The sequence below is a fragment of the Balaenoptera musculus genome, chromosome 10 (assembly GCF_009873245.2).
Source record: "Balaenoptera musculus isolate JJ_BM4_2016_0621 chromosome 10, mBalMus1.pri.v3, whole genome shotgun sequence".
Lineage (NCBI taxonomy): Eukaryota > Metazoa > Chordata > Mammalia > Artiodactyla > Balaenopteridae > Balaenoptera > Balaenoptera musculus.
In genome coordinates, this window is record NC_045794.1 from 20,858,180 (window position 1) to 21,146,537 (window position 288,358).

The 288,358-nt window shown below is 37.0% G+C and overlaps 5 protein-coding genes across 15 annotated transcripts; 3 read left to right on the top strand and 2 right to left on the bottom strand.

The window, feature by feature from the left end:
• Positions 1-10,315: 10,315 nt before the first annotated feature.
• LOC118902047 (inositol 1,4,5-triphosphate receptor associated 2) lies at positions 10,316-52,227 on the top strand. Its single transcript, XM_036865926.1, has 17 exons — positions 10,316-10,889; positions 11,808-11,921; positions 17,779-17,959; positions 21,513-21,592; positions 21,683-21,761; positions 23,032-23,190; positions 26,344-26,461; positions 28,463-28,513; positions 31,482-31,559; positions 33,798-33,854; positions 35,145-35,204; positions 35,306-35,370; positions 36,573-36,672; positions 38,392-38,526; positions 39,281-39,382; positions 40,431-40,594; positions 52,050-52,227. Exons 1-17 carry the CDS (start codon positions 10,316-10,318, stop codon positions 52,225-52,227), a joined length of 2,295 nt encoding a protein of 764 aa, XP_036721821.1.
• A 354-nt stretch (positions 52,228-52,581) lies between these two features.
• Positions 52,582-100,693, top strand: IRAG2 (inositol 1,4,5-triphosphate receptor associated 2). 2 transcript variants are annotated; one of them, XM_036866103.1, is made up of 19 exons: positions 52,582-52,752; positions 64,264-64,411; positions 65,180-65,261; positions 74,681-74,727; positions 74,832-74,896; positions 75,053-75,160; positions 77,342-77,412; positions 80,272-80,329; positions 82,412-82,466; positions 82,552-82,579; positions 82,845-82,985; positions 87,930-88,064; positions 94,050-94,197; positions 95,112-95,155; positions 96,883-96,945; positions 97,063-97,112; positions 97,409-97,510; positions 99,440-99,547; positions 100,432-100,693. In XM_036866103.1, the coding sequence occupies exons 3-19, from the start codon at positions 65,238-65,240 to the stop codon at positions 100,673-100,675; spliced, it is 1,491 nt and encodes a 496-aa protein (XP_036721998.1). In that variant the 5' UTR covers positions 52,582-52,752; positions 64,264-64,411; positions 65,180-65,237; the 3' UTR covers positions 100,676-100,693. The 2 variants fall into 2 exon arrangements, with proteins under 2 accessions (XP_036721998.1, XP_036721997.1); XM_036866102.1 differs by lacking the exons at positions 52,582-52,752; positions 96,883-96,945 and having other exon boundaries at positions 64,339-64,411.
• Positions 100,694-100,706: 13 nt separating this feature from the next.
• CFAP94 (cilia and flagella associated protein 94) lies at positions 100,707-174,878 on the bottom strand. Of its 3 annotated transcripts, XM_036866099.1 has the most exons (16): positions 174,710-174,878; positions 171,757-171,774; positions 158,341-158,425; positions 155,906-155,997; positions 153,599-153,700; positions 152,615-152,752; positions 147,886-148,032; positions 144,302-144,405; positions 142,314-142,623; positions 114,477-114,552; positions 111,729-111,889; positions 108,991-109,147; positions 105,976-106,190; positions 104,363-104,530; positions 102,273-102,386; positions 100,707-101,445 (listed from the first exon to the last, which is right to left on the bottom strand). In XM_036866099.1, exons 1-16 carry the CDS (start codon positions 174,710-174,712, stop codon positions 101,167-101,169), a joined length of 2,169 nt encoding a protein of 722 aa, XP_036721994.1. In that variant the 5' UTR covers positions 174,713-174,878; the 3' UTR covers positions 100,707-101,166. The 3 variants fall into 3 exon arrangements, with proteins under 3 accessions (XP_036721994.1, XP_036721996.1, XP_036721995.1); XM_036866100.1 differs by lacking the exon at positions 171,757-171,774 and having other exon boundaries at positions 100,908-101,445; XM_036866101.1 differs by lacking the exons at positions 153,599-153,700; positions 155,906-155,997; positions 158,341-158,425; positions 171,757-171,774; positions 174,710-174,878 and adding exons at positions 123,821-123,865; positions 149,421-149,472 and having other exon boundaries at positions 152,615-152,685.
• A 109-nt stretch (positions 174,879-174,987) lies between these two features.
• ETFRF1 (electron transfer flavoprotein regulatory factor 1) lies at positions 174,988-182,090 on the top strand. 5 transcript variants are annotated; one of them, XR_005021518.1, is made up of 5 exons: positions 174,989-175,104; positions 175,191-175,344; positions 178,306-178,454; positions 178,546-178,631; positions 181,021-181,061. XR_005021518.1 is itself a non-coding variant. In XM_036866104.1 (3 exons), the coding sequence occupies exons 2-3, from the start codon at positions 181,064-181,066 to the stop codon at positions 181,406-181,408; spliced, it is 267 nt and encodes an 88-aa protein (XP_036721999.1). In that variant the 5' UTR covers positions 175,031-175,088; positions 181,021-181,063; the 3' UTR covers positions 181,409-182,090. The 5 variants fall into 5 exon arrangements, 2 of the variants coding, with proteins under 2 accessions (XP_036721999.1, XP_036722000.1); XR_005021516.1 differs by lacking the exons at positions 178,306-178,454; positions 178,546-178,631 and adding an exon at positions 181,187-182,090 and having other exon boundaries at positions 174,988-175,104; positions 181,021-181,108; XR_005021517.1 differs by lacking the exon at positions 181,021-181,061 and having other exon boundaries at positions 174,996-175,104; positions 178,306-178,624.
• A 420-nt stretch (positions 182,091-182,510) lies between these two features.
• Positions 182,511-222,436, bottom strand: KRAS (KRAS proto-oncogene, GTPase). 4 transcript variants are annotated; one of them, XM_036865394.1, is made up of 6 exons: positions 222,277-222,436; positions 218,318-218,439; positions 199,843-200,021; positions 198,719-198,878; positions 191,499-191,622; positions 186,908-186,994 (listed from the first exon to the last, which is right to left on the bottom strand). In XM_036865394.1, exons 2-5 carry the CDS (start codon positions 218,426-218,428, stop codon positions 191,503-191,505), a joined length of 570 nt encoding a protein of 189 aa, XP_036721289.1. In that variant the 5' UTR covers positions 218,429-218,439; positions 222,277-222,436; the 3' UTR covers positions 186,908-186,994; positions 191,499-191,502. The 4 variants fall into 4 exon arrangements, with proteins under 4 accessions (XP_036721288.1, XP_036721289.1, XP_036721287.1 ...); XM_036865392.1 differs by having other exon boundaries at positions 222,290-222,374; XM_036865391.1 differs by lacking the exon at positions 186,908-186,994 and adding an exon at positions 187,001-191,087 and having other exon boundaries at positions 222,277-222,399.
• Positions 222,437-288,358: the final 65,922 nt, after the last annotated feature.

Genomic DNA, 288,358 nt, shown 5'->3' on the forward strand with positions numbered 1-288,358 from the left:
AAACCATATTCATAAGGAGAGAAATGCAAACTGAAATGAGGAGATGCCATGTTTCACTTATCAGGTTGGCAAAGATCAACACATTGTTTTGATGAGGGTGTGGGGAACCAAGCAGGCTCGCAGATTGTTGGTGAGATGATAAACTGATACAATTGCTATGGAAACCAGTGCAGCAACAGCTATCCAAATTTTCGAAAGAAAGTTTGTGGAGTGTTTTTTGTTTTTTTGTTTGTTTGTTTGTTTTGTTTTTTAAGTCAAATCTCTTTCTTTGAATTAGCTGCATGTACTTAACCAGAAGGAAAGACTATCAGAGTTTAAAAATAAAAACGAAATATTTTAAGGGAGGTATTATGCCCTTTGTGTAATGTGGATGACAGCCATATTGGGCTATGGAAATTAACATGACAACAAAAAGAATCTCTGAGTATATCAGTCAGGGTCCCTTAGGAAACAGATGGCACAGTTTTTTAAAGGAGAGGCTGAAAAGAATTTTGATCACGATGGTGTGGGCAAGGTTAGGGGAAATAATAAGGAGTGGGGAGCCCCACGTGGTGCTGGGTCGTGGCTCTAGGGAGCCATCAGTATCCCAGCAAGGGCCAAGGGAGGGGAGGTGTTCAGAACCAAGTGAGGGCTGTCACTTTAGGAGAGGGCTGCCTGACAGGAGCCATGGAAAAGCATGGACCACTGTCAGACAGACCTGGCAGGGTGGGATCCAGGAGAAAAATATCCCAGGCTTTTTCTGCTCATGCCCATCTGTTTTCTGCTGGTGTCTTGTACTGGCCAAGTTCAACGGGAAATCAGAGGGCAGGGGAGCCAAACTGATGCTGTCCATAGAGGCCCGTCTGCTGGGACACTGAACGAGGATGAGTAGGTCTTGCTTTACTTCAGGAGCGTAAATCTGGGAGGGCAACAGATGATTGCCATTCAGCTAATACACACCTTGTAATATCTTCAGGGCCTCACTTTATTTTAACCTCCCTCCAAAAGTATATTGCCGATTTTCTTCCAAAGTATTCTCTTCTGGGTTCCTCCTTTTCAGAATGGAACCCATAAATCCCTAAAATTCCCAGTCCCTTTCTTTCTGGGATAGTATTTTTATGAAGATTGGCTTCCTGAAGACACTGCCTTTGCTTATTAAGGTTTAATTAACAGAAAGCAATTTAAAGACAATGATACCTAGAATCTAAGGGCGCTACTATAAGAAATGGTCATTAAAAAAAAAAGGAAATAGTGCATTTTACATAGAGCAGGTTTTGAAAAATAAAATGTATGTTATGTTTGGCCATGCCTCTCATGAAGGAGGATTCCACTATCTGGTTTTCTTTCTTTCCTTCTTTCTCTTCTTCCAATAGTACTCCTCTTCCCCTCCAATCCACTTTTGGTTAGATAAAATGAGTCCCTTAGATCAACCAGAGATTAATTCCAGAGATCCAGCTACTGGCTAATGTCTAACAACATTAAAGATTGCATTAGAGGGACTTCCCTGGAGGTCCAGTGGTTAAGACTCCATGCTTTCACTGCAGGGGGCGTGGGTTTAATCCCTGGTCAGGGAACTAAGATCCCATATGCTGAGCAGCACGGCCAAAAAAAAGAAATTGTTAAAAAAATTTTTAAAAAGACTACATTAGAGAGAAGGGGATATATGTTATTTAAATAGATTTTTTTAACCTATTTACACAACAATATTTAATTTCCTTGAAATATAATTTTGAAGAGTTGGGGATGGCATTTCTTAGAAGTTCTCTAATTATAGCAAGACAGAGAGTTGATTTCAGGTCTGGCAATATCAGGGGCCCTGTCTGGTCAACCTACCTTAAAGGGAAATGACTTGGCAAGGAAACATGTTATCAATCCTACCTGCAGTATATCCAAAAGCCAAAGCCCCATCTTGGCTCTTTTGGGGTAAAGTCTGCATTTTATCCCTTTGTACTCCCTCCCCTGTTAACAAAGCATGTTTCTGGGGCTGGAGAAGCTGTTTGGTTACATGCAAATACTATGTCACTTTACATAAGGGACTTGACCATCCACAGATTTGGGTATCCAAGGGAGTCCTGGAACCAATCCCCCATGGATACCCAGAGGCGACTGTATTCTGTTAGAATCAGCCCAAGGCAAACAATAATAAGTGATGAAATAAATAAGTGATAAATAATAAGTGATGAAATAACATGTTTATTCAATTCATTGCAGAGCCATTGGAATTTATTCAGATTATTCCTGAATAAATTCAGGTTCCTCGTTTCACTGCTCTGAGAAACATCAGGTATGAAACACTCATTTGGAGGAGGAAGAAAGAGTAGAGTTTGCCAGACAGGTGATACAGTCTAGTGGATTCAGAATTTGAATATTATTTCTGGCTCTGCCACTGGCTTCCTTTATGACTAGGAGGAAAATCTCTCTGGGTGTTGCTAGTTTCGGTATCTGTGGATTGATAAGAAGATCACAAGCATGGATGTTATAAGAGAGTTCATTTCATGGGAAATTAAACAGGGCAAGTCTGATGAGAGGAATGGGTTAATTAGTTATTTCTGGCACTATTTTGTGCTTTAAGAGGACATTTAATATCCGAATAAATACACTGAGTTTCAGAAAGTGTATCATACATATGTTATCTCGTTTAATCCTTGCAGTAAACTCAGGAGGTCATTCATAATATTGATGCAAATTTGCAGACAAAGAAACTGAGGCACAGAGAATTAAATATCAATACTTTGTCACAATGTATGGACACCAAGGGGGGAAAGTGGAGGGGGCATGGTGGGATGAATTGGGAGATTGGGATTGACATATATACACTAATATGTATAAAACAGATAACTAATAAGAACCTGCTGTATAAAAAATAAATAAAATAAAATTCAAAAATTCAGAAAAAATATAGAATTTTTTCTTTATAATGTACTATCAGAGACCACTTTGGGTATTAAATGTTTTCCCTAGGAGAAAAAAAAAAAATACTTTGTCACAAAACTAGTGGGCAGAGGGCTAGGATTTGGCTCAGGTTATTTTAATCCAGAGCCCCAGTTCTGAAGTACTACACTTCCTCTCCCTCTTGCCTGGTGACAGAAATGATGACGACCCACAGGCATAGGAACATATATAAAAATCTTGATATTCCAAAAATGGATTTTCAGAGCATCCTATGCAGAGTGGGGGAAGAGAGAAAAGAGGGGAGAAGTAGGAAATCACCGATGCTAAGGTCTGTGAAGCGTGTGATTAGGGACTGCAGAGGTCGGGCTGGAGAAGCACCACAGGTAGTAAGTAAACCTACCAGTTTGAGAACAAAATGTTCCAGTTATGATGCTTCGGGTTGTACATTTGGAACCCTGATTCTGGTTTGCTTTTCTGTTTCTTTGTTTTGTGGTGGGTTTGTTTTGTGCTGTTTTTAAGATGCTTGTCACAGCTGAATATCACTTCCTTGGATGGGAAATGGCGTTACGTGAGGTTTCATTTATTTCTGAATCTGCCTGTGTCCTCCCTACTTAAACTTACATTTTTTCCCCTCCCACCTATTTCACTGTTCCATCAGGCTGTTTACCCAGTGCTGCCAAAACGACAAGCTTAATCTCGCCACTGGGCTTTACTCAGTCTCTCCCCACCTCACAGGTGTGTCCAAGCCCCTGTTATGCAAAATACTGCATTACTTAAAGCCCAGCTTATGTCCCACCTACAATACTTTATAATGGCTTCTCAACCCACAATGAACTCACCCTATCCTGACGTCCCCTGGAGCTTAATGTACCACTCATCTACTTCTGTGCTCATTTACTGCACTTTGCATAATTTATATGCTGTGTCTCCCAAACCAGATAGGGTCCCATAAAAGACGCAATGATTAATAGCATTAATCTTTGAGAAACCATACGGCATTTGGCCCAATAGAAACATATGCAATTTAACTTAAAAAGTGACCTTTCACCCTGATTAGAGAGTATATTCTAGATGATCTTCATTTTGTGATAACGTTGTGATTAGGGGGTGGCGAGCACACCAATATGGCGCCGATCCTCTGCAAGAGGTAGTCTTCATCCTCCCCGTGCCTCCCTTCACGCCCCTACTCCCGTGAGCCTCGCTGAACCCGAGAGACAGGTGTAGCTGGTGAGTGGCTTCCCTCTTCTCCAGCCTTTGTGCCTCCCCTCGCTCCATACCACCCGGCAGACGTTGGCTCCACCCACATCATCTGATCCTGCAGGCCTCTCTCTCCATCCCCAGTTCTCAGAGGATGGTTCTTGGATGCTGGTGAAGTGAAAATAAGGTGGTGAGTTTTCCCAGAGCAAATAATTAAACTTTGGCTGATGGTGGCTCTTAGTCATTGAAAGTCAAGAAAATCCTCCCCTAGACAGGGAAAAGCAACCCCATTGTAGCTGCTTTGTTGTCTCCAGTTCAATGTGTTTGTTGTGAATGAGACAGACCTCCAAAATTGATACACGGAGGTTCAACAGAGCTCACTGAAAATTTGAAACAACTGTAGGAAAAAAAACCAAAACACTGAAAACATTGGGAGAAAAAAATGAGTAGCTGAAAGCGATAAAGCTAGTTTCCCCCAACACGTTTTTTTGGAAACAAATCCCAGAATTGTTTTCAGAGGGTAAAGCACTGAGTTGTTGTCTCCAGCCTTGGTCATTTGGAATATGCGTTAGTAGAAAGTGGTCATGCGGTTTTGTAGACTGTCAGAATGTGGGAGCACCCAAGTTCTTGGAGTTAGAGATATATCATAGGCTTTTTCCCTGGTCTCTGAGAAGAAAACCAGACTTCTTATAATAAGAACTGAAACAGAAGAACACAGTTTTCAGAAGCATAATCTGTGACTGTGCTATTTCAGGAATGTTTCCAATATGAGATGTTTATAAGCTTGGTATGACCCAGCCAAGGAGCTTAATATAACAAGGTTAAGTGAGTGGTGGGAAGAGATGGTTCCAGTCTCACCAGCTTGCAATTATTAGTAATGAAAAAGGTTTGTAGATGGCAGACTCACTGAGCATTTACTAAAGCTGGGACTTGTGGTTTGCAAATCATTTTGATTAACAGCTGCTACCATCTATCTAGAGAGGGAGGGAAAAAGTGTTATTATTTTATCACATTATATACTAGTCACAAAGAGACTAAAAACAGTGTGATTTGGCAAATATAAAGTTTACTGGTTAAGTAGAAATCCATGCTCTGCTCTCCCACTGGGCTCGCTAAAGATGAGTTTCCTGGGAACATCTCAATGAACAGATGTTTCTTCTTTTGTGTCAATAAAGAGTTTACCGGCATCTAACTATGGAGAACAGTATGGAGGTTCCTTAAAAAACTAAAAATAGAACTACCATATGACCCAGCAATCCCACTACTGGGCATATACCCTGATCAAAAAGAGTCATGTACCACAATATTCATTTGTAGCTCTATTTACAATAGCCAGGACATGGAAGCAACCTAAATGTCCATTGACAGATGAATGGATAAAGAAGATGTGGCACATATATACAATGGAATATTACTCAGCCATAAAAAGAAACAAAATTGAGTTATGTGTAGTGAGGTGGATGGACCTAGAGACTGTCATACAGAGTGAAGTTAAGTCAGATAGAGAAAAACAAATACCATATGCTAACACATATATATGGAATCTAAAAAAAAAAAATGGTTATGAAGAACCTAGGGGCAGGACAGGAATAAAGACGCAGACGTAGAGAATGGACTTGAGGACACGGGGAGGGAGAAGGGTAAGCTGGGATGAAGTGAGAGAGTGACATGGCCATATACACACCACCAAATGTAAAATAGATATCTAGTGGGAAGCAGCTGCATAGCACAGGGAGATCAGCTCAGTGCTTTGTGACCACCTAGAGGGGTGGGATAGGGAGGGTGGGAGGGAGACACAAGAGGGAGGAGATATGGGGATATGTGTATACATATAGCTGATTCACTTTGTTATACAGCAGAAACTAACACAACATTGTAAAGCAATTATACTCCAGTAAAGATGTTAAAAAAAAAAAAAAAAGTTTACCAGCATCTAATTGTTAGTGAAGGACTCTTGGCAAAAGGAACCCCTTGTTTATCTATCTACATATACATATGTATTTACATTTTTTTACATACATTAATTAAGGGCTTTGCCTTAATTAAACCACCAAGTGGAATTCACTTAGGTGAGTCATGAAAGATTTGCCTGGATTTCAGAATTAATTAACAAATGATTGTTAAAATAAGCCTACTTGATCTTAAGTTTGGAAGTTCAGCATTCAAGCAATAACTATTAGTAAAGGGAGAAGAACTTTAAATGGTTGTTAAAGAAAAGATAATTACATGTCAACATAATCTTTTTTGAGTCAGAGTTTGATTCAGAAATCTTTCTAAAAATCTTCTTCAAGGATGTTATTTTTGTATCTCTGTATAAATCTTGTGTCTTTCTTTGCAAAGAAATCCAACTGTTTTCTTAGTGACTGAAGAACATAGATATTGAAAACACAAATTATGCTCTAATATTTTTCATAAATTCCTAAGGCATATGAGATAGTGTCTATGTTATATATACATGGTGAATTTATTCTAATCTATTGAAGACTTCTTTAGGAACTCAGAACAAATGTAGAAAAATTTCTGTAAGTCTCAAAGAGTGGAAATGTCTTAGAGATTAATGTTGAACTCTGTAGTTACATCACTGGTGAAAATAAACTTACTTCAGATAAGAAATAAATCACACCTGTTTTATAGATGTTGCCATGCATCAGAGGCTTTTAATTACTGCTTTATAGTTCTGGATCAGGGAGATGGTTGAAACGTGTTGATTCAAGAGCTTTTACTACATACAACAAGGAAATTCAGGCAATAATAATAACGGGACTCATTCTAGAGATGAGAACAATGGGATATAGGTAAAACAAGAGGAAAAATAAAGAAATAAAATTAGTGAAATAACTTGTTTGGATAATCTCTAATATTATTTTATATTACATTTATCTAATGTGAATCCAAATAGACATTCCTACAGCAGATTTATGATTCCACTTCTTAATTTTCTGTTTATAACCTTGGATTTAGCAAACAATCTGTATAACATTATGCACAGTGCATGACACATAATAGATGCCCCCAATTTTTCCCTGTCCTTACTCCCAAACTAGGATAACCCCTATTTTATGATCTCATAGCCCCTAGCACTTTTCTTTCCTAGTGTAATTATTTATTATCTCTAGGCTTTAGGGTTGCTAGATTTAGCTAGTTAGAAATGCAAGATGCCCAGAGAAATTTGAGTTGTAGATAAACAACAAATAATTTTTCAGTATAAATTTTTCCTGTGCAACTTTTTGATGCCTGCGACATACTTATACTAAAAAAATTAGCCATTGTTTATCTGAAATTCAAACTTTATTCAGCATCCTGGATTTAATCTGGCAATTTTAGTATCTTACTTGTTTTTATCTGTATCTCTCACAGACCAAAAATTTTAGGAGAGCAGATATTCTGTTTTGCTTGTCATTGTGCCACCCATATCTGCACTGGGTTTAGCACATCTTAGGTACTTAATAGATATTGATTGAATGTCTAAAGGGATGAATGGTATGGAGTACAACTGAGGTTCAGAGAATTTAAAAACAAAAGAAGCCATTGGGATTTCTACAAGTGTACCATCTTTACATAGTAAATATTCAATCACCTCAAACAGATACATAAGGAGGAAATTCCTTGTAAAAGAGAGACTCCAAGCAACCGATTCTACTAGTACAATTAACCTTCAGTTTTTAATTTTCAGTTAGTACTCTTTCAATGACAGTTATTGCACAAAGCAAGTTAGGCTTGTATTTTTAAGTGTTTTGGCAGATTGCAGTAAATCTTTTCTACCAGGATCTAAAACTAAAAAAAAATGTTTGGATAGGATGGACAGGAGATGTTTCCAGGCCATATATGGAGAAGGTAGCACAAATTTTGAAATCTTTATCATCACATCTTACTTATTGAACTCCCACAAATGTTCTGCTCTATATTAGAAAAAGCAAAACAAGTTAATCTTGTGGAGCTTTGTTAGCTCATGAAGAGCCAGTGTCTTAAGTGTGCTGTTTGTAAGGTTTAGTTTATAAACCGTGGAGCAGGGCTCACTTAGGTGAGTCATGGACGTTTAGAAAACAGATGGTAGGAGGAGAAAAATGCCTCGGAAAAGCAGATTGAAATGTAGTGTCTTACATGCTCGGAACATTCATCTGGATCAGTCACAAATGCCCACAGAGCGAGGCTTTTCAATGGGGCTCAAATAGCATCCCACATGGAGGTTCACAGATGTTCTTAGGCAGACAGATCTAGGAGCCTGAGGTTCAAGTTCTAGGGCTTCTATTAGCCCCAAGCTCAACCTGTCCCTCAATTCACTGGCTCTAGAAGGGAAAAGCAGTCACATCACATTGAGAACACTGACAGATACTTACCCAGTCTTTAAGAGGGTCTTTACTTGACACAGGGAATTCAGATGGCTCCTGCCGTGTCCCCACCCCAGCCAGCCGTAGATTTGGAATGCATTGTGTTCTCAGGCGAATTCTCTTCTGTCATTACCACTACTTCACTGCCAACCTCCCACCTGAGCAATGAGGAGCTCCCATTTGGATAGGGGAAAAGAAAGAGTAGTAGCTACAAGTCGTTGAGAGCCAACACTCACTGCAGCTGGGGGACAAGTCCACAAGCCTTGTAATTATTTGTATTATACACAACTGTGGATTATCAGTGATGCCAACAATAATGTATTGAGTATCTAAAAGAGAATCACATCATGGCTTTTAAATACAAGAAATTAAAAGTGTTTTTGAGGAGACAATGTACATACACATTTGAAACAGTCCAAGAATAGAAGACAAAATCTGATTAAGTGACAGAATATACAGTACAGTTATACATCCTAGGAGAGAACAGAAAGCTTGAGTTCAGTGAGTATACACTGATTCCAGAATTTTAATAGGGCAATGTGTTTCAGGCTTGGCATTGAAAGATAAGCCTTGAATAGACAGAGAGGAGGGTATTGTCAAGTGACAACATAAAGGTTCGAAGATGATCATTACCTTAAATAGCGAAGGATTCTGTTGATGGAAACTTCATTAGCTGTAGCTGGTGGCAACATCTTGAGGTAAAATGAGCCAGATTGAGAAGATTTTGAGTATCTTCTTCTTCCCAGTCTTTCTAAATGCCCCTTTGTTCATTTACTTTTAGGGGACTTTTTAAAAAGAGCCCTGAACAGAAATTTTTGTTAAGGTTCTAAAAATCATAACTTTCAAACCCTTTGTAATTATTCAACTATTTGTTTATAACTATTCAAGTTATTGTAACTCTTTGCATAGATTAATTTAAATTTTACCAGTTAAGGCAAAATTTTGGATTTCTTTCCAAGTTCTTTAATTACTATCTTATAAGAAGTGAGATCATGCTTTTTTTTTTTTAAAGGTCATATATGCTGCCATTAAATAAAACGATGCTGCAGTTAGACAATCTTTGGCACAAATCTTAGAGATGTGACCAATAGAAAATTACTTGACCTTTTTGAGACTCAGTTTTATTATCTGTGAAAAGGGGATATTTCTACATATCTGACAGGGTTTGTGTGAAGTTTAGACATAATACATGTAAAATGCTTAATAAAGGGGATATTTATTACGTTCTCAATAGATGAGAATAGGTACTCAAATGGGAGCTTTCATATCGTGACCATCATCATATTTGACGTATACATGAAAAGCAATGTGGTTAGCAGTCCTCTGGAGCAGGACTGACTGGGTTCAAATCTGGACTCTGGCACTTATCTAAGGTGACTTTGGGTATGTCCCTATTCTCTCTGTGCCTAATAGTAATGCTTGCCTCATAGAATTGTTCTGAGGATGAATGAGTTGATACATATAAAGAACTTAGTACCACGCCTGGCTCGTGGGAAATACTTTATATATGTTAGCTGTTATTATTTTCTAGAAATTTGAGGGCCAAAGTTAGACATGCAGAAATTTGTTTAATGCATTTGTTTAAACAACAAGGACTTACTGTATAGCACAGGGAACTATATTCAATATCTTGTAATAACCTATAATGGGAGAGAATCTGAAAAAGAATATATATGTATAACTGAATCACTTTGCTGTACACCTGAAACTAACACACCGCTGTAAATCAACTATACTTAAATATAAAAAAGCAATTGTTTAAAGATAGTTGTTTAAAGACATCTTGGTCCCTCCGAAGTTGGTTTGGGAATAAATAGTTATTGTTACATTATTGTTAGGACAATGCTAACTTTGAAAAACATGTCTACTTTTGCCGGTACTTTAGCCACTTCCTCTGTCTCATTGGAGGAAAGTCAACAATGGCCTTTACCAAGAAAGCAACTGAGAAGCGGCATAACCCGGTGCAAAGCATCTGTAGAAAAATCCAAGCCATCCAAAAGAGAGAAGAGAGTACACGTCCCATCCAACAGATTATCAAATACCAATCTAGCAGGTTTGACAGTCCACAGACTAACCCCAAGAAAGACTTTGAAGAGGTACTGAAGAAAATGACGACTGCTCCCATTCCTCTGCCCGACCCTCGCTCCTCAAGTCCTGAGAAAGTTGGTGCCTTTACTTCACGTCCTCAACGAGTGTCTCCAAGAACCCCACCCATCTCTCATCTCAGCTCTCCCGAGAATGCAACATACTCTCTTATCCTCACAAGTTCGGAAAACATCTCCAGGCCTAGATCACAGAGCTCCCAGAATTACACATCTTTGATACCGCAGATCAGAAAAAGGGAACTCTTCTCTAACAAGGATTTGAAAGACTGTTGTAGTGAAAATGATTTTAGTGCCTTAACACTTGACTTTGATTCCACCTCTAATCAGAACTCTGAATTTTTTACTCGTCAGGATTCAGTGGTGAAAAAATTATCTCTGAATGAAGAGGGTAAATATTCATCTTTTAATATTTGTTCTTCCGATAAAGCCTTGAGCATATCACTATGAGAATACCTGAACTAAAATGAAATACCAGTGTACATTATCAAAACTTGGAGGGAAGTATCCATCTTTCCCTTAAAATTGTTTTTTCCTCTCTTAAAAAACTCTTATATGTGAAATATAAGTATTTTCTATGCTTTCAATTATAAACCTGATAGAAATTCTAGATTGTATTTACAATCATAATCATTGGCATTTCTCTGCTGACCTGAAAACAAACTTTCTCCTGGGCAAATTAGAATGTTGTGATGGGAATACATAGATACAGGGGAGCTAAAATTCATATAGTTCCAACATGCCTTGCTGAAAACTACCATTTTAGCATTTTGTGTGTGTGTGAGAGTAAAACATGTAAGAAAATGTAGAGCCAATAAAGTAGACCAGGGGAGAATGTAAATTTTGGAGGCCAATTTCAATGAAATTTTGGAATTCTATTTAGGGGATTGCCTACAGAGTCCCATATATGATAGGCCCTGAAAAACAAAACAATGTAAAATGGCACATTTTCTGTAGAGCTAGTCTTTACGTTCCCTCTATTTTTCCTTAAAATATTTCTATTTGTGCTACACTATTTGCTTTTTCACAGAGTGCTTCTAACATTACAGGGCAGTAAAGCTCATTTCCCTCTTCTTCATCTCTCCTTTTATTCTACCTTTATAAAACTTATAAGGAAAGGAAAATGACTAATCAGAGACCCTTCAAGACCACTTTCCCTGCTTGATCTATTCAAGTTAAGTAACCAGTATTGTGGACTGCTCTTTATTTAAATATGTTTTCTTTGTTAAAATTAAAACAAACAAAAATTAGCAATTAAGCATATTAGCACAGAAAAGCATCTGGATATGCAAACTTTTTCTTCTACTAGGGTGGAAACAAGGAACTGATGATGGCAAGGAAGATGTAACCTATAGCAATAACGGGACCTGTGAAGAGGAGTTGCTTACAAGTATTTTTAATGCATGTGACACCAAATGCAGAGGTCAGTCGAAAATTATTCTGCTCAGATGTTCGGTGGTACTCATCAAGTCATTGTACTTTCTATTGTGAGAGAAAGGGAAATGGTTTATGTGTGCTGCTCTGTGTATCTGTGTCTACACACGTGGTGGGTGCAACCTAATTTGGGAGGAAGGGTGGCTATCTAGATGTTGGTTAATTTCTTTGTCCCTGTTTTGCATATTTTTACCAGTGTCTTGAATGATTTTATTGAGCTTATCAACTGATTTACCAGCTGCAATCATTGACTGGAACTACTTACCTCTCATAGTTGTTGCCTCACAAGAAGTATATACTTCATACGTATAAAACTGCTACACAAATTTAGCTCAAATTTTTGAGTTAATTTTAGATTTTCACTTCTGTTTTTCTTAGAGATGTGTTCTTTTTAAAATTTCCGCAAGTAATTTCTAACATGGAAATGGCTCGTGACCAATGTAATAAAATTAATAATATATAGAAAAGAAGAGAAAAAAACTCATCAGTAATCCTGTTTCCCTGAGTAAGCATTGTTAATGATTTGTTATATGACCTTCCACAAATTCCTTGGTCAATATGGCGTTGTTTTATTTGGATTAAAACTTTTTTATTATAGAACATTAATTACAAACGTATACAGGAGTAAAGAGGTATAACCCTTATATATGTGCCATAAATAATGATGTCTCTTTGCTAGCCCCACCCACTTTCCTCTCCTCCACTCTGGATTAGTTTGAGACAAATCCAAGATATCATATTATTTCACCTGTAAATATTTCAGTACGTTCAAAAGATAAAGACTGATTTCAGACACAACTATGCAATGTCATTTTCATGACTAAAAAGGTGACATAATTTCTTAATATCAAATATCTTATCAGCATTTGTTTTCTCATTTGTGTGAGAAATTTATTTTTTCTTAAACAGTTTATTTGTTCAAATCAATATCCAAGAAAAGTTTGTTCATTGTTATTGGTCGTCTAGCTTATCTCTATGTTCCCTTCCTATTCTCTCTTTTTTGTATTTTAAGTTATTTGTTAATGAAACTGGTTCTTTTATCTCATAGTTTCCCCCAGTCTGAATTCTGGTGATTGTGTGGTCATAGAAACACAACCTGTTTCTTTGTCCCCTACATTTAGAGGTTTGATCAGATAAAAGTTTTGTATCTTTTTTGGGCAAGATTCCACATAGACGGTGTATATGTTTTTATCAGAAGACAAAACTATTTGAGGATGAAGGCCTAGATTTATTCTTTCATTAGGTGTTGCTAAAGGTGATAGTCTATTATTCCTTCCTATTTTATCAGCTGGAATATCTATAAAAAGAAACTCTACCCTGCCTAGCAACTATTTGGCTCTGGCTGAGTCTTGTTTCCCAAAGGAAAGGCAGGATAAAAGCTTGATTGTGCTTCTGATTGAGAGTAAATTGCAGATATTGTGCCTTTTTACCCCTAAGTACATCAGTGTGTATTTCCTACAAAGAAGGACATTTGCATGAACACAGAATGATTGTCAAAATTAGGATATTTAACCTTGATACAATATTATTATCTAATTTAAAGGTCAATATTCAAATTTTGTCAATTTTCCCAATAATATTCTTTATAGATTTTTTGTTTCCATGTCTAGGATCGAATTCAGTTGTCACATCTCTTTAGTCTCCTTAAATCTGGAGGAGTTCCTCCATTCCTTGTCTTTTATGACCTTGAAATTTTTGAAGAGTATATGCCAGTTACTTTGTAGAACATCTGATATTTCCTCTTGATTATTCAGGTTATAGATTTTTGCAGGCACACTACGGAAGTGATGTTATGTTCTTCTCCGTACAATATATCAGGATTTTTAACTTTGATCACTTGATTAGTGTGGTGTCTGCCAAATATCCCTATTGTAAAGTTACTATTTTTCCTTTATAATGTCTATAAAAAATCAATCAGTCGATCTAAGAAAGAAATGGAAAATTTTATTCGAGGCAAATTGAGGATTATAACTCAGGAACAGCCTTTCAGAAAGCTCTGAGAACTGTTCTGTCTGTTAAAGGTCAAAGCATATTTTGAGACAGAGGGCTGTACATTAAACGACATATTATTGACAGTCTACACAATGCAGATCTAAGCATACAAAGCGAGTAGTGGCTCATGGGTCATCGTGGCTCCTTACAAGATTAGGAAGGAAGGTTATGTCCTGAGCATTTGTCTTGCTGATGCTAGGAGAATGTTGCTCTTTATGGTTGAGCAGGTATTTCTGCTGACGGGGATGTTTGGGATGCGTAATGTAGATACACAATGCACAGTAGAGGGGAGAGAGGGGGCCAAAGAGCAGAGAAACTATTTTATGGTTAAATTTTCCTTGACTTGCCTTGGAATATGAATTTTTATTTCATCAGTAATTAATAAATAATTTATGGGAAGATACTTTGAATCTACGTAAACATCCTGTTCCTCATCAAACTTTCACTCACTAGTTTTAGCATCTGTGATATTATGATTTATTATAAGTAGTATATATTTGGTCTTTGTCCCATTTTTGGCACAGAGCTCCTAAAACCACTAGAATTTCGTAAGTGATGAGAGCAATAAAGGTGCCTTTTTTACGTTAATCAAATGACTTTTGGACCCCACCTTAGGATGAGGGCTAGTTGCCAGTGGAGCCAATCATGTGATTAGGTGGTTGGAACTTTCAGTCCCACTCCCCAGACCTCCAGGGAGGGGAGAGGGAATGAAGATTGAGTTTCATCACCAATGGCCAATGATCTAATCAATCATGCCTATGTAACGAAGCCACCATAAAAACCCAAAAGGAGAGGTTTCGAAAGCTTCCACGTGGAGATTTGGAAAGTGTGGCATGCTGGGCAGAGCACAGAAGCTCCATGCCCTTTCCCCATACCTTGCCCTATACATCTCTTCCATCTGGCTGTTCCTGAGTTATATCCTTGTATAATAAACTGGTGATATAGTAAGTAAAAAATTTCTTTGAGTTCTGTGAGTTGCTCTAGCAAATTAATGGAACACAAAGAGGAGTCATGGGACCCTCCAATCTATAGTTGGTCCATCAGAAGCACAGGTGACAACCTGGCCTTGCATTGGTGTCTACAGGGGGTGGGGTCAGTTTTGTAAGACTGAGCCATTAACCTGTGGCTCTGACACTATCACCACATAGATAATATCAGAATTGGGTTGAACTGTAGAACACCCAGTGTCTTGAGAATTGCTTGGATGTGTGTATGTTGTAGGGTGGGGTAGGGGGTAGGGGGAAGAACCCTATACATTGGAATTGGTGATCAGAAACATAGCATCTACTGATATTTCTTGCCTAAATCAATTCTTACCATGGTGGTTGCCAAATAGAAAATTTTCAGTTTCCAATATTGTTTCTATATTTTTTACTTGTCATTCTATCACCAGGGTTTTACCATTTCTCTAATTAAATGAATTAATATCACTATGAATTTCTGGACTCTTCTTAATTCAGTATATATAATCTGTTACTATCATTATTTATTTTGATGCTCAAAGTGTCCCAGAGTTGGCCAGCAAGATATTCTTTAAGCTGGCTCCTGTGTCTGTTTGCGTTGTCCCCATCTTTCTTTGAGCATCTCATTACTTCCTGGAGCAACCAGGTGTCCCAGGTACTAACACTTTTGAGACATCCCCATCCTTTTTAGTAGCTTCCTTGTTTTCCCTAGTATTATAAAAGTCTTTAGGCTTATCTCATACATTTCCTGCCCCAACCTTGGAATTAGTTATTTCTTCAAGGGTCCATGGTTCCTTTTAATGGGAAATAATATATAGAGACCACAATCTGGGCACAGGGGATGGTGGTTGTTTCTAGGCATTTTCAGTGGGCAGACCTAAGAAGTACTTAAAAATTTTGAAGATAAATTGAATTATGAGTTCATAGTCTTCCTTCTAAAGCAAATTCAGGACTACAGGGTTTTTACTCATCTCATATTCTGTATGCCCTTTTCCAACCACAGAAAATCTTGGTTCTCAGTGACACCAGTATAAATGTTCCTTTGCTTTATTCTACAGTACATACACAATGGTTTCAGATGAGCAGTACCCAAACTACTTATGTTGTTTCCTGTTGCTGAATTACCACAAACTTGGTGGCTTGAAACAACACACATTTACTACCTCACAATTCCTGTGAATCGGGAATTCACACATGGTTTACATGGGTCCTCTGTTAAGGAACTCACTCACAAGGCTGCAGTCAAGATATTGGCCAGGGCAGCTGTCTCATCTGTGGCTCGACTGGGGAATGAGCTGCTTTAGGTGGCAGAATTTAGTTTCTTGCAGTTGTAGTACTGAGGGCTTCAGAGTCTTGCTGCTGTCAGCTGGACAGTTTCTTACTAGTTGGACCTCTAAACATAGGTAGTCCATAATATGGCAGTTTGCCTCTTCAAAGCCAGCAAGGGAATGACTCCAGCAAGATAGGCACTGTGATCTTATGTAACTTAATCATGCAATTATATACACGTAATCCTGTCTCCTTTGCCATATTCTACTGGTTAGAAGCAAGTCCCAGGTCATGCCCACACTCAAGGGAGGAGACTACACAGGGGTGCAAACATTAGGAGGCAGGGATCATAAAGGGGCACCCTGGAGTCTGTCCACCTCACCACCACAATGGTTTAAGGCTTGTTTTTGGTCATTCTTTTCTCCTTAAGCTATATACAACAAGTTCCCTAAGTATGTATGGGAATGTTCCCAGACTCGCTTTATAATCTGCTTTTTCTCACTGAAAAATTTCGAGTACTTGTCTGGGTCAACAAATTTGCTTTATATACTGTACTTTTGGGGGATGTAACATAATATATTTAAACAATATGTCTCAATTGGATATTTTTTTTCTCTATTATAAACAGCACCATAATGATCCATAATGAACATTCTCATAGCAAAACATTTGCCTATACTCTTAATTATATTGGTAGGATGAATGGGACTTATTTATTCCCCCAAAGCCTCTCTGTTTGGACAGAAGTTAAGGAACTATTTCCCTGAAGAAAATAAGGAAGCTCCACTGAAGGGAGATGGGAGATGTATTAGAAATAGAACCAATGGGTGTGTGTGTGTGTGTGTGTGTGTGTGTGTGCATGTGTAATGTACATAAAGAGATTTATTGTAAAGAATTGACTCACGTGATTATGGAAGCAGACAAGTTCTAAGATCTGCAGGGTGAGTGAGCAAGCTGGAGACCTGGAGAGCTGATGATGGTTTAGTCCCAGTCAGCGTCCAAAGACCTGAGAAGCAGGAGAGAACCTGTCCAGAGGTCGACAGGCTGAAAACTGAGAAGGAGCTGATGTTTTTGTTTGAGTCCAAAGTCAGGAAAAAAGACAAGTCCCAGTTCAAAGGCTGTCATGCAGGAAGAACTCTCTCTCACTTGGGGAAGGGTCTGCCTTTTTGTTCTATCCAGGCCCACACACATTAGGGAGGGCAGTCTGTGTTACTTAGTCTACCAGTTTAAATGTTGATCTCATTCAAAAACACCCTGACAGAAGCAACCGAATCACTTCCCACAAGTGATTATTGAATGCATATGTCGTTCTTATTTAGATCTCACAACACCTCTGTGTAGTAGGCATCGTCTCACAGACAAGGACACTGAGGCTCAGAGAGGTTGAGTGATTTTCCCAGAGCCACCCAGCTGATACAGTCCAGAGCCAAGATTTGACCCTAGTCTGTTAGACTCCAACCCAAGGCCAGTGCTCTTTTTACTCTGTGATACCAACTCAGCAGTACTGCGAGGGTTATAAGGCACGTTTAGGTTCCCAAGGGACCTAAAAGAGTTAAGTGCCTCACTTTTAAAAAATAATCTTTCCTCACCTTTTAAAACTAACTTGGCTTTCTTCTTCCTAAGGCTCAGTCAGAGTTACCAAAGTAATAGATTACCTGAGACAAACAACTAGTCAAGGTTCTGAAGATGGTAGCCTTGAGGAGCTGTGGAACATGCTCGATCCTGAGAAGAGAGACATGCATGTGAATCTGGAAACCTTCCAGGCCATCATGAGAGAATGGATAGCTCACTGCAGAAACAAATGGTAATCATCGTCCCAGCAGGACGTGTTTTCACGTTCTGTTTTAACAATTGCTTACAATGAATGCTAATCACTGTTTTCTGCACTGATGGAAATACTGTAATCTGGTGCTTCTCACACTTGAGCATGCACTGGACTCACCTAAATGATATTATACCTGATTGTTGGGTATCTCCACCATGATTGAGTAGGTCTGGGGTTAAGCCTGATAGTCTGCATTTCTAGCATGTTTCCAGGTGACACTGATACTGATGGGGGGAGTTGGTTGGGGGGGTGATGGGCACACTTTGAGAACCTATTATGTTAATTATGATAACATTCATTTATTGTGATTAGGGGCAGCACATATTATTACATTCTTCTGGCATAGGAGTCAAGCAAATTATTGGTACTGACCACCAAGTCACCAAATGCATTTAAATTCAGCGTGAACTCCCTTTTAAGGTCAGTGGGGAGATGTAGTCAGTGAGTGTAATTTAGAAGCCTAGAATATAGGGAGGCTAAAAGGAAAAGGAAAGGATGGTGAAGCTGAAAAAAGGAGAAGGAGAATGGTACCCATGAGATCAGGTGCCCTGGGCGGATACTGGAGAAGCATCATCTTATTTCACAGGAAGCCTAATCCTTTGGCTTTTTTTTTTTTTTTTTTTTTTTTTAAATGAAATGAGGTTAAGGATTTTTTTTTTTTTTAAGACAATCAGATGTTATTTATTTATTTATTTATGGCTGTGTTGGGTCTTCGTTTCTGTGCGAGGGCTTTCTCTAGTTGTGGCAAGTGGGGGCCACTCTTCATCGCGGTGCGCGGGCCTCTCACTATCGCGGCCTCTCCCGCTGCGGAGCACAGGCTCCAGACGCGCAGGCTCAGTAGTTGTGGCTCACGGGCCCAGTTGCTCCGCGGCATGTGGGATCCTCCCAGACCAGGGCTCGAACCCGTGTCCCCTGCATTGGCAGGCGGATTCTCAACCACTGCGCCACGAGGAAAGCCCAATCCTTTGGCTTTTACTCAGCCACCAATCTCCAGCTACCAGCTGATATGTACTAGGGGTTTTCTTAAAGAATGCTTTAAAGCCCAAACGGTGGCAAAACTTGCTAGATTTCATGCGGGGTTAGGATGTATATGTTTCAGGAAGGGGGACCCGTTCCGAGGCCTGAGAGTGGACTCTTGTGTAACACTCAGAAATGAATTGTCCAAGGAGACACATGTGCTGACAAAGCAAGAGACTTAATTGGGAAGCGGTGCCCAGGTGGAGAGCAGCAGGGTAAGGGAACCCAGGAGTACTGCTCTGCCACGTGGCTCGCAGTCTCGGGTTTTGTGGTAATGGGGTTAGTTTCCGGGTTGTCTCTGACCCATCATTCTGACTCAGGGTCCTCCCTGGTGGCGTGCGCATCCCTCTGCCGAGATGGATTCCAGCGTGCGGGTTTCTGGGAGGTTGGCAGGACATATAGTCTCTCCTTCCTCTTTTTGGCTCCTCCCAAATTCTCCTGGTTAGTTTTCTGAGGTAGCACTGTGTTTGTTTTTTTTTTGGCTGTGTTGGGTTTTTCGTTGCTGCACACGGGCTTTCTCTAGTTGCGGCGAGCAGGGGCTACTCTTCGTTGCAGTGCGCGGGCTTCTCATTGTAGTGGCTTCTCTTGTTGCGGAGCACAGGCTCTAGGCGTGCAGGCTTCAGTAGTTGTGGCTCATGGGCTCTAGAGCGCAGGCTCAGTAATTGTAGCTCACGGGCCCAGCTGCTCCGCGGCATGTGGGATCTTCCCGGACCAGGGCTCGAACCCGTGTCCCCTGCATTGGCAGGGGGATTCTTAACCACTGCCCCACCAGGGAAGCCCAGTACTGTGTTCTTTATCGGGACCTCCTGTTGTGAGACAATTCATGCAAGTGGTTATCATCATGCCTGGCCAAGGCAGGCGGTTTTGGTCAATGGTTTCCTAATATATAATGACTTAAAAAATGTGACTGAGATGTTGTTTGCTATACATGAGTTAATTGTGAAGGCAAGATAAATATATATAAAAATATCTAATCTTACTAGTAATCAAAGAAATGCAAATAAAGAGAACATATCATTTTTGCCTATCAGGTTAACAAAGATTTAGAAGACTGACTCTATCCCATGTTATCAGGGCAGGGGGAGAAATAGGCCCCCTCATACTTTGTTGGTAATAGTGTAAGTTGGCACAGTTTTTCACGGGCAATTTAGGAATGTGTATCAAACCCTTAAAAATATGTAATGTGGTCAAATAATATAACTTCAGGAAAAATAACCAATCATATACTCTCTCTATATATGCAGAATGTTGTTTATGATAGTGATAAATAGAAGCAATGTAAATATTTAAAAGCAGATATTTGGACAAATGACTTACAATACTTCCATACCAATTAGAATCCTAATTAGTCACTCAAAATTATAATTAGATAAATATTTGACAAGAGAAATATTCATATGTATTTATTTCAAACAATCGGCCATAGATCTGTATATGTAGTATGATCCCTTATTTGTCAAGAAATAAAAATATGCGCAGAAAAGCTGGGAGGAATATACTCCGAAATGATTATTTCTGTACGATGATCTTAAGTTTGTGTCCTCTTTTCTTATGAATTTTCTATTCTTACTAAAATATTTAGGTTTGTGTAATAAAAATATCAATAATTCATTTATAAAGTGGAGTGAGGGCTAAAGAGAAAACTTATTTTTATAACAAATATAAAGGAAAAGAAAAAACATGGGAGATATAAATATGAAATATAAGAACAGGAACTCAGAAATGGTGATGGATGTAGATCTAGGAATAGTAAGAGTGATGTCTGAGTTATTCTGCTCAGTCATCTTCTGACAGACATCTCACATTGAAATGCAACGGGATGTAAGTACAAATTTAGTAGCTGCTCCAGAGAGATAATCTAAGGGTTTGGCATTTAGAAAGATTAAGTGACAAAGCTAAAATCATAGTATGAAGACTCTTGGAAAAGAAATGGTTGAAATTTTAATATGTTTATTTTGGGGTTTAGAGCTAGCATTGGTGTCCTGGATAGAGGCCTGTGAAGAGGGTTCCCCAAATTTCAAGTGTGAAATGTTCCAAAGTACAGTTAGTCTAGGTTCAACTTGGTTTTTCATGAGAAAGAGAAAAGAACACCATCAGTGTATCCCAAAGTACTAGTTGTTCGTGTCTTTTCTTTCCCAATTCTTTAAGGCCCAAGGTCTTGCTACCTCTACAAGTGTCCACTTATCCCTTTAAACTACATCAACTTCCTGACGCACTGAGACCTCCCATCCCCTAAGCACAGCTGCTGTACATCGACACCTACCTATTTCTGTGCGCACATTTTCTTTTCATGTTAGATTAAAAGTTTATGGAAGGTGGAGGTACGCCTTATGTTTCTTTTCTATGACCGTATTTAAGCACAGTGTTGGGTTCCAAGTAGTTGCTGAATGAATAGACGGTTTTAAAATTCAGAAAGAAAGACCTGAATAAGAAAGTACAGAGCACATCTGAAAAATTAGCTAAGCTTTGGTTTGGCAAAGAATCCTAGCTCATTGGTTTTGTTTTTTGGTTACAGGGAAGGAGTGAATAATGGATCAAGCAACAGAATGGGTAATTCTGCTTTGGAACAGGACAGCATAAAATCAGGTGGAGCAAGTATGAATGTGTTTCTTTGGGATTGTTCTGCCACTTTCTTGTGGTTTGGAGAAATGGATTTTTCATAAACCTCTCTTACATGTGTTTCAGTTAAGATGACCACAGATATAACAGATTCTGTATCACGGAGCTTTGAGGCTTTGGGTGGAGACATGTTTAAAGGAGTCTTGTAAGCATTCTTACTTACAATGCTTTCTTAAGTGCCTCAAGTTTTCTTATTTATTTTCTTATTTATTTCATAGATTTATGTATTTTATTTACAATAAAGTCACTTAGCTCTTCTTGTGTGTGTGTGGTAGGGCTCACATAATTTATTTTTAACTTTTACCTATTCTATCCCAATTGCATTAGAAGTAGTTTCACTAGGAACACAAATTATGGAAGATTAGTATGACATAAATTAACATTTTCTCACTCATGAAACGCTTCTCCTTCTTTGACTTCATGTGTTTTCCATGGAAAACAAATTCCATTTGAAGTAGAATTATGACATTGACCTTAAGCTCTTCGGGGGATTACTTTTAAAGCACTTCTTTAATAGATACTTTTAGATATGAATGAGAAAAGCTGTTTTCTGCTAAATGTGAGTTTTAGATATTAAGGGGAGGTGACTCTGTCCTTCCTTATTATTATTATTATTTTTTTTGCCCCACCACATGGCATGTGGCATGTGGGATCTTAGTTCCCAGACCAGGGATCGAACCCACGCCCGCTGCATTGGATGCACAGAGTCTTAACCACTGGACCTGTCCTTGCTTATTTTATCTTTGCCACTTCAGGTTTATCCGTGCAAAAATGGTGGAGTAGGACCCATGTAGCCAACCTGTGCTAAACTCTAAGAAAATATGGCAAAGAGGAAGAGAAGGCCTGGGACTCCATGAAACACACAGTCCTGACTCTCACAGCGTTTATGATCAAATGTCAGGGGCAAGAGTGACACCCACAAACATTAACAAGCTGTAGAAAATTATAGGAAAGATGAGTACTAAATTGTGAGCTTCAGGCTACAATTATAAGACTCTAGGAATTGTTTCCTAGTTAAAGGCCTATTCAAACCTGCCAAGATTCCTGACTGAAAGAGTACAGTGTCAGTTTATTTCAGGACTTTCCATAACCCAGGCAGAAATAGGAACTCTTCAGTGTAGACAGAGGCAGATGTTGGGAGCAAAGTGGAAAGGAAGAAATAAAAGCTGTAGAAGTCGACTTCACAAGTGGCAGATGCTAAATATCTGGGAATTTTGGAAAAATCTTTGATGCTATTGTAATAAGTACTTGAATAAATACTGTGTAAATAAACTACACTTATGAGGATGAATGAAGATAAAGTAGAAAATCTCACAGGAATATTTAAGCCTGTTTGGGCTTAACCATTCGCCTTACTTTGATAGGAAGGGATTAGAGATGTTGAAGATTATTCTCATTCATTCTTTCACCTGCAGAGAGGTGCCTGATTTGATTACCTGTGTAGCAGACCTGCATTTCAACAAGCAGAAATTGGAGGAGGAAAATAATAAGCTTAAATTGGCATTAGAAAGCTTGGAAGACGCAAACAGCCAGTTATCAGAGGACTGTACTGAATTGCGCCTTCAGATAAAAAGGTGAGCCGTGATGGGGTCACTGTGTGCTGGGAGCTTTCAGTTCTTTTTCCTTTTTTAAAAAAATAAATCTGTTTCTTATTGAGATATAATTCACATAGCAGAAAATTCACCCTTTTAAGGTATACAATTAATTCAGTGGTTTTTAGTATATTCACAAGGTTGTACAGCCATCACCATGATTTAATCCCAGAATATTTTCATCACTCCAAAAAGAAATCCCATACTGATTAGCAGTCACTCTCCATTTCCCCCTCCTCTCAGCCTCTGGCAACCACTAATCTACTTTCTATCTCTCTGGATTTGCCTGTTCTGGGCATTTTCATATACATGGAATCATACAGAATGTGACCTTTGTGTCTCACTTCTTTCACTTAGCATCACATTTCCAAAGCTCATCCATGTTGTAGCATATATCACTGCTTCATTCCTTTTTTATGGCTGCATAATATTCCATTGTATGGCTATACCTCAGTTAGGACACTTGGTTTATTTCCACTTTTTGACTCTTATGAATAGTACTGCTATGAACATTTGTGTACAAGTTTTTATGTGGACATACGTTTTCAGTTCTCTTGGGTGTATACCTAGGAGTGGAATTGCTGGGTAGTAACCTATACTTAGCATTGTGAGGAACTGCCAAACTGTTTTCCAAAGCAGCTGCACTATTTTACTTTCCCACCAGTAAGGTTTGTTAGTTCTTTTCTAGTGATAATGTTCTCTATGTCATTCAATCTCTGTGTAAGACCAGTATGCCTAAGGGTCAAGCGTGAATCCATCCCAACAGTCTGTGGTTCGGTAGAACTCTTACACTATGCAAAGTCCCATGCTAAGTATTATGAGAGATACATTGATGAGTCATGTTTAAAATGTACCCTCAGAGTACCTGTAGCCTAGAAGGATGATAAGAAATTTCATGACCTTAGCTTAAGATAGAAAGGGATAATGGACCTTGGAGACATACCAGATAAAGTGTCAGACACTGGTAAAATAGGTTGCTGGGAGATGTTTGAGCATCAGGAAACAAGCAACATGGCTCTCACAAAGTATGCGTGTACAGATGTTGTAGGTCTAAAATTCTGAACAGAGAAGTTCTAAGTTAACTTGAAAAGACAGTAAAGCATTCTGACCATGAACTCTTACCCTCATAATTTTTGACCAGCCTCCAAACCAATCTATAAAATTAAAAAAAATATATGCTAACCTCAAGCTCTCTCCATTCCATAATTGGCTTATTTATTATTTATTTGAAATATAATAATTCAAAGTTTCTTTTAAAAAGCAAGCAAAGTATGCTTTGGGTGAATGTGCCAGACAGGGCTTTCGGTTGCAAGTACTAGAAGCTGACCCTGGTTACTAGAAGCTGACTCTGGTTAAGTTAAGCAGTGAAGACATGTCTTAGAAGGGAATTGGGTAACTTGCAGGATGGACAGAAAGGCTAGAGAATCTGGGTGGACAGCGGGAATGCCAGTGTCTACAGAATTAAGCCTCCTCTTTTCTACCCCACCCACGATTCCCCCCCCCCAACAATCCTTCAGGATGAGCTTGTTTCCTGTCGGCACTCACAGCCTGTTTTTGATATTGTGCTGTTGTCCCATCATGGTATAATTTGCCTTCTGTGTTAATGTGTCCTCGTTAATGGGAGGAACCGTGTCTTATTTATCCTGGTTGCCCCAGCGCTTAGTAGAATGTCTGCTGTAGAAGAGCAATCCCTTCCTTCCAGTTGCCTGCAAACCAGAAATCTCTGTCTCCTTTTACTTCCTCAGACTTCACTTCTACATCAAAGAGCAAGTCCTGTTAATTTACCCACTTTATCTCTCGCAGATAGACTTACTTCCTTCCATTCCTATAGCTGCCGCTTAGTTCAAGTCAACATCTCCTTTCACCTGGGTCACTGCAGCAGCCTCCTGGTTCGGTTCCCTGCCTTTTCCAAAGCTTGTGCCACCCCAGCAGGCAGGTTCCTCCTAACTGCCAGTCTGACCACATCATGCCCCTGCTGTAACCACTTCAATGCATTCCTTTTGCACTCAGGGTAAAATCCAAAGTCCTTCATCTGGTTTGCAAACCCCTTCATGACGGGGCCTCTGATGCCTTGTCTCTACCTCCCATTTCCCCCTCTGTGCTCCAGCAATATCGGACTGCTTGCAGCCCCTCAATGAGCTTCTGTTCTCCACCCCTCTGTCCCCCTCCCCTTCCTCCTTCTCATTATCTAAGCTATCTTCCTTTTACAGTGTCTACAGAACTTGGGTTCACTCCAGCCTTGGTTCTTATTATACTGTAATAGCAATTATGATTGTCTGTTTACCTTACTAGACTATAAATTCCAGGAGGGCAGAGTTCTTATGATTGGGTTCATCTTTATCTTATTCAATGCCTATTAGAATGAACGGCATGGAGTCGGAGCTCAATAAATATTGGTTGAACGATCAATGTAATTTCTTAGTAAGGAAAAAATTATACCTTCTTCAAGACCCTGCTCAGAAAACAGTTTATAATCTTTTGGGAGTACAAATAGGTAATTCCATGATATAGATTACCATAATACATTTAATAGGTTTCCCTTTGTTGGACATTTAGTTTCTTTCCAATGCTTTGTTATTGTAAAAAAATGTTGCAGTAAACCTTTTAAATCAAATATATAGAGACTATCTGTAACTACTTGTTTGTTTAGTTGTCATCTCCTTCACTAGTATGTAACCTGTCTAAGGTTATACCATGTCTCTTTTGTCCAACATCATGGGTCCTCTTGCAAGGTACAGCACATGATCATGATATTGTTCAATAACTGTTTGTGGGATTGCATTAACTAATATTACATCTTATTAGTAGAAGGAAAGAACCGTGTGATTCAGCCAGTGATAGATTTCAAAGGGAGCCTCCAAATCTCTATCTTCAGCCATATGTTTGTTTCCTTCTATCCTTTTTCCCCCACCATGCTCCACCCAAATCCCTTCCTTTTCCAAGGGAAAGAAGATCCCTTGGAAAGATCTTGATCTTGAGTATGTTTCTTTTTTTTTTTTTTTTACTGTTGTTGGCATCTGGTTTGAGTTTTCAGTGGTTTTCAACTTGGGTTTAAAAATAGTCTGTGGCTTTACTTAGTATCTTTGACAGTTATATTTGAGGTTTTGCTCATTGCCTTCTCTCCCCACCCCACAGTGCCCACCAGGCTATTATGAGAACAAATCTGTTAAAAGAAGAACTGGAGGAACTGAAAATTAGTATGAACACTTCAGAAGAGCAGAAGACCATGATTGTAGCCCAGAACAAACAATTAGTAAGTCACCCAAGTACTTTGAAATGGACCTATATTAATAGTTTATATAACTAAAATCCAAGAGGGTTTATTTGGAAACAAAAATCAGAAATCAGTAGACTGATGAATGAATTGGTAACACCTTAGAAAAGTAAAGGCAGGTGGGATAAAAAACTGTGTGTTCCTTTTCAACCAGGATTAAAATTCTTTACAAATTAGTCATATTTGCAACGATTTGTGAAGCTCTAGAATGCCTTTTGAAGTTAATAGGTGAATTCATAAATATCTGACACTAAAAACCACTTACATTTTCCAAAAAATTTTCTCTGTCAAACTTTCACCTTTTTCTCAGGTTTTTAAAAAAAAAAAATCCATTTTCTCAGCACGTACAGATTATTAGTTAGTTCCATTAATCAGTCCTTATGCTAAAGAAGCACAGGCTTGTAATTTTTAGAGCAAAACATTATTTAGACTAAGCTTTAATTCAACTACCAGAGAAGTAATTATTTTTATTGGGAATGTTAAACTATTATCTAGAGCTTTAGTAATAATCTTCAAAATCCTTCCAGCAGTATTTGAGCATTGCTAACCATGGTGGGGGGGGTCAGCTGAAAGTCATTCAGACTAATTTATTTTTAGGTCTAAGTCATCAGAAGACTTGGATTCCAGGCCTGTGCCTTTCACTTGTGACTTCCTACAACCAACACAAGTTAGCTTAGCTTTTGCCTCAACAGTAAAATTTGGGGACTGGACTCATTGAGTGTCAGGTGACTGCAAGTCTCTGTGAACGCATTACAGCAAAGACTCATTCTGAGACCATTGAGGAGCTTCTATGTGGAAGCCGTGTAGCGCAATGATCAGGAGCCCACCCTTGAGTGTCAGACAATGGGCATCCAAGTCCCGACTCGGAAGGCTATCTAACTTTAGGCAAACCACGTAACGTCTTTAAGCCCCAGTGTCCCCCTGTGCAAAGTGGACATGGCAATACTACCTACTTTAAGTCTGGGAGGATTGAATGAGTTAATACATGTAAAGCAGTCAATGTCCTCTTTCCTCCTGGGGCTAGATGTTAGCTGCTACTAAAGTGCAGAGTCCTAGATATACAGTCCTAATCCTTTGCACTTTTACAATTCAATGTTTTACAAGTTCAAAAGAATTTTTAATGTTTCCTCTCATTGGTCCTCACAGAATCTCTGTAGAAACAGAAGTTGCTATTCTTCATTTTAAAAATTTAATAGAGTTATAGCTAAAGTTTAGAAATGTTTTGATTATTCAAAGTCCATTGTCTAATAAATGGTAGAGTGAGAACTGAACTCAGGTCTTCTGATTCCAACTATGTGGTGTGTATGTTCCTTCGTTCTTGTACCGGTGACATCCTAGCCTGAGATGGCCTCCCTTTTATTTTTATGTTATAAAGGTAGTACCTGTTCACTCTGTAAAAATAAGAAAATATATATTAACAAAGAAAAAAATAAAATCCCACAAAATCTTTACCCCACCCTATCCACAAGATTTACTGTTAACATTTTGGTGTATATCCTGTCCTGGAATATGTTTTCTTCTGATGGTTCTGAATTTAGGGCTCCTAATTATAAAATGATTTTTGATGTTCCTATGTTCTGGTAATGTTGAATCTGAGAATATCCGCAGCTTCAAATAGAAAGCTAGTACTCTTTGATTTCAAGGTGCTGTTTAAATAGATGAGTTCACACTATCTGTCATAAGCAGATGGCAGTAAAGTAGCAGGGAAAAAACCACGCTGTTTTCTTTTGTTTTTCGTCTTTCCTTTCCTGTCATAGTTAGACTGAGTCAGGAAGAGTGACTTCTCACTGATCCCAAGAAACCGAAGCCAAAGGCTTAACCCCGTATTGAGAATATTTTAGACTAGGATTATTTGTGATATGTCAATGCCATATTTAAGGTTGATAAAAAGAAAAAATGTTGATAGCCCTGGAAGTTAATATTTGGTATTTTCATAAACTTCTCAAATACTTTAAAATTATTTTTCTCTTAATAAATCAGGAGGCAGAAAACCGGGCTCTGATTCTTAAGATTCGGATTCTCCAAGAAGAGGTATGTTGAAATTGTTAAAAGGGCACAGATAAGCATATGGAAATCATACAATCATGGGTCCTGACCCTGGGTTAAATATAAATCATGTGAATTTCAGGCTCCTGTGGACCAAATACCAGGTTGCTTTGTCAAACGACAAGTGAGGAAGAGTAGACAGGGTTTTCCTGTCTGGACAGAAGTATGTTATACCTCTGTAATCATCCATGGAAGAAATGGGATTTAAGAAATTCAGACTTAAGATGAAATGAAATTAACCCATCTAAAAAAATATACAAATCAAGAGGGAAAGTATAGATATTATCTAATAATTATCTATTATTATTCCACGAAACTAGATGGAAAAGGTCTTTGAGTCTAAGACCCAGATCTTAAATTCACTGACAGTCTAACCTTGGAAAAGCCATTTATCTTTTGAGGGATTAGTAATACCCATTCCCTACAGTTATTTTAAAGATTAAGATAATGCATGTGAAACCATTTGGTTAACCATAATATACCTCATATATATTAGGAAATCCTAGTAAAATCACTAAAAAAAAAGAAAAAAGAAAAACTCTATGCAATATATATTTTTAAGCAACAGAATTAAAACATTGAAAGAACAGGTAGCAAAACTACCAGAAAGTTACTATTTTGGAGGAAAATTCTCTATAGGTACCTTTTGAAAGTTAATCATTATGTACGGTTTTTTGTTTGGGTTTTATATAAGTTTATTAGATGTATTTATTAAGTTGTGGTGAACAGTCTGATGAGTTATCCAATTTTGGCCCAAGTGGACATTAAAAAAATTCATAGTAGATAGGAAAGGAACAACTAAAGATTGGAAAGAAACCCTGTGTTAGATTCAGACATGTTACAGCTACAAGGCCAGGTTTCCATGAAACTAATGCTTTACAGTTAAGCTCCCAATGTAAGAGACTTTTGTCCTCATATTTAAGATGATTGACTAGCATCAAAGAATTGTACTATACCAATTTAGAATTGAAATAAAAGGAAGGAGACTTAGAACCCTTCATCATGAGATAGCATTACAATTTGATTTACGTTAGAAAAGGCTTACAGATGGCACTAAGATTCCTTTAGGAAGTAAAAATCTGATGCAATGTGAAGAGTAATGGCATAATGGTTCGGGTAATTATTCACTTACATTTATTCATTTGTTTATTATACACACATTCATTGGGAGATAGACTCTATTCTAGGTGTTAAGGATACAGACTTAAACAAAATAGCCCATGTGAAACTAGCATGTTAGATGGTGATTAGTGCCACAGAGAAAAGAAGAGCAGAAAACAGAGTTGTGGGAAGTGCAATTTAAACTAGGGTGGTTAGGAAAAGTAGAACTGGGAAGTGAATCATTTGGTTAAAAACTAGAGGTTAAAAACTAGGAGGTTCATCTGGAAGTACGTTCCAGGCAGAGAAAACAGCACATCCAAAGTCCTCAGGCTGTAGCCTGCCTGCTATTTTTGAGGGGCAGCAAGGTCAGCGTGGCTGGAGCAGAGGCAACAAGTACCATGAGGGGCTACAAAGAGCTGTAGGGACCCGGACGCCCAGGGTCTCATACAGGCATCGTCTGAACTCTGTTTACGCTCAGTGAGATGGGAGACGCTGGACAGTTTTGAGCAGAGGAGTAACATCATCTAATTTCCGTTTTACCAAGATATCTCTGGCTGCTGAGTGTAGAATCAACGGTGGGGCAAGGGAAGAAGTGAGGAGACCAGTTAGGAGGCCCTTGTAATAATCCTGGCAAAAGCCGATGAAGGCTTAGACTGAAGCAGGGACAAAAGAAGTGGAGAAAGTGTTCAGGTCAGCAAATGCTTCATACTGTATCCAAAGGTATTTATTATATATCCAAGTAATATGGAAAATTCGCTTCTAATAGCAGAAACTCAGTGAAGTACAGAGCAAAGTCATCGGCGGAGAGTGAGGATGTCGGAGGAGGTGTTGGAAGTTCAAGGAGAGAGAAAGAATGAAATAGGCCAGGAGTTCGCAAACTTTCCGTCAAGGACCTGATAGTAAATATTTTTTTTTTTTTTTTTTTTTTTTTTTGATAGTAAATATTTTTAAGCTTGCCTGGCTAGGAGGCCTCTGTCACAACCACTCACTTCTCCCATTGTAGTGTGAAAGCAGCCATGGACAATGTGAAAACAGTGAACTCAACTGTGTGGTAGTAAAACTTTATTTACAAAACCAAGTGGTCAGCCAGAGTTGGCCTGTGGGGATGGAGTGGGGCAGTTCGTATAGTTTACAAATCCTTGCTTTAGATAAATGGCCATGTGAATGGACTAGGATGATGTGATACGATCACCAGTAAACATTGAGGTTAAAGGTTATGATTTTAACGTGTGACCTGTTGGTTTATTTGTATTTTTCTTTAACAATGTTTATGTGAAAGGGAGCTGGCATGGAGTAGGAGGCAAGCTGAAATTAAGAAAATACTAAGAAGTAGGGGGAAGCCAAGGGAATTGGAGGGATGTGGAAGAGAGAGATTGTAATGATTGACCATGGAAGAATTTAAGCTGAGTCAAGAGGGAACAGAGCTCATGGGAAGGTGGAAGGATAATGAGAACGTAGTAGGATCAATGGATTGTAGGCTCCAGTGGGGATTGAAGTTTTGTTGATGCACAAAGAAGTAACCTGGAAGGACAAGAAATGGTGGTTGAAGAGTGAGATGCTTGCAATTAAGATAATGGAGGGATCCCAGTTGCTGGTAATGACAAGTTTGAAGGTGTGACTAGGGAGTGAGTGCTCGAGGTGAAATGGAAAATAAGAAGGGATTGCTGGGAGTATTCCTGGATGATCACGTTAAAAGGATTGTGTTATTTTTGGACAAAGTCTAAAGTTTTGTCCCTTAGTTTAAAATGGATTACAATGTCAATGATGTAAATACTACTTCCTAAAAAACATTTTGTGATTTCCTTCTATTTTTTTGGTCTGAATCTAAGAATACTATCTTATTTTACATTAGAATGCTAAGAACATTATGGATGTATATAAATTGGAAAAGAAGATTGAGGAATTGTCTAAAACTGAGAAACAGCATCAAGTAAGCACTTCTCAAATGCTGGTAAAATATTTTCTTACATCAAACTAATATTACTTTTTTTTTTTTTAATATTACTTTTTGAAGGTGTATGTGACTCATTGACACAATAACCTTTCATTATAAATTTTGAAATTTGTACTGCTCTAGATGTCTGAGTTATATAAAAGGCAGTTTCTGTTTTTTCAATGTAGCAGCTTTACTGATATATAATACACATGCCATTAAATTCACCCACTTAAAGTATATGAGTCAGTGGTTTTTAGTATATTCAGAGTTATGCAACCATCACCAAAACCAATTTTAAAATACTTTTACCATCCAAAAAGAAATCCCTTTAGCAGTCACTCCCCATTCCTCCCCAACCCCAGACAACCACTAATCTGCTTTCTATCTCCATGGATTTACCGATTCTGGACATTTCATATAAATGGAGTTGTATACATTATATGGTCTTTTGTGATTGGCTTCTTTCACTGAACATAATGTTTTCAAAGTTCATTCATGTAGGAGCATATATCATTACTTCATTTCCTTTTATGGCTGAACAATATTCCATTGTATGGGTATAGCACATTTTGTTTATCCATTCATCAGTTGCTGGACATTTGGGCTGTTCCTACTTTTTCACTATTATGAGTAATGCTGCTATGAATATTTATGTACAAGTTTTTGTGTGGACATATATTTTAATTTCTCTTGAGTATATACCTAGGAGTGGAATTACTGTATCATATAATAACTCTATGTTTAACATTTTGAGGAACTGCCAGACTTTTCCCAAAATGACTGTGCCATTTTACATTTCCACCAGCTGTGTATGAGGGTTCAAATTTCTCCACATCCTTGCCACCCCTTGTTATTATTTATATTTTTTATTATAGTGACAATTTCTAATTTAACGGTATCTGATTTTGCAAATCCCTAAGTTAGGAAAGATTTCAGCTACTGTACCTTCTTAATGCAGAAAATGAGGAGAGATGGGGGAAAAAATCTATCTTGATTTTTAAATTCAATTCTATTGCCTTAAGGAATGATATCTTACAAAAATGATTTTTATCTATATTACATCTAGAAAGTCTATATTTTGTGTATTTTTGTTTTATCTGTAATACATTATTATCAGGAAACAGAAGACAACTGTTATTAAATTCAAGAATTTGTGTCATGCTTATTCTCATCTCTAATGGTTTATTTGAACAATATTTTTTGTTGTAGTATGTGTTTGAAATGATGATGTACTTAAATTTCATATCTATATGTGGAATTCTCAATTTTCTTAGCAGACACCCCAATTCCATGTGGGTATGTACATATACATATATTATAACAGTTATAATTTAGACATTAAAATTGGTTTTATTCTAGGAATGACTGTTTTGGAAAACACAACTGTCATAAACTAGTGGAAAGAACCAGAAGACACGGATTCAAATCCTGTCTTCTCGACTTAAAAGCTTTGTAACCACAAGCAAGTAGTTAACCTCTCTAAATCTCAATTTTCTCATCTATTAAATGGATACGATAGTTTCTACCTCATCCACAAGCTTGTTGGAAACTCAAATGAGATGATTATGTGAAGATACCTTTAGAACTATAAAGGGATATCAAATATATATGATTATGATGATGATGATTCTACTTCTGACTATGCTGATTACTTTTCCAGGTTTTCCATTCAATCAATATACATTTTTATCAATTATATCCTATTTAGAAGCCTACACCAACAAGCTTGCTTTTGGTTTGAATAAACTGATATATCCTTAATATTCACTTTGCTAAAAGAAATCTTGAACATTTTTAAACTGTTTTTAAAAGAGGAAGAGCCTTCTATATGTCCATATGGAGTCTGTGTTCGTGTCCTATCTAGATTTTAAATTTCATCAAAAAATGCAGACTCTCTGTGTCCTCTTATTATATGAAGTGTGAAATAGTGGGAAGAGCCCTTGGCTGGAGTTGGTGACTCAGATTCTAGTCTCCATTCTGTCACTTACTGGGTGTGACTCTGGGCAAGTCTCTGGATAGTGCTGAGCTTCGATTTCCTTCCTGGTAGAGCAAGGGCAAAGACCTTGACCTCAAGGGTTGCTGTGAGGCTAATGTGAATGTTCTTTATAAAGTGAAAAACACATGCACATTAAAGGTGCCAAAGAAACATGTCTCCCTATTGGATGATTTTGTGGCACTGTCCTTTACCAAAGCAATGTCCCAATGGCCTTTCCTAAATGTGTTTCTTTTCAGATGCAGTTACACACATATGAGAACGCTTTGCTTAATAAAGATGCAAGTTTGCAGAAGGTTGGTCCTGTCTCTTCACATGAGGGCCTGTGGGATTCACTAGCTCTCTCCAAGTCATAAAGGAAGGAGATGGTCATTTGTGTAACTTCACCCCTGTTAAAATATCTGATTCTAATATTCTGTCACAAGACAGTTCTTTATTTGTAAGAACAAAAATGTTCTTCTGAGTGAAGAATACTGACTTCTCCATCTGGGATGTTTTACCGTATCCTCTGTAAATTCTTTCATGTAAGTTTGTTCCTTTATTCAACAAATAGTAGTGTGCCAATTTGCCAGTCACTGGCTAGATAGTGGTGATGCAATTTTAATTCATAACAACACAAATGAGTGTGCAGTCAGTCATTTTAAGGGAAAAAAAAGAATATATCCTCAGTTATTTTCTACCTAGTTTGATTGATTGATTTGATAGATAGATATTATTCTATTTATCTTTGTATCCTTTGATTATAGCCTATCTGGTAACAAAGTTTGCCAGCTACCAAGATGCTGGTTATGGTGGCTTTAAGAGACACAGGAAAGCTACACACTAAGTTAATAGACTTCCACATTCCAAGACAGGAAAGTTAAGAAAGAGCAGTATTTCACTTCTTTTCCTTTCTCTGCAATTTATGAGGTTTCAAAGGAGTCATTCACGGCTTGTGGGCATTGACCAGGATACTGAATATTGTACCAACTGTATCTCCTCATCGTGGGTGTTCTCGCTCCCCATGTAGTGCCATGGGGTAGTGGTGGTTGCTCACTTCCTCTGTAACTCTGGTCTTTCCACCATTTTGCACTCTTGCCCAGCACTCATAATGCACTTCTCATGCTCCAGGCACCATGCTAGTCATGGGATAGAACTATAGGTCAGACACTGACTGTACCCTCTGGTCTTGTAGCACGAAACTATGGTTTTAACTGATATGGTTTGAACTGGATAAAATTGGATGCCTTAATAATTCATTAGTCATTCTGCAGGTAAAAAACTGCTCTTTTTCTTAAATGTACCATAGTAATATAATTCTGACTTGGACTTAGGAATTACCTTGCAGGGTATGATTCCATTGGACCAGGCAAAGACAGAACATAATTAACACCAGTCAGATACAGCTGCCTTGCTGTCGCATTCTTTTCTGCTTAGTTTTAATCACAAACACAGACTAATTCAGTTTTCCAATAACGAGATTAGTAGAAGGTCTCATCATCATTGAGCATTTACAGTTCTTCCGTGGCTCAGATTGATAGTCTAGTAAATACAATTTAGTGGACTCATACATTTATTTGCTATTAATTCTCTCTCCTACTTTTCAGAAGGATTTGAGTATAGAAGAACTTAAGTCAACCATCATAGAATACGAAAGCATTATAGAGGTATACCATAATCTCACAGCTTGCAAGGTGGGGTTATTAAATGTAAATGTGAATGTCCCACTAGAGTAACACGTGCAGCCTAATGTTGTATGTGATTCCAGAACTTACGAGGGGAGAAAAACAAACTGGCTCATGAATTACAGCACTTGCAACAGGAACTCATCGTGTAAGTACAGAGCAACCCTTCACCAGCCTTCTGTCATGTGCCCCCGCCCTACATTCTTCACCTACCGAGCTATGTGCAGTTCTTTGAATGTGCCACGTTCTTTTCTTCTGTACCTTGTGATATTTTCTCTGCTTTTCTCCTAAGAGGACGAATTCCTTCACAAGTTTTCCATCACCCTGCCTTACCCTTCCTTGCTTTTCTCATACCTTGAGATTAAGAAATCCTTCTGGGTTCGTGCATGGCACGTTGTTCTTACCTCTTTCCTAACACCCACTACCTTATATTATAATCGTTTGTTTCTGATTACGTGTCACATGCTAGTCCAGGAGTCCATAGGTAACAAAAATGAGTACAGTCAGTGGGGTAAGTGCACATACTTACATTAGGGAAGTGACAATGAGGAAAGTGCATTATCCAGGTAAAGATGGGGGGTTACTCTGCTTAGCGCCAGATAATTGTTACATCAAGAATATATGGACCCAGTGTGGCCACATGTTCCCATTTTTTAAAGAAAAGCCAGAACTCTAGATTTTTAGTGAAAACTTTAACAATTTTAACTATTGGCTCCAATTCTTAAAAAAAAGAAAATATAGCTTACCTGTTTGCAACCACCTGGAGTCACTAGTGTGTGCAGCTCCTGGAGGGCAGGGACTACCTCTTTTTTTTTTTTTTTTTAATTTATTTATTTATTTATTTATTTATTTATTTATGGCTGTGTTGGGTCTTCGTTGCTGCATGCAGGCTTTCTCTAGCTGCGGCGAGCGGGGGCTACTCTTTGTTGTGGTGCGCGGGCTTTTCACTGCGGTGGCTTCTCTTGTTGCGGAGCACGGGCTCCAGGTGCGCAGGCTTCAGTAGTTGTGACACGTGGGCTCAGTAGTTGTGGCTTGCGGGCTCTAGAACACAGGCTCAGTAGTTGTGGCGCACGGACTTAGTTGCTCTGCACATGTGAGATCTTCCCAGACCAGGGCTCAAACCCGTGTCTCCTGCATTGGCAGGCAGATTCTTATCCACTGCACCACCAGGGAAGTCCCAGGGACTACCTCTTATTCCCCTCTGTATTCTTAGGTACCTTATACAATCCTTGGCACACATGGGTGCTTACTGATTGTTTGGTGATAAATAAACCTTATTCTGGTGACTTAAAACATAATATTGGAGGCATACCTAACCAGACGACTCCTGTTTTTTTTTTCCCCCCCAAGGAATGGAATCCAGTTGAATGTCAGTGGAGAGCATAAGAGTTTCAACTCTGAAGGAGAAAAATCTCTACATTGTGAACTCATTCTTGCTCAGTCTGCAGAGGTAGGTAATTATCATCAAGTGGAAGGCTTTAAAAAATAATCACCACATGGGATAGCTTGCTATTAAGTGAAGTTCTGTAGCTTGCTGGAAAGCACTCATGATATTTTGAGGGAATCTGTTGATAGTTTATAGAACCTAAGTCTAAAGTCTCTTAGCCTGGAAGAACAGATCTTTTTCAAGTTATGGCTGAAAACTATAGTGAGACTCCAGCATGGGGTTGTGGAAATGTGTGTTCAGTGAATCTGGACTTTAGAAATCTTTATATTCTTTATATTTTTCAGGACAAACTACCTGCAGTGATCCCCAGCCTGGGGTCTGAAAGATAGCGGTAGAGATCCATGAACTATTTTTAGTATTTCTCCAAACCCCCAAAGTAAATGTATCTACCAAAAATAAAGATGCTCAGAAACAAGATGAAATTTCTTTGCTTTAGGATGTAATTGTACCAACCCAAATTAATGACACTGATAATTATGTTCTCAACATAAATTAGCATTTTTATATGTTTTGGGTTAATTTTAAAATGGCAAAATGAATTATTGCTTTAAAATCTCCAGTTTGTTTGTAGACCCATTTCTTTACAATAGGGGAGGAAACAGTCGAAAGCTTTCTTGTGGATGAAATGTTGGGACCCACCTCCCTACTATATTTTTACTCCTTTGTACTTTCCAGTTTTGTGCTTGTTATGTTAGGAAATGTTTTATTAGCAAATTGCTTTTTTTCGCTACTTTGATGGTCTTTCCATGTTGGGTAGATGATGGATATGCCCAGAATGTCCTCCTGTTGACAGCTGTGATATGACCTTGAAAGGAGAGAATGTCCTTGGGGCAAATGCTGTTTGAATTTCTCCTGCCAAGGTTGCAGGGCAGCATATGCTGCCTTCACCTAAGGCCGTCTCAGACAGCCTTGAACATTCTGCTGAGGGCTGTGATTTCCTGACATTCTGTTTCAAATACTCGTCATTTTTACTGTGTTTTTGATACCAAGCCAAACTGCCAGGCTGAATGAAGTGGTGGCAAATCTGCCATGGCAATGTGTTTTTATCCCCAGTCCTCCGAGATAATAATGATGCCAAGATGCCAGCCTATAAAGCTTTATAGTTCTGAACAGGGGTTAAACAGCTGGCAATGTTTTGGCTCTGAAGTTTATCCCACTAATGGATTAGGAAGTCTTTGCCTTCTAACTGGAATCTGGAATAAGAGCCCTATGACCTTCTTCCAACAGATAGCAAGAAGAAAGTTAAATTTGTTGTCATATATCTAAAATATGACAGGACATAGAGGCTTTGAGAGACATATAAGAAATTTGCTTTGTGAAATATCATCTGAGAGTATCTTCTATGAGTGGAGGACAGACAAAAGAAACCAGTCTGTTTTCAATGGGATTTATTGAATGCCCCCCAGCAGTTTTTTTTTCTGTGAATTTCTTTCCCTTCCCCTCTTTTCATAAAATTAGAGCCATAAAATATCACCTACATGTAAATGTTATCTATTGGATACATGAATTTTCCTTAAGAATGAGTAAATGTTAAGTTAAAGCCATCTAAGAGAGAAAATGAAAACAATTTTGGGGGGATATTAGGAGGATTTCATAAGACTATTTCGAACTATTTGATGGGGATAATTACATTGACCCATGGGCAACATTTTCATAAAATAAAAATATTGAATGTTCTTTATTAAGATGACAGAGTTGTGGACATTTTGGTAATTGTTTCAGAACAATGAAACCAAGTGGCAGTGCAATTTAATCAGCTTGTCATCTCTGGACACAATGATGGACCAAGAAATGCTGCTGTTACTGAGAGAAATTGAACAAAAGGGAGTGGAGTTCACAGCTATGCTTCAGAAGCTGGTATTGTATAACATCTGCATATCGTGCTGTTTCACTGGCCAGGAACGTCTGCAGATAATTGACCTACAGTCTGTTTGCTGAGCACAAGCATATCTGTGTGTTGGGACCCAAATTTATCCTACTACGAAATGAGAAGATTTTTCTCAAACCTTCCTGATGTGGATCTTCTAGTTCTGGGTCAATCAGGACTAACAAGTTGACCATTAGATATGGATTGCTTAAGCTTATTTTTCCTACAGGTTAATCTTTAGTATCAAAGGGCTGAAGACGCAGTATCTGTTGAACAGTTTCCTTCTAGCTAATGGCTAGTACCTCTTTCTCCATTCTGATTTTTGACTGGAAACTCTAGATGGTCAGAAAAAACAGAGAACAACATTTTCATGTTGGTATTTCCAGTCCCTTTCACAGTACCTAGCATATTGTAGGTAGTATTTAGTTTGATGAATGAAAAAAATCCATGAAAATGCTTGTTTCCTTCTATTTGAGAGGGGAATGAAAATGGGTAGGTTTTATTCTGGAAAACAGTTCTATCTGATATATTCAGCATGTATAGGGCACCTGACGACAGTTAGTGTCTACACATGGCAACATCCTGGGATAAAGGAAAGTCACTGGGTGGCCTTAGATGACAAGAAACTCTCTCTGGTGGCTTCCTAAATTACCTGTATAAAACCTGGTCTAAATGACTTCTTCTTATATAATTGCATATGGCTTTCACTGAATTCCTTGTTGAAGATGTGGAACTCTTTTTCAGCATGAAGATGTTTCTGAAGTTGAAACACTCATTGATAGTTCTCTACAGTGGGTAACTAATCCAGAAATTACTGTGAAAGAAAAGTGGGAGAACAAGCTTACTGTAAGTGTTCTATATTTTGTGATTTTTCTGGTTTTTCTTCTACTTTCTTAACCCAGGTAGTGCTTATTATACACAGTATCATTTCTAAGACTTTACTGTAGTGTTCTGCCATCTCATTCTGGCGATGTGTGTGGAGTGTGTGTCTGGGGATGTGCATGAGTGTGCATATATGGGTGAGAGTAAGAGTGTGATGGTTACGATAAGTGTGTGTGAGTGTGAGGGTGGCAAACGAAAGAGGGAGTGAGTGTGAGGATATGAGATATGCCTTGGAGAGACAAAGAGTAAATCAGATGATTTAATTAAAAGTGTATTTTATTTGAATCCTTGTGAGAACTGGCTGGTCTAAGCTTGAATTTTTCCTATCAAAATTCTCTAACTTTGATAGAATGATTATTGTGCAAAAGAATCTTATTCCTGAGACTCTGACAGTTTTATTATACCAGAAATTAGCAGAATATCAAAAATAGAAACTTCTTAGGTATCTAGTCCCAGTTTTGTTAGAGAGGAAGCATATAAAAAGAAATCTCTTTAATTTATCCATCACTTATTATCTCTGCTTCTTGACTGCCAGACGATTTCCTAACATCTCTCAGCCCCCTGAGTTAAGCTAAAGCATGAAGTAAACTCTGAAAACTCTGGAATATTAATTTCAGCCCTTGCCAAACTTACCTTTTTAAAAAGGTTTTTAATATGTGTTTGAATATGGTAATCAACAAATACTGATTTTATTGCATTTCCTAGTCCCATTATATTCTAAAGCAATTGTGATTATTGATGAAATGGTCACGTATCTTAAGAAAAAGAAAGCAAAGCTCAATTTTAGGCACACTATGGGTACCTAATATGTACTTGTTAAATTGAGATAATCAACCCACAGGATAATCAATCTGTAGGCAACTGCGAATTGGTATCTGTTCAATTAGAATTTTAGAGTCCAGTAACAATGAACGCTATTGAGGTGGGAATGGCCACAGCATGTTATATTGCCTGTTATTTCTTTATATTTAACATTGGAACAGTGGAGTTTGTTTTGTGACTCTTCTTATAGGAATTCAAATATATCAAGGAAGAGAAGCTAAATCTTTGTATATTAATGCTGAACAACTTGAGAAACCACAAAGAATCCCTTGATAAAGAGTTTGCCAAAGTGATAGAGATTTTGAAGAGATTCAGGCTGGAATATTTTTATTTCAGAAAAGAATTTCTTCCCAGGTGATGATCCCTTATATATAAGAAACCCATGCTTTATATACATAACATGTTTGTAATTGTGCCATGGCATTCAGTTTACCTTTTTCAAGTTGTATACCTTGATTTCAGATGACACTTTTTCAGGGAAGACATTTTGTCTGACAATTTTGAATTGTGAAAGAGTATGAAATTGGCTTATATATTCAAAATAGCAAGTAGTAAACTTGAAATCTATGGAAATCCATATATTGAGTTATTTTTCCCTAGAGAAGGAGTTTGGAATCAGAATATAGAATTCTTTTAACCAGAAGGGGCCTTAGAGATTATTTAGTAAAACCTCATAATTTTATAGAGGACTGGAGCAAAAGGATGTAAAGTGAATTGATCAAGACCTGAGAGTTATTAATGGAAAATCTATGAGTAGCTCTGTTAATGGAAGGACTTGATGCTGGGACTGTTGACTCCTATCCCATTGGGCTTTATGTTCCATCTCAGGGTACAATGCATTACATTGGGCCCTAGTCAATTAAATTTCAAGTAAAAGAAGTCATAGGGAATAGAAGACTCTAAATGTAAAGTGACTTAAAATCTTATCCTTCCTCTCACCTTAATTCTTTTTTTTTTAAGTACCTGTGTTTTATGTATGTGTGTATGTGTGTATGTATGTATGTATGTATGTATTTATGGCTGCACTGCACGGCTTGTGGGATCTTAGTTCCCCGACCAGGGATTGAACCCTCGCCCTCAGTGAAAGCACAGAGTCCTAACCACTGGACTACCAGGGAATTCCCCTTAATTATTATGTTTTCTGGGGAAAACTCTTGAGATTTGTACACTATGTAAACCACATACTAAACAAGGACAGTGGTTAGATCTTTTGTTAACCACTATTTATATAGCTGCTAATGCCTTACTTAGCATTCCCTTAAGAAATGCTTTTTGACTGAATGAATGAATGAATATGGGTGTATTTTGAATTTGAATAAAGTAAAAGAAAAAAATGTACTTAGAGACCAAGATTGCTGAAAGAAAATAGCAAGAAGAAACTATTTTATTCCCCCCAAATAAGGAAACTAGGTATCAGAGAGAGTTTAATACCAGAAGGAACTCTCAAGAAGATGATCTTCTGCTTTCCCTAAGAAACCGGGAGCTCAGACTTCCCCATAGTGGTAAAGGCATGGGTTAAGTAGATATGCAGCTTCCTTACACAGATACCATCTCCACAAAAGGGAGCATTGAAATTCTTCTGTTTAGCAACAAAGAACTATTTGGAGAGAGGCCTGCACTAGAGTCATCTAGGAGTAAGTGAATCTTCTGTATTATCCTATTAGACACACGAACGGCCCAGTTAAATAATAGTAGGTACAATTTGTTGAGAGCTCATTGTGTTGCATGTAGTGCTAAGAATTTGACACACATTTATCTCCAGAGAGGTCACCCTGGTGGGGTTAAGTGACAGCTGGGATCAGGCCTAGATATGGTCTACTTCAAAACCTATATTCTTTCAACTCTTAATCCCTCCCTTCTACTTGTTAAAATCTAATGTAATATTTATAGGGCAAAATAATACTCATCAATGTAAGGATGGATTAGCCCCTGCCTTCTAAACATAATTTAAAAGACACAAAGCCATATAGAGGCTACACACAAAATGATTTGGCTATAGGTATTAACTATGAATAAGAACATGAGTGAAGTATTTTGTGGCGGTGAGAGGGAATTCTATATTTAGATGAAGTAGGAAATATTTATTAAAAGTAAACTTTCAGGAGTTAGCTGTTTGCTGAGGAGAAAGCTTCCATTTTGGTGCAAGAGAAACAGACTCCAGTGCTGAGGAATGGAAAGAATTGAGTGAGGCAACGAGAGGCAGTGAAAGAAAAAAAAAAAAAAAAAAAGGCTTTTGGAGGGCTTGGTGAGAAAAACATGTCATCATTTGTACATGCTTTTGTACATCCAAGTGCCACCTCTTTGCCAGACAATTTTTCCCCCTAAATGCTAGGGAATTATAGAAAATAGGACAGAAATCTCTACCTCCACGAAACTAACATCTATTAAGGGACACAGATAATGAACGAACATATAATTATATAATATAATCCCAGGGAGTAGTAAGTGATATGAAGAAAATTAAAGCAGGATAAGAAGACCAGGAATGACCAGGACCCAATTTTAGAAAGAATGGTCAGGAAGGGCCTGTCCGAGGAATGATGAATTGACTAGATAAATGAAGTGAGAGAGTGAGCTATGCGATGATCTGGGGAGTGTTCTAGGCAGAGGAAATAGCTAGTGCACAGGCCCTGGGGTTGTAATGAGCTTGGTATGTTTGAGGAGCAGCGGGAGGCCGGCGTGACAGGGGTGGAATGAGTGCTGGGCAGTGGTAGGAGATGAGGTCAGAAGGATAGGCAGGGGTCAGGTCCACAGCCTTGAAGTTCATGTTTAGGAATTGGGGTTTTATTCTGAGTAGATGGGAAGCGATTGGAGGATTACAAGCAGGGAAGTAATATAACTTGTGTTTTGAAAAATCATTCTGGCTGCCATATAGAGAATTGTCTATCGAGGGCAAGAGTGAAAGCAGTGAGACCAGTGAGAAGAGGTTTTTTTCAATAACAGACCACCAATTAGAGATCCTGAAATCAATTTACTGGATGATGACCCACTTAAAAAAATAAATATAAAAATATCAGAATACATTGTATATCGTAAGAGTAAGTAATATATCATACAATTTTTGTTTCAGCTAGGTATGTGTGTGTGTGTGCTTAGTTAAAATATAAACTATTTACTGAGTCATGGTCAAGAAAGCCCCTGAGATAGGTGCTATTGTAATAGTCCAGGTGAGGAGTATAATGTGAGCCAGGGTGATAGTTATGAAGGTGATATGAAATGGTTGGATTCAAACTATATTTTGAGGATAGATCAGATCTGACTTACTAGTGAATTAGATGTGGGAATGAAAGAAAGAGAATCATCCTTGACTTAGGTGGTTTTGGTCTGAAAACTAGGTAAATGGGGTGCTAGATGGCAAAGTCTGGGGGAGACTTAGACTTGGCAGGAGTGAAAAAAATCAAGATTTAGCATTAGGACATGTTAGCAAGGAGAGTTGTTGAATTTAAACACACACTCACACCCAAAGCTAAAGCTACTATGCCTCTCAACGTGATAATGAAAATCTCTATAGAAGAAAAATCTTTGAAGTTTCAACATTTGTTGAATATCTTTAATAAATGGTACTATCTAATTTTTTCAAGCTTTTTCTAAGGCTGCTGTGCTTCATAAAGTAAATAAATGTTATTGTCTTATAGGTACAAATACATATAAGTGATTAAAAGCTTTAGTATTATTAAATATGGGTTTCTGTTGGTCCTTACAGTCCTTTTGCTTTCCCTTGAAAGATAATGGACACTCCTGGTAGCTTAGACTATTCCTGGAAAAGATAAAAGTAGATAAAATTGATGTCTTAAAAAATAGAGGAGGCGATGTCGGCAAGAAGGTGGAATAGGAAGCACTGGACCCTCCTTCTCCCAATGGATACACTGACTCAACAGTAATGCATGAGCAAATTCCTTTTGTGAGAAACCCAGAAACTAATACTTAAGAGGCTCCTTCACCTTGGGTAACCATAATGGGTAACCAGCCACATCAATGATGGTAGGAAAATTCTAGATACCCTTGCACCATAATTCCTGCTCCTGGCACAGTGTTATATGATCAGAAGGAACCCCACAGCTCCTAGCTTTTTCCTGAATAGGGAAAGAGTTGGACTATTGTGCCCAACATTCCAACTTTGCTGAGGACTGCCCAAAATACCAGCTTCTGTCTCACCTGTCTCAGAATGAAGACAGAACTGGGTGTACTATAGACATCTGGGGGACACTGAGAACAAAGACAGTGGTTTGAATTAGCACACAAGCACTCATCATAGTCCCTCCCCCTAGCTCAGCACAGAGTAAGCAGATAAAAAATTCCAGATCACAGCTTCTCCCTAGGGAAGGAAAGAGTTGGATCACACATCCAACATTCCAGCTATTCTGGGGGATTCCTAAGAGACTGGCTTCTGTCACACCCATCTTAGAGTGATGATGGGACCCTTATACCCTGGATGCCTAGGTTCCAGTAAGAACAAAAATAGTGGGTTGAACCAACATAGAGATTTGAGAGGCTCCTAGAATCTCTGCTCAAAGTGACTGGTAAGGCCAGTCTGCTAATACTGGGAGAGGTGGATCTTTTTTCTTATGTGAAGATACCAATACAAAGAGTCAAGAAAAATGAAGACACAGGAAAATATGTCTCAAACAAAGGAACAAAATAAATCTCCAAAAACCGTACCTAATAAGACAGAGATAAATGATTTACCCCACAGAGAATTCAAAATAGCTGTCATAAAGTTGTTCAATGAGATCGGGAGAACAATGCGTGAACAAAGTGAGACTGTCAACAAAGACAAAAAGTACCAAACAGAAATCTTGGAGCAGAAGAATCCTGAAAATTTTGCCAGAAGAGTTCAATAGCAGATGCAGAAGAAAAGGTCAGTGAACTTGCAGAGAGGTCATTAAACATTATCCAGTCAGAGGAGTAAAAAAAAAAAAAAAGAGAGAGAGAGAATGATAAAGAGTGAAGAAAACTTAAGGGACTTAAAGGATATTATTAAGTAGACCAATATATGTATTATGGGAGTCCCAGAAGGAGAAGAGAGAAAGAAAGGGACAGAAAGGTTATTCAAAGAAATAATGGCTGAAAACTTCCAAAATCTGGGGAAGGACACCCAGGCCCAGGAGGCCTAACAGATCTCAAATAAGATGAATCCAAAGAAATCCACACTGAGACACATTATAATCAAATTGTCAAAAGTCAAAGAGAGAATTTTGAGAGCAGCAAGAGAAGAGTTTTGTCAGGTACAGGGGAGCTCTCATGACTATCAGTGGATTTCTCAGCAGAAACCTTGCAGGCCAGAAGGGAGTGGGATGATATATTTGAAGTACTGAAAGTAAAGAACTACCAACCAAGAGCACCATACCCAGCAAAACTGTCCCTCAAAAATGAAGGTGATATAAAGACTTTGCCATACAAACAAAAGCTGAGGGAGTTCATTACCACTAGGCCTGCCTTAAAAGAAATGCTAAAAGGAGTTCTTCAAGTTGAAACAAAAGGACCTTAAACGGCAATGAGAGCATATTAAAGTATAAAATTCACTGGTAAAGGTAGATATATAGGCAAACACAGTAAATCACTTTTAATTCTAGGATAAAAGTTTTAAAAAAGTATTATAAACAAAATATAAAAATTTGTTAATGGTATACTATATAAAAAGATATAAATTGTGACATCAAACAAAATGGGGGGGGCAGGGAGGTAAAAGTGTAGGTTTTTTGTATGTGATTGAAGTTAAGTTGTTATCAGCTTAAAATAGATTACTATAACTGTAAGATGTTTTATGTATGCCTCATGGTAACCATAAAGAAAATACCTATAAAAGATACACAAAAGAAAAAGAAAGGAATCAAAACATATCAATATTAAAAAAATCAATGAAACACAAAGGAAGACAGGAAAAGAGGAACAAAGGAACTACAAGACAGAAAACAATTAACCAAATGGCAATGGTAAGTCCCTCCCTATCAATAATTACTTTAAATGTAGATAGATCAAACTCCCAAATCAAAAGACATAGAGTGGATTGAATGGATTAAAAAAAAAGACCCAACTATATTCTGTCTATGAGACTCATTTTTTGAAAAAATTTTTATTTTATATTGGAGTATGGTTGATTTAAAATGTTGTGTTAGTTTCATGTGTATAGCAAAGTGATTCAGTTAAACATATACATATATCCATTCTTTTTCAGATTCTTTTCTCATTTAGGTTATTACAGAATATTGAGTAGAGTTCCCTGTGCTATACAGTAGGTCTTTGTTGATTATCTATTTTATATATAGTAGTGTATATATGTTAATTCCAAACTCCTAATTTATGCCTTCCCCCCACCTTTCCCCTTGGGTAACCATAAGTTTGTTTTCGAAGTCTGTGAGTCTGTTGCTGTTTTGTAAATAAGTTCGTTTGTGACGTTTTTTTAGATTCCACATATAAGTGATATCATATGATATTTGTCTTTCTCTGTCTGACTTACTTCACTTAGTATGATAATCTCTAGGTCCATCCATGTTGCTGCAAATGGCATTATTTCATTCATTTTAATGGCTGAGTAATATTCCATTGTATATGTGTACCACATCTTCTTTATCCATTCATCCGTTGATGGACATTTAGGTTGCTTCCATGTCTTGGCTATTGTAAATAGTGTTGCAATGAACATTGGGGAGCCTGTATCTTTTCGAATTATGGTTTTCTCCAGATACATGCCCAGGAGTGGGATTGTTGGATCAAATGGTAGCTCTATTTTAGTTTTTTAAGGCATCTCCCTACTGTTCTAAGAGACTCAGTTTAGATTTAAGAACACATATTGGCTGAAAGTGAAGGGGTGGGAAAAGGTATTATGTGCAAATGCTAATCAAAAGAGAACAGGGATGACTATACTTCTGTCCAAAAAAATAGACTGTAAGTCAAAATCTGTCACAAGAGACAAAGAATATTATAAAATGATGAGTCAATTCACCAGGAAGATACAATTATAAATATAATTGCACCCAATATCAGAGCACCTAAATATATAAAGCAAACATTAGCAGAATTAAAGGGAGAAATAGATAGCAATATAATGTCATTGTAGGAGACTTCAATACCCCACTTTCAATAAAGGAAAGAACATTGAGACAGAAGATCAATAAGGAAACAGCACACTTGAACAACACTGTAGATACAGTGGACCTAACAGACATATATAAAGCATTCCACCAAATAGCTACAGAATATATTGATACATTCTCAGGTGCACCTGGAACATTCTCCAGGATAGATCACATATTGGGTCACAAAACAAGTCTTAACAAATTTAAGAAGACTAAAATCATACTCACTATTTTTTTCCAACCACAATAGAATAGAACTAGAAATCAGTAGCAGAAGGAAAACTGGAAAATTCACAAATATATGTAGAAATTAAACAACATACTGCTGAACAACCACAAAAAAGAAATTAAAAGGGAGATTAGAGACTATCTTGAGACAAAAAATGGGGACAACATATCAAAACTTAAGGCTTGCAGCAAAAGCAGTACTAAGAGGGGTGTTAGTAGTGATAAATACCTACATTAAAAAAAGAAAGATCTTGGGAGTTCCCTGGTGACCTAGTGGTTAGGATTCTGGGCTTTCACTGCCATGGCCCAGGTTCAATCTCTGGTTGGGGAACTGAGGTTTTGCAAGCTGCACAGCACAGCCAAAAAAAAAAAAAAGAAGAAGAAGAAGAAGAAAGATCTCAAAAAACCTAACTTTACACCTCAAGGAACTATAAAAAAAAGAAAAAACTAAGTCCAAAGTAAGCACAAGGAAGGAAGTAATAAAGATTAGAGCAGAAATAAACAGATAATATAAAAACATTTTTTTAAAAATCAATGAAACTTGATTTGTTTGTTTTTGAAAAGATAAACATAATTGAAAATCTTTTGCTAGGCTAAGGAAAAGAGAAAACTCAAATGAGAAATGAAAGAAGAGACATTAAAATTGATGCCACCAGGGGGAAAATGAGACATAAGAGACTGCTGTGAACAATTATACAGCAATAAATTGGAAAACCTTGAAGAAATGGATAAATTCCTAGAAGCATACAACCTATCAAGACTGAACCAGGAAGAAACATAAAATGCGAACAGACTAGTAAGTAGTAAAGAGATTGAAGCAGTATTCAAAAAACTCCCAACCAATAAAAAGCCAGGACCAGATGACTTTACTGGTGAATCACCAAACATTAAAAGAAAATTAATGTCAGTCCTTCTGAAACAGTTTCAAAAAATTGAAGATGAGGGATCACTTCCTGGTTCATTTTATGAGGGCAGCATTGTTCTGACACCAAAACCAAAGACATTACAAGAAAACTATTCATCCTTGATGAATATAGATACAAAATCCTCAACAAAATACTAGTAAACCATTTTAAACAGCCCATTAAAAAGTTGATACTCCATGACCAAGTGAGATTTATCCCTGGGATGCAAGATGGTTCAACATATGCAAATCAATTAATATGATACACCACATTAACAAAATGATGGATAAATAGCACATTATCATCTAAATTGATGCAGAAAAGCTTTTGATAAGATTCAACACCTTTCATGATAAAAATATTCAAAAAACTAGAAATAGAAGGAAACTACCTCAACATAATAAAGGTCGTATGTGAAAAGCCCACAGCTAACATCATACTCAATGGTGAAAGACTGAAAGCTTTTGCTCTAAGATCAGAAACAGCTCAAGCATGTTCGCTCTCACCACTTCTATGCAACATAATACTGAAAGTACTAGACTGAGCAATTAGGCAAGAAAAAGAAATAAAAGCCATCCACATTGGAAAGGAAGTAGTAAAATCATCTCTGTTTGGAGATTACATGATCTGTATATAGAAAGACTCCACAAAAAGCAGTTAGAACTCATAAACAAATTCAGCGGAGTGGCAACATACAAAATCAACATACAAAAATCAGTTGCATTTCTATACACTAATAATAAACTCTCTGAAAAGGAAACTGAGAAAACAATCCTATTTAAAATAGTATCCAAAGAATAAAATAAGAATAAATTTTAAGGAGATAATGACTTGCATACTTAAAACTATAAAACAACACTGAAATAAATTAAAGAAGATGCAAATTAATGGAAAGACATCTTGTGTTTATGGATTGGAAGACTTAATGTTGTTAAGATATCCGTACAACCCGAAACAATCTACAGATTCAATGCAATCTCTACCAAAATTCAAATGACATTTTTTTACAGTAATAGAAAAGAACAATCCTAATATTCATGTGGAACTACAAAGGACCAAAACAATCTTGAGAAAGAAGAACAAAGCTGGAGGTATCACACCTTTTGATTTCAAAATATATTACAAAGCTACAGACCAATGGAATAGAATAGTGTCCAGAAATAAACCCTCACATGTATGGTCAACTGATCTTCAAGTAGGGTGCCAAGAATACACAATGGGGAGTGGATAGTCTTTTCAACAAGTGATACTGGGAAAACTGGATATCCACATGCAAAAGAATAAAGATGAACCCTATCATACACCATATACAAAAATCAACTCAAAATGGATTGAAGACTAAAACATAAGGCTTAAAACTGTAAAACTCCTAGAAGAAAACTTAGGGGAAAAGCTTCATGACATTGGTCTTGGCAATACTTTCTTGGATATGAAACCAAAGGCACAAGCAACAGAAGAAAAAGTATGCATGTAGGTCTACATCAGACTAAAAAGCACACAGCAAAAGATTTAACAGAGTGAAAAGGTAACCTATTGAATGGGGGAAAATATTTGCAAACCATATATCTGAAAAGAGGTTAATATTCAAAATATAGAAGGAGCTTCTACAACTCGATAAAAAATACCCAATTTACAAATGGGCAAAAGAATTGAATAGACATTTTTCCGAAGAAGATATAAAATTGGCCAACAAGTACATGAAAAGATGTTCCACATCACTAGTCGTCAGGGAAATGCAAATAAAACCCACAATGAGTCATTCACAATGATGAATGAATCACACCTGTTAGGAAGGCTATTATAAAAAAAAAAAACCCCAAAAGATACCAAGTGTTGGCAAGGGTGTAGAGAAATTGAAACCCTGTTGGTAGGAATGTAAAATGGTGCAACTGCTGGTAGGAATGTAAAATGGTGCAACTGCTATGGAAAACAGTTTGGAGGTTCTCAAAAAATTAAAAATAGAACTACCATATGATCCAACAATCCCACTTCTGGGTATATATCCAAAAGAATTCAAAGTAAAATCTCGAAAAGATATTTGCACACTCATGTTCATTGCAGCATTAGTCATAATAGCCAAGATGTGAAAACAATCTAAATGTTCATTAAGGATGAATAAATAAAGAAAATATGGTATATACATACAATGAAATATTATTCAGCTTTTTTTTAATAAAAAGTTTTTGAAAGCTTTTCGAAAAAGAAGGAAATTTTGCCACATGTGACAACGTGGATGAATCTTGAGGATATTATGATAAGTGAAATAAATCAGTCAGAGAAGGACAAATACTGCATGATTCCGATTGCATGAGGTATTTAAAATAGTCAAACTTACAGAAGCAGGGAGTAGCATGGTGGTTTCCAGGGGCTTGGGAAGGGGAAATGGATGGTTGTAATTCAACAGGTATAAAGTTTCAGTTACACAAGATGAATAAGTTCTAGAGATCTGCTGTACAACATTGCGCCTGTAGTTAACAGTACTGTATTGTGCACTTTAAAGTGTTAAGAGGGTAGATCTCATGTTAAATGTTCTTAACCACAATTTAAAAAAAAAAAGAAAAAACTGACTACATGCTGTTGAACAATGCTCAGTAGAATGTGTGTTTAGGTTGTTAGGTTGTTTTTATTTTTGGTTAGGGTTTTGTCTGTTGGCTTACCATAGTGGTAAAGCATTCTCTGAAACCATCCTTGTCTCTCATATGGTCCTTCAATCAGGGCTGGATTTATGTCAATGTACAATGGGATTCTGACTATGTATTAACATTTGAGAGGCATGCACAAGGCCTAAACCTGACAATGTCTTCCTCACTGCTTTGAAACTCCCAAAGGTTCTCGTTCATTTGAGCTAAGGTCCTTATTCAGGTCAGGTTGTTTCCAGATAGTCATTGATATATTGATACATAGCATGGTTTAAATAATCTCATCAGCTAACAGATGCATTTTTATATATTTGGGGGACTAGGGTTGGATCCAAAAGAGAAGTAACATAACAACACTAAGAGATTTGGGGTGAGGAAGAAAGGGAGGGGAAAGGCTTTAGAAAAGAGAGGACTGCAGTGGAAATACTAGCAGCTAACTTTTGCCTGTTCTTGGGAGCAGCCCTTCCTATGCTCATGGCACGTAATTTTACCATGACTGACAATTCTTAAGGAGAAAGGCTAAGGTCATGAAACAAAGTTCTTTTTTTTTTTTTTCTCTCTTTTTTCTTTACCCTTCTTCGTTTTTTCTTTTTTTTTTTTTTTTTTTTTTGAAAAAGCTAGTTGTGATATGTAAATATGGCACCTGTCACAGTGACCTTATTGTAGTGCCAATGTAGCTAAGTACTATGAATGTAGCTTGTGGGGAACTGAATATTCCAGTGTAGAATAGGAAACTAAATGTTCTTATCTGTAAAGTGAGGTTATCAGACTAAGTGATCAATACGATTGCTTTAATTAAAATTCTATATTTGTGAAGCATTTACCTATATGTAAATACTTTCACTTTTTCCTCTCATTTCTGAGGAAGTATATTAAGTTTGAATTTGTCATAAGTTCCCAGGGGTTGACTCTTAGTTGAAATGTCACTGACAGCTTGTGGTTTGGACTTTTTTTTAACTAGGCAGAAACAACTAGAAGCCATCACACAACTGCAAGAAGATGCTGTCAACCAGGAAGCCATCCTCAGGAAGAAGGTCCAAGAAGCCAGCCAATGGTTGGAGGGAGCAGAGGAGCAGGTAGGGTGGCCTTTGACTACACTATATGCACAGGAAGTCTCTCAGATGTCCTTAAAACCCTGAAGTAAAAATGGAGGAGGAACCAAAAAAACAAAGAGGAACTGCGAAGTTCAGTCCCTCTCGACTAGCAGTGAGCGGAGGAAGTAAAGGGGGAGTTGTAAGAGGCGGTGTCAACAGCCTGCTGATGAAAGAGGCAACTTTGCAGAAAGAGGCGACTTGACATACCAAGACTTTTGCCGCTGTAGAAATAGCTCAGGCATACGAAGCCCATGCAAACACAGAATTGCAGAAGTTCAGTGGAGGCTTATCACTTCCCTGAGAAGAAAAGCACATTTTCAGTTTCGTGTGCATAATAAGAGTGAGTGCTCAATTGCTTTCTTTCCCTGCCACTCTGCTAAAATCCAGCATTAACTGTCGGTATCCAGGTGGAGGATGGAGATCAAGCAGCCCACTCTGCCAGGGAAGAAGCTAAGCCTTTGCTGCGTAAATTAGAGGAAGCAATTTCGGATCAACGAAATCTCCAGACTATAAATACTGAGTTAGTGAACACTTGCCAGACACTTGAGCAGAAGACAAGAAAACTGAAAAGTGAGTAGCAAGTATTTGTTATGTCTGAATTCAGTCCACTCTGAGGTGGGGCAGGAGGACTACAGCCATTTTTCTAGATTCCAGCTGCTATCTTATTACTGAATTCATGGTGCTGAAATGGCTCCAGAAGCAGTGTTATGGGCTTCCAGAGAGATCTGCCTAGTGGCTAGGTGGATGGATTTAACCATTAACTTTCCCTTTTGGTTGTCTATTACAAGCTGGATTTTTCCATAACTGTTATTTCTTTAAAACTTAAACAAAACCTCTCAATATCTGTAAAAGTAAACATGGAAAAAAATCTTGTATGCATGAGAGAGTTGAACTTGCAAATTGTTTACATATTCTACTCTGACTTTATTAGCTGGTTTGTACCCATCATATGGTAGAAGAGGCCCTGCCTCTCTATTTTCTTTTAAGCAGTAATTTTAGAGTTGAGCAAAATACTTAGGAATTCAATGTGTATCAAAATATTATATATGTGTGAAAATTCTTTTAAAATTTTGTGTTCTTTACATATATATTTTACTTTAAAAACTAGAACATTTGCCATTTTACCTAAAAGTAGATAAGCGTTTACTGAGGACTGAGGTGAGAAGACAATTGTCAAATTACAGATGTCAGATTATTTTTAAGCTTATTTTATTCTAGAAACATGGTTCAGTAAAAATAAAGCTTACGTATATGACCATTTATCAGACAACTGCTTTTGTTCAGCCAGCTTCTTGTTCCAGCAGTATAAAGGTTCTTTTTATAGAAAGTTATTGGTTTGGGTAATAACTAAATATAAGCTTAAGGTAAGCTAGTGATGGAAATTTTCAGACTTGTGTTTGTTTTGGATTTATTGTACCCTTTCTACTGTTATCTGAGAAAGCTGTTTAAGAGTTTAAAGGAATTGGCTAGTTCTAAAATAGCAGTGGTTATTCAACACTTTATTATTATTATTATTATTTCTAAGCCTTGTAGAACTTGATCATATTCAATAACAGTAAGTGTCATTTTACCCTGCTTCACTCTGTCAGACAATGTAAAGCATGCTTTAAATTACATAATCTTTATGATATTTTTTTGTATTGCTCAGAGGGCATTGGAGAAGGTCCCCTTGTGATTAGAGTTGTTAATTTTGAGCCATGAACATGCCTTCATTAAGGCATTCCAAATTTGGTTTATGGTGTGTTTGCTTTAGACACTGTGCTTAGAGGTCTAATCTTTTGATCCAGTTATTTTTATCCTTTGCTTAAATCAATATTATACCCCATAGTTTTATAAAACAAAGAATTTATCCCCTCCTCCAACCTACTATGGTTTGTAGTAACTTCTTGGAAAAGTCAGCTTTTGTAACTTATTCCAAAATATACATTCTCAATATTATGAACTTGCTATTGTCTTCCCAGTCTATCCTCAGGGGATAATTGGTCCAAATATCATTTAAAATAGAATGTGAAAGCTTCCCTAGGTTGAATGCACGTATTTTTTTCTGGCTGGATAAAGTAGGGTGGATGCTTCCTTTCTGTTTTGAATTGCACACAATCTGCCAGGCTTTATTAGCTCCTTTACTTGTGAGTACCTTTTGCTGCCCAAAGAAGGCATACCTATCAAAATTTGGCTCTTAAGACCCTTTGCTTACGAAGATCTTTCTAATAATGCCCTTAAAAATCAACCTTTATGGGACTTCCCTGGTGGTCCAGTGGGTAAGACTCCGTGCTCCCGGCGCAGGGGGCCCGGGTTCGATCCCTGGTCCAGGGAACATGCCGCTGCAACTAAAAGATCCTGCAGGCTGTAACTAAGACCCAGCGCAGCCAAAATAAATAAATTAATTAAAAAAACAAAAAAACACAAAAAAAAACCCAACAATCTTTATAAGAAGAGGGAAATTTGGGTAGCACATATTTTCAAAAAGTCTATAGAGCAGATTTTCCAGATAGACTGTGAACAAACGTCAACAAGGTAGGACAGTTATAACACAAACACATCCTCACACATTCCACCATGACCACTACCATCACATACTGTTTGAATTCTGAGTCAGACATTTGAATTCTGAGTCAGACAACAAAACTATTTAAATCCATTTAGTTCTCGTGAAACTTTCCGGTTAGCTTCATAAATTCATTAAGTGTTATGGCAATTGCTTTCTGCTGCATCTAAGACAGGTTCATTAGCAAACTGTGTGAGGATGCAGTTGTTGTGTCCAAATGTTTAGGTCAATGACAATGTTCACAAACTGGAAGTAGGAAGTTGCTTATGACATTTGATGAGATACCTGAATTTAATGTTGAATAAATAATATTGTTCAAGTTTTCGACTGCCATCAGGACTGGACTGATTTATGAGGTAATTAGTGTGCATGCTTGCCCCCCTGAAATGCGCCATTAGAACTACTAAATTTCTTGAATGATAACATATATTTTCTTTCTTCTGCTTCTTCATGTGTATCTAAGTATCTTAACAAAGGCAATAGTGCATATGTAAATGAATGTTTGCTTTAAAAAGGAATAAAGCTTCTTAGATCTAGGGTATGCATGCAACATATTAGGGTGAATCCTATGTGCAGGAAACATAGACTAAATGATCTAATCCAAGCTATCACCCCTTTAGTATTCATCCTTTTTTGCCCTTATCTACATAAAATCTTCATTGACTTGCTCATTCAACAGACAATGAGTGAAACCGTAAGTATTTCCTTTAGAAACCATAAATATTTCTTTGGGGAGAGAGCCTGAGAAGCTCCTGTATATTATAATTCCTTATTTGAACATAGTATCTGATATGAACTTTATAGTTTAGAGAAGGCTTTCACCTAGATGAACTCACTGGAAACTCTCTTCTAGCTTGCTATTCTTAGCGTGGAGGGCATGATGTATGGGGCACATAACAGCCTACAGCTTTGAGGATGAATACAAGATGAGAGCCACATGTCCTGAGCAGTCAGTCCACAAGAGGGAAATGAGACAGGAAGGGGGGTTCAGCTGATGGAGACACTTAAACATAGGTGTTGGGGTGAGCACCAAGGAGAGAACCAAAGTCAAGTACAGCTTGCTGGACACCTCTGATGGGATGAGGGCCTACATTTTCCCAAATGAAAGATGCAGGTATGGATGAAATAATCTAGGAGAAAGTATTGCACAAAGATAAAGAGCACGGGATTTGAGGTTAAACAAACCTAGATTCTAAGTCTACAAAAGACTTTGATAAAGTTGGGCAAATCTCTTTCCCTCTCTGAGCCTCAGTATCTTCTTCCAGAAAACGCCAGAGTTGTTAATTTACAAATAACGTAACAAATGCAAACAGTAGCTAATGCTTGGCCATACTAGGTACAGTCTGTTCTGCTAGAGTATGTTTCTATCACGTAAACTATCTCTTTCATGATTGCCAAATGGGTGAAGACGTGTAAGGATAATATGGGCATTTCATTCACAGTTTTCCTGGGAATAGGACCTGGATTGGTAGGAATAGAAGTATAACCTTCCGCAGGAGAGGAGAAAAGCCCTCAACTTGGCTGCTGATAGGCAGCAGGAAGCTTTCAGCTGTATTTTAAGAAAATTAAAAGCAAGGTCTGCACCTGGGCCTCCCTCCCAGCGACGTGCCATCCCAGCCCCGCAGAGCTCCATTTTGCGGCAGGTTGTATTCCCGCCTGCGTTGCTGTAGCAGCCCCACTGCCTCAGAGTTCCGCTTCCCTCTGCATTTTCTCAGCACCCCACCAGCACTGTGCCATTTAAAGTGTCACCAGCATTTCCACTCCATTGTTTTTGTGCATTTCTAGGATCCTGGGAGTCAGCCTTTAGCCATTTTAAGTTGCATGTCTCAGTGATCCATGTTATCTTCCGAAGTACTACTAATAATTGTGCTTGTTAGTGCTCTGGTTACAATGTTGCATATACATTTTTAGTGGTCTCTTCCTAACCCTATTTATTTTATAAGCCCCATTATTTTCGTTCTTGTTGTAGTTTTTTAATTCTTTGTTATTGATGAGTAATTAACATATCATAAAACATTCAGATCTTAAGTGTACTGTCCAACCAGTTTGACAAATGCACATCGAAACACAGGACTTCTATAACCCCAGAAAGTTCCCTGGTGCTACATCCCAGTTACTCCCCACTTCTACCTTCACCACCACAAGGAGCAACCACTGATCTGATTTCTATCACTGGTGGGTTAGTTTAGGCTGTTCTAGAATTGAGTTATACAGTATATACTTTTGTGTATGTCTGTGTGTGTTTCCTTCAGCGTAGTATTTATCTATGTTGTGTTTATCAATGGGATGCCCTTTTCATGGCTGAGTCACATTTCTTTGTAAGAACATTCCACAATTTGATTATCTTTTCACCTATTATTGGACATCTAAATTATTGGGTTGGCCAAGATAATTTTCCATAATCTTATGGAAAAACCCGAACGAACTTTTTTGGCCAACCTAATATTTACAGTTTTGGGTTTAGGGAGAAAGCTGCTATGAACATCTGTGTATAGGTCTGTGTGTGGACCTGTGTTTTTGTTTAACCTAGGATAAATATCTAGGAGCAGAGATATTAGATCATAGTAGAGCTGTAATTCTAACTTTTTAAGAAACTGCAAGCAGTTTTCCATAGAGTTTGTAGCATTTCACACTCCTAGCAGCAATGTGTGGTAGTTTCAGGTATCCACAACCCCAGCATTTGGTGATGTCAGTCTTTTTCATTTTCTCTACACGACTGAGTACTCACTGTGATTTTAATTTGTTGGGCTGATTGGCCATTGTATATCTTCTTTGTGAAGTATCTAAGTCTTTTGCCCTTTTTCAAATTAGGTCACTTGTCCTTTTGTTACTGAGTTGTAGGATTTCTTTTCTTTATATATTTTGGGTACAAGAACTTTGACAGACGTGTGCTGTGAATTATTTCCTTCTAGTCTATGGATTTCAATGAACTTTAATATTTGTAATGCACAATTCTATAGAACATTGAGCAACACATTATATTACAGTGTTATGAAGTCCATAATCCATAAACGTCAACCCTATTGATACCTAACATTATTACAGCTCAATATCATGGTTTTGATTTTCAGCAGCCAATTAATCGCAGGGCCTTTGCCTGAAAGCTTTAGTGCATAGTCATTTAGAAAGTTGTTTTATCTCAGCTTCCTTCAAAGAAAATGTATCCAAGACAACTGGTCTCATCCTACATCACAGATGGCAACAGCAGGGGAAACAGTGGCCATTGTTTTACTTGCTTCCATGTGAAACCTAAATACCCTAGAGACATGGCAGGTCCAACTCCAAACACGTAAAGAAGAATGCAAAGGTGCATGCAAATTAATGTCATAAGCCAGCTTGTTTTGCCTTATGAAACATGAAAATAGTTGCTACCCATCGCACAAAACATCTGTTGAAATGAGGTTTACAACTTGGAACTTGTTTTGAGATGGACTATTTCTAAAAATCAAGATTGCCTGGTGGGAAAGCAGATGGGCAATTTAGACAGTCTTATACTAACTCATTATTTCTTCTGAACACGAGCTTAATTTGGAAATTCAAAGACAGTGTTTTGAGATACGCAACTTCAGAAGCATAATGTTGGCCACTTCTGAAAACTTTGATTGCTGTTGCTCAGATATAGGTCAGGAGGAGGACAGAGCCTTATTTCTTAATACAGTTAACACAGAGAATTTTAAAAAACTGAATCTTTACTAGAGTTCTATGTATTAAGAGTTTAATTTTTTTTAATTACTTAAATATGTTAGAAATAGTTTAAAAATACATTTTCCTCCCTGTGGGCCTCATAAACACTGTCAAGCTTTGTTGGGAAATGTTATTTTTACCAAAAAATATTCTTACTAAATAAATTTTACATGGGTAATTTTCCACATAATTGAAGCTTTTCAAGCTTTTTTCCCCTGAAAAATATTTATAATTAGATTCTGTAATTTCCACATGTATTAGCATTATTTTCATGGCTCAGAATTTCTTCAGGCTACTGAGATATAAAACTGTTGGTCTTTAAAATAAGAAGCACCAGATTTCTATGTGTTTTGGACACCAGAGTATCTGCTGTTGATTTTCCTGGCTGTTAGCGGTTTTTTTTTTTTAAAGTGGCAGCTATTAATACACCTCCATCTAACAGAGCTTCGTACCCTCATTTAATTTTTGTTTTTAATCATCTGTGGGCTGAGAAAACAGTCAAGCTTGTGAGAATTCTGTATAAATTCAGAGCCCACTGTCTGAGTGAAGTGTGAGAATCTGCCACATGAATAAAGGGCATGGATATCAACATCTATTTTGGTTGTTCCAAAGATTTCGGCCTATTTTCTGGTTCTTGGCTATCTTTCAAAGGGTATAGATTGTCCAATAAGTAATATGTTGCTATTTAACTTAAGAAGTTAAATAGGTATTTTTCTCACTTTCATTATTCCAGAGAGGACAATTTGGAAGTTACTGGGAAGCAGATTTCAGTTAAGTAGAGAGACAAATATTTTTAATTTCGCCAAAGAGTATAGTGAATGGTGCACTGTCCTGTGAGTCTGATCTCAGCTCCACGAATAACCATTTATCCACTTAAATCTCTCATGATCCCAGACCTCCTTGTAGGAATCTGGGATTCTATGGCTCCATTTCCAAGGCTTCCATTGCTTGTAGCTCAAGCAGAGGCTTATTGAAGAGACGATTTCCCCATGGGTAGGAGGTTGGCCCTAGTGACCTCTGAGGTCACAAACCCAATCCTTTTTTAGCATGAATAATTCTGTGACTCACTTCTAGAAGATAATTCACTTGCATCTATCAAGGTTAATTTTAAACACTCAAGGGCAATAGTGGTTTAGTTGCTCCTACCTGTTTTGTTTCTGCTTTCCCATTTTCACGAGTCATGAGTTGAGAACGTCATTCTCAGAAGCCGTTGTTTTCTCTTTCCTTTCCTCAGGCCTCAAATTGAAAGCTGTTAAAAGTTTATGAAATGGGACTTCCCTGGCGGTCCAGTAGTTAAGACTTCACCTTCCAATGCAGGGGGTTCGGGTTCGATCCCTGGTCGGGGAGCTAAGATCCTACATGCCTCGGGGCCAAAAAACCAAAACATAAAACAGAAGCATTATTGTAACAAATTCAATAAAGACTTTAAAAATGGTCCACATCAAAAAATCTTAAAAAAAAAAAGTTTACAAAATGAACTAAGGGAAAAGGGGGTTGCGGATTGTCATATTAAGCTGGTTATAAATTCTCTTTATAGCAACAATTGAGTCACTAAGAAAGAAGTTAATTAAAGGACAACTCCATGGCTTGCTGTTTCAGGTAAAAAGCAAACAAAAAGACCCAAACCTCTGTGATATGTGTTTACTGTGGGGAAGTTGTCCAGTTGGTGTAAGATTTTGAAGCTAAGTTATAATATATAATAATTTTAGTCATAAAATTAAATAATCAAGTTAGAAAAGATGCTCTGGTAGACTTTGTTCTCTTATGCACTGAAAGCATTTAGCAAAACAGGAGGGGAGAATGCACATGAGTGAGTGGCTCCTAATAACATCTTTCAGAGAGGAAGCATTTCAGAACTGTATCTATTAGCAAAGGGCCAGTTTGCTAGTCGTTTCTGAGACTCTTGAGTGGGCTTTGATGGCTGCTGTCTCTTTTCTCTCTTATTTGAATTAAACTTTCAACTCCTTTCTGTCTGGATATCTCAAGATATCCATGGTACAGTTAAATGTATTTCTTTCCCTTATGACACTTGGTGAATTTCTCCTTTCTGTTCATAAGTGAAGAACATAAGGAACAGCAAGGTTGGCACTGGAGGGAAGGGGCTGGAGGAGGAAAGAGAGAAGGGTGATATTTGCATGTATCTGTTTCTAGGGCATCATGCAGGCACATCTGTTTAAGCAGAAAAAAAAAAAAATTCATGTAGGAGATTAAGCTAGGCAGAGTGCCTAAAAAGCCCCTTACAATAAGTTGAACTGGAAAAAATCTCCATAATCATCTCAAGAACACCAATTTTCTATTATAATGTAACTGATAGACATGTATCTACCTCTTGGACAAAAGTCACAATTTTATTGCTGTAAAATTTTCACAGACAGCATTTTCACTCTCTGAGTTATGTCTCCAACAATCTTTGGTCTCTGCTTGACGGTTTCAATGACAAAGCCATTCAGTTTCCTGTTCCTGATGTTTGGATTTCATTCCTAGAACAAGTAATGGGAAAAATGCAGTGAGAAGGTTTACCATTACAAATTGTTCCCTTAATGTAAAATACAAGATAAAGAACTAGTCAATTTTCTCCTTCTCAGGTAGCATCACATCTTAAATCCAATGTATTTTATATCTGTCACTCTGCCATCATTCTGTCTTTGAATGCACTCCACCATTTTTCTCATGACAGAGCTGTTTAGATGAGGAATCTCCTCACTACGATCCCTTGTCCTGCACAGATAGAATTCATCAACCTCTCCAGGAACAATTGGTGAGTTTAAGCTTTTTGAAACTATTTAAGTGCCAATTGTGAATCTACTACTATGCCAAAATAAAAAGTTAAGTTCAATGTGTATTAGTAAGTTAGAATTCTAAGCTATACTGATTTTCTTGAGAGGGTATCAGACAAAGCAAGATACCTATTTTTTTCTTTATCATGTGCACACACACAAGTTTGATAGGCCCTAGGAAATGGTACTATTTAAAACTTTTTGATTACGGTATCATGAAGAAGAATTATATAACTAAACTTGCCCCTCACTCATATTTCTTTCCTCAAAGCCTTTGTTTATATGAAAGTGTTGATTATTGGGAATTGATGTTATCCTTCTGTTAAATTATTGAAGAGTGATTTTTAATAAGAGTTACATTTTTACTTATAAGGTATGTACCTTTTGATCCAAAGCATGAAAACTTTGTTACTTGATGTCATTTATTTTCTTCTCAAACTCTCTTGCGGGAGAATAGTGATTTTCTTTCTACTTTTGGAGATGAAGAGAGATTATGAAATATGTTACAGCCCTTTGGAAAGTTAATAGTACTTGATTTTCTGTTCAGAAGCAGTGTTGCCATAAACGATATAGTGGTCAAGAAGCAAGAATACATCAGCTACCCCTGACCTTCAAACATACATGCTGGTACACACCTCTGCTGGGTAAGCATGGATAGACCCTTTCCTATACCCTGTTAGACACAGCTGAGGGTGGGGTTCTTCTTGAGAGGGAAAATAATTAATCACAATTATATAGCAAATGTTGTTGAAAACTTAGATGTTTATCCCTGAATTCAGTCAGTCAACTTATATTTGACCACCTACTCTGTGCAAGGCACTATTTTATGTATACTAGAGAGTAAGTCCTAGAGAGTAAGTCCTAAAGCTCACAGATTATTAAGGATGTAAGACCTGGGTTCAGAGAAGGCTCTGTAGAAGAAATGAGTGTTGAACCAGGCATGGAAAGATGGGCTGCATTTGGAAAAGCAAAAAGCATGGAAAAAGTATTCCAACTGGGGAGAATGACATGAGGGGGAAAAAAAATGCAAAAGTTTTAAGTGTTTGGAGAAGAGTCCATGCTGGATAAGTCACTGTGGATATAAGAGGGCTTGGGTCAGGATGGAGTAGAATTTAAGTTTGGAGCATGTTGTAGGTCACATCATGGACTAATACTTAATGCCAGTCTAAGGAGAATGAACTTTATCTTAGGAAATGCTGAAAGTGGTGGCATCTCTCATCACAACCTGGATGTGCTTGAAAGCAAAAGTTAATGGTTGGTTTTGAAATGACAAAAGAAATGGGATGATTATCAAAATAAATTTAAGAAGGAATAAAAAGCAAGTAGAATGATTTGTGGATCATTTCAACTAGAACAGAGAAAACTGCTACTGCTACTAACAAGTGGCCAGTTTGTGTCAGACAGTAGAGGAGTGCTTTATAGTGACGATTTTACCCACACTAACTCAGTGATAGTAACAATACTATGGCAGCACTGAAAGAGTGCCCGCTATGTGCCAGGCACAGTTCTCTGCTTTCAGAACTGTATGTTCACGTACCTGTTAATTCATTTAATCCTCACCATATCCCTGTGAGGTAGATGCTAATGTAATTCCCATTTTAAAGATAAGGAGACAGGAACACTGAGTAATTTGCCTAAGGTCATGTGGCACTTTAAAAATTTTTTATTTATTTATTTATTTATTTTTGGCTGCATTGGGTCTTAGTTGTGGCATGCAGGATCTTTCGTTGCAGCGCGCGGGCACTTCATTTTGGCACGTGGGCTTCCCTTTAGTTATGGTGCGTGGGCTCAGTAGTTGCGGCACGCGGGCTTAGTTGCCCCAAGGCACGTGGGATCTTAGTTCCCCAAGTAGGGATGGAACCCAAGTCCCCTGACTTGGAAGGTGGATTCTTAACCACTGGACCACCAGGGAAGTCCCCATGTGGCACTTTATATGTAAGTAAACTGAAGCTCAGAGTTGGTTTAGTTATTTATCCGAGATCACACACCTGGTATGTGTCAGGGTCAGGATTTGAACTAAAAATTGTGATTAATTCCAAAGCCTATGTTTTTTCTATTAAATTCTGCTGCTTCCTATACTCAGAAAAACATAACAAGACAGTTTCCTCAAAAAAAAAATTGTCACCCTATTTCCTGCACTCTTCAGTGGTTTACAATTACAATGTCGAACTGTTTTTCTCTTTAGGAGTTGGTAAACTGTTTCTGTAAAGGGCCGGATAGTAAATATTTGAGGTTTTGCAGGCTGTACGGTTTCTGCAGCAACTACTCAGCTTTGCTGTTTTAGCCACAAGCAACCTTGGATGATACTGAATGAATGGGTGTGTCTGTGTTCCAATAAAACTTTATTTACAAAAACAGGAGGCTGGCTGGATTTTGCCCCCTGGCAGCAGATTGTTGTTGACCCCTCTAGTTGCTTACTAGGCAAGGGTTTCTGTTTCCCCTCCTTCACCCCTACGCCCTTCTTAAAAAAAGAAATGACATTTCTACCCCTCATAACTAGGCATCAAAATTTAGGGGGTGGGGAGTTGTAATGTTAAAATGTTAATTGAATAGATAAAGAAGATGTGGTACATATATACAATGGAATATTACTCAGCCATAAAAAGGAACAAAATTGGGTCATTTGTAGAGACATGGATGGATCTAGAGACTGTCATACATAGTGAAGTAAGTCAGAAAGAGAAAAACAAATATCGTATGTTAACGCATATATGTGGAACCTAGAAAAATGGTACAAATAAACTGGTTTGCAGGGCAGAAATTGAGACACCGATGTAGAGAACAAACGTATGGAACAGCAAGGGGGGAAAGTGGCGGGGGGTGGTGGTGGTGTGATGAATTGGGCGATTGGGATTGACATGTATACACTGATGTGTATAAAATGGATGACTAATAAGAACCTGCTGTATAAAAAAAAAAATAAAATAAAATTCAAAAAAAAATGTAAATTGAATTGAATTGAACTGACTTTTGTTTTTTCAGAAATGGTCTAATCTCCCAAGAGGAAAAGAAATAGTATATATATATAATTTGAACCATTAATTTCTATATTTATTCTTTTCTGTTCTACTGCAGATGCCTTGTATCTGGATAGTCTTACAGCAATTCCAAGACTAGAATTGACACCCTTCTCATGTGTAGCCAACCGAATCCATGCTTCATGTGAACGGCCCACATATGGAGAAATAGAGGATAGTGCTTTGGATGTGACCGGAAGGCACAAGTAAGTTAAAAGGGCAAAATACACTTGGCCTACTTTTCGTGGGTGGCCTATTCCTATTGCCTAAACATTTAATCAGTAAAAGTTTCATATCTTGACATCATGACATCTTTATTGTGGAATTTTTATTGTGTAACTTCTCTAACTTTCTGAAAATCGACAATTTTAAAACAAAGATACCTTTATAGTTTTCTCTATAGCTCTTTTGAATTTCATGATATCCATTCTAAAGTGTAAAAGGCAAATTAGGCTACTTAACATGTTTCCCAGTTTTTAGGAATATACTATGTACTGCTAAGTTAACTCATTCAGCTAGGTTTTGATCATCTTTCTATTCCTTCACACTCCAGGTGAACAAGTCTTTGGGACTCTATCCCTGTGCTCGCACATACCCTTTCCCAAAGCTCATCTGAGCTCACTCAACTTGCTAAGTACACAGACATTTCTTCCTTAGGAAAAGTTCAGAAATGTCAGTAGAGTTTGTGAGCACTGTTCACCCCAATGAAATTTCCTTTCTGTATCGAGGGTCAGGAAACAAGACTTTGAATTGCAAATAACTTCATTTTCATTTGGGACTAGATTCTCTATGGTTATAACCTCTCTCTCTGATGGAGCTTGGAGCTCTCTTTCATCATGTCTCAGTTAAGACATGAACTTAATTAGAAATTCAGTAAAATTGGGGCAGGGAAGGGGAACTATGTGATAGGTTGGTATCTGCTGAAATTTGCAGTTTTTCCACCTGTATTAAGGAACTTTACTGTCTATTATTAGGTGTCCAGGCCCTACAGGTGGTCCCCACCCAGGAACAGATCTTTCAGGTTGCATCAGGATGAATAATGACCTAAGTATGGAAGTGAGTATTGGACTATATTTCAACTTCATTTTTAGCTCTACCATATCCTGACCCTCTTCTATGGTGTTTTTATGTTTTGTTTTGTTTTGTTTTGAAGTATTATAGAGACTCTTATGGCAAGTACAAGTCTTATACCACAGAATTCAGATGCATGAGAAATGTCAACGTTTGATGGCATCTGGGGGGATTTCTACCCCTTCTATAGTATAAACTCAAGGATATATAACCAAACGGAGATTTTGATAAAGTGTTCTGAACTTTTTGTTTGAAAGACAGGCTGGTTTGGGACTTAAATTCACTATTGGCTATCAAGAGTCTCAGGTCTCATTGACTCTCTAAGAATCGAAGTCAAGGCTAGATAATCTTTGAGGTGCTGGTACTTTGCTGTACAAAGTAGGGCAATGCCCAAGGAGAACCCATTGCTGCAGTTAGGTGCTAATAGTACTTCTCTACCCAAGAAGAGAATACTAAGTAGCTGAGGGCACTTAGGCAAACACCCCAGGTCGTGGAGATGTGCCTGGAGCACTTTCCTTGGTCAGCAGTCTGAGCCTGAGGGAATATGATCTTCTCAATCAAATGGAGCAGACCATTCTGTTCCAGAATCTGGAAATCCATCACTCTTCCTTTTTTAAAAAAAGGTTTATTGTGATATAATTCTCCTACCAAACAATTCATCAGTTTAAATTGTTCAATTAAATATTTTAAAAAATATTCAGAGTTGTGCAGCCATCACCACAATCAACTTTAGGACATTTTGATCCCCTTAGAAAGAAACCTCATGCCTATTAGCAGTCTATCCCTATCCGCCACCCCACCCCACCCTAGGCAGCCACTAATCTGCTTTCTGCCTCTATAGACTGGCCTATTCTGGATGTCTCATATAAATGGAATAATACAATACGGACCTCTTGTGACTGGCTTCTTTTCTTAGTATAATGTTTTCAAGGTTCATCCGTGTTGTAGCATGTTATCAGTGCTTCATTCGTCTTTATGACTGGATAATATTCCAGTGTATGAATATACCACCTTTTGTTTATCCATTCACCACTGATAAGCGCTTGGGTTGTTTCTACTTTTTGGCTACCGTGAATAATGCCAGTAAGAACATTAGTGTAAAACATTTTGTGTAAACATATGTTTTCAGTTCTTGGGGTATATATTTAGGAGTAGAATTATTGCATCATCTGGTCACTCTATGTTTAACACTTTGAGGAACAGCAAAACAGATTTTCAAAGCAGCTACACCATTTTACATTCCCACCAGTGATGTATGAGGATTTAATTTTCTCCACATCCTTGTCAACACTTGTCTATCTTTTTTTTAAATTAAATTAAATTTGATTTTTAAATTTCTATTTTATATTGGAGCATAATTGATTAGCAATGTTGTGTTAGTTTCAGGTGTACAGCAAAGTGATTCAGTTATATATATACATGTATCTTATTTTTTGTCTATCTTTTTGATTATAGGCATCTTAGTGGATGTAAAGTGGTATCTTGTTCTGGTTTTGATATGCATTTCCTTAATGACAAATGATGTTGAGCATTTTTCATGTACTCGTTGGCCATATGTATATCTTCTTTAGAGATATGTCTACCCAGATCTTTTGTCCATTTTAAAAAATGAGTTTTTTAAAAAAAATTGATTTACATGAGTTGTTCTTATTCTTTTAAGTGTATGTATCTCACTTTTTCCATTCCTTAGTACCCCATCCTATTGAAGAGCTAAGAAAAGGAAAGAAAAAGGAAATGAATCCATTTTGCTATTCCTTAGCCGTTCTTGTAAAGTTTTAGTAAAGGAAGTTGAACTTGGAAGCTTACAGGATGTTTGGTTGTTAGTAATTTCCCTTTTATCTGGTACTGATTTCACCAAGAAAGGGGAAGGAACCAACATCAGTTGTGTACCAGGTACTTTGTAGGAAAACATTTCCACATGTCATGTTATTAATTGTCTCTACAACTTTGAATGGTAAGTATTCTCTGCTTCTACAGATGAGGCAACTGAAGTTCAGAGAGGTTAAGTAACTTAACCAGGATCACTCAACTAGTAAGTAGCAAACCTGGGATTCAAATTCAAGTTTCTATAGCTTCAAAGATTAATCCCTTCTTACGACTCCTCTGAGAACACTGAATTTAGATGTTTCAATCCTAGTAACTACTCATAGTTACCTTGAAAGTAGTTTTTTGGCTAAGAAATAAATGTGCTTCCTTTTGTATCTAAAAGGACCTCCTAATCCACTCTCGTTAGGATATGTGACCGAATTATTTTGTCTCGACACCCATGAAGAAATAGGAGCGAACAGAGATCACAAGACAAACTCCTGTTAAATGCTCCTGCGGAAATGTATAGATTCCCTGCAGGTTTTCCCGCTGCCTCCGTGCCATCTCTTCCGTAGGCCCCAGGAACTCATCTGTCAGCTGCACTCTATGGCTCTTCCCACCAATTTCCACCATTTCCCTTTTCCTTTGCTCCACTGCGGAATCCGGGCAGCCTGTTTACTCCCTCATGCCTGTCCCTTGAGTAAATCCCCACCTTCTACCCCTTCATGCCCCCCACCCATCTCTTAAACAAATAGAACTCTCTCCTTAGATGATGCTTATCTATGCATTCTCATTCATAAGAATTAGGATGAAACATGAAATTACAATGACAAAGCATATAATCCGTGTTTGTCCCAGCGACCCATAAATAGTTGTGTTTTCCCAACTCTTTGGCTTCAAACTCTTGGAATTTCGTCACTCTTGAGGGCCTTCAAAACAAACAACTTGCCCTGGTATTCAAGGTCTTCTCTAATCTGGTTGCAACCTAATTTTCCAACCTTTCCCCATCCATGCCTTATAGTTGTCCCTAAGTGTCAGCCAAACCAGGTGGTCTGTATTGTTGGAATATGTGACACAAAGCTGTTTATGCTGTTTTCTCTGCCCAGAACAATTCCACTTCTCCACTTGTCAAATTCTATTCGACTATCAAGGCCCATTCCAAAAACCATGTGTTCCATAAAACCTTTTGTGGTAGCGAGAAATGTTTACCGTCAAGCATCTCTAGTCCTTCTTGAGATGGAAATCATAATGGATTAGAAGTTGAGAGGTGAGGGTTTTCCCTGGTTCGACCTCTCTGCTACTATGGAAAAGTCTTGTCATTCAGGCCTCATTTTCCTCATTTCTCAACCGTAGCACTCGGGAAAAAATAAGTTCACTCTTTTCTTTTAGACCCCAGTAACTCTGTGCTCCTCTCGTCTATATTTTGGTTACATTGTAGTTCTTTGTTTTCTTAACATGTTCCTGTATCAGATTATAAATTTGGTGTAGAGTGCCTTTGGCCATTAACCAATGTGCATCTAGCATCCTGAATAGATTTGGTATACAGTAGCTGCTCTATTAATATTTGTTGAATGCCTATTTACTTATTTATTTTTGTACTCCCTACAGGGTCTATTTAAAACATTGAGAGTGAGTACCCAGTGCACTTGTTGAATTGACAGTCTTGCCCTATTGCTTTCTGACTGGTGTTCCTGAGAACCTGAGATTTATTTTTTTTATTACTCTCCCATATTCACAGAGGAAGCTATATTCTAGCATCTTTTTCAGAAAGCACAATAGGAGATAAGAGTGAACATCAGTATTCATAAGAGGGTCTTTGGGTGACCAGAGGACTCTAACAAGACTAATACCTCAATAAAAACGTGTCTTAGTAAAATAATTTGGGGTCCAGTTTGTGACATTCCTGGGGAGAACAGAGCTACTTTACTGACCCAGTGAAATCTATTTATTTGGGATATTTTAGTGTAAAGAGGAAAAAAGGAAATAAATTATTTCCAGTCCTCGTCTTTTAGAGACTCAGACTAAAATATTTATGAAAGAAATGTCTGTGGTATCTGGGATATGCTTCAAAACAATGCTAAGGTAGGTTTAGTGGGTGATGGTATAGATGAAAGGAGATGGGCCATAGGTTGATAATTGTTGAATCTGCAGAATGGGTACGCAAAAGGTAATTATTCTATCCTGTCTACTTTTGTATTTATTTGAAATATTTCCCAGTAATGATCTAGAATTTTTAGCCACATAGCATAGGCTTTGGAATTAAGCAGTTGTGGGTTTAAGCTGGCTCTGTTACTTACTAGCTGTGTGAACTCGGACAAGTGGCCTAACCTCTTTCAGTTTGTGTGTGTTCCCTGGTGAAACAGAGATATTACTTTGCAGAGTTCTTTTCAGGATTCAAATACACACATACACATATACATATATTATGCATATATATATGCCTATATATATCTGCAACAGCTAAATTCTGGCCTAACCAGTCCATGGAAACAAACCAAGTAGGTCATATTTAGAAGAGAGACAAATCTCAGTGCTCTGTTTCCCCACTTGCTGATGAATAGGAAGGCCTTTTTCATTCATGGGGTCCCTTCTCAGCATTTCCAAGAATCTCTATACTGGTGCCTACCAGGATATCCCAATGTCCTTCTGATCTCACCAAATTGTGGGTCCCAGGGAAGGACACTTAACCTCCTGAGAGATTGTTGGAGAAGGTAGTTGGTTTCACCACTCACATCTCTGCAGTCCTTTCTGTTGTCCACACCGCCCACGGTCCCTGCCTGCTGCACGGTCGACCTCCTTGGAACGCTGTGTCTGGACCTTTGGTGATCTCCTCTTCCTGGTCGGTAGGGAGATGACTCTCACTTCTTGTTTCAGCACCTTCAGAGCTGGGTCCTACTGTGGTGTTGGGTGGACTCCTTGTGATGCAGTTAAAATTATCCTCTACTTTTCAAGGCAAATATATAATCCAGCAGGGCTGGCTAGTAGCACAGTCTCCCACTGAATCAGGGCTTGCTGCCCCCTTCAATAGCTAGACCCAGCTGTTCATTTGGCCCAACTTTCTCAGTTCTTCCTCACTCTTGGCAATTTCTCTCTGGGGCTCAGTTGTCTCTCCTTATAATCTTTCTTTCCTTATTCACTGCTCCCACCATTGAGTCTGAAGAGCAACCAAAGGATTTCTGGGACTTTGCAAAACTGGACTTGTGATTAGGTACCTGTGTTTGTCCCCAAACACTCCAAGAATTAAGAAGCTTCATGAAAATTACATGACAGTGAAACTGATTCTCCCCTCTACCTACTCCAAGCTCAGATTTGACCCCAACAAGACACTTTATAACATATATAAAGTACCTGGTTCATAGTAAACACTCAGAAAATAGCAACTGTAACTATCACCCAGAATCAGAATTATCAGCAGTGTGAAGTTCAGAGAATACAGGTCAGAGGATAGGAAGATGAATTTCTGTTTTCTCTTTGGCTGTTTAAAAAAATCACATACACTAAATATTAAGTGCTTTGCCATCCCTTTGAGGTCTCCTTCATGTCATTACATGTTTTTGCCTAAGATATACTATCACTAGGAGAAGGTGATTTATGAGGCAAAGGACAGAATCAATTTTAAAGTATCTCAGATTTTCTGGCCATTGTCTGTCCTGTTCTCTCAAGCTGTGCGTGGGTGCAGCTTTAATAAACTTGGAGAATAAATAACATTGCCAGTTGCAAAACTGGGACATGTAGAAGTTGGCTGATAACTGTATTACAAATGAACCTCAAAGTGGTGGGTGTGTCCTGTAGATCTGAATGTGTGGTGTCCTTTTAGTCAGAAATTGCAAAAAAACCCAAAAAAACAAAAAAAACTTGTGAAGGAATTTCATTTTATTTAGGTTATAACAGTTGTAATCTTTTGATGTTTAATTTTACATTCTTTTCTTTTTAGAATATTGAAACCAACTTCAAGTCAAGGGCATTTTTTTTTTTTTTTAAAGTTAGAATAAAATAAGTCTATATAGACTCCTTTTGTTCGGTTTTTCTTCTTTTCTCAGAAGATCATATTAGTTTATTTGAGTAACGTCAATTGTCTAAAATGGATCTAAAAGTAAAAATTACATCGGTAACATGAATGTTTATTAGTGGAAGGGTTTCTGATCATAAAAATCTATGGATGAAATAGCACTTCATCTAGAAGAGTAACCCTGGGAGATTATCTAGGCCTGTTAACTGCCCTTACTAATATCTTAGAAGTTATTTCTTATTGTTCTTCATATTTTCTATCTAAATACTAAAATAATACTGCTCTGTGTGTGTGTGTGTGTGTGTGTGTGTGTGTGTGTGTGTGAGAGAGAGAGAGAGAATATGTGTGTGTGCGTCCTGCATTTGCTGATCTAGCCTGTGGGAAAATGTCTCGCTTTGTTCCACGAGTACCTTAGCTACCCGACCCTACGTTAGACTTTTACTCTCAAAAGCAAATGGGCTGGACCACGGATTTTCATGTAAATGTTATGCAGGTTGATATTTGAATGGCTCGAACAGGAAGAACATGCTTCCTGCTCTATGCTGTCAGCATGTGTTAGACTCATTGACTTGAGCCAATCTTCTACATGTAGGTAAGTCTCTCTTCTGAACTTTCTTTTTCTTGCTTTTAGTCAGTTTCTTGATTTTCCTTGGTTTTAAAATATATCCATTAAATTATCTTTTTTATCATCTGCCCAGATCCTACAGTTGTTGTGTGTGTTAGGTTCTCCTGTGAGTTTAAATAGGGGTGCCTTTTGAAACTGGAAGAAAAGAGCACAATTGTAGAAAGTTTTTGCTGAGTTATTTTTCACCCCCCCTTCACAGGTACAGACACCCTGAGGGGCTGTATCTCCAACTTTCATTAACTGTAACCCTAAATTTGGAAGAAAAAAAATCTCCTTCTTTTGTCTGCTTCTTCTTGTAAGGAGGAAGAAAATGTTAGACCAAATGTATGAAAATCTAGGATTGAGATATGTTGTATATTACATTGTTTTCTGATTAGTGAGATTTATAAAGATTAATGAATTGGGAATAATATCCAGTAATATCCAATATCCTTGCAACAGAACAATGTAGTAATGTACAGCTACTAAATATATGCCATTTCTCGAAAATCACAGAATTGTTACTTAGTTAATCAATAAATATTTTATGTTTACCAAAAGGTTTCACGTATAAAAAATAGGACAAAAGAAGGGCTTTACACAGACCATTATGGCAAATGAGACTCATTTCTAGTATAATGAAAACAAACTGTATTTTTGCTATATTTATTATTTTGACTTTAAATAATAAACTTTTTTTAAAAAACAAAGTTTACAGAAATAATGTGTTCCCTTTCCCCTAATGCTGGAAATCAGTTTAATTGAATAGAAAATAACTGCATTCTCTTTCATATCTCTTAAATTCAAATACAGGTATTCATGACTCTGGTATAAGAAGAAATATTTTTCTGACAAAATTAGCTTTTTAGTTAGTGCAATATAAATATTATATATAATATATGTTATTAATTATAGCACAGTAATAAGTGTTTTTTCAAGCCACACATAATAACAGATTTGTATGTTATGGAGGGTTAAATGGGCCTGATTTTTTTATTATTAAGGAATCAATCCTTGTTGATTTTTATGGAGGATACTTAATGAGACTGAAGAATGTTTAATTTTTTCCTATTTTTATAGCTTCATTTCTTACATATATATGGGCAGATAGTTAAATATGCATATACTAATTACTAGTGCAATCTATTTAAATATCTTAAGGATAGAGCCAATATCATTTAACTACCAGTGAAGTATAAGGTATAATTTCTCTTCAAAATTTAATGCAAATATTACCCCACTCTGTTCTGTGCATGTTACTTTCCTCTGTGGAATGCTGCTTATAATTTATGAAGTATTTGTTTTGCATATTTGTCTTTCTGACTGGCCTATGAGCTCCTCTGGGACAAGGAATGTATTTTTGGTCTCTCCAACCTTTCTGTTTTGTGCCAGAAACAGCCTTTCACTGTGTCTGGCACAAACTGGGCCTTTGATGAAAGTTGTTGACTTAAATTAAACTGATGTCACAAGAGGCTTCAGTTACATATAGTCTGACACAAAGACATTTAAAGCAGGGACAAAAATGAAATAAAAGAGAAGATTGCCCAACATTTATATGTAGGAGGATTAGGTGTAAATTCTTGCTGTGCAAGTTTGTGGGGTTTTCTAAACATTTGAGGGGAACATTTTAAAAGTTTATATTCAAATCATCTACCAGTCTAAGACAATCATTGTGAAGTCTTTGCCTCTCCAATAGCCTTAGGGTATTTCAGAGACAGTTCTGTTTACAATGAAGAGGACACTGTATTTAGTCTGATTGTTTAGACTGTTTAGAGGCTGACACCACCATTCTGAATACTCCTGAGAAATTACTTTATTCATTGGTTTTACTTTCCTTACCTGAAATAAGTAAATCTTTTTTTTTTTTTTTTCCGTAAAACCCACCGCATAAGGTTGTTGGGAGAATTAAATGGGATGATACATAAAAGGGCTTTTGTAAATTTTAATGTGCTGAACAGATGTAAGCTATTGTTTTTTGTATTGGAAAACTATACATTCAGCAAACTCTTGCTAAACCTTTATCTTTCTGGGACTATAGTCAGTATTATCTTGGAGAGATTCTAAATACGGTGTATGATATACGGCATCCCTCCATTGAAAACTGTTGTTGGTTGTTCCAGTTAACAAGAAGCTGTGTGTTTGATTATGGAATATTTAAATGTCTTCAGTTTTGCATTGTCTGTGCATATTTTGGATATGTCCAAGTGATTTCAGTTTTAATTTATTAAATTTTGATTTCTTTTCCTAAATAAACTGAATGATAATGAAAATATACTTATTATTGAATAGAAAAACTTTTTATTAAAGAGGAACCTGTGTTCCCACTGTATTTTTTGAAAGAGAATAAGTGAACCTAATCTCCTGAAGTTCCCCCCAAATTAGGAACTCTTGATAAAGGTTAAGAAGTTCAAATGAGACTTTCAAATTCTTGCCCTGGAAGGCTGGGACCACAGTTTTGCTAAGTTCTTTTTGAGCCCCAAGTAAGAGGTGTTGCGGTAGATGTAATCCATCAGATCTTTGAGAATTGGATTAACTTTAAAATGTATTATGTGTCTAGCTAGAAAATTGAGAACCATTTTTAAATCAACAGGCCAAAAGTTTTAAGTTGAGTAATATTTCCATAAATAGAAATGTTGTTTTATGTCCACCTAGAATGTTCTGTTTAAAGAAAACTTAAGTTCATGATATAAACTCTATCTGCCCTTTGAGTTTAGAATTTGTTTTGCCCAAGAATTTAAATTTTCTTTAAATATTGGACTTGTAAGTATACTTAAAATTGGATTTCTTTTTTGCAAGTACAGCTTTGAGAAAGTATGTATATCAGTCTGCCCTGTACCATCCCATTCCCATATCCTCTCCAAAAGAGCAAAGCAAATATGGGTTCATTTAAAACTGTATGAAAATGTTTGCTTAACACAACTTCTCTGGAATGGAAAATGTCAAATTGTTAAACTTGTTTCTCTCTCTTTTTTTTTTTATCTTAAGGACAATGGTGTTGAACACTTATATTCTGAGAGTCTGCCACAGTCCAGGTTTGCTTGTTTGTTTCTGTGTATGACTTGTGATGCATATTCAGTTAATTTCTAAGAGAATTCTTTGGACCAGACACTCTAAAATACTTCTACTTTTTTGACAGGGAATATTCCACCCTACCATCTCCTGGACACACTTCATCCACAGAGAGTACTGTAACTTCAAGTGGTGAGTAGATTAGAAAAGATATAAAAATAGATTGTTAGTATTATAACTATAAGCTTGGATGTTCTGTGACCTGCTAAGGTGTGTGCAAATGAAAAGGACATAAGCAAATAATCCTTTTGCATAGTATTCATGCTGTTAGTTTCTTCCTGTTGATAGATTCTGGATCAGAAATTTTGCATATGGCTTCTGGTGTCATTGATTGTAAACCACTCTGTGAGAAAGAGGAAGATAAAAGATCAGCTTCTGCTGTGAAGAAGATCAAAGGTAAGCTGTTGAAGGGTTCAAGAATAGTTTCCATTCTAAAACAGTAAGCAAACTTGGAAGCTAGTGGAGTAACTATCCTCAGTGGCTCAATAATACTATTTTATAAAAGAATTTTGAAGACAGTCTGCAGAAAAGAAGTCCAGAGGTGACCATGGCCTTCATATATGACAACGTTACCAACTTTTTTCCAATTCTGTATTTAAAATAAAAATTAAAGTATATTTTAATGGGATTTAAATATTTCCTTATGGCCAAAATCGATTGGACACATCTGAGTCTCAACTGTGACGCAGATGTGGAATCACCTACTTAGGAAATTCTCAGAATCCTAATTAGACTCTACTGGGTTAAAAGGATGGACCGATTAGTGATGGTTCACTCAGGAGGCAGAAATTAACTAGATAACATGTTAGATCCTTTTCTGCCATTTGAGTCTGAAAATAAAGTGCTTATTCTCAACCGTTCCCAGTGAGACATCACTACAGTTGACACTCATGGGAAACATAGGCTCCCATTCCAACCAAAAACACCGATCAAGGAAAATTCATCTAACGTTTAAATTGGACAATTAAATTTGAGATACAGGTGCTAAGTTAAAGGAGCTGTAAAATTGTAGAAATGGAATCCATTCCTTCAGTTGACTGAAGAATATCTTTATATTCTACCTCACACCAAATAAGAAAAATTTTAATTAAAACTGCACCAGGATACTATTTTTTACCTGTCATGTAGACAAAGATAAAAAATTTGATTGCACACTGTTGGTAAGGTTGTTGGGGGAAAAAGAATTCTCATACACTGCTGCAGGGAATGTAAATTATTGTAATTAGTATGGAGAGGAATTTGACAATATCTACCCAAAATTTAAATGTACATATGCCATGATAAAACAATTTGGTTTCTGGGACTTTATCCTGTAGATCTAAGTACATAAATACTATATGACATATATAGAAGTTTATTTACTGCAGCATTGTTTGTAATAACAAAATATTGGAAACAAGTTAACTATCAGTAGAAGACTAATTAATGTATTTTGGCATATCCATGTAATGGAATACTAGTATACATCTGTAAAACATATATAAGGAAACTTTTTTCTTGAAAGGATATCAAAGAACTATTTTGGAGGGGGGGGGGGAATGCCAAAGTACAAAACATTATGTATTGCATGTAAAAATTTGTGGAAAAAAAATAGAAAAAAGTTTTTGTGTATATATAAAATATCTCTGCAAGGCTAGACAAAAATTTGTAACATTGTCTTTGAGGAGGTAAAGTAGGTTTCTGGCAGGCGTGATGGGAGGGAAAATTTTCACTGGAAAACAATTTTACACTTTTTCATTTATGGGCCATATGAATCTACTATCTGTTTTAATTTTTTTTTAAAGAACTAAAATAAAAATTCCATAGGGAAAAAATTTTATATCCCTGAAGAAAGGGGTTACCATTTTGCTCTTATTTCCATGTAAATTGAAAAAATCTAATACATCCTTTAACTATTTGGTTTCTGTTTTCTTAAAAAGAAAGAAACAAAATCTGACTATAGCCGCTGACCTTTGTGCCTGCACTGAACTAAAGTCAGGACAATGGATCATGTGAAGAGGAAAATCATCATCAAGTACATTACAATACAAATAAACAAAGGGAAATTACAAAAAGGAATGGCATAAATTAAAAGTGCATCTTTTCTTCTTAGTTTGATTACATTTTATTTAGAAAGATACTGTGTTTTGGAAGGATATACTTTGTTATCAGCCTTGCATATGTAATTGTTAAAAACTTGTTTGTCAATCTACAAAAAAAAAGCTACTAAGTTACTAATTGTTCATCCTTCTTTCATTCAGTTTCTGTAATTATACTAGTAATGTGTTTGATTTAAAAAAGCAGCAGTAGCTGCTTTTTATTTTTAAAACCCTACTGTTTGAAGGCCATTTATACAGGTATTCATTTCTGTTAAGAAATCTTATATGGCTAGCTTCCTTGGGAACTTTAGCTGGCCTAGTCCTGATTCTGAATGAATGGACACATTTAAAGTTTTTTAGTACAAAATTTGTCTCACGTGTTAAGCACTTTGCCACTTACTACTCTGCCCGCATTGCCACCCTCACTATTCCTTCCTCTTTTACTCGTTACTACTCCCCCTCCCCCCAACATTGTTGATGTGTTTCCTCCTTCTTATAGGTGGAAGTCCAGCTCCTGAAAATATTGCACTCCAAGGCTCTGTGAGTGAAGAAAAAATTATGTCAAATCAGGTAAGGAAATATATGCATGTTAACAGTAAAAGTAATGATATGTTGCAATGATATTTAGAACTGTCCCTTTAAGTTTGCAAAGTACTCTTAAAAGCACTATTGCATTTTATCCTTTCAAAATATTATGAGGTTAATAGCATTTAGTTATACTAATATTGTATAGATGAAGAAGTTGAGGCCAAACCATCCAGGGTCACTCAGTAGACTCAGGTAGGACCTCCTGACTCCACACTGATTTTTCTTTCATTCATTCATGCATTCATTCACTCATTTATTCATCAAAGTTCTGCTGGAAACAAGCTAAATATCTATCTGTAGAGTACTCTTAAATAAATGAAGGCATTAATAAATAAGGCTAAACAAAACAGTGATATCTATCTTAAAGATGTGTTGTAATTGATGGAAGAAACATACAATTACTCAGTAATTAGACTGGTCAGCGATATGAAAGAGAAATGGTTAGGGTGAGAGGACAGAAGAGGTGTCATGGAGGAGGCACCTAGTGAGTGGTATCGAATGTTAGACAGGCACATGGCAAACTGCTATAAAACATTATAAGGATGAATATTTAAATGTTTATAGAAAAATAATTAAATTCCTTTCCTTAAAGAGAAGGCATATCACCACTGGTATGAATTTATAATTATTTGAAGAGTAACTTACAGACTATAGGCAATTCTACGTTCCTTCAAGGGTCTTATTTATACATCAGTCCCTCTCTGTATTCTATGTGTGGAGGTGTGTGTATGTGTGTCTGTGTGTGTGTATTATTATTGTTTTCCCCTCAGTGTATAAACATTCTTTTAGTTAGGCCTATTTGATTACAAGAAACAGAGACTCATGCAACTAACTCAGGTTAAGAGAAGGTTGTGGCATGTGTACATTGGAGGTAATAAGGTAGATAAAAATTTTATACTATTCTTGTCTGAAGGGAGTGGAGTAGTTGGATATGTGATTTGGGATAATTCTTTTAGTGTAAAGTATATATAAAGTGTAGTGTTGGCTAGCCCACATGCCGAAAGTGGTTGCCCCTTATAAAAAATGGACAGAGGAAAATTCAAGTCCTCTAGTCTTTCCTAGCTCACCTCAAAAAAAAAAATAAAAAATAAAAAATCTTTTAAAAATAATGGATTAGAAAAGTTAGTAATGGAGGTGGAAAATTGGTTAGAATGCTATAGTAATAATTCAGGCAAGAAATGAAGATAGTTTGAATTTAGTGATGATGGAAAAAATGAGACTAACTTGAGAGATACTTGAGGTATAGCATTCACAGTACATGATAACTGATAATCGGGGGTCTGGGAAAAGGTCAATACCCAGGTTTATGGCCTAACCTACAGAATGAATAGAATAACATGAGAGTAGGAGGGAGTAAGAAGAATTTGTGGGGTAAATTTAATTTAATTTAACTTGAGATAAGTCAAGTTTCAGGTTGATATGAGACATCATTAATACCGTGTAAGGAGATTTTATAGATAACTATATACCCATATTCATAAACTCACCCGTGGGACTTTCAGGAGCAGACACATATTTGTGAGTTATCAGCAAAGAACCAAGCAGGTGGATGAGATTCCCCAAGGAAGGAGGGCAGGCAGAGAGAGAGCACAGAGGATAATGGACTCTTGATGATTCCATTGCCTAATAAGAGAAGGCAATGGTGGAGGAGACCAAGAAGGAGCTTTGGAGTGATGGGGGGACATCAGGAGAGGGGAGCCAAGGGATGAAAAAACTTCAAGAAGGAGGGGATTATAGATCGATTTGGATGCTACAGTGAGGTCACGTAAGATAAAGACTGAAAATTATCCATTGGATTTGGCAGTAGGGAGTTCACTGATAACTGGGGAGAGCAGTTTCCTTGGCGCGTTGGGTGCAGGGACAGAGTAGTTCACTGATCACAAATGGGAGATGAGGAACTAGAAACAGCAACTGTGGACAACTCTTCCCAGAAGAAGTGTAGCCAGGAAGCGCAGGAGAGGAAGAAAATGCCATAGCCGGAAGATGTCACAGGGTTGAAGGGGGATTAAAAAAACTTGAGTATGTACATATTGATAAGGATGATCCAGTGTTTTACCTGTATTATTTCATTTGTTACATTTTATCAAAATCTTAGTTTTCAGTTGTCCAAAAATTACATGACATGGTATCAAGGGCCCTACCAAGGAAATTTGTCTTGGCCTTATTTTTTATGGAAAATTTCTGAGAATGTTGAATAATAATTATCCTAAAATAATTATATACCTATAGCTTCTCCTTTAGATTTCCCCAGGCAGTATAGTGCAACTCTCCTATTATGGTGATTCTTGTATAGATACATTTGTAGGACAGTTGGTCAGTGACCTTAAAATATATTCAGATGGAGTAAAAGCCAAACATAACACAAACTTAGCAGCTATTTTGCCATAATTTCCCCAACAATCCATCTGGAAAGCTGCGTGTGATCGTTCTAGATCACCGCCCCCTCTTCATCCATTCAGTCCTATCTCTCCCTCAAGCTCCAGCTTGTTCCTTGTCTGCAGAGACTTTCCATGCTTCTCAAGCCATGGTGTTGCTCTCTTCCTTTTGCAAAGCACATGTTTATCTGTCTCTCATTTACTTGGCAATTAATCCTAGTTTGCTTTGAAGTAACTTGTATCATGATTGCAGCTTTTCATGTACTTCTGTTCTTTATGCCTCAGCTAGATTAGAAACCCCCTTGGAGTCAGTCCTCTTTTCTTCTGAATGCCTAGCACAGTTCTTTGCATACTATAGAGTGTTTTTTTGAACAGGGTAGGCAGGAGAGGACAGGAAGTCGAGAAATGATTGGTTATGAAGGATTTCCACTCTATGTTCAGCAATAAAATCTCTTTATGATTTTAGGAAGCCAAAGGGGAACCAGAAACAATAAATGAGCACAGAAAAGAATGTGTGGCAGGAGGTAAGGAATGTTCTCTTCCAACCCCCATGTGAACTTTTATTCCCTGCTGGTATGTTTTATCGATGAAATCTTTCTGCGTAAAGATATGGCATCTACAACTCTGCATCTCTAGATAAAATCAGCCAAATAGAACTGATTTTGATTCAATTTGTAGCGTTTTCAAAAGGCCATATTTATGCTACATTGCCTGTTAAGCTCAGAGGTCTTGTAATAACTAGTGCCCTATTGTGAACTAAGAACCACGCCAATGTTGTAGCAAATTCTAAGCTCTACTCTGAGATTTTTTTATTGTTCCGTCTAAAAGCAAATAAGCCAGTATTTGAAGAATGAGTGCTAATATGCTTCTCTCCCCATCTCCCTTCTGTTAGGATAGAATAGTGAATAGAGTTCTGGCTTTGGAGTCACTCACTGTATGCTTGGTCACTCTCTTACTTGCTGTGACTTTGGCAAGCTATTTAACCTTGAGTCTTAATTTCTTCATCTGCAAAGTGGAAATGATGAGTAAAAAAAAAAAAAAAAAGTACCCTTTATGAAATATAGACTGTACTAAGTACTAGGCTAAATTCTCTATATGCATAGTTTTATTTAGTTCTCCCCAATACCTGTGTGAGCTAGGTAAGCTGCAATTCAGTTTCCTAGCCTATAAACTGTAGATAAGAACGGTACCCACTACAGAAGGTTGGCTGTGAGGATTGAAGAAATTACGTAAAAAGCATTTAGAAAAGAGCCTGATAAAAGTTCTCATAAAAGTTAGCTACTATAGGAAAATCATCCTTATTTTGTAGATGGTTTGATGAAGTTGTGACTTGTTCCAGGTCACTTAGTTTTAAGGATCAAAGTGTCGACTGAAAAAAAATGCACCACCTAAAAGTTGAGAATTATGTTTTATCCGCAGATTTACTGAGGACTTAAGCCTGGGATGTAGCCTCTCAGATAGCTCTGAGGGACTGTTCCAAAGAGGTAAGGGAAGAGGCAGGACATACAGGAGATTTTGCAAAACAAAACAAAATAAAAAACCACCAGGTAGTCCAACATCAAAAGATAACTGCTAATTATAAAAAAACCCAGACATCTCAAGTTAATGAATTTAGCCCTTGTCTATGTATGGGAAGATGCAAGAGTCTGGGCTTATTGAAATCATTCCTTTGATATATAGGGACAGTATCCTGCTTTTCTCCATTTTAAATCCCCTCAGGGTGCACCGCAGCTACGGTGGCTGATGGCTTGATGGTCACAACATTATTTGTTTACTGAATGGCAGGCCACATTCTTTGTCCACAACAGCTAGGATTTAAACCAGATCTTTTCAAATCAGATCTCTATACTTAACGCTCTTAATAACTATTATTGTCTTCTTTGTGAAGTAGTCATGAAGAGTATCATTAATATGTATAAAGAGCTTTGTTCTGGGACTGGCATATAGTAAACCTGTGGTAAATGATTGATATCATGTTTATTGTTGCTGTTATTATTAGCAGTATGATTATTATTATTATTATTATACTATTGTTACTACTCCTAGTACTACTACTACTACTACTACCCCAATACCTGTGTGAGCTAGGTAAGCTGCGATTCAGTTTCCTAGCCTATAAACTGTAGATAAGAACGGTACCCACCACAGAAGGCTGGCTGTGAAGATTGAAGAAGTTATGTAAAAAGCACTTAGAAAAGTGCCTGATAAAAGATCTCATAAAAGTTGCTGGTTTTAAATCCTTGGTCCGCAGGAAAACCAGGGTACCAGCTGAAGCTATGCATTTGACCATGGAATCAAATCAAATAAACATTCAAACGCAGAAAGAACAAATTGGGCTGTCCCTTGACTCTGAGACATCTTCAGGTTTTCAAAGACTATTCACGTGCTGAAGTGTGAGCCAATAATTTCAACATGATTGTGATCCCCAAAGTGTAGCATAACATTATCTTATATTTAAGCAAATGCATTATTAGCTGGTGATCTTCTCAGACATATTTCAATGAACGCCTTTGTTTAGTGGAGGGAGGCCATAACCACATTGGATTGAATGTGCCTGTAGCTGTTAAGCCTGTTTAACCAAATACTATCTTATTGTCTTTTAATAGGCGCTGCTGTTTCCTCTCTTCCTGTGAAGTCAGTTAACTTTAGACAAAGTGACAAGTAAGCTCCTCCTCATACAGCATGCTCACATTTTTTGCTTTTCTGTTGAACTATGTTTGAATAAGTTCTTTCTCTTATCTTACAGCACTTCTGCTAATGAGAAGGAGGTGGAGGTAAGTTTCAAGCAGATGTTTTTTCCTTTAGTAAAAAAATACGTGTTTCAGACTCACTCGCCTGCAGTCCCTGCGAGCTTTTGCACGCGCTTATCGTACGTTTGGTGTCTGTCTGGCTTGGCCATGAAAGCGCAGGGAAAGCCTATGCGTGCCAGCATTATTTCACTGGGAGGAGAAAGAAATGCCTCAGTGTAATTTGGTATTAAACTGGAAATTTGACTACATCCAATGTTCTCTCCTCACCCTCACATTATTTTGACAACAGGCCGAATTTCTCAGGTTATCTTTGGGATTTAAATGTGACTGGTTCACCTTGGAGAAAAGAGTGAAGCTTGAAGAAAGATCCCGTGACTTGGCAGAAGAAAATTTGAAGAAAGAAATCACTAACTGTTTAAAACTGTTAGAGGTGAGACTCATAACATTTGGGGACTACACGTTAGGTTGTATTATTAATAAAGTTTTCAAAATTACGTTAGAGTTTACTTGTATGACTAAAACCAGCACTAGGTACCAAGCCCTGCCTGACTCAAATGTGAATAAATAGGAGGTAAGAATTCAGGATCAGGCTAAGATAAAAGGTTCACCAATAGAAGGGTATAAGCAATAAAACAAATAAATGTCGTTTAAAGTAGTTATGTGAATCTTCTGCCATCTCTCTGTATCTTCAAATAGATTTCAGGCAGAAGAGTAATTACGCAGAAAACTGAGCAATAGGAGATAATATCAATGTTAAGCTTCAAAGAAGAGAATCAAAAGACGATTTCCATTTAATTAACTGAAAAAAGAGAATGGTGACATTTCAGTCTTGTCAGATAATGGGCAAACCTTCTGTAAGGTACACAGAAGTGTAGCAACTACTATTATTCTTCTGCTTTGTGAAGTCACCATAAATATATGGATGGGTTGGAAAATTAAGGGGGTTCATTTTGGAAAAAGAAAATAAAAATATAGAAACCATATTCTGTTTTTTACTGTGGTTAAAAAAACACATAATGTAAAATTTACCATATTAACCATTTTAAGTGTACATCAGTAGTGTTGAGTATATTCACGTTGTTGTGAGATAGATCTTCAGAACTTTTTCATCTTGCTTACTGAAACTCTATAGCCATTAAACTATTCCCCTTTTGCCCTTCTCTCAGCCCCTGGTAATCACCATTCTACTTTCTGTTTCTATGAATTTGACTACTTTAGATAGCTCATGTAAGTGGAATCATATAGTATTTGTCTTTTTGTAACTGGCTTATTTTACTTAGCATAATGTCTTCAAATTCATCCATGTTGTAGCATGTGGCAGGCTTTCCTTCCTTTAAGGCTGAATGAAATATTCCATTGTATGTATATACCACATTTTGTTTATCCATTCATTTATTGATGGACATTTGAGTTACTTCCACCTCTTGGCTATTGTGAACATTGAACATTGTTGCTATGAACATGGGTGTGCAAATATCTCTTCAAGACCCTGCTTTCAATTCTTTTAGAAATATGCCCAGATGTTGGATTGCCAGATCATATGGAGTTCTATTTTAAGTTTCTGAGGAACCACCATACTGTTTTGCACAGTGGTGTTACCATTTTACAATCCTACTAACAGTGCACCAAGGTTCCAATTTCTCTACATCCTGGCCAACATGTTATTTTCTGTTTTCTTTTTCTTTTTTTTTAATTAATTAATTTATTTTTGGCTGCATTGGGTATTTGTTGCTGTGTGCAGGCTTTCTCTAGTTGCAGTGAGCGGGGCTACTCTTTGTTGTGGTGCACCAGCTTCTCATTGTGGTGGCTTTTCTTTGTTGTGGAGCATGGGCTCTAGGCGCACGGGCTTCAGTAGTTGCAGCACATGGGCTCAGTAGTTGTGGCTCGTGGGCTCTAGAGCACAGGCTCAGTCATTGTGGCGCACAGGCTTAGTTGCTCCGCGGCATGTGGGATCTTCCCGGACCAGAGCTCGAACCCGTGTCCCCTGCATTGGCAGGTGGATTCTTAACCACTGCACCACCAGGGAAGTCCCTATTTTCTGTTTTCTGATAGTAGCCATTTAATAGGTGCAATGCGGTATCTCATTGTGGTTTTGATTTGCATTTCTCTGATGATTAGTATTGTTGAGCATCTTTTCATATGCTTATTGGCCATTTGTATATCATCTTTGGAAAATGTCTAAGTCCTTTGCCAATTTTAAAATAGGATTTATGATTTGCAAATATTTTCTCCCATTACATAGGTTGCCTTTTCATTCTGTTTATTATGTCCTTTGATGCACAAAAGTCTGTCAGTTTGATGTAGTGCTATTTGTCTATTTTTGCTTTTGTAACCTATGCTTTTGGTGTCATATTCAAGAAATCATTGCCAAATACGATGTCATGAAGATTTCCCCCTATGTTTCCTTCTAGAGTTATATAGTTTGGGGTCCTACATTTAGGTCTTTAATCCATTTTGAGTTGATTTTTGTATATGGTGTAAAATAAGAGCCCAACTTTACTCTTTTGCAGTTTTCCAACATCATTTGTTAAAGAGACTATCCTTTCCCCATTTTGTAGTCTTGGCACCCTTGTCAAAGATCATTTGACCATATATGTATAGGTTTATTTCTGGGCATGCTATGCTGTTCCACTGGTCTGTCTTTATGCCAGAACCATACTGTTTTGGTTACTGTATCTTTGTAATGTGTTTTGAAACCAAGACATGGGATACCTTTATCTTTGTACTTCTTTTTCAAAATTGTTTGGCTCTTCGGGGTCCTTTGAGATTCCATATGAATTTTTCAATTTCTGCAAAAAATGCCTTTGGGATTTTGATAGAGATTACATTGAATCTGTAGATTGATTTGAATAGTATGGACATCTTAACAAAATTAAGTCTTCCAGTCCATGAACACAGGATGCCGTCCCCTTTGTGTCTTCTTTCATTTTTTCAGCAATGTTTTGTAGTTTTCAGTGTACAAGTCTTCATCTCCTTGGTTAGGTTTATTCTCAACTGTTTTATTTTTTTGGATGCTATTGTAAGTGGAATTATTTTCTTAATTTCCTTCTTAGATGGTTCACTGGTAGTGCATAGAAATGCAATTGATTTTTGTCTGTTGATTTTGTATCCTACAACTTTGCTGAATTTTTTTATTAGTTCTAACAGTCTTTTTGTGGAATCTTTAGGGGTTTCTTTATGTAAGATCATGTCATCTGTGAATAAAGATCATTTTACTTCATTCTTTCCAATATGGATTTTTTGAATATACTTTTTTACTTGCCTAACTGCTCTGGATAGAACTTCCAGTACTAAGTTGCATAGAAGTGGTGAGAGTAGGCATCCTTGCCTTGTTTCTGATCTTAGAGGAAAAACTTTCAGTCTTTCACCATTGAGTATGATTTTAGCTGTGGGTGTTCATATATGGCCTTTATTATGTTGAGGTAGTTTCCTTGTATTTCTTTTTTTTTTTTTTTTAATTTTTATTTATTTATTTATGGCTGTGTTGGGTCTTCGTTTCTGTGCGAGGGCTTTCTCTAGTTGTGGCAAGCGGGGGCCACTCTTCATCGCGGTGCGCGGGCCTCTCGCTATCGCGGCCTCTCTTGCTGCAGAGCACAGGCTCCAGACGCGCAGGCTCAGTAATTGTGGCTCATGGGCCCAGTTGCTCCGCGGTATGTGGGATCTTCCCAGACCAGGGCTCGAACCTGTGTCGCCTGCATTGGCAGGCAGATTCTCAACCACTGCGCCACCAGGGAAGCCCAGTTTCCTTGTATTTCTGTTTTTTTGAATATTTTTATCATGAAAGGTGTTGAATCTTGCCAAATGCTTTTCTTATCAATTTAGATGATCACGGGATATTTATCCTTCATTCTGTTAATGTGGTGTATTGCACTGATTGATTTTCATATGTTGAGCCATCCTTACATTCCAGGAATAAATCTCACTTGGTCATGGTGTATAATCCTTTTAATGTGCTATTGAATTCAATTTGCTAGTATTTTGTTGAGGATTTTTACATCACTATTCATAATGGATATTGGTCTGTAGTTTTCCTGTAATGTTGTTGTCTGGCTTTGGTATCAGGGTAATTCTGGCCTCAGAGAATGAACTTGGAAGTGTTCCCTCCTCTTCAATTTTTTGCAAGAGTTTCAGGAGGATTGGTATTAACTCTTCTTTAGCTGTTTGATAGAATTCTCCAGTGAAACCATCTGGAACTGGACTTTTCCTCTTTGGGAGATTTTTTTTTTTTTTATAACTGCTTAAATCTCCTTACTAATTATAGGTCTACTCAAAATTTCTATTTCTTCATGATTAAGTTTTGGTAAGCCATATTCTGTTTGACTAACAACTAATATATGCTCTTCTCTTTCTAACTAATGGTGGTTATTTAAACTGCAGTAAGAAACTGTATGTTTGACAATGGTCATTCCAGTTGTTAGCAACTTTCCAGTTGCAACTCATACATATCTGCCTGTTTCCGAAGTGGCTGCTATTCATTGAGCATCTATTGTGTGACAAGCAATTGGCATCTATTACCTCTCATGTCACAATATTCCTGGAAAGAAGATGTAGTTGTCTCCATCTGACAGATGAGGAAAAAGCAAATCAGAAAGCTTGATATTATAACATTTGTAGAATTAAGATGCAATTTATAGTCAATGATGCCTTATGGTTTTATTGGCAGCACTTTTCTTTTCTGATGCTATACAAAATTTATGGTATTTTAGACATGGGCAAGTATTAGAAATTTGCTTATGATCACACAACTAATGAGCAATGGCTTGTTGGCTTCCAAATATGCTGTTCTCTTAATTCTTTCTCCACTCCAGTGAAACAGATGGCCTTCCATCTGGAAAGCCGTCATCTTCGTTCAAGGGCACAGGTTTGAGATAAATATTCATAAGGCAATGAAGGCGTACCGGCCTAACCAGCCCAATCTCACCTTGTCGTCAATGGAAGAGCAAATACAGTAATCAGGGTCATATCTAATTCGAGTATATTTTTACCACTTTTCTTAAAAGTTCAAACTATGATCTTCATATAGTGCATTCAGTTCATTTATAGGCATAATTTCTTTACCATTGACAATTAATTACATCCCATCCTATTAATTGTAGAAGAAAGATATAAACACACATGAAGGAGTAGCAAATTTGGGAAGTAAAGAAGGAAGGGATCAAAAATAGTATAAAAGGCCTTGTGAATACCTGCATAGGTCTACCTCATAACCAACGAAGGTATTAATATTTCAGTATCATTCATTATTGGTCTTTGCTGCTGCTTTTCACCTTCCACAATGATAATAGATTCATGTGCATTTACAATATAGTCAGTGTTAGAATCACTTGCTGAATACTTGGGTTGGATACTTTTTAATACTTTACTTTCTGTGCAGTCTTTAACACCTCTTTGTGAAGATGACAGCCAAGCCCAGGAAATCATTAAGAAGCTGGAGAAGAGTATAACGTTCCTCAGTCAGTGCACAGCACGAGTGGCCAGTAGGGCTGAGATGTTAGGAGCCATTAATCAGGTAATTTGTCTCCCTTTCTCCAGTTACAATGAAATTACTAAAAGTGGATTACATTTCTAGGAAAAAACTATATTTGATCATTTCAGAATGTTCTTGATATTTTCCTATTTTAAACAATGCTACAATAAATATCCTTGTTTACGCATCTTTGCACACTCATTCATAGAGAAGTAGATTTTCAAAATTTTCTTTGTGGGAAAATCTGGGGAGACTTTAAATTTTTGAATCTCTACCTAAACAAACTTGTTAAGATATATTTTCCTAAGAAGGAGACATTTCACTGTGATAATAGTTTTAGTCTGAACATTTGTTATACACTTCTAATATTCTAGTTTCTTTTTAACCCCTCGCCAGGTAGTAATATTCTTTGTTTTATTTTTATTAAAGTTACGTATGTGCATAGCTTTTTTTAAAAAAGTCAAGTAGTTCTCAAAGCCTTCTTATCCCATTTCGCATGTTCCAGAGCAACAACTTTCAACTCTTTTGGTTTGTTTTTTATTAATATTCATATCTCCAAATAATATGCTTATACTGTCACTAAGTGATTTATTTTCAGTTTTAGATATTTATTGGTTTCCTACTAAAAAGATGAATATTTATTTATCAATCTTTCCCCCTCACACCTTTTCACTGTCTTTCACCTTATTGTTGATCTCTCTTCTTTCCTAACAAAGCTTAAATTCCATGGTCAAACACAACATTTGCTCCCTTGCACGAACCCTCAACACTTTTCCTTCTCTTGTTTTCTTTTAATCATTAGGAAAATCTACAACCTTGTTTTAAGTCCATTTCTCCACCTGATTATACCTGCATAGCTGGAAAACCTCACACCTCTATGCTGACTGAGTTCCTTTGAAATTCATCGCAAACCTCAAGTGGTCCTTGGGGCTTCCCATCTTTCACACTTTCTCCTTTCTCCTCAAATCACCATCATGTCCTCCCCTCTCTCTCTGTCAAATAATGACTTTGCTTCTTAACTCAGTAAGAAAGTTGAGGCAGTCAGAAGGGACCTGCCAAAAGCTCTGAACCTACAAGCACCTAAACCCTTGACATTGCCTTCCTTCCTGGTACGAAAGATGAGTTGTCTCTCATCCTATCCATGGCTAGCCGTCCCACCTGTATATAAGATCTCATCCCTTCTAAATTACTCAGAATCTTGGGCCCCGGTTCTCCCTGCGTTCTTCCATCTCCAGTTTTTCCCCACGCTACTGAATCATTCCCATCAACACACAAATACGTTGTTTTTAAGACAGGAAAAATAACACAAAACAAACACAAACAAAAAACATCTTTCACTCTTTCTCCTTTGGCTACCACCCTGTTTCTCTGTTCGCATTTTTAGCAAATCTCCTCAACAGAATTGTGCTCACTGTTTCCAATTTCTCTCCTCCCAGTCTCTCTGAAACATATTCTAGTCAGCCTTAACCTACTCATTTTCCTTAACCTGTCTGCTACATTCAACACAGCTGAGCTCTTCCTCCTCCTGGAAACACTCTCCTCACTTGGTTTCCAGGTACCACAGTCTCCTGGTCCTTCTCTCTACATCATGGGCCAATCCCTTCCAGACTCCTTTATGGGTCCCATCCTTTCTCCCAGCCCTCTTAATCTTGATGGGCCCCAGAGATTCACCTGTGCACGTCTGATTTCCATCATCACTCAATTCCCATACTATCCCATGTAGTCAACTGATGACTCCCCAATTCACACACTTATCCCAAACCTCTGCCATGAGTTTCAGACTAGAATCTGCTACTGTTGATGTAGCTTGGAAGTTTGATAAACAACTTAAGCTTAACACATCCAAAAATAAACTGTTGACGGTCCCTCCAAAAACTGTTCCGCACATAGTCTCCTTACCTCAGTAAAGGGCAACTCTGTCCTTCCAGTTGCTGGGGCTGGAAAACCTTGGGGGTAATTCTCAACACGTTTCTCTCACACGCCACATCTAATCCTATGGACAATCCTATTCACTTTACCATCAGAACATGTCTGGAATTCAACCACTCATTTCCTTCTCCACAGCTACCACCTTAATCTACGCCACCATTCTATTTTTCCCCAGATTACTACAATATCTTCCTACATGGTCTTCTTGTCTCCATCTAAGTCCAATCCCCACACCACCCCCATAGTCGCTTCTCAATAAAACAGTCAGAATAATCCTTTTAAAACTTAAGCCAGATCATGCTACTTTTTTTTTTCATGTTACTTATTGGTTCAAAGCCCTCCAGTGGCTCCTCATTTTTTTCAGAATAAAACCCAAAGTCCTTATGATGGATTAGAAAGATCTACATGATTCCCCTGCCTTCTTACCCCTTGGACTTTATTTTCTGTGACTGTATTCCTGGGTTATTGCACGCCAGCCACATGGGACTCGTTTCTGTTCATCATGCTGCCAACTCAGGCCCCCAGTCCTAGCTGTTCCCTATGCCCAGAATATTTTTCCTCCAGGTGTCCACATGTCTTAGCCCTCACCTTCTCCAAGTCTTGTTCAAATGTCACCTTCATAGAATAACCCAGCTGACCACCTGAGCTCCCTTGTAAAATTTCAACCCCTTCCACCCCAGAGCTTCTCATCCTCCCTTTCCCTGTCTTTTTTCATAATGCTGATCACATTTTAGCATATTATTATGTTTTACTGACGTCTTATTTGTTGTCTATCTCCTCCCACTAGAATATAAGCTCCATGAAGGCAGGAATATGTGTCAGTATGGCTCACTGCTTGTCTCCCCAATGCCTAAAATGTGCATAGCAAGTACTCAAAAAGTTTTTGTTAAATGAGGGAGTATATGACAACAAAAGCAAAAGCAATAGCAAAAGAATAGATAAATTGGACTTCCTCAAAATTAAAAACTTTTGTGTATCAAAGGACATTATCAAGAAAGTGAAAAGATAATCTACAGAATGGAAGAAAATATTTGAAGATCATGTATCTGATAACGGTCTAGTATTCAGAATATATAAAGAATGCTTGCAGCTTGACAGAAAGAGAAACAACTCAATTAAAAAATTCAAATAAGACTTGAATAGGCATTTCCCTAAAGAAGATATACAAATGGCCAATAAGCACATGAAAAGATGCTTAATTATTAGGGAAATGAAAATCAAAACCATAATGATATACCTCTTCACACCCACTAGGATAGCTATAATAATAGAAAAAGAAAGGAAGGAAGAAGGAAAATAACTAGTGTTGACAAGGATGTGGGGAAATTGCAATATTATTATCATATTATTAATATATTATTTAGCCATTAAAAGGAATGAAGTGTTGATACATGCTACAATGTAGATGAATCTGGAAAAATTTATGCAAACTATAGGTGCTAGACACAAAGGTCACATATTATATAATTCTATTTATATATACTATCTAGAATGGGTAAATCTTTAGAGAAAGGTAGAAGATTGGTGTTTGCTAGGTTTTGGTGGGGAGGGGTGAGTGGGGAGTAATTGCTTAGTGGGTATGGGGTTTTGCTTTGGGGTGATAAAAATGTTTTGGAACTAGATAGAAGTGGTGATTGCACAACACTGTGAATGTACTAAATGCCACTGAATTGTTCACTTTAAAATAGTAAATTTTATATTGTGAATTACACATCAATATAAAAAAAAGAAAAAAGAAAATGAATGTATTTTGTCAGGTTCAAATTCAAACAAAACTGTAAATAGATGTTTTTGAGACAATTGGGGAAATTTGAATATGGATTAGATGATACGATGTTTCTGTTAATGTTGTTAGAAGTGACCATGGCATTGTGGTTATTTAAGACAGTACACTCCTATTTTGTTTTTTTTTTAGATACTTACTGAAATGTTTATGAGTAAAACAACATGATGTCCATCACCTGTACTTAAAAAGAAATAGCATTCAAAATTTGAGATGAAACTCATATAGCAAAATGTTGGTGGTTCTTGAAACTGGTTAATAGATATGTGTGGGCTTATTGTGTACTTTTTGTGTCTGTTGAAATTATCATAATAAAAATTTTTTAATTAAAAAAAGTGGATGAATAATATTAGATCTATATTATCTGTAAACATTATTACGCCCGTGTAAATTCTATTCATAGCAGAGAATAGCAGTCTTTTCCTTCTTTGCACAATGTTCATGTTCTTCGTGGAGTTAATCATTTTCCTTTGCCATGATTGTTATGCTTAGTTTTCTATTTACTTATCTCTAATTTATTCTCAGCCTCTCCCAGGGAGTCTAGATCTCACAATACATTCAAACTCATCAGGTTTTCTGGCAATTTCTTCATTGAGATGTTGCTTCCAGAGATTTTTGACCTGTCAGTCTCAACTGACTGTTCTTCAGGCTCACCACAGAAGTCTTAGGAATTCTTAAATGAAGCTTTCTTTCACTTCTTTCTTGAGTTGAATCCCATTTCCTGAATCCCATACCTCCTTCTTTGCTGGTTTACTTTTTTATTTTGGTGGAACATCTCACGTGTTTTTCTGAGGGAAAGAATGCCTGGGAGGTAAACTTTTAAAAATGTTATATAACTGAAAATGGCTTTATTCTTTATGACTTTATGGTAGCTGGGTGAAGGATTCTAGGTTAGAAATCATTTCCTTCATAATTTTTCATCTTCTTCTTAGCTTCTGGAGTTGCTATCAAACTTTGATGCCATTCTGACTCTTGAACTTTTGTTTATAACCCCTTTTTACTTTCCAGAACCTTTTAGGATATCCTCTTACCCCTACTGTCCTTCCTTGGCATGGGTTTATTTTCAACCACTGTTTTAGGCCCTAAGCTGGAAAGTTATTTCTTGAGTTCAGACATTTTCTTGAACTGTTTCCTTTTCTACATTTGATGGAATTTTTCTACATTTTCTATACTTCTTGTATTCCTTTCTCCTGAACTGGTCCTTGCTTGTCTGTTTTCTACATTTTTGTCTTTTTGCTCTAGTTTCAGAGAAATTTCCTCAACCTTATCTTGAAACTCTTCTCTTAAGTTACATATTTTTTATCATATTTTTAATTTCCAGACTTTTAAAATTCTCAGAATGTTGCTTTTTAATATCTTGTTCTTATTTCATAGATGCAATACTTATTCTTACTTTTCTGAAGATATTGATAGTTTCATTGAAATTTTAGTTTTTTTCTTTTTGTTTTGATTTTCTTTTCTCAGGCTAGAGGCTTTCCTCTGACTAGTGATGATCCCCTATACAGCTGACTGGGAGCTCTGTATATGTTGGGTGGGGAAGTTTCTTGTTGGCTCTGAGCTTCACACAAGCTAGGTTGTGTCACTGGGATACTCTTAACGTTGGTAGTTTTAAGACTGTCATCTTGCAATGTTAGATTCCTCAGAGAAAAGTCTTCCAACTGCCAGTCTTGAGAGTATAAGCTTGGCTACAAGTGTTTGATAGTTGGAAGAATAAGGCTCCATATCTCTAGATTCAATATATATATAGACTTTTTTGCTTAAATCTATTCTTTTCTGTATGATCCACTCACCATCAACTATTTGTTACTGCTCAATCCACAGACACTCTGGTTAACTCTCTCTAGATAGCCAGCTTTTGTAGTCTTTCACCAAAGTGGTAGAGGGGCTCAGCTGACCTGAGTAAGGGAGGGGATCTGTGGATCTAATAACTTTTTACACAGATTTTCAACCATTTCTTCTGTTCTGTCTTCAAGCTTAATTCCAAAGGCACCACTAATTCCTGAGAATTTGCAGCTTTCTGTGGTATAACCCAGGTGGCTTCTAGGCTTTTCTTACTGCCTTTTTTAGGGTTCAGCTTTTCAGGTCTTAGTCATTTACCACCGGTCCTTCTATTTGGCAGGTGTTCAAAAATTTGTTATATCCTCTTCCGTTCTATTTACCCTTGTCTACTCATGCCTTAAAAAAAACCCTTGTCATTTTTGTAGCATTTAAGGATGGAGTGAAGATAAGTGCGTGTGTCTAATTCACTGTCTTTTAACTGGGTATCAAGAATAGTATTTTCAATGTAAATTTGTTCTTTTTTTTTTTCCTGCTAGGAAACCCGAGTTAGTAAAGCCGTCGAAGTGATGATTCAGCATGTAGAAAATCTGAAGAGAATGTATGCCAAAGAGCACGCTGAATTAGAAGAACTAAAACAGGTTCTTTTGCAAAATGAAAGGACTTTTAACCCTCTTGAAGATGAAGGTAATAAAAGTTTAAGATAATTGTATCAGTTATGTTTTTCTAACTTTCTTCTTTTTCATTCTCTCTTACTAATTCTTATTATATAATGTCTTTAGTATAAGACCCTTATGTTAAGATTATATTAGAAGGATATGATATATAGGAGAATATAAGAAATAACTCATTCCTGTTATTTATATAGCCCAGAGTAAGATGTCAGTTAGAAAACAAATTAGGAGACAAGATGGATTTTATGGTAGACACCAAGATTTCATTAAAATGATGACATGACAGAATATAATTAATCCAACTCATTGAGTTGACCCCAGTGTTGTCCTACTTAAGATATGTTAGAATTGGCTTTTTCTCCACACATAAAGCAAGGCACAATAGCATAAATGAACCACTCTTATCAACAATGGTTTTGTATCCCTCGAACAAGGAAGGACCGTGACAGAGTAAGCTGATCAATGGATTGGAAAATAGGGAGACATCTGAGACCATGGAGAATATCTTAACAGAAGGCTTATATAAATCTTATAGTTTTATTTTAAATAGACAGTATGAATGTTTATAGGCAGAATTTTCATTTTAATGATCTGTTCCCTCTTCTTGAAAAGTAATAACATTTGATGATCTTCTGATCTGTAATTTTGGACTCATTGATTCAGCAGACATTCACTTAGTGCCCCCTCTGCGCTAGGCAGGCATTGCGGACATTGGCAGTGACATAGAGGACTGTATTACATTGGTTCAGATTACTAATGTTATGAATCACCAAATAAATGATAACCAGATATTTATATTGCTCAGTAGTCTCTAGGGTCTTAAATAAATATTTTCTAACCATTGCTTTTCTTTGTAAAGAATTAAGACCCTTGCGTTAAATTGCACATGTAATTCCAAAAATACACAAATGTGTTTTTCCCTTTCAGGTGACTGCCAAATTAAAAAACGTTCAGCTTCTCTAAACTCTAAGGTAACAAATGTCTATCAAATGTTATAGCTGAGATGGTTTTAAAATATTACTTGAAGCAACATGGCTTTAAATGTAAATCATAAAACAACAGTGATTTTAATTCATATATATGTGTTATGTATATATACATGTTTATGTTTATATATGTACACTTTTATACTTCTTGCAATATTTGTATATCAATTAAGTTTGCCTGGCAGCGAGAGGAAAGCCAGTGTAATGATAGTTTCTCTCTCATGTGAAACCAAAGTTGGGAATAAGCAGTCCAATAACGGCAGAGCAGCTTCACAAAATCCCAGTCCCCGTCTCTCCTGCCGAGTCATCAACCTCAGTGCTTTGCTTCCATCTCATAGTCTAAGATAGCTTTGTCATTTCTGGGTATCAAGTCCTGGTCATTATGTTGAGTCATGCTCCAAGAAAAAGGAAGAAGCGAGAACAGGTGTTCTCTCTACCTCTGAAGACACTTCCTAGAAGTCCCAGATAACATTTCCCTTTTCATTCTTTGTTGGAAATAAGATGAAAACAGCTTTTATTCTGGAGGCTGTATGCCTAACTAAAAATTAGTGGAGTTTGTTACTAAGTAGAAGGGGAAAATGGGATATTGAAAGTCAACCAGCAGTTTTTGTCAGTTTGAAAATCAAGATTTCACTGAATTTTTGAGCAAGGGACTTTAAAATCATTCCATCCAAATCTTTTTCACAGATGAGGAAGTTAACTTTCACAGAAGTTAAGTGATTAGTTATGATCCTGTAGTGATAGAATCATGATTAGAACCCAGGTTTTTGGACCACAATTTGATATTTTTGATGTTCAACTAACCTATAAAATTAAATTAGGAATGGTGGCTTAAGAAAAGAATTCACATAAAACTTCTTCAGTTTATTTCCTGAAGTTCTACTTATTTAAATGTGAAGAGCCACAAAATATAACATTCTCCTGTACAAATCTCAAGGCTGAGGTGTAAACACATCCATTCATTATAATGTCATACTCATCCTTAAATGTGTTAAATGGAAAAAATGAAACCATGAAAAAAAATCCCTAAAATAGGTGCATATTTATCTCCTCTTGAGTTGGGGAAAACCTTTCCAAGCATAAAAGAAATGGTAGCAAAAGAGGGGAGGAGATGAGGGACTTCCCTGGCGGTCCAGTATTTAAGATTCCACACTTCCATTGCAGGCGGCACGGGTTTGATCCCTGGTCAGAGAACAAAGATCCTGCATGCCACAAGATGTGGCCAAAAAAAAAAAAAAAAAAAAAAAAAAAAAAAAAAAAAAAAAAAAAAAAAAAAAAAAAAAAGAGAGAGAGAGGAAGAGATGAAAAGATTTGGCTACATTAACAATAAAAAAATTCTGCCAAGAAATATCATTAACAAAATTAATATAGGTAAAAATCATAAACAGGTGGTTCTCACAGCAGATACATACAGGGTTATTTGGCACAGAAAAAAAAACAGTGTTCAGTGTTACTGGAAACCTGAACAGAAAGCCTTATATTCCTTACTTGATTGACAAAAATTATCCATTGTTGGAGAAGGTAGAATATAAATTGGCAGAATATTTCTGGAAGGCAATTTGGCCATAACAAAATCCTTGAAAATAAGTCTCCTGTTTAACTCATCAGTGGTCAAGTACATGGATGTGTACATTCAAGAATACCCATCAGTGTTTCATACAAGGATAAAACATTGAGAATTTTCTAAGTGTACATTTTCCCCCTTTGGGTAGCCATCTTCTCTTCGAAGAGTGACCATTGCCTCTTTGCCCAGAAATATTGGAAATGCAGGAATGGTAAGCAAATCCCTAAGTGTTCTTAGTCAAAAGCAAATTTATTTTCATATGACAGAAATATAAATTTATTTCACTAAATACATATTTTATTATTTCCTTAACATCTTAACTTTAAAGGTGGCTGGGATGGAAAATAATGACCGATTCAGTAGGAGGTCAAGCAGTTGGTAAGTGTAATTTTATGGTGGCTCTTTGGGAACCTTACTGTTTTATAACTGGGCTAAAGTAAATATTTGAAATAAGTGATATAGTAACGTTTGATTTGTATGGAGTATATGCAGAATAATTATAAAAATTGGCATATGTTCATGAAATTATTTCTTATGAAATAAGCATTACATGACTATGCCAAGGAAAAAATAAGAATGTATCATCTTTGTATTGATTTAGGTAGTGGGAAATAAATTGGTAATGGCTACAGAAGTATTTGATTTGACAAGTGGCTATAATCATCTTTATTTAGGCGTATTTTGGGGTCAAAGCAGAGCGAACACCGTCCCTCATTACATCGATTTATTAGCACCTATTCCTGGGCAGATGCTGAAGAAGAAAAATGTGAACTAAAGTAGGTGAAGCTTGATGTGTTCATTAACCTGATGTGCCGGGCATAAATAGTGGGGATCACTTTTATTCTGTGGAGATGAGGTCAATGCTGCATCATCAAAAAATCATTCATTGTTTTAAGACTTTTGTGAACTATAAAGTACTATATAAATGTTACTTGCTAATACATTCACTCTCATAGCACTCAGTACTTCAAGGTTTGAAGTCTTAAGTTAGAAAAGAACCTGTAATTTGCCAGATATGTGAAGAGAATTTTTTTCCTGTATAGGTATCTTGTCCTCAGGGGGAAAGGTCAATAAAGAGCCACAGAAATAAAATTTTCACCTACTTAGATGAATTATTTACAACATATAATGTCATATGTAATATATGCACATTATATATACATGTCTTCCCTTTAAGTAAATGAAGACTAGGGGAAACATAAAACTCTACATTGCTATCTCTATATCTAGCAAGTTAAATAAAATATACTTCTATAATGAAAGGTAGAGGGCAAGAGGGAGGGACAAGAAAAAATGCTGCCTCTAAATCCTTGGGTGACATTGGACAAATTGCTTAACCTTATTTGGTCCCAGTTTCCTCGTCTGTAGAGATCTTAATGAAATGATTTTATGTGGATTTTATAACACGTTCATTGCGTGCCTGTTATATGAGACACACTACGCTCAAGCTTAAGAGATATAAAGATGAAAAAGACATAGTTCCTACCCTAAAAGCCTTTATTTTTTCCTTAAATAATCCTGGGAGTCTAATTGCATGTATTGAACTCTTTTTAGATTTAGAGTTAACATAATGGATATTTTCTGATCTGGGTTAAAAAAAAAAAGCAAGAGTTTCCTTGAAAAGATTATAATCTACTTTTAAATTTTTGTCAGTATGGTATGATTTCTACTGAGAAGTTTTCGCAAACGAAAGACTGAAACCTTGAGAATCCTACAAGAATTCTGGCTTTTGGGCTTTGTGGCCTTTAAAAACCAAACTAAAATCTATCACATGCATTCCCTATAGGTGTTTGACTGAAAAACAAAAACCAAAAACTTTGAGACACAATTCCCTTTGGCAATTGTGAGGGGATTGTAAGTTTGGGATTTCAAAATTCAAATCCAACTAGGCACTCATCAGTGAACATGAAACATGGAACATGAACAATGAAACAAGTTTTGTTCAGGTAAAGGAACCCTCTTTAGATAATATGATTTTATTTAAATACAGTCAACCCATTTGCTACTTCCCAGCTCACTGACCGCTAATAGTTTATTTTAGGTAGTTTTATACCGAACATATCTTCATAAACATGTTAAAAGTATTAAGATTTTTTAGAGAAAGAAGAAATGACACTTTGATGTTATTCCACTTTAGCACTGCTCAAAAAACCTACAGAAAAAAGAGTAAAATCAATTGTTAATACAGAACATTAAAAAAAAAAATGTGGTAAAAGAAAACTTAACGAGAAAAATTTTATGATACGTTGAATGAAAAATACACAGAGGGAGAAATATAGCATCCACATTTGCTTTTTAAAGTGTAGTTACTAATACACACACAGACACACACACGCACATGCAGAGAAGGAAAATCACAGTAACAACACTGGTTAATTATGAGTGGTGAGAATTAACTAACTTACACATGTTCTTTGTAAATCTCCCCTTTTTTATTTGTTCTTTGGCTAGCATCCCAACTTTCTACAACAAACATTTGCTATTTTTCTAAATACAGAAAGTTACTTTAAAAAATTAAATTCCTATAAATGGTTAAAAATATAAAGTTGGTGATTTGACTTTTAGAATTAGCTATTTATCAAATCTTTCTAAAGCAAAACGAATATCTGCGAGCCTCCTTAGTAATACAGGAAAATTTAGCAGTATCTTATAAATAATAGCACATTATCCATAGTTTAATATTTAAAAACAATATTTATTTACAGAACTAAAGATGACTCAGAACCACCTGAAGAAGAAACAGTAGAAAGGACAAGAAAGCCAAGTCTTTCTGAAAAGAAAAATAATCCATCAAAATGGGATGTCTTTTCAATGTAAGTTGTCTACTTGCTAAATGATACCATTTTGGTGGAATGGGGAAAGGTAAGGCAGGGTTAGCAGTATTAATCAAATTACTTTACTAAAAGACCTTTCAAAATGTTAAATTTAAGATGAATAACAAACTCCATATGGTGTATAACAATTATCCCTGAACCTATGAACTACAAGAGGCAGGTGAGTTCACAGTGTTAAGAACTTGGCCTTGGAACCAGATGGCCCAGGCTTGAATTAGCTCTCTGACTAGCTGTGTGACCCGGGCAAGTTCATCCATTTTTGAGCACTGATTTCTTCATCTATAAAATAGAGATGATAATAGTACCTACGTCATTGATTTGCTGTCATGAGTAAATGAATTAGCACGTGTAAAACACATAGTTAACTATTTTCAAAGACTTATATGATGCTGTAATAAGCTTTTTTGGTGGGTGTTTCTAAAAGGAATTTTAGCATTTCAGTACAGCAAAAGTCCAGGGTATGGTGAGAAATAAGTGACATGTTTATAAGTACATATATCCTGCTCTACCCAATAAATAACATTATTTTTTCTACCCCAGGAATATAAATTGCCTTACCTGATTGAAAAAATGAACTTAATACTCAAATGTACTTGTTAGGAGTTAAATAATGCCTAAATCACATAATTTTCAGATTCTTACCTTAGCACATCATTTCTTTAATTCTAAAAATTATAAGGGGTGGGGGGAGCAGATTGTGGCCAAAGCCAAGAGGCTAGATCATACTTATGTAGCTTATTATGAGGAGGTGTTGGTGGAATTATGCAGGGCAGATGCATGACTTGATTATTGTTGACAAAAGGACTGTTTCTAATAACAGATTATTGTGATTACCACATGCTGATTTTGTGTTTTCCTTGTAGTTATAACACAATAGCTTCCTGGGCAACAAATCTCAAGACTTCCATCAGAGAGGCCAATAAGGCACTCTGGCTTTCTGTCGCGTTCATTGTACTATTTGCGGCATTGATGAGCTTCTTCACAGGCCGATTTTTCCAGAAGTCTGTGGATGCTGCTCCCACACAGGATGGGGACTCCTGGACGTCTCTAGAACATATCCTGTGGCCATTTACCAGACTCCAACACAATGGGCCACCGCCAGTGTGACTGCAGCACATCCTAATGTGCTAACGCTAATCTTGATTTTTAAAGTTTCAGTATCTGAACTTTGTAAATTAGTAACTTTTAGCTGGGAAATTATAGCATGGAACCAGAGGTTCTCAGAATGACTGTAAGATATTTTATATTCCCTCTTTTTGTGATTACCTTCCTAACTAAAATACAATGGGGAGGAAGCCCGCCTATATGATTTTTTAATGAGCTTTTTGAGGAGGAGATATTATTGTTTGTTAAAATTTATTGAAATAAAGAACCATTCAAATTTTCATACAGTGAACGTTGGAAGTCTCAGTAGGTCACGTACGCATAAGGAAAAAAACCCTAATTCTTAGAAAATAAAATTTGAGTATAAAATGCTGATTAGATCATTTTAACAGCCTATTTGACATATATTCACTCATTACACTTTATTGTAGAAATACCGGATTTTTCTCCAAGTTGCTTCATTCTTCATACTGAATAAAATTTATCAGTGGGGATTAAGAATAGCTGAGTAATCTAGTTGAGAGTAGCATGTGGCATACAGAGTCAACAAACTGGCAGTTGGAACACCTAACTTTCTTCATTGCTTCTTTAGAAGCAAAATCCTTAACCATGTGATATAAAGTAGAATGAAACTCAGTTTCTTCTTTAAGGGCTTCAGAGAATGCATCACTGTATTCATTGATTTTGAGACTTTGTGCCCTATCACCACTAAACATTAAAAGGGTCCAATTAGGATTTTGAATGGGTTCTTCTTTAGGAAGGTGTTCCCTCACCTAAAGAAAAAGAAAGAAAAATATGTTAATAGTTCCTCTTTTATTGGGTATTTTGACAGTAGAGTATTTTATTTGAAGGGCTCAGTTGAGTTCCCTGTATTGCTAAGATAAAAGGAAACATTCTTAATGTCCCATTTTTTTTAAAGCATGAAACTGTTTATATCTTGGTGTTTATGGAACTTATCAAAATGTATTAATTCCTTAAAAAATATTTATTGAATGGCTTCAAGTGCCAGGTACTGTTCTAGGTGCTGGGGACATAACAACAACAAAGAAAAAATAACTAAACATACTAATAAGTAACTAACAACTGCAACAATAGAAACCTTGTCTTCAAGGAGCTTATATTGTAATAGGAGAAACACACAATAAACAAGATAAATAAACATGGTGGCTCATTTATGCTAAAATATTCATCAGTCATCTTGTAGAATTTGATAAGATACATTCTTTATCAGGCAGTAGGAAATGTGCCAGACGTTAAATTGGAGGCCTAACCCTCTCAGAGGAGAAAGTCTGTGAATCATAGATATATTCACGTGAAAGGCTGACATTTGTTCTTCAGTTGATGATGTAAAGAGAGATAAGGTCTCTAAGCCTGAAATCAAGAGCATTTGATACCATAATGGACAATGAAAGTACAACCTTTACATGGTTTGGTTTTATATTTTTGACAAAATTAAAGAAAATGAAGTTGTAAAACTACATTTTGAATGTTAATCTTTTTCACCTTTTTAAAAGGAGAAACCATGGTCTACATTCATTTAGCTTTTGAATATCTTCTTTTGGAGCACAAAATAGTTTAATGGGGTTTTTGCATACTATACCTGAAATACAACTTTTTTAGAATCACATACTGTATTCCACTTGCTCCAACCAAACGCAAAAGCAGAACTTAGCAGGGCCATTTGTCGATAAGCTTTCACTTCTACCAAAGGAAGCTGTCAATATACAAACAAATAGAGTTGATCGTAGAGCCTCTCTAGTTTCCCTTCCATCCTTGGCCTACTATAGTCTGGTCTGGTCTCAACACAGATCCATTTAAATGTAAGTCAGGTGAAGTTAATCAGACAGAGAAGACAAATATCATATCACTTCTAAGTGGAATCTAAAAAATGGTACAAATGAACTTACTTACAAAACAGAAATAGAGTCACAGATGTAGAAAACAAAATTATTGTTAACAAGGGAGGAAAAGTGGGGGGGGGGGATAAATTGGGAGATTGGGATTGACATACATACTACTATATATAAAATAGATAACTAATAAGGACCTACTGTACAGCACAGGGAACTCTACTCAATACTCTGTAATGGCCTATATGGGAAAAGAATCTAAAAAAGAGTGAATATATGTATATATGTATAACTGACTCACTTTGCTGTAGAGCAGAAACTAACACAACATTGTAAATTGACTATAATCCAATAAAAATTTTAAAAAACTATTAAAAAATAAAATAAAATTCAAATATTAAAAAAATAAAATAAAATGTAAGATTACATGACTTCTTTCTCAAAACGGGGCAATGGCTTCCCTTTTCAGAGTAGAATCCAAAGTCCTAACAACAATGCTCCACAAGGGCCTCTGTGGTCTGACATCCCCCGTACACCCCATTATCTCTCTGACCTTATCCCCTGTTCTTCTCCCTTTGCTCTCTCGGCATCCCGGCCTCCTTGCTGTTCCTCCCATCCTCAAACACATCAGGCCACGCCCTCTGGGCTCTCTCCCCAGGTCTTCTCTCCACCTGGAAGCTGATATCCTTCCAGAGATATCAAGTTGGCTAAATTCCCCACCTTGAAGTGTTGATCAAATCTTGTCTCCTTATTGAACCCCTCTCCCCCTACACCCTATTTGGTATTGTACCTTTCCTTTTTCCATACCACTTAGCACCTTTTGACATATAAGATAATTTTGTTTATTATGTTTGTTGTTTATTTTTGCCTCCCTCTACTAGAATGTAAGCTCCACAAGGGCAGGGACCTGTGTTTTATTCACTGTTTCCTAAGCATCTAAAACAATGTCTAGAATATAGGTGTTCAGAAAAAAAAAAAGTCTTGAGTATAATATTCTGAAAAGATGACTAGTATATGACATTCAGCATTTGTAGAGTAACTGGCAATTTCAGTTACTAAAAAACTAAGGTTGGTTTTTTTTTCCCTACGCATATATGTATACACTCTTATTGACAGGATTATTTTCAAATGTTGTAAGTGTCTACCTATATTGCCATTTTCTGGTATATTATAAACTTGTTCTTGAGTATAGAACTCTTCTGCCCAAAACACCTTTCATGATTAGAAGCCACTTTGTCTTCATTCATGCATCATAAATATTTGCTGAACATCTACTGTATTCTAGGAATAGGCTTGGTGCTAGAAGAATCAAAGTTGATTAAGAAACGGCCACCCCCCACCCCCCTCAAGGAGCTCACAGTTTAACATGGAAGGATCTCATTTAACTAAACTTATGAGTCATATGAAGCTGTACGCAGACAGGGAGGCTCTGTCGAGAAATAGAAGGAAGTGGGTTTGGTGGTCCTTGTATGTCTAATTTTGCCTGACTTATCATATTTGGGAAACTGCTGAGTCATTTACTCTTTTTAGAAATCTTACATGTATCAAGTCTGGAAGGAGAAAGAAAGCATACGAAATGGGAAGTTGCTCAGACTACCTTTGCACTAAACTGACCAGCTGTGGTATGCTCCATGTGTCATTATGAAGATCATACAACAGATTATTAAATTTGAGAGAACCCTGGATTTCTGGTCATGCTATTTATTCCTTCCTTTCTAACTATAATCTTATATAAGTGAATATAGAAAACCATTGGTGTACCTTAAGATTTATATAAAATTTAATACTTGCTAACATTCTAAATGTCCAGCACCTTAAATTTGGAAAGATTCATTCTTACCTTATAGTTTATGACAACATAAAAGTGAGAGTGTCCAGTAGGGAAGATATTCAGTCCAGCTTCTTTCAAAGCAATAATGAAAGAAACAGGAGTCATCCACTTTTCTTCCAAAATAGAGGAATGCTTTTTGTCATTTAGTTTGATTGACGCTAACATGCAGAGGTTTTCCTAGTTTCAAGAAGAAAAAAGAAGCATTTATACAAGTAAGTTAAAGAAACTATTACCTCATTATCATTCTAGGTCCAGCTGTTAGGTTCTTTATACTATTTTTTAAAAATCCTATATTAAAAAGAACGCAGGACTGATATGTTTTAGGCCTGATCCAAAAGCTCCACCACAAAGTCTCCACGTTACCTTAAGGAGTTTATCAACTCTTCTTGGGCTCATCTGAGCAATCCAGGGACTGAACTGCAGGATCTCTCAGGTCTCCTACTTTATAAATTATGATCTAAGAATAATGCATGTGTTCATATTGATATATAATAGCTATTTGACAGCAATCTTGTTGCAACGTTTAAGGATCATAATTTTTTTACACATATATAATAAAATTTTAACATAATAATGCAAAATTATTATCCAGTTTTAAAGTTTGCAAAGTGGCGGGACTTCCCTGGTGGTCCAGTGGTTAAGACTTCATGCTCCCAATGCAGGGGTCCCGGGTTCAATCCCTGGTCAGGGAACTAAGATCCCACATGCCGCAACTACTGAGCCCTTAGGCTCTAGAGCCCACGTGCTGCAACTAGAGAGCCTGTGCGCCACAATTACTGAGACTGTGTGTCGCAATGAAGACCCAGCACAGCCACAGTAAATAAATAAATACATAAATAAATAAATTTATTTTAAAAAATTTAAAAAAAGTCTGCAAAGTGGCAATTTGAAGGTGTACAGAGTTCACATCTCTCATCTGACTTTAAAAGCCAAATCTGATGATGTTCTAGCCTTCCTGCCACAGTCATAAGGAATTTCAGGTTATCTCTTTTTTTTTTTTCCTCTCTCTTTTTTTAAAACAACTTTCATGAGGTATATCTTACATATCATAAAATTCACCCAAGTGCACAGTCCAGTGATTTTTTTTGGTAACTTTACTGAGTGGTGCAACTATCACCATAAATGAGTTTTACAGCATTTTCATCCCTCCAGTAAAATCCCTTATGTCCATTTACAGTTAATCCTCATTCCCACCCTCAGCCTCAGGCAACCACTAAATCTACTTTTTGTGTCTCTAAATTTCAGACTGTGTAATTTCTGAGTGGTGAGCAATGGAGGCACTCAAATGGGATTTCAAATGGCTAGGTGATAAGATCAGGAAGCCTCTTTAGAGTGGATCAAAAACTCTGAAAGCCATACTGCAACCAGGCTTATAGCTTCACCAACTGTTCTAGTCCTAGTAACTTTAGGGTACAAATTTGTACTTTACTTATTACATGTTATTTCCTATCATCTATTCAATTTATATTTCATTTAGAAATTATAGTTCAAGGTATATTGTAAATAGACTTATAAAAGACATATTTCAATATGTAAATCAGCAGTGATTGATTGATTGCTTTGACACACAGTCATCAGAGAGATTTAGCTCTTTGACATGACTTGCTATAACAGCAGTTTACCTTAATTTGTATTTGAATCTCAGTAAATACTGTAGTCACAGTCAGAAGTACTTTATTCACATCAAGTGGTCTTAGCTCCCATGACTGGTATGGCATATTAACATGAGCATCTTGAATCAAGGTAACAGGGCCCAAAGTTTCCAGGCTGAATGTTATAAGTCTGTCTTCCGATTTGTAAGATACATTGCTGATGCCATCAGTTTTCCAGTGTTTACCTTTATAATTAGGAAGAATGTGACATTAGTTCCATTTTTTCCTCTGCAAAAATAAGAACGAAACCACTCCAATAACTGCAATATGTATAAATTGATTTTTCACATTTAGAATAGAATCTCCACAAAAAGCCAGCTTTGCTGGGAGTTTCTTCCTGTCTATACAGGATCAAGTCCAAACTCCTCAGCACAGTTGTGAGACCTTTAGAATGAAGCTCTGATTCTGATTTCCGGCTTCCTCCTTTGCCACTTCTCAGACCTCTTTCCAGCCACACTTCTTCTTCTTCTGCAACAACATCATATACCTCTGAGCCTCTGCACATGTCGTTCTTTCTTCCTAGAGGACTATTCCTTTATCTCTTAGAGAAACTCTCTTCATCTTTCTTTTTAAACAACTTTAAATTCACCTGTCTTGAGTATGCAATTAGTTTTAGTAAATTTATCAAGCTGTGCGACCATCATCACCATCCAGTTTTATTCAGTTTTAGAACATTATTATCCTCCAAATAAGATCTCTTATGTCCGTTTATAGTTAATTCCCATTCCCATCACCAGCCCCAAGCAACTATTAATATACTTCCTGTCTCTAAAGATTTGCCTTTTCTGGACTTTTCATTAAATACAATCATATAATAGGTGGTATTCTGTGTCTCTTACAACTCAATAATAAAACACAACCCAACTTAAAAATGGGCAAAAGATTTGAATAAACATTTCATCAAAGAAGATACACAAAAGTATAGTAAATACATTAAAAAAGATGCTCAACATTACCAGTCATTAGGGAAATACAAATTAAAACCACAAACTACCATTTCACACCCACTAGAGTGGCTATAATCAAAAAAACAGATAATAACAAATGTTGGCAAGGATGTGGAGAAATGGGAAACCTCGTATCTTGCTGGTAAAGCTACTTTGAAAAACAATTTGGCAGTTTCTTAAATAGTTAAGCATCAACTTACCATTCAACCCAGCAATTCCATTCCTAGGAATATACCCAAGAGGAATAAAGACATATGTCCACACAAGACTTACATGTGAATGTTCTCTTAGTCTCTTAAGGACCTGTTCAATATTCCACCCTAGGAGAAGACTTCCGTAACTCTCTAGATGGGACCCAGCCACTGTTCTGCTCCGTAGCACTTTTGTCTATTACATAGCACCTTACTACATTGTATTATGATTTTTTTCCCTCTCTGCCTCTCCTACAACTTTGAAAACTCCTGGAAGAAGGAACTATGTCTCATTTATCTCTATCTTTCTTATTGTTTAGCATATTTATGGAACAAATGAATGAATCATTATCTTTCTAGAACGCCCTCTTCATTCCCACTTGGCTTTCTCCTCTTCTCACATGGAGGGTTTCACTGACTATTTTTCAGTCTTAAATTCAATATAATAAATACAATTATATTGGAAAACTAAGTTCTTTATAATTCCTCTTTTTGTTTTTACATTAACAAAACTAATATGTAAACGTAAAAATTAAGTATTTCCTATAAATAAATTCTTCAACTTTCTAGTATTTCCTGGCAAAAAAGTTTCCCCATGGTTTAAAAATTACTGGAGTTGTAGATTACTGTCGTACAATTACTGTAGTTAGAGTCAATTTTTACATATTGTATTTCCCTGAGTCATGTGGGATAATTTACCTCGTCTAATACTAATTGAGTATGAATAAATTTTAATGTGATAAATATTTAGGAAGATTACCATTAAAGGAAAGGAAAAGTGAAACCTCTAAAAGCAACATGAAAGGAAAAAATTACCTAATGTTCATTTTGATATACTTTATGGTTTAATGTATTGATAAAAATATACTGTTTTTAATATATAAATTATTTCTAGAATAAATAATATCTTGTGGCTATGTCTATACAAGCAAAAATATGGAGTATTGTAGCAGCCATGAAAAAGTTTAAAGTACAAAATATTCTCTAAATTCTCTGCCCCCATTAACTAAATAAAGTAATAGCTCTGTGCTTTAGTGATCTCATCTGTTATAAACTTATCATCTAGTATGTAAACCCTTTCACAAATAAATAGATGGATGTAGAATAATTCACCTACACTAAAAACAAAGCTATTCGGCTTTCATCTAAGAGCCCCAAAATGTGCATACATTAATTCACAAGACCGAGACCTTTCAAAGTTTAGCCAGCCAACCCCAAATAAGGTATCTGTTAATGACTGGTGAATTATTAGCTTGTATTTCTGTTAGTACTTCTGATTTTATTGATATTTATTTAACATTTTGAATAAGCAATAATTTCCCATGATTCAACAGTCAAAAGTTATAAAGAGGCATACAGTGGCTAGTTTTCCTCTTTCTCAGGTTTCCCATTTACCCACTCCACATCCTCAGTACCTGGCTGTAATAAGCTTTGCAACTTATAAATCATTAACATTAAAATACTCAAATTTTAATCACCCCAGTGTGAATTATTTGGCCATTTCAAGAGAGAATAGGCTTTTCATTTGTTTGTTTTTGATTTGCTATACTATCTTGATATTTTTGTTCATTTCCTTCTTTTTTAAAACGTAATTGTATAAACATAAAGAAATTTCTCAGAGAATATGGCAGATATAAACACTTCAGCAGCTAATAGTTATAAAAAACTCCAATCCTTATTCTTTTCCATTAAGAGCAAACAAAACAAAGACCCTAGAATTGGCAGAGAAATATGTAAGATTAGAAACTCACTTTACACGCTGCATTTCCTAATTTGATTTAAGAATTTATATTATTGTATCTCTCTTCATTACATAATTATCAAAGCTGGTTAAGGCATTGCCGTACCTTCAGCATCCCACCTTGCAACCACAGGATTCTCAAAAAAGATTACGTTCTCATGAACCTCAAGCATGACCTCTATGGGTGGGAAAGCGTTTTCTGTTTCAAAGTCTTCTGCAGTTTCTGGAGGATATGTATATTTCTGTAATCCTTCTTTGAGTATCTTTTAAAAATGACCAAAATAATACCAAGTTAGAAGCTGACTGGTAACAGTTAAAGATGTAAATATTGCTGAATAAGCTATACAGTTATTTTAAATAAGCACTGCAGTTTGGTCACAGTTAACTATAGATTGACTAACAAAATGTCACAATAAAATTAAAGATAATGATTTGAGGGAAAAAAAATCACTACATTTGAATGTAATTCAGAACCCTCCTATGGGCCAGGTTCTATGCTGGCTGGGACTTAACTATTCATTTTATCCCTCCAAGTAACTCTACAAGGCATATATTTAACAGAGAAGATAACTGGGACTTACAGAAATCAATTAATGTGCCAAAGATTACAAAATGACTTCAAGAAGGTGCCAGAAGTCAAAAATAGATCTATAGGACTCCAAATCCCATGTTCCAATACCTTGGTTAGGGTGTGTGTGGGAAGACAGAAAGAAGTATAAGCAACCTTTTGAGAAGTGTAGAAACGAATGAATGAAATTAATTAAAAATCATCATATTGCATACCTTAAACCTACACAATGTTATATTTCAATTATTTCTCAAAAAAGCTCTGGCGGAAGAGTGGGGAGAAAGTAAATTAAGCCAAGGGCAGATGTCTGTGGGATAAAGGAGATTTGTCCATTATCAGAATTTAGCAGAGAAGGATCTAGGAAAGGGGGGGGGGAGATTAAAAATGTTACAAAATAGAGGAAAAAATTGGATGGGGAAAATTTCTAGGGCACGTGTGAGATTATTAAAAAGGGACTTGGTAAAAAGGAGGAAGGCCTCTTTGTTGCAGGAGAGAAAAACAGGTGTGAAGGAGGATACTTTGGGCTCAGACTGGGAGCCTGGAGTGGTGGTATCAGGATATCCTGCCAAAATTCAAGAACAACAACTCTTTGGATGAATCCTTGAAATTCCCAGTTCAGGCTGGGACCTTCCTATGGATAAAGAGTTTTGAAGGCCTACCTCCACCAAAGGGTGTCTTTCTTGGACTCCTCCCTGTCCTTCAATTATCCCTGAGGTAGGGAAGGTTGATTCAAGTAGATTCTTCAGAGTGGCTACAGACCAGATAATCTCCCCAGGTTCACCCTAATAACTGCATTCTCATTTGTGGGGAGAAGGGGAAAGGAACAGCAATATCATCCCTAAGAGGGTAAAAATTAGCTTAGGGGGATCATGAAACAATTGTACTCTTTTAGGTATAAAATACAGACATACATATAGCGCATAAGCAGATACACAGTATATCTGTGGTATTAATATTTTGGCAGGGGGGGCAGTTAGGAAAAAAATGTCTACAAAGCACTCCTTAGAGGGGTGATAATGGAAAAAAAATAAAAATTGAGAAATACTGCTCTAATTCAAGAATGCATGAAGATCCTTAATGGATAGGATTGTGGGTGAGAAGTGCCTGACAATCTATGTACATGATGTGTTAGAGCAGAGAGATGGGGATGGGAGGGGTTTGGGAGGGAGGAGGGAGAAAGAAAAGAAGGGCAGGAGAGAAAGGAAGGAAGGAGGAAGGGGCCATGACAACATAACTGGGTGTATCTGGGACGTAGGCCACCAAAAGTTAAACCAAGCCAATGCTAGTGCAAGTGTTACTGCTTATTGAAACAGAAGTGAGAAACTCCTTGAAAAATGATGAACAACTGCTACCATCAGTATCCTTACTACTCATTGTGGGCTATCTGTACATCAGCAGCATTGGCATTGCCTGGATCAGTGCTTCTCAAACTTTAATGTGCGTATGAATCACCTTAGGGTCCTGTTAAAATGCAGATGAAGTAGATCGGAAGTGAAACCCCAAATTATGCATTTCTAACAAGTTCCCAGGTGACGCTAATGCTTCAGGTTCATAGACCACACTTTGTATATCAAAGATCCAGACCAGTGGCTCTCAAAGTTTGGAGTGTGTTTTGCTAAAACACAGACTGCTGAGTCTCACCTCCAGAGTTTTTGATTCAGTAGGACTGAGGTGGGGCCCATGAATTTGCATTTCTAACAAATTCCCAGATGCTGCCAAATGATGCTGATGCTTCTGGTCAAGGGACCACATGCTGGGAACCACTGATTTAGACCAGAGTCCACCAACTATGGTCCACGAGAAATCCAGCCCACCACCAGTCTTTGTAAATAAAGTTTAACTGGGACACAGCGATGCCCGTTCATTTACATATGACTGTTTTACTGTGACAGTGGCAGAGTTGAGGAGTTGCAACAGAGCTGGTATGGCCCACAAAGCTGAAAATATTTACCATCTGGTCCTTTACAGAAAAAGCTTGCCAGCCTCTGAAATAGACTGTCATTATTAAGGCCAAATTGGCACAATATAATCATAGTGCTATAGGTTTACAATTAAGTAAACATGTATGAATTCTAGTTTTAAAATCCATATTATTTCAGATTCCTTTCCTTTAGTATCTGATTCAAATTTATACATTCAAGACAGTTGAAAATTACATTGTTTCCTTTGTGCTTGCTTAATAGGGTTAAATTCATTAGATGTTTAGATCGTTTGAGATGAAGTAAAAGCATGAGAAATTATTTTATTCATAAATTTTGATTCAAGAATTAACCTACTTCCACAATCATCCAGCCCTTCCTTGGTTTACACTGTGGAGGAAGCTCCAAAATATCCAAGTGGTGCACTCCACCCAGAGCTGTGAATTGGCATAAGTCAACCTCATTTTCTTCAGAGAAATATGGCTTTTCAGGGGCATTCTCTAACAGCAACAACTGCGCTGAAATTCATCAGATTAGTTGAGTTTCTAAATAGATCATAACATTTCTGTATTTTCTTAGTGGGAAAACGAAAATATTCTAATACTGGTAAATGAAGTTTTTATTTAGCTGCTAAACATTTTCAAAATGTGGTTAATTCAAAACTATTCACAAAGCTAAGCTTGAAAGTGGGAATAGGCATGCATAATGTTAGGGTGCAGGGGAGGGCCCCATTTATATTTTATATACTAACGTTTTAGGAATTTGTATACGATAAGGATGTGTTACTACTAACATAAAAACTTTAAAAATATGGTTTATTGTATGGGAGGAAAAATAATTTTCCCACTACCCTTCTGAGTTCTTAGCGGAGACTCCTGTAATAAAAGACAGATTAACAAGAGAAAAATGAACAGAAGTTTATTAACTTGTACACCTCATGTATACATGGGAGATACCCTGGGAAAAATTAGTAACTCAAAGAGGTGGTTTAGAACTCTGGCTTATATAGCATCTTCTACAAAGAATAATAAATTTGTGGAGAAATAACAGGACAAAGGAAAGCAGTTTTAGGCTTCCAAGGGCAGAGATAAAGCCTGTTATGTAAATTCCTCTGGCACCCTCTCCAGGCTGATAGGGTCTAAACTTGTCTCTGGGAATTAACCTTTGTCCCTCCTGGTAGAGAGGGGAGGAAAAACACTTTTGAAAGTTTATGCCCTGCTTTTAGGCAAATAGGAGGAGGGTAAGGACCTTTTCTTCAACTTTTTGTTTTCAGCTCAAGATAATTCTTATGCCAAAGTGGCAGATTTTGGGGTGGCATATCCTGCTAACCCTTCATCATAAAAGATCAAAAGTGGTTTAACACAAAATTTAATAACTGACAAATTAATTTTTTAAATTGGACATTATGGAGTTAAAAATCTGAAAGAAGAAAGTAAAATGTTAAAAAAATAAATTTTGGCCCATATATGAAATGAAAGCTAATTTTTTTTTTTCAACAAAAATAGGCCCAGCTTATAGAAAAACAGGGATGGAGGTTTGAAAGTGAAGAAACTGGACTGGATAATCTTTGTGTTCAGACATTTTATGGGGAAATTCTATGATCCCATAAATCTCAGTGCACAATCAGGGGATATCTGATGTCACATACCATCATTCCCACCTTTCACCAAAATTCTTTCAATAGAGTGTAATAGATAAGAAGAGGAAATCAGACCCTTACAGGTTCCACCCTTGACTAGCTGTGTGACCTTATACAAGATATGCTAATTAACATCTCTAGTCTCAGTTCCTTCCTCAACAAATGCATATAATAGTAGTAACTATCTTCTACAATTTGGGGGAGCTGTGATTTAATACAAGAAAGGAGTTTAGAACTGGTGCCAGACCCATAGTAAAAATTCAGGAACTGTTAGTCTTATTATTTATCATTACAATTTTCCTCTCCCATAAAAGGAAGCACACTGAGATGGCACTGAATTTAACCCACAGAGATTAGGCACTGAAAATAAGTGGAAATATCCAGAGAAAATTCCAGTTAAGCAATTGCCTCCTTTTCCTTGTATACATTCAATAAAATGTAGACCTTAAGTAATTTTCAAATGTATCTAATTAATAGTCCATTTACCTGAAAAGAAAGTCAGAAAGAATACTGTGTCCCAATTTAGACTATTTATGATATATATTATTTGGGGATCACCATGTAGAAACCTTGGTATTATTGACAGAGTTTCATGAATTGAATATATAATATTTCTAACAGGAAAATTATCTCCTAAGGATTATAGAAAAATTATAAAGATATAAACCTAGTTGACTGCTGACACAAAAGTGTACTGGAAAAAGTGAAGTAGACAAGAAGGCTGTTATAAAAAAATATGCTAAGAAATATATAAAAAGTATATTCCTTAGAAGTTACTGGGAAAGAAGCATAATGCTAAAGTTAGTGGAAAACAAGTATATAACTCAAACTAAAAGATTTTCAAATTAGATATCACTATCATTTTGACATTTTAAAACTATATCCAGTTGCTATTTGCCAGGATAAGACTGAATACAGAAGTGTTGAAAAATTTCTGATCATGTACGTGTGCTTGAGAATGTTCAATGCAACACTGCTTGTAATAATAAAAAAAAAATTAGAAATAACCTTAATGTCTACTAATAAGGATTTAAATAATGTCCCATTATTGGATGACATTATACAGATACTTTAAAAAGTAAGGTTACCAATGTGCTCTGACTTAGAATCTTGTTGAATATTATTCATTTAAGCAGAATATATATTGTGTTCTATGTATGTATGTACAATGACAAATATTGTTAGGTGAAAAAAAGTAATTTTCAACAAAAACATCTGTATGATACGATCCCATGGTTTTATTTAAAACCAAAAGAGAGAGAAACAGAGACAGAGAGAGAGAGATTGCACAAATTTTAAAAAGTTGTTAACATTGGTTATATCAGAAGAGGGATGAGGAAGAATTTTCACTTTATACTTCTGCAACATCTGAGTTTTTGTTTTTTTTAACAATGTCCCTGCATTTCTTTTGTAAGCAGAAAAATCCCAATAAAATTAAATTCTAAAAATGTAATTTAGAGGAATACCTGCTGAAACTGTTTCACTTAATAATTTCATCTCCAGTTCATATTTTGTGGCTTCAGGTTCTTCCTGGACAGAACTCTACAGAGAACACAAGGACAGATGGGTGTGATCGTCAGTGTCTGCTGCAGCCCAGATTCACTCTCCTCCTGTTCCAGTTCCCACTAGATTTCTGCTACCTTAATTCCAGGGCCTCAGATGGACACTTGCTCTGGCCTAAAACTGGATTCAAAAACAATATTTACAAAATTAATTTAAATGAGAGCACATCTCCACATAACCTCACAAGGGCAGGAGTTAGCCTGCTCAGATTCTTTGCTGAAAACCCCTAAGTGTAAAATAGAGAGACTAGGAAGCAGTGCAAGCTATAAAAATATTTGTATTTGCATTTTGGTTTTAGCCAAGTTTTAGATTTTGCTTGATTTTGGCAATAAACTCTCTGATAGACTAATTCCAAAGCCTGCTTTTGGGTAAGCCTCTGAGGGGAATTAAAGATGCTATGTACCAAGTAATGTAGAAGATATCATTACATCCTGGTGTAGTAAAAAGAATACTACAAAAAGAGGACATGGGGGCTTCCCTGGTGGCGCAGTGGTTGAGAATCTGCCTGTTAATGCAGGGGACACGGGTTCGAGCCCTGGTCTGGGAAGATCCCACATGCCACGGAGCAGCTGGGCCCGTGAGCCACAACTACTGAGCCTGCGCGTCTGGAGCCTGTGCCCCGCAACGGGAGGGGCCGCGATAGTGAAAGGCCCGCGCACTGCGATGAAGAGTGGCCCCCGCTTGCCGCAACTAGTGAAAGCCCTTGCACGAACCGAAGACCCAACACAGCCAAAAATAAATAATAAATAAATAAATAAAGTAGCTATAAAAAAAAAAATTAAAAAAAAAAAAAGAGGACATAGGAATTTATATTTAAATCTGCCACTAACTTACCTTTGTGACCTTGAGCAAGTCATTTAACCATTATGGGCCTCAAATGCCTGATCTAACAACCCATTTGGTATGTAACTGTATGCCAGACATATGATACCTCTTGTAAACAATCCTAAGAGATAGCTATTATTTTCATTTTACAAAAAAGGGAACTGAAGCTTAGGGAGGTAACTGGTCTAAGGGTCAAATAAAATAATAAAAGTAAAGAATTTTGTACGCTGTAAAGTACTAGATACATGCAGTATTATGAAAATTTGGTATGTGTGTGCTAATATTTGCAAACTGGATCACATCCAGCAAACTTCATTTGATCTCAAATACCACCTGTACTTTTCTACAGCAATAAAAGAACCTTATACCACAATTTTAGTCAGAAGCTTAATGCCAGTTCATCCCACCATGCCTCTCACCCTCATCCACCGTACAAAGCCAAGTCCCCCTTAGTAAATTATCTTTTCCCTACTCTCATCACGATATTGCCCTGTATCTTCCTCTTGACCAGTTTTAACACTATGCATTCTCTGCCAACTCTTTCCATCAGGCCTCTGACATTTCTCACTTATTAACTCATTCATTCAAAGAATTTTTATTGAGTGCCTAAATTGTACAGGCATCCCTAGATGCTAGAAGTAAAAGGAAAGAAAAGACAAGGTCCCTGACTTAAGGAGCTGCCAGTCTATTAGGGAAGCAGGTAAACAAATAGGCGTAATACCATTTGTGGGTGCTGTAGTGTAGTAAGGGGTCCACGATAGAATAGAGAGGAAGAACAGTTAATTCTGTGGGAAAAATAGTCTGTGGGTGGTGAAAATAGGAAATGCTACCCAAAGGTGGTAAAGTTTGAACTAAATCTTGAAAGATAATTAGGTCTTCCCCAAAATGGTGGGAGGGAATTTTAAGTATGAGTGAAGGCAGAAAAGTATGAAGCGAAACAGAGGGTTACAAGCACCCCTGAGTAGTCAGGCATGGTTGGAATGAGACAGGCTAGGAGGGTGTAAAGATTTGAAGCTGGAGAGAGGCAGGCCAGCCTGTGGAGAGCTTTGGATGCCACTCTAAAGACTAAAATTTCCTCTGTGGGTAAAAGCCCCAAAAAGATTTTTACTAGGAAAGTAACATGAAGAAATTTGCATTTGGAAAGAGTATTCTGGTGCCCAGCTGACGAATGTATTGCTTTGTAAAGAGTAAGAAGTCCAAGGTAAGAGGATCAGGGCCTAACTCAAGATAGAAGCAATCAGGACCATTAGAAGGAGCATATGTGAGAGATGATAAGGAAGTAAATCAACATAACTTGGATGGCAACTGGATATAGAAGTAAGGCAAGGGACAGGCAAAGACTGATTTACAGATGCTTGGCTTAGGTAATAAGATGGATGGTGGTAACAATTACCAAGAAAAGAAAAGGAAGAATAGGTTTGGGGGAAAAAAAGTAGTGAATTTAATTGTGGATATGTTGGATTTGAGGTGCCCATGGAACATCTAGGTAGCCTTTGATATTATCTACCATTAAAAAGCCAGTTGCATTTCTTTCTTACAGGAAGGATTTTCTCCAACAATAATATCAAAGATATCAAACCAACAAGTGAGTCAGCCTTTCCAATTCACATCTTCAAAAAGTTGAGAATTCTTCAGCATGTAGATCAAACTGGTTTTCTACCTTGCAGGGAGACCAAGAATTTAGACTTTCTCAACAGAATGTTCCCCTTAATAACCACAGTACTTCAGTATGCAACAACAGGAATTTATCAGTGTCCGTATTATCACATAAGAGAATAATCTTGTATTTAAGTCAACACATTGACTTTATATAATTCATAATTTTTATAATTCTATGTCACTCTTTAGTTCAATTGACTCTTTTTGAAGTTAGACTTCTGGAGGAAGGAAGCAATGGGTCAATTTACATTCTGGTGCAAGTTCCTTAATCTTTTTTTTTTTTTTTTTTTTTTTTTATTTATTTATGGCTGTGTTGGGTCTTCGTTTCTGTGCGAAGGCTTTCTCTAGTTGGGGCAAGTGGGGGCCACTCTTCATCGCGGTGCGCAGGCCTCTCACTATCGCGGCCTCTCTTTTTGCGGAGCACAGGCTCAGCAATTGTGGCTCACGGGCCTAGTTGCTCCGCGGCATGTGGGATCTTCCCAGACCAGGGCTCGAACCCGTGTCCCCTGCATTGGCAGGCAGATTCTCAACCACTGCACCACCAGGGAAGCCCAAGTTCCTTAATCTTAATAACTATCCTAGAATGTTTTCCTGTCATTGCATCTAGAACATACTCTTGCACAATAATTAAACTCCAAACCACATTTATTGATACTAGAAGCCTTCATAGTTTTACACATTCTAAAACTCCTTGTGTTTGTTGGCAATGAAACTGAAAAAAAATACTTCTTTCTTCATATTAATATCATGTTTATATCTGCTAATGAAAAGTCCTCTTTCATCATAATTGTTTTAGAAAATTTTCCATGTATTTTTTTTCTTCTAGCTAAACTTTAATAGTGTTTTGTCCAGTCTCAACAATTACCAACTGGAATTTTTATTTGAATTGCACTAAATTTATAGATTTATAATAAATCTATTTAAAAAATAACATTTCTTAAAACTGTTTGCCGGGAAATGTTGACAGAATATGAAGCAGAGAAGGTAGTTAAAGTATAACTTTTCAATGACACCTTGGTTCAACAGGTATAGGAATTGGCTTATAACAGGGAAGAACTTCACAGAACACAAGCAATTTTTCATTGTAACTTGATTAATGTGCAGTTATTGTAGTGTGGAAATTCTTTTAATATATATGTAATTTGAATTTGATATAAAAACATAACCTGGGTCATGAATAAGATCATGGAAACAGACTAGAAATTCCAGAAATAGATCTCAGGATCCACTTGGGAATTTAGCATATGGCATTTCAGATCAATAGAAAAAGGCTAGGTTTATACGGTAAGTGTTTTGAGACAGCTGGCTAAGATTTGAAATAAAATAAATTTAGATTCTCCCCATTTTACACTAAAATAAATTCCAGATGGATAAAAGATTTAAATGTGAAAACATAACTAAACCAATCAAAAGCCACAAAAATCATGAAAATATTAGAAGAGAACATGGGAGACTTGATATCAATAATTATCAATGAAATAGGTGATCTTGATACTGGACATCTGCAAAATGTCAGTACTGAATACTGTACACATTTGATAGAATGTCTTGAATTTTACTGTCCGTCAAGAGGATATCTATACAAAGGAAGTTCATTGATCTGAAATCCAATATTTTCATCATCAAAAGATAATTTAACTACAGCTTCAGAATAAATTGTTGGAATTGGCTCTTGATAAGGAATTGAAGATGAATTTTGAAAATTCAGCATCACATGCTTCATTTTGTATAAAAGATAAGAATGATTACCCTGAGTGGGCCGAAGTCTCATTCATTCCTGAGTCTAATTCATTCCTCATTCATTCCTTTAACACCATCTATAGGCCAGTGGTTCCCAAATCCATGCTAATGATGCTCTTCAGGCCACATACACTGTGCTGCTTAGCCCTGGAAAGACACAGTCTACACGCACACGGTGGCTGGATCTGACTTTCCTCAGAACTCCAGGTTCACGTTTGCCTACTTGACACTTCCATTTGTGTGTTCCAAACTTACCATGTCCCCACCAAAATCCTCTGGTTTCTGTCACTCTCAACCAATTCAGCCCATACTTGTCCATCTCAGTAAACTGCGCTACCATCTTCTTAGTTCCCCAAATCAAAACTCAGCAGGATTTGTTTATTTTACCTCCCAAACATTTCCCAAACATATCCAGCTTTCCATGTCTCTTACTACCACCTTTGTCCAAGCCACCATGACTTCTCATGCCTTTCTAGTACTACTGAACTCAATACCATGCTTCTACTCTGGCCCCTCACAATTTTTTATCTACGTAATGGCCAGAATAACCTTTCAAGGTGATAAATCATGCCATTCTCATACTTAGAGCCCTCTAATGCCTTCCTACTGCATTTACAATAAAATCTTAACTTCTTCTTCTGGCCTACAAAGCCCTGCTTCACCTCGCTTTTGCTTTTCTCTCTGACATCATCACATGTCACTCTCCTCTTTGCCCACTGTACATCAGTCCACTGGCCTTCTTCCTGGTCTTCACTTCTGTCTTATGACCTTTGCAGTAATTTTACCCTCAGATCAGAATATTTTTACCCAATAATTACATAGCTGATTCCTTCTGGTCATTTGGGTTTCAGCTTAAATAATAACTCATCATACAAGCCCTCCCTAAACACCCAATCTAGTTACCACCCTGATTAATTCTGTGCATGGCATTTATTAGTATCTGTTATTTTCCAGTTTTTTCTTATTTATTGTTGGTTTCTCCTGACTTGCAAGTAAATCGCAAGAGGAGGAATCTCATTTGTCCTTTACCACTGCCCTCTGAGGGCCAGAATAGTGCCTGGCATATAGAGGTAGGCATTCAATAAATATTTGCTGAATGAGTAAAGAAATAAGAACAAGGTCCAGGGTATGACCGGGGAAACAGGCTGAAGTAAGTCTGTAGGAAGTTAAAGGTTGATGAATGCTAAAGCTAGGTTTTTCACGTGGGTTATCCTCATAGATTTTTAATTTATCCATGATGATGCCAAGAAGTCCCTGAATCTCTAAGGCCATTTATTTCATGCCTCCACACTCTTCCCTCTGAGCAGAACAATTTCCTTTCCTTCCCATCTAAACTCCTCCATGCCCATCAAAAGATTTAGCTCAAAGGTTACCTCATCAGAGAAGACTTCCGGTCTGTTCATTCTGGTTTTTTTTTTTTTTTTAATTCATTTTGATCTCTTAACTCCCATGCCTAATATCTCTCATTGCACATATCAGAACGTACGGTAACTGTTACACTTATCCACAATCATGTCAAATTCCTTATAAAAGGCACTTAGTAAATTTTATATTTCATATATATGTTGTATATATTATATATACTCATATTTATATTAAATATATAATACATATATACTCATTTTATGTTAAATCTGGTATCTGTTATTTATTTGTTTTTGGCTGCGTTGGGTCTTAGTTGCTGCACGCGGGCTTTCTCTAGTTGCCATGCGGGGCTTTCTCTAGTTGCAGCGAGTGGGGGCTACTTTCCTTGTGGTGCGCAGGCTCCTCGTTGCAGTGGCTTCTCTTGTTGCGGAGCACGGGCTCTAGGCACGCGGGCTCAGTAGTTGTGGCGCACGGGCTTAGTTACTCCGCAGCATGTAGGATCTTCCCGGACCAGGCCTTGAACCCATGTCCCCTGCATTGGCAGGCGGATTCTTAACCACTGCGCCACCAGGGAAGCCCGACAAAGACTATTTTTAACTTGAACTTTAAAAAGTTCAAAGGCCCATTATATCATGCATGCCCCTTAGATCACCAAAATATTTCTGAAGATAATTATTATTTTTAAAAAGCAACATTTCTCATATTTTGCTACACTTAAATTAGACTTTTCGAAAAATTTTCTAAGATATATCAATTGGAAAGACAGTATTAGCCAATACTGACATTATTGTAAATATTATTATTATTACACGTTTAAATGAACTAAAATATGGTATTAAGAGCCCTCTAGTGGCAAAATTCTTAATAGACCCATGAAAAAGGAAGACAATTTGGACCATCTTCTAAACCTAAGAGATTTAATTTCTAAACTAACAAACTACTAAATACTTGGTATTTGTAATCACATCACATATCAAGCATAATTAAAGTATTTTGGGCCATTATTATACTAATATTTGCCTTGCAATCAGCCTCCAAATTTATTAAAAAGATACAAGAAATGTAATATTATATTAAAATATGCCAACCTAAAATTATAAAAATAAGCAGCTTAACCTAAAGAAAAAGTTTTAAAAATAGAGAAATCTCTTCCTCTAAAGCCAAAACACAGTAAATTTACGTACTGATCCTACAGGTAGTTCCTAATTTACATACACTCACACAAACACATGTACACATACACATACAAGTTAAATTTCATGAATTTATATGCCAGTTTAAAAAATGTATAACATATTTTACCATACCAAGAAAACAGTGTTATGAGTGACATTTAGGGTTATGATAGTTTCTATATTGCCGTGATTATAAAGGAATACAAACCTCACCACCGCCCATAAGTATTGCTTCACATTCTGAGTTCCAACTGGACTGCAAGAAGCACATTTCTCCTGAGGCCGCTGTGGGGTTGGAAGTGAAGCCTTCCTATCACCACCTGTACTACGCCAGATCACTCCAGGGGTCACAACTGCTGAGGAGAGGGTCCCAAGAATCCCTAGCGACAAGCTTGTAGATTCCACTAAGTGGCAGAAATGGTTCCCAGTGCACCCAACTGTAACTGAGAGTCTTAAGTGTCTCAAAAACACAGGATAATTTTAATGTGGGTACTGGTTGCATTCTTTGATACGAATGATTGTTCTTACACAGGTTGTTCACAACAAATCAGACTCAAGTTAGGGCCTACTTTTAATCACTTAACCGTCCATTCATTCGCTTATTCCTTCATTCATTCAATAAACATTTATCGAAACTCTATCGTGTACCAGGCCCTGTGCTTACTGTAAATATGAAATCTATCAGGATATCCTTGTCCTTGAGACCATAATTTAGTGTTTAAGTTAAGAATTTTAATAATTAAACAGAATGATAAGAGCATAGTAGAGATACATCTAATTTAGCCTGAAAATAAGGGGGGAACTTTGTGGAGGTAAAATTGAAAGTGATAAAATAAAATTTATATTTTAAAGCAGGACAAGAAAATTTAAGCATAACATATTCCCTGCCTGTATTGGGCCCTCCCTAATGTACAATGTGCATCTGCGTTATACATTAGCCAGACATCCTCAAAGGTGGGAATGCCTGCCACAAAGATCAATGTTTTTATCCTTTCTTCTGATGTCGGCAAAGTAACTTCTTAGAAGATTAGCATTCTTTCACAACTCTGTAAGGGGTCATGGTGATTTACTGCTCACTTTGTACACGCTTACATGGATTATGTATGTATCTTTGGTGAACTTTATGTAAAATGTCAGTGTGTGATTTTGATGTACAATCCTTTGTCTCGAAAACGTATATGACTGTGCCTTCGACTTCTAACAAGTGGAACAGTTCTCAGACCTTCTGAGAGTCTGTCTCCCAGGTTATAATTCCCAGTTTGGCTCAAATAAAATTCTATTTTTTCTTCCTAACTTGATTGTTAACTGAGTTTTTGTCAACAAAGGTAAGTCTTAAAAGACAAGCAGATGTTAGGTAAAGTGGATGAGGATGACGGGAGGAAGGGAATCTCACAAGGACAGAAGAGCAAGTGGAGTGTCATAGAGGCTTATCATGAACTGTCCCTTTTTAAAAAGAAAAAAATAAAAGGAAATATATTGTTTCCTTTTCAATCAGGAAAGGAATGTGTGTTCAGTACTTATTTATTGAAAATTCAAACAATATAGAAGTGTAAAGAGAATAAAAATTCACTGATAGTATACCATCATCCCATCCTTCTCACACTCCCTCCCCCCGGCTCCAAGATAGCCACTGTTTGGATAAGCAGGCTGCCAGATTTTTTTCTACAATTTCTCAAATAAGTATTTTTTTCCCTTACAAAAACAGAACCCTATTGCAAATATAGTTTTGTATCTTGAAAAAAATATCTTAACAATGCATCTTAGGTATTTTCCCATATAAAAGTATATACGTTCTAGTCCAAGATGGCGACGTAGGAGTATCCCGAAGCCACCTCCTCCCACAAACACACTAAATCTACAGCTGCATATGGAATAATTTTCTCTGAAAAAAACCCGAAAACTAGCTGAGCGACTCCTACACATCGGGTGAATGGGAAAAAGCCCATATTGAAGCAGGTAGGAGAGGCTGAGACACAATCTCGCCATAAACCCACCCCTGCACAGCAAATCACAATCAGGAGGGAACTTACAAACACAAGCTTCTCCCCAAGGAACAAAGAGTTTGAACTCCACATCAGGCCTCAACTTTTAAGACTTGCACCTGAGAAACTAGCCCCCAAAACATCTAGCTTTGAAAGTCAAGAGGGCTTGCTTCCACCAGACCCAGAAGGCTATGCAAACTGAGAAGCAGTTTTTAAATGGCCCCTGTGTGCAGACTCACCTGCCCCAGGGCCCAGGGCAGAGGTGGCCAACTGAAAACAACCTGACTTTCTGTGAAAGAGGCTTATTTGATTATCTTAAAGCGTAGGCCTGAGGGGCAGGCATCTACTATTTAACACACAGCTAGGGGGCCTACTGAATTACTCTCCAAAAACAAGAGGCCAGCAGGTACCATATCTTTGTGCTCTCCTTCTATTTTGGCCCAGATCACCAGGATCTCCCAAAAAGGAGCTTGTATCACCCAGCGGACACCTCTTGCTCACCTGTCTCTGGTGGCCGGTGGGGCTCACATTCACAGGTCCTAGGGACTGAAACAAATGAAGAAAGAGTTCTTAACTGGCTACCACCCCCAGGGCACAGCAGAGAGGCGACAGACCCAGGGGCTCAGTCTTTCTGTGAAAGAGGCCTATTAGTTTATCTTCATAGCTGTGGCTTGAGGGGTAGGCTTCTAACTGAACACACATCTAAGGGCCCACTGTAATCCTCCCTAGAGACCTCAGAAGGAAGGCACTATCTCTCTTGAGCACCAGTGTTTCCCAGGGGAAGCTTGTACATGTGTCTGGTGCCCTGGTTTTTACATTTGGTGCCCTGGTTTTTCTGGCTGCTGCCCAGGGCCTGGCCCTTGATTGCCTGGTTCTGGTGGCCAGGAGAGCTTGTATTCATGAGTTCAACAGGATGGTAGCAAAGAAAGAAACAGTTCTTAACTGGCTATCACCTCAAGGCTCAGCTCAGAGGGAGCAGAAAATCCCAGAAGACTATCTCCCAGTCCTCCCCTGAAAGATGCATACTTGTATACTTTAAAATTTGTTGCTTGAAGTTCTGGCTTCCAATCAGACTGGACCTAGGTGCTGACTGAGCTCCTTCCTTTTGGGACACTGACAGGTCTTGGCACACCCTCAACTACTGGGAACCACTAAAAATAAAGTAGGTGCTTGGACAATCACAAAGAATTGAGAGACAACCAAGGCAGTGTTGAAGGATATATTTCATCTCCTACACTAGACTACTCCTTCAATACTGGGAGAGGTGGCTGTTTTATCTAACCAATACAGAGAGTCAAGAAAAGTGAAGAAACAGACGAATATATTCCAAACAAAAGAACAAGATAAAACCTCAGAAAAAGACCTTAATGAAACAGATGAGTGATTTACCTGATAAAGATCTCAGAATAATGGTCGTAGTGATGCTAAAGAGTATAAAGAAAAATATCTGTAAAATTCAGAATAATGTTGTAAAAATGGTGGGTTAATCACTTATAAAGCTAGTATGAATGTTAAAAGACAAAGTAGTAAAAATAAATATAACTACAATATTTTGTTGAGAATAACACAAGATAAAAATATGTAAATTATGACATCAAAAACATAAAACGTGGTGGGGGGGTAAAAGTGTAGAGCTTTAGAATACATTCAAACTTAAATTGTTATCAATTTAAAATAGATTGTTATAAATATAAGTTGTTTTATGTAAGTCTTGTGGTAACCACAAAGCAAAAACCTATTGTAAATACACAAAAGACAAAGATAAAAGAATCTAAGCATACCAGTACAGAAAATCATAAAATCACAAAGAAAGAGAACAAGAAAAGAAGAAAGGAACAGAGGAATTACAAAACATCCAGAAAACAATTACCACAGTGGCAGTAAGTATATGCCTATCAATAAATACCTTAAATGTACATGGGGTAAATTCTCCAATCAAAAGACATAGACTGGCTGAATGGATAAAAACACAAGACCCAGCAATGTGCTGCCTGTAAGAGACTCACTTTAAATATAAAGACACACACAGACGGAAAGTGAAAGGATGAAAAGGGATATTCTATGCAAATAGAAACCAAAAGAAAGCTGGGGCAGCTATACTTTTATCAGCAAAAATAGACTTTAAGACAAAGAGTATAATAAAAGACAAAGAAGGTCATTACATAATGATAAAGAAGTTAATCTAATAAAAGAATATAACATTTGTAAATATTCACACACCCAACACAGGAGCACCTAACATATATAGCAAACAGACATAAAGGGAGAAACAGAAAGCAATACAATAGTAGTAGAAGACTTTAACACCCTACTTTCATCAATGGATAGATCATCCAGACAGAAACCAATAAGAAAACATTGGCCTTAAACAACACATTAGACAAGATAGACTTAACAGACATATACAGAATATTTCATCCAAAAGCAACAGAATACCCTTCCTTCTCAAGTGCACATGGAACATTCTCCAGGGTAGATCATATGTTAGGCCACAGAACAAATCTTAATAAATTTAAGAAAACTGGAATCATATCAAGCATCTTTTCAGACAACAATGGTATGAAACTAGAAATCAACTACAAGAAAAAAACTAGAAAATTCACAAATATGTGGGGCTTAAACAACATGCTACTGAACAACCAATAGGTCAAAGAAGAAATCAAAAAAATATCTCGAGACAAATGAAAATGGAAATAAAATATACCAAAACTTATGGGATAAGGCAAAAGAGGTTGTAAGACAGAATTTCACAGCGATAAATGCCTACATCAAGAAACGAAAAAGAACTCAGATAAACTACCTAACTTTACACCTCAAGAAACTAGAAAAAGAACAAATGAAGCCCAAAATTAGTAGAAGGAAGGAAATAACAAAGATCAGAGCAGAAATAAATGAAATAGAGACTAAAAAGACAATAAAAAGATCAATAAAACTAAGAGCTCTTTTTTTGCAAAGATAAGCAAAATTGACAAAGCTTTAGGTAGATTTACAAAGAAAAACCCTAACCCTAACTCCTAACCCGGGCCCTCCACCCAAACCCAAACCCCAAACCTAACCCCTGGCTCATACCTGTAACCTTGCCTGTACTATAAACCCTAACTTAACCTTAACCAAAAAGCCATAAAATCATATTATCAGATAACCATATAGCTATAGTCATAAACCATAACCATAAACCTAACCATAACCAGAAATTGAAACCAGACCATAATCCATAAATTATAACCAGCAACCGAAATCAGAACCACAAACCATAATTTATAACCAGAAACAATACACATAACCAGAAACCATATCCATAAGCCATCAACCATAACCATTAACTGTAACCATAACTAAAATATAAACCATAAATTATAAACCATATACTATAATCATAAACTCTAACCTTAACCCAGCCCCAGGTCAGCTCCCATACCAGGCCCAGCCCTAGCCTTAGTCCGCTAAACCAGCTGTCCCCAACCTTTCTGGCACCAGGGACCGGTTTCGTGGAAGACAATTTTTCCACGGACGGGAAGGGGGAGGGGGGCGGGGGGGATAGTTCAGGCGGTAATGCAAGCACTGGGGAGCAATGGCAAGAGGCAGATGAAGCCTGGCTTGCTTACCCGCCGCTCACCTCCTGCTGTGCAGCCGGTTCCTACAGGCAGCAGACCAGTAGCAGTCCATGGCCCGCGGGTTGGGGACCCCTGCTCTAAACCACTAACACCAACCCCAATCTAATCAAATCATACAAAGACATTATAAAAAGAAAACTACAGATCAACGTTCCTTCTAAATATAGATGTAAGAATCCTTCACAAAATAATAGCAATATGAAACCAACAGCATATCGAAAAGATTATGCACCAAAAGCAAGTGTCTCTAAACCAGAAATTCCAGGTTGTTAATATATTAAACCAAGCAATGTAATAGATTATTAAATTAAAACCATGTAATGTAATACATGACAATTATTGCGTGATCATGTAACTTGCAGAAAAAGCTTTAAACAAATGCCAGTGCAATTTCATCATATAAACACAGAAGTAGGAGGAAAGGGACATTCGTTCGATATGATACAAAGCATTAGACAAAACACACAGGAAGTATCATGCTCAATGTTGAGGACTGAAAGGTTTATCTCTGAATTCAGGAACAAGGCCACGGTGCTGGCTTTCACCATTGTTACAATATTGTACTGGAAATTCTACCCAGAGCAATGAGGAAAAACATAAAAGGCATCCACATATGAAAGGAGAAAGTAAAACCATGTCTGTTCACAGACACAGATGACAGCATCTTACATATATGTTTCCAAAGAATCAACAGAAAAATTATTAGAGCTAGTCAACTAATATCAGCAAAGTTAGAGGACAAAATATCAATACACAAAAATCTGTTTATTTGTAGGTACTAGCAATGAATATTCTCAAAAGGAATTTAAGAAGACAGTTACATTTTAAATAATGTCAACACCAATAAAATACTTAGGAATAGATTTAATCGAGGTGCAAGACTGTACACTGAAAATCATACAACATGGCTGAAAGAAATGAAAGAAAACCTAAATAATGTGAAGACATCCCATGGTGATGGAAAGACTTAATATTGTTAAGATGGCAATAGTACATAATGTGATCTACAGATTCAAAGTGATTCCTGTGAAAATTCCTGAAGGCCTTTGGGAAGAAATACACAAGCTTATCCTAACATTCATATGAAATTTCAAGGGACCCCAAAGAGCCAAAACAATCTCAAAAATCAAAGTTGGAGGCTCACTCTTCCCAATTTCAGATCTTAGTACACAGCAACAGTAAAAACATTGTGATACTGGCATAGAGATATACATATAGATCAGTGGAATTGAATGGAAAACAGAAATAAACACATCCATCTATAGTCAACTGATTTTTGACAAGGGCGGAAAACATTAAATTGGGGAAAGAATGATCTTGTCAACAGATGGTGCTAGGCAACTGGCTATCTATGTACAGAGGGATGAAATGGGACTCTTACCTCATACCACATATAAAAATTAACTCAAAATAGACAAAAGGCTTAGTCAGCCCTCCATGTATGTGGGTTCTGCATCGACAAATTCAACCAATTGTGGATCAAAAATATTCCAAAAAATACTTCTAGAAGGTTACAAAATGAAAAACTTGAATTTGCCTTGCTGGTAACTATTTACATAGCATTTACATCGTATTTACAACTATTTATATAACATTTACATTGTATTAGATATTATAAGTAATCTTGAGATGATTTAAAGTATATGGGAATAGTGTGTAGGATATATGCAAATATTATGCTATTTTATATAGGGGACTTGACCATCTGCGAATTTTGGTATCCACAGGGCAGTCCTGGAACCATTCCTTCATGGATACTGAGGAATGACTGTATAAACTCTAGAAGAAAACATGGGGATAAATCTTCATGACCTTGGATTTAGCAATGGTTTCTTAGATCTGACACCAAGGCACAGGCAATGAAAGAAAAAAATAGATAAATTGGACTTCCTCAAAATTAAAAACTTTTGTGCATCAAAAGACACAATCCAGAAATTGGAAAGACAGCCCACAGAATGGAAGAAAATATTTGCACATTTTAATATGTCTGGTAAAATGTCTGTTATCCAGAATATATCAAGAACTTTTACAACTCATCAACAAAAAGACAAGCCAATTTTTTAAATGGACAAAGGACTTGAATAGACCCTTCTCCAGATGAGACATACACATGGTCCACAAGCACATGAAAAGATGTCAAATATCAAAATAGTAAAAATGGTGTGAGGCCATGGGCAATTATTAGGGTGGTAGCCTCTACAAAACTTGAAGGTGTTTGGATGAGGATAGCTGCAATGACAAGTGCCATGTGGTTAACGGAGGAGTATCTGATGAGTGATGTTAAGTCTGTTTGGTGCAAACAAATTAAGCTGGTTATAATTATTCCTCATAAGGATAATATAAGGGATGGATCCACTATGTAGTTTAAGGGGTTTAGGATTATTGTGATTTGTAGTATACCATAGCCACCAAGTTTGAGTAGTACAGCTGCAAGAACTACAGATCTGGCAGCGGGAATTCTACATGCCCCTTTTTCTGTCTGAGGTGTAATCTGTAGAGGGGCATTTTTTACTGTAAAAGCTATCATGCATGCTAATCAGGTGAAAATATTGGATCAAGAGTTAGATATTGTTTGGGCTCAGTACTGGATTATTAAAAAGTTTAGTGAACCTATAATATTTTGGATATATACTAGAGCAACTAGAAGTGGAAGAGATCATACTAGTGCATAAAATAAAAAGTAAATTCCTGCAGTGAGTAGTTCTGTTTGGTTTCCTCAGCGAGAGATAGTAATTAATGCTGGGACTAGTGTTTTTTCGAATAAGAATAGAATCAAATCAATCCTGTGGCAGTGAAAGTTATAATTAGGAATATCTGTAGCATAAATAATATAGTGATATATAGGGGCAGTTAATTTGAGCTAGTGATTCTTTAGATAGGAGGAATTGGCTGGCTATGAGTATTAGTGATGAGTCATGTCAAAGTAAAAGTGCTGATAGAGAATCAGAGAAGATTAATGAAAAGTTAAGGTTGTTGTCATTAAATTGGTCAAGAAGGAATAAGCTAATAAAACTAGTAAACTGAAAGTGGTGGTATTAATTCAAATTATATATTTTTAATAATCATGGTAGTGGTATTAATAGGTGGCATAATAATTTTTAAAATTGGAGAAGGCTGAGATCTTGTACATAATCAATATCATAGCTGTTTGATACTATTACTAGCAGGGATAATCTTAGTGCGGCTTTGCAGGCTGTGAAAACTGGTAAGATGATGGGTATTATGCTAGCTAGAGGGAAATGGATGTTTAGGATTATTAGGGTTGCCATAATGAATAATGATATTATTCCTTCCAGAAATAGTAGGGAGGATATTAAGTGGAATTGGTATATTAATACTCCCTAAGGGAAACTGTAAATGCTAGAATAATATTTACATAGACAAAAGGAACTTGATAATCATGAATTTAATCATAATTTAATGAGCCAAAATAATTTGCTTTAATTTAAACTAATTACCATATTTGGTCCACTCTAACCCCTTTTGAGTCCACTTGTAGGCTAAACTTATTGCTAGCAGTGAAATTAGGAGTAGCACTATAATGAGTATTGTTATTAGATTGTTTGTTTGGGACGCTCAGGGTAGGGGCAGAAGGATCATTTCTAGGTCAAAGAGGAGAACCATAATGGACACTGTGAAAAATTTTATGAAAAAGGGTAGGCATGCTGATCCTGTAGTGTCAAATCCACATTTGTAAGGACTTGATTTTTCTGTGTGTTTAGTTGGGGAAGTTAGAATGTGATAAATACAAGTAATGAAGCTTTTTTGGATGATGTCTTGTCATCATTGATACATTGTTAGGATGTTGGTTAATAAGCCCAAGGATAATAAAAATGTTGAGTTTAAATGGAATCATATGACTAGACCAGATGTTCTGTGAGGGGCTGAGAGGGCTCCTGTAAGAGGTCAGGGGCTGGGATTTACTATATGGAATGCATGGGTTTGGTGGGTCATTACGTGTCATTGTGTAAGTAGAGGCTTACTAGCAGGGTGTATACGTAAGCTTGAATAAGGGCTGCTGCAAATTCAAGGATCGTGAGTAGAATGAGAATAACAAATGTAATGAAGGCTGTGGTAGCGATAATGCTTATTAGGGCCAGGGTTGCCCCTTCAATTAAATAAATTAATAGATGGCCAGCTGTGATATTAGTCATTAGTCATACAGCTAGGGTCATTGGTTGGACAAATAAGCCAACAGTTTCAATAATTACTAGCACAGGGATAAGAGAAATTGGTGTTCCTTGTGGTAGAAAGTGGGCTAGAGATGCTTTTGTTTTATGGTGGAAGCATAATTACAGTTCCTGCTCATAAAGGGATTGCTATTCCCAAATCTATTGCAAGTTGTGTGGTGGGTGTAATGAATGTGGTTAAGAGAGCACTATTTATACTATAAACAAAAATTACCTCAAAATGGATTAAACATTTGAACATAGATCTGAAACTACAAAACTCCTAAAAGAAAACATAGGTGGGGTAAATTCCTTGACATCAGTCTTGGCAATGATTTTTTGGATTTGACACCAAAAGCAAGTATAACAAAAGCAAAAATAAACAAGTGGGACAACATCGAACAAGAAAGCTTCCGCACAGCAGAAGAAACAAGTGACAAAATGAAAAGGCAACCTACCAAATGTGAGAAAATATTTGCAAATCTAATATCTGATAAGAGGTTAATATTCAAAATGCATGAAGAACTCATACAACTCAATAGCAAAAATGGGGCTTCCCTGGTGGTGCAGTGGTTAAGAATCCGCCTGCCAATGCAGGGGACACGGGTTTGACTTCTGGTCCGGGAGGGTCCCACATGCCATGGAGCAAATAAGCCCGTGAGCCACAACTACTGAGCCTGCGCTCTGAAGCCTGCAAACCACAACTACTGAGCCCGCATGCCTGGAGCCTGTGCTCTGCAACAAGAGAAGCCACCAAACTGAGAATCCTGCGCACCACAATGAGGAGTGGCCCATGCTCACCGCAACTAGAGAAAGCCCGCGCACAGCAACGAAGACCCAACGCAGCCAAAAAAAAAAAAGAAAAAATGCCCAACATTCCAAATAAAAAATGGGCAGAGGATATGAATAGACATTTTTCAAAAGAAGACATACAGATGGCCAAAAGGCACATGAAAAGGTGCTCAACATCACTAGTCATCAGGGAAATGCAAATCAAAACCACAATGAAATATCACCTGTTAGAATAGCTATTACCAAAAAGACAAGAAATAAGTGCTGGTGAGAATGTGGAGAAAAGGGAATTCTTGTGCACTGTTGGTGGGAACGTAAACTGGTGCAGCCACTATGGAAAACATTATGGAGCTTCCTCAAAAATTAAAAATAAAACTACCATATGATCCAGCAATCCCATTTTTGGGTATTTATCTGAAGGAAACAAAAATACTAACTCAAAAGGATGTATGCACCTCCATGTTCATTGCAGCACTATTCACAATAGCCAAGACATGGAAGCAATGTAAGAATTCATCAATGGATGAATGGATAAAGAAAACGTGATATATAGAGATAATGGAATAATATTCAGCTATAAAAAATAAGGAAATCTTGCCATTTGAGACCACATGGTGGACCCTGAGGGTATTATGCTATGTGAAATGTCAGACAGAGAAAGACAAATACCATATAATCTCATTTTTTTGTGGAATCTAAAAAAAAAAAAGTGAACTCAGATACAGAGAACAGATTGGTGGTTGCCAGCCTCAGGGGTGCAGGTGGACAAAATGGGTGAAGGTGGCCAAAAGGCACAAACCTCCGGTTATAAATAAATAAATTCTTGGGTTGAAATGTACAACATGGTGACTATAGTCAATAATACTGTATTTTATATTTGAAAGTTGGTAAGAGAGATCTTAAAAGTTCTCATCACAAGAAAAGAATTGCAGCTATGTGTGATGACGAATGTTAACTCGACTTATTATGGAGATTATTTCACAGTATATAGAAATATCAAATCATTGTGTTGTATACCTGAAACTAATATAATGCCGTATGTCAAGTATATCTCAATAAAAGTTTTTTTAATTAAAAAAAGGATATAAAATCTATATCATCATTTTGAAAGGCTACTACTTGACTGAATATTTTATAATCTGTGGACTATATTTGTAATATAAAAAAACTTCAACGAACATTGTAGCATTCATTTTAATTTACTTGTCCTATTATTTCATAATAATAAATCACTAAAATTAAAATCACTAATAGGTACATTTACATAGTGCCAAATTTCCCTTAAGATTGTACAATTTTTTTAACAACAGTATGTGAAAATGCCTGCAACCTCTCATGCTCAACCTGATAAGAAGTGATATAATGTCGGTTCTAATTTGATTATTTATTTGGTTATTTTTTCATATTTTTATTGACTAGTTGCATTTCTCTTCTCATCTGTCTACTCAAGTCCTTTGCTTAATTTTATATAAGGAAATTGTCTTACCAATTTGTATGAGTTCTTTTTTTTTTTTTAATACAGCAGGTTGTTATAAGTCACCAATTTTATACACATCAGTGTATACATGCCAATCCCAATCGCCCAATTCATCACACCACCACCACCGCACCCCACCCGCTTTCCCCCCTTGGTGGCCATACGTTTGTTCTCTACATCTGTGTCTCAATTTCTACCCTGCAAACCAGTTCATCTGTACCATTTTTCCAGGTTCCACATATATGTGTTAATATACAATATTTGTTTTTCTCTTTCTGACTTACTTCACTCTGTATGACAGTCTCTAGATCCATCCACGTCTCAACAGATGACTCAATTTCATTCCTTTTTATGGCTGAGTAATATTCCATTGTATATATGTACCACATCTTCTTTATCCATTCGTCGGTCGATGGGCATTTAGGTTGCTTCCATGACCTGGCTATTGTAAATAGTGCTGCAATGAACATAGGGGTGCATGTGTTTTTTTGAATTATCGTTTCCTCTGGGTATATGCCCAATAGTGGGATTGCTGGATGATATGGTAATTCTATTTTTAGTTTTTTAAGGAACCTCCATACTGTTCTCCATAGTGGCTGTATCAATTTACATTCCCACCAACAGTGCAAGAGCGTTCCCTTTTCTCCACAACCTCTCCAGCATTTGTTGTTTGTAGATTTTCTGATGATGCCCATTCTAATGGGTGTGAGGGGATACCTCATTGTAGTTTTGATTTGCATTTCTCTAATAATTAGTGACGCTGAGCAGCTTTTCATGTGCTTCTTGGCCATCAGTATGTCTTCTTTGGAGAAATGTCTATCTAGGTCTTCTGCCCATTTTTGGATTGGGTTGTTTGTTTTTTTAATATTGAGCTGCATGAGTTGTTTATATATTTTGGAGATAAATCCTTTGTCTGTTGATTCATTTGCAAATATTTTCTCCCATTCTGAGGGCTGTCTTTTTGTCTTGTTTATGGTTTCCTTTGCTGTACAAAAGCTCTGAAGTTTCATTAGGTCCCATTTGTTTATTTTTGTTTTTATTTCCATTACTCTAGGAGGTGGATCAAAAAAGATCTTGCTGTGATTTATGTCAAAGAGTGTTCTTCCTATGTTTTCCTCTAAGAGTTTTATACTGTCCGGTCTTACATTTAGGTCTCAAATCCACTTTGAGTTTATTTTTGTGTATGGTGTTAGGGAGTGTTCTAATTTTAGTCTTTTACATGTAGCTGTCCAGTTTCCCCAGCACCATTTATTGAAGAGACTGTCTTTTCTCCATTGTACACCCTTGCCTCCTTTGTCATAGATTAGTTGACCATAGGTGCGTGGGTTTATCTCTGGGCTTTCTATCTTGTTCCATTGATCCATGCTTCTGTTTTTGTGCCAGTACCATATTATCTTGATTACTGTAGCTTTGTAGTATAGTCTGAAGTCAGGGAGCCTGATTCTTCCAGCTCCGTTTTTTTCCCTCAAGACTGCTGTGGCTATTTGGAGTCTTTTGTGTCTCCATACAAATTTTAAGATTTTTTGTTCTAGTTCCGTAAAAAATGCCATTGGTAATTTGATAGGGATTGTGTTGAATCTGTAGATTGCTTTGGGTAGTATAGTCATTTTCACAATATTGATTCTTCCAATCCAAGAACATGGTATATCTCTCCATCTGTTGGTATCATCTTTAATTTCTTTCATCAATGTCTTATAGTTTTCTGCATACAGGTCTTTTGTCTCCCTAGGTAGGTTGATTCCTAGGTATTTTATTGTTTTTGTTGCAATGGTAAATGGGAGTGTTTCCTTAATTTCTCTTTCAGATTTTTCATCATTAGTGTGTAGGAATGCAAGAGATTTCTGTGCATTAATTTTGTATCCTGCAACTTTACCAAATTCATTGATTAGCTCTAGTAGTTTTCTGGTGGCATCTTTAGGATTCTCTATGTATAGTATCATGTCATCTGCCGTGATGACATGTTTTATTTCTTCTTTTCCAATTTGTATTCCTTTTACTTCTTCTTTTCCAATTTGTATTCCTTTTCTTTCTTTTTCTTCTCTGGCTGCCGTGGCTAAGACTTCCAAAACTATGTTGAATAATAGTGGTGAGAGTGGACATCCTTGTCTTGTTCCTGATCTTAGAGGAAATGCTTTCAGTTTTTCACCATTGAGAATGATGTTTGCTGTGGGTTTGTCGTATATGGCCTTTATTATGTTGAGGTAGGTTCCCTCTATGCGAACCTTCTGGAGAGTTTTTATCATAAATGGGTGTTGAATTTTGTCAAAAGCTTTTTCTGCATCTATTGAGATGATCATATGGTTTTTCTTCTTCAATTTGTTAATATGGTGTATCACATTGATTGATTTGCATATATTGAAGAATCCTTGCATCCCTGGGATAAATCCCACTTGATCATGGTGTATGATCCTTTTAATGTGTTGTTGGATTCTGTTTGCTAGTATTTTGTTGAGGATTTTTGCATCTATATTAATCAGTGATATTGGTCTGTAATTTTCTTTTTTTACAGTATCTTTGTCTGGTTTTGGTATCAGGGTGATGGTGACCTCATAGAATGAGTTTGGGAGTGTTCCTTCCTCTGCAATTTTTTGGAAGAGTTTGAGAAGGATGGGTGTTAGCTCTTCTCTAAATGTTTGATAGAATTCACCTGTGAAGCCATCTGGTCCTGGACTTTTGTTTGTTGGAAGATTTTTAATCACAGTTTCAATTTCATTACTTGTGATTGGTCTGTTCATATTTTCTATTTCTTCCTTGCTCAGTCTTGGAAGGTGATACCTTTCTAAGAATTTGTGCATTTCTTCCAGGTTGTCCATTTTATTGGCATAGAGTTGCTTGTAGTCATGTCTTAGGATGCTTTGTATTTCTGCGGTGTCTGTTGTAACTTCTCCTTTTTCATTTCTAATTTTATTGATTTGAGTCCTCTCCCTGTTTTTCTTGATGAGTCTGGCTAATGGTTTATCAATTTTGTTTATATTCTCAAAGAACCAGCTTTTAGTTTTATTGATTTTTGCTATTGTTTTCTTTGTTTCTATTTCATTTATTTCTGCTCTGATCTTTATGATTTCTTTCCTTCTGCTAACTTTGGGTTTTGTTTGTTTTTCTTCCTCTAGTTCCTTTAGGTGTAAGGTTAGATTGTTTATTTGAGATTTTTCTTGTTTCTTGAGGTAGGCTTGTATAGCTATAAACTTCCCTCTTAGAACTGCTTTTGCTGCATCCCATAGGTTTTGGATCATCGTGTTTTCATTGTCATTTATCTCTAGGTACTTTTTGATTTCCTCTTTGATTTCTTCAGTGATCTCTTAGTTATTTAGTAACGTATTGTTTAGCCTCCATGTGTTTGTATTTTTTATGTTTTTTCCCCTGTAATTCATTTCTAATCTCATAGCATTGTGGTCAGAAAATATGCTTGATATGATTTCAGTTTTCTTAAATTTACTGAGGCTTGATTTGTGACCCAAGATGTCATCTATCCTGGAGAACGTTCTGTGAGCACTTGAGAAGAAAGTGTAATCTGCTGTTTTTGGATGGAATGTCCTATAAATATCAATTAAATCTATCTGGTCTATTGTGCCATTTAAAGCCTCTGTTTCCTTATTTATTTTCATTTTGGATGATCTGTCCATTGGTGTAAGTGAGGGGTTAAAGTCCCCCACTATTATTGTGTTACTGTTGATTTCCCCTTTTATAGCTGTTAGCAGTTGCCTTATGTATTGAGGTGCTCCTATGTTGGGTGCATATATATTTATAATTGTTATATCTTCTTCTTGGATTGATCCCTTGATCATTATGTAGTGTCCTTCCTTGTCTCTTGTAGTAGTCTTTATTTTAAAGTCTATTTTATCTGATATGAGTATTGCTACTCCAGCTTTCTTTTGATTTCCATTTGCATGGAATATCTTTTTCCATTCCCTCACTTTCAGCCTGTATGTGTCCCTAGGTCTGAAGTGGGTCTCTTGTAGACAGCATATATATGGGTCTTGTTTTTGTATCCATTCAGCAACCCTGTGTCTTTTGGTTGGAGCATTTAATCCATTCACGTTTCAGGTAATTATCAATATGTATGTTCCTATGACCATTTTCTTAATTGTTTTGGGTTTGTTTTTGTAGGTCCTTTTCTTCTCTTGTGTTTTCCACTTACAGAAGTTCCTTTAACATTTGTTGTAGAGCTGGTTTGGTGGTGCTGAATTCTCTTAGCTTTTGCTTGTCTGTAAAGCTTTTGATTTCTCCATTGAATCTGAATGAGATCCTTGCCGGGGAGAGTAATCTTGGTTGTAGGTTCTTCCCTTTCATCACTTCAAGTATATCATGCCACTCCCTTCTGGCTTGTAGAGTTTCTGCTGAGAAATCAGCTGTTAACCTTAAGGGGATCCCCTTGTGTGTTATTTCTTGTTTTGCCCTTGCTGCTTTTAATATTTGTTCTTTGTATTTAATTTTTGATAGTTTGATTAATATGTGTCTTGGCGTGTTTCTCCTTGGGTTTATCCTGTATGGGACTCTCTGCGCTTCCTGGACTTGGGTGGCTATTTCCTTTCCCGTGTTAGGGAAGTTTTAGACTATAATCTCTTCAAATACTTTCTTGGGTCCTTTCTCTCTCTCTTCTCCTTCTGGGACCCCTATAATGCGAATGTTGTCGTGTTTAATGTTGTCCCAGAGGTCCCTTAGGCAGTCTTCATTTCTTTTCATTCTTTTTTCTTTATTCTGTTCCGCAGCAGTGAATTCCACCATTCTGTCTTCCAGGTTACTTATCCGTTCTTCTGCCTCAGTTATTCTGCTATTGATTCCTTCTAGTGTAGTTTTCATTTCAGTTATTGTATTGTTCATCTCCGTTTGTTTCTTCTTTAATTCTTCTAGGTCTTTGTTAAACATTTCTTGCATCTTCTCGATCTTTGCCTCCATTCTTTTTCCGAGGTCCTGGATCATCTTCACTATCATTATTCTGAATTCTTTTTCTGGAAGGTTGCCTATCTCCACTTCATTTCGTTGTTTTTCTGGGGTTTTATCTTGTTCCTTCATCTGGTACATAGCCCTCTGCCTTTTCATCTTGTCTATCTTTCTGTGAATGTGGTTTTTGTTCCACAGGCTGCAGGGCTGTAGTTCTTATTGCTTCTCAAGGGCAACCTTTTTATAATAAAGGACAGGGACTTCCCTGCCAGTCCAGTGGTTGGGAATTCACGATTCCACTGCAGGGGGTGTGGGTTCAATCCCTGGTCAGGGAACTAGGGTCCCCCATGCTGTGTGGTGCGGCCTTTTTCCTCAGCAGCATCACCTCCCAGCAGGTCCTGAGGAGACCAGGCTCCTGTCAGAGAGAAATGGACCCCACGATGTCCCAAAGCTGAAGCCCCAGCGGGTCCTGAGGAGACGGGGCTCCCGTCAGCTGCACCTGGAGCCAAGTCCGCAGCTATGAATTTTTTATATTAGGATACTAACCATTTGTTTTATACGCTTAAATATTTTTCCCAGTCCATTGTCTTTCAAGTTTGTTTACAATGAGGTTTATTTGGCTATACAAATGTTTGAATTCATAATCTCCTTTTCTTGTACGGTTTTGGTTTTGATGCACTAATAAGTAAGAAGGACCTTCTTAGTAAATATGATAAAATAACTTTCCTACATTGTCTTCAAATACTTTTATTATTTTATGAGTTTTTGATTAGTTTTTTTAATATTAAAAAAAATATAAAATCTGTTTTTGTTTTTAGTCTGTAGAGGGAAGTATGAATGGAAATTTATTTTATTTCATATCTTAGCTAGCGGTCCCAGTGCCAATCATTATATTAAACTCATCCTTTCCTTTGTGTTCTGGAACTTCTTTTACATAGATATTGGATCTCCTACTTCTTTCCACCATTTATTTTACTTTTTTTCCCCATAAGTTCCACCAAATTATCTTTATCCCCTTCTTTTGAGCTGCTGACTCTATAAATCCAACTTTTTTTTTTTTTTTTTTGCCACTCCGCTTGAGGGATCTTAGCTCCCCAACCAGGGATGGAACCCATGGCCCCTGCAATGGGAGCACAGAGTCCTAACCACTGGACTGCCAGGGAAGTCCCTCCACTGATTTTTGCTCCCTGAAGCCTACTCACATTTACAAAACGTGCTCTGTTCAAAATTAGTGACAAGTGGAGGCCCAGCTGACAATTGTTTCCATCAGCTCTCTTTCCTTTCCTCCCCAGCTTAGCAGGGCAAGTGGTTCTGAGGTGGGGGACTGATTCTTCACTCTCTGCAGTTTACTGCCACTGCCTCCCCCCGCCCCAACAATCCTTTCAGCACAGGAGATGGCTTTTCCCACCTGCCTCGGTACACTTAGGCAGTACTATGGGATTCTTCTGCTTCTGTGGAAATCATCCCTACTTCAGCATTACTCACGTTAACTTTTCAGAATGCCGTGGGGGTTTTGGAAGGATGGGAGAGCACACATCCATAAGCATAAACATCTACACACATGCCTGTTTGGTGTGATGAGAGGACTGGTTCCTGGAAATAGGGGTGCTAACTAAATTAAGTTTAGTCTCATCTGCTAGGCAATTTTCTCTTTTTCAATCCCCTGATAACAAAGTTCTGCCAGCCAGGTTCCTCCATGTACCATTCACACAATTCTCGGCCAAGCTTCCCAGGCTGTGGTGAAGTTTCATAGGGTAAAACTATTTCTGCTATATTACTAATTGTCTGATCTTTACTCTGGGTTTCCTAGGCTACTTATTTGAGAAGAGCTTCAGTATTCCATAAAATATGCATTACCATTCAGTAGAATGCTTTTCCTTGACGTACTTTTGTGGCATTATCAACATTAGCATTGGTATACCTGTAGTCATCATTATAAATTGAAATGGTTCAATAAAACATTAAAGAATAATAGAAAAAAAAAACAGATATAGTCAAACACGTTGGAAAGGGCCATTTAACTGAGGAAAGCTTAGCTTGGTAACTTTGAGCTCACCAGCTGAGAGTAAAGGAAATGACTTCTTACTCTAATAGATGACGGACCTGGAGAAAAATATATAACTGCACTGTTTGATATTATAGTGATTTCATATGCTGATATATTTAATATAAAACTATTTTTTGGTAGTTTTATACACAGAACTATAATGAGTCATTACTGCATAAGGCTGCTTTAACTGAGACATACATGCATAAGGAAGAATTGCTTTAGCCATCTAAATTCAAGTAATATTTCAAATTATATGTTTTCTAATTACTGTTTCATAACTTTTAAATTAGTAATGGCAAATTCTTAGGTAAACTGTTGATGGGTTTTTCATAAAATATGATCAAGGAACTTGAGGAGCAGAAGTTATTCAATATTTTTATCAGATCAAGACCAAACATTTTTAGATACTCTTTTCATACAACAGTTTTGATAGTTTTTAATTTGTTCTTTGTTTTCATGAATTTTCAGTCAAAAATCCTGCCAAATTTTATTGTAAGTTTATGGGTCTTCATTTTATTTTCTACTGCACGTTTAAATAATGTAACATCCAGCACCCATTTACTCATTCTTTATTTTCCCCCCCTTAGAAATCAGTGTGTCACTTCCACTCACATCTTACTAGCTAAAGCAAGTCACACGGTCACCCCTAATTTCAAGGGGCGAGCAGTGTAATTCTTTCCTTCCTGTCCAGGAAAGGGAAGAAAACTGGAAATACTGTTGAACTCTAGTAATGCTACCATGCTACCTGAGAGGGAAAATGAATTTTTTCATTATAAAAGCTACCAGATTGCTCAAAAAACATTCCTTTAAAAGTGACAAATTTTTAAAGAAGAACCAATCACTTATTTCCCACTTCTGTGAAATATCAGCTATATACAGGTTTCTGGGCTCTCCTCCCCTTATGCCTTTTAAATTTTTTCATCATTGTAATCACACACTAAATACTGTTCTTTGTACTGACCATCATGTCTTATCCATTTTTTATATTGCTGCAGAATCATTATAATTTTTGATTCTGGTGGAATCAAATGGAATTTTTCAATTAAATATGTTCTTAGAATATCTAATAATCCTTATTCTGATTTCAAATTTGTATTCAATTTAATTCTTAACCCTCACCTGTGTTTAAAGAAAACAAACCAATAAACCAATACACTTCATATCTTAAGTACCTGTAGGAAAACCTGGTCCTTCCTAAAATGCAAATTGTCCATGGCCAAACAAAAAGCTGCTCAGTTCTGAGAAAGTATTAATAAATTCTAAAGAGACAATTTATTCTACCTTAATAAGTAAGTAGCTTGAAAATCCTGGAAATAGAAAGAAAAAAAGAACAGAAACCAACTAACAGAATATGATTATTAAATTGCTCAACTAACATATTATTATATCTAAAGATGTCAAATTTTAAGAGAGTACAACAGTTTAAAAAATATCAGTTTTTACTTCATATAATTCTTTCTTACAAAACCAAAAGCTGAGGAAGTAAGAGTAATGTAAGATAATCCTTCAGTTTGTGAAAGTATTTATCACAAGTTCCCTTAAGTGAGTTTGAAATATAATAAATACGCACAAATTAAATTGCTTCAAAGCTTTTTGGGAGTGAACCTAAAATAAAAATTAGCAATTCCTGTCCTCAACTTTAGGATATAGAAGCAACAGGCTCAACTATGAATAGTGACTATGAATAGAAGGCAAGAAAAAAACACAAACACACAAAACTGAGCCATTGGCAAGAAAGTAGCTTTCAGTTTCTAGTTGTTTAGGAAAAAATCTTGAGAATGCATCAAGGGAATCTATAACACCTGTTGCATGAAGAAAAAATATACATTTAAAATGTCTCAGGGAATTCCCTGGCAGTCCAGTGGTTAGGACTCCACACTTCCACTGCAGAAGGCACAGGTTTGATCTCTGGTTGGGGAACTAAGATCCCACATGCTGCACAGCACAGCCAAAAAAATTAAAATAAAAAAAATGCAATTAAATTCTTATTTAAAAAAAATAAGTGTCTTACCGTTTGTCCTTCAATACCACCTTGTTCGTCAACTTTTGTTTCTTCCTCGTGAACTGCGTTAGACTCATTTTCTTGTTCATTATACTCTTCTTGGAGATCTTTGCTGACTGCTGCTTCTACACTCTTAACTTCATCTTTGCCAAAGTAAGTTACCGTGGACGTGTGTTCCTGTGGTGCTGTTGGAACAGGGCCTAATGGCGTGACATGATCATAGTGAGTATGTAGGAGTCGTAGAGCAATGTCAGATGTTGCTAATATCCTTGGAATTTCAAATCCAATTTGTGTCTCAGAGAATCTGATACTTCTGTACCTGTTAATTAATTTAACAAAAAGGATGAGGTTCTAGAAAATTCTATGTCTGTTGTAAATTTATACCTAAGCAGTATTTCTCTCCACTTTAATTTCACCACAGTTTTGAGTCCTGACCCATACTTGCTTTCTTTGCAGCATTTGGATCCAGTTGCTGATGTTACCTTCTCAAAACTCTCTCTTGGGATCCATGACTCCATACTCTTCTCCTCCATCTCTGGCAGCTCCTTCTCTGTTTCCTTTGTATGGTCTCCTTCCTAAGCATCCCTTAAACGTTGATGTTACTTGACTCTCCATCCCGAGCCCTTCTTTCTTCTCCCTCTACATACTCTCTCTGGATATTATTATTTCTATGACTTCAATTATTATTTATATTATCAGGAGTGTTTAACATGAGTTCTATGTTTCCTAGGGGAAGAAGCATCCCTGAATGAACTTTAAAAGGTCCCAAAATGCCCTTACATATGTGTGAGCATATGTAATAAAGTTCATAAGAGTCTATGACACCCCAAAAGTTAAGAACTATCAATCTGTATGACTCTGCAAAATATGTCTCCAACTCAGATTTCTCTCAATGCTTTCAGACAGTTGCACTTTGATGTGTCATAGGTACTTCAAACTCAACAAGTCTGACACTGAGCTCATCATACTGACCACCCCCTGCTCTCTCACCATCACCATCAAAGTAAAACAAAACTTGTTCTGCTTCCACTATTCCTTATCTTAGTAAAAGACACCATCTAATTCTCTTCTTAAGCCTGGATAGTTAATACAGGGATATTCATTTTACTTTTCTTCTTTTAAAATTATAGATTAATTTCCTTCATCCTTCTGGATATAACATATTTTACAATGAAAAAGGTTATATTAATATATTGACTCTGATTTAAACCACAGAGTATTTTGTAGCAAATGTAACTTGGAAAATACTTTGTTCCTCACTTTTACTAAATACCAGAAATAAAGTCCAATACTTTCCACTGTCACAGGACTAGTCTTTTCAGAGTTGGGACCAGAACCTAGGCCTCCTAACTTTTATTCAGATCATTTTTTCCTAAAACTTGCTGTCATACTAACTCAATTATTTTGAAATGTTTGAGATAAAGCAGCAACCAAATGATCGTGAATTTATCATTATCTCTATCATTCCTCAGAATGATATTATTTTGTTGAAAATAATCGGGGAAACATCACTTAAATTATCTAAAAAATAATAAATATGAAAAGTATTCTTTTTTGAAAGTATTATTTTTAACAGTTCACAAAAGATAAATTTTTAAAAAGTTTCAGATTGCCATGTAGAAAGCACCTACCACTTCTACTTTTTGGTGGGGAGGGAGGTTAAGTGGGTGAAAAGAAGAGGAGGACCCTGATATTTAGTCAGTGTATATTTGTGCTAGACACCATGCTATGTATGACCTTTACATGTGTTAACATTTAATCCTCAGCCCAATCCTATTAAGTTAAGTGATATAATCATCATTTTACTGTTGATATACTGAGGCATAACAAGGCTAAGTAACTTGCCTAAGATAAATGGCAGGTCTCTGAGTCAAACCCCAGTTGGCTGACTTTCTAACATGGGTTTTTATAAGTATGCCATGCTGCAATGCAACAGGCATCTGCCTGGTCATGTGACTATAATGTCTTCAGACCTACAGTATCACCCATGGGAATACCTTGGATTTTTCTTGAGGTTTGCCCATACATATAGAGTAACATTTTCATCTCGAATGACTTTTTCCATGTTTCCACTGTCCAGATCTGCTAAAGTACTAGCTTGCTGTAAGAGAAAAAGAAAACATTATTAAGATTAGAGGTCTCATAAATTATGCAATTTAGATAAGTTATTTCATCACTTAGGTGTTGGATTCCCTTCAATATTAAAAGAGTTATTTGGGGACTTCCCTGGTGGTGCAGTGGTTAAGAATCCACCTGCCAATGCAGGGGACACGGGTTCGATCCCTGTTCTGGGAAGATTCCACATGTCGAGGAGCAACTAAGCCTGTGCACCACAACTACTGAGCCTGCATTCTAGAGCTCGCGAGCCACAACTACTGAAGCCCACGCGCCTAGAGCCGGTGTTCCTCAACAAGAGAAGCCACCGCCATGAGAAGCCCGCACACCGCAACAAAGAGTAGCCCCCGCTCGCCGCAACTAGAGAAAGTCCACGCAGAGCAGCAAAGACCCAACGCAGCCAAAAAATAAATAATAATAAAAAAAGAAACCTTGAAAAAAAAGTAAAAATAAAAGAGTAATTTGGGTAAAAATAAGGTTCAATCAAAATAACAAAGAATTGTTTTAAAAAATTATCTAAACGATAAAAACATATTTACTCAATTAAATATGCTCCCCATTTTCTACTCAGTTTCTCTTACGGTGTCTAAGGATTGAAGTTGCTCCTGTATTCCCAGGTAGCACTTGTGGATTACTCTTAGGTTACCCTTTTCAATTTTAACATTATTGTGACTTTTCATTTTAACTATATACATGCTTCTTTATCCTTACCTTATTAAAATGTAGATTATACTACTGCAAAAGGTAGCCTATTTCTGAACATGCCAAGTTTAGAAAACAAAATATCCAGATGAGTCATGTGTTTTACTAGTCCAATACTTGATAATCAACATTAAACACACAATTTAAGGATGTTCTTAAGAATTCTTTTATAAAGACTAACATAGCTTGATGCCTATTGCTTAAGATATTAGTTTTTCAAAGGGCTTAAATAAGTCAATATGTATTTGGTTCCTATAATGTAAAAATTTAAATGTACTGGGAGTTGAATTTATTGCTTTTTTATTTTTTCAGTGATTGTTCTGGGAATTCCCTGGTGGTCCAGTGGTTAGGACTCTATACTTCCATTTCACGGGGCACAGGTTCGATCTGTGGTGGGGGAACTAAGATTCTGCAAGCTGTGCCAGTGTGGCCAAAGAAGAAAAAAAAGAAAAGAAAAAAAAAAGAAATAAAAGTGATTGTTCTCCCACACTTTTTTTTTCTGTGACATTAACTTTTTGAAGTGTCCAGGATAGTTGCCTTGTAGAACTGTTCCACACTGTGAATTTATCTAGCTGTTTCCTCATGGTTTAACTTGCTCCTCTGTTCCCTTTATTTTTTGTACACTGGAAGTTAGGTCTAGGTAGGTTTAATCAGATTAGATGAACAATTTTCGGCAAGAAGGCACAATAGGTAATGTTGTGTTCCTCACATTGCATCCTATCAGGAGGCATATGATGTTCTACTGTTAACAATGTGGACTTCATCACTTAGTTAGCGTGGTGACTACCCCTATCTCCCCTTGCAAAGTACATTTATCCTAGTCAATAAGTAATCTGTGGTCTAATACTTTGGCACTATGAGAATAATGTGTTCCCAAACTTTCCGCCTACTTACTGAGGTAGCCATTGATGATCCTTATCAATTATTACATTGGGGATTGAAAAATGGTTATTATCTTACTGATCATTCCTTCCACATTCATCAGGTGGTATTCTTCTGTAAAGAACTGTTCTCTCTACCCGCCACTCCACTTTCTCCTTTCCATTTTGGAATGTCACTATAGACTCATGAATTTTTATTTTATTCAAGGTTCTATAATCCAGAGGTCCCCAACCTTGTTGGCACCAGGGACTGGTTTCGTGGAAGACAATTTCTCCACGTACTGAGGTGGTGGGGGGGAACGGTTCAGGCGGTAATGTGAGCGATGGGAAGCCATGGGGAGCGGCAGATGAAGCTTCCCTCGCTCACGCACCACTTACCTCCTGCTGTGCGGCCCCGTTCCTAACAGGCCATGGACCAGTACCGGTCCTTGGCCTGGGGGTTGGGGACGCCTGCTATAATCAATTATAGTCATTATTCTTTCTGATATTCAAATTATCCCCAACTTGACCAGTGGGAGCTTCTTTTAGTCCTCTCTCTTTGGCTACGACTCCATTAGTCTTTGAGTATTTACTTGTTTTCTAGCACAAGATAACTCAAACTCATCTTTCAATAACAACCTTATCTTTCACTTTCCCTGCCCCAAACTCGAATCAGCCATTTACCACAATTAGACCTGGTTCCTTTTTATGGAATAAAAAGAAATCTGGTTCATACTGATACTTCCATTACAAATTTAACATTACGGTATTTTTTTCTAATCTTCTTTTCTTCTATATATCTTTTTTCTCTTAGAATAAAAATCTTGATTACTAATAATTATAATACATTTCCTTACTGGCTTTTTCTTACGATATAGATAAAATAGCTGCAAAATTATAATATGAATATTACTGCCAAGAATAAACTTAACAATAACAATAAGCCTTCTTTACAGTTTTTTTTTTTAATTTATTTATTTATTTTTGGCTGTGTTGGGTCTTCATTTCTGTGCAAGGGCCTTCTCTAGTTGTGGCAAGTGGGGGCCACTCTTCATCACGGTGCATGGGCCTCTCACTGTCGCGGCCTCTCTTGTTGCGGAGCTCAGGCTCCAGACACGCAGGCTCAGTAATTGTGGCTCATGGGCCTAGTTGCTCCGCAGCATGTGGGATCTTCCCAGACCGGGGCTTGAACCCATGTCCTCTGCATTAGCAGGCAGACTCTCAACCACTGCGCCACCAGGGAAGCCCTACAGTTCTTTTTATAATTAGAACATATTCTACCAAGCCTATAAAGGTGATTGTGTTCTAGACCAAAAGAAACCAAGAGAGAAAACAGCCAAAAGCAAGGTGTGACCTTACACTGTTTTCTGATTTAAAAAACAAAACAAAACAAAAACAGCTATAGAAGATATTCATGGAATATTAGGGAAAATTTAAATATGGACTGGATATTGGAATACATTATGGAATTATTAATTTTCTTAGGTATAACAATGGCTCTATAATTATTTGAATATTATCATTAGTACTAAGACATTTGGGAAAAATAGAGTGACTACCAGTAATTGTAATCTTGTGTCAACTGATTTATCTAGAGTGTATAGCTAACATACAAGGTTTTGTGAATTTATTTTCATAATGGTCCTGGTAAACTTTAGCAAGTATAAGAAAAAAAAATCTAGACTTTAGCTACACTGATAATGTTTCATTTCTTTAAAAATAAAATATTCACAGTTGTTAAATCTGGATAAATACATGTGCCTTAAGTTGTTCTACTGACTTTTCCATAACCTTTTAAATCTTCAAAAAAAATAAAGGACACTGGACTTTAAAAATTATATAATATAAAATCTTAACTCTTACAAAAGTCAATAATAACATATAAAGCAAAATATCACACTTACTCTGAGAAGTATTTCTGTGGCTATGTTAAACTTAAGATGAAGGAGCTCCTGCAGTTCTAGAATTGATCCTTGGTACTGTATTATATTTTTCTCTTGCAAATCATATGATGGAGTTTCCAATAAAATTAACTTCAATTTCTCAATTAACTATAAGTAAAAGTAAAAATATAAAGTAAAAATTTACGATTGAAGTAATCTGACACACAAAGAAAAAGTGAAATGGGGGACGTTTTATCACTTTTGAATTGAGGAACACATCACCAGTAAAACATATAAAAATACTTTTCTGTATTTATTCTATTATTTAAGATCCTGGAAAAATAAAATATTTCCTCCAAAAGCTCCACTATAAGAATTCTATACTATGTGTAACAGAGCTGTCATTAGCGAGCTGATAGAGGAGGCACAGCTTGTCACTACTTAAGACTGTGGAACAATAGAAACAATAACAAAATGATGAGGAGGAGGAGAGTGAGGAGGAAGAGGAAGAGGAGGAGGAGGAGAATTACTAACATTTACTGAATGCTTACTATTTGCCAGGAACTGTTCTAAATGCTTTATATGTTTTAATCCATTTCATCCCATCATAACTCTATAAGGTAGGTACTGTTGATTGTGCCTATATTATAGATGAGGAAACTGAGGCAACCTGGTTCCACCAGTAAGGAGCTTGGAAGACACCACTCAATCCTAACAAGTGAAAAGCTGAACAGACTGAATAACCAACCACTATTCTTTGTTCCATAAAAGAGGGGAGGACACAGAGCAAATCCCTGTCCCCAAGATTGGAGAGACCTACAGGTGAATACAGGGAGTCAGTTTATCAGAGCAGAATGTCAGGAGCAGAAACCACTGCAGGAACCAGTGCCAGGTTTGTAAACCTGAACTGTAAACAATGAATTGCTGGGAACTCAGGGTGGAAAACTCTGAGAGTTAAAAACTCCCAGAGGGGGGCTTCCCTGCTGGTGCAGTGGTTAAGAATCCGCCTGCCAATGCAAAGGACACGGGTTCGAGCCCTGGTCCAGGAAGATCCCACATGCCACAGAGCAACTAAGCCCATGCACCACAACTACTGAGCCCATGTGCCACAACTACTGAGACCGCATGCCACAACTGCTGAAGCCCGTGTGCCTAGAGTCCATGCTCTGCAACAAGAGAAGCCACCGCAATGAGAAGCCTGCGCTCCACAACGAAGAGTAGCCCCTGCTCAGTGCAACTAGAGAAAGTCCGTGCGCAGCAACAAAGACCCAACGCAGCCAAAAATAAAAATAAATTAAAAAAAAAAAAACCTCCCGGAGGATGAAGTCTTGGGAGGGTGAGAGCCCATAGTATTGTGAGACTTACCTGCAGGAGCTCAACCAGGTCCCCACGATAAATATGGGGGAAAGAAATTCCCTCCTGCTTCTGGCAGGAGGAGGGGGAAAGGAAGCATTTTGAAATACGCCTGAGCACTCTGTTCTTAACAAGGCTTGATCTCAGGGGAAATTAATTAACTGGAGCCTAACCTGCTGGAATTTTATCAGAGCCGAACTCACCTGGGGGAAAGGAAATACCCAACTCCAGCTGGCTCTAGCCATTCCCTCTCACCTAAGAGGGGATAAGAAAAAGTAAAAACGCTTGTGAAGTTCACCGTCCAGAGGCATAAGCTTACTTAAAGACTGAGACCTAATCACAAGACTATAGAAGTCTTCCCCTCCCCCAACCTACCTCACCACCACATTATTAAAGGCTTATTTACAGCAGTTCTTTTTACCCAGTACATCATGTCTGGCTATCAAGAAAAAATTAAAAGGTATACCAAAAGGTAAAAACCACAATTTGAAGAGACAGAGCAAACATCAGAACCAGACATGGCAGGATATTATAATGATCAAACCAGGAATTTAAAACACCTGTTTTTAATATGCTAAGGGCTCTAATGGATAAAGTATTCAGCATGCAAGAATAGATGGGCGATGTAAAGCAGAGAGATGGAAATCCTAAGAAAGAACCAAAAAGAAATGCTAGAGATCGTAAACACTGCAACAGAAATGAAGAATGTCTTTGAAAGACTTACTCCTTAACTGGACACAGCTGAGGAAGGAATCTCTGAGCAAGAGAATTTATCAATAGAATCCTCAAAAGACCAAAAAGCAAAGAGAACAAGGACTTAAAAAAACAGAACAGAATATCCAAGGACCTTGGGACAACTACAAAAAAAAGGAAGCACACACATAATGGAAATACCAGAAGGAAAAGAAAGAGAAAGGAACAGAAGAAATATTTGAAATAATAATGACTGAGAATTTCCCCCAAACTAATGTCAGACACCAAACCACAGATCCGGGAAGCTCAGAGAACACCAAGCAAGATAAATGCCAAAAAAAAACCTATTTAAGCATACCATTTTCAAAATACAGAAAATCAGAGACAAAGAAAAACTCCTGACAGCAGCCAAAGGGAAAAAAACACCTTACCTTTAGAGGAACAAAGTTAAGAATTATATCCAACTTCTCAGAAATCACACAAGCAGGAAGAAAGTGGAGAGATATTTAGAGTGTTGGGAGAAATTAAGGTACAGCATGATCAAGGAACAATTAATAAATAGCAAAGTTTAATTTTGAACACTGACATAGATAACATACAGAAAATTTCTAAATTAAGAGAGATAGCTGGGTAATATGGGCTCAAGCCAGAAAGCTGGGCTTCCATCTTTGCCACCTCTTACCAGTGGTGTGATTTGGGGCAAGTTATTTAACATCTCTGTGCCTCGCCTTCTTTGTTTGTAAAATGGGGATAACGGTGCATACCTCACAGAGTTACTGGGGGAATTCAGCAACAACATGAATAAACTGAACCAGGCTGAGAAAGCCTGGCATAGTAAATATTATATAAGAGTTTGTCAAATAAATAAATTTGATAATTTGGAACTTGGTGTTTACCATGCGATCACTGCTATCCAATTCTTTCTGTTAAGTCTTGTGGCTTCCTGCTTTAGTTTCCTATTATTATTGATTACTCTCCTCATCTAGCTCCTGTTTTGTTTCACTTATCCTTTTCTCATCTTCCCTACTATTCATTACTTCTGCTTCTGTATCCCACATTCATAACAGGAAGGTGTCACATCCAGCTCATCACTGGTGAACTTTAGTACTACTTCCTGCTGCCTTCCTGCTAATGAAAGAGCAGCAGATTCCTGGACCAGCATCACGCTATGGCAGCTTCCCTGGGAGAGAGAATATGCAATGGCAAGAATACTGTATGATGAATCCATCAGCATCCAAACACTTCATGGAAGGCTCTTTGGAGTCTTTGGAAAGTCAGAGTAATGCCCATCTAAGGTCTTATAGGGGACCGTAAGCAAGTCACAACCCGTTTCTTCATATGTAAAATGAATCTCATAAGCTTGTTTTCCAGATTAAATTAGGCGAGCATGTTATGACCGTAACAGTCTGGAGTTATTCCATTTTATAGCAACATGGAGAAGTAAACCACAGTGACAAGAAGCACAACATGGCAGAAATGGAAACAAAAAGCATTAGAGGATAAAAGGACCAAGAGGAGTGAATTCCTTCTAGTTTCTAATATTATGTAGGTGTGTCTAAGTGTGGATTCCTTTCTTTGTATCCTAACTTGGGATTTGTTGGGTTTCTGAGGATTCTGGAAAATCGTCAGCCACTATCTCTTTGAATATTGTCTCCCTCATTCTTCTATGTCTCTCTGTCTCCTTCTGGTACTCCTTATCAATATACATTTAGTCCTTTTTGCTCCATCATACATGTCTGTTAACTACTCTTTGATATTTTTCATCTCTTTATCTCTCTGTGCTGTATTCTGATAAATTCTTCAGTCTAATTCCTGACTCACTCATTATTAAGAATTCTCAGTAGAGACATTTTTGTTTTCCCTTCATTAAGCTAAACGTTGAGCCAATCAAGCTCTTAACATCTCCCTTTGCAAAGTAGGTTTTCCCCTATTTATCCACATTACCATTTTGAGGTTCCCAGCCATAAAAGTGTCTCTGATCCAACTTGCTACCTTCCTTGTACCCTAGGCTTTGCCTCCTGATTGCCCTTTAAACCAGTGCTAAGCCACCAGGGGTTAACAAATAGACACTCTCTGGGAGACCACTGACTTTGAGACTTGCCCACTTTTCTGAATTGTTTTATGGCCTCCAAGATTCTCCTTTGCCTTCTTTTGAGCTAGGCAATGGATTTAAATGTCGTTAAATTTTTTTTCCTAGCATTTTTAAGTGCATTGGTAATGTGGTAGCTCCTCAGGTTAGCCTATCCATCCTATTTGCAGAAACAGAAGGTAGGATATTCTTATTCATCTTTGTACTTCCAGTGCTTAAAAGAGGTGCCTGGCTCATAGTTAACATTAAAAAAAACGTGTAGTGAATCACTGAATGGTGCACAATTCTGGCTGAGGATAAAACCATACATTTTTGCACTCGAGCTATCTACATAAATGGATGCAACTTGATTTTTTCTTGAATTAGATATACATACAGTTACTGTTTCAAATTTATGTTAGGCTGATCTTACCTAAGGTGGCAAGAGGTTTTTAGGAGTGCCAAAAATAAAAAAGAAAACAAAAAGATGAGCAAATATGTTTCTCCACAGCCAAGGAAGTAGTAGTGTTATTAACTGAAAAATACTTTATTTAATTTATTTCTATTTTTAGAGTCAATATCAGACAATTGTAATTTACATAATTTAAAATTACAGAATAATACTTAAATACTTACATTTAGCACTAGTTTACTCTTCGTAGTCACTGCCTCAAAAGTCTCATTGGTTTCCTCTTTCCACAAGCTAATAAAAGTATTAATTTCTTGGGATATTGAAGGATCAGGACTCCCATCACATTGAATGTAGTGTTTCCACTGTGGAATAAAAATGTTTGAAGGTTCACACTGATGAAAATTTAACCAAAGATTAAATTACTTCTTTTTTGAAGCTTATAACCTTGTTTTCCATATTAGGCAAAAAACATATTATGACTTTAGTTACTTGAGATATCTCTAAAATAACCAAATTCCTCTTCATCAAAATAATTTAAAAGCCTCAATATTTCAAATAAATAGAAGTTCTATTTACTGTCATACTTTTATTTTTAAAAAAGTATTTACGAGTTGGTTTTGTTTTGCTTTCCTCTCTAATCATATAGCTCCTGTATGTACAAAAGCCAACACTTGAGCTAATTTCTACTTCTCAAATGACTACTAATTGTTAACTGCCACTGTCATTTTAGTATTAGTCCTTCCATTCATTTTGTAGTCTATGCAAATTCTACATTTGTAATCATATTGTACTTACAATTTTTTTTGTTTTAAATTATACTATAATCTTTTGCCATATTATTACAGTTTTTCCTTTTTATCCTGATAATCATCTACATTGTTTCCAAAGTTACACTGTTTTGAGCAACACTAGATTGCCTTAGGCTCAAACTTTTTATATTTTAATTTAGGATAATTTCCTCAGTATAGATTGTCCCAAATTAAATCAGAGTAAAAGGATATAAAAATTTCAAGGATCTTATTACTGACAAATAGATTTCTACAGAGCTATATGAATTTACTTTGCTACAAGCAATGTGAGAGAGATTTGTCAGATTAGAGATTTTTTTATAGACAAATTTAAAGTTTCTTGTTATTTAAACAGATATTGGATTATAACTCCCTCTTGTGGTACAAAAGTATTAGCTAAATAAATAATATCAGTCTTACCTGAGAAAGCAATCTACTATCTCGTTTCAATTTCTCTGCTTCAGGAAAACATGCCTCTAATAAATAAAGTTCTTCAAGCTCTTCATTTCTTCTTTCTAGATCCTGTTTCATGGGGATAGATACATTGATCTCTTCTTTAATTTCAGCTTTGTGTTTCATAAGTAGCACCTAAAATTTACTTGACAAGTATTTAATTTCAAGATGAATACTACAATCAGTTTAAATGTAACTGATATTTCCAAAAGTTTTCATCTGAAACAGTGGTGTGCGAAGTGTGATCTGCAGAATCCTGGTGGGTCCCCCAAACTTTTTCAGGATCTGTGAGGTCAAATCTATTTTAATAATAATACTAAGACTTTATTCGCTTTTTTTGCAGTGTACACATTTGCAAGATGGTTTAAAACTGCTGGCGCCTTAGCGCAAATCAAGGCATAAGCTATACTAGTGGTCATATTCTTCAGGGGAGAGGGGTGATAGCAGTCAGTTTCACATAAGAATGACCTGATGAAGAAGTGAAATTTATTAATTTTATTAGATGTCAAACCTTAAGTATATGCCTTTTTAATATTCTGTGTGATAAAATGGGAAGTATGCATAGAGCACTTCTGCTACATAACAAAGGACAATGCTATCTTCAGAAATAAACATTTATGCAACTATTTGAGTATTCTGTCAGACATTCTGTCAAAAATGAATGAATTGAGCATGTCACTTTCAGGAAACAACTCAAAGTATTTGTTGCCAGTGATAAAATTCAAGCTTTCAAATAAAAACTTGAATTTTAGAAAACCTATATCCACCACCAGGGAGCCTGACAGTTTCCCAATCCTTAAAAACTTTTCTGATTTGACTGGAGATGATACTAATGCATATGATTTTTTTTTTTTTTTGGATAATGAATGATAAAAATATGTCAACATTTGGAAGCAAATAATTCAGTGAACCAATTTTTTCCAAGCAATCAGTGCATTATGTTGCAAAATCATGCGTGGAAACAAGATCTACTCAAAGTGTAAGAAGAGATCAAGGTTTTAGTATAATAGAGTATGTAAAGTTCGTTGATTTGGTTTCAGATTCCACATTAAGGTGCTACCACGTATCTAGTTTCAGTATAGTATCAAAGAAGAATATCCACAATTATCTGAAAGGCTGTTACAACATTCCTCCTTTTTCCAACTACATATCTGTGTGATGCCAGATTTTCTTCACATACTTCAGTCAGAACAACATATTGTAACAGATGGAATGATGAAGTAGGTATGAGATCCAGTTGTCTTCTGTTAAGTCAGGGATTAAAGAGATTTTAAAAATATAGACAATGCCACTTATTTCCCTAATTAAAAATATATAGGGACTTCCCTGGCAGTCCAGTGGTTAAGACTTCGCCTTCCAATGTAGGGGGTGTGGGTTCGATCACTGGTCAGGGAGCTAAGATCCTACATACCTCTTGGCCAAAAAACCAAAACATAAAACAGAAGCAATATTGTAACAGATTCAATAAAGCCTTTAAAAATGGGCCACGTCAAGAAAAAAAAAAAAAAAATATATATATATATATGTGGTGATGGATGTTAACTAGACTTATTGTGGGATCATTTCACAATATATACAACTATCGAATCATTATTTTGTACACCTAAAACCAATATAATTTAAAATGTCAATTATACTTCAATAAATATATATATACGGTAATTGTTTTTTTAAATGTTAATGTATTTACTTTTTATTCATGTTTATGTTTAACAATGTTTAATCTCTATTAATATAATAGATGTTTTTAAGTTTCTGTTTTAATTTCTAATATAGTAAATATTGATAAACATAAACAAAAACTCCTTGGGGATCTTCACTTTTTAATAGTAATGAGGTTTTGTCCTGAGATTAAAATATCACAGAACTACTGATCCAATAATGAAAAATTCTGGTGAAAAAGAGAAGTGAAATTTTAAAAGGAGAGGTAGAATTTGAACATTTTTTGGTCCCTATTTAATTATCTATACGACAGATTGAGAATAATAACTTAATGGTTACAAGCATGGGCTCTGAAGCAAGACTACTTCTGTCTAAGTCCTGGCTCTGAAATTTATTAGCTGCTTAATCTCTCTATTCCCCAATTTCCTGATTTGTGAAATGTGGGTAATAATTTACCAACCATAACTTTATGGTAGGATCAAATGAATTAAACCAGTTCATATAGGCCTAAATATTACTGGTAGCTATGGGGGAGAATGACGTTAAATGGCCAAACAGATCTGATAGCCACATAGTTTGTCTTCAGTAATAATAGCATTAATGTTTATTTACTTTTGCTTCAAGTTTTCGCAATTTTTCTTTCTCAGTTCGTTGTATGTCAAGTCTTTCCATTTCTTCTTTTTCATATTTCACACGGGCTTCCTCTAAAGAACAACAACAAAAGAAATCTTTAGTCTGTTTTTAAGCCCTTAAAGTTATTTCAAATATTTAAGATGCAGTAATGGAATATTTGATAGAAGTCACAACCTTTATTGTGTGGTAGAAATAAAACTGCTAGATTTCTTTCAAAAATGTAACATGACTCTCGGACTTCCCTGGTGGCGCAGCGGTTAAGAATCCGCCTGTCAATACAGGGGACACGGGTTCAAGCCCTGGTCCAGGAAGATTCCACATGCCCCGGAGCAACTAAGCCTGTGCGCCACAACTACTGAGCCTGCACTCTAGAGCCCGCAAGGCACAACTACTGAGCCCACGTGCCACAACTACTGAAGCCTGTGTGCCTAGAGCCTGTGCTCTGCAACAAGAGAAGCCACCTCAATGAAAAGCCTGTGCACTGCCACGAAGAGTAGCCCCCGCTCTCTGCAACTAGAGAAAGCCTGCGCACAGCAATGAAGACCTAACTCAGCCAAAAATAAATAAATAAAAATAAATTAAAAAAAAAAAAGTAACATGACTCTCAAAATTTCTGGGCCACAATGATATTTCTCTTCTCCAAAAAGTTTATAGCAATCCAATAATGATTTTAATCAATGAAAAATGACAAATCTATCATGGGTAATTAAGGAGAGGTAAAATCTTCAGAAGATTTCCATAACCGTGTGACATCTACATCATCAGAAGTAACTATCTTAATCTTCCCTTGCTTACACTATTAAAAAACAAAATATGAAATATATGTTGAAGAATATGAGTTTAACCCAATATAATAAAACATTCCCCAAGATGTAGATCCTGATACTGTATTATTATCATGAGTCACCCAAAAAAGATTTATATGATTATACATTAAAAAATCAACATGGAAACTAAGAACAGACATTTAAAACCTGAATCTGAATCAACAGATATTCTTCATGCTAAAAGCTACAACCATCTGAAATATTCAGATTGTTTTTTTAACATCTTTATTGGAGTATAATTGCTTTACAATGTTGTTAGTTTCTGCTGTATAACAAAGTGAATCAGCTATATGCATATGTATATCCCCATATCCCCTCCCTCTTGTGTCTCCCTCCCACCCTCCCTATCCCACCTCTCTAGGTCATGACAAAGCACTGAGCTGATCTCCCTGTGCTATGCAGCTGCTTCCCACTAGCTGTCTATTTTATATTTGGTAGTGTATATATGTCAATATTACTCTCTCACTTTGTCCCAGCTTACCCTTCCCCCTCCCCATGTCCTCAAGTCCATTCTCTACGTCTGTGTCTTTATTCCTGTCCTGTCGCTTGGTTCATCAGACCCTTTTTTTTTTTTTTTTTAGATTCCATATACATGTGTTAGCATATGGTATTTGTTTTCTCTTTCTGACTTACTTCACTCTGTATGACAGACTCTAGGTCCATCCACCTCACTACAAATAGCTCAATTTCGTTTCTTTTTATGGCTGAGTAACATTCCATTGTATATATGTGCCACATCTTCTTTATCCATTCATCTGTCGATGAACACTTAGGTTGCTTCCATGTCTTGGCTACTGTAAATACTGCTGCAATGAAGATTGTGGTACATGACTCTTTTTGAATTATGGTTTTCTGGGCATATGGTATATGCCCAGTAGTGGGAATGCTGGGTCATATGGTAGTTCTATTTTTATAAACTATTCAGATTTTTAAAGTCACTTTTTATTATTTTAAATGACCAAATTTTCATTAATTTTTACTGGACATTCTTTAACAAATGAAAGTCCTCTTTAAACTTGACAAATAAATATTATTAAACTATAAGAACTTAGGCTGCTCTGTGTATTTCTTGCTAGTGTATATTCCCCATATTTAATTTGAGTTTCAGAATTCTTACTGCACAATCAGTACCAATGCTCTTAATTTAATCAATAAGTATAAACGTCTTATACTTAATTTAATTAAGATAGGGTTGCCATATTTAGCAAATAAAAATATAGGATGCTCAGATGAATTTGAATTTCAGATAAACAATGGACTCTTTTTTTGGTTCAAGTATATCCTAAACATTGCATGAGGCAAATTATCCCAAATTATCCACTGTTTATCTGAAATTCAATTTAACTGGGCATCCTGTATTTTAACTGGCAACTCTCCTTCAAGATATACCTGAAAATGATTGGCGTGTACTAACAGAAATTTCTGGGTACCCTTTAAATAGTAAATAGCTATTATAAAACAGATTAAATTCAAAAAATTAAAAATTTTGAAAACTGTTTTTAAAAAGTATTGACTGGATGACAGAAATACAAACCTATTGTTAGTATTACCTGCATATGACAATAGTTATCACTGTGTGTTTTATACCTTCCTCCTTTTGTCGTTTCTCCTCCTCCTCTTGTAGCTGCTTCAACCGGTCAGCTTTGGTGATTCTCTTTTTCTTACTGCCAGACTTAATAAAGGCCACAATTTTTAAAAAGCTTATTCACATGTACTCAAATTACTTAAAAACACATATCCCTCAACTAGCAATTATGAAAAACACTTTTACTTTCATGAATCCAGTCTTCTACTCATTCAAATAAGACTGCCTATTAAGTGCAAAGCCTTGACTCAGTGCCTTGAGGACAAAGTATGGAAACAAGTAGGAAAATTAACATATAAATTATTCAAAGGCAAGAGTGACAGTGACAAGTATATACAATTTAATTCTCTCATTCTCAGTTTTCACATCTTTAAAGTGGTGCTAAATAAAACCTCATTTCATTTTTGTAAGGATTAAAATAAAATATATGTAAAAATATCTTTAACACAGCTACATGTCTATAAAAATTAAAGATATTTTTATGACTAACAGATATAGAGTTATTTTGCAAGTGTGGAGTAAGGCCAAATTGTTTTCAACAGCTGGGATCAAGTAAAATTTTTATAGAGTATCTAATATTTAAGTTTGTGCCCAAAAGATTTTAACATTCAGATATGAGAGGAAGATACTCCAAGAAGAGGGAAAGGCAGGCATAAGATATGGAGTTGGGAGAGCACTGGATAGGCCCTAGGAAAACCCCAAGAAGAGGTAATGATGGACATAAGAATGGAAAAGAAGGTTGGAGCCTATGCTGTAGAGATTGGACATTATGCTAAAAGAATTGGAAACCCCCTAAAAGTTTTCCAGGTCTGTGGCTATTATCTGGAAAACAAACCTGGTGTTAGGGGAAAAAAATGATTGTAAAGATGATACATTTTGGCTACTATTAACAATAATTAATAAAGTCATGACAATGGAAATGCTGATGGGGAATGGATCCAATAAATATTTTATAAGTTAACTTATTTGATAATGATTAAAACTGGAGTCATGGAGAGGAAGGAGTCAGAGAAGAATCAAAAAAGAAGAATAGTAGTCCCGAAGATGCAAACTTGAAAGAGAAACTGTTTAGAGAAATTTAATTAGTATGAAGTGCTGCTGGAGCATCCAGGCAATGCTTGCAGGCTTTGAAACTGAAGAACTGAGATGTAGCAAAGAGATCAGGGCTACAGAATACAGATTTGAGGACTATCTTGGTGATGACCGCCTCCCCTCCATTTTCCCTAGGGGAGAGTATGGAAAGAGAAGTGCACCACCTAAATTTAGGAATCAACTGAGTGGTTAATCCTAGGGATACACAGACTCTTGGATGACCACCTGCTTTTTGGCTTACCTACTGCAGGATGCTCCACTGGGGTCTCTAATCCATTAGCCCTATCACTTTTTCACCATTCATCAACCCCCGCATACTGTCACTTCTTCCTTACTCTGGTTAGATTTCACAGTTCATCACATAATCACTAACTTATATATCTCTGCCTTCCCTATTTTCCTCTCCCTCTGAGAAGCTCAGCCGGCAAATTCCTAGTTCTAGTTAAACCCAACTCTCCACTTATTCTGAGCTAGCAATAGGAGCAGCTGAACCTTGCCAGAGAGAAATACATGAGCTCAAATTTGTGAGCACACATTTTAAACAGGCTCTAAGCACCATACAGTATTCTTATTGTTATTTCATTCTCTTCACTCTTCCAAAATCCTCTCCTCTTTCCTACTCTCAACTGTTGACTTTACCTCTTACATCACTAGAAACTTTTAAGAATACGCTCCTTTACACACCAGATCTTTTAATCTACCTCTATCTTTGTCTTCCTTCCTTCCTGTTACACTGGATGAACTGGATGTACCTTCTGCTATTTAAGTCTGAATCCACCACTTGTACACTAGATCCTATCCCTTATTGCCTATATAAGACTTGGGTCCTGTAATTAACACCTCTAGTTATTCATAGATCTCTCCCTCCCTGGATTTCACATCCCTCTTCCTCTTTTGCTCCAATGCTGTTACCCTTTATATTAGACTGCCTAAAGGGAGTTGCCCACTGCTTTCACGTCCCCATTTTCTGCATACCCCATTCTAATCAGGCTTTCATTTTTATTTTTCCATTGAAACCTCTCTTGTCATGGAACCTTAAGATGGCCATGTTTCCAATGACAATGGCCAATTTTCGGCCCTCATTTTACTCATCTGTTATCATTATTTGACGAAGTTTTCTTCTTCCATCTTGAAATATTTTCTTCATTAGGCCTTCAGGTTGGTACTATCTGAATTTGCTTCTTCCCTCCTTCTTAGACTTCTTCTCTGGTTTCTCCTCCTCAGGTGTAGTTGATTAGTAACTTTAAAAATTATTTGTTCATATAGTCCCTAAAAGGATTTTGAAAAGCTATGTACCCCCTTCACACATTTTTAAGTTGACATTGAAAACTTTTTACCACAAGTTTAAATAACTTCAAATGTTGTACTTTCTAGTATATCATATATAAAAGAAAACTTTTACATCACTCCTTTAAATATATCCATCACTATTTAAAATATATCCAATGGATCTATCGATACATACTATAGTGATTTGACGGCCAATATCAAATAAAAAAATATGAACAAGCTTTTCTTTAATAAAAATTTTAATCCTTTTCTCTTTGAATTCATATTTCCATTCCACTTCCCCCACAGAATCTTATCCTAGTGTAATACACTTGAACAACTTTTGTTGATCTTCCTATCATATTTATGTTATAAAAATATGTATGAAAATTTTAATTTCCTTGACTCTAAGTTTCTAAGCAATACAAATTTTGCTCTGGATTGAGTTAACTTTATAATTATTTTCGGTACACAATTGAACAAAGCAACATTTTATATTACAAATTTTGATAGGTAAATATTAAAACATAAAAAGTAAAATTTTAGTAGATATGCGCCTTTTGATGAGATTGTTGGGTTTTTTCGTTTTCCTGGTTAGTTCATGATCCAAGGATAAATGTTAGCTATTGCTGAATGAAACAAGGATTCAGACAGATTCTATTTTAATTTTTATAGCTATAAGAAATGAGAAATTTGGTTTATATTAAAAAGCCGATGGGAATAGGTTTGTTACAGCTGTATCGTGCAGTTCTTTGAATTCTTTCCACAACATATGCCAAAAATTATATTGACTTACCAAAAAAATTACTCCTAGAGATAATCACTGATATTTGTAATGTTCTTCTTGTTTTGCTTTAAAGTTTTATTACATATGTATATATTCCTAAACAATAGTTTTCTTACCTTTGAATTTTTTCATAAATCCAATTATACTTTATGTATACAATTGTAATTTACTTATTTATTGTCATAAAATATACATAACATAAAATATACCATTTTAACCATTTTTTAGTGTGCAGGTCAGTGGCATTAAGTACATTTACATTGTTGTACAACCATAACCTCCACCCAACTCCAGAACTTTTTCATCATCCCAAACCGAAACTCTGTATCCATTACACATTAACTCCCCTTCTGCCCCCAACCCAGCCCCTATCAATCACCATCCTACTTTTTGTCTTTATGAGTTTGACTACTTTAGATATTTCCTATAAGTAGGATAATACAATATTTGTCCTTTTGTGTGATTCACTTCTTTAGATACAAATTATGGTTTGTAAGATTCACCCAAGGGGCGATATAGCAGTAGCTGTATATTTTCACTGCTGAATAGTAACTCATTAATTTATTTATCCATTCTTCTACTGATTGACATTGGATGGTTTCTAGTTTACTATCATGAATAATGCTGCTATAAACCTTTGAGTGTATGTATCCTGGTGTCCATACAAGAATTTCTCTACAATGTATACCTAGAAGTAAAACTGGTGGGTATGTGCATTTTCAATGTTGTTGAAGTTGAGTTTTCTAAAGTAATTATTCCAATTTACACTCTCATAATCATTATCCTAGTCAATATTTGTTAATTTCAGTATTTTGCTTCTCTGGCAGTTTTTTGTTTATTTAAAATATAGATACTTCTATCAGGCTAAAGAGGTACCCTTTAAGCTATTAAATGGTAAGGCATAGTAATTGAATTTTTAACTCCATCTAATTGTATGCATTTAATTTCTTACATTAAACCAATTCTGCCTCTCTGGAATAAGCTGAATTGGGTCATGATTTATTATCATTCTTGCTAACATTTTGTTTAGACATTTTGTATTAATGTTCATGTATGGGCTTCAATTTTCCTTTCTCTTGCTATTCTCAGGCTACCCCGGTAACTCAAAATTAATTAGGAATGCTTCCTCTTTTTTCATGCTCCAGAAGGATTTGTATAAAAGTGAAATAATTTATCTTTGAATGAAGGACTAGCTAACAAAGACTTACAGACCTAGAATTTTCTTTCTGGGAAAAATTTTAACCACTGATATAATTTCTTAAATGATTATAGGACTATTCAGGTTTTCTACTTCTTCATGAAACAGTGTGAGAAGGTTTTTTTTTCTATTTGTCTAATTCATCTAAATTTTCTAATTTATTGGCATATAAAGCTGTTCAAATTATGTCATTTATTGTTAAAGTCATGTCTCTCTTTTCATTCCTAATACAGGCATACCTTGGAGATACTGCGGGTTTGATTCCAGACCACCACAGTAAAGTGGTGGAATATTGCAAGTCATAATTTTTTTGGTTTCCCAGCCCATATAGAAGTTATGTTTACACTATACTGTAGTCTATTAAGTGTGCGATAGCACTGTGTCTAAAAAACTATACACACCTTAATTTAAAAATACTTTATTGCTAAAAAATGCTAACTATCATTTGAGCCTTTAGCAAGTCATAGGATTTGAAATATTGCAAGTATTACCAAAATGTGACACAGAGACACGAAGTGAGCAAATGCTATTGGAAAAATGGCACAGATAGACTTGCTCAACACAAACCTTCAATTTGTAAAAAATGCCATATCTGTGAAGTGCAATAAAGCAAAGCATGATAAAATAAGGAATGCCTGTATTAATTATTTATGCCATTTGTTCTTCTTGATAAAATTTACCAGAAAATTGTCAATTTTATCAGTATTTTCAGAGAAATAAATTGTGGCCTATTTATTCATTCAACTATTTTAAGAAATACTGAGAGTCTAATATGTGATAGGTATTTGAGATATATCAGTAAACAGAAATCCTTGTCTTAATGAACTTATATTCAAATGGGAAGAGAAAGACAAAAACAATAAACAAAATATTTAAAAATAATGTTTAAAATTGAGGACTAGTTGATTTACAGTATTAATATAAGTTTCAGGTATACAACATAGTGAGTCACAATTTTTAATGATTATACTCCATTTATAGCTATTATAAAATATTGGCTATATTCCCTGTGCTGTACAATATATCTCTGTGGTACAATAAACAAAATTGTAAAATAATTTATAAAATATTTTAGAAGATGAAAAGTGCTATGGGAGAAATCAAGGGGACACCAGACTGCAGGGGTCATTGGGGAAGGGATGAATTACAATTTTAAATACAGTGTTTAGGGTGGGCCTCATGGAGAAGGTAACATTTGAGTGAAGACTTGAAAGATATGAGGTTATAAATCCTCTCTATTGTATGTTTTATATTTTATTAATTTTTATATTTGTCTCTATTATTTCCTTCCTCCTCCTTACTTCGAGTTTCTTTTTCTTATTTCTTGAAGATGGTTTCGTTTCATTAATTTTTCATCTTCTAAAGTAAGTATTTAGGGCTACATATTTCCCTCTAAGTACTTCTTTAGACACATTCACAAATTTTGAAGTTTTTTTCTTATTACTGAGTTAAAATTATCTTTTTACTTCCATTATATTACTTCTTGACCCACTTGAGAATTTTTTTTAAATTCCCAGCATATTGTAACTTCCTGTTTATAACTTATTTCTTTGATTTTTAATCTTAATTTCATTAGGTTATAATACATGCTCTGAACTGTTTCAATTCTTTGAACTTTGAGAATAGTTTTATGTCACAGTACATTGTCAGTTTTGGAAAAAAAAATATGTGTGCTTAAGATTCTCTAGTTGTTGAGTGCAATGTTCTAAATATGTCTAATTCTTATTCTAACAAAGCTAATGATTTGTTCATGTTGTTCCAATCTTCTACGTCCTTACTGTTTTATTTTTTTTAATGCTTGTTCTATCAGTTACTGAAAGAAATCGTCCACTATGATTGTGAACTTGTCTATTTCTCCTGACAGTTCTCTGAATCTGTGCAATGTATATTTCAAGGCATTATAATTAGGTATATACAAATTTAAAATTATATTTTCTTGGTTAATCAAAACTTCATCATTACAAAATGACCCTCTTTATTTCTAGAAGTGCTTTTTGTCTTAAAGTCTACCATGTCTAATATTAATATAGTTATACCAACTTTCATCTTTCTATTATTTGCATAGCATGGCTTTTTCCATCATCTTACTTTAACTCTTCTGTATTTTTATTCTTTAGATGGTGTTTGTAAAAAGATTATTGTTGGATTTTATTTTTTATCCAATCTGACAATCTTTCTCTTTTGATTTTGGGTTTGTCTGGCCTTCTTTTCATATTTCTTGGTATCTTCAATTGATTATTTTTTTGTTAGTGCACTATTTTCCCTCTACTGGTTTGGAAGTTATATACTCTATTTATATCATTTGAGTGGCTATCCTAGAAAGTCAACCTATGTACCTAATATATAAATACATTTATCATACTACCAAAGAGTACAGGGACTTTAGAACATCTTAACTCAATTAATCCTTGCCCTACCCAAATTATACATTATTGTTGTCATATATCTTTTTAAAACAGTTTTACTGAGATAAAACTTACATACCATATAGTTCACCCATTTACAGTGTAGAATTCAATGGCTTTTAGTGTATTCAGAGCTGTGCAACCACCACCATAATCAATTTCAGAACATTTCCATCACCCCCCAAAAGAAATCCCATACCCATTAGCAGCGCCCCCTTCCATTTCCTCACAACCCCCCAGCTCTGTGAAACCACTAATCTACTTTCTCTATAGATTTGCCTATTCTGGACATTTCATATAACTGGAATCATACAGTGTGTGATCTTTTGTGATTCGCTTTATTCATTCAGAACAATGTTTTCAAGGTTCTTCCATGCTATAGCATGTATCAATACTTTCATTTTATGGCTGAAAAAATATTTCATTGTATGGATATACCACATCTTGTTTATCTACTTATCAACTGATGAATATTATGTGTTGTTGTCATGTATCTATTTTTTAAACCCACATGTTATTATTTGGATTACTGTTTTATACCTTATGCATATAGTCTGTTTTGCAGGTGAAAAACACAGTTTTTACCTGAGAAAACATTTTTCTTTCACCTTTATTTTTGAAAACTATTTGAGCTGATACAGAATTCTAAGTTGGCAGTTATTTACTCTCAGCACATTGAAGACATCACTCCACTGTTTTTGGCTCCCATTGTTGCTGTTAAAACCACAAGTTCAAGTTTTGCCCTGTACTGCAAATGCCCTCATGAAAAAGAGTTTTAGTGCATCCATTACTTCTTTGGTTCCTTCCTTAATTTAGTTTTTCTCCTGATAATTTCTTATTATCTTATCAGCTCTTAAGTGCCTTTAAGTCAGCATTATTTATTGTTTTCAGCAGAAAGTTTGACCCAAAAAATCTTAAGCCCAATATTACTGGAAATGGGAAAATCAAAATAATATTTTGAAAAAATTATTTTATTTTACCACTTGCTTTGATTTTAAATTGATCAAAACTTTAAAGCTACAGATTTTGCTCATTCGAAGTATTTTAAAAAAATCAATTTACCTAATTAGCAAAGCCCAGCCTTCAAAGTTAAACCAACTGGCCATATCATAATCACTTTCTATCACAGTTTGACTTCATGTTTCTCTACAAATAAATGTGTTAATATGCATCCTCATGATAAGCTATCTCTTTTTTTATTATAAGCCAGGTATAACCTGATTCCATTTCCTCACACATTGTTTTAAAAGATGCAATTATTTAATGTCCTGAACTTAACACCATTTATATTTTAGGGTAAACACTGAATGTTCCATAGAAACCAGGACTCAAATTTTAGGCAACCAAAGCTTCTTTGTGAATATGGTGTTCCTAAATTAAAATAGGATATAAGTATAGATATGAGCTATAGGGCCCCCTTTTTGCTCATTCTTTACAGTTCCATGCCTGGAGGTACTTGGGCACCAGTCTCAATCTATTCAAATAAAATCAATTCGAAGTATTCCAAGTTCATCTATGCATTAATCAGTCTGTAAGGCATTTTTCCCTACAATCTAATCAATGTCTTCTGCTATTTCATGCATTCTACGAAGTACAGTGGTTTCTGAAGAAAACATACTGATGTAAATGCAGCAATAGGTCTTTTAACAGGGTACCAGGTGTTACAACCTTTTCTATAGTTTTGTACAATTTCCTAGTTTTTGCAATGAATAATACTAATTTAAATTATATGAAGTTTCAAAGGCAACTTTAAGGTCTATGTAAAAATATTAAGCTCATTTACATTTTTACTGATACCCTTAATCTTTCTTCATTAAAAAAACTAATGTTATTATTTTTGGAGCCTGAATGTTTTATCAATAAATTACACTGTGAGAGCATTTTTTTGCATCATCATTTGACAATAATCTTACAAGCAATGTCACTAAATAAAGATTACCACCACTCCCACCACTCCACACTACAAAATATAGGACATTCAGAATATCTCAATATTTCAAATGCCACATTTCACCACTTACTTGTAAGACAGACAAAAACAAGAAGTCATTAGTGCCTTGATTAAAGAAAGCCTTGCCAACATGAGTGTTTTGAAATGTCCTTTAGTTTCATAGCCCAGGTTCTAGGGCAATGAAGTACAGTAAGATTTAGAATGGATGAGAGATAGACCTTTGTTTTGTAAAGCAGAAGCGTACTTGCAAAAGGGGAAGATGCAATAGCAAAAGTGCGGGGCTTCAAGACAGTAGATTTTTTCCAGGAAAAAGTATGTTTTACTTTTAGAAGTAGGTTCACCTTGGTGTAAAGACTTCTGACCTACACTGATGCAACAGTTTCCTAACTGGTCCTCCTACTTCTACTCTTGCTTCCCTACAGCGAATTCTCCACTGACCATTTAAAGATATAAATCAGATCATGTCACTCCTCTGCTTACAACTCTCCCACGCTCAGAATAAAACCCAGACGTTTCACCATGGCCTACTTGGCTAAGAATTGGTTCCTACTTATCTCCCCCAACCCTTCTGCCCACCCCTCAACCCTCACCATCCCTCCGCCTCACATTTTATCTTTCACTTCAACTTTGCTCACTCTATTCTAACCACCAAGGTCATTCCCAACTATGGGTCTTTGCAATAACTGTTTCTTCTGCCTAGAATGCTCATTTCATCCAGGTCTCTTCTCAAACTTTAGTTCTTTAATCACCATTATAACATTATACCCTACCCCACATTTCCCACTGACCCCTTTCTTGGTTTTCTGCACATTCAAAGCAATCTGAAATTATATTTTTTCTTCACCTCCCCTCCCCAGAAAGAATGTAAGCTTCATGAAATGAAATCACTCTCTTGAAGAGATATCTGCACCCTCATGTGCATTGCAACATTATTCACAATACCCAAGACATGAAAACAACCTAAGTGGTGTCTATCCACAGATGAATGAATAAAGAATGAATAAAGAAAATGTGATATATATATATAATATATAATATTATTGGACAATTGGAATAATATATATTATTATATATAATGTAATATATTATATATTGAATATATTACATATTAATATATTATATATTATATTATAAACATTATATTGTATATATTATATATACATATAATGGAATATTATTCAGTCACAAAAAAAGAAGAAGATCTTATTTGCAACAACACAGATGAACCTGGAGGGCATTATGCTAAGTTAAATAAGTCAGAGAAGGACAAATACTGCATGATTTCACTTATATGTGGAGTCTAAAAAAGCCAAACTCATAGAAACAGAGAGTAAATTGGTAATTGCCAGGGGCTGGGAATGGGGGAAATGGAGAGGTGTTGGTCAAAGGGTACAAACTTCCAGTTATTAAAATGAATAAGTTCTGAGGATCTAATGTACAGCATGGTGACTACAGTTAACAATACTGTATTGTATACTTGAAAGTGGCTAAGACAGTTGATCTTAAATGTTCTCAACACACACGGGTACACACACAAAATGGTAATTATGTGAGGTGATGGATGTATTAACCAACCTTATTTTGGTAATCATTTCATAAAACATACATATGCCAAATCATCACATTGTATACTTTGAAACTTATAATACAATGTTATACATCAATTATATCTTAATAAAGCTGGGAAAAAAAGAATGTAAGTTTCATGGAGACAGGGACTCTGTCTTGCTGCTGTACTCTTATTGCCTAGAATACTGCTAAATCAATGAAACAACTATTTTTCCATATGTTTGCAAGGCCTTATATACAAGGATCTTCATTTCTACCTTGTTTGTAGTAGTGAAAAATAGGTACAATATAAAAATCATAGATATACTTTCAATGGAATGTGATACAGCTGTGAAAAGAAGTGATATAATCTCAATGTGCTGAAACAAAAAAAGGTCCCCAAGACATATTTACTCCATAGAATCTATGATGCCATCAGATGTAAGATGCACATTTAAATTATTGATATTATACCAAAAAAGGAAATGCCCAAGATGTGAATATAAAAGGAAACGTCTGTATATAGCTGAATATTAGGTAAACACAAATGAACCTACAATACAGAAAGATTCAACAAGGAAACTTGCATAGCTCAATCCTGAAAAATGAATAGAACGAAGAAAAAAAAATCCCTGAAAATTTAAACCACAAGTCAGTTAATGTGGATTTGCAGTCTGACTCATACTATTAGTGTGGTCCAAAAACTCTCAGGAAGAGAATTTAAAGTAGTATTAGGTTGGTAGTAAGCCCAAGTGACTGACAGAAGCAAACATCTCTGGAGGAAATATATGTCAATTCAGGACTACAATGATTGTAAGTTATTATCAACCACAAAACATACCTCAATTTCAGTCATGTTAAAATGTGAAAAGGTGAGTATACTAGAATTAATAAAATGCAACATCATCAAGTGAAAACTAGAAGGTGCAGAATGCTCCCATTATGTGGGGAGAAAACGGGTGTGTGTCTGTGTGTGTGTGTGTGTGTGTGTGTGTGTGTGTGTACTTTTTAATGATTAGAAAATGAATGAAAAGATTTGCAGTGGTTCTTTTAGTCTTGGCTAGGAGGAACTTTTACATTTTTATGCTACTTTAATTTTGTACCATATGTGTTTACTACTTTTTTCCCTTAAAATAAAACTTTAAGAAATCAGAAATAAAATATATCTTTCCATGATTTTTAACCATACTGCAATTCCCTTTACAGGCTCACCTCATCCCCAAACCATAATCTTTAAGAATGGAAATAATTAAAAAGTGAGCGGGCTTCCCTGGTGGTGCAGTGGTTGAGACTCTGCCTGCCAATGCAGGGGACACGGGTTCGAGCCCTGGTCTGGGAAGATCCCACATGCCGCGGAGCGGCTGGGCCCGTGAGCCACAACTACTGAGCCTGCGCGTCTGGAGCCTGTGCTCCACAACAAGACAGGCAGCGACAGTGAGAGGCCCGCGCACCGCGATGAAGAGTGGCCCCCGCTTGCCACAACTAGAGAAAGCCCTCGCACAGAAACGAAGACTCAACACAGCCATACATACATACATACATAAAAAAAGAATGTAAGCAGACAAGAATAGCATTAAAAAAAAAAAAAAGTGAGTAATTTTTTCCTTATGTTTGGTTTCAAATTTCACAGGATGAATCTCACCATTCTTTAAGGGAAAGAACAATATGACGAAAATAATCCAAATGTATTTATTTAGCACCCATACATCCATGGTTAAGTACCAAAATCATTAGAACAATGAGTTTTCAGATTTAAAACAATGCCTCTAAGATTTCACAATCTAAAGCTGAAAATGAATGCCCACACAAACTAATAAACTATTGTAGACAAATATATATATGATTATAGTCCTCCAGAATACTTCCCCCATAAGAAAGTGCCCAGAGCCTTCATAAATTTTGTTCAGTTATTTATATCCACAGTCCCTAAAACAGTATCAGGTTGGTAGTGGGTTGAAGTGACTGAGAAAAGCAAACATAGATGGCACTCAATAGCATTTTTGAAGAAATGTTGAATTGTATAAATATTGAATGCACATTTATATAAGCATTTCTTCTTAAATAATCAAGGGCCCAAGTGTTTTAAAGTAGTGGTAGGGTAAATGGGGTTTCACATATTCATTCAACAAATATTGATTGAATTTCTACTACGTGCCAGACTAAATGCTATGGACACAAAAATTAATACGACATGCTCTTGACCTTGAACACCGCATAATGATAAATCATTACAATAAATGATAGGCATTATAATTGAGGTATGGACAAATTCATGTGCTATGAGAACACAGAGAGTATAATTGATTCCATAAGAGAGAATGGTGGGGAAATTAACAGAGTAGTGACTTTTCAGATATGCCTTAATGCTGGCATTCCAAACCGAAATCCCTATTGGGACCAGGTAGCTAAATAATGTAAGGGATTTGGTCATAGTCTGCACAACAGCAAACTGAAGAATTTATGCATTTCCCAAAGGGGTAGCTGCTACTTAGTCTAGCCAACTGTTCCCTTAAAGGACTGTAGGTCCAATGTTATCAGGTTTCCAATTTTTCAAGAATAGGTGGAAATCACATTTTTGCATGCAACTACTTTGGCAACTGATTAAAAAAATTTTTTTAGATCAAATGAACTATGTCTATGTTTGCCACTCAAGAGAGAATAATCTCTACTTTCAGGTATAAATCTACTAAGAAGAGAGAAAAAGTTATTTGAGACACCCCTTAATGAACTCAAATTTTTACAAAGCACAGAAAAATTCAGTATGTGTTACCATGAAACCCATTTAAAGACATATTATCTTAGGGTTCGCTTTTAAGTCACAGAAGGTTTTAGAACTAAATTTTTATGTGTTTATCTGAAATGAAGAAAAGGGTTCCTAATCCAAAGTTTTCTAGTGCGCAAGTAATAAAAAAACCTCAAATCTAGACACAAGTAAAAATTAAAAGGTATTTTAAAAACTCTTTGTGAAATTAGAACTATCTTTTTATGTCAAATTTGAAATACGTCCTGTTATTGTAAGGGATTATTCCATGATTTAAATAGCATTAATGTCTAAAAACTAAGCTTAGTAAACTCTATAAACTATAATAAAACTACTGGAAAACGTTTAAAAATTGTTTGTACAATGTCAGTGCTTTAAAACGATTTTGAGAAATAATTTCCACCTACCTTTTTTGCTTTGGGACCCTAAAAGTTGGAAAAACAAAAGAATTGATAAATTTAAAAAATAATTCAGACATTTAAACAAAAGTATCCTGATTACCTAGCATATTAAAATTAGGAGAAGCTGGGTAAAGAGTATAAGGGAACTCTCTGTACCCTCTATGCAACTTTTCTGTAAATCTAAAATCATCTCAAAATAAAAAAGTTTTTTTAGAAAAGAATTCAGACAAAACTACAAGCAAGTCTAGGAAAGACTAAGATAGTTCACCCACTGAAGCATGTTTTGTAAGTAGATTTTATACTCTTTCTTACGCCAATCAATGATCCATGTTTAACGAAATGCCCGATCACGAAACAGAGCACCAGTCAAGAAGGCACTAGTTTAAAGGGTTCTAAAGAAGAAGAAATCACTGACATTAGTATTGGTACTAATGTCAAGTTTGAAAGTGTGGGAAAGATCTCATATTATAAAGAAACAATCTTTCTGTAAAGTTAGATTGCTGATTTTATAGAAAGAGAACCAGTAATTTAAAACAGGCAAAACTATGACAAAATGATTCTATTCAGCAATGTGTCCTAAAGCAGATCTATGCTTTCTTTTGATTTTGGAAAGTACAGTATTTCAATCAATATTTACAAGTAGTTTTTAGTAACAGTACTTGTAATCTCCTGATTTGGCCCATGTGTTCATTAGATTTCTGGTAAGGAATTTGTAGGGGACCATGTGACTATAAGATCATACACTTTCCACATTTGATGACTTGTACAGGAGAAGTTAGTGGTTCAAGCCATAAGGTTATCACTGTATAAAATATACATGTTAAAACTGACACAAAGCAGTAGCTTATATCTTCTTGAAAAGTGCATATATTTCACTAATTTGTTCAGCAGGTATTTATTAATGATTTACAAACAAAGCACTCTGAGATGCTGGAGATGATATGAATAATAATGGAGACTTGGCTCTCATAACTTTTACAAATGCGTTTTATTTTTATCATATTTGCTATCAATTAATAGTTAACATGCTTCCATCTTGAAATAACTACTATACAGCAGAATAGGTAAACAGCATTGGCCCTGTTCCCACGTAGCCACATTTTAAAGGTGGGGGAATTGTCATCTCTCACCAGTGCTTTTAATGTGATGCAGGTTGAGTTTATGTACATATCCTCACCCATCCTGCAAATCGTAAGAGCATCATGTAGTAGAGAAGTTCTCAAAGTTACGAGGGCATAAGAATCACCTAGGATGCTTGTTAAAATGCATATTCCTGGGCTAAAAGTGTACACACTCACTTCTCTCTCCCCATTGTAATTCAGTTCATGTTATTGGTTGAATTGTGTCCCCTCAAAATTCATACATTAAAGTCCTATCTCCCAGTATCTCTGAATTTTACCTTATTTGGAGAGACGGTCCTTGCTGATGTAGTAAAATTAAGATGAGGTCATACTGGAATAGGGTGGATCTCTGATCCAACATGACTGGCGTCCTTGTTAAAAAAGGGGAAATTTGGACACAGACACACACACAGGGAGAACGCCAGTGAAGAATGAGGTAATGCTGCCACAAGCCAAGAAGTACCAGAAGCTGGCACCTGCAGGGGGAGCATAACCCTGACAACACCTTGAACTTGGACTTCCAGCCTCTAGGACTGTGAAACCGTAAGTCTCTGTTGTTTAAGCCAGTTAGCTTGTGGTATGTTGTTACTTGGCAGCCTTAGGAAACTAATGTAGATCTGGAGTCCAGTCTGTTCCTGGAATTTGCATTTTAACTGGTATTCCAGGTTTATTAGAGGCAAATTTTCCAGAAACCACATTTTGAGAAAGATTCCTAGAGGGATCTAAGAACAAGAAACTTATGTACCGACTGGAAGATAATAAATAGGTGCTTATTGTTCCCTTAAGTTATCAGCGGTTTTCAGTCCACTTAAAATCCATTTACTGTCTATTCTCCCTGACATGAATGCTCTCCATGCTCTATTTCTTCTCATCACTTCTGATAAATTCATAATCATACTTTAAAACACAGCTTGAAAAGCACTGCTCTTCCCTTCCTGTTCCCGTCCCCATCCTGCCCCAATTTCAACATTTCCAACTTTGCGTTACTCCATTGTAGTCACTTCAATTATTACAGTTATAAAACTGTATTGTAATTAATTTGCTAAGTTTGTCTTCCATACCAGGGAGAGATGGTAATTTTCACCTTTGTGTCCTTGGCTTCAGCCTAGTGCCAAGCACAAAGAACATGCTCCATATTTTCCCTTAATCAACGAATTAAATAATTAACTAATTACATTTTCCACTTCCTCTGGTTTTAATCATAGAAGAAGATGGAAATCACGTTTAAGAAAATGGGAAGTGAGAACATCTTATAGCTACATGTTGGCCTGTGTTCTTGGAGAAGACATGACAGCTGAGGAGTGCAGAAAAACAAAACAAGAAGCTTTATCATACTTAATAAACACAGGGCAGGTTGCATACCCTGAATTACGAAACAATTCAAATTTCCACAAAAGACCACATAAAATAACTTGTCAAAGCAGAGTAAATTGAAAAAGCTTTTAATTAATTGATGAGGAGGCAAAAAAACACATTTCCGCCAAGCTACAATAAAAAAGCAATTTCATGGGAATGTCTATCACTATTGGAAGTTACTAAATTGAGACCGATATTTAAATTTAGCAAAAGGTCGAGATTAAGACAGCATCTGACCGCACTGATCATTCCCCGTTTGCAGAAACTGGTTTTTACTCCCACCTGTCCGCCGGAGCCTGGACAGAAGGCCACAGATCTGGGGAAGGTCCATCCCCGCCCCCCACCACAAGGGTATGGGCTTTTTCCTAAACCGACTCGCTCCCCTCTGATAAAATATGACAGGCTCTTGTTACATCATTTAACACGGTGCAGGAGAATCAATGCTCGCCCCTTCACCCGGCTCCCCCACTTTCCCTGCTCACCATGCTGAGGCAGACACTACCTCCGTAGTCGGCCAAGTCGGAGCTCAGGGTTGTGAGGAGAAACGCTCCCGGGTTGTGAGGACAAACGCTCCCGGGTTGTGAGGACAAACGCTCCCGGGTTGTCGGGACGACAAGCCCCGCCCACTGGCGCCAAAGCGGGAGCGTAGATCCGCGCGTCTCGGTCCGCGCAGCCGCGCTGGTGTTCTTCCGGACGGCGCCCCGCCCCCTTCTCTGACAGGTTGCCCCACCCACTTCCACCGCCCCGCCTCGGTCGACTGCCGCAGGAGTCGGAGCGTGAGGAGGCTTTTACGGCAGCCGCGTGCCGGAAAGTGTGTGAGTGCCGGGCCGGAGCGTTTTATTCTGTTTTCCGAATCCTGAGGTCTGGAGGCGGTGAAGTATGCCCTGGGCGAGGACCAGCGGGTGTGGGAAAGGGTTTCTGCGTGTCTTCCGACGTTGACAGTCCCTCTCTCTATTTCCCTAGAGTAGCTGGGACGAATCTTTCTGTGCGGTTTCGAGAAGGAAGGGGGCCGCCGGCTACGCGACTGGATCGAGTGACTGACACCGGCTCGGCTGCCTGGGCCGCCACCTCTTAGACCAGCGTGGGGCGGGGCTTGATTAGCAGTTTAGAAAAAGAGGTAAATAAATTGGCTCCCAGAGGGTTGTTTATTTCGAAATTAATAACCTTCGGATTCTTCTCCCTGTGCCTGGTTCTGTTTACATCCTGGGCACGCAAGGTATGTGCCGTTTTTCCTTAGAGGCGCTCTAAACAAGAACTGGAAATGATTTGAAGCAGTTCCTGGGTAAAGTATTCCTTACAGGTGGCGGTCTCTGAGACCCAGCAAGACTCGCTAAATTATGTGCCCAGGGTCAAGGTCACAGATTAATTGTAGCAACCGGTAGCACAGCCCTTCGAATGTCAGTCTCCCCGCATGAAACTCTGGCAGTTTAGACCAACAGGAAAACCAGAAGAAATTAAGAGATTGAGAAATTAAGGTCCTTCCAAAGCCTGTCTGAATTCTCTGTGATTTTACATCTAAACCCTGTTTTAGCCTGACAAGACATGAAATGCTTTCAAATTATTGCCACCATTTCTCATCTCTGAATTCTCATTTTATAATGCGCTGTCCCTTGCACTTTCATTGACTAAAGGTATTATTAGTAAATCAGTATTACTGACTGCTGAGCTGGTCTTTGTGGGTTAAAGTGTTATTCTCCCCACAGAAATCCAGACTGTGTCATAGCTATGACATCTTGCCTCCAGATCCCTGGTAGCAAGATTAAAACGTCTTAATGTCGACTTCATATAGAGTTCTGAAGCTGTGTGGTGTGGAACTAAGCTTTTGTTTTTAGTTTTTCAACCAAGCTACTAATATTTATGATACAAAAGCTCAGTCAGCTCTGATGCGGGTAAGGAGGTGTGATGGTAATCACAAATAACTTTAAAATGGTGGGCTTCTAGAGGAGAGACTTGCTCAAGTTCCCATTCCACCAGCTTCCCTCCTAGGGAGAAGGATTTGCTATGGATGTGTTAAAACAGGCTGCACTGTGTTCTAGGGGGCCACTGTGCTATGAGATTATACCAGTGAGCTTATTTAGGTCTTCTCTACTACTTCTCTTACAAGCTGCATAAGAAGGCCCATTTCCTGTTCTCTTTTTTACCTTCAGACAGGTGTAGTACCTCCCCCGTATGAACATATATAACCATCTCCTTTCAACTCACTTTTATAATCTGGCTTCTAGGTAGGCCTAGACCAAGCAGTATGCCAGCTTCTGGGGGCAAGCTCTCTTGCCACCTACCTCTTGGATTATGTATCCTTTGGTGCTGCAAGTGTATTGGGATAAATTTTTGTGTGAAGCTTTTTAGGCTTAACTACTTCGGGGAAACGTGCTTCATCTGCTTGAGTCAAGTCAGAACTTCATGGAGAACAGTGACTAATAACAGCTCTAGACACCATAACCCCTAGGTACATGACAGTTCTCACTTAACCCAGAACCGGAGTTAGTTACGTCTTACTGCCTTAGCCCACAAGTCACTGGGAAAGAGCTGTCAGTGTGGACTGTATGCCCATCCCCTTCCAGATTCTCAGGGTGATGGGGGACTTCTCTCAGTCCCTAACTCGTTTGCCTCTCTACAAAGAACAGTAACCTCCATGACTTCATGCAGGGTTAAGGAGCAGCCCCAGGTCCCTGCTGCATTTAAATTGTTCACCAAAATAAATTAAAAAAAAAGAAATGTGCCAACAAAATACTGGCCATGCAGTCAATACAGTTAACCAAGGTCACTTAGCATAACTCTAGATGCTTGGGGTGAATATAATGAATTTTGAAAGAGATGGTGTCTGGAATTAAACAACTAAAAGAGAAATACTTGTGTCATACAAGTATGTGTATATGTAAGCAGGGAATAAAGACCAAGAATCAAACTGGAAAAAAAACAAAACAAAAAAAAATTCTTCACCAATTCTGAACCCAAGGAAACCTATTTCTCCCAAAGGCTAAAATAAACTGAAATGCCTGAAGGTCAGCATGCAATAATAAAAAACTTCTTTAACTCATAAAGTAACATATCACAGAATGGGACCTTACCTTACCTTAGTCACAGTAGCTACTTTTTTGCTGGGCAGGTCCTTTATTATGTATAATTTGTAAAAAGGGCAACAGCTAAAGAGGATGATTTAAGCCACATTTCTAAAAAGTTTTATAAATTACAAATTGTGAATTAAATAGAGCTGTGCTCTTTGCCAGGAATTAAACAGCTTATAATTTGCAATTTTAAATTACATCTAATGTAGATTTAATTTACAATTATTTTAAAAGCGCAGGGTTCTTAAGAGTCATCATTCTTCAGTAAGATTAAAACACATGAAAAATGGCTCTCAGCAAAAAAAAAAAAAAAAAAAAAGTTTTAAAAATGAAATTTGGTGTTGATGTACCCGGTTAAATATACTCATCTAATTTCACTCCCTTCCAAAACCACTAAATCTTCAGTAAACCAATTTAAAAATAAAAGAAAAATAGAAGAGGAGATGACAACAGTAAAACTTTAGAAGCTGCAAAACAGATGAATGTGACCTAGCACACTAGAAGAGCCCAATTTATACTGCATAATGCTCAAAAGGCACTGGAACAGGGCCACTGTAATTGGAAATGAAGAATGAAGTAAATCAGAGAGGATTAAGTGAAAGCTATTTGAAAACCACCCCTAAGTGTCTGCACTCCTCACTCCCACAGAAGACTGGAGTTTTATTTCTGGACAAAATAATACTAGTCTCTGGAATGGGGTGTCCTCAGGCATACTAATCAGTACACCAAAACCACACTGGAAGCAGATTAGGTGAGTTTGGGTATACATAATGCTGAATGCAAGGCCCTGGTTCCTCTTCTACTTCTTAATGTTAAATTAGCAAATGCTCAGAAGATTGGAAGACTTTTCTCTGGGGAATCTGACCAGCCGAGGAGAACCGCCTAAGATACTAACATCAGAGGTTCCCCGATAAAGGGCCCACTCAGATCACCCTAAGTAAAACCCAAAGTCCCTAAGCTGCAACCATGTATGCAGATCTTCTAAAAAGTTTTTTTTGTCCTTTCATTTGTAGGAGCAGATTGAAAAGGACTACCTTTTCTGGAGGAAAGCTCAGAAGTGATAACAGACAAAAGCAGAAAAATAGCAATTTGGAGGAAAACAAGAAAGCTAATATTAATGAACTCAGAAAAAAATTGCTCTGCTACATTGTATGCTTGTAATGTGAGCTAACTCATAAATTATTAGTAAACAGAAGTATACAAGCATTAACATGGAAATAATGTTGGCTCCTATGTGATTTTTTTTCCCTAAGAAAGAGGAGCCAGAGAAGCAGATGTATAAACTTCAGCAAGAAAAGGTCTTCACTTAGTTGCTGTACTGGCAGCAGGAGTCTTTCAAGTATGTTTGTAAAAAAATTTAAAAAGTGCTCACCCCCAGGGCTCCCTCCTCAGAGAGGTATACCCTGTTTTTTGCAACTGTTGACCTGGTTACAGTTGAATCACCTATCCTGACCACTGATTGGCAGCCTTGTGGTTTAGGTAACTCCTTCCACATGTACCTGAGTATCTCCCAGCCCTACTCTTAGCATTTTGCTAGCATATATATCTACACTATTTTTAAAACAGTTTTACTAAGGTATAATTGACATACACTAAGCTACAATTATTAAGCATAAATACAATTTGATAAATTTGACACATGCCTACAACTCACCCCAATCAGGTTAAACATATCCATTATCCCCAAGGATTTCCTCCTGCCTCTTTTGATACCTTCCTGCTCTCCAGCCACCCACTCCCATTCACAGACTATTATTTTCGAGCATTTTAAACATCTCTGTGGTATCCTCCAGCTATGCTGAGAGCAATCTGTCCCAAATTAGCTCTCCAGGCACCAATTTCTGTTGTTTTATTGGTGCTCCATTTACAGTTGTATATGATTTGAGTGGTATGCCCCAAGCCTATCCCCTCCCAATAAAGTTATTTTTAATGTTTTTGTAAGAGGAAATGTTTTTCTGGACTACATATACTAATGTCTCAAAGTACCTCCCACAAATTACTAATTTCAAAGGGAAAAAAGTAACTGAGGAGAGTCCTGACAAACACCACCTTTATCAAGTGATCAAAATTAACATCAACCATAATGGAACAAATGGGAATTGTGTCCACCTAATAGGATGCAGTGAAATGAACAAAGCATCATGTCTTAATATTTTTGCCCAAACTACATAAGCTGAATCTAGCCATGACTTAACATCAAAATGAGACACATTTCTACAAAATAAATGGCCTGTGTTCTTCACAAATGTCACGTTCATGACAAGCAAGGAAATTCAAAGGAATTTTTTCAGATTGAAGAAGGCTAGAGACATGAAAATTAAATGCAGTGTGTAATCATGGACTGGATACTTTTGCTATAAAGGGTATCTTTGGGACAACTGCCAAAACTTGGGGTTGTGGATTTGATGGTAGTAATGTAACTGTTTGTTAATTTCCTGATTCTGATGGTTGTATTGTGCTGCAGGAAAACATCCTTGTTCGTAGGAAATACATTCTAAAGCTGTGCTGTCCAGTATGGTAGCAACGAAGCCATTGGTACCTATAAGCGCTTCTGGCATGACACATTGAAATAATATTTTGGATATAAACAATATAAGAGTAATTTCACCTGCTTTATTTTTTAATATGGGCTACCAAAAACCATAAAATTACATGGGTGGGCTGCACTGTGTTTCTGTCGGATGGCACTGCAAAGCGTTCAGGCTGATTTGATACCGGGTTAGCGACTTATTCTCAAATAGTTCAGGAAAAAAAATGTTCTTAGTAGTACTGAGCTGCAACTTCTAAGATGGAACGAAATTATTTCAAAATAAAAATTACGTTAACGAGGGACATAAAAAGGTATAAAAGTCTTTTTAGGTCAATAGGAAAATGGGCATCACGGAACTTTAAAGGCGGCTTTAAATGACGTTAACGTTTACTTGGGGCCTATCATGAGCTGAACGCTTATGACGTTAGGATTTTAAGATTGAGCCACCACAGCCATCACAAGTATTGGGAATTATATTCTGGTGAGGCTATCATGGTGCCTTTACGGAGCCGCCTCTCCCTAGCAGCACGAACCAAGTACTCAATAAAGAAGCTTATCTGTCCCACTGGATGTAGCCAGCTCCTCGTGTAGCCCCTTATGGGTTGTTCACTTGGCCTCTTCACCACCGATCTTACTGCCCATCTCCTGTTAGTTGTGAACCTGCTTGACCCTCACACCCAGTTTCGCCTACTCTTTAGCCTTTCTTAGGAGGGCACTCTTGATTTGATCAGGCCTCTTCCCAGTGTCCTGTTTTAGCCTTGCCTTGAAAGCAGGGTAAAGGCAATTCTCCTTCTGACAAGAAAACTGAGGCTCAGAAAGGTTAAGTAACCCGTACAACACTATGCAGCCAGGATTCAAATCTAGTTCTAATTCACTCCACTCTGGTATACAAGGAGGTACACCTACATATCCAGCTTTGACAATCCATTTTCTCTAGTTGTCCTGTTTCCTTCATAGAACTTATCACAATTCATGATATTGTTTGTAGTATACCCCTCTGGAGATGTTAGTTCTGTGAGAGCAGGTATCTTATCCGACGCATTCATAGCTACATCTCAGTGCCTGGAACATAAAAGTGCTTAATAAATATTTATTGAATGAAAAAAAAGGGTACCATTTTACCAATGTGTAAAATCCTTTTTCTTTCTTTTTTAAGACTACAATGCAGTTATTTGTAAAAATTTTTCTTTTTCTTTAGGTACATTAAATATAAAAGTGAATACTTTCCATGATACGTGCAAATGGCCAGTTCTTTAAGAGGAGAAGTACTGAATCTTTATAAGAATGTAAGTAATTATGTTGCCAATTTTATAAATGTTATGAGACATAGATTGTTTAGAAATATATAATCTTTCTTTTTTAAGCTGCTGTATCTTGGACGAGACTATCCAAAAGGAGCAGACTATTTTAAAAGGCGTCTGAAGAGTGTTTTCCTTAAAAACAAAGATGTGAAGGACCCAGAGAAGATCAAAGAACTTATTGAACAGGGCAAATTTGTAATGAAAGAACTAGAAGCATTATACTTCCTTAGGAAATATAGAGCTATGAAACAACGCTATTACTCAGATACCAACAAAACTAACTGATCACTATTACTATAATTTGAGAATCAGTGCCAGCTGTTTATGTATACCAGCTACTACAAAAATAATTCTAAAATGTCAAGATAATACATTTTGTTAAAAATACCTGAGCTGCCTTACTAAAACAGGTTTCGACTTCTGTTCAAACTGAGAGCTTTATCAGCAACCTTTATGCTCAATTTTTATACTAAAATAGCAATTTAACTATATGATGCTGCCAACTACCAATTAAAAATTGATGAGCACCCAATTTTGAATGAAAATATAATGTACTTAATTTTTAATGAATTTTTGCCAATTCTTAGCCCATCTCTGCATCTTACTGAAAAAAGAATGCCGTTTAATGCACATTTAAGTAAGCGAAATAATTTCTTGCAAGTTTATTCCCCTTAACTTTTGAAGGAGTTCCTTATTTTTGACCCCATTTGGTACATTAACAGCACAGAGTCAAGGTTCACTGCAAAAGAAAGAATGATTTAAGTGCAGTTAGTAGAAATAATAAGTATAGAGTAAGATTACTTCTGAACTCGAAACAGCCTGCCAGCGACTGGCATCACATATATATACCTATCTAATTATTTCCATTATTAATTTTTGCCACTGGCTGTCTTTGGGCCTTAAAACAAATCACCCGTTGTGTATCAATTACCTTCTTCAATAAAAAGTAATAAATAATGTTATTCTATTCTTTTGTCATAAAGGCAGATTTGTTTTGCATCCACTTCTAAACGAGTTCACATGGCACAGGACCTAAACCTAACATGGTTTCAAGCAAACACTTAAACCTTTACATAATGTTCACAGCACCTTTCATAAATAAAGAATATATCCAACTTACAAGCTGCAAAAAAAAAGATTTACTAAGATACTATAGCGTCTGTGGCTTATAAACTACCCCATATCAATTATGGGGCTAATGTTTCAAATTTCCATCAAGAAGTACACACTACTGGGAATTCCCTGGCGGTCCAGTGGTTAGGACTTGGCACTTTCACTGCCGTGGGCCCAGGTTTGATCCCTGGTCAGGGAACTAAGATCCACAAGCTGTGCGGCGCGGCCAATAAATAAATAAATAAATAAATAATTTAAAAAACAGTACATACTATGATAGTCACCATAACTATTTTTATTACATTACAATAATTAGGAGCAGTACAGTTCATGACAAAAATATTACAAATTTCAGATCACTTCACAGCACATACTCCTATAAACATTTAAAAGTTAATTTTAATTAAAAGAGTGGTCATTTTTAAATTTAATGTTTGATATGACCAACATTCCTAGGTCAGCGCAACCAAACGATGGAAAACAACTGGATCACACTGCATATGTCCCACAAAAAAAAAAAGCACAATGTACAAAATGTGCATGTTTCAGTTTACACTATACAAAAATAGTTAAAATACATTCCAGGTAAACATGTTACATTAAGAAATAGTACTAGTAAGAAATTGGCACTCAAAGGAAAAATGCAAAAGTATTTTCAACATGAAAACACAAGACAGTGGAATTGGAAATTTTTGGATAAAACATTACATAACCCATTTAGCTCTACAGGGAAAGGGGACCTTCTGTGATTGACATTTCTGTAGGTAATAACTTTGTTTTTCCTAAATTCATCTAAAAATTGCCTATTATCATCCCAAACAGGCACTTAAAACTATTAAACTAAAACAAGTATTACTAGTTACAAATCTTTTTAAAGAACTGACGTGAATATATCTTTAGAAAGAAAGAAATTTCATTTTCTGAAGGAACTTACAGCTGTTCAATTTATGCTGTTCAATTTCTCAATGCAGATTTCATGCTACCCAATATCAACACCAAAGTTATTAAATATAAACTCAGCTTTAAAATAACTAATGGGCTGTTAAAAATCATTAATACATAATCATCAAGAAATTATTACTTTTTGACAAATGGAAATGGCAGATAGTTCTTACTGCCTACAAAAAAAACCTAAATGTGTATATATTGTTTAGAAAAAATGGATAGAAGAAAACAAAAATCACTGGAATACAAATGAGATGAACTTGTGCAAACTGCAACTTAACATGCCTCACAAAGTTTCTACATATTTTAGGACAAAATTGTGCAATGGTGGCTAAGATTTTGATAACCTATAAAAGTTAGGTTCTAATTCCTATGCAGTGTGACTCAGTTAAAATAGAGCCTAGAATTCCTAATTGGAGATATTCACTCAAATTTTACTACATACTTCTGCTACATTCTTCCATAAACATGTTAATGTCTAAAACTATGTAATTTAGCAATTTTTTTCAACTTCAACAAGGGTTTTTATCTTTAAGGCTATAATAATTAGATAACATTTGTTATTTCTAGGATTATCTCTCCCCTTTTAAAATCTCTACAAAAACAAACATTTTATTAAACCATTCAAAATTCACATAATAAAGGATAATTACCACTGCCATAAAAAAATTGCCCAGCTACATCAAAAATTCAAGAGTCCTAAAAATCCCCTCAGTTATACAATGCAATTCCTGAAGTATGGCCATTTCTTTCTCTTGTGTGGAAACAAGAGGAGGTACTATATAAGTGTAAACACCCTACCTAGATAATGTTCCATAAACCTGTAGTTTAGTATAGCATCTCAGAAATCATATTGATTTTTACATAGAAGTTTCCTTTTCTGTGAATTAGGTCCAGCATCTGTTTATTTTTACCCAGATAAACACAACTATTTTAGAATTCAATGTTTAATTTTTAAAGTCTATTTTAATTACTTATACAAAGAGACCATACTACACACAAGGGAATTTTAACATTATCTGACATACAACTTAATTGGTACTATAATTGTCCCAAAAGAATCACATAGTTATGCCAAATAAAAAATATTCAAATTTACTCCTTTAAAACAATGAAGTAAACCGATTTAATTTTAAAAAGTAGCTTGATTAAACAGTTACATTGGAATCAGAGCAAAACAATTACTTCAGAACTGGAAGAAACTAAGCTTAGAGACCAAATCACTTCTTTGCAAAACTACAATATGCATTATATCTGGGTCATGTGCCAGATGCCTCACTAAAATATAGACTGCTCTAGAATATAAGCACTACCTAAGGACAGGGATTATGTCCCTTGGTTGAGGATACTACAATATCCCCAGTGCCTTGTGTAGTGCCTGGCATCTAGAAGGCACTCAAATATTTGTTGAATAAATGAATTCTGCTAAAGAGTAAGATTTATGAATAAATTTTAAAGTATCTTTCATTGCAAAATTTTAGTTTTTAAAACAATGTAATGTATCATTAGCAGGGCTAGTCCTCGTTGTAGATTAGATAAGGAATTCTTTCAGCACTACCGTTGTTAAATTCTCATTCCACTGGATAGGGTTCTGACTCCTCATAGCAGGTGTGAAAATTCCTACTTTGTCCCTGATGGACCAGGCAGCAAAGAGATGATGTTCAAAGGATCGAGATTAAATCGCTACAGCCACCACCTGAAAATTAACTCTTAGGTCAGATCCCATTGTAGTGTCTGTCGGATTATGTTGAGCCTGAGGAAGTAAGATGTAGGGCATTTTGATGTGACCTGATGGGAAGCCTTCATGGAGATATCCAAAGCAGCAATAAATCTTGAGGTTAGGGGAATTAGAAGTATTGAACGAAAAAACATCAAGTCATGGGGCATGTAGAAGGATAGGCAGGCAAGATGACACTAATATGGGAGAAGTCCTGAAAGCGGAGAATGGATATTCAGAAATAAACTTCACCTCTTGCACAATTTTGCCTAAGACTGGCACTGAAGATGGTAACACAGGTAAAAAGTTACAGATTGTGCTGAGACTGACAAATAGGTATATCCTTATGTAAACTGAATGTAAATCACATAGTTATAATGCTAGATACAGCCTTTGAGATGACTTCTTTTAACATGAAGAAATGGATAGTAAGTGATTTGCCTAAAACTGGAGTTATGAAAGACACATAACTAGAATCTAAGTCACCTTCCTCCTTGTCCAGTGATATTTTCACCTCAACACACCATCTCAGTTCAAATATTTTAAAATAAGTTAACATTTTAAATGCACTGAAAGAATCATTTTGTTAACATTAATTTATCTATTTTATAAGCATAGGATATTCTTAATTATGGACCAGACTTGTAAAGTGTTACTTCAGCCAGTGTTAAGAGAACTAGCCAATACTCAAGATTTTGAAACTTTCATTTCATTGTTTAAAAAAAATTAAAATCTTGCCACCCCACCCTAAAACCTCATTTAAAAATAATGTTTTTAAAGTTTCATTTCGTTTTAACGAAAGTGACGTTCCTGAGTAGGACTACCACATAGTGAGAATGTACCCTGCTGAGCTATCCAAACTCTCTCCTAGTCCCCATTTTTGACCAACCGAGGCATGACAACATTGGAAGACCATAGGGATGCAGTCCATACTGTGAAACTCTCAGTGAAGCTCAAAGCTCACACAAGGCCTGGCCTTGCCATGTTGGTCTCTGTAACACCTACTAAGCTAACTGGCCCAAATAATTTTTAACATCATTACCAGTAGAATTAAAACTACTTTTAAAGACTGAAGTTCAAGAAAAGATTTACGCTAAGAAAGAGCAATCTGACACAGGGAGACTATATTTAATTCCTATGAGAATTTTTGTATATTCAATACATGTTAAATTTTTTCAATTATTACAAAAATTTAGTAGTATGTAAATATAGCCCCAAAATGGTTGTTATAATCCTCATTACATACTGGGTTTGCCTTAACAGGAAAAGCTATTCAGAGTATTATAGGAATTTACCTAATGTGGAAAGTAAATGGCCTTTTAATATTTTCCATTGCCTTGTATTTTTTTTCCATTTTTTCTCTTTTTATAGAAAAAATATAATATTTGGGGGAACGTGACCATTGACAAATAGCAGTGGAAAGAAGGAGAAAACCTTTGTGAACAGTGTAACTTTACATTCATTAAGGGTAACTGAAACTACAGGACATGAAACCTACAAGATGAATCTACAGGAAGCTCATAAATTTGTGTTCCCTCAATGCTTCAGTAAAACCAATCGTGAAATCTCAGCTGAAGTTATAATTAGTAATTAATCCAAGTATGTGATTGATAAAACACAGAATAGGGATGATTTGAAAGGCTCATTAATTTGTTTCACACTAAAGTTCACAATTGGTAAGAAAAATAGGAAGTAATCAACTGCATGCACCAAAAACCCCAAGACACAAATCTCAGGTGTTCAGTTTCTTTTTCACAGGCATTGCTAGTTCAAAAACCAAAACTCAGGGAATACTGGCACTTAGAGGAAAAAAGTTTCCACTGTCATTTTAAAATAAGCATTCAAGATAAAAGCTAACAGTATGGATGGAGCAGAAAGACAATTAGGTAATGCTAAAACAAATGCTAATAATTTAGTGTAATGTACAAAAATTACCACTTTTACTTAAGTACGCCTTAAGAAAAAAGTACAAATTGTATTTACATAATTATACACTTTGTCTTTGACTTCTTTTTCTTCTTTTTACCATCTTTGCTCATCTTTTCTTTATGTTTTCGAATTTCTCGAACTAATGTATAGAAGGCATCGTCAACACCCTGAAACACATAAGTATTAAAATGTGAATATATATGATGGTTTGAGGTATACAGATAACAGAAAAGATATATTATTACTAATGGAAACATTAATATTGAGAAAGAATAAGGATACGTAACATTTCTCTTTAGACAACTGAATATATATCAGACTTTTAGGATTCTTAAATGTCTTCAAGGATATTTTGTTAACATTATGGGAACACTGATTTTCACAAAAGGCAATGAAAATCAATGGCACAGAATCTTACGTATGCTTAGTTAACACATGACTTTCCCCCAGAACTTAATTTGCTACTAATTTTTCCATATTGGCACACCTCAGTCACCAAAATCCAAATGTATTTGTGTATATGTGTGAATATGTATTTATACTTAATTATCCCTGAGTTTCTAGATATTTGATATAAGCCATGCAAGTATATAGTAATTTCATAAATATTCACTGCATTTGAGCTCTGGTTCAATACTTATTTAAATCCATTAGATTTAAAGAACTACCAGGAAGTATACAGTATTAGATTATACTTTCAGTTTTCTAAAGGCATTAGTTTCAGTTCATATACTTATGATATGAGAAGGAAATTTAAAGTGACCACAACAGGGGACTTCCCTGGCGGTCCAGCGGTTAAGACTGTGCTTCCATTGCAGGGGACGCGGGTTCAATCCCTGGTAGGGGAACTAAGATCCCACATGCCGCGCGGCGCGGCCAAAAAAAAAAAAATTTAAAAACAAGTAAAGAAAGTGACCACAACACAAGACACAATACTTTGAAACATTTAATGCCTCTATTTGTGGAGAAATGAGCTAAATCATTTAAATGGTGGTAGAGCCTGCTGATTTGGAGATTTTTTAAAATTCATTATTTTTTTAAGTTTCTGTTTAGTATATTAAGTATTCAAAATACTTAATATAAAGTCATATATTAATATTTGACATATAAAGTCAAATGCTGTGTATCTTCAAAGAAATTTCCATTTGGTCATTTTGGCCTACATTCAGCTGTGATCAAAAGCAAGGTATCCAAATCAGTAATGGTTGAAAGTGATTTCAAGTCAGAATAATTTTCAACCTAATCATTCATACAGAACATGAAAAATGGCACTTTGAAACTGGTAGCAGGACAGTAGATTTTAACACTGCAATCCTGAATTATACAAGATCTATACATAAGTCAATTCTTGTCCTACCCCTATTAAAAAGCAAATTAAATATAAAAGCAAAATAAAGAATTAAAGAAAAAATATGATCCTCTATGTATTTTAATGTCTGTTTAACTGATTAGTAACTGTCAACAAAAGCCTGTTAACCTAATGATGTTTTCAAACCTAGACACTAGAGGGAGTCTTAGGAACAAATACACAACAAATAAAGTATAAATCAAGCCACTTTAAGAACAATGAAAACTGGCTTTTTACTCATTTTAACCACCTCTGCTGAATATTAATATAAACACATTCATTAAGTTATATTATCTTGAAAATAACTGAAAATTTAACAGCAATATGATTTCTCCTTTATGCATTACTAAGATCTTCTACAATTACTATTTCAAAATAATAACTAAATTAATTCGGGCATTTTCATTCAAGTTACATTTAACTAATTTTCACAACAGATCTAAAGTTTAGAAAAGTATTACCAATATTTTTAAAGAATTAAACACAGAGTGGGAATGAGAGGCTTGCTCACATTTAAACAATAGTAGTGGGATAAAAACCAGCATTATTGATTTGAATACTAGTGAATAAAAGTCCCCAGAGTAAAGCCCCCGAACTGCACTCACTGATGTTCCCCACTTTCTGATATCATTACTGATGTAACATACACTTCTGTTTCACCCAAAGGAGAGAGATAAAGTGGTTAGACAGTTTATCAGCAATACAATCAAGGCTTAATGTATATAAACCTTCATGCTAACCTTCTGAACACATAAAGAGCAAAAAAATTCCAGTGATATAATTAATAATTATTATTATTATAAATAATACCAACCTTGACTAATTTCTAACCATAACCTCTTAGAATGGGATGGAATCTTAAGAGAGGATCTACTCCAACTCCCCTACCCTTCACAAATTCCCTTTGATCACACATCCTTATGTAGTCTACTCCATTTCCACTGTTTTTATAATGAAGAAAAACGTCAATGATACAAAAATGCTGAAGCAGATAAAATGAAAAACCATGAGATGGATATAGAGAAGACACATCCTAAGGTGAAAACAATATGTAAGTATTTAGGAGACAATGAAGGCAGAATTTGATAACACTACCTTCTTCTAAGATTCCGACACATACTTTTAGTTCATATTGCACTGAACTCTCCTTTCTATATAATCTTATTAATAATTTCAATAATTAGTAAAATGTTAAAATTGATCAAAACAGGGTAGTGAATACCCTTTTTACATTCTTACATACACATTTAAAAGACAAAATAGGGTACCAGTAATTATTTTGTTTAAACCCATCATTTTAGGACTAAGAAAAACTAATCTGCATATATTTATCATTGTCAAATTAATTTTGTAAAAATATTTAAAATTTTGAATATTACCAAGTACACTTTTTTCTTATATAAATGCTATTCATGATCACTGAAAAAATAAGGATTTAATTCATCATGCCCAACAATTTGACATTCAGACTACACAGCCACTGAAATATAGGTTGCACAATATGAAATTTTAAAAAGTATATGCTTTCACCTTTGTTTTAAATAAAAATTAAAGCATAAAACTTATTTTATTCTAAATAGTTCTACTGTAAAAATCATCTAATAGTAAGACAATGGGAGAAAAGAAAAGAAGACTATCACTTAACTCTGGTCATGGCTACTGTTATTTTAGAAGTTTTACTTTTCAAATTGCACTGCAATGTTAAGTTTTATCCCAACTTCTAAATTAAATACTGCTTTATACAATGGTACTCAAAAAATATTAAGAGTTTATAAATCTCAATAAAAATTAATGCCAATCATTAATTTTGCTTTGTTTCTTCTTCTGAGTTTAGTTCATTAGTATACCACATAATATCTTTTGGAACTTAGTCTACTATTCAGAAGTATATTTTATATTTTGGGGAGATACATTATTTCATACCTTCAACTCATATAGTAAAGAATACCAACCCTTTAATCAGCACAATAAATGATATCCTACAATTTTATTTCATGTTCTCACAAAGCATTATATGTTACAAATAATATGCATCAAAATCTTAAGCTCTGGCATGAACTTTCTGGCACCTATTGAGTGAAATATTTTCTAAGCAAGACCAAATTTAATATTGGTTGGTTTAGAAAGGAAGTGGAGAAATTCCACTCAGTAAATCCAACTGGGCAGCTACTGTGTGCCAGGAACCTCGTTAGGCCATGGACATGCAAAGATTAAAAATATATGATTCTGGCTCTCTAAGATTCTTACCATACAGGACAAACACAGAAGCGGTTATTTCAATTTAACATGGTTAAGTGTGTAACAGTTAAGAGCAGTAAACTGGGAATACACAAGAAGTGCATTATGCCCAGTCTAATGGTTTTCAAAGAAAGATTCTTAGAGAACAAGAGATGAGACAGTCATGAAAGTGTGTTAACTAGTAAGACTAGGGGATAAGAACACTGGCATTCCAAACAAGAGCAACAGCCAAGACGCAAGGGCAGGTAAGAAATAACATGGTGTTGATTTACATAAGGACAAAAAAATTTCAGACAAGGAGTTTTTAAGAGATAAATCCAAAGGCTAGAGGGGAAGGAAAGTGTTAAGAGCCATATATATGCTACGAAACTCGAGATTTTATTCTGTAGGTAACAGGAAGTCAGTAACTAGATTTAAAGATAAGAAAATGACATTTCTTTTAAGTATCTCTCTCTTTGCACTGTGAATGAAGGCAGCAACAGGTAAACCAAGTAAGAGGTTATAATAGTCCCAGCAAGAAATGATAGGGGCCTGAACTAATGATGTGATAAAAGTTAGAATGTACCATAATAGGAATTTGTGGTTGCCTCCAAATGGGTGTGAAAAAGAGGGATTTAGGAATCATCCCATCACTCCAGGTTTCTCATCTGGGTAAAAAAGTGATGTTGATGCCACTAAGTTAAGAGAGCACAGACAGAACAAGTATTTGCTTGTGGAATGTCCAAAAGAAAACACACACTTGTAAGAGTGACCCTTTCCCACCTTCTGGGCCATTCGACTTACTCCTCCTTTGTATAGTTCCTCAGATTTTTTCTCTCTAGACTCTATGACAAATGCAGAGTAGTCTATAGCCCTCAAAACCATCTCAATTATAATTAATACCCATTAGATTAAAAATAAGTGTAATTAAAAAAATAAAATGAGAAATACAAATAAATAAATGTATTAATTGTGGAAACAAACTACAAGTTTCTTATTTAATACTTCAAATTAGAATCCCACACCTAGGTAGTTCTAAAGCGGTTGCTACTTTGTTACCTGTGAAAGACATCTGCTTTCTGCCGAAATTAATATGCTGAACTTACCAGATTACATTACAATGCATTTTTTAATTTTCACACAGCCAGGAGTCTTTTCTTCTTTGCTGATTTTTTTCAATCTGTATTGTCGGATCTCTCTCACCAATGTATAAAAAGCATCCTCCACTCTCTGCATTGTAAAACACAACTTCTTTAAAGTCTGTTTCATTGGTAATAGTAATTTATTGGGACAGCCATGTGCAAGAAATTTGGAATTATGAGCTTTACTTGAGAATTTCTTTTTTTTTAAACAGACATCAGATTGTTTGAATAAAATGGGGGATTCAATTTTAAAATATGGGCTTAAATCCTGGTTTGTTCTTTGAAGCCAGTTTTGTTTTGTAACGGGATTAGAATTTTTTTTTTTAATTTAAATTAGGAGTTAGGAGAGATTATGAAAAACCTAAGTACATGTATTATTAGTACCTGTGTATTAATAATGCAGTCATTTTGGTTTGCTAGTCATGGAATTAATCAAAGCCTAAACTGAAGTTAGATTTAAATTATTTGACTTAGGGAAAACAAGTGATTTCTGTACCCCAGCTCTAAGTGGGGAGTGAGGAGAAAAATGGTACAAAAGGGACATTTAAACTTTGTTTAAACACACACACAAAACACTTCAAAATATAGTTGCATCAAGCGACTGGAATCTTGGGTTCTATCTTCAATTACAACTTGTCCAGTCAATTTCTAGGACCCAAACTGGAACTGAGACTGGGACTTCTGTGAATGGAGAACTATACTATTTAAATAAAAATGCTAAATGAGGGCTGTTTACCATAAAATGAAAATATTTTTAATTGTTTAAACACAAAATAGTAGCAATGCATTTTGTATCCTTATTACATGTCTTAAAAATAATTTTGAGAACAATATCCAACTATACTGGCTTCATATCTTCTACTCTAGTTTACATACTCTAAAGGGGCAAAGGGGGCTTCTCCTGCTTAAGGCTATGGTAAGAAAGCTGTGACAACAAACACAATCATATGGCCATATAGAGATCAATGAAGTTTTTAATGTCTTTTCCAGTCTAGGAAATTAGGCAGTAGCCAAGAGGACAAAATGTTTAGATAACTGTACTGTTAGTTTGTCCAGAAAAACATAACCATCAAAGTAGGAACTTAACATCTAAAAGAGAAATGCACATAAACATTAATCTGTATGTGATACAAATTAACTTAAAAGATATGGTATGTGTGTTCCATTCTTCTAAAAGGAAGATGTGTTTAAAAAATATGTTAGTAGTGTATTTTACCGCACCTTTAATTTTAAGCTTATTCTGTTCTTTCAGTCTTAAGAATGAATTAGTCACTATGGAAATTGGCATATTTTAACTCTCTGAGATTGTTAACATCAGTCTTTCTACGAACCAAATGCGACAAAATGGACTCAGTTCCTAAAAAGTTAATAGGTATCAAAAGTATGATATGTAGTTTTAAGTTCAATCAGGCACAGAGAATCAGCCATTTAAGTATTAACTTAAGTAAACCAACAGCTAAGGCTTAATATTAGCAGGTACACATCCATTGCTTATAATAGTTAAGAAAAAAAAAAGGGCACGTCAATTCTTGAGGGTACATTAATTTTTATAAATCTCAAGAATATGTTAAGAACTGCTTCAGTGGAACTCAGTAATTTACCTTTAAAGTAAAACTTTAATTTAAAATTCATAAAAAATTAAGTTTCAGTTAAGCAGTAGGAATTTAAATAATATGTTGATTATATATTAAAATGTACGTCTCAAGTTACTTATACCAACTTGTGATGTATTTCTACTCAACTAATACAAAAGTCATTATAGCCCAAGAAAATCTGAATATCTTATATTTTTAATGAAATCAATTTAATCGACTAGCTAGCTAAACCAACTACAAAATAAAAATTCCAACTATTTTTTTAAAATCATTAAATATGTTGGTACTTTAAATGAGATAGCCACTTTGTACCCATATATAAAATTGGTAATATTTTATATTTATCAGTAATTCTTAAGAGGAGATGGTTTGTTTTTACTCATAAGTCCTTAAAAATTACATATTAGAAATTCTCATTATTAAATTAGATAAATAATTTAAGGCACTAAAATAACTCTAGTAAAGCATGTAAAATATAAAGCATGAGCTGGCATTTAAGATATTTTCACAAATGATTCTCTTTCAATTTGAAAATCAATGCAAGAAATTTAAAACATATGTATATAAATAAAACAAACCAGGTAAAGCTCATATTTTTTAAGAATAAAAACTTATATTCCTGTTTAAAAAAAAGTTATAAGGTCAATGCAGAAGTACTGAAATATACTATGATGGAGGAAAAAACAGGGTTTTGTCCTCTACTAATTTAGCAGAAGCAAATTTTGATTGTAACTTATTTCTAAAATTAGTTTGAACGTGTCTACTTTTTAAGTGTGCACATCCCCATCACCAATATCAGAATATATGATTTTTGTTTCCCGCAATGCAGAGAGAGAACTGGAAGCCAGTAATTAAAAAGAAGAGATTACTACCCACCACCAAGAATTCAGTATCAGGACCTCGGAGGCTAAGATAATTAACAACACTGAGAGATAGTTATTCCAGAGTGACTTTTTTCATTTCTCATTTTTACTAATAGAAAATTTAAATTAGATTTTAAAGAATCTGTTATTTACCATATTTTCTCAGACTTAATTACTTATTTCTTGATAATATGCTTTAAAGGCATGCGGACATGAAGAGAACATTATTGATCCTTGTATATACCTTAAACCACTGGCACAGAACACTGGTTTCATATTCCAAAATTTGTAAGTAATTTTAAAAGATTAAGTACAGCCGAAACAGATGTTTAATACCTACTGTTGGCTAGTTGCTAAGGTCTTAACTGGCACGCAATGATTTATTCTTGGGCATATAGCTTGTTGCCACATATACTCATTTTCAGATGTCACTTATTAAACTTTAAGAACAAGTGAAACAGAAGTGCATGTAAGAACAACAGTGCATGTGTTTATATATGTAAATTTTAAAGTAAGTTGTTAAAGATACATTTGTAAATTTTTTTAAACCAGGAGCTCAGCCATTATCTGAAAACGTACTGTGAGACTATGGAAATAGAGCACTTCAATACAGGAGAAAGAACTGTTAACAGCATCATTCTGTATCCCGGTGCCTATAATGCTTTCACTAAGCGATTTAATTTTAAACAAGTACTTGTTGTAGTTGAATAGTTTATTATCTGCAAAAGCTCTTTCAAGGAAATAAATAACACCTCAAATACCCTAACTATAGACAGATGCAAGAATACTAGCCCTGCTTGGGGGAGAGGAGTGGGAGGAACAAGATGTATTCTAAAAATCAACTTTGCATCACTGAATTGGAAAGAAACCTTGCCAAACAACAGCCCACCTCAGGAACTACTGAAATGCAGCAATACTACTACTTGGGAGGCTATACTATGCATTGGTGCACAGCAGGTGCTCAGTACTTGTTTTGTCTAGTTTTAACTCATAAAAAGCAAAGTTCAAATTATTGATCTTATGTACAGAAACCAACTATTATTAAACAGAAATATGGCACATAAAGTTTTTTTGTTTGGTTTGCTTTGTTAAAACAATTTGATGATAAGCTTTCTTTAATGGAGGTATTCTAACAACTAAATTTAAGTATCTAGAAATTAACAAAACCTGGAAAATTAATCACTCAACATTTTTAAGTTCGTAAAACAAATTTTCACATTATGCTCAAATTGAGACCTCCAGAAAGCAAAAAAGCTGAATCAGGAGTAGCAGATACTCTGAGAATTCTGCTTTTGTCATCTGCTTTACTGAATGATCCCCACTTTTGATTTTAGCAGACTGGAAAACACACAGCTGATTACCACGGTGTCAATGTTTTGGTTTCAACAGCCTTTGCAAACACTGCCATACACTGCCCAAAGAGGCCAGAAAAATATGTCAATTACTAACTGCCCAGATAGATGTGACCTAGGTAGCAGCCTTTATACACTAGGAACACAGGGACCACATACAGCATACTTGCAGAAAATAAAAACTACTTTGGCCTTTCAGATGTGGACTAAAATGATAGTTAAAAATATAATTCACTGTATTCTAGCCATAAAATGGGCTTTTTAAAATAAGAAAGTAAGTTGGTAAAATATATAGCCTACAACCCTTACCTTTAAAAAGACTAGAGTAAAACTCCTCTTTCTCTTTCACAGAATACATAAATTTTACTTTAAAATTCCTAATGTTAGCTTGTAAAATTTAAGTTGAAAGTCTGACCTAACTTCTTGTGTCTAGCCAAAGAATACAGTTCCCCAGAGAATCAACGGTCAGCACACTACAACTTGGTCAGCACACTACAACCCACAAATCCAATGCAGCCACAGCCTATATTTCTGTACTGCCCACAAGCTGAGTGATTTTTGCATTTTTAAAGGGTTGTAAGAAAAAAAAAATGCAACTGATAGCACCTGTGGCCCACAAAGCCTAAAATATTTATCATCTGGCCCTTTGCAGAAAAAGTTTGCCAGCCCCTGACTTATATCTATGAAAGTTCTAAATGAATGTCCTGTTCCTGCTAACTTGAATATAATTTTTGTTGTTTGTGTTTTAGGTTCGTGCTCAAGACCAAAACTTAGGGCATGAACCGAGTAGCTGCTGATAAAATACAACAAGGATATGCATATTCATTTTGTTCAAATAATAAATAAATAATAGCAGATGAGTAACAAAACACTCTGCAGAAAATAGGGCTTCAAATTTTCACAAAAACTGGAGATGTAAATTAAAATTTATGAAAATTTACATATTTCATTTTCTCAGTTACTTGGAATAATTAAAGTCTTCTAAAAGCATGCAAATATCAAATTAATTTCAAAAGAGAAAGATGAATAAACTTTTGAAAGGCAAATCAACAAGTCCATGTAATAAAGAGAAATCAAGTATCTAGGAAACTAAGTATCTAAGTTATAGTTTAGCAACATAAATTACATAACAATATCAATAAAACAGAACATAAATATAAGAAAAGCTGAGTGCTAGAAGGTTAAGAAATAAAGTACAAGTATTCCTTTGTATTATATCACTGTATATTTTTTCTGGATGATCCATAAAAATGCCTACAAAGCAAATTTAGGTTAATCCACTTGGTATCACACACACTACATCCCCTTCCCTACCCGACACCCCCCAACCGCCCCCCCCAAAACCAGTATAAAACCTAAAAATCTACTTTAAAAGGAAACTAGGTAGTTTTCTGATTAGTTATGAATGCTGTGGTATATTAAAGCATTAATGTCAAACACTTAAGAATCAACAGTACTTCTGAGATAGTAACCATACAACAAGGAAAGAAGACAGAGCTATTATTTTAGGCTCTTATCAAATGAGAGTGGAGGGCAACACTGCAGGAATAACAAGACTTCCTCCTCTTACTGTCCTTTATTACCTTTCTACTCCAAATGTGGTCCATGTACCAAAGTCAGCATCACCCGAGAGCTTGCTAAAAATGCAGAATCACAGGTTCCAACCTAGACCCTAATTCTAATTCAGAATTAGAATCTGGATTTGAGTAAGAAGCCCAGTTGATTCTTGTGCATATTAAAGTATGAGAAGCACTGCTTTATTTGCAACCCTTTACAACATCAGGCAAAGTCTTAGAGTTTTTCTTTTCTTTGTACAGTGTAAACTAAAGTGTCCACTAGTCTAAAATGTATACTTTAAAAGTTACAACTAATGCAAGTTAATAAACTGTTAATAGTGTAATCTAGGTAGTAGGTTTGCAAATGTTTTCAATAAAATTCCTTCAATTTTATATCTGAAAATGTTTCATACAAAAATGGGAAAAAAAATTATAGTATTATAATCACATTTTCTGAGTACCTCCCAAGGGAAATCAAGGAGTACGGTCAGAGAAGACCAACACAAAGAAGACAAAAACCAAACCTCTTCCCAGTCTTTGGGACCTGGAAATGATATGAATGAAATCTTAATTCCTCCAAAGTAAAGTGAAGTAATGTATACACCAAGTATTTCTTTAACTTATAAATCAGGTTTTAGAATAAGATAATCTGTATTATGGTCAAAAACTATTCTAATTCAGCTTTTAATCCCAAAACGAAGACTTAAAATAGAATTCATTGTTTTTTTCCACTGTGTACCAATTTGTACAACTAGAAAGTGGTATGTATGATCTTCCACTAGGGAAATAGACATATATACTAGCTGAATGATGGTTTACTTTTAAATTTTTACCCCTTCACAAAGTTCAGTGAAAGGTCTAGAAGGTGTTTTTATAAGCTTAACCATGTAATAAGTTGTTCATCACTCTTCTTAACTTCTAGCATTATAAAGTTAAATTCCATGAAATTGGTTTTCTGGGCTCATAGGTACAAATAACCAGACAAGGCCCCAAACAAATGTTCATCTTGTATGAAACATATTAATATTCCATCATAACCTTATATTTTCCTTTCTAGGAATTCATTTTTTCTATATGTTAAACTCTTATTTCATACAAATAGGCTAAATAATATCAATTATTTTATTTTACCTAGAGAAAAAGTTACTTTTAAAATAAAGATAGTTTCTGAAACAAAATTCAGGATCAATCTGGTGGTATTTTTTTCTCAGAACACAGTAAATGAATAACTGAGAATTTCTATTTACTTTCTAAATATTCTCTTGCTTTAATAAAAACTTTCCTGAAAAATATATCCTTCAAAAAAAAAATTCTACCTAAGTAAAATTCTTCAAATACAACAAAACTTAATCTAGAAACATATGACATAATACTCTTAAAAGCACTTCTAAAATAGGAAACTCAAAATTTGTTTCCCTGTTCTTTGACTTTATAAATAAAACAGTAAAAAAAAAATTCCCACGTTTCTCAAATCCTGACTATAACATGTGATGAACTGTTCAACGTAGAAAAAAGCCAAAGCCAAAGATAATACCATGGACACTGGAATAAGAAATGCTGCCCTCTCATATCCTTAAGAGAACATTTACCAAGTAAATATTGTTATATTTCCTATTTTACTATAATGGAAGAAAATTGATAAATTACATCAACTGATATGAAAGTTATGCTATCAGGTATGTACATTTATTAATATTCATGCCTTCCTGCTCCCAAAATGACATTATTAGAATATATATTAGTAAATAGTGATTAATGATTTAAATCACTTGATATAGTTTGAGAGAACAGATTTGTATTTATTACAATTTTACTTGCCTGTCTTGTCTTTGCAGATGTTTCAATAAAAGGAATTCCATAACTTCTTGCTAAGTCCTGAGCCTGTTTTGTGTCTACTGTTCTAGAAGGCAAATCACATTTATTTCCTACTAGAACCATAGGTACATCTTCAGAGTCTTTAACTCTTTTTATTTGTTCTCTGGGGAGGAAAAAACAAAGTTACATCAGAGGAATTAGTAACAAAAATCTTTCAAAAACTATTCATAACTTTGTCTCATAAAATATGGTTAAAAGACTTTTAATGTAATTCCTAGTTCCAATCACACCAAATTCTCCTTTCTCCTCCTCCTAGTTATTTTTCTCTATCCTAAACAGAGAACTTCTATGTCTCTTAAAAGATCAAATACCTAGAAATATAGTAAAACTACAATCTAGTAGGTTCATATGCAGGTAGGTCACAATAAAACAAATATTGAAAAATTCTAGTCCAAAAAAGTGCTATGCCTAATTTTTAAAATTATAATCTTAGAAACATATACTATATACGTTGTTAAATGTACACATATAGAATGTTTTTATAAAAATAGGAATTACAACATTAACATAATGCTTTACCTTCATTCTTAAAAAAGAGAGCACCAAGTGGAAAGATTTTGATTTCTATATGAACGTTTTAATAATAGTCGCTTCTATGCAAATTTGTTGAGATTCTTTAAAAACTGTATTGCTCTAATACTTCAATCTTATAACTGCAGAGTTGTGTTTTTTCCTTAATTATCTAAGGCCAACATTTATCTGATTCCAAGAAATTCTACACTATACAGATTTTTAAGGCTATTTGAGTGGCGCCATCTCAATTAACCTTTTCACATTTTTGTTCATGGTTTTCATTTTTATGATGGATCTAGCTTAAAGCCTTGTTTCTCAAACAGGCCTACCTTTCAATTCTAGCACTACTACTATGTGATCTGGAACAAGTTGCTCAACTGCTCTAATCCTTAAGAATTTCACTTGTAAATCAGGGATATTACCTAACAAAAATTATTTTAAAATTTAAATTAGATAATTTGTGCAAATTTGTGCATGGCAGTTAGCAAAGACTCAAAAAATGGAAGATGCAATTACTCCTCAATGTCAACTTATTTTATTCAACTTAAACCCACCTATAATGGTGAATATCTTCAAATGATTTAGTATTATTTATGGCAAATACACAAAGAAAGCCCTCCCCAGTCCTCATGTACTGGTCCCTCATTGCACTGTACTCCTCTTGACCTGCTGTGTCGAGAATATCCAAGAGACAGGTTTCTCCATCAATTACTACTTGTTTTCTGTAGGAATCCTGAGAAGGGAGAAACACAGTCTGGGTTATTATGGTGCACCTTTTACTTCTAAAAAGGTGTTAGACACAACTTAAGAACAAAAAAACAACCCAATTCAAAAGTGGGCAAAGTACGTGAATAGACAGGTCTCCAAAGAAAATACACAAATGGCCAATAAGCACATGAAAAGATGCTCAACATCATTCAGGAATTGCAAATCAAAACCACAATGAAGTACCACTTCACACCCATTAGGGTGACTATTTTTTTAAAAAAAGGAAAATAACAAGTGCCAGTGAGGGTGCAGAGGAAACTGGATCCAGCAATTCCATTCCGAGGTATATAAACAAAAGAACCGAAAGCAGAAACTCAGACACTTGTATGCCAATGGTCGTAGACGCATTATTTACAATAGCTAAAATGTAGAAGCAACCCAAGTGTTCATTAAACAGATGAATGGATAAACAAAATGGGGGGGGGGCCACACACACACGCAGTAGAATATTGTTCAGCCATAAAAAAGAATGAAATTATGATACAGTCCACAAGATGGATGAACCTTGAAAACATTATGCTAAGTGAAATAAGTCTGACACAGCAAGACAAACATTCTGTGATTCCACTTATACTGAGATACCTAGAATAGGTAAAGTCACTGAGACAAAAAATAAAATAGCGGTTACCTGGGGCTGAGGAGAGGGGAGTTGGAGAACTGTTGTTTAATGGACACAGAGTTTCAGTTTGGGATGATGAAAAAGTTTTGGAAACAGACAGAGCTAATGGTTGTCCAATATTGTGAATTTACTTAATGCCACTAAACTGTACACTTAAAAATGGCAATGGTAAATTTTATGTGTATCTTACCACAGTTTAAAAAAAGGTTTTTTTTTTTAAAAGGTGTTACACAGAGATTCAACAATGCAAGTGCACAGATTAATAACAAAAAGACCCAAATTCTCTGTAAAGGAAAATAATTTTTACAAAATGGGATAGCTCTACCAACTCTTACTATTCTGGATGATTTAGGTGGCAAGAAAAATCAAGCAACTTACAAATAACTGTCATGTATCTATTTTATTTATACTCAAAGGAATACATAAGAGAACGGTCAATTCTGAGAATTTTAATGCCCTTATTTAATCCATTTCTGCAGTCCTGGGAACAATATTTAACAGCCAGATAGATACTATGATAATGCTAAAGAGAATGATTGTTCTGTCTGCAAATTCTCTGAGACCTCTAGTAAAAAGAGAGGGAGTGGTTGAAGGAGAGAGAAAGAGATGGATATCTTAGAGACCACGCAACTCCAAGATGGTGTAAAGGAAAGAAGGTAGGTGACATAACAGAATCTTGAAATGAAAATCTGATTTTCCTCTGACTTTTGATTAATACTCATGCCTAAAAGATTTCACACACTCTCTGCCAAAATAGGCTTCAAAAAATAAGGAAAAGGGCTGGTGCAAGGTGAAGTCATGGAGTCAGAGGCAGGGCTAATAATGGGTATAAAGTATAAGCCCAAGGACACTGTTTCTTATTGTTCCACCCTTAGTTCATGAATTACTTCACAAACCAATCTATCATTAAAAAAGTGGTCATTGAAAATCATGTTTTTGGTAAAGTGTTTGAAAAATGTTCACAGCATAAGGAGAATACAAAGATACGCATGTAGCATGATCCCAATAAGGTATCTCTACATATCTGTATAAATGTATCTGCACATATATTAAAAAACTCGTGGTATGTACATCAAAATGTTAACAAAGGGTATGTCTCTGATGGAGATAATTAATCTAAGAAATAATTGATCTCTTGCTTACCTTTTTTTGTGGTAATAGATATTATTTTAAATGTATTTCTTTCTTTGCCTTTTAATTTTAAAAAGTGTGAAAGATTACCATATTAGAATGATCTCGCACTTATCGTTTAAAGTAAACTGTATTTTCCAAATTTTCTATAATAAAAACCAATTATCTCAACAGTCAAAAAAAGGATGGATATTTAATTTTCTAAACAAGAAGCTCTTGACTAAAGATGTGAACATTTGGTTGACATTTTTTTTTTAATTTTTTTTCTTTTTTTAATTTATTTATTTATTGGTTGACATTTTATTTTAGCCTATTCCTTTAATTAACTATTGATCCTTGAAAGAACTCCTGTATATTATAAATTGAAAACCATTGTTTTTGGAGTAGAATGAAAGAGCAGGAATTGAGAGCAAAGTACAGTTTCTTGGAGTCAATCCATTCATTACCCAGGTGTGGCTACGGCACATGTGAAACAGACCAAAGACTTTTCCTCACCTATTGAGCTGTCACCTCGCATTCTTCACTTACCAGTACTAGCTGAAGTTAACCTTATGGTTAATGGTTTCTTTAATCTTTAAAATTTTCTATCAACAATGAAATTAAAGACTATAGTTTCTGGAGCCACACAAATCTATACCCAAGGTGTGGCTGGAGGATTATGCACGTGCCCACAAGATATCGCCTCTAAGATGTATACCTCAGTGAACTCCCATTTACAAAATTTTCAAACATTTTGTGTTTCAAAAGTATATAATGTGAAATATTAGTAGTTTCTGCATGCATTTCATAGCATGTTCCCATGATGAACACTCCATCAAAGGGACTGAGAAACTGGGAAAGCAGTCCCTATTCATTCCTATTATCTTTTCCCTTCTAAACCCCAAAGATACTGAAAGCAAAATTCTGAGTCACATTCTGTTATTGAAAAAAAGTAATCCACAACCTGCCTATAAACAATGAGGAAGAATCTGCTGATTACAAATAACAGGTTTAGGTTAAAAATTCAGTATTTCCCAAGTTTATTTTATTTTATTTTATTTTATTTATTTATTTGCATTTCTTTTTTTAAAAAAATAAATTTACTTATTTTATTTATTTATTTTTGGCTGTACTGGGTCTCCGTTGCTGCGCACGGGCTTTCTCTAGTTACAGCGAGCAGGGGCTGCTCTTCGTTGCAGTGCACACGCTTCTCATTGTGGTGGCTTCTCTTGTTGTGGAGCACGGGCTCCAGGCGCGTGGGCTTCAGTAGTTGTGGCTCGCGGGCTCTAGAGCGCAGGCTCAGTAGTTGTGGTGCACGGGCTTAGTTGCTCCACGGCATGTGGGATCTTCCCCGGACCAGGGCTTGAACCCATGTCCCCTGCATTGGCAGGCGGATTCTTAACCATTGTGCCACCAGGGAAGCCCCCAAGTTAATTTTAACTACAGTCATCCTTAGAAGCATAATTAGTCGCTGAGCTATATAAAAAGGCAGTGCAACTTGGTAAAAACTTAAGAACAAAAGTGTTAAATGGCGAGATCTGATCTGAAAAGAAATGACAGGTTTTAAGACAAAGCAGACAGCAAGCACAACAAAAATGATATGTAAATACTAAAGATTTTGTTTAGCCATAAGAAAAAAAGTATATGGAAGTAGAAAAAAATATATGCATCAATGTAGAATCTTTCCCAACATGAGAGCCTAAATAAGGGTACAGCAAACTGTGGCCCACAGGCCAAATCCTGCCCACCTGTTTTTGTACAGTCTATGAGCCAAGAACAGTTTTTAAATGGTTGTTTAAAAAACAAAAAACAACAACAAAGATTATGTGACAAAGACCCAATTGACCCTTTACATTTTGCCAACCCCTGCTCTAAGCTAATAAAATACCTTATCACAAATCTAAAGTACTCTCAACACATATTATTCCTTTTATATTTAAAAAAAAAATCACCATTGAGAAAGTACAGGTTATCAAAGCCTAACCAGTTTAAAACCACATAAATTCCACAATGAAACCAGTTAAAGACAGAGCAAGAAAAGAATCAAGACTTTACATTTTTCATTAGTATTATTTCCAGCCTTTCAAACAGAATAAACTTTTAGATCAGATACAAAGGTTACTAACATCCTTTGGAAACTAGGATAAAAGAAAGCCACTTAAAAACTAACTCAACATAATAAAATATTAAATAAAGGAAAGTTATTCCATAGATTTCCCCTTACTCCCAACTAAAGTACTATTTTTTTAATTTACTGAAGTAGTAGGAAAAAAAAAAAGAGAAAGAAAAAAAAAACTTTTCTAAGTGAAATACACTATGCTGGCAAAAGTTAAACATAGAAGTCAAGCATTTCTGGTGATACAGTAACAGGTACAATCCTTTTGGAAAGCAAGTACAGTACTTATCAAGAGCCATACCAATGTTCATAGCCTTTGACACAGTAATGCCACTTCTGGTAAGAGATGCTAAGAAAATATGGTTTATTTTTTTAAAACGATAGCTAAAATGGAGATATACTTAATATGGCATCCTAAATCATCATACCATAAAAAAAAAATTACATAGGCGTTTAATACCCACAATCTTATGCCGTTTATCTATTTTCAAAATATACTCCAAATCCAAGCACTCACCACCCTCACCCTAGTCCAATGTGATTGTCTCATGCAATCTCCTGCAACTGCTTCCTAGCAGTTGTTGTTACTCCTACAGTCTATTCTCCACATAGCAGCTGGTGATCCTATTATAATTTGTAACTATGTATTTATGTGTAATTGTTCAAGTCTATACCCCCCACTTGGCTTTAAACTCCATGATGGTAGGGCTCACATCTGTTTTGCTCACCACTGTGCACCCTGTGTGTCAGTCTTAAACACAGCAGGTAATCAGTACTGTCTGTTGAAGAAATGAATAAACCCATTCAATGTAAATATATGCAGACACTGTAAAAATAAACACAAGTTTAAGATATCATAAATTATATTAAAACAATGAAGCTGTAAATTTTAAAATTATACATTAAGAGTATTTTAATAAATGTATTCAAGCAAGTTTTATATAATATTAAAAATTTTAATTACTATTAATGTCAAAATATAAACAAAATATATAGATTTTTAAACATTTTGGGGGAGGGAAGAGAATAAGATTACAGAGAACACGGAGGCCTTTAACTGTATTAAGTTTTATATCTTGAAAAAGAAAAAAGGAACTAAAGTAAATGTGGCACAATGTTAAGACAGGGAAAACCTGATTTGGGGCGCACATGACGCTCATGGTATTACTTTTCCATACGGCATTAAGGGTGTACCCATTCCATCACCACTCACTCAACAATAGGTTTCATATTTTTATTTTTGTCAGCTTGTTAGACCAAAAATCCTATTGTTTTAATATCTATTTCTTTGGGGACTAGTAATGTTACATAGTTTTTCTTTTTCATATTTATTCCCATTACCTGTTTGGAATTTTTGTCTTTTTTGTACTGGCTTAATTTTTTAAAAGTGTTTTCCAATTTATTAACATGCCTTCAAGTGTTGTTTTATGTACAGAAACTCATCTGCAGACCCAATAGAGGACTTTGCAAGTTAAGACTATATCTTTCAAGAATGAGATACACTCACTGACCAGGACATCATTTTGTCATTTTTCTATTATAATTCACAGTAACCAAGTTACTCAGTATGTTCATATTTCAACATATTCAATTTAGTTTTCCAACTCAGGCAGTTAAAGTTAACCCTGTCATGGGAAGACATAGTATAGTAAAAAAAAAAAAAAAAAAAAAACTAAAGAAATTAGTAACTTTTACTAAAAGTAACCATATTACTATTAATAGTAATTATGACAGCCAACATTTACTGAGCCCTCATTTATATGTTGGATACTGTGATAAGCATATTACAAGCCTTATCCCATTTAATCTCCATCTTCATGCTGTTGATTCCATCAGATGCTCTTGTAAATATGAATAGGACTGCTGGAAATGTCAGCTGAAGTATTATTTGAGGATTTACTTTTGAAATGTTTGTAAGATTTTCTTAATGTGTTATTCTAAGTATTTTTCATGTACTGCTAAATAACACCTATAGGAAAAAACGAGAAACTCACTTTTACCCTCTTAATGCTCAAATATTTTGTTACTCTTCTAAAAGATTATTTGAATCTATCATAGAATGATGTGTTACACTATTGGTTATAACCCATCAAAAGTTGTTGTACACAGCTAGTTCTCAAAGACAGCTAAAAACATGCACAATAGCCTGGTATGTTAGAATTATAATAGGAAAGAAACAAGGAATTGGGTATATATAAGCACAGGCTTATTTGTTAGTTCATTCCCTCCTACCTACTCCATTCTCCCTTGCATCACAGGAACACTTAGTAAAAATCTTCTGAATGTCATATACTGTGCCAGGCATTATAGTTTCTAACCTCAAAGAGCTAGGTCTGGTGGAAGAGATATGAATGTAAACAAGTAATTTAAACACAATGAAATAAATGCAACACCTGATGGAGAACGAAGTACAATGGTGACAAACAGGAGAAGACATCAACTTTGCTTGTATGAATTAGGAAAGACAGGAGGGCCACTCCAGGCAGGAAGGAGCAAAGAGAATGCACAAAAACAGGAAACAGCATGTTGAATACATGGAACCAAGAAGTTCAACACAATTTTAGCTTAGAGGGATTATAGGTAAGTAGAAGTGAAACTGCACCATCAAGCAGAGGCCAGCTTATGGAGGGTCTAATCTGCCATCTTAAGAAGTTCTGAACTATATCTTACACTAAATCACTAAAAGATTTTTAAGTAGGAGGGAGGATCAGATCAACAATGTCCACTGTTAGCATTATTATGACAAATGAGACCAGACTGGAGGCTGGGAGATGAGTTTAGGAAACTTTTACAAGAAATTACAGAACCTGGCCCTGGTGGCGCAGTGGTTAAGAACTCGCCTGCCAGTGCAGGGGACATGGGTTCGATCCCTGGTCCGGGAAGATCCCACGTGCCTCGGAGCCACTAAGCCTGTGTGCCACAACTACTGAGCCTGCGCTCTAGAGCCCGCGAGCCACAACTACTGAGCCCATGTGCCACAACTACTGAAGCCCGCGCACCTAGAGCCCATGCTCCGCGACGAGAGGCCACCTCAATGAGAAGCCCACGCACTGCAACGAGGAGCAGCCCCCGCTCGCCACAACTAGAGAAAGCCCACGCGCAGCAAGGAAGATCCCACGCAGCCAAAAATAAAATAATAAAAGAAATGACAGAACCTGAACTAAGGCAGCAAAAGCAGTAAGATGGAGAAGATTAAACAGTTTTGAGAAATACTTAATGGGTGAAATTGACAGAACAACCCTCATACATCACTTACAGCAATGTTCACAGCAGCATCATTCAAAATGGCCAAAAAGAGGAAACACTCCAAATGCCCATCAACTGATGAATACATAAACAAATATCCATACAAGAAAATATTATTCAGCCATAAAAAGGAATGAAGTATTGAAACATGTGACAACATAGATGAACCCTGAAAATATTATCCTACATGAAAGACGCCAGACACAAAAGGCCACATGTTGTATGATTTCAATTACGTGAAATATTCAGAACAGGCAAATCCACAGAGACAGAAAGTAGATTAATGGTTGCCAGGGGCTGGCAGGAGAAGGGATTGGGGAGTGACTGCTAATTGGTATGGGGTGATAAAAATGTGACAGAATTAGACGGGGTGATGGTTGTATAACTTTGTGAATATACTAAAAACCACCTAACTGTATACTTTAGAGGATGAATTTTATGTTATGTGAATTATATCTCGATCTTTTTTTAATGGCAGAGCTTATTGTTTAGAGATGAGAACATAATGGGAAGGGGAGAGGAAAAGATGAGTTCAATTTGGGGCATGTTGAATTCCGTATGTTCGTGGGTTGCTCTGGTGCTGTGACCTGTAGGCAGCTTTGATATACAGGGCTGATGCTCAGGGCCGAAGTCTAGGCTAAAGATACACTCCTGAATCTTCAATCTATGTCACCTGCAGAACTCCACTTACTTGCGGCGTTGAGTATGGGCAAACTACTTAATCTCTACTCTAAGCTATTGTTTCTTTTGCTGTAAAAGTGGGTAAATAATAATGCAGAGGACTTTGTATACAGGTTAGGATTAAAGACCATGAAAAAGTGCTCTAAAAAGTTAACTGTATTATTTCATATTTTACATTGTACATGCTATTATAGGCCCAAAAGGTAGGGGGCAGGCCACTGGCTACTAGGAACTGTATAGCAACAGCAGTTATCTTGCCCTTATAAAAATCACTGGACATCTACATTTGGACTGCTTTTTCCAAAACCACTCACTGTATTTCAAAATAATATAATGGAGCTGGACAAGCTCCAGGGAAAAAGAGCTAAAACTCTGAGGTTTATGAAGGATTTCTGTATTGATTAGGGAGCAAGGGTGTTAAAAGAGCTTAACACCTTCTGTCTCATGACAGAATTTTTGGTTAAGACATTCATTAGAAGTAAGGATAAAGAAAACAAAGACTTCTTTACTAAATAATGGACATTTGATATTATAAGAATGTTGAATCTTAGCTTAGGACTAGAGAGAATAAAATGTGTACTATGTCCAAGAGGTAAAATCTGAATAAACTCAAGGAAAATTTGCATAACAGATTTTGAAAATAAGGATATTATAAGCCTACATCTGTAACCTGTTGAAGTAATGTGGCATTCTCCCACAAATTATCACTTGATGCCAAGGTCAGAATGTGAAGCTGGATCAATCATGGATCCAATCTTAATAATTACAGATGCACAATATAATTTTCATATTTTGAATTATTATATCTCTCAGCTGTTCTTTAATTGGCCTAATACCAATTCCTTTAACTGTACCTCTTTATCTGTAATACATCTGTATTATCCAATTTGTTGAGGTTTTAAAAAGGGGGGAAGAAAGTAAATATGAAGTAATCTGATGGTATCTAATACTCTAGTGACTTTTCTCCCTCAAAAATTAGGATTTATTTTTCCCTCTCAAACAGTATATGCTCATTTTTAAAAAAACAAAAACACTACAGAGTTTGGCATATGTCCTACCATATTTTAGTACACATTCACATTGTTTTTTAAATAAATAGACTCATACTCTACACAAAGTGCTACAATACAGCTTGTCTACATAATGGACAGTTTTTTCAATGTCAGTACCTATAGATCTACCTAATCCTTTTGACAACTGTATAATATAATTTGTACAAAGATACCATAACTTACCTCACCTCTTCCCTACTGGTAGAAGTGTAGATTATTTCCACTTTTAAAAATTATAAACAACACTGCAATAACACTCCTGGGTATACATCTTAAACACTTATCCAACTGAATCTTTCAGATAAATTTCTGTAAGTGGAATCAATTGGTCAAAGGACATGTAGTTTCCATTTTGATACATACTGCCAAACTGATGACCTCCAGAAAGTTTATAAGAAGGTATACTCTCACTACAGCATAAAGAGTACACATACATTTTCCACACCTTTCCAGGCCTGTTATCATTTTAATCTTGGCCAACATGAAAATAAAAGATGTTATTTATTGTTTGAACTTGCATTTCTACATTAATGAAGTATCTTTTAATATGTTTCGACAGCACTTCTTGTGTGAGCGTCGATAGGTTGGCTATTTATATGCCTTTTTCCCCCTGTTTGGATGTTTGCTTTTCTCTAATTCAAATACAGGAGAGCTTCCTGATTGATAGATGATGCAAGTAGTTTTCCCAGGTTTCCATCTGTCTTGGATTTTTGTTAAAGGTGTTTTTGTCTTTATGTAGCCAAATAGCTCAATCTTTTCCTAAATGGTTTAAGAATACTTTGAAAATGAAAAGGATCCCTACTTTTCTCAATGGAGAAAAATATTTAATCCCAATTCCACAAATAAAAAAGCTAACCTAATGTTAAATTATTCAATCTGTGTTGATTGACATTATCATTTTTAATTCAATAGCTGTCTAATGTTTAACATTAAAACTTATACAAGGTAGAACCAGTGTTCTCATCATGGGAGAAAGAAAACATGGAGGAAGAATGAACTCATGATTTTTAAATAAAATCTACTGCTCAGCTCTGTCTGTTGAAAAGGGTCTAGAAGCAGTGACACTCCAGTAGCAACACCACCTAACATCCAGGACTTAATTTCTAAATATCATTCCCTAGTAAAAGGAATGAGGGCTCTCTGGACAAATGGCTGAATCCAGGGTAGGGACAGGGAAAGAACAAAGGGAACCTGGAATACACTGTGCCAGAAAGTAAGAAAGAGCTCAAAAACTGATGGGGATGTGTCAAAAAGATACAGAGGCCAGCTCGAAAGGGAGTCCACTGGCCAAATCAAATATATATTTGAGCACCAAAATCAATAATGACAAGAATAGACTTGAACACATCAAATGAAAAACGAATCCTTGAGTCTGTACAGATACAAATAAGACAAACCAAATAAATAAGGAGAGGGAAGAGAAAAGAGAGAAACCTTACTTATGGCAGATGTCAAATAATAAATGCAGAAGTAATGACAGAGGTAGATTACCTACCACTTTGCAGTCACTATGGTGGTAGTTTGTTCTGGTTAGAGTTATCAGTGGCTACTACATCCCACTGGGTGCAAATATGCTGGAGAACAGGGTATTTATGGTCTCAAAGTATCTCCCCACAGAGTACACATTAATTATAAAAGAACTAAAGATACCTTTACAGGGAGAAAGCTGATAGATATGACCTTAACCAATGTCAACATAACATCATCAATAATGGGACAAGCCAGCATCCTGTGCCTCCTGATGTGATACACCAAGGAGGGCATAACATCACTTACACAGTATTTCTACCAAAAATGTTTAATCCAAATCTGACCAAGAGGAAACAATCAGACAAAACTAAATGAGAGGACATTCTACAAAACAACTGGCCTGAATTCTTCAAAAAGTGCCACTGTCACGAATGACTAAGAAAAACTGAGAAACTGTTCTAGATTGTGAGACATGACACCTGATTTTTGATCCTGGGATCAGGAAGAAAAAAAAAGAATTGCTGAGAGCACATTCTGGGAACTGATAAAATTTGAATATGGACTATATGTTAGATAAAACATTGTATCACAACATTGTGAAAATGACTCTACTACCCAAAGCAATCTACAGATTCAATGCAATCCCTATCAAACTACCACTGGCATTTTTCACAGAACTAGAACAAAAAATTTCACAATTTGTATGGAAACACAAAAGACCCCGAATAGCCAAAGCAATTTTGAGAACGAAAAATGGAGCTGGGGGAATCAGGCTCCCTGACTTCAGACTATATTACAAAGCTACAGTAATCAAGACAGTTTGGTACTGGCACAAAAACAGAAATATTGATCAATGGAACAGGATAGAAAGCCCAGAGATAAACCCACGCACATATGGTCACCTTATCTTTGATAAAGGAGGCAAGCATATACAGTGGAGAAAAGACAGCCTCTTCAATAAGTGGTGCTGGGAAAATTGGACAGATACATGTAAAAGTATGAAATTAGAACACTCCCTGACACCATGCACAAAAATAAACTCAAAATGGATTAAAGACCTAAGTGTAAGGCCAGACACTATCAAACTCTTAGAGGAAAACATAGGCAGAACACTCTATGACATACATCACAGCAAGATTCTTTTTGACCCAGCTCCCAGAGAAATGGAAATAAGAACACAAATAAACAAATGGGACCTAATGAAACTTAAAAGCTTTTGCACAGCAAAGGAAACCATAAACAAGACCAAAAGACAACCATCAGAATGGGAGAAAATATTTGCAAATGAAGCAACTGACAAAGGATTAATCTCCAAGATTTACAAGCAGCTCATGCAGCTCAATAACAAAAAAACGAACAACCAGTCCCAAATGGGCAGAAGACCTAAATAGACATTTCTCCAAAGAAGATATACAGATGGCCTACAGACACATGAAAGAATGCTCAACATCATTAATCATTAGAGACATGCAAATCAAAACTACAATGAGATATCATCTCACACCGGTCAGAATGGCCATCATCAAAAAATCTAGAAACAATAAATGCTGGAGGGGGTGTGGAGGAAAGGGAACTCTCTTGCACTGTTGGTGGGAATGTAAATTGATACAGCCACTATGGAGAACAGTATGGAGGTTCCTTAAAAAACTACAAATAGAACTACCATACGATCCAGCAATCCCACTACTGGGCATATACCCTGAGAAAACCATAGTTCAAAAAGAGTCATGTACCAAATGTTCATTGCAGCTCTATTTACAATAGCCAGGACATGGAAGCAACCTAAATGTCCATCGACAGATTGAATGGATAAAGAAGATGTGGCACATATATACAATGGAATATTACTCAGCCATAAAAAGAAATGAAATGGAGGTATTTGTAATGAGGTGGATGGAGTTAGAGTCTGTCATACAGAGTGAAGTAAGTCAGAAAGAGAAAAACAAATACAGTATGCTAACACATATATACGGAATCTAAGGGAAAAAAAAAAGCCATGAAGAACCTAGTGGCAAGACGGGAATAAAGACACAGACCTACTAGAGAATGGACTTGAGGATATGGGGAGGGGGTAGGGTGAGATGTGACAGGGTGAGAGAGTGTCATGGACATATATACACTACCAAATGTAAAATAGATAGCTAGTGGGAAGCAGCCGCATAGCACAGGGAGATCAGCTCGGTGCTTTGTGACCACCTAGAGGGGTGGGATGGGGAGGGTGGGAGGGAGGGAGATGCAAGAGGGAAGAGATATGGGAACATATTGTATATGTATAACTGATTAACTTTGTTATAAAGCAGAAGCTAACACACCATTGTAAGGCAATTATACTTCAATAAAGATGTTTAAAAAAAAAAAAAAAAACATTGTATCAATGTTGAATTTCCTAAATTTTGTCACTGCGTTGTAGTTATACAATGAATTATTCTTGTTGTTAGAAGAGGGTCAGCAAACTTGTTCCGTAAAGGACCAGACAGTATTTGGTCTCTGTTGCAGCCACTCAGCTCTGCCACTGTAGTGCAAAAGCAGCCATAGACAACATGTCAACACTCAAGCACAGCTGTGCCCCAATAAAACTTTACAGAAACAGACACAGGCTGTATGTGGCCAGCAGGCAGGCCACAGTTCATAGGCCCCTGTGTTTAGAGGTAAAGGGTCCTAACATACGCAACTTATTCTCAAAAAGTGCAGCAAAAATAAATAATATGTATTCAAGTATGTGTGTGTACATACACAGGCACACACACATAAAGTAACTATGCCTAGTTTAAAGGTTAAGAGGTATTCACTGTTAGTATTTTTCACTACTTTTCCATTGGTTTGAAATTTTCAAAGTAAAAAGTTCAAAAATTACCTAAGGTAAGCAATACAGCCCTACTTAATCCTCTCAAATATTTTGTTTTTACTACCCATTTCTAATTTTATTACATTAAGATCACAATAATATAACTGTTCCATAAACCTAGGCACTATGAGACAATATAATTAAGAGACATAAGAAATCTATTGCCCTCCTAAAGCATAAAGCCTCTAAATTAAGTTAAATATAATTAGGATCACTGTCTAGAAACACTGCTCTTCCAAATACATCTAAGACTAATAACCTCCACGAAGGCAGTGATGCGGTTCCTTTTGCTCCTCAGTGTATCTCTAGACCGTAGGAAGGCTGCATGGTACAGAGTAGGCACTAACAACATTTATGGAATTAAGAAATTAGCTGCATTGTTTCAACCAGACTCTTAAGAGACGCCAAATGATAAAGGATAAAGTTTTCTTTTCCTTTCATTTATTTCCATTGCCAACTTTCATTTGCATGTTTTTAAAGCTTTGTATTTATAAAAACCCAAGTTAGAATAAAATATGTCCAATAATTTTCAACATTCAGGGCTCAATAAATAGTTATTATTAAGTAAATACTTATTCTTAAATTGACCGAAACACAGTGCCTGAATTTTGTGTTAGTTTATTCTAAAAATCAGGCGTTCTCAACTATTTTACAGTCCTATAAAAATTTACAACATGTGAACTTTCACAATTTGCCACTTTTGAATAAGCCCTTCCTAACACCCCATGTAACACACCCCTAAGCTCTGAACTCTCTAAGGTACCTCCTGTGTGCATGAAAAGAAATTCACAGAGCCACAGTGCCCCTTCTTATTCCCTCAGACAAAGTGACCTCAAGCAGTGCTAACAAGGGCACCACCCTATTTTCTCCTACATTGCCACATTTCCTTTCTTAGTCAAAAATATTCACCCACATATTTAATTAGTTAGGCCTAACTGGTCCACACGGTAATCTTAATAACATTAGCAAAGTAAAACTGACACTTTAGATTTTTTTTTGACACTTTAGATTGTTAAAACATTAGTCATACAAAATAAGTCTTTTAAATAAAATTTATATAGTTATAAATTGATTATACCCACAGTTTAAATAGAAAAAATATCCAAACTTAGGATTTCATTTTTTATTATAAAAGTGAATAAGTTGACCAGTAGAGGGCACTCACTTGAAAGGGGGGGGAAGAGTGGCCACAGTCTTGAAGAGAAATGGATTTACAAAATTGCTGTGTTGTACCTTGTTTTAAAAACAGAATGTTTTAACAGAACGCTAGTGTAAGCTAATATAACATACTGTTAGTTTAGAAAATGTAAGGTTTAAATCTATATTATGTTAAAAAATCTAACATAAACCATATTCAGGGACTTGAGCCTCACAATTTACAGGACGTTTAAAGCTATATGTAATGCACAGTATTGGGGTCTCAACCTCAGCACTGCTGACATTCTGGACCACGTCACTGTTTGCTGGGGGGCCCTCCTGTGCACTGCAGGAGGAGTAACAGAACCCCGGCCTCTGCCCACTACAGAAGCCAGTAGCAGCCCCCTCCTCAAGCTGTGACAGCCAAAAACAGCTCCAGATTTAGCCAAATGTCCCGAGGGGCAAAGTCACCACCTATTCCTTGTTAATAACTACTGATACATATGTTAAAAAAACAAAACCAAAAAAACAGAAAAATAACAGCTTACAATATTAAACAGTGCTTTTCTTACACCACTCTTCAATACTGGTTTAGTATTACAAATTTTCTCTCTATAATTTAAATATCTTAGTCAGCAATTCCATAATTAACACGGAAAAATTTTTTAAAAGAGAAACTGATATATCTTGGTGAATAAACACTCAAGGGCTCAGAGCACTAAAGAGGGAACAAATCAATCCAATTATGACTCCATTCTTTCTTACTGACTAGAAAACTGTTTCATCAAAGGAGGGCATAATACTTGGACTGAATTAGAAATGTCACATTAACAGAAGCATACAGATGTCAGTGAATTGGAGACTGGGAAAAAATACTTCTTTCTGTGTCTATTTTTATATTGTACCCAGTAGATACTTGTTATACATTTGTTAACTGACCAACTGACAGTTCTGATCTCTACTTCCATTTTTCTGCTTCCACCAAATTCCACCTTAGAAAACACATTTCAGAGAACATGTTTTTATAATAACATGATCTCCAAACTATAAAAACATATATTATTTCTAGCCTGGTATTGTGTTTGGGGACTGAGTTTTTAACAATCCTGCACCACTAACAAGGTATTTCGTTATCTCTTGGAACTCTTCAGTGGGCTTCATAAAAGATAAAGGTAAAATCTTTTCAGAAGTAAAAGTGATCATCATGTGCAAATATAAACATGCTCCATCTATGTGTCATACCTAATTCTATATCATATCTCTGCTATTAAGATGCCATTAGATAGTACGCTAAGTTCAAATTTTGATATATTAATAATCTGAATCAGCCTCCAACACTAAATATTTTTAGCTTGAAGGCTAATTTTTCATTTTTAAAAAGCTATATACAAGGGTGCAGTGGAAATTCCATTTAACTTGGTCTCAGAAAACCTAAAATTCCACCACTTGCTAGCTTAAGTATCCTTATGCAAGTTACAACCTCTCAGAGACCATTTTTATCGATAAAATGAAAGAAACAATGACCACCTTCCTTACCTAGCTCATAGTTTTGGGTTGGCCAAAAAGTTCATTCGGGGTTTTCCATAACATCTTACGAAAAACTCAAATGAACTTTTTGGCCAACCCAATATAATCTCTGAAAATTCTAAACCACTAGAAAATATGGTATTAGTTAATTAAAATTTTTTCCTAAACTTCTCTCCATTTGTTTAATGCAGAAAAACTGATGAGAACTCCAAATGTGCAAAGTCTATGACCTCTCTTATTTTTCTCTGGCCTACACTGTTCACCTACCAGAAACTTAACAGCAGTAGTGATACCCACTACCCTTCAACTTTTTACAGAAATGTCATGTCAGTATTTTTGTTTAACCACTTATGAAAATAAACTACTAAATTCTCTTGCTTTTCTTCTTGTTGAACTACAACAAGAATTCAATGTGTCAGTTCCCTCAGAGACTCACTGTAACTTGGGAGATAAGAGACAATCTCTGATAACCATTTCCCAGGTGGCTACACTAGTGACGGAATGTCAGTTTCAAAGTTCACAGGTAATCAATGCTTCCCTGGGTCAAGTCTTCTGGTTTGGCAGAAATCATAATCAGAGTTAATGGGTTTGAGTTGATAAACTTTTTTTACCTTCCCCCAAAATAAAGGATTGACTTTTAGCTTTATTTCTTTAAGATTTATATTGCACTTTAATAATTTTGACCAAAAGGTTTCCTAACCTTTCTTTTTTAAATCACATTCTTATACATCATTCTTGACCTCTGATAGGAAACAGAGTGTAATGGAATTCTTCAGATTTTCAGAAAAGATGGAGGGCACTTCTGCTAAAATCATATTCCAGAATCCCAGAAAACTGCCATGCTTAACTCAATTCTGTTAAAATGTCCTTTTACTTCCAATTTAAATGGTGGAGTACGATGAGTAACCTTGCTTTAGAAATAGGTGAACTATTTAATCCTCCTCAAAGTAAAAAATAAACAAAACCATTAGCATTGAATTGACTTACCAAGAGAAATACAGAGAGACTATTACATAGGTGGTCCACTTCAGTTAGACTCTTCCCTTTTAACTAATGCAAATTATTAAACTTGGAAGCCAATGAAGCTGCTTCTATGTTTAATCAGATCTTTGTAAATAAGGGTTATCTCTTCATTTTTTTCCCTCCAGTACCAGAAATATTGACATTTCCTTATCAATCCTCAAAGTTCTACACTGCATAACATCTTCCCAAGGCCAACAATGCCCTCAAAACCTACCTAAGTGCAAGTCAAGGTGTTTTTTTTAAGACATTACACAGCACCTTAACAGGGCATTTTTGACCGATTCTAGACCCTATAGCTGGGACTCAGAGAAAGTTATGGGAAATTTTTCAGAGCTGATTAAATAAACTGGTATACCAGATCTAGAATAAAAGCTAAGGGATTAGGATTGCTTACCCTGGGGTAAAGAAGTCTAAGAAATAATCTAATAACATTAATCTATTCCAAAGATGAGCTGATATTATGTTAAACTTAACAGGAAGATTCAGATTATGCATGAAATAGCTAATAATTACATTCTGGAAATTAGTTAACAAGGACAGTTGTGTGCCATTCCCTCCTGCAGGTCTTTGGGATTAAATAAATCCTTATCTGCTTGAGATCATCTGAGTATAGCGCTGCCAGAAGGCAGTGGGAAACATACTACGTGACCTCTCAAGGTCTCTGCTAGGCCTTTATTCTATCATTTTGCTGTTGGCCATTCCTTTAGTACATTTTTATGAAACTGAAAAAGTCTGAAAATTATTCATTAATTTGTAATAAAAAAACAATTCTAACATTGCCTTGAATAAATTGAAAAAGGGCTGTAAAGCAAAGGTAAGGATTGGTGATGGTATTCTTATATATCACCTGATATACATATAAACGTAAAGAATGAGCTTTCTAAAATGCATCAGGTAGTTGTAGGTTCTCCACTACTTCAATGTGAAGAGAAAATATGAAAATACTACTAATTCAGTGTTTTTAATTCAATCATCAAACGATTACACTTCACCAGTATAAATCAACTCTACATGTGACATCAAAATACCAAAAAAAATACCAAAACCCCATAAAAATAATAGCCACATTAAAAAAAAAAAAAAAAGACTGTTAGATATGTCTCATCTTACAGATGAGATGTAAATTCACATTTTCACCCTGTGAGAAAACTCTGAGATACACTTCCAATCAAAATGCACATACACTAACACAGAGTGAACGTCACAGATAGTATTATTGTCCTGAGAGAAAACAGGCTGGTGTCTCATATTTATGGTTACTTATAATATCAGAGTATTGCCTTGAAATCCAAGTACATTTTAGATAACTTAATAAAAGTATTATCAGTATAACTACCTTGTAATGAGTAGTCACAGAAAATGATCAGAGAAACCTTTTTTTGTACCCAAAGGACGGGCCTGCACAAATCAATATGCATATGAAAACAAGATTTACCTCTATCGTAGGATCATATTCATCCACAAAGTGATTCTGAATTAGCTGTATCGTCAAGGCACTCTTGCCTACGCCACCAGCTCCAACTACCACAAGTTTATATTCAGTCATTTTCAGCAGGCCTTATGACAAAAATGGAAATGTGACTCAATTAGAACATGTGCCACACGTGAGGTTAATATAACCCAAACACTCTATCAATACCTCTTAACACAAGTTCACCTTTATACGGAACATTATTTCAAAATACCTCACAAAATTCAATGACAAAAACTCCAGGTGACTACTGATGTGTATTGTAATGAATTGTATGGCGTTGACAAACTCCTCCATCAGCATTTGAGAAAAACTCATTCGGAGTACATAGTTCTTTTACCTTGGATTCAGGTCACTCTATCTCAAGAGCCCGTCTGCTCTTCGGCAGCAGGTAATGGCTCTCGAACGAGCAGGCCACGACTTCACTCAGTACAAGTGTCAAGCACGCTGCTCCTGACCCTGAGGACACACTCACACAAAACTTGCTGACAGCTATCGCCACAGTATTCCTCATCGACTCGGGCCCCTAAGAGTTACAAGTGGACACGCTGAGTGCCTCTGTTGGGGCCAACAGCTACAGAAAACTTTTTAAAAGCGTCATCATAGTAGTTCTCCTGGACAGTTAGCAAGAATCAGATGGGGGTGGGGGGAGGACTGTCAAATAAAGCTGGACAGTACACTGGGAAAATAAAAACTGAGATGCCAAAGCAGACAAGGACGATACTTGGTGACATTTTAATCTGTACATTATCTGCTGGGGAAAAAAACGGTGTAAAAACTAAGAGAACTTCGAGAATTTTTAACTAACTATTCAGTACAGATGATCTGATCATCAATCACAATCTATAATGCTATATCAGTGCTGAAAAATAGCACTTTGCACAAGAAAAATATAATTATATAATATTTAAAGACAAGCACACTTTTAATGAGAGAATTTTTAAAAGATATGAGTATTTCTCAGTAATCCACATGACTTTTATTCTCTGTTTCTCATACATCATCTCCCAACAGTAGCAATAAATATCGACAACTTGTAAGGTTAACGGCGCCAAGCCAGAAAATATTTTTTTAGTCAGCTGTTTCAACTTTTTGAAATGAAAATGAATTTATTTACTTTAATCTCCTTTCCCTCAATAACTACATGATATTACTACAAATAAGTAGTGAACTCGCAGAAAGAATGGCAGTCAATGAACAATAATTTATTACAGGGTAAAGCAGCTCAAAATTAATGAATGTACAGATATTGTATATAAAACCCTATATACATGCAGCATCCTATTACCGAAGACCAAGATTATCCCATAGGCACCCCACCACCCTGCCCCCCAAAAAGTAATATGTTTTTCCAAGTGATAACGTACTAACTACCTCTTCACGCTATTCCTGAACCTACTCACAGAGAGCAGACAGGCCAGACAGCTGTCGTCTCACAGCTTCTCCCTGGCCTGCTCTGTGCCACCTAGCCTTGTCTAGGCACCACAAACATGTATCGCATCCTGTTTGCTCCCCTTTTCATTCCTAATGTTGACCGCAGCAAATGGGATAGGTGAGGATAATCTCACCAAAATGTATCCTCTAGTTCCCTGCCCAGCCCACCCCTCCAATAAAATTTGGATAGCCTAGAACAGTAGTTCTCAAAATGTGTTCCAGGAACCCATTAGGGTTCCTAAGACTTTTGGAGAGGGCCTAAGAGGTCAAAAACTGGTTTCACGATAATGCTATGATGTGATTTACCCTTTCCACTCTTATTCGCTCACAAGTGTACAGTAGAATTTTCCAGATGTGTGATAATAGACTGAATACAGAAGCAGATGTGAGGATCCAGCCGTCTTTTACTAAACCATATAATTAGAGAAGTGCGAAACAATGCCACTCTTCTCACAATTTTTTGTGTTGTTTTGGAAAAGTTACTTTTCATTAAAAATTCTACTTCTGTTACCAAGTAATGGGCTTATTAATTTCTTTTTTTAACGAATTAATATTTTTTAATTCTCAATTTTAATTTCTATTGTGCTAAATATTGACACACTCCAAATCGGGATCTTCAATAATTTTTAAGAGTGTAAAGGGGTCCAGGTCCTTATGACCAATAAGTTTGCTAGCCTAAGAGAGACTGTGACAAATACTGGATTAGAGCTTAGTTGTACATACATGTGTGAATTCTGAAAGACACACACCTTCTGGTCTACTTCTTAAACGCAGCGGTTATTTCTGAAAAAATCTTTGACTTAGATTTCAAAATCAAGTATATTTAAACCCACTAGAGAGAACTGGGTTCCCAAAGAAGATCATAGGCCAGAAGAGCCCCTCACCCAAAGCTACAAAAGCTAGCAAGCGGTGGAACTGGGAACAGAACTGAACAGTCTGTTCAGGAAAAGAATTTTCACTTTGTCATAAAACAAATGAATTATTATTTCGTCTACTATCTCTTAAAACCAAGAATGCCTGTGGATGGATACAGTCCTAAAGTAAACAGTATTGTTATCAACCATATTTGTCATCTCTAGTCTAACTACAATGCCCGAGTCAGCATTTTGGACCTTAGTCACCTAAGAATGACATCACTCATAAGGTTGATTCTGAGATGATTATGAACAGGACTTTTTTCCCTTTGTGATTTCTTTTTGAATGATTTTTTCCATTACAATGTAACATGTATATTGTGTAAAAAAATTAGAAAATACCTTTCTGTTCTTAACCCCTTATTTTGGTGGATATCAGGATTTAGGAAGGCTAGTTGAGGACTTCAACTACAGCATGCACATGCCTAAGAGTATTTCAGGCAGTCGGCTGGCAGATTGCTACAATTAACTCCTCTGGTAGGTCAGTTAAAAAAAAAAAAATTGTGTGACAGCCGTTTAGGAGTACTGTAATAACTCCTGGGATGGGGGTCAAATTTGTACGCATGAGGGTAATACAGAAGAGATGGGGGAAAGGACAACAACAGGCAAATTAAACTTCAAATACAATTTTAGCTATTGCTGTCTACACTCAACTAGTAAGGAAAAAGCCCTGTTTCTGCTCTGCGGTTTTGCTGCGTGTGTTTTAACTTGACAAAGCAAAACAGACCTTCTGGGATTAAGTTTTTCTTTTTCACTAAGTACAGGCTTTATGTTGTAGGGTGTTGGCCACCTGTTCTTCCACCACCATCTCTACCTCCACCTCCTCCTTTGTGGCCACAGCAATGTCACAGCCCATACATGGGGGAGGGGAGCAGTCAGGAACTCGGCTGCAGATGCATTTTTTTCCAAACACAATACCTCAAACAGTGGTCTCTAAGCACTTTCCTCCGCGCTTCCAAACGCGACCTCCCCTCTTACTCATATATCCCCCTACACCTGAAAAAAGGACCACAAGCCGTCCAGTCTGCGCTCGAGGGAGAAGTTTATACCCTCGTCCTAGAGATGCGAGATGCAGCAGAGAAGGCAGTAACCGGGCAGCCGAGTGCTGGGAAGGGAGGAAGAGGTGCGGGAGCGAAGGAGAGAGAGGGAGAGGGAAGGACGGCGAGGGTGAGGGGAGGCGGAGCGCAGCGGAGGTAACCTCCACCGCACCCGACCGCCCCGAGGGCGGCCCGCCCGGCCTCGCGAGGTTTCACCCACGCCGCTCCGCCGCGGCTTCGGGGAGTGTAGGGGGTAAGGAAGGGGTTCCCCGCCAGGAAGCAGCACCAGCGGCGGCCGCCTCCAGCCTCACCCTCCTCAGCCCCGCACCGCCCATTCCTCATTCCCCGCGTCGCCGCGTCCCCGCGCCTCCCCCGGCAGACCCCCCCCACCCCGTCCGCCCGCCCGGGCCCCGTGCCCGCGCCCCCTCCCCGCCCCTCCGGGGACCCCCAATTCATTCACTCGCCGCCAGCCCCGCCCGGCGCCGGAGAGGAGGGTCGGGACCCCGGTAGGAACCAGGAGGGGTGGTCCGCTCCGTACCTCTCTCCCGCACCTGGGAGCCGCCGAGCCTCTGGCCCCCGCCGCCGCCTTCAGTGCCTGCGCCGCGATCTCTCCCCGTCCGAAATGGCGGGGGCCGGGAGTACTGGCCGAGCCGCCGCCGCCACCGCCGCCGCCGCCGCCGCCACCGCCGCCGCTGTGCCTCCGCCGCCGCGGCCGCCGCCTAGGGAAATCGAGCTCCGAGAGCACCGATGAGTTCGGGGCCGGGCGGCCGCAGAGGGCAGAGCTATCGATGCGCTCGGCGCTCGATTCCTCTCCAGACGAGAGTGCGGGGAGGGAGCGGCTGAGGGCGGTGTGGGAAGAGGGAAGAGCGAGCCTGCGAGCGCTGCCGGGGCGAGGGAGGGGGCCGGGCCCGGCCGTGGAGGGGGCGGGCCAGGCCGGCGGAGGAGGGGCGGGGGCCGGGCCGGCGGGGGAAGCGGGCGGGCGGGCGGCCGAGGCGGTGGAGGGCTGGGGGCGCGCGGCCGGCGAAGGCGGGGTGGTTCTGGGCGGTGCCTCGGCGCGCGCGGGTGGGCGGGAGGGGGCACCGGCGGACCCACGCGGGACCCGCCCCCAGGCTTCAGCTGCAGCGCCCAGCTCGCAGTCGCAGGCTCGGACCCGGGCCGGCGCGCGCTCCGCTCCGGGCACCCGGGAGACGCCACAGGCACCCTACCGCGCCCCTCTCGGGTCCATACGGTGGAGCTGCGAAGATCCCGCCACCCCTGGGGTCGGCCTACACTTGGGCACATTCATTTACTATCATTTACTGCAAGTAAATAAACATGCAGTCACCCAAAGTGGGAGGCGACTTGGGTGACTTACGGAGAGACCTGGCCGCCAGTTCCCCGGCCCGGGGCTTTCTGAGCACGCCTTGGTGAATACCATTCTCCACACTCTGGGGCTGGGAACCTAGCCCCAGGCTCAGACAAACGCGACAAAGCCTTTCATCACTAATTAAGGGGGAGGGGGGGTCTGTTGTTTTTCGTTGTTGTCTTTATGGATATTTCGAAGCCATCAAGGGTCACTCAAAACGGCGACCTCAAATGTACCTATTGCCCCTGACGGCACAAGCAGGCGACAGACTATTTTTAAATAGAAGTGCCCTTAATAGTCTAGACCTGAGGAGAATCATTCAAACATTAATTAGAAGACAGATTAATCACTTAACGTTCAGGGAGTTAACACATTAAACAATGGAACCATTAAAACTGCTAGCATACCCAGAGCCTGCGTTGATAAACTACCTAGAAAGGTTTGGGGGAGTTTTCTTTTAAGAATTGAGGCCTGGCAGACCAGCGCCTATACCTAATAGGACCACCCATCTGAGTCTCTACTTTCAGTTCTGGCCCTCTACTCTGCCTCATAGAACAGGAAGAATAACACAGTTACGTTAAATTCCAACTAGTAAGTCTGTTAACCTAGGCCTGACACCAACTGCCCCCTTTTCTTCCTACCTCTTACGTGGGCTGTACTCTGCAAGGCTGGTTCCTGCCTCCCCCTCCTGGCCCTTGGTACCAGGTGGAAGAGGCAGAAGAGAGGAGGTGGAAAACAGGGAAGGGAAAAGAATATACCTGCTCTAGTTCAGGTAGATGCTAAACGTTTTGCACATACCATCTTATTTAATCATCACAACAACCTCCATGAAGTCCGATGCTTTTCCCTAGTTTACCACAGGAGAGGGAAGGAAACAAATTTAGAGAGGTTAGAAAATGGGGCCCAGGGCTTTCCCTGGTGGCGCAGTGGTTGAGAATCTGCTGCCAATGCAGGGCACACGGGTTCGAGCCCTAGTCTGGGAAGACCCCACAAGGCCGCGGAGCAACTGGGCCCGTGAGCCCCACAACTACTGAGCCCTGCGCGGTTCTGGAGCCTGTGCTCCGCAACAAGAGAGGCCACGATAGTGAGAGGCCCCGCGCAACCGCGATGAAGAGTGGCCCCCGCTCGCCGCAACTAGAGAAAGCCCCTCGCACAGAAACGAAGACCCAACACAGCCACAAAATAAATAAATTAATTAATTTAATTAATTAAAAAAAAATGGGGCCAAGTTCACACAGCTAGAAAGGAAGTATCCTTCATGTCAGATCGCGTTCGCCTCCCTCTGCTCTCCACTCAGAGGGGCTCCCATCCTGCTGAATATAAAAGCATGCATCTTCTCCAGGTCTCCATGGGCCTTTAAATTATTTGACACCCCTGCCTCCTTTCCTCTCTGAGCTCTTACCCAATAGTCCACCTTCCTCACTTCCAGACTTACATGCTGGTTCCTGGCTGTTCCTTGAAAATGCAGGCAGGCTTCTGCAGGGAATTTGCACGTGCTGCTTCTTTATCTGGAACACACTGTATATCCACAAAGCTTCCTTTGACACTTACTTATAAATCTTTGTTCAAATGTCTTCTAACGAGTTTTCCCAAAAAGATCATCTGATATTGCATCTCTTGCATCTCTCCTCCTCCCAAATCCTCTCTCTCTTCCTGTTTTATTTTTCTTCCAGAGCACTTATCACCTTCTAATATACCACTATAACTTACTTATTTTGTTTTCTTGTCTCTCTCCCGTCAGAATATAAGCTCCATAAGGGCAGGGATTTTTGTCTGTTTTACATTACTGCTACAAACACAATAGGCACTCAGTAAATGTATGGAATGTCGAATGAGTGAAGTTATGTACCCTGCTTTGGAACTGTGTGAATCTAAATCCTTCCTTAGACACAATGCCTTAAAGTCTCTGTAATCTCTGTGTTCACACTTCTTACAAAATCTGCCTTTTAAAACTCACCCCACATCACTTTCTGATAAACCACACCCTAGGGAGTCTAGAAAAGTCTGCACATAATGGACACAGTTTTTGTTAAGGAATGAATTTGCACTTATTGTACGTTGCTTTGTAGTCACTCTTTCAATGTAAATCACAGATTTATTTTTGTCCAGCTTCAAGTACGTGATAAGCTCTTGTGTTTCTCTGACCAGCTACTAATACAATGTTTCTCCCTGTAGTTGGTGCTCCATAATCTTAAAAGGACTGTATATAGAAGAGAGAAAAGCTTTCTATAGCACTTTTATGCTGAGTGTGAAAATTCTTGGCTTAGCAGAAACTTATATCCATCCACGTGTCTCAGTTATCATCTGGGCTCAGGATTGCCAAAACAGACCTGTATCCCACTCTCTGTTCTGTGCACTCTACACCCTCTGCCTCACCTCACACACTTTCTCTCTTCTTCCTTCTCTCACCTGTAGTAATGATACACATGCATGACAAAGCCTTTCCACCATTTGGTCCTGAGCGCTCTCTCGGAGAAAGCATCCTTCTCCCCAACACTCTTTCCTTGACCCAGGGCTTAGAGCAGTGGGTCTCAAGGGAAAGCACTTCATGAATCACTGGCATACTTACCTAAAATGCAAGTTCCTAGGCCCCTGATCCAGATATTCCATTCAGTTGGTCTAAGGTGAACGCGGAAATCTTCATTTTTAACCAATCAGGTGATCCTAAACTGGTGGTTGGCAGTCGGACATGAGAAACTCTGATCTAGTTACTCAAATTCTCTCTCTTGGCAGCTGCACTTTCTGCTAGCTTTGGGGATTTCTATTCCTCAAGCCCGGGTGGCTACACTGAATAGCCTCTCTGGCTCTCCCTTTCTTTGCCTCCCCAAGGACAAGTGCACAGGCCGCACGGTGATCACAATGGGAAAAGAGAGAGGGAATAACAAAAATATAAACTTGGGGCTTCCAGGACTTGCTCTAAGATGTAACTGAAGTTTCTACCCTCTACTGTTATACTCTTCTGGGAAGGCAGCCACGTATACACATGCACACACACACATCCTTTTGATCTTGCTTAATGAAGATCATACTACCCTTTTCTTCACGGGATACCCTGTGATATAATTCAAAGCCAAACAACAGGAATACCCTTGTGTTAATTGGGCTCTTATGAGAAATATAAATGCCAGGACATGCTCAGAACACTGCAAATGCTGAGGGTTTATTTAAAGGAAATTAGGAAACTTAGAAACCGTATCATATCATCAGCCAGAACTCTGTCCCTTCCAGGAATCAACTGCAGTCCTGTGATCCGAGCAACAGGCTCTGGTGCCTTGGTCAGGCCCTCATTAACAAGCATCCATTGCCCATACTCTAGTAATTTTGCCATTCTCCCGAATCAGCGCCCCCCTGCTTCTTTCTCATACAGTCTCAGCTTCTATTACTGTCTCTGCTTCTAGTGACCACTCCCTGTGAGCTGCGTTTCAAACATCCCAAGAGAGAGGATCTGAATGCATGTCATTCATTATTCAATAGGGAGGGCCTTTATGGGACATAATTTTCCTGATGGGGCCACCTGATTGGTGGCTGGCCTTCTTTATGTCTGCTTAGAGACTATTCCCTTTGTTTGGGTGCCAATCCTGGATCCAGACAATGGTGGCCAAGCAGCAGGACACAGAGCAGGGAAAGTTAAACAGGAGGAACCACCTATGGATGCTCTCATGGACCCTCCATCAGTTTTCTCAGGTGGGAAATTTTTACCGCTGAATAGGTGCTATTGAATTCACTTACCCCAGCAACATAGTCTCCTCTGGACACTTATTTCATTAGACTTTTGTGTTCCTCTTTGGCATATCTGTTTTCTCCACTAGGTTGTTAATTTCTCAAAGTCCCTGCCCCATTTTACTCTATATCCTCTAGCACATAGTAGGGCCTCTATTTCTTGCAGTGAATGAAATTATAACAAAACTTCAGCCCTGTCTCTACACAGTTACTTCATCTTCTCTAGCTAATTTCCCATACCATTTCTAAATGAATATCCAGGCATCATCTCAGATGCCTGTCCAAACCCAAATTCCCCATCTTATTCCCCAAATGAATTCCCTCTCCCAATTTTTCCATCTCACTTGATCACTCTCATGATCCTTCAGAACATTAAATTTGAAAACTTAATGTTTAACCCATTCTGCATGCAAGTTCCTTATAGTGATACTTCCTAGTGTTTCTCATATCTGCCTCTTCTACATTCCTTCCTTCAACCTGTGTTTCTAGAACGGCTTCCTTAGGACTTCGCTACCTCCTGGCTTTCTTCTTTTCAGTTCAGGTGCTGTGCTGTTGCCGAGTGAAATCTTCCTTACACGTGTCTTTCATCATCATCAAACATTTACCCTGCACCTACCGCAATAGAGGCTGCACTCATACAGATGACATATTTTAGAAGTGCAAAGAGTTACAAGCTAAGTTCCTAACGAATACTTAAAGACTGATAATTACCTTAGAAAATTAGAGAGGGAAATGATCACTGGCCCCAGCTAAGCCTTCACTAAGACTGAATCTTGCTGATACATCTTTAATAACTGCATCAAGTCCAAATGTTTGGCTCCCAGCTTTATATAGCACACGTGGTCAAGCACCATCCTGTCCTGAGATTTCGTCCCCCACCTTTTCCCAAAGCAGATGCCTTCCACTCCTCAGGCAAATCTCCACTCTGTGCCACAAAGCTAGGATATCGTGTCTTTGCTCCTTTTTTTCACCAGGTACCTTTTTGCCCTTCTCTTTGCTAAAATTCTCTCTCTTTCAAGATCTAGAACAAGTCCTTCCTCCTTTTTGAAAGCTTTCTTAATTATGCCATCTCTTTTCCATCTCTCTCTCTGTCTCTATTATTTCATATGGGTTAATCGTCTCCCCAAGTAAATTCTAAAATCCCAGAGGCTGGGGACATGTGTATGCATATGCATATGGCTGATTTGCTTTGGTGTACAACAGAAACTAACACAGTATTGTGAAGAAATTATACTCCAATAAAGATCTATTTAAAAAAATAAAATAAAAAAATAAAATAAAATCCCAGAGGCAAGAACCATAACTTAGGTGTGTGACCCCACCCACTCATACAAGCCTAGTTCGCTGCAATTACTCAATAACTACATGAATACATATAACGCTGTTATCAGCAAGGTAAACATGATGAAAGCAATGTTTGAGGAAGATTACAATGGCAGCTAAAGACAGAAAAGATTAGAAGGAAAAAACACCTCAGGTAAGGTGTTTTGTGGATGGTATAACAGTACCCAGTGAGAGTGGAATGGTTTGCACTGGCTGAATTTACTAGTCCTGTGAACTAAAACAAATTGGTGAATCTCTCAAGCTTTGTGTTTAAAAATGGGGCGGGTGACGTAAGAGCTACCATTTGTTAAAACTCCTCCTAACAAGCCAGACAAGTTTTATATACTCTTTAAAACAAAGAGCACATCTGTCCCATATCTGTCCACTTCTCCTGTTCCTCACTGCGACCCCTGTAGTCTAAGTCCCCCATCCAGGGGGATAAGTCATCTGCTAACAGGTCTCCTGGCTGCTACTCTTTTTTTTTTTTTTTTAATTAATTAATTAATTTATTAGTTATATTTGGTTGCATTGGGTCTTCGTTGCTGCGTGTGGGCTTTCTCTAGTTGTGGTGAGCGGGGGCTACTCTTCGTTGCGGTGCGCAGGCTTCTCATTGCGGTGACTTCTCTCTTGTTGCAGAGCATGGGCCCTAGGCCGTGCGGGCTTCAGTAGTTGCAGCACGTGGGCTCAGTAGTTGTGGCTCGCAGGCTCTAGAGTGCAGGCTCAGTAGTTGTGGCGCACGGGCTTTGTTGCTCCGTGGCATGTGGGATTCTCCCGGACCAGGGCTTGAACCCGTGTCCCCTGCATTGGCAGACAGGTTCTTAACCACTGAGCCACCAGGGAAGCCCCCTGGCTGCTACTCTTGCTCCTCTGTAATCATGTCCCATAGTTGAGCAGCCAGACTGATTCTTTTCAAAATGCAAATTGAATCATGTGACCAGCTCAAGCTCTCCAACGATTTTTCATTGTACTCAGAATAATATTCAAAGTCCTTAAATGTTTCATGAGGTAGTTTCTACCTATTTTGGGTCACACCACGCACGACCCTTCTCCTCACTAGGCTCCAACTACACTAGCCATCTCTTTCTTTCCCATAGGTATCAAGCTCATTTCCTCCCCAGGGCCTGGTTCCTGCATTCTCCTGCCAGAGAGCCTCGGCCTGTCTTTCAGGTGTCAGCTTAACACCACCACTTCAGCGAGAGATTCTCCCACACCCGGTCCAAATCAGCACTCCCCACCCTGTTCCCTTACTTCTGCCGTCCAACTAATCCCTCTTTAGCACAGCGGCCTGTTTTATTCCTTTACTTGGCACTTACATCTGAAATTATCTTGGTCGTTTGTTTGCTTGTCTGTTTCTCCCCTGAAATATAAATTTCATGAGCCAGAGACCACTGAATCCTCAACGCCCAGAGAGAGCTTAGCACATAGTTGGCACTTAATAAAGATTTGCTGATAAGTTGCTCTAAAGAAAATATAAGAACTAATAATCCACTCTAAGTGAGGTCTTTGCAAGTTAAAGTCTCTTGCTTTTATTTCTATCTACCTAATGCAATAAGACTTTATTGAATGCTTGTTTTGTTTTTAAGAAAATTAGAAATCAGAGGTATATTTTAAGATTGCTTCCTTTTAATTCCCCAAGTAGGTGCTCATTGGATGACCTATTGATTATAAGCTTGATTTTCCTACTTCCTGTCTCTCCTCCTTAATCAGTTATTAGATATGTTGTAAGTTACTTCTATTCCATTTGTGGTAATGTGCATTCAACAGAGCTTTACTTGTGCATATCAATTTAACATTCTGGAGTCTAGGGGTATTAACCCTTTGGGGCCAGGTGTTTAATTCAGTATCCATATGTCCTCAGATGAAAGAAGCAAGTCACTTTTTTCTTTTTTTGCTAAATTCTTCTAGTCTCCGTGGAAGATTATTTGCCTTGTCAAATATCCAGTGAAAATAACTATGTTTCTAAAAGTAGTGAGAAGAGTAGCATTGTTTTAATGTGTTTGCAAATCTCTTAAATGTCTGGCTTAACAGAAGAAACTAGATTCTCATATTGGCTCGTGCATTCTCTGTTTAGACATCACAGGTAGCATCTAGCAAACTCCACTATACACTCATAAGAGAAATGAAAGTGAGAAAAGAAAACAACATCTAGGTATTGTTACGAATATAGGTTTGACCTTGCAGAACACCTAAAAAGGTCCTGGAACCTCCAGGGGTACCTGGGCCACACTTTGAGAACTACTGTTCAAAAGAACTCTTTCTTAAATTTTTGCTGGTAAAACAGGGTCAAATTTAATAAAGACCAATGCAATGGTTAGCTTTTATAAAGTTATTGTTTTACGTCTCAGAACAGGCTCTCTAATACAGTCCATATGAGACGGCATCTACTGATAATGGTATGTGGGAGAAATTATCGCTAAGATAATATACAAAGGTAAAACAGAGGCATCAAATAATGTACTTCTTGCAATAATTGAAAACTTGTTTTTAGGTCAGTTTTGTGTTCTTCAGGATCTTGAAGCCCTTTACAGACGTTAATTAATTAAATTGAACTTCCAGGTCACCAAGGAAATGTTCCCAAATATAATTTTTGTGCATTTTGCAGACAGTTTAACTGACAAACAGGGTAGCAGGGCTTGTCCTGGCTTGAAGGAAAGCTGTAAACAAAAACAAAGAATTTGTCATCTATTTATTGTGACTATAAATGCACTATATGTTCCCCAGGTTGTTTTAGTTTACCAGGTTTGTCAGGAGTATGGATAATGTCGTTATAATGAAAGTGTCTACTCTATGTCTCAACCATACTTGACTTTTTTTACTTCCTTCTTTCCTTCCTTTCTTATTTTTTGAAAAAATACCCAAACTATGAAACTCCTCAGACACTAAATCTTAGCCCAGCTCCATAAAGTACCTTGGCCTTCTAGAAGTCATCAATTAAGTGACTGCAGACTCTTACTGTATCCCATCCACTGATGTTTGTCAGTCACAACAAAATCTTGTCACTGCTCTGTTTAACACCTCCAATAGCTTACCGTCTCATTCAAAAGCAGAACCCTCGAAATGACCCATGAGAGACCCCCTTACCTTCCTAATGGTGTGTCCTCCTCCTCTTTTGTCGCTACACTGACTTCCTCTTGTTCCCTGGGCAGATCAGCAGATGCTCACCTCAGAGCTTTTGCACTTGCTGTTCCTGCTAGCTGGGAGTCTCCTTCCCTCAGATCACCCCATGATTCACTCCCTCATTTCCTGCAGGTCTTTGCTGAAATACCACTTTCACAGTGAGGTCCCTGACCACCCAATTTAAAAATGCAACTTCCACTTCAGAACTGTCTCTTTTCTTTATTTGCATTTCTTTTCTCCATAGAACTTACCACCATCTGTCATACAGTATGTTTCACTTACGTATTTGTTCATGGTCTGTCTTCCCCCAACTAGAAACTAAGCTATACATGAGCTAGGATTTGTGTCTGTTCTACTCATTGTTGAATTCCCACCACTAGAACACAGAGTAGACACTCAGAAAATATCTGTTGAGTAAAAAAACAAATGAACTTTGACATGTGTCAGAATGGTAAGAATGGGACCAACCACAAAAATACACTAAAATATAATAAATATGTATTTCCAGAAAACCATCCTGAAACAAGCTATTACATCAACAAACGAGGACTAATGGACACTCCACTCAATTGTTTCTCCTGGCTTCAGAATGTTGTACAGCTTGTATCATTTTTTAAAAGTTAATGGTAGGACTACCCAAATGAGTTCTTTAATAGATAAAATTGTAAGTGGCGTGCAAATTCTCCTCATGATTTTAGATGAGAGAAGGTACTCTACCTTTGAACATATGTTGAATATTTCTTGTTTTCTCTTTATGGTTTAGAATACTTATTAGCCTGAAATCAGTTTCATGAAAATAAATCAAAATGAACTAATAACCAATCGAATTTTCTAAGTGAAAATTCGTTGTGATTAAATATACTTATATATATCAAATAGCAAATTTGATATACTTATATATCAAATTATATAAGTATATCAAATTATATATATACTTATATATATCAAATATAATCAAAGAGCAAATTCCATACAAGCGTATGTAATTGTTGATAGAGTTTGAAAAAATTGAAGTTCAGAAAACAGTGGTAAAAATGAAAAAATATAAGAGTCTATGTCTAGTTAAGACTGAGAAGGTGCACACGTCCGGATGGTGTGGGAGTATGCTTTGTGTGTGCTTTAATCACACTGAGTAATGCTTACTGGTGAGGGCGTCATCAAGGCCTGCAGCTGTCAACTAAGCAAGGTGTTGAGATGATTTAGTTGTGAGAATATCACAAGTCATTTGTAACTAATATTAAGATATTTCATTCTTGAGTTGGCTTTAAAAAATTTAATTCATGTTCAGAGTTATCCCTAGCACATGCTTCTCAAGCTGACTTGAATTCTCATGTGCTTTCTTGAGTAGGAGTTGCAGCTAGTTCCCATGGGAGTATATGATGAATGTGATAATCTTCAATCGTTTCTGTCTCAGAGAGAAAATATAGAGAATCAACGGTCTGGTTCTTTGTCTAAGGAAAAGCAGAAATCCTGCAAAATAAAGAAAAAGGAGAAAGAAAAGAAAAGCTTTTTTTTTTTTTAAATTAATTAATTAATTAATTTTATTTTTTTTGGCTGTGTTGGGTCTTCGTTTCTGTGCGAGGGCTCTCCCTAGCTGCGGCAAGCAGGGGCAGCTCCTCATCGCGGTGCGCGGGCCCCTCACCATCGTGGCCTCTCTTGTTGCGGAGCACAGGCTCCAGACGCACAGGCTCAGTAGTTGTGGCTCACGGGCCCAGCCGCTCCGCGGCATGTGGGATCCTCCCAGACCAGGGCTCGAACCCGTGTGCCCTGCATTAGCAGGCAGACTCTCAACCACTGCGCCACCAGGGAAGCCCAAAAGAAAAGCTTTGATTCCATTATCAATATACTGTTGGGCTGTCTTTTTCAAATATTTCTTGAGTAGAACACTCGAAAACCATTCATCATGAGCTTGCTTTCAGATGGTTAAAGGCAGGCTGCTGTGATTCATGTAAGTTCACAGGGTGAAATGTGAGTCTGTAAAATCCTAAACGGTGTAATGTTATGCACTGAGATATTAACATATGAAACTCAACATCCAAAGGTTTGAGATTGCTTTTGGTTTTCTTTCAAATCTAAGAATTCTCAGAGCATCTGAGAAAAAAGCATTACTTTGTAAAAGAATTTGGGACTGGTTAGGTTTCAGAAACATCTCTACCCGAAATAGTAAACAGTGTGTGGAGTGGTTTTTATTTTTCCTTATGTGCTGTTGAAGAAACAAGCTGTTATGGAATTTTGCATCTTGCATGCAATCTTATTTCTATAAATTAAAGAAAGATGTGTAGTATTGCTGTGGTACTGACTTACCATAAAGGGCTGTAATAAATAAATAATGAGGATGCCTATAAATGCAAGACACTTACACAAATAGTAAATAGTAACACTGGAAAGTACATAGTTTTACATTGATGATAATCCACATTACCTTTCACTAGGGCTTTTGCGCTGGGTTCTTAACTTGCCCCACCCCTGCCCCCGTACACTATGATTTTTTTCCCTCTTTAAATCCACTTCCTATGCTATTTTCAGATTAATCCACTTGAAGCACGATGCTGACATCCCTCCCTCGTTTAGAAATCATAATTGCCTACAGCACAAATACCTACAGAATAAAGTTCAAATCTGAATCTACTTTTCCAACCTCATTTCCCACTAGTATCCTCCTTCAGGTGCTTTATTAGAAGCTAAACTTCCTTACTTCCCTACTTTTCCTGCCACTAAGAATTTGTCTGCTGACTGGAATTCTTATTTTCACGTCTGAATTCTCTCTAGTCCTCAAACATTAGCGAAAACCGGTTCTAATGGGGGAGGAGTAGAGACCCAGGTGTGAGAAATATTCCTTGCGTTTATGGGGCAGTGAATAAAGTAGGCCCTCCATATCCACGGGTTCTGCATCTGCAGATTCAACTAAGCTCGGATTGAAAATATTTGAAAAAAAAATTTTGGAAAGTTCTCAAAAGCAAAACTTGAATTTGCCGCATATACAGCAACTATTTGCACAGCGTTTACATTGTATTAGGTATTATAAGTAATCGAGGGGTGATTTAAGTATATGGGAGGATATGTGTAAGTTATATGCAAATCCTATGCCCTTTTACACAAGGGACTTGAGCATCCTCGCATTTTGGTATCTGCAGGGGTCCTGGAACCGATCCCCATAGATGCTGAGGGACCACTGTACCTTCAAACGGTACAACCCTTTAACTGCTATTTTCCTAATGTCCTCTCTAACGTATTTTCATTCTGCCCTTAAAAACTTTCATGACAACATAATAAGTTTAAAACCATTTAAAAGTCCCATTTTTAGAGAATATGTTTGGAGCAGCAGTCCCTCCCTCATTCCCAACGAGGCACCCTCTGACTTCAAAGCTCTGTTCAGATGACACTGTCTCCATAAAAACTTGTCTCTGATTCTCTCAGCAAGGAGTAATTTCCACTCTTCTCAACTCTCATTATACTGTATTCACTTCTTTTATTCGATATCTGTGGGGACTTCTAGGTGTCTGGTGCCCAAACTACAAGGTAAGAATGATCCTGCTGCTAAGTATTTCATTTAACCCTTTGACCCTCCCGTGTCTTTGTGGTGTTAGGAGGGTCTTTTCAGTGTGCGAGGAATAGCCACACCCAGGTTATCCCCTAATTGATAGAAATACATTGTGAGGGACTTCCCTGGTTGCGCGCAGTGGTTAAGAATCTGCCTGCCAATGCAGGGGTTAGATCCCTGGTCGGGGAAGATCCCACATGCCACGGAGCAACTAAGCCCATGAGCCACAACTACTGAGGCTGCATTCTAGAGCTCGCGAGCCACAATTATTGAGCCCGTGCTCCGCAACAAGAGAAGCCACTGCAATGAGAAGCCTGCGCACTGCAACGAAGAGTAGCCCCTGCTCGCCACAACTAGAGAAAGCCCGCGCACAGCAACGAAGACCCAAGGCAGCCAAAAATAAATAAAATTAATTTATTAAAAAAAAAAGAATACATTGTAAAACTCTGTAGGGAAGTAAGAAAAAGAACCACAGTCTCTACACTCAAATCAATGGAGAGCCTGAACCCAGGGCATAGCAGTGCTCTGGACCCTCCAGGCTTAGAAGCAGCTCTAGCGATCAGCTCAGCTAGCTGTCCTCATTCTAACTCAAGTAGCACGTCATTGCTTGCTCCTTATTCTAGTTTTCTGCTGTCACAATGACAGTGACCGTTTATCTCTACTTCTTCAACTTCAGCCACATTAACTTCTGGAAGGTGAACTTAATCAAGCTGGCTGGTGAGGGACTCACCAATTTTGGACTCCTGTCTTGGGCAGAGCTTGTGCCCCAGACCGCTTCTGGATTTTGGTGTTGGTCTCAAATCCAATCTTCAAAGCATCGGGATGCATCATGTGTATCTAAAGTAACAATTTTTAGCTGTTTTTCTTTGAAGTTGGCTATGAATATATCAGACAACAGAAGCTTCACACCAGACATACCTTTATTATAGCTGGTTGTAATGTTTCATATCTCCTAGTTGGATTGCAACCCTCTTGAAGACATAATTGTGTTCCATTCATTTTTGCATCCTCCATAGAGACTAGTTTCAGTACCTGGCACAGAGTAGACGTGCAATAAATATATGTTGCTATGTGCCAAGATTATACCCCGAATATAAATCCTACACCTCCCAACAAAATGCTGTAAAGTCCAATCTGGCGTTGGTTATTCTCTAAGGTAGTTGTGCATCACCCCTGTTCTCAGCAGCCGTCACACTAAAATAGAGTTTCACTGCTTTTACATATAGTTCTAGCCAGGAGGGTGCAAAGCCAAGGTGGCGGGGGGGGAGGCGCAGGTTGTTTGTCAGTTTGCTTTTTTCTCCACTGTGATATGTTATGAACAGTTTTATAAGATTTCACTAGAGCCTAGGGCCTCTACATACATACGAAATGCTGAACTAATTACCAGTTGATTATTTAAATGTAGTAGAAAAGAACTTCAGTGGTGGAGTAAGAATATGAAACAAAGTTTAGATCACATAACCACATTTCTAGTCCAGCTCTGGTTTGGCAGCCCTCCAGAGGGGCCACATTAAGATATGGGTGACATCCTGAAAACAGAGACTTACTAGTGCATTTTCTGTTATATATATTTTTCTCTCTGAGTAATTTGTTGTTTCCCCTTCTTCTTTATATCTTCTGGATTTATTTCCTAGGGTAGTGGTCCAATGCTCACATAAAACAAAACATTTTATTTTTTGTCTTTAACACTACTCTCCTAGAAACTTTTATCACTAGGTTCTGTCTCACGTTCACTTTGCAAGATTTTTTTGTTTCTCTAACACAAATTAATGTATAACTGTAACTTTGTCATACATATTTCGGATAACTGCATATTTCTTTAGTAATGATCTTTCCTAGAAAGAATACCAATAAAATAAGTCCATAAAAAATGTAAGATGTTTATGTAAAATCTCATTTGACTTTCAAATCACTTATCAAATATGAATGCGTTTCACCCCAAAGAGAATGATTTATTTGCTCTTCCTGTGTGATTCACTTAGTTTGTGAAAAGAGAACACAAAATCATTCTGTTAGACATTTAGTTGGAAATTTTTTTCATTAGAAACATTGCTACTTGAACTGAAAGAATGAGAGGAATGAATGTTACATGCACAGTAAGAAAAATTTTATGAATTTATGAAACAGCACCACCCCTGTTTAGAGAATAATTCTAGTCTAAAGCATTAAGGAATTGAACAAATGAATGTTTCGCCTTTCCCACTGGAAAAAAAGAACAGGATGAATTCTTTAGACAGTTCATTTCAGTATATGATCCATCAGTTTTAACCTCTTGAGCTGCCTTGGGAAATTATATACGTAGTTTCCATATTAAATGTTTTGTTACCCAGGAAATGCAGGCTTTTGTGGCACAGCTCTTCAATATTATACATAATGTATGACCACCATCAGCCTCAATTTACATTCAGCAATTCTTTGTTGCAAAGCATCCATACCATTAACAGAGATAAACATATTTACCCAAAAACTTTACAAAACCACTCTGCATTTGCCCTAATGAAAACTTTAATAGCCCAAATGGCTTCTATTCTATTATTTGTCAAATTAAGCTATGTCACTCACGTACATAAACTGGTATCATCAACACACGGAGTGCCCTTCAAGAATCTCAATATAATACCGCCATCTGTGCATTGCTCCTGCAGGAATCTGTGAGCGCTACAATATGTTCAGAGTCAGAGGTACTCGTAGTTGAAAATTTCTGCTAGAGAATCCTTTCTGGTTTACTTGGGAACAAGGAGCCGTAATGTAATGTCTCAACAGCATAATTTGTTTTCATTTAGAGATAATTTCTTTTCCTAAAAGAATATATTTTTTTTCTTTTTAGGCCTAAGCCAAGGGATTTTCAAGATAGAATACAAATTATTTTATAACAGAATAAAGTAGAAGCGCAGCTAGCAACTGGGCTTGAGCGTCAGCTTTCTCCTCACTTATTTAGAGTAGAATGATTGTGGTGAAAGGCTTTGACAGCTTTATTTAAACTTCTAGTTTGTTCTCTGATGAGAAAAATTCTCTTAAGTATTAGAGCAGTTTTTAGAATTAGGGGCCCCCTAGTAACTCAGTAACCCAACAGGACCCCTGCCCCCATCTGGTTCATTGTTCTAATGGCTATTACTGCTATTTTTCCTCTTCTCCTTATCTTGCTTCACTTTAATACTTGATCAGAAACCACAATGCTATAGCAGTGATAAAAAAAGGTATATTAAAATTATTTACAGAAATTTATATTTGGACTCTAATGATAGACAATAAAATGGAAGAATAGGCATGGTCAAGGTATACCCAACCATGAAGAAAAAACTAAGTTATAGCAACCTAGTGGAAACTGACTGAGAATAAAAACATTGCTTCAGTTCAACACATTTTGTCTCTTGAGCAGAACCATTTGGCTAGGAGATAGAAATATTTGTTTTCGCACCATCCCAGCCTTACTACAGCCTTTGGCAAACTGGGAAGACCAAATTCTTTAGTCCCCAGCCTTCTTAAACCACCTCCAGACTGGGTTTGGTACCTTTGCTCCCACTGTGTTCATCCCTATAGGAGCACTTCTTCTTGTATGGTCTTTGTTTCTTGTTCACTAGAATGTAAGCTTCTTGAGGTCAAGAGTCATGTCTTGTTCATTCATACATCCAACAAATATTCACCAAACGTCTACTATGTACCAGTCATTATTTCGGGCACCAGAGATACAGCAGTATAAAAACAAAACAAAGCAGAACAAAAAAACTCCCTGCCCTGGTGTAGCTTGGAGTCTTAAGAGGTTCAGTGGTGTGCTGTATTGCCTTCCTCAGACCTGCTTGCCTATGTGTTTTCCATGCTTTGATGTCTCTTATCCCCTCAATCTCTTCATTCAGTGCCCCTGTTCCAACTTAGTCTTGCTCAGTGTCTGGTATTCAATAAATATGTGTTGAATTGAATAATTGTTTCTCTGTGTTCAATGGAGACATGGCCTGTGGCATTTCTAAAGTTAGAAAAAACATGAATACATTGCTGTGGGGCCCACCCAAAGGTAATGGGGGACCTGAAAAGAGAGAAAGATTTGTGGAGATGACTCAGGTTTGCGGAACAGAAGAAGTGGTCCAGGGTCACTGTGGCAGGGCCTGTGCCAGTCCAAGATCGGCTCAGGATCTTGGCTGAGCAGAGATGAAAGTGGCTAAAAACATAAAAAAGTAATTTGAGAGGTACCAGGAAACTCCCTTTCACCACCTAAGAGCGTAAGCCTTAAAGAGCTGGGCAGAAGCCAAAGAGCTGGTTGAAACAGGGAGGTCACCCTAAGAGATACAGCTTTTCTTCTTGAATCTTACCCTGCTAGGATTACATTTTCTGGCTGGGAATGGAGGTAAAGGGAGAATGGAGGTGAAGATGGACCATGGGTAATGAAGCTTTCCTAAAAAATAAGGGGCAGAGCCTACTCTAAAGATAAATCAAAAGATGGATGGGGATGAGGAAACTACAGTGGGGCAGCTGACTATGATTAAGGTTAAAGACGGCCTATAGGCCCTTGGGGGGCCCCGTGGACTCTGAGAGTTACCAACTCTACTATCCAGGTTTAGGCCTTCAGTATTTTTCTTTCCTGTTAACCTCAGCCTTCAGTAAAAACTTGTTCAATATTTGAAAAGAAATAAGATACATATTTAGCATAGTTGTACTAGCAAAAAATGGACTAAGAGATTGTTAATATAGACTATAGTATAGTCACTTAAGAATGTCATATTGCCACTAAGAATGGTGATATAGAAGTACATTTATTTATTTATTTATTTATTTATTTTATTTTTGGCTGCGTTGGGTCTTCGTTGCTGCGCACGGGCTTTCTCTAGTTTGTGTCAAGTTGGGGGCTACTCTTCGTTGTGGTGCGCGGGCTTCTCATTGCAGTGGCTTCTCTTTGTTGTGGAGCATGGGCTCTAGGCGTGCAGGCTTCAGTAGTTGTGAAGCGTGGGCTCTGCAGTTGTGGCGCATGGGTTCTAGGGCATGTGGGCTTCAGTAGTTGTGACACGTGGGCTCAGTAGTTGTGGCTCACGGGCTAGAGCGAAGGCTCAATAGTTGTGGCACATGGGCTTAGTTGCTCCACGGCATGTGGGATCTTCCCAGACCAGGGATTGAACCCGTGTCCCCTGCATTCTCAGGCAGATTCTTAACCACTGTGCCACCAGGGAAGTCCCAGAAGTATATTTATTATAATTTATTCCCAATATATTGCTAAATGAAAATAATAGATTATAAAATTGTATGATCCTGTTTTTGTAATAAGAAATAAATATTTACATATGTGTTCAGAAGGCTATCCAGTAAATTATTCACGGTGAAAAATAGTGGGTGGTGAAATTTAAAGTTTTTAATTATTTAACAATTTTAGCAATAAGTTTGCTACTTGTAAAATAAAACAATACATAACTTTAAAAAATAGAAATAAAGAAGTAAAGGGAATCAAGAATAAGAATCACTCTTGTAAAAGCTGTACAATCATTACAGCTGCCAATTTGTATCCACGGGCACTGTATCATTGCTCAGGGCACTACAGTGAGCAGGTCAGACGTGACTCCCATTCTCTCAGAGTGGAGAACCTAAGAGCTGAGCCATGCTAACAGTTTGCCACTGTCCAATCACAATGGAGTAGGGCGAGGCCTGGCTTTGCCATCAGGCAGAAGTGGGTTCCGCCATTTTACCTGTGAAGTCCCTGAGTGAAGAACTCAGTTACTGTTGCCCAGGTCTCAGGGCATCCACGGTACACAATCTTCACCTTACTGTCTAGAATCATACTCCTTAGATTTCCTTGCCTGGACTCCAGCAGGCTCTTTTGAGCTGTCACATGCCCTTTAATAGAGTTCTTCTTCCCTTCCTAAGGCTGACTATGCAGTAAGACTTTCCCTTTATTACTTTCTTTAAATGAGCATTTATTCACTTAGGGAGCAATTATTTATTTATTTATGGCTGTGTTGGGTCTTCGTTTTCTTGTGCGAGGCCTTTCTCCAGTTGCAGCAAGCGGGGACCACTCTTCATCGCGGTGCGCGGGCCTCTCACTATCGCGGCCTCTCTTGTTGAGGAGCACAGGCTCCAGACGCGCAGGCTCAGTAATTGTGGCTCACGGGCTTAGTTGCTCCGCGGCATGTGGGATCCTCCCAGACCAGGGCTCGAACCCGTGTCCCCTGCATTGGCAGGCAGCTTCTCAACCACCGCACCACCAGGGAAGCCACGGGAGCAATTTTTTAAGTGGTGCAAGTTAGACAGTATGACTAGTAAATGGAGAGAATGTTAAAGCGTGTGAGTGTGTGTGTGTAAGAGAGACTGGGGGTGCATCCTCAGAGCCCCTTAGAGTCTCTCCCATCCTAAGGGACTTAATAAAGCAGTAAGTGCCTGCACTGTTTGTTGGTTGAAGACCTTAATGAAAACAATGCCTGACAATAAGTTTGATAAATTAGTGGTATCTACTCATTGCATTTCTTACAGGCCACCAAGGAGAAGGGGACATGTATTCATTCAATACATATTTAATGTGTATTATTTTGAAAGGCAAAGATAGAACAGTGAATAAGACAGACAACACTCCTGTTCTCAAGAAGAATACAGGGACTTCCCTGGTAGCGCAGTGGTTAAGAATCTGCCTGAGAATGCAGGGGACACAGGTTCGAGCCCCGGTCTGGTAAGATCCCACATGCCGCGGAGCACCTAAGCCCATGCACCACAACTACTGAAGCCCGGGCACCTAGAGCCTCTGCTCTGCAATGAGAAGCCCCCGTGCCGCAATGAAGAGTTGCCCCCGCTCACCGCAACTAGAGAAAGCTCCCGTGCAGCAACGAAGACCCAACGCAGCCAAGAACAAATAAATAAATAAATAAATAAATTTATTAAAAAAAAGAGTACAACCCAGCAGCAAAACAAAGACCCCACCCACATAATGGTTTCATCTTATTATAAATCCCATATGCAAGCACTAGGAAGGCAGCAAACCATATGCTCTTTGCACTGAAATCAAGACAGATCTCGGTTTATTCTCAGGTCTAGTGATTTTTTTTTCAGATTCTATGTTTTAGAAATTTATTTTTTTAATCAACTTTTTTTCCTGAGGGTTTCCGTTTACAAAGGAAATGTTTTAATTTTATTTTAAAAATAAACTTTATATTTCAGAACAGTTTTAGATTTATATAAAAATTGCAAAGATGGCCTAGTACAGTGATTTTAAATCTATGAGCCTTTGAGCAAGTGACAGTCTATTTGAGTTTCGGTTTCCTTATCTGTAAAGTGGGAAATATAGGGTGGTTTTCATAGGGTTGTTGTAAAAATTAGGAATAATATTTATAAAATATCTCACAGTTAATAGGTGTTCGATAAATTCTAGCTCTTATTATGGCCCTCCAGCCTTGTGACTGGGTTCAGTTAAAGGCTAATGTCATTCCTGGACTTACAGGCAAGTCATTTATGGCCTTTCAATTTCTGTGACATTTGTCCAAGGGACACTTGGGCAGTGGCCACATCTCCAGGGTGACCTGAATACGTTCTGTTCAAGGTCAGAGTCGTGCCAGTATTGGAAAAAGAAAAATCTTACTCTAGGAATTCTTGACTATGTAACCATTAAATCATGGCCACTCTTTTAGACAACTGACATAATTATTAGGCTGGAAGAATCTAGAGTTACAACCCTTCATACTTTTCAACATGCCTGCTCCACAGCCAACTGAATTCAGCCAGAAATGAGTAAGATAGAATGACTCACTAATGGTGAGAATGGCCAACCAGCCAATTGGAAGAAAAAAAAGAGATTTACAAGAGAGCATCACCAGTGATGCTTCAGGCTGTGCTGATAAAATGTGCATGACTACATCACAATGTGTGTTTAAAAAAAAAAAATCTATCTTCATTTGGCCTTTGTAAAAACTGTCTTTTCTTTTTATTAAAGAAAAATGCTGAGATTCATTGCTATGGGGAAATACTAATGCTTACTTTTACAGAGAACATTTTTTTGAACACTACCAATATGCCAAGCACCTTGCTCAGGACTGTAGCTGTATTTTTTCATCTAATCCTCCCTACAACTCAGTGAGGCAGGCACCGTTGCTCTATCCACTCTGCAGAGGTGGAAAATTACACTAATTTGATTCCAGTGCTTTTAACCCCTAGACAGTACAGTGTTATAAGGTTTTATTCAACAAATAATTTGAACACCTACTCTGCTAGATATTATGCTGGCTCTAGGGATAATGGAGAGCAAAGCAGACATGGACCCTCCCCTCACACAGTTCACAGTGCAGAGGAAATATGGTCCATTATGAAGGGATTTCAATAAAGTTTGATGATTATTATAATGGGAGCAAAATAGGGTATCAAGGGAGCAGAGTCAAAATATAATTTCACACTGGCTGAGCTCTCCAGTTCTGAGACTGCATGCATGCCACAGAGAAATTTGGATTGTTGATTACATGTCATTTAGTTCACAAACCTATAATCCTTTATCATCTCACTAGTTCTTTTTTCTTCTTTCTCTCTCTTTGTTCTTCTTCCCTTTTAGCCTTTCTTTTCTTTCTTTCTTTTTTTTTTAACACACAGATTAAGAATATATTTGGTTTCTTCCCTGTTGCCATTAATTTTGGGGAGTTCAAATTACTGTATTTTTGTTCATAACTGGAAGAAGGGAGATTTTTCAGAGATTGCTTTTTTCTATTATACAAAGGAAGGAAAAATATTTGGTAAGGTTTGAAGGCCAAGCTCTAAGACCCTTTTGAAAAAACATCTAATTCAACTCTTTTCTGAAAAGGCACTATCAACTGTCCAAAAACACCTCTTAGTTAGAAAACTCATTGAATTTTTAAACATCAATCAATTCCTATTAAACAATACTGAGTTATGTAAAATGAGTTAGAAATATGTACATTACATTTCCCTTGAGGACATTTGAATGCTAAAAAGAGAAATTCTTTTAAAGAATCATTTTGTTTTTGCCAAGCCAATAATATTTGAAAAATAATTTGAAATATTTTGTGAAACCTCATATCCCAAGAGTTTCATCCATCTCTCCCAAATTGTTAGAACATGTGTTTTATTTCCACACCTAAACTTATCCAATTTAGGCACTCTCCTCGAATTAAAAAAACCTTTAAAGGAGGAGGGGAAATAAAAGCTACCAAGCTACAAATCCAAACTAACTGTGACTCAGATTTGAGGATTAGTCTGCAGTTTTTGCTTTTGCTTGAAGAATCTCTTTGAAAATAATAATAGCCACGATACACGGAGCTCCCCTTATATTCCAGGCACTGTGCAAGCTTTCAGTATTGTGTTAATTAGATTCTTCTGCGGTGCAAAAACAGAGAAATGGTCACTTGGCTCAATTACTGTCAGTTTCTTTAAAAGGATACGATATGGGGAAGTAGAAGAGATAGATAAAAGTCTCATGGAAGCCTCGTGGAAAACTAGATTTTTGTTCTAGCCACTCAGCAACAACTGAGTAAAAGCTCTGGTCTAGTCGTATAAGCTACCCTCTGGTGACCTCACAGGAACTCTTGGCTTGTTGCCATGCACATGACTCAGCTCCTCTGTCTGTTTCTCTCTACCTGCTTATTTTTCCAACTATTGCTACTGACTCCACACCACTCACTTTCTCTCTACCTCATGGCTTTGCTTACTCATGGCTTCTGTTTCCTGCCATCCTTCTCCTCACTTCTGCATTTACCCAATGCTGACCCTCCCTGGATGTTTCATACTCAAACTCTGCAAGAGAGAAGAAAGGGCACGCCTCTCGTGCCAGGCTTCATCACAGGCCACCAGACTCCAGGCCTTGTCAATCCCTGTCCAATTGGCAGGGTTACATGGCAAAAACACAAGGTTAATATGCCTAGACGGAACCTCTCACAAAGAACTACTCTGACGCTTTTCAGGAGAGAAGAGTGAAACTGGCTGGGTGCCTGAAAAGGCCTGCACATGTGTTATTATTTCAATTTGAAACTAAACAAATGCCATTTTTATAGAGAGTAAATTCTATCGTCATCATTATCATCATCATATCTACCTTGTATAATAATATCTAATGCTTGTCAAATATTACCTTGAATTAGTGTGTTGCTCTGGTTTGTCAAATACTCTTGTTAGTAAAAGACGGTTTGGTAGTCTAAATGAGGATTATTGACTTTAGAAAAACTAGAGTAAGAAGGCATAATGGCATAACCCAGTAGTTTTCAAACTGGGGATGTTCCAGGGCAGTGGAGGGACAAGGCGGGAAGAGAAGTGAAGCAGCAAAACCAGCTGTTCAACCAAAGCATCCAGGAATTTACCCGTTTTCTATTTTTCACATGCACAGAAGCTTTTGCCTTAAGAAAAGATTCCATAGCTTAACACAAAGATTGAAAGCTATCCTAAGAGATATATGTCAAATCCCAGTTCCTCCTCTTTTTTTTATATCAAAATGCATAAATTAATTACTTTCTTTTGCCTTTCTTTCTTCGTTTTGAAAACAGGGAGAATGGTACCTCTTTCATAGGTTTGATGTGTGGATCTAATAAGATACAGCATACAATGCACCAGGGTCATTGTAACTAAATGAATGTTCGCTCCTGTCCACATCAAATACTGAACAGTATAATTCTACTAGTCATGATAATCTTTCATTACTGGGTTAGAGAAGGATTTTTCAGGAGTGTCATAAATAAAATGCTGACTAACTGAGTTACCTTCAGTTTTGCTATAGAAACGTTTATATTCTATAATAGATATTGAACCATACAATTATTGTGAAAATTCAGCCTTCCAGAAACTTTTCATTGTATAATCAAGGAATTAGGAAGCACATAAGGAAGGGGCATTACCCCATTGGGTTATTCACACAGATTATTTAATATGCAATTCAGTTGTCATTTAAATCATAATTTCTTGAAAATATTGTGTTTTTCAAATATAAGGTATTATCATTTTTATAATGATGACTCATTCCTGGCTTCTAGGTACTTTTTCTTAACAACATTTTAAAACATTCATTTTACCTTGTTGATAATGTTTCTTTTTCAAAAATCTTTCCAACAGTGAGATCGTTGGACAAAATGTAGTTCCAGGTATCGAGAACACGAGTGTGACTAAAATCTATTGCCTTACGCATAAAAATGATGATTTTTCTGAAGTGCCAGTTTACAAGGTGGATAAATAAAGATTCAATATTCAGTGACTTTCCCAATTTTATAGAATTTTAGGATTTTACATGTTCAGGGCACTTATTTGATAAATGAGAGAAATAAGTACAGAGAAGGCATGTGAAGTCACACCATGGTTAATGTTGGGACCACAAACAAACATGGGTCTTTTGGCTTTCAAGCCTTGCTCATATCGAGATCAATGGAACAACCACCTACAACCATTTGCTGAGTTATCATTTGAGGCTGAAGCTGAACTGAATTCCATAAAAAAAAAAAACCACATGTAATAATTATCAAAACTAGAAAACATGGAAAATAAAAGCAGGGGAAAAAAGAGTAAATATTTAATGTTATTTAACAAGCTTACAAACACCACATGAAAAAATAAAACTTTGTATTGTATTTGTGTATTATACTGTAATACATCAAGCTAAAAATCCAATATTCTAATAGAGAAGCCAATCAGAAAATCCAGTGACTAGAGTCCTCCTGAGATGATAATAAGAGAAGTCCTCAATTACTCATTTGTCTGACAGAAAGTCTTACCTTTATTATATTGACCAGTGGGAAAAATGTGTTTAAACGTCTGCAAGAAGTTAATATTTATTTTTCTATGAGCAACAGCAACTGAGATTTAATATGTTTGAGTCAATATAGAATCTTATTTAAACTAACAGATTATTCTTTGTCATGAAATGGAATTCAAATGAGTTGATTTGCTATTTTTCTTCTATATTGAGATAATAGCTTCTGTGAGGGTTGGTGCTAATGTGTATACCAAGTTAAGTGTGCAGAGCAGTTAGGATAGGAATACTGGGTATCAGCAGCTGCCAACTTAGTCTCTGACCATCTCTCTGGGAAAGAACTATATTATTGTAGTAAGCTTCTCACTTTTCTTTCCAATATTCCTTCAAAGCTGTATGAGTTATCTGTTGTGATATAGATAACACATTTGTTTGGGCTAACAAATTATCCCCAAACCAGTGACTTAAAATAACAATAAACATTCATTATCTCTTACAGTTTCTATGGGTTTAGGATTTGGGTGTGGCTTGGCAGGGGGTTTTAAATCAGGTGTCTCATGAAGTCGCAGTCATCAGAAGGCTTTTCTGGGGCTAGAGGATCTGCTTCCAAAGTGGCTCACTCACATGGTAACAAGTTGGTGTTGGCTGCTGGCAAGTGGCCTTACTTCTTCTCAATGTGGGTCTCTTCTTGAGACTAGTTGAGTATCCTTACAACATGGCAGCTGGCTCCCTTCTCTGCAATCAATGGGAGAGACCATGATAGAAGCCTTACTTTCTATGATCTAGCTACAGAGTCATGGACCATCACATCTATTATACTTTATAGAGCACATTCCTATTTAATCTATGAGGATACTACACAAGGGCGTGACTACCAGAGCTGAGGATCTTTGGCAGCCATCTGTAGGCTGACTACAAAAAGGATAAGGTATTAGTGAGGACACTTTTTGTTCTCAAGTGACAGAAACACAACTCAAATTCACTTAGGCAAAGGGAAATTTATTGACTCACATAACTGAATTATCGTTAAGTGTAAGCTGTATCTGTGCCTGAAACATTAATAAAACCCTAAGATACACAAACACCCTGAGAACTCTCTGTCTTTCCCACGAATCTGCTTCTCTTTGCATGTCAGTTATATGCTCTCAAACCTATCACATGGTCAGGCACACCCCTGCTCCTTTGCTTTCTTTGGCGAAGAACAACTCTCTTTCCTAAACCCTGGGGAAAAACTCTCATTGGTCCAACTTGCATCATATCATCATTTTTATGGCCATTGGTTTGGGTACTACAGTCGGCCATTACCACCAGAACCACCATGTTGGAGTTCAAGGCAGACAAACTTCCCAAAATAAGTGGTGCTGGTCCTAGAAGAAGAAAAGAACCAAATAATAGTGGTCTACAAAAATTAAATATCTTAAGTTACCGAAAAAACAGCCATGTTGGCAGTTTTTTTTAAAAAAATTAATCCACCTTGAATAGGCAGCAGCTGCCTCTCCTCACTGCCACCATTTCCTTTCACTCACCTTTCATCATTAATACACTTTAAAATTTTTTGCCATCAAGGGCAGTATTTGTTAAACAAGAAAGCCTTTTAAGTCCTTTATCAAAGGTTTATTTTGAAACCTATAGATGATGCATTATTTTACTTTGGTATAAATGCCATTTGCAAATAGTTCAAATGAACAATGCAGGTGCTGAATAATGTGAAGCTAATAAAAGATAATTACAATGGTAGAATGACAAATAGAATATTTGAAATCTGGAATGAGACGAAATTTGATGAAAATGCTAAGGACATAAAAACTGATTCTCTATTTGTCTACCTACATGTACGTAATATTCAGAAAAAGAAGATATTATATTTATATACATATGTATATATTTACATAAATGCATGTACATATATATAAGCATATTCAGAATAGAAGAATAAGGAAGAGACATACTCACTGCTGACAATATATGATAAAATACTAATGGACCAAAAAATGCAGAATTCCTCAAATCCTCCTTCCTTTTTCTACGCAGAGAACACTGAACTTTAAACTGGCATGTGTAGATCAGTCACCACTAAAGGGCACCCGAAGCTAGAGATAGATAAGAGGATAACAAGAGAGCACCTAATTGCTTTAATGAATTTAATACTTCTGAGCCAGCCAAAGACTTATTAAGTTACTACACAACTTGTAAATGTGCTTGAGGACTCGATTTCAGTCATCTTCGAGAAATCATGAGGTTCTTCAAGTAGACTGTGCTGACCAGCTGTTATTACTGAATTGAACCCAGGAGTATTTCCCCTTGTGGATGTGAATAAACCAAATAGAGGTGCTTTCAAAAAGTAACCTCAACAAATCACCTTATCTGTCTAGTAATAACAAGGGCCATATGCTGCAGAAGTGTCATTTGGAGAGGCTCAGTTCAATCCCAGTGTTAGAGTCAATCCACACAAGTTACCCGGAGATCAGCCAGTGTCATTGACCTTTCACAGAAGCTGAGCAAGAGATCCCAGAAAGAACCTGAGGTCATTTATTTGAGCCAGTTTGCCACATCCTTCCTTTTGGAACCCACAGAGATGACTTTCTCACGGATCCTATGAGCATTTTAAAAAACTGTTTCAATGATAGGACAGCTGTAGGACAAACTGAAATAGAAACATAACACATCAACAAATGTGAGTCCCGTATGTAATTTTAAATACAGTAGCTACATTAAAAAAGTAAAAAGAGACATGTGAAATTAATTTAACAATGTATTTTATTTAACCCAGTATATAAAAAATGTTATACTCTCAACATGTAATCAATATAAAAAATTACTGTAATGCATTTCAGTTTTTTGGTACTAAGTCTGAAATACAGTTCATCTCAATCTGAACTAGTCACCAAATGCTCAATAGCCACATATCCGTATCGCAGGTGGCTGCTGTATTATCTGACAGCGCAGCTCTAGTTCAGGATTATGGACAGTGGTCCTCAAAGTATTGTTCTTCCTTTCCAGGAGGACCTGAAGACTTACCAAGATTACTCTTTGCCAATGTAAAGGGAGCTTCAAAACCCATTTTACACTTCTTCAGCTTCTCGGCATCCCCTGTCGCATACGTGTTCCTTTTTTTCGGTTAACTTGATAATGCTAAAAATGGGGCCAATTCAACATATTTCCTATACTTTTCTCCATGAACCAAGCTGTTTTAGAAAGACTATGAGGGCAAGACATATGTGAGTTCAAATCCCATCTGTGCCGTTATGACTACCATAGAGGCTTCTGGTTGTCCCTAATATCTGTCTTCCCCTCTGTAGATGCAGAAAACTTGGCTGGGTACAGAGACACTTAGAAAAGGAACAACTACATTTCCAGCATAATTTGCAGCAAGATATGGCTACCTGCCTAAGTTCTGACCAACAGGGTGTAAATGGAAGGGTCACGGGGAAGCTTCTGGGAATCTTCCTAAAAAGCAGCACGGGTGCCCTTTTTGACCTCTTCTTCCTTCCTCTTGCTTAGAATACATATGCAGCCATCTTGGACCATAAGGTCAAGGCCATGCATAGCTTGAAACATCATATCAGCTCACGGTCTTCTATACAAGAGAGAAATAAACTTCTATACCTGCCACTGCAATTTTGGGTTTTCTGTCACTTGCAGCAGAACTCCTAATACAATGATCTCGGGTAAAGATTTAACCTCTAAAGTTATAAGAAAGGTGACGAACACGTCTGTTCTAATGCCTAGTACAAAGTAGTTACTTTACACTGTTAGATTTTTCTTAAGTATATTAAAATTACAAATCTGCTAAACTCTGTAGGTTTCTAAATAAACTCATTTGTTCCTCTTCCAGCTCAGTTTCCTGGCTTCTTTCTGAACTTGCAGATGATGCAAAGATCTTCATCGCATTTGCATTTCTCTCCAGAAAATTGCCTGACTGCCAGTTTACTCATGTTCATGAATGCCGGATGGCTCAGAAAAGCCTCTGCAAGAACCTCTCAAATAAATATTTAGAAAGGCATTATGAGAGCACTTAGCAGTGCTATTCTAGAATTTCTAAAGCAACAAGATACCAAGATCATGAGGCCCTTCCTTACTTTAAGTCACATCTCTCAACCAAGCAGATCTATTTACTGTGCTATTATTTTTAATAGGAAAACGAAATCATTAAAGCATTCTTTTAACAGATTGCTCACTTTCCAGGAGAGTGAGAGCATAGGGAATACTCAATGTTCTATCAGTTGTTTTTCAAGTTCTTTTTTTGATAGTGGAACAACATGTGAAAAATTTCAAGGAACCCCACTTTTTTAAAAAAAACTTCAAACGAAAACAGTGATATCAAGAAGTATTTATTGAGAATGCCATAATGAAAGGTACCTGCCAACATAGATTAAGTTTCCAGAGGATGCCAATGTGTTTAAATTGTATATGACACACTTTTGTGTGCGTTGTCACTGATTATGCTTTCGAAGAATGGTTAAAAACCAAAAAGGATGGGAGTATGTCAAAAAGACACAGGAGTTAACCCCAAAGAACTCCCAAGGACCAAAGCTGGAAAATTTGAGCAACAAAATAGAGTACTGGTTTATAATTCAAGAAATAAAATAAATATCCAGAAGTCCACATGGCTTTAAATAAATGATTGAATAAATAAAGAAATTGGGGATAAGGGACAAATCTTTCTTATAAGAAATTGCAAATAATATATTTAGACACTCCTGCTCCAGGAGGTGGAGCTTAATTCCCTGCCTCTTGGGTATGGGCTGGACATAGTGACTTGCTTTCAAAGTGTGGAAAGGAAAAAAGAAAACAAAACAGTAACTTTCCAGCAGAGAAACCTGGCACACCGTACCTTAACAACGAGATTAAGGTTAATATCATCAGTGACAAGTCATGTGGGTGTCGTGATGCAAGGACAATGACAATTCACCTCTGTAGAATTCTTCCCCAAATCCATAGTCTAATCATGAAAAAAAAGTCAGACAAACCTACAAAATGCCCAACCAGAACTCTTCAAGATTTTCAAGATCATGAAAAATGAGGAAAGACCGGGGCCCTGTTGAGATAGGAGGAGACTAAGAAGACATGACACCTAAATGTCATGTGTGTCCTGGACTAGATCGTGGAATGGGGAAAGGACATTAGTGGGAAAAAACTGGCAAAGTCAGATAAAGTCTGTAGTTTAGTTAATAGTTTTGATGAATGTACCATAGTTACATAAGATGTTATCACTAGGAGAATGTTAAATGAGCATTTGTAGAAAGTCTATTGGGTGCCCAACACTACTAAATTATAAATATAAAATAATGGATATATTATATATAATATTCATATTATGCATAGTTCCCTCAAGAGTTATTAAATAAAAGAAATATGGTTGCCCTCAGGGAGTTAATACTCATTCTTGTTGAATGAGTGAGAGAATGAACGAATGAATGACTGAACTGATCACTGGTATTGTCAGCAGGACGTCCCGCCAAACAAACACACACATTCATCCATAGTGCTGGAAACATTTGAGGGCTTGTCAATCCTCTTCCATTCCTAACATCCAATCAGTCCTCAAGTCCTAGGGAGTCTCTTACCACTTTTTCACTCCTTCATTTATTTTATTTTGTTTTTCCACCACCCAAACTACCATCCTACTTACACTAGTTCCCACATACTCTTGTCTCCTTCCTCTTATGATGGAATAAATATTTCTTCTCCTGTCCAAGGCCAAGTCCTCCTTTTGTGCTCTTGATTTCATTTCTTCATTTTAACGAGGTTTATTGTCTGTTTCTATGTTCATAAATCAAGTAGCAAAGTCATTTTTGCATATTGGTCTATTAAATAAACAGTTTAAATAATAAAATAAAAGTGAGTTGTAATCAATTTTTTAGAACACTCTGACTCTCAGTTTTCCAGGGTCATGTATGAAGATGGACTTTCTCAATTAATACATTTCAGTGAATGCCAACATTTCATGGCATTTCAGTCATTGCCAACAGGGAAATACTGACAGAAAATGGAGATGGATGAGAGATTTACTAATTAGAGATTGTATATTTTAAAATGTCACTAATACTATGTTGATCTTTATAATTATACTTCAGACTGAGGAGTTGGAAAATAACAGGAAAAATCAGCAAATTTTGTTTAGGGGATACTATTTGATGTGCTTCCTCCCTTCCTTTTTTTCCTTATGTAAATCAAGTATCTTTCAGTTTCTGCTTTGTTTTAATAAAACGCTTTTTTTGAAAAAATAAGGAACAGTTATTAGATTTCGTAAATTTTTTCAGCTCTATTGAGGTGTAGTTGACAAATAAAATTGTAAGATATTTAAAGCATACATTGTAGTGATTTGATATATGTATATATTGCAAAAGGATTCCTGCCATCTAGTTAATTAACACATTCATCACCTCACGTATTTATCTTTTTTGGAAAATTTTGGTGAGAACTTAACAAGGATCTTGTTTCCCAAATTATCTTCTTTTTCTTTCACTTTCTCCCTCATGGCTGGGTTATTTCCATGCACAAGAAAACATGCCTTAATATCATCTATGTTAAAAAATAAATGATTAAAACGAATCCTTTGACTTCCTCTTCAGCTACTATAGATTTCTTTGATCACCTTCAGGACAGAATTTTGAAGTTGTCCATGTTACCTGTCTCCTTCTTTCTTCCCTTGAAATCATTCTTCAATCCACTATGATCAGGCCTGTGAATACCACTTGACTGACATGGATTTTACTAAGGTGGCCAAATAATTTCATTTTGCAAAGTTCTTACAGGCCAGTTTTCAACCCATCATTTGACTTAACCTCTTACTTATATCCATTGTTGGAACATTTACTTCTCTGGGCTTTGTTGACATCACAGGCTTCTGATTTTTATCCTATCACCATAGTTCCTCATTCCCAATCTCCGTTGTTCCTCAGTCCCCTTTTTTTTCTCTCTAGTGATCTCCTCCAGGCACATGGCCTTGGATAGCTGCCATATGCTTATGTCTCCTAAGTACATCCAGTTCTGACCTTTCCTCTGAGTTCCAGACTCATACATCCAATCATTTACTCGACATCTCTTCCTGGATATCTAACGGGCATCTCAAACTTAACATTTCCACAATGGAACTCTTGATTCCTGGCCTCTCCCTCTTTCTACTCTCTCTGTTCAAATGCGCACCTTCTCCTCATCTCAGTAAGTGGCCCCATGACACACCCAGGCCAGAACAAGTGGCACCCATTCTCAATCCTGTCCTCCTCACGTCTCATAGTCAATCATAGATAAGAACTGTTTGTGACATCTCCAATATAACCCGAAGATGACCACTTTCCATTCATTCCACTGAGGAACTCCAGTACAAATCTCCCTTATCTCCCACCCAGTCCCTGCAACAGTCGCCCAGCTGTCTCAGGGCTTCACTCTTCCCATTACCCACACATGTCTATCTGCTACTTAGGACCCACAGTGGTCTTCATGAAGTGTATGCCCTATAGACCTCTGACCTTAATAACTTTCTTTGGCAAACAGAATAAAATCAAGTTCCTTCCTAAAGTCCACAGACCTGCATTGCTTGGCTTCTGCCAACCTCTATAACCTCATCTCCTACCACTCTCCCCTTTGACTATGTGTTCCTCCCTGCCTTATAGAGTTCCCTCTGCCTAGAATATTTTCCCTGTGACTTCTCTGACAGGGTAACACTTACTCATTTTCTCAAGCCTCAGCTCTGTGAAGCTTTCCCGGACACCCTTCTCTGCTAGACGCACTTAATTGCCCAATAATTGTCCCTTCCTTGGTCTAAGCTTGATTTCACCTCAGGACTTTTGCATTTCCTGTTCATTTTGCCTGAAAGGCTCTTCCCCCCGGAAGTCCTTATGGATGTTCCATTTTTATCAATTATTTCTCAGCTCAAATATCACTTCCTGGGAGTCCTTCTCTGACCACCTGATGAAAAGTGGTTGCATCGCATTCTCCAGTCCCTTCTATCCCTTCCCTTGGTTTTATTGTTTTTATATCATTTAGCATTATCTGTAATTATTTTATTCATTTATCTGTGGAGATGTTTCTTTTTTGCATTCCTCAGCCAAGATGTAGCCTCTGGTATATAGTTGACACACAATAAAGAGTTTAATGGATAAAAATTTAAGGATAGTTTACTATGTGCCAGTTAGTATATGAGGTGATGGGGAATAACACTGAATAAAATACTGGTCTCTGCTCATGACTTTTCTGGCTAGGAAAGAAAAATATGTAACCAAAAGCAATCCTAAGACTATATAATAAGTTATATTGAAGTATGCATAACTGGTTGCGGAGCACAAAAGAAGGAAAAAGCAATTCATTCTATCGCACAGAGGGCTGGCTGGGAAGATTTAACAGAAGTGCAGTTTGAACTGAGTCCTAAAAAATGAATAGGAGTAGCCTTTTATTGAAGACAGAAAAAGTATGTTTCAGGGAGGGGGACTAGCCTATAAAAAAGCATGGAGAAAAAGAACATTTTTTAAAAGGACAAGACCTAAAATTGTCTGTAGCTCAATGCCATCCAAATTATAATCCCAGAAGGATATTTTGTAGAACTCAACAAGCTGATTCCAAAACTTATATGGAAACACAAAGGACCTGGAATGCAAGGCAAACAACAACAAAAAAATTTGAAGCATTTATACTACATGATATCAAGACTTACTACAAAGTTACAATAATAAATAAATTATGGTAACTGGCATAAGTATCAACAAAGATCAACAGAACAGAATTGAGAGCTCCCAAATAAATACATACTTACCTAACCATTTGATTTTTGACAAAATACCAAAGCAATCCTAGGGGAAAAAGAAATTTTTTTTGACAAATGCTTCTTAAATAACCATATATCAATATGGAAAAAAAATGACTCTCAACCTTTACTTCACACTGTACAAAAAATCAATCAAGTTAGATTATGGATCTAAACATAAAAGCTAAAACCATGAAAGCTTTCAAGGGAAAAAAACCCCATAGGGAATAGGCAAATGTTTCTTAGACAAGATACAGAAAACAATAGCTATGGAAAAAATAGCCAAGGAAAAATTTGGTAAACTAGACTTCATGAAATTAAAACTTCTGATTATTAAAAGATACCATTAAGGAAATAAATAGGTAAGCCACAGACTAGAGAAACATTTAGAAAACTTACACCTGAGACTTCCCTGGTGGAACAGTGGTTAAGAACCTGCCTGCCAATGCAAGGGACACGGGTTCGATCCCTGGTCCGGGAAGATCCCACATGCCACAGAGAAACTAAGCCTGTGCGCCACAACCACTGAAGTCCACGCCTAGAGCCCGTGCTCCCAACAAGAGAAGCCACCGCAATGAGAAGTCCGCGCACCACACGAAGAGCTCACCACAACTAGAGAAAGCCTGTGCTCAGTACCAAATGTTGATGGGTGTGTGTGTGGAACAGCCAGAACTCTCATACATTGGCAGAGAAGTGTAACCTATTACAACTACTTTGGAAAGATATTTGACTATTACTTATAAAGTTAAATATATAAATACCCTATGACCCAGCAATTCCACTAATTTTTATCCAAGAGAAATGGAAACATATGTTCAAAGAAAGACTTGTACGAGAATGTTCATAGTAGTTTTATTAGTAATAGACAAAACCGGAAACAGCCCAATGTCTGTCAACAGGAGAATGGATAATCAAACTGTGATATACCCATACTAAGGAAAACTACTCAGCAATAAAAAAGGAATGAACTGCTGATATACTCAAAAACAGTATGCTGGGTGAGAGAAGGGTGTATACTGCATAATTCCATTTACATGAAATTCTCTGACAGGAAGAACTAATCTCATCTCTGGCGGAAAAAATTTGAGCAGTGGAAGCCTGGGTCTGGAATCAACTGGGAACTAGGGCATGAAGGAAATTCCTGGAATGATTGTAAAGTGCTATATCTCAATAGGGATTCATATTACACAGCATTAGTCAAAATTCAGTGAATGGTACATTTATGATTTGCATATTTTACTACATGTAAATTTTACCTTAGCAGGAATATAAAAGGCCATAAACAAGTATAATCTCTGGTTAATGAATATGCATGAAGTGTTTAGGGTGAAGGCTACAGATGACTTCAATTTACTTTGATGGATCGAGGGATGGAGAGACGGGTAGATATATGATAAGTACAATAAAACATTAATAACAAAATCTAGGTAGTGAACATATGGGTGCTCACTGTAAAATTCTTTAAAACTTTAAGCTTGTAGATATTAAAAATGAAATGTTGGGGGAAAGGCAGGGAGATGTGAAGGATGTGGGGAATCCTAGATAGTGTTCAATGGCTGGAACTTGGGGTAGTTTGGCAAAAGATGAAGCAGGAAAGGCAATCAGAAGCATGATTGTGATGCCCTTTCATGCCACGCTAAGGAGTTTGTATTTTATCCTGTGTAGCAATATTGCTCAATTGTCTTTGTATTCTGTTAGTGTTTTTAGTTATGCCCTCATTAAGCTTCATCTAGGATTTTGCAGTGTATTTATTTAGTCGAATTGGATATAATTGAATTAGATATGAAGGATGTACTTATACTCCCTGTGAGTTTACATAACTTTTCCTGCTTTAATGTCAGTCAACTTGAGATTTTTGTGTATAAATAGACATTGCTGTTTGAATGCGTTGCCAGTTGCCAGTAGTTTCAAAACTGTGTTTGTGTTTCTAACCCTTAGCACTGTACTTTGAATTTTTCCCCAAATGAGCAAGTTTTACAAACGGACAATGAGAAACGAATTCTCTTTTTCGCAGTAGAAAATACTCAAGCAAATGTTGAATATAAAATATCATAGTAAACACTAGGGGGTTGCATAAATTATCTAATTATAAAAAATAGCCTCTGCCTCCAAGGTGTTGACGGTCAAAATTCCTACATTTTATGAAACACAAATATAATTCTTTAAAATGTATGCTTCGTTAGCCGGACAGGCATATATTTGTCAGATTCTGTGAGTCTTCCCCCCTTTCATTATTCTATTCACATTTGATAATGAGATAACTCTTTGCAAAGGTGTAATGGTCGATGTTATCATCAGTTTGAACACATTAAGTGCTTACCATCTATGGAGATAAGGCAACAGGGACTGAGAGACTTATATTTCCCAATAGCTTCCTCCAAAATGCAAATTCACCTCCACAAGAAGCTTTTAAGAAAATAATACTTTCTTTTTTTTTTTTGGCTGTTCCTCGGAATCCTAACTCCCCAAGCAGGGATTGAACCCAGGACCATGGCAGTGAAAGTGCCGAGTCCTAACAACTGGACTGCCAGGAAAGTCCCGAAAATAATTCTTAAAACACCATATTATTTACGTACCAGACCATTTCTCCCTTTGAATAAAATTCGGCTATTTAAAAATTTTTTTCTTTCTTTCTTACTTCTTGCAGTCTGTTTACATTTGGATGATTTTAAAAATATGGGTATCCCTCAAGAGATTAAATCTTCTAAACCTACATCCTCGTTGGTTATCCATTTTAAATATAGTAGTGTGTACAACAAGGACCTACTGTATAGCACAGGGAACTCTGCTCAATATTATATAACAACATAAATGAGAAAAGAATTTGAAAAAGAATAGATACGTGTATATGTATAACTGAATCACTTTGCTGTACACCTGAAATTAACACAACATTGTTAATCAACTATACTCCAATATAAAATAAAAAGTTAAAAAAAACCCTTCTAAACCTACTATGTAAAACATCTATTTGTTCACAAGAATTCTTTCAGTTTTTGCCAAATTTTGTATTCTTAGAGTTTTGCTTAGTGCCTGGTATAAAATATATAGATAATAATACTATTTGAATAAATAAATGAATGAATAAATAACAGCCATGATACCAGAATACTAGAAAACACAACTAATGACTATGCATCTAAATATTAAATTAAACAACATATAATCTCCTCTTAGCACTAAATCACAAAATATTAGGGATTCATGCATGTCTCAAGTTACCTTTTCATTAAATTACAGGGCACAGGTAGTATTTTGTCTGTGAAACCATTATCGCAGAAATTAGTTGTTTTATACTAGCTTTGGTTGGGAAAAGGAAGCATCATGTCCTAGTTAGTATATTCAATAATTCTATTAATAGACTGTTTCTATTAACAGGTACTTGGCAAATAGAAAATCTCTATTGACAAGTGTTTCTGTGACTGGTGTACAATTATAATGGATATTAATTAAAAATAAATTTAAAACCAGAGTTGAACTCTAGGCAAAACTTTGAAGCTTATGAATTTTGTATTTGTAGCCCTCCCCCTCTTGTGTCTTCCCCTCTCTTTCACTTTGTAGAATTGTGTATCCTTTACCAAGCAGACACTGGTTGCATAATCAATAACCAATTTCCTTGACTTTTCTGCCTAACAGACCCCCACTTTTTTAGGTATCCATCCTCCTCCATGGGGCTAGGTGCTTCAAGGGATATTGGCTCTACTTCCAGCTTCAGGGGCTAAATTCTGATTGATCTAAGGCATTCATGGCGTTCTCACTCCCCTGGCCAGAGATTGATTTAGGCGCCCATTTGTGACATAATTCCAACCAAAACGGCATAATGGGGAAGTTTGGGGGCTTCAGGAGAAGGTTTGGCCCTCCTGCAGTGACACAGGAAGAGACCGTGCTATCTTCCTTTGGATATTGTTGTGTTGTATCTGGAATTGGCATCTGGAGTTGTTACAGCCTTCTTTACTAGGCTGCAGGTGAAGCCAACACAGAGAGAAAGGCAAAGGCAAGAGATTACAGAGAAGTGGAGCTGAACTCTGTGTTTGTAGTCTACTGGAATTCAAAGCCAATTTTGCTGCTAAAAGTAGCCTAACTAATAACCTTTCCTCTGAGTACTGGATATTCTCATATTTTCCTTTGTTATCACAAAGCCCTTCACTAGAAATGATCCAGTCTACCCTCTACAGCGTTCCTTCCTCTACTTCGCCACTACTTCTAGCTCATTATTCATTAAAACTTTCATTATCTGACTGCCTCTATTTTCAACTGGATTCTAGGGGAAAATCCATCTGATGCTAATTTTCACTAGAATGTTTCCAGGAGACAACCAATCCGATACTGAATGGTACTAAGCTGAGAATGACTGGGTCCCTTGAAGTGTCCATATTCTCAATGTAGAACTTGTTAATTGAAATAAAACTTGGATTTGTTCAAGTTTAGAAATGTGACAAAATGAAGAGAATTTCAGGCAATGTGGGGTGATATCTAAAGTTAGCTATTAACTCATTCTTCCTGAGGCTAGGCTAAACTATATCAATGTATTTATAATGTTACATAGATTTTATCAACTCAATCTTGGAACGCTGACCATCTATGAATGACATACGTAGGAAGATAATTAACCCGAATGTTTGCCTTTCATTCTCAACCTGGTCTGGAAGATGAGAATTTAATATGTGTGTGTTTAATAATTAACATAAAGCCTTTCCTTAAAGTCTTTTTGTTAGGGCAAAAAAATATGTGAAATCGATTACATTAGAAGGGAAGAAAATTATTTTCTTAAACAAAAGGAATACCTTAGCATCGTGTCTTGAATAGCTCACCCTAAGAGCTGATTGCAAAGAGTAAACCTTACTTGATGGTCTGTGATTTTTTACTTTCTAGATGGCCTGTAAATCTAAAGGATTTCATTCAAATGGGGCTAGATAGCCCCATGGTCACATGATGGACTCTCAAACATGATTGGCGCCACTTAATAGGATCGTGGTTAGTATTGCTGTCTGAGAAAGGAGAAAATGTGACTGAGGATCAATTTCACATCATCACAACTGAAGATTCTTTTTTCAAATCAGATTCTTCTGGGGATACTTTGAAAACCTCAGGTCAAGTGACAGAGAAGCTGAGAAATGCTTGTATGAGCCTTTATGATGAAAGCACCTATTTTAAAGGCTAAGGTAGAGAAAGAAAAGCAGATCCTTTCTGCATAGGATATTCCAGGCATCTCCTATGAGTGAAGGCAAATAGGAAATATTTTTCTCAGACCCAATCATGGTAGGTCCATTATTCCACCAGGTGAAAAGAGCTATGAAAATGGGATTATGATTTGTTGTGTCCCAGCACCTGGCACAGAGGAAATGTCTAATTGTCATTTACTGAATGTCCATGGAGCTGAAAGTCTTAAATGAAAGGGTCAATTCTCTAGCTGTGGCCATTGCCAGGCCCCTCAAAGGAGTTTCCTTATTCATTTGCTACCATTGTTTTTATCATTCATAAAAATTAGAAAAATAAGAAGAGTTACATTTTATTGGGCACTGATAAATAAATATATATAGTACTATTCAGGTACTAGGTATTATTCAGATACAAAGATCAATAAAATGGGGCTGCTATTCTTGAAGAAAGACTGCAGACTTACAAAACAATCATCAGGACGGGAACCAAGTCACTTTGGGAGCCCAAAGCAGAAAGCAATTAAATGCCTGGCGGAGCCAGAAGCCTCTCCATAAGGGTCTAACAGCCTTACAGCCAATGTGCACTTATTGAATGCCTACTGTGTACCAGTGGAAAGAAATGGGAAGCTTACACAGGCACAGGAAGGCTGGGTTGGGACAATGCCCAAAGGTTCAGTGTAATTGTAGCATAAGTTATCTCTGGAGTCCAGGGGACGTGCAGGGAGGGATTGGTGGCAGGAGATAAAACTAGAAGCTGAAATGAGCCATCAGGATTTCAGGGAGAGGGACTGACACAATCAAACCTTGTTTTGGAAAGTGTTTCACATGAAGAATGAATTAGAGGAGAGAGAGATTAAAAGCAGAAGAGCCAGTTAGGATGTCTTTTTAATAACTCCTAGGAGGGAACGAAAATCATTGCCAGTGAGAAAGAAGAAAATACAGAATCCAGAGCTTTTAAATAAAGAGACAAAAGTACAATCAGGAGGACCAGGTGACTGATTATATTATTTTTTTTAATTAATTAATTTATTTTTGGCTGCGCTGGATCTTCGTTGCTGCGCGCAGGTTTTCTCTAGTTGTGGCGAGCAGCGGCTACTCTTCGTTGCAGCGCACGGGCTTCTCATTGCGGTGGCTTCTCTTGTTGCAGAGCACGGGCTCTAGGCGTGTGGGCTTCAGGAGTTGTGGCGCCGGGCTTAATTGCTCCATGGCATGTGGGATCTTCCAGGACCAGGGAGCGAACCCGTGTCCCCTGCACTGGCAGGCGGATTCTTAACCATGCCAGCTGACTATTTGTGGAGTGAGAAAGGGGGAAGTTGAGGATTATTCCTAGGAGATACACAAAATCCCAAGGAGATATATAAATGATTTCTCCCATAAAAACTCCTGTCTTTATGGATGACACTAAATCACTGAAGAGAGAATAGTATAATGAAAGTAGTAATTTATTAATAATTTATTAATAATAATAGGTAACAGATTGCAGACATGGTAGGGTACTGATAATTGAAGAAAAGGTCCTCATTAAGTTCACAAAGAGAATGATATTAAATAAAACATCCCCTGAATTTCAGCACTATTTATTATTACTAATCTTATCATAGATGTTATCAATAGTAATAAATGGTAATTGTTTAAAATAAACCTCAACTATGCACAAGAAATTGGAAGAAACATAATTTAAATTATGCTTCTAGATCTTCAATTAGAATTTTTCTCCTTGATTTTCAAGTCTTACCTTGAGTTTTCTAACTTAATTTTCACATATTTAGCCCCAAAGTCATATCAATGAGCATTACTAGTCATATTTAAAAAGAAAAGGAAATAGCTAAGTCATCTGTTTTCAGTTTTGATGCTGAGTTGGTCTAGACAGGATGAATTTATTTTAACAGAGTTTTCAGCTGGTAGCCATTCTGCCCTTAGAAATGTGATTTTTCAATTGAGGATATGTTATTCTAGTATTGGCATTGTTAAGAATGGCTCTTTGGTTCTTTATAGGTATTCGCCTATTGTTATTGATAGAAACAACAATAGTATAAATATATGGTATATTATAGTTTTAAAATGCCTTTAATTTCGTATTTAACTTAGACATTTGATATAGATAGAGCTGATAGAATTAGGTCCTTTAAAATAAAATGTAACTCCTTTATTATGAAATATAACACACATACAATAAAGCATGCAAAACATGTAGCTCAAGGAATTAACATAATCACGTGTGTAACCATCTCCAGATCAAGAACCATTGTCAGATCCCCAAATCCCCTCATGCCTTCCTCAACTCTCACCCTAACCTCTACTGCCCAGCTGACCACTTTTATGGCCTGACTTTATGGCCATCATTTTCTTTCTTCTCTTTATAGTTTTACTACCCATCTATGCATCCCTAAATACTATGATTTTTGTTTGTTTGTTTAACTTGATTTATACAGAAAATAGAAATAACAGAGTAAAGAAAACTCTATTTTCCTTTGTGCATGGCTTCTTTCACTCAAGATGTTTTTGAGTTTTACCAATGTTGTTTCCAGCTGTAGCTCATTCATTTTCATTGCAATGAAGTATTTTCATTGAATGAATACCCCACAACTTATTTATCCATTTACTGTTGATGGAAATTTGGATTGTTTTCAGGTTAGCTAATGCAAATAATGTTTTTATGAACTTTCTTACACATGTGTCCTGGAGTGCACATGTGCATAAGTTAGGGTAAATATACTTGGTACTGAAATTGTTTGGTCACAAAATATGTGCTTACTAGGTAATGCCAAATTGTTTTCATTTGGTTATACCAATTTATACCCTTGTCAACGGCATACAAATGTTCTTGTTTTTCTTGCTATTCACTATCATATTGCGATTGTTGGTCTTTAATTTTATCCTTTCTGGTGGGTGTGTAGGACTATCTCACTTTAATTTGAATTTTTTTGGTTACTAGCAATGGGATTGAGCACTTTTTCATGTGTTTATTGCTATTTGGATATCTTTTCTTGTGAAGTATCTGTTGAAATCCCTTGTCCATTTTTTTCTGTTGGATTATGTGTCTTTCTTATTGATTGGTAGGTGTTCTTCATGTATTTTGGATATGAGTTCTTTCTCAGTTATTTATATTACAGCTTGTTTTTTTCTGGTTTATGGCTTGCTTTTTCACTTCTTGATGTGTTCTGATAAAAAGTTCTTAATTTTAATGTAGTCCAATTTATCAGTCTTTCCCTTTATGGTTATTGATTTTGTTTGTTTTGTTTGTTTATAAGAACTCTTTCCCTACCTCCAAAAACTTGAAGCTTTGTAGATTAAGAAATGGAGATGTATCAATAGAAATATGGGGTGGTTTGGCAAACTTGAATTCAGGTATTTTGATACCAAATTCTGCTTAGTCTCCATTACAGCATGCTAATATCAATTTTTAATGTAAAATTATTTGTATTTATTTTAGTCACAAATCTTTCCTCATTGCTTGAAGTAGCACAGAGTTTTACAATTATGGAGGAGCAGGTGATGGTACATTGGGATAAAAATCCATAAAGCTCCCGCTTGTCCCTTTATGCCCTCAGCCAGGAGTGGAAGGATATTTTGCAAGTATTTCCAACTTTGATGCTTGTATAGAATTTCCTCAGCTGATTAATATTCCCATACCTCCTCTGGCCTCATTTCTGTTCTGCACACACAAGACCAGGCAAAATACAGTGCAATAGGGGATTTAAGTTTGTAGAGTATATATACTAAGCCAATAAATCACCTCAAAATTTTTTTGGAATGGCAAAGGATATGGAAAGTTATACAGAAGGATATGTAAATAAAGCAATAACCCAGCATGTTCCCTGTTGAACATGGGCCTCACTAAGTTTCCATAGGCATGTACAGCTACATATGATACCACCTGTGCTGAATAAAGATTCCACCAGATTTGAGAAGCATCCAGGGTTCCTTGTAAACACTCTGGCAACTTCTCCTAAACTTCTAAAAACTCTAGCTGCATTCTTGCTTGCTCACTAGGAGCAAATGACTGTTACAAATCAACTCCAGCACATCCCTAACATACAGCAGTGTTAATTATATTTGTCATGTTGTACATGTCAAGTACTTTTTATCTTAATTGGAAGTTTGTACCTTCTGATTGCCTTCATCTAATTCTGCCTTCCCTCACCCCCCACTTTTGGTAGCTACAAATTTGATCTCTTTTTCTGTGACTTTGTTTACTTGTTTGTTTTTGAAGTATAATTGACCTATAACACTGTTAGTTCCTGGTACACACACAGTGATTCAATATTTCTATACATTTCAAAATGATCACCATAAGTCTAACTGTCATCTGCTACCATACAAAGATGTTACATAATTATTGACTATATTCCCACACTATAAATTTTATACCTGTGACCCATTTATTTTGTAACTGAAAGTTTGTACCTCTTAACTTCCCTCACCTATTTCTCTCCTCCCTTCACCATCTTCCTCTCTGGCAACAACCTATTTGTTCTCTGTATCTATGACTTTGTTTCTGTATAGTTATGTTTGTGCAATTGTTTTGTTTTTTAGATTTCACACATAAGTGAAATCATACAGTATTTATCTTTCTCTGTCTGACTTATTTCACTTAGCATAATACCCTCTAGGTCCATCTATATTGTCGAAAATGGCAAGATTTCATTCTTTTTTATGGCTGAGTAATATTTCATGATATATATATATATCATATCTTCATCATGCATTTATCTATTGATGGGTGCTTATGTTGCTTTCATATCTTGGCTCTTGTAAATAAATGCTGCAATGAACATAGGGGTGCATGTATCTTTTCGAATTAGTGTTTTTGTTTTCCACCCAGAAGTGGAATTGTTGGGTAGTTCCATCTTAATTTTTTTGAGGAATCTCCATACTATTTTCCAAAGTGTTTGCACCAATTCACATGTCCACCAACAGTGCACAGGGTTCCCTTTTCTCCACATCCTCACCAACACTTGTTATTTGTTGTCTTTTCGATAATAGCCATTCTGACAGGCATGAGGTAATATCTCATTGTGATTTTGACTTGAATTTCCCTGATAAGTAGTGATGTTGATCATCTTTTCATGTACCTGTTGGCCATCTTTATGCCTTCTTTGGAAAACTGTCTATTCAGGTCCTCTGCCCATTAAAAAATTTTTTTTGATTAAGTTGTTTGAGTTCTTTATATATTTTGGATATCAACCCCTTGTTGCATATAGCATTTGCAGATATCTTCTCTCATTCGATAGGCAGCCTTTCCTTTTTGTTTATAGTTGTCCTCACTGTACAAAAGCTTTTTAGTTTCATCTAGTCCCATTTGTTCATTTTTGCTTTTGTTTCCCTTGCCTAACGAGACGTATTCAAAAAAATATTGTTAAGACTGCTGCCAAAGGACATACTACCTATATTTTCTTCTAGAAGTTTTATGGTTTCAGGTCTTACATTTAAGTCTTAATCCATTTTGAATTTATTTTTGTATATTGTGTGAGAAAGCAGTCCAGTTTGATTCTTTTGCATGTAGTTGTCCAGTTTGCCCAATACCATCTCTTGAAGAGGCTGTCTTTTCTGCATTGTATACTTTTGTCTCTTTTGTTGTGGATTAATTGCCCATATAAGTGTGGATTTATTTCTGGCCTCTCTATTCTGTTCCATTGATCTATGTGTCTGTTTGTGCCAGTACCATATTGTTTTGATTACTGTGGTTTTGTAACATAGTTTGAAATCAGAGAGCGTGATATCTCCTATTTTGTTCCTCTTTCTTAAGATTATTTTGGCTATTCAGGGTCTTTTGTGTTTCCATACAAATTTCAGAATTACTTGTTCTAGTTCTGTGAGTAATGCCATTGATATTTTGATAGGGATTGCATTGAGTCTGTAGATTGCCTTGGGTAGTGTAGTTATTTTAACAGTATTAATTCCTCCAATCCATGATCACAGTATACCTGTTCATCTGTTTGTGTCATCTTCAGTTCCTTTCACCAGTGTCTTATCAGAGTATAGTTTTTACCTCTTAGTTAGATTTATTCCTGGGTATTTTTTTCTTTTTGATGCAATTGTAAATGGGATTGTTTTTCTTAATTTCTCTTTCTGATAGTTCATTCTTAGTGTAGAGAAACACAACTGATTTCTCTATATTAATTTTGTACCCTGCAACTTTACCTATGAGTAAATTCATTGATGAGTTCTAGAAGTTATTTGGTGGTGTCTTTAGATTTTTCTATGTAGGATTTTCTATTGTGTCATCTGCAAACAGCGACAATTTTACTTCTTCCTTTCCAATTTGATTTCCTTTTATTTCTTTTTCTCGTCTGATTGCTGTGGCCAGGGCTTCAAGTACTATGTTGAATTAATCATGAAAGTGGGCATCCTTGTCTTGTTCCTGATCTTAGAGGAAATGCTCTCAGGTTTTCACCACTGAGTATGATGTTAGCAGTGGGCTCATCATATGTAGCCTTTATTATGTTGAGGTATGTTCCCTCCATACCCAGTTTGTGGAGAGTGTTTATCATAAAAGGAAGTTGAATTTTCTCAAAACTTTTTCTGCATCTATTGAGATGATCATATGATTTTTATTTTTCAATTTATTAATGTGGTGTATCACATTTATTGATTTGTGGATATTGAATTATCCTTGCACCCATGGGATAAAGCCCACTTGATCATGGTGTATGATTCTTTTAATGTGTTGTCAAATTCAGTTTGCTAATATTTTGTTGAGGATTTTTGCATCTATGTTCATGAGTGATATTGGCCTGTAATTTTCTTTTTTTGTGATATCTTTGACCAGTTTTGATATGAGGGTGATTACTGGCCTTGTAGAATGAGTTTGGAAGCGTTCCTTCCTCTGCAATTTGTTGGAATAGTTTGAGAAGAATAGGTGTTAACTCTTCTCTAAATGTTTGGTAGAATTCACCTGTGAAGACTTCTAGTCCTGGACTTCTGTTGGTTGGGAGTTTTTTTAAATTACTGATTCAAATTCATTACTGTATTTGGGCTGTTCCTATTTTCTATTTCTTCCTGAATCAGTCTTGGGAGATTATACATTTCTATGAAATTTTCCATTTCTTCTAAGTTGTCCATTTTATTGGTATATAATTGTTCATAGTAATCTCTTCTGATTCTTGGTATTTCTGTGGTGTCGGTTGTAACTTCTCTTTTTTCATTCCAATTTTATTGATTTGGACCTTCTCTCTTTTTTTCTTGATGACTCTGGCTAAAGGTTTACAATTTTGTCTATTTTTTAAAGAACCTGCTCTTAATTTCATTGATCTTTTCTATTTTTTTTTTGTCTCTATTTCATTTATTTCTGCTCTGATCTTTATGATTTCTTTCCTTCTACTAACTTTGCATTTTGTTTTGTCTTCTTTCTTATAGTCCCTTTAGGTGTAAGGTTAGGTTGTTTACTTGAGACTTTACGTGTTTCCTGAGGTAGGCTTGTCTCACTATAAACTTCCCTCTTAGAACTGCTCTTGCTGCATCCCATAGATTTTTGGTCACTGCATTTTTGTTTACAAAACAAAAAATACCTGTGTTTGTCTCCAGGTATTTTTTTTGTTTCTTCTTTGATTTCTTCAGTGACCCATTGGTTGTTTAGTAGAATATTGTTTAGCATCCATGTCTGTGTGTTTTTGCAGTTTTTTTTTCTTGTATTCGATTTCTAGTCTCATAGCATTGTATTTGTAAAAGATGCTTGATATAATTTCAATCTTCTTAAATTTAATTTACTGAGACTTTTGTGTGTGTGTGTGTGGCCTAGCACGTGATCTATACTGGAGAATGCTCCATGTGCCCTTGAAAAGAATGTGCATTCTGCAGGTTTGTATGCAATATTCTGTATATATATATTAAGTTCATCTGGTCTTATGTGTCATTTAAGGCCAGTGTTTCCCTATTGATTTTATGTCTGGATGATCTGTCCACTGATGTATGTGGAGTGTTAAAGTTCCCCACTATTATTGTGTAACTGTTAATTTCTCCCATTATGTCTCTTAATATTTGCTTTATGTATTTAGGTGCTCCTATGTTGCATGCATATATATTTACAATTGTTATATCTTCTTGGGTTGATCCCTTTATCATTATGTAATGTCCTTCTTTGTCTCTTGTTACAGTCCTTGTTTTAAAGTCCATTTTGTCTGATGTAAGTATTTCCTGGCTTTCTTTTCAGTTTTATTTGCATGGAATACCTTTTTCTATCCCCTCACTTTGTGTGTGTGTATGTCTTTAGATCTGAAAAGAGCCTCTTGTAGGTAGCATATATATGGGTTCTGTTTTTGTATCCATTCACCCCTTTACATATTTCAATTGGAGAATTTAGTTCATTTACATTTAAAGTAATTATTGAGAGGTATGTACTTGTTTCTATTTTGTTAATTGTTTTGGGGTTGTTTTTGTGGTTCTTTTGCTCATTTCTTCTTTTACTCTCTTCTCTTGTGATTTGATGTCTATCTTTAGTGTTATGTTTGGATTTCTTTCTCTTTTTTGGGTGTGTCTATTATAAATTTTTGCTTTGTTGTTACCATGAGTTACATATATAATATATATTTTTTAATTTTCTAATCTCTTAAGTTCAAATGCATTTTTTTTTTAAACTTTGGGTTTATTTATTTATTTACTTATTTATTTATTGCTGTGTTGGGTCTTTGTCTCTGAGCGAGGGCTTTCTCTAGTTGTGGCAAGCGGGGGCCACTCTTCATCGCGGTGCGCGGGCCTCTCATTATCGCGGCCTCTCTTGTTGCGGAGCACAGGCTCCAGATGCACAGGCTCAGTAATTGTGGCTCACGGGCCTAGCTGCTCCGCGGCATGTGGGATCCTCCCAGACCAGGGCTTGAACCCGTGTTCCCTGCATTGGCAGGCAGACTCTCAACCACTGCGCCACCAGGGAAGCCCCTCAAATGCATTTTAACAACCCTGCATTTTCACTCCTCTCTCCACCTTTACTGTTTTTGACATTATATTTTACACCCTTTTGTTTTGTGTATCCCTTAACTATTTATTGTGGCTATAGATGATTTTACTACTTTTATCTTTTAAATTTCCTACTTGACCATTACTGTATATTTGACTTTACCAATGAGCTTCTTCCTTTCATACTTCTAGTTGTGGCCTTTTCTTTTCTGTTTAGAGAAGTCCCTTTAATATTTCTTGTAGAGCTGGTTTGGTGGTGCTGAACTGTTTTAGCTTTTGCTTGTCTGTAAAAGTTTTGACCTCTCCATCATATCTGAATGATAGCCTTGCCAGGTAGAATATTATTGGTTTGAGGCTTTTCCCTTTTATTGCTTTAAATATATCATCCACTTCCATCTGGCCTGCAAAGTTTCTGCTGAAAAGTCCACTAACAGCCTTATGAGAGTTCTTTTGTATGTAACTTTTTGTTTTTCCCTTGCTGCTTTTAATATTCTTTCTTTATCTTTAATTTTTGCCATTTTAATTACCATGTGTCCTGCTCTGGTCCTCTTTGAGTTGTTTCTTTTTGGGACTCTGTGCTTCCTAGACCTGGATGTTTGTTTCCTTTCCCAGGTTAGGGAAGTTTTCAGCTATTATGCCTTCAAATATGTCTTCTGCCCTTTTCTCTCTCTCTCTCTCTCTTCTCCCTCTGGGGCTCCTATAATATGAATGTTAGTAAATTTGATGTTGTCTCAGAGATCTCTCAAACTCTCCATTTTTTAAAATTCTTTTTTCTGTGAGCTTGAGTGATTTCAACCACTGTGTCTTCTAGTTTGCTGATATATTCTTCCATGTTATCTAATCTACTGTTGGGCTATGTCATTTAAGGGTACCCTTCTGTGTGGGCTGACTACCGTGGGTGTGCTGGTAGCCGTGGCTGGCTCCCAGTCTAGTTGGTTTCCAGGCCCTGCTTTGTACATAGGCTGCCAGCTACTGGTGGCTGGGGTCAGATTCTGGCTCTGCTGGCTGCAGGAGTCCTGGTTCACAGCTGGGCATGAGATGACTGGCTACAGAGTCCCAGGAGGTTCCAGGGCTAGTGCTAGCCTAGTGGTAGCCAGAGTGAGATCCCACAGTAGCTGGCTATGGGACTAGGGGTCCTGGAGCTAGTGTCAGCCTGCTGATGTGCAGGTCCATGGCCCGGGGAGACCATGGGGCTGGTGTCTGCCTGCTGGTTGGCAGGGTCAGTTCCTGACATGAATGGCTAGAGGGTCTGGGGTGACTTGGAGCTGGTGATTGCCCCTTGGTGGATAGAGCTGGATCCTGACAAGGCTGGCTGAGGTGCCCAAGGTGTCCTGGAGCTTGTGTAAGCCTGCCAGGGCACAGGGTGTCCCTGTGCTTGTGCCCACCCACTAGTGGGTGAGGCTAGACCCTGAAGCTAGTATTGGCCCACTGATGGGTAGATCCAGGTCCCAGTGTTTCTGATCGCAGGGCCCTAAGGGTTCAGGGGTTGGTGTTGGCCTGCAGGTGGGCAGGGTCAGGGCCCATGGGGTCCTGGAGCTTGTGTTGGCCTGCTGGTGAGTGTACCATGTCCTGACCCAGCTGGATGCGAGGCCTCAGTGGTCCCAAGGCTGGTGTCTGCTTGCTGGTGGGTGGAGTCATGTCCTGGGGTCCTTGGCTGCAGGGCCTGTAGGTTCTGGAGCTGGTGTCATCATGTTAATGGGTGGGGCTAGGGCCCAGGGGATCCTGGGGCTGGTGCCCACCCCTGGTGGGTGGCACCAGGTCCCAGATTGGCTGGGGGACCAAGGGGTCCTAGAGCAGCCGGACTGCTGGTGGGTTGGGCTGTGTTCCAGCTAGCTGCCTGGCCTGGGACATCCCAGGACTGGTGCCGATGGGTTGTAGGCAAAGCCAGGTCCCGGGACTAATAACCTAGAGGGATGATTCCCAAATGGCATTTATGAGCACAAGTGTCCTTTTTGTGGGATGTACTCCCCAAAATGGCTGCTGCCAGCGTCTATGTCTCCAGGGTAAGTTTCAATTGCATTCTGGCTCTGCAGGAGGTTCTCCAAGATCAGCAAGTGTGTTTGACCCAGACTCCTTTCAAATTACTGCTTCTGCCCTGAGTTTTCAAGCATCTCTTTTGTGTGTGCCCTTTAAGAGTGGAATCTCTGTTTCCCACAGCCCTCTGGGTCTCCCAAAAGCAAGCTCTTTCGGCCTTCAGAGCCAAACATTCTTGGGGCTCGTCTTTTCGATGAGCAGTGCTCCCAGGCAGGGGAGCCCAATGAGGGTCTGGACCTCATGCTTCTTGGGGAGAACTTCTGTAATTGTAATTATCCTCCCATTTGTGGGTTGCATACCCAGAGGTAGGGGTCCTACATACACTGCATCTCCGCCCCTCTACCCATCTTGTTGTGGTTCCTTCTTACATTTTTAGCTGTAGAGGATCTCTTTTGCTAGTCTCCAGGTTGCTTTCATGGATAGTTACTCTGTAAATATTCACAATTTTGGTGTGCCCGTGGGAGGAGGTGAGCTCAGGGTCTTCCTACTCTGCTATCTTGGCCCTGCGTCTAACATACATACTTTTAAGAAACAAAATTAGAATTATATTGCATGTACTGTTTGTAGACTACTTTTTATTTCCCTCTCAACACTGTGTAACTCCTATTGTTCTATAATATAATCAATGAATTACTTTGTCTATAGTCTAAGTAAATTATTGGCTAGCAAATGTGAAAAGTAGATGAGGAATCCTGTAACATGATGCTACTTTCCCTAATAATAAATCTAATTTTTTTTTTTTTGGCTGCATTGTGTGGCTTGTGAGATCTTAATTCCCTGACCAAAGATTGAACCCAGGGCCCAGTAGTGAAAGTGCCAAGCCCCAACCTCTGGACCGCCAGGGAATTCCCAAGAGTAAATCTAGAATTTACATTTTGATGCTAGAAGGACACTTGTCACTAACTTTTTCTCATCATTTGCTTTTCCTCTTAGGATATCCTACAGATTATTATTTAGTGTCTCATTTCTCAATTTCTCTTATCTCCTGCTGGGATAACCTTTGGTTGGGGATGGCACTGGCAGAATAATTTGGTCTATAGTTCAATCTTCAACGACTTTTTCCCCTTGCCTCCAATGTACCTCTCACTGTTTATCACCATCCCCAAGAGAAAAGGGCTCAGAAAGATTCTGCTCTTCTGGGAAACTTTCCTAAACTAGTGTCTTTTATTGAGATCTCAGAGTCAGCCTTACTACCATGACCATCAGTACTATTTCCTGGGATCCACTGGACTTCTCAGGATGCAATCATTATCTACCGTACCCTCTATTTATCAGAGCATGCTACATGCTTCTGCTGGGGTAAATTTTGTCAGGCAATTTCTTCTACAGAGTATTCTATTTAGCTGGTTAGGTTTCCCAGAGCAAGACATGTAACCCAATTTGCTGTTTGGTTTACCTCACTCGCATGGAAATATGACATTTAGAAATTTTAGTTAATCAAGTAAGAGAATGACTTCTTAGTGTTAAGATTTTTAAAGTCCCCTTTCCCTGGGTCCCCATTTCCCTGCTTCCCTCTGACTTGAAGCTATTCGTGGACTTCTGTGCTCTTCTTTTCCCCAGAAAGCAAAAAGATTATTTGGAGAAGATCACCATTAATACCTACCTCTCAGGCCCCCCTCCCCTATATGATCTCTGACTCTGCTTGTGAAAAACTAGTTGAGCCCCTTCTTATCTTGAATGGTCATTTTCCTCTCCCTTTTGAAGAGGGAGATTTGTGAGAAGCAAGTTTCTCTATTAACCTATTACTCCTGCATGTTGGTAGGTAATTCCTTCCACTCTTTTTTTTTAAAATTTATTTATTTTATTTATTTATTTTTGGCTGTGTTGGGTCTTTGTTGCTGTGCGTGGGCTTTCTCTAGTTGTGGCGAGTGGGGGCTACTCTTCACTGAGGTGCGCAGGCTTCTCATTGCAGTAGCTTCTCTTGTTGTGGAGCACGGGCTCTAGGCTCACGCGGGCTTCAGTAATTGTGGCACACGGGCTCAGTAGTTGTGGCTCGCGGGCTCTAGAGCGCAGGTTCAGTAGCTGTGGCGCACAGGCCTAGCTGCTCCATGGCATGTGTGATCCTCCCAGACCAGGGCTCGAACCCGTGTCCCCCGCATTGGCAGGCGGACCCCCAACCACTGTACCACCAGGGAAGCCCCCCTTCCACTCTTGAATAGATTCCCAAAAGCTTCTCTCAGCTTGGACCCTGACTCCACTTGGTCCTCTCCAGTTGAGTTTCTATTATCCACACTAGGCATTTTCTTCCCTCCTTTGTTGGAAGATTCGATGAGGACAAGCTAATCCACCATCTTATCTCTCAACTAGGGTCCAACCAAAAGCCCCTGCTATCAAAAGATGTGCTGAGAATGAGCTGGGATTTTGGTAAGATATAAGTCTCTCTCCTCTATTTAACATTCCTCTTAGATTTCTTAGAGCCATACCACTGTGCCTTCATAATCTATCACTATGTAACAATTCATCCCTAAATCTAGCAGCTTAAAACAGCAAACAGCATTATCTCTGAGGGTCAGGAATCTGGATTGACTTAGTTGGGCGGTTCTGGCTCAAGGTTTTGTATGAGGTTGCAGTTAGATAACAGTCAGGGCTGCAGTCTCTGAAGTCTTGACTGGGGCTAAAGGATTTGCTTTCAAGCTCATCCATATGACTATTGGCAAGTAGGTTTAGTTCCTTACCACATTGTCCTTTCCATTGGGTTGCTTATGATATGACTTCTCCCAGAGAAAGTGATCCATGAATAAAGATAGACAGAAAGGTAGATATATGAATAGATAGAGAGATAATCTCCCAAGATGGAGGATGGAGCTGAAATCTTTTTTTTAAACAGGCTCTAATCACAGAGTCCCCCTTGCTGTGAAGAGTAATCCTCACAATGTAACATTCTTCTGCACAATACCTGTCATTCAAAGCACATATTTTAACTGTGTGAAAATTCTCTGTACCTGGGATGGTAAGACGATTTCCTATCAGGTGCCTAGAGAAATGATAAAGTTACATTCATGACGAGTAGCAAAGAGTCTATGACTGATCACAAATTTCTGCATTTGGGTATGAATGGTCTTATTGTAGCCCATCTGCCGTGAATAGGCTGTGCCCATCCTAAAAACTCTGTCTGTTTAGTGGTTCTGGGATCCCCGTAGGTTCTTTGACCATCGGCCCATTTGGACAAATGTGTAAGATGTCCAGTCCCAAGGATCTTTAGGAAAAATGTCTCCATGCATTCTCTCCCCCAGACCTTGGAAGGTGAACTCAAATAATTCTTTTTGGTTGACAAGGTCAACCAAAAAGAACACGTAAAATAAAATTTCTCTTGTACACCCTTTTTTTTTAAAATTGCATTTTAAATGGAAAAGGTTTAAATCACATAGCTAAACTGAAGAATTTGAAAGAATTTATGAAGTTGCTACAAATATCCAATAACACACACTAGCATGAAGCAAATTGTATTTGAAAAGAAGCTCAAGAGGACAATAGTTTCTCTTAAAGCGAAGCGGGGAGAAACCTCCTGACACGATTTTATAAAACAAATATTTTAGGCATTCATGAGAACTAGTTCTGGAAGCTTGTGTAAAGAAAAGACATATTCTTTTCCAGCACCCACATAGCTGTGACTACCCTGTCAACAGTCTCCAGACTTCACATAATTGGCCCCAAGATTTTCAAATGCTTTAGCCAGATCCCTGGGGTAAAATATTTGCCATTTAAATGTCCTTTGTTTCTTTCAGTCATTTCTCTTTTTTAATATCTTACTTGCTTCTTTGTCTAATAATTAATCTTACGGATCTATGTAACCACGAATTTTTTTTTTTTTTCTCTTTTAGAATGAACGTACAGTTTTAGGGCAAAGAAGAGTTTCTGTGATTTAGGATATGCTATATTACTCAACATTAAGTATCTTTATGATGGTATATGTAGGGGAGAGGAAGAAAAAACATTTTTCTATACACTTGAAGATGAGAAGGAGTTAAGGAGTTACTAGTAATTAATGGTTCATCAAATCTCCCTTTAGGTTACTAGCTATCATTTAAAGTAGTGTAAATAATTCAGTCAAGCAATTTTTGAACCCCATAAATATTTTCTAAATACTTACTCTGCACATTGTGTCGACAGTGGTGGCTATAAAGATTAATAAGGCAGAATCCTTGCCCTGAAAAACATACAATCTTATGAAGAAGGTAGGTACACAAGAATAATTTCCAATTTTTCTGTGATAATTGAGTAATATTGGATTATGGGTAAATGGACATGCTCCCATTCCAAAAGAAATATGGTTTTAGATCTTTTTTAAAAATAAGATAGGGCTTCCCTGGTGGCACAGTGGTTGAGAATCTGCCTGCCAATGCAGGGGACACGGGTTCGAGCCCTGGTCCGGGAAGATCCCACATGCTACGGGGCAACTAACCTGTGCGCCACAACTACTGAGCCTGCGCGCCTAGAGCCCGTGCTCTGCAACTGGAGAAGCCACCGCAATGAGAAGCCCGTGCACCGCAATGAAGAGTAGCCCCAGCTCGCCGCCAACTAGAGAAACCCCGCGCATAGCAATGAAGACTCAACGCAGCCAAAAATAAAATAAATAAATAAAATAATTTTTAAAAAATAAAAATAAAATTAAGATAAAGAATAATCTCTTCTATAAAGCTAAAGTAGAAATGGAAAGGATTGGGGTGTTTATACTTGGGACACCAACAGTCATGTTTTACATAGTTCACAGTGTATGAAACATCACTCTGGTGGGATATAATGATCCCACATAAAGAAACTGAATCTCCTAAAGGTTATTATATTCCTTGAAAGCCACATAGCTAGTAAGAGTTAGAACCAGGACTCAACCTCAAATATTTGTACTCCAAGTTCAAATATGCAGTATATGCAAGTAATTTTTCTCTATATCTATGTAACCATCTTTGATGTCCAGGACAGCCCCACATGCAGGAGTATACAATTCAGTAACTCCATTTCCTAAATTTTTTCGTGTTTCTTCTTTTTTTGTTGTTTTTTGTTTTTTTTTTTCTTTTTTTTTCTTTGACGTGTTTCTTCTTAAGAAAGAGAAATGACTCTAAAGTAATTACACAAACTTACCTAGTGGTTGTCAAGCTTCACTGAAGAGAGGAAGAGAAAGAAATGTCAGAGAGAAGATTAGATTAGCACCATGACTCCAGCTTTTAAACACTACAAGAGGTTACTGGTGGTAGTTGTATAATCTGCTCTAAAGGTATCTCAGAACAGGACCAATTCTCAGCTTCTCAGGAAGGTTTTTAAACATAGTTCTGCCTGAAGGTCAGAGAGTAGAGCCAGTAACTTCAAAATCCCTATAATTACATGATTTCGGGGAAAGGGCAATAAAAACTTCTTTTTTATCCCAAGTAGAAGCAAAACATTGAGTGTCTAGGTTGCTGGTCAATAATGAATAGAATGAACTTTACTTTGTGTAACCTTGTAAAACGGAGGCAATAATCTCAAACTTTTTTTCTGCCATTATTAAATTCTAGAGTTGGAGACTTGTGACAAATAACCCAGACTTTTCTACGTTGTAACAGCCAACTTTCCCCGAGGAAAACAAGTTTAAACTTCAAAGACAAAAAGAGAAAGTGTTCCAAACGTATGGACACAAGGGGGGGAAAGTGGCTGGGGGTGGTGGTGTGATGAATTGGGAGATCGGGATTGACAAGTATACACTAATATGAATAAAATGGATAACTAATAAGAACCTGCTGTATAAAAAATTAAATAAAATTCAAAAATTAAAAAAAAAAGAGAAAGCGTTCAGGTATGAAATTTTCACTTACATTTCTTATCAACTGGAATATATAGCAAACCTACTATATTTAGAATCTGTGCAAGACACCAGGGGGAATACAGAGAAGGATAAGGCACAACACTTGTAATTGAGCCAAGTGTAGCAATTTTATTGGGATCAGGTTTGATTCGCCAAATGGCAAGGAAACTGTGTGATGCGTTTGCACTTCTAATTAAAACTCCCCAGAGTCGTTTCTTTAAGTCTCAGCCCTAATTCATTTCCAGACAGCCTTGCAGTTTTGAGGCGATTTGTACAGCTTCTGCTAAGACTGTGGAGAAAGCTCGTAGCAATCAGATGTCTTGTACAATTTAGAGATTAAATTAGAGAAAAACACCAAAGCAGCTCCGAGGGAAGGAACCATGGAATGGTCCTAAACTCTACAGTGTTCATAACACTTATAGGCACTTGATAAATATTTGTTGATTAAATAAATGTTCTATATCAGATACTATGGAGGCTACAAAGGTGAGGAACACATGATTCCTCCTCTCTGGAGGCTCATCTCTCATGGGGGACAGGGACACATAAATGACTGTTAACAAGATAGACTTGCCTGTGTTGGATCCCTGAACCGATCTCCACTTGACCACAACAGAGGTCACGGCGGACACTGCATTAAAAGCGGTCACGAGCCCCTGAACTTTGCTCAACATCATCCCTGTCTGCTCATCTTGCAATTGTCAGCCTTGAACCTCTTCACACATCATTGCATCTCATTCCTGACCTGTCTGGCGTTCCATCTTGGTCCTGCATGTCGGTGTATAGCTTCACTTGGACTGGAAAACTTAGCTGGAAGTGCTGACCTTGGCACTGCCCCAGCAAACGTTTAGGAGAGACAGCATGGCGATTAGTTAAGAGCACAGACTCTTAACTATCTGGACCATCTGTATTGGAAGCTTGGCTCTGCTATTTATTAGTTCTTTACTATGACCTTGGGCACATGACATAACCTTTTTTTTTTTTTTTTTTTTGATGCCTTGGTTTCTTAATCTTTTGAATTAGGAGTATAATAGTACCTAACTCACATGGCCCTTATAAGAACAAAATGAGTTAATACTTCCACAGCACTTAGAAATGTTCCTGGCACATAATATCTGTGTTAAATAAAGGTTACCTCCTTATGGTTTCCTCTCAGGACCGCTTCACTAAACTGCAGACAATAGGTCTCATGGCTCTATGGCTTAACTGGGTCCTAGGACACCCTAGCTGACAAAGAGCATTGAGTGAGCAAAGGTAAGGAGGTGGGAAAGTGAAGAATGTCTAATTAAGAGTCCAGTATGGCTAAGAGTCCAGTATGGCTATGTCTAATTAAGAGTCCAGTATGGCTAAGGCAGTGGGCTCAGGGGGCTGTGCATGTAGTATTGATTTTAGAAGGTTGAAAAAGACCAGGTTTTGGAGTAACTTGAATACCAACATGGGGAGCTTGTAATCTATTCTGTAAGCCATGTGGCATCACAAGATTATGTCAGTGTTCTAGAAAGAACCCTAGTAGTAGTAAGGAGGATGGACAGGAGGCTGGGAGATTGTGCAGGCAAGAAAATATTTTTCAAAAAGTTGCAATGATCTAGGCAAGTGATAATGAGACACGAAACTAAGGTGATGACAATGTCAGTGACATTGAGAGAGAAAATGCTAAGATGGGAAAGAATATTTGGAAGCAAAACTAAAAAAGAAAAATGAAGAAAAATTATTTGTATATTTTTATAGGTCAGGCATGTACCATGCGGTTTGTAAAACATCTCATTTAACTGGTGCAACATGTAGGTTTGGTAAATATGGATGCTTGATTAATTCAGATGAAGAAACTCAGGGAGATTAAGCAATTAGTCTGAGGTCACAGTTCAAAGCAGCAGAAGACGGATTCAACCCAAGTCAATCTGGTTCCAAGGTCTGTTTTTTTTTCCACTGATTATGTTCATGGAGGAAACAAGAGAAAGGAAGGAGCTGAATGTGCTCCTAAATGCTCTTGGAGGCTAGAAATGCATTAATCCAGGTGAGCAAGTTTCAGAGATGGTATGACTCCTTTTGCTTTAATTTTAAATTTTAAATTGTTTTGGAGTGTGGAGGCGTGTGGTAGGCAATTGGAAGTTCAGGCGTTGAAAGAGGAGAGAAGTCAGGATTGGAAACATAACTTTAGAAATCATTTGCAAAAAGGCAAAAGAGTTAAAATAAGCTCTGCAAAAGAGAGAACAAAAACAGTAAGATAAAAGAGGGCCAAGAAAGGCCCTCAGTAGCACTTCATTTAATGGGTAGAAGAGAACGAAAAGTTTGTGAAGCATAGCGAGGTCAAAGGTCAGAGAGGGGAGTCCAAGACTTCAAGGAAGAGAATTTCAGCAGGAAGAAGATGGTCAAGTGTCAGATGCTGCTGAGATCAGAGAGGGTAAGAACACAGAAAAAGGCCAGTGGATTTGGAAGCCACTGGGACCTTTGGGAGAACCATTTTAGGAGAGTGGAAGGAGTAGACCTAGATTTGCAAGTGAAGGATTGGTAATGAAGAAAAGCAGATGGGACATTAGGACAGGGGTGGGGAAAATAGAACATGTTTATAGGTTGAGGAGAAGTTAAGTCAGCAAGGGTGATTGGAACTTCACCGATGGAGAACAAGGCTCTAGAGAAGAATGGAGAGGATGAGATCACGTGTAGATGGGGAGCCTTTCCTGGACAGGAAGTAAGCCCCTTTCTCTTCAGAGATCCAAAGAAATTCATGGTGAAGGGCAGCATGTGACGGAAGCCCGTGTTACCCGATCTCTGCTTCTTCAAAAAAGCAGATGCAAATAATGATCTGCTGAAGTTGAATGGCTTGAGGGGCACCTAAAGGGCATGAGAAGAGAGAGTAATCCAAGGCCTCCTCTTTCACCGTTTCCTGCCATAGTTTTGTTGAACGTCCCATCGTAGACGTTGTATTTCCCTTGTCTTCCCTTTATTGGCTTGTTAGTTGTTTTTGTTGGCATCATGCATGAACTACAGCAGGTTTCCAGCTCTTGAAAGTGTTGTCATTTTCTCCTGGAACTTATGAAATGTATTTAACATTCTATGAAAAAAGTGAAAATTCCAAAAGAGGATACAACTGTAGCAAAACAGTAAATAAATAAAGAAAATAAGATGTAATGGCAACTGTTGCTATAAAAATAGTGAAATAACCCCCAGTGAGATTTTTTGGTGAATTCCTAAAAGTGATAGGTAAACCACTTAACTAAACTTTGTCTTAGATGACCAGCTACATTTTCTAAAGCCTCATGCTAGAAAAATGAGAGGCATGTTTTTACTTTTAATGATTGTTCCTCACACTGCATTTGCCCTATTTCAAGACAAGAAGAAACATCTTTGCACAGTGTAAGTAACAACATGGCTGTTGATGATAACAATAATAGAAACATTTCCAGTTCTCCCAAACTGTAGGTCAGCCAACCTCCTGCAAAGTGTTCCCATTTTTCTAGCGATACGATTGGTGTAACAAGTGGTCTCAGGATTTTCCCGGTTGTAGAGAAAGAGTTCGTATGCGGCTGCTCTGGTTCAGTTCTCACAGCTCTCCGAGGAACACAGAAAAGAGCTGGATCCAGCAGCCGTCTCAGCCAAAAGTTCAGGAGAAAACGTGAGAGGGGGTGGTGAAATCAAAGCCTTCCTGTATGGTGCATTTGCAATGTGGTTGAAAGAACTGGTCAGAACATCACTTTTCTTTGTTACAACACTTTTCATTTAAGGAGCTCAGACATCTTTGGCCTCCAGAAATTCCCATTACGTGGATGGACACAGTAACAAGCACAAGGCAGAAAAATCACCCAGGTATTCATTTAGTTTGCTTAGTAAAGGCAGAGGTTGGATCACATCTTACGTTTGGTCTCTTCAAAATGTTTTCCCCTAATAAATTATTTCCCCATGCATTATGGACTGTATACTAAGTGGTAGGCTCTGTGTTTTATATTTCCATAAGTTAACTTGTTTAATATTATCAACAACCCTGAAAGGTAGCTTTTATTGTCTCAGTTTTAAAAATGAAGACACCAACTGTCTGAAAATAAGTAACTCCCCCAAGATCATTCAGCTAGAAAAATGTGGAAGTGAATTTTGAATATAGACTGTATGGATGCAAAGCCCATGGTCTTTACACTATAGGAAGCTACTTATCCATGGACCCCCTACTCCCACCCACACATATACTATCACCTTCCCCCTCAGGCATAGTCTTATTCTTTGCCTTGGTTTTTAAAAATCTTGCTTTTCAGTAAATTTATGCTTAAGAACTGAAGGGGACTTCTCTGGTGGCTCAGTAATTAAGAATCCACCTGCCAATGCAGGGGACACGGGTTCGAGCCCTGGCCCAGGAAGATCCCACATGTCGTGGAGCAACTAAGCCTGTGCGCCATAACTACTGAGCCTGCACTCTAGAGCCCACGAGCCACAACTACTGAAGCCCGCCTGCCTAGAGCCCGTGCTCCGCAACAAGAGAAGCCACCGCAACGAGAAGCCCACGCACCGCAATGAAGAGTAGCCCCCGCTCGCCGCAACTAGAGAAAGCCCACGTGCATCAACGAAGACCCAACGCAGCCAAAAGTAAATTAATTAATTAATTAATTAAAAAAAGAAAAGTACTGAAGAAGAGAGGTCCATAATTTGATTTCTGAAAAGTAATCACCAGTGTTACAAATGCTCTGTGTTAAATTTTATGGGTCCAAACTACTTCAAGATATATATGTAATAATGTATTTTGAGAAAAATTAGAAAATACACAAACATTTATAATTTAGGATCCACTGAAGTCTGGTTTCAAACTCAGTGTTCAGCCAAAATTTACTGTGGCTTCACTTTCAGACTTAACTTTCGTTTCTGAAAGTCAGAATAGCTGATTCTATAACGTGGCATCAGTAACATAAACAAGGTATGTTATTCAGATTAATATTAGTATCTGAATATTCAGTTTCAAATATAAGTGATTATAATATTTATGCATTATATATCTATAATATAAGCAGTCTAGAAATAAAATACTATAATGAAATTTATAATATATGTATTTATAGAAATATTATAATGCTTTTAATATGAACATTCTAGAAAGTACTTAGAGTAAAAGTTCACTTGTGTGCCTTTTTCATATTTTGTCAGCTGAAGCATAAATGCATTCTGACTTCTGAGAATAAAACGCTGAAATAATAATGTTTGTAAGCTTATGAATTTTATGTACCAAAAATGTCCTTTAATTATTAAGAAACTTCAAATATTTAAAGATTGACAGTTATTATGAATATAGATCCATAAGTCCTTGTCCCAATTTTCTCATGGAATGCAGAAATATTCAGATTTTAGGAAAGTAATACTGTACATTACATGTACTGTATCTATCAATTCTTCCAAAGGGTAAAAATGGGGGACTGGGAAACAAAATAATGAAACACATTACTGCCTAGTAAAATGTATGAATACTTCTACAAAGCTTCACATCAAATCAGACAAATTTTGCAGCCAAATGAGTTATGAAAATATTTTCATTTCTCAGAGCTTTTGGATATTTAAATTCCAGATAAAGGATTGTGGACTTTTTAAAAGGAGACATTAGCAAGATAGCTTTAGGAAAAATAACAAATGTTTTACAAACAAATGTTCAGACACATAAAAGTAGTAACTTAAGACAGAAAAAGAGAGATAGATATTGTTAACATCATACCATAATGCTAATCTAATAAAGTCGTTTTGTGAACAGGGATTCATAACATTAAACAAAAACCGTCTTCTAAAATAGTATTTAATTCTTTGTTAGTATTTAATTCCATTTTAGGCTATTTTTTTCAAAAAGAAGCCTCTATTTGGGATTTCTTTGTACCTTGTGAGGATAATTAAAATATTCAATGTTACCATATATAAATTCTGCAAGGATAAAAAGCTCTATAAGTATGTACAATAACATTCATGATGAAGATAGCATGCATGAAGGAAAGAAGATAATCTTAGAGAAAGATGAGATACTCAAAACATACCTTGTACTCACTACCCAAACTTCAAAACAATAGACTTTGTAAGAATGCTTTATAACAGTGGTCCCCAACCTTTTTGGCATCAGGGGCAGGTTTCGTGGAAGACAATTTTTCTACTGACCGGTGGCAGGCGGAGGGGGGAGAAGGTTTAGGCGGTAATGCGAGTGATGGGGAGCAGCAGATGAAGCTTCTCTCACTTGCTGCTCACCTCCTGCTGTGCAGCCTGGTTCCTAACAGGCCGAGGACCAGTAGCGGTCCGTGGCCCAGGGGTTGGGGACCCCTGCTTTATAAGATACTTTCTTATGGTTTTGAGTCCATGGACTCAAAAAATGTATGCAAAAGGCTAGCTAAAATGATTGGTATAAATTGCCAACTATGAAAAGATGAAGGATTTTTCAGACTTAACCACACCATGAATCCTAGGTACAAATTTTCTTCCAGAAAATGTTACTGAAAAACATTTTCTGCTTTGCACAAGAAAAGTGAGTGATGTTGCTTGAAAGGGGGCATCTCTCCAATAACACAAATGTAGGCTCTAGAACAATCTAACAGCTGACTGTGCTAAGAAATTATTGTTCCTGAACTGTAATATCAAACTTATAAAATTTGCCTAATTTTTAATAATAAAATTATAATCATAAAAAAGTTTTTAAAAATAACACTTCAGATTTATTTTTGTATCCCAGAAGTTGACTCTATAATGGTGATATTAAGCTTCAGCCCCACCAAAAATAGAGTTTAATACATGACCACTTATATATATTTGAAATATATATATACATATCACCAAATATTTGGTATATATATATAATTATTATTTTATAAACAGAATCATAATGTGCATTCTGATTAAATCATTCTTTTATTGTTGGATAGATTACCTTTGCTGCCCAATTGAAGTGTCAAATGTAATTTTCAAATCTGGACTATAAACAACTGTATAGTGACAAATTTTGACAGATTGTTACTGATGAAAAATCAACTACTATTTATCAAAATCCTATTATGTGTCACATATTGAACTAGGTACCTTCAACCAATAACTCTGTGAGAGAGGTGGTTTTAGTATTATTCCAGTTTCACAGATGAGAAAATTGAGGCTCAGAGAGATTTAAATGTTGAGTTTGAACCCGATTCTTTTTTACTTCAACTTTATTGTTCTTTTCACCATATCACTGTTGTTTTTCAAAACTGAGTAAAGAGAGAGGAAGAATCTTGAAGACCCCAAGTGTTGACAAATTATCTTTATTATAATATGATTTAAATATATATATAAGACTAGGTAAAACTCCTAATTATTGTGGCTCTCATATGACAATAAACCAAACCAAATTTATAAGTCAAAGTCAAATAAAACCAACACAATATAAATCCACAACATTAACATAATGGTTGATGTCGTTTTGCTGAAACTAAATTGTCAATTTTGCATTAAATAGTGGAAAGGTGGATTTTGTGGGTTTTATTTTACTTATCTACATGATTTCTTTGCTTTCCCACATGATGAATCCTTTGATGCACTGCCATTAGCACTGCAGTTATTTTTTCTTTTTGATATTTGACTATCACTTATTATTTTGTTTTACTAGTAATTTTAATAATGTCTTGCAAAATACAATAATTAGAACAATTTTGTAAAGTTTTACAATTTTAAATATGCTAATGTTAATAAACTGTCATAAGTTGGAATGTACATACAGAGACACAAATATACACTAGAATCCTGCTCTAGGATAATAAGTTATCAACCAGAGCAGTTTCTCTTGAGTTCAACCAGTCTATACACCATGCTCAATGTAATGATTCAATTTTCCTACCACTTTCCTCTATTCAGACTACTGGGAAATCTTTACTTGTGCAACATATCATGATTTTACTTGGCTTGCTATTAACCCCATCATAAAACAGAAATGCAAATGAGAACACTGAAATCATATGACGCTACTCAGGTATAATGTAGTCATTCTGATTTTTCAAAAGATACTTGTTTCAATTGTTTTAGGTAACAAAAGAAGCACGAAATTAAAAAAAAATTCTCTTTGAACTTCCAGACTCCTGAGAAGACAAACATGGACATAAACATAAGTACCATTAGATGTTAGTAAGTGTGCTGTAAAACAAAACAAAACAAAACTTCTATCGTTGAATATGTTTGGGGAACTCATTACCATGTTAAAGGCTCTGAGAAATTCTCGTTAACTTTGTTTCACTCACTTCAAACTGGAATGCATTTTGGCGAATGTCACTCTAAACAACAATATACAGGGTACTAGAATCAATACAGCTAGAGAGAATCTCATAATTTCAAGGACTCATCATCTTGAAATATTGACTGAAGAATTGTTTTTAACTCAGACTTAAAAAAAAATTTTTTTTCATGGCTCAGTCTTCAAAGGTTTATAGAAATCAGTTATCTGTTTATACCATATTAAGCACCTAGTAATAATATCTGGGTTTCACTCTTATTTTAGAGAGAAAAGTTGTATCTTTCATTGTGAATATAGCCACAGTGCCTAGTACAGTGTCTCGCCTGTGGTAAACATGCACTAAATGTTTGATATTTGACTGTTGATGCAATTTCTCTATGCCCCAATTGTAATTCACAGGCGTGATTTTTTTGATAATAACCAAGACCATAGGGACTGAAGCACATGAGCATAAGTGACAAAGCCATGGTACTGGCAGGAATCTCTAGCCCTGTTCCTATTGAATAAATATGAATAAAATTTATGGTATATGCATGAATAAAATATACAGGACATTTTTATTTATGAGTACAATAAACAGGGTTGGAAAGAACACGGGATGTATTTTTAGCCTGTGTTTTCCCTTCTTATGAGACTGGATGGTTTGATGCTTCATGTTTTAAAAAGATGTTTTCATTTCCTTTGAGATTTGTATGAGTTCTTTTCATTTGGGAAAAACTGCTACCTCCTGTGGCACATAGGTCTGTAGAAGCTGCTGTGGATTTTGGCCCTGGGGATGTAGGTGTTATTGTGTATTTCTACGATAATTTTTCAGGGATATTAACTTGCCTATAAAAATATGCCTGTGGGCTGAATCTTGGCAGTTAGCATTTCAGTAAGAGAATATATTAGTAATATCAGAATGTCTAAACAAGTAACACATAGGTAAGCTATTTTAAAAAATTGGGTGACAAAAAAATTGGTTGCCATTGCTACCTTTTGAATGTGTTTGGCTATAACTAAATATCAACTTCAAATTTATTTTTTAAAAAACATTTGAGAAGCAAGGATTTGAGTTAGCCCTGCATTGGCTCACCTCATCATGAAAAACAAATAACTCAAGTCCTTCATTTGGAAAATTGGTGACACTGAGCTAGACTCTTAGTCAATATTCATACCTATTGACTTAGGTTCTCGGGTTCAAACTTTGAAGGATAGCAGTGATTTGGGGTTCTCATTATGACTTCCCTTTTTCTTCATTAATTTAGTTAGTTTAGTAAGTATGTATAGAGAGTATTTAACATCCCTAGCTTTGTCCTGAAAGTCTACAATGGCAGCACCTAAGAACTGGAGGGCATTAGCTTTGTTTAACAGGTGACTGTAACTTGAAGTGAAGATGAAACAAATACAAGTAAACCACATTGTAATGTAAGTCCATTGTTCAGAGGTATTGCCATTAATAGTTTATGGAAAGGGAGACAAATGAACTAATTAACCCACAAATTGGAAAAACCAAATGAATAAATAATAAGCATATTTGGAAGATAGTTTAGTGTGGTGAAAGCTTCATGCTTTGAATCCAGACTGTACCACTGCTACCTAATCTCTTTTAGCCTTAATGCCTTCTTTTGTAAAATTGGGATAATTTAGCTACTTTGCAGTGTTGTTGTAAGGATTAGACAAATACAAATGCTCAATAAATAGGGACAATATGATGAATATTATTTTCATGGCCAAGTCTCTGTTGGAGTTTCACGGCAAGTACTATGAGTAGTACTCAGTAAGGGAAGGTTTATGTAGCGCAGAGCAACCAAGAAACGCCTTATCTTTGCAAAGGTAAGAGCTGCATGAGCAATAGACAGTAGAAAAGGCAAGGGAAGAAGCTTGGTTTTAGGAAGAAGTCTTTCTTTGATCTCAAGACCTACATGCTAAAGTCACATGGTGTTACCGAGCCAAACTTGGGTCCCCTTGCCTGCTGCACAGCAAAGCCAATCTTCTGACACTGGGTTGTGGTAAAGGAAAGTACAGCATTTATTTGCAGGGCACTAAGCAAGGAGAATGGGCAGCTTGTGCTCAAAAGACCTGAACTTCCCGATGACTTTCAAGGAAAGGTTTTTAAAGGCAACATTTGGGGTGAGGGCTGCAGCTCATGGACTTTCTTCTGATTGGTTGGTGGTGAGGTAACAGGGTGATGTTTCTGGAATCTTAATCATTAACCTTCTGGTTCCAACCAATCTGGAGTCTATGTGCTTGTAGTCAGCATGTAGTCACCATCCTCTACCTGGGTGAGAGTCTTAGTTTCTGCAGAACAACTCAAAGATATACATCAGATTGGTATGCACATCCCTTGGGGAGGAAGTAGGACCCTGTTTTAATACTGAACTATTGTTCAAGCTATCTTGCTTGACTGCTTTTCCTTTGTTTCGGCATTCCCTCACTTCTCTAATTAGTAACTGCTTGAGTTTACTCTTTGGGACTCAGGGAAGGCCTAGAAAATTAAAGCCTTTTTCTGCAAACAAGAAACAGAGACCCCAGAGGTGCTTTTGTACCCAGGAAGCCCCCATAGGGTCCTGCTTGGTTTCAATCCCCCCTTTTCTTTGATACTCCTCAATCTTGAGGGAAACTGGGGTATGACAAGAAAGGGAATAAGGTTTTGGATAGAGAGGTTAATCATAAACTTGGCAAGGGAACTCTATTTTAGGGGGACTTGGTTTCAACGGGAGGATTGTAAATCCAAAATCTCTGCATTTTCACAGTCAGTAGTATAGTACATTGTTTTTAACACCATGTTTCAGTTGGATGTGGTTATTAAGACTAAAATTTCTTTTGTCCAGAACTGAGAAAGAGCTGACAGGAGACCAGTTGCAAAACTAATGAAGGAAAATAATCAGACTATGGAAAAACTCATCTGTTATTGGCCATATTTTCATGTTTTGAAAAATATACTGGTTTATCATCCAATCACACATGAAGTTGAGCACTGGGCTTGGTGCTTTCGAAGACATGATCTCATTTCATCCTGACAACAGTGTTGGGAAGTGTGCATGATTATCCTCATTTTAACTGTGATAAAATAGGCTCAGAGAGACTAGCAGAGCCAGGATTAGAACATGGGTGTTTGCCTTTAACCACGATCTTGCACATCACATACATGTCCAT

Excerpts from the sequence above, each read along its gene's own strand:
- KRAS (XM_036865394.1), bottom strand. The coding sequence starts at position 218,428 with ATGACTGAATATAAACTTGTGGTAGTTGGAGCTGGTGGCGTAGGCAAG. Across the intron at positions 200,022-218,317 it reads AATATGATCCTACGATAGAG|GATTCCTACAGAAAACAAGT; the intron begins GTAAATCTTGTT and ends CTCCCTTCTCAG. Across the intron at positions 198,879-199,842 it reads GAAGATATTCACCATTATAG|AGAACAAATAAAAAGAGTTA; the intron begins GTGGGTTTAAGT and ends TTTCCTCCCCAG.
- IRAG2 (XM_036866103.1), top strand. The coding sequence starts at position 65,238 with ATGAATAATGACCTAAGTATGGAA. Across the intron at positions 65,262-74,680 it reads ATAATGACCTAAGTATGGAA|GACAATGGTGTTGAACACTT; the intron begins GTGAGTATTGGA and ends TTTTATCTTAAG. Across the intron at positions 74,728-74,831 it reads GAGAGTCTGCCACAGTCCAG|GGAATATTCCACCCTACCAT; the intron begins GTTTGCTTGTTT and ends CTTTTTTGACAG.
- CFAP94 (XM_036866099.1), bottom strand. Across the intron at positions 155,998-158,340 it reads GAAACGACAAAAGGAGGAAG|AGGAAGCCCGTGTGAAATAT; the intron begins GTATAAAACACA and ends GTTGTTCTTTAG. Across the intron at positions 111,890-114,476 it reads AAGTGAAACAGTTTCAGCAG|CGCAGTTGTTGCTGTTAGAG; the intron begins GTATTCCTCTAA and ends GATGAATTTCAG.
- ETFRF1 (XM_036866104.1), top strand. The coding sequence starts at position 181,064 with ATGGCCAGTTCTTTAAGAGGAGAAGTACTGAATCTTTATAAGAAT. Across the intron at positions 181,109-181,186 it reads TACTGAATCTTTATAAGAAT|CTGCTGTATCTTGGACGAGA; the intron begins GTAAGTAATTAT and ends TTCTTTTTTAAG.
- LOC118902047 (XM_036865926.1), top strand. The coding sequence starts at position 10,316 with ATGGCCTTTACCAAGAAAGCAACTGAGAAGCGGCATAACCCGGTGCAA. Across the intron at positions 17,960-21,512 it reads GCTCACTGCAGAAACAAATG|GGAAGGAGTGAATAATGGAT; the intron begins GTAATCATCGTC and ends TTTTGGTTACAG. Across the intron at positions 31,560-33,797 it reads AAACTGAGAAACAGCATCAA|ATGCAGTTACACACATATGA; the intron begins GTAAGCACTTCT and ends GTTTCTTTTCAG.